At 36.3% G+C, this 288,358-nt stretch overlaps 1 protein-coding gene across 6 annotated transcripts; it reads left to right on the top strand.

The window, feature by feature from the left end:
- The first annotated feature begins 72,243 nt into the window (after window positions 1-72,243).
- Window positions 72,244-161,803, top strand: LOC131038318 (protein SPA1-RELATED 4). 6 transcript variants are annotated; one of them, XM_057970700.2, is made up of 10 exons: window positions 72,244-72,502; window positions 72,687-72,741; window positions 72,842-72,954; window positions 73,481-75,090; window positions 75,259-75,416; window positions 158,458-159,463; window positions 159,617-159,763; window positions 160,286-160,606; window positions 160,795-160,854; window positions 161,224-161,803. In XM_057970700.2, exons 4-10 carry the CDS (start codon window positions 74,116-74,118, stop codon window positions 161,413-161,415), a joined length of 2,859 nt encoding a protein of 952 aa, XP_057826683.2. In that variant the 5' UTR covers window positions 72,244-72,502; window positions 72,687-72,741; window positions 72,842-72,954; window positions 73,481-74,115; the 3' UTR covers window positions 161,416-161,803. The 6 variants fall into 6 exon arrangements, with proteins under 6 accessions (XP_057826683.2, XP_057826681.2, XP_057826680.2 ...); XM_057970698.2 differs by having other exon boundaries at window positions 72,683-72,741; XM_057970697.2 differs by lacking the exon at window positions 72,842-72,954.
- Window positions 161,804-288,358: the final 126,555 nt, after the last annotated feature.

The following is a 288,358-nucleotide window of genomic DNA, read 5'->3' as shown; positions in this document are numbered from 1 at the left end:
CTAACATATAGTCATCAAGAACTATAACCATGAAACCCTGATATCATCATAAAGCATCATAACATGTAACATCATAAACATAAGAACATCAAGTTATCCTAAGCATTAAACCCTAATATTTCCAATAGATCCTTAAAAACATAAATCATCACCACATAGACATATCCTAGAACATATATCCATTAAACATAAGTAACCTTCATTAAATCAACTGATTATGCCTACCTCTAATAGGCAACATGCCACATAAGACAACATAAATACACAAGAAAATAATCAGGAAAATAGACATAGAGGTCATTACCCTAGATCATAATTCATTTCCCAAAGGATATCATACAACAAAAATGGCTAGAAAGATATAATAGTCAATAATAAATTTCATTAATAATAGAGTAACATTAAATAACCACCTCCTGATTAGTACAATTAGGACATTTTCACCCTATAGCTAGGCATACCCACATGCATGAAAATGACCATAATATTAAATTCACTAGAAGGGGATTATAACATCACATGCATTCTCATCTATTAAGATGATGTTATTTCATCCCTTTCCATCCATAATCCATAAAATATAACCATGCTACCTTCATGAGTTAAGTATATTAGTGGAAACATTATTATCATGGCAACCTCTAGATCTAACAACATTTCCATCCATACTGATTATTACTACATTACTACATTATATGCATTAAAGTGTAGGTTTAGTATCATGATACCTTCCTTTTCATGCAAGAATTCAAACAAGCTTCATAAAGGTATGCATCTTAATTACAAACATTCAATTTTAGATCTAGCCTTTCCCTCAAAACAAAAGCATCTTATTGCAATTTCCATTACAATTATCATTTCAATTTTAAGGTTATTTCCTAAACCAAGGCCCTTATTTCCAACCTTTTCCTCTCTTTTTGTGTATAGGGAATTGACTCGGGAGCTATAATCAGAGATTTTGACAGAGTTTACGATGACGAACAGGTTTAGATTTTGATGGAGCGAAAAGTGGAGGACCAAGGTGACACACCTAATCGGTCTCAAAAATTATGCTCAAGCTTCTGATAGTGAATCCAAGGCATCTCCTTGATTCAAAACATATCATACTTGCCTACCTCAAAATTAAAATACCAGGGCAACCCACCTTCCTAGTCCCAAAAAATCAGCATGAACTTTCAGGAAGAGGTTCTAATTCTCTTCTTCTTCTTAGATCCCTATTTGCATCTTTGTTTGATTTTTGTAGCAGTATGTTATTACTATTTCATCTCAATTATCCATTGTTTCATCCTAAATCCTACAATTCAAAATTAAAATTTCAGCCCTTTTCCTAATTGAATTGTGGTTAGATATATTGGATTCGCGCCTCTTTTAATGTATATGTTCCTTAGGTAGGATTCGTTGTTTTATTATCTTAATTGGGGAAACCCTAACTGTTACCAACCATTACATTTTGGTGAATCCCACTTGCTTCATACTTATTTCTGATTTATTATCTCATATCTGATCTGGATGCACTTAAAGATTGTTATTTTCACTCATAGATCATACTTACAATTGGATTACATAAATTTAGAGGTTAAATTTATAAAAACCCTAATTTGTTCTTCTAAAATTGACTTGTGGGTTGCATAATTTTTCAATTATATTTCTCATAACTGATTTCCATGACATGTTATGTTTAGATTTAGATGCATCTAATATTCAATATCATAATTCATATTTTTTAATTTATTAATTAATCAATCATTTTACAAGGAAATTGAATTGTTTAATCATAGTTTTCAATATTTTTCTTCAATTTTCCTCCCTTGTGCATGAGATTTGTTACCCTTAGTCCTACATACAATATTTTATTGTGAAGAAGTTATAGACTTAGGGCTTCCCAAGGTTTAAACATTAAGGTTGTGGAGCCTTTGTCGGATAACTTATTCCATGTGAATGTTGGTGTTTCCTCTAAACCAACAAATGACATCACATATCCCCATTCACCTCATATTTCTCATGATGAGGATGAATCACTAACTAGGGTTACTAAAGACCAATTGGAGAAGATTGATAACGAGTTTGAAAATATTCAACAATGGATGGGTCAACAATACCTAGATAATGAGGAAATCCCTTTGATTGAAGGATTGAAAAGTGATGCAGGAGCATTCCCGGTTCATAGCAATCTTGCATCAACCAAAAATATTTCCTTTCTATTTTGCCTTTAATTTGCAGTTTCAACATTTCTTTCCATGTGTCCCGGATTTGGCTCACCAGAACCTGTGGAGTTTGATTTTTCTTGAAGACTTGATCATCTTCCTTATTCCCAAAATGTGGAGCATTTGGATCATTTTCCGGCAAGTTATCGCTACCAGTTTCTGAGACAGTTTTTTGTTACTGGTTGCCTAGACCTACTTGCATTGGTGATTTACCGGATCCCTTTCATAGCTTGTGGAGCCTTGAGCATTGATTTTGATGTTCCTTAGTGTGTGGATGACCTTTCCTCGTGATCTATACTTCACCCTTTAGATTTTCCAAAGGAATTTCTTTGGTGGAGGCCAACCTTGTTGGTTTTATATGTTAGGTCTTGCTCTTCGGGTTTTGATCCCTTTTTGGTCTAATCGGATCCCCTTGGATTGTATAAATCATTGTAATAGAGCATTATAATGTAATTAAGAAGTTAAACTAAGCATAGAAGATATATATTAAGATTTGAGGTCCCGATTGTGATCTATTTTGTATTCTGAGCATGTTTTAGCAGGTATTGAACCGATTTCTATAACTTGGTTGTTATTGGTTGGTTGTAATCAATTTTCATGATATAATTCAATCTGTTTTGCATTGCCTCCATCATGTTCCTATGTTTCTGTTGTGTTTACTCTTCTTGATCGGTCTGGATTGATCTCTTTTAGGTCTGTCCTAGTCTGTGACTGCTTTAAGTGGTATCAAAGTGAGCTTTCGTTCCAGAGATTGTGTTGTCCTGAGAATTTTGTTGTAGGGTGGCAGACTGTGGATTTGACCTATAGCTGGAGAGGACTAGCATAAAGATGGTGTGAAGAGGAACTAGGAATGGTGGAGCACATGGGAATGTAGACCCTATTGTGATGGAAATGTTGTGAGGAATAGCATCTCAGTTGGAAGCAATGGAGATAGCACAAAGAAGAGCCCAACACATTGAAGATGTAAGTGAAGATGAAGGAGAAGAAGCCCCGATAGAACAAGTAAACCTGTAGGCGATTGATCTAGGTGAGGAAAAAAATTTGATGGTTTTGAGTAGGGAAAATACTAAACCTTATTTTACCCCACTGGAATATGACGGAAAGTTGGATTCAGATAAACTGATGAATTGGATCTTGGAGATGGAGAAATATTTTGATTTTGAAAACACTGTAGAAGAAAGGTTGGTGAAATATGCATGTACCCAGTTGAAAGCTTGTGCATCTCTTTGTCGGGAGCATTTGTAGGTTGATAGATAGAGAAGAGGTAAAGAGAATATCAAGACATGGGATTGGATGGTTGCTAAGTTGAAATCAAAATCAATGCTAGTTGATTATCAAGTGAATCTATTCCAAAAGTTGCAGAATTTGAGACATAAGGAATCTAGTGTGAAGGAATACATCGAAGCATTTTACAAGCTCAATATCAGATACAGATATGTTGATGATGAAGTTCAACAAGTTGCAAGATATTTGAATGGATTTCAGGTGTCTATATAAGATGACCTCAGTTTGATCAAATTACATAGTGTTGAAGAGGCTTACTAGTATGCCCTAACGACATAAGAGAAGCTAAACAAAAGACATGAGCGGAGGCAAAGAGGTAGAGGTGGAAGGTTTTTTGGAGGAAGATTTCAATGAGGAAGAGGATATACTGGGGGTAGAGGAACTTGTATGGATCAGAATAAGGATAAGGAAGTGATCAAAGAAGGTAATTAATACCAAAAAGATGATAGAAACTTCTACCAGAGGAGAGAACAGGATGGCTACCGAAATGAGAATTTTGGAAAAGATGATAGAAGACAAGACAAGAGAGTGTTTAGAGGAACTTTCTATAAGTGTGGAGGAGAAGGACATCACACTTTCAAGTTTAAGAATACAAAGAATACCGGAAGAACAATAGTGGTGGAAGGAAGCCTCACCGGATCAAATAATAAACCGGAAGATGGAGAACTACTGATGATGAGGAGAGCTTTGTGTCATATCGGGAGAGATAAAGAGTCATTGCAGAGGATGAATTTGTTCAAGACAAGATGTAAGGTATCCAGTAAGTGCTATAAATTTGTTATTGATAGTGATAGTTCATATAATCTTGTTTCAAAAGAGATGGTGAATAAGTTGAATTTGGACAGATTGAAATACCCTAAGCCTTATCAGATAGCATGGATTCAGGCTGAACATAAGTTGTTAGTAAGTGAGAAATGTTTGGTGAAATTGAAAATTGGGAATTATCATGATGAAGTCTTGTGTGATAATATGCCTATGGATATTTGTCATCTTTTGTTGGGTATACCTTAGCAGTTTGATAGACAAGCAATACATGATGGGAGGAAAAATAAATACACTATTGTGGCCAATGGGATGAAGCAAACCTTGTTTCCCTTGGAGGAACCTTTGAAGAGTGAAGTATGTACGAATGCTATAATCTGTTGGGTGGATGGAAGGAAATTCCTGGATGGATTGAGACCTGAGAATGTGTGTTTTGCCTTAGACCCTAAGAAGACTGAGAATCCAAAGAATGAAGAAGAAAAACGGGAAGAGATAAAATATTTGCTGACAAAATATGATGACATCATTTAAAATAATGTGCTTGATGGATTGCCACTTGTGAGAAGTATTAGTCATTGCATGGACCTGCTTCCCGGAGCTAGTTTGCCTAACAAAGCTACACATTGGATGACATAGGTAGAGAATGAAGTGTTGAATATACAAGTGCAGGAGCTATTGAAGAAAGGTTTGATCAAAGAAAGTTTAAGCCCTTGTGTAGTACCAGCAGTATTAGCACCTAAGAAGGATGGAGAGTGGAGGATGTGCACCGATTCCATAGCAATAAACAAGATCACAGTGAAATATCAGTTTCCTTTGCCTAGGATGGATGACATAATGGATTGTTAGAGTGGAGCTAAATACTTTACAAATATATACTTGAAGAGTGGATATCATCAGATTAGGATCAGAGAAGGAGATGAGTGGAAGACAACATTCAAGACAAATGAAGGACTGTATGAATGTATGGTGATGCCTTTTGGGTTAACTAATGCACTGTGTACTTCATCAGGCTGATGAATGAGGTATTGAAGAAATTATTGGGTAAGTTTGTTATTGTATATTTGGATGACATTATGAATTTTAGTAAGACAAAAGAGAAGAATTTGTTGCATTTGAGACAAGTTTTGTTGAGGTTGAGGGAAGAAAAGTTGTTGATAAATCTTAGCAAGTGTACTTTCATGAAGGAAGAATTAGTCTATTTGGGATTTGTGATATTTGAGGATTGTTTGAAGATGGAACCTAAGAAAGTAAAAGAAATTGTTGAGTGGCCTACACCAGAAAGCATTGGAGAGGTAAGATCATTTCATGGATTGGATAATTTCTACCGGAAGTTCATCAAAAATTTCAATTTAGTTTGTAACCTATCACTAAGACCATTGGGGGAGATCGGAATGAATTCAAGTGGACCACCAGAGCAAACAAAAGTTTTGAACTGTTGAAACAGAAAGTGACTCAGTAGCCTATGTTAGCTTTAGCAGATTTTAATAAAGTATTTCAAGTGGATCGTGATGCAAGTGGAACAATAATAGGAGCAATCTTGAGTCAGGAAGGGAGAGCAGTAGCTTATTTCAGTGAGAAAATGCATGATGCTCAGAGAAGATATTCAATCTATGATGAAGAATTTTATGCCATAGTTCAAGCCTTGAAGAAGTGGAGACATCACTTGTTGCCTAAGGAGTTTGTATTGTATACGGATCATTGAGCTTTGCAGTATTTGAACAGTCAGAGTAAGTTGAATTATAGACAAATGAGATGGGTAGAATATTTGCAGAGTTACGCCTTTGTGTTGAAGCATAGAAGTGGGAAATCTAACAAAGTTGTTGATGCACTAGTTGGGAGAAGGAATTTCCTAATAGAGATGGGAGTGACAGTATTAGTATTTGAGGAACTGAACACATTTTATGATGACGACCCAGATTTTGCAAAACCTTGGAGTTCATGTAGAGAACCGGTTACGGTAGATAGAAGCAAGTGGTTGGATTACTTCATTCAGGATGGGATGTTATTCAAAGGAATAAAATTCTGCATACCTAAGAGTTCTATGAGGGAAAACCTGATAAAGGAGAAACATAGTGGAGGGTTAGACGGATATTTTGGTATTGACAAAACAGTAGCATTGGTGAGTGAGCATTACTTTTGGCCCAAAATTCATAAGGATGTTAGGAAATGTGTGCAAAGTTGTAGGTTTTTCAAGTTGCAAAGGGCAGTAGTCAGAATGTGAAATTGTATAAACCTTTGATAGTATCAGTAAGACCTTGGGAGGATATATGCATGGATTTCATACTTGGATTGCCTAAAACAAAAAGAGGGAATGATTCTATATTTTTGATAGTGGATAGATTCTTGAAGACGGCTCATTTAATATCTTGTAAGAAGACATCAGATGCATTATATGTAGCAGACCTATTTTTCAAGGAAGTAGTGAGATTGCATGGATTACCTAAGAGCATAGTTTTAGACAAAGACACTAAGTTTGTTGGCTATTTTTGGAGAACACTTTGAAATAAGATGAAGACATATTTCAAGTCCAGTTCTACTTTTCATCCACGGACTGATGGACATACATAAGTAGTTAATCAGAGCTTGGGAAATTTGTTGAGATTTTTAGTTGGAGATAAAACAGGAAGTTGGGATTTGATTCTTGCACAAGTAGAGTTTGCCTACAATAATTTAGTAAACAAGAGTACCGAAAGAATACCATTTGAGATAGTTACTAGAGCACACCCTAGAGGTATATCAAAATTAAGAGATATTAGCAGTGAAGACCAGAGAAGTTCAAAAGCAGAAGAATTTGTAGATAACATGAAGGACTTACATATTCAAGTTAAGCAACATCTGGACGACATGAACAACAAGTATAAGGAGAAAGAAGATGAGAAGAGGAGACATAAGGAATTTGAAGTTGGTGATGAAGTGATGGTGTATCTAAGAAAATAAAGATTCCCGGTTGGAACTTATAAAAAGTTGCATATGAGAAAGTTTGGACCTTGTAGGATTTTGAGAAAATTCAATTCTGAGAATGCATATGAAGTGGAGTTACCAGATAGTCTGAGTATTTCACTTGTGTTTAACATTGCAGAACTTCATCAATATCATGAACTTGAATTCAGTGAGGATAGTATTGCAGACTTGGAGAAACAGTTGGCCCAGAAGGAATCAGATCAGATTGAAGACATTTTTTACCATAGTATTGGGTGTAGTACCCGGAGTAGTTAGTATAAGGAGTATCTTGTGAAGTGGAGGGACAAACCAGTTGAAGATTCACCTTGGATTTCTCGGGTACAGGTAGACCGCCTTGGTTTTCCTCTGACCCCAGCAAAGTGAGAGACTCACTTTTTTCAATAACCCCAGATGCTTGATGTAGGAGCATCTGCAGTTCATATCAATCTTGCATCATCCAAAAATATTTCCTTTATGTTTTGGCTTTTGTTTGCAGTTTCAACATTTCTTTCTATGTGTCCTAGATTTGGCTCACCAGAACTTGTGGAGTTATATTTTTCTTGAATACTTGATCATCTTCCTTATTCCCAAAACGTGGAGCATTTGGATCATTTTTCGGCAAGTTATCGCTAACGGTTTTTGAGACAGTTTTTTGTTACCAGTTGTCTGGACCTATTTGCATTGGTGATCTACCAGATCCCTTTCATAGCTTGTGGAGCCTTGAGCATTGATTTTGATGTTCCTTAGCATGTGGCCAACCTTTCCCCATGATCTACACTTCACCCTTTGGATTTTATGGAGGAATTTCTTTGGCGGAGATTTACCTTGTTGATTTTACAAATTAGGTTTATGCCTAAGTCCTTTATTACTCTCAATCTCCTGGCCAAGTTAATCATTTAATTCCTATGCCTACACACTTGCCTAGTGTTTCTACATTCACATCTTCTATCATAACTACTTCCACACAAAATGTTAATCCTACACATGTTAGTCATAGGGGTAACCCTATTAATCAATATTATTGCATACCTCCTTTCGTGAGTCTTCCATTTGTTTCACAACCTTTTCCTATACCAGTATACCATAGTGTCCCCCCTCCTTATTCTCAACCTCCACACATTTACAACAATTTTACTCTTCCATCATAATCTAATAAGTCCAATTTCAATCCTTCCATTGAAGAAACTATCAATAACCTAGCTCAAATTATTACATGCTTACAACACCAATTGGCTTCCATAACTCAATCCAAGTTCAATGTTCCCACATTTGATGTAGCGAACCCACTATTTGATGATATTGTTCATATGGTTCCTCCTAAGCATATTAAAATTCCCCAGTTGGAATTATACAGTGGAAAAGGTGACCCCTTGACTAATGCAAAGACATTTCAAACTTTGTGTAGTGATTTTTCTCATGATCAAAGACTTATGGCCAAATAGTTTACTAGAACCTTTAGAGATAAAGCCTTGCAAAGGTATTGTTCTTTGGCTCCTTATTATATTTTGTTTTCAACAATTTGCTAATGATTTCATTCAATAATTTCAAAATAACATTGGTCTTAAGATTACCTTGACTGATTTGATTCATTTCTAACAAGGAGTTAAAGAAAAAGTGACTAATTTTATTGGTAGATACAAACATTTGCATTCACAAATTACTTATTTTGTGCTTGATCATGATGTTCAAAGAATTTTTATTTCTAATTCACAAAAGGATATTTAGGATAAACTTCTATTTTTTGAGTTTACATCTTATACGCAATTGTGTGTAGTGCTTCATAATTATCAACTTTAAGTGAGGAAATTTGAATCATCTTCTTCAATAGCTCTTGTTGATAAGAATGATGGTTCTCAAAAATTGCTTATGAAGTTCAAACAAAATAAAGTTTTCATCAAGATAAATGACAACATCAACACTCAAGTGGTAGCTACGACATCAAGTGTGGCTCCATTATCCAGTTACTTTAGAAAATAATTAACTCTTGTTTCTACATATTTGCATAGTATAATGTTGAGGTTGATGAATTGTAAGTTGTTGCAGCTTCCTCCCATTAAACCATTTGACCATTCTAAACCATTTCTAGCTTCCCATGATCTTAAGGATTTTTATCACTATCACGATCAACCTGGTCATGATACTAAGAAATGTTACCAGTTGTAATAGTGAAAATATTAGGGTTTCCATGATTAGATGTATGAAAAATGCTAATTTTTACTTGGGGACCAATACATTAGGGAGAGATAGGAATTTGGTAGATCTAAACCTAAGAGGTCTAAATGCTAATCAAATTTCAGGGACCTTGGATGAGCCTCTTCTTTCCCTTGAGCTGAATTGATTTGTTGAAGATGTTGAAATTAAGGTAAATATGTTGGAACTGAAGTAATTATGCATGAAGAGTGAGCTACAGTTATCGGATTGAGCCATGAAGTTTCATATGAGGATTGTAAGAGTATTCAAACTCATTCCTAGAAGAAGCTCCAGATTTGTCAGGACCGTAGTGATAGTCGCTCTTGTCCTCCACACTTTTCACACTCCAATGGGGGATTGATTCATCACGATAAATAAAGCCAATTCTAAAGATCACAGATTCATACTTGTTCCTATGCACGTTAGGGAAGGGAAATAGGTTGGGAATAGGGGTTTGCCTAGGTCAAACCCCAGTTTAGGAATTAACCTTGAATGAAATATTGCAAATACTAAAATAAACAATAGAAAGATATACCTCAGATCTGTAATGACTAATAATGATTATTTGCTTCTTGAATGTAATCACATATGCTGTATTAAATGGAATGGACATGACAAAACCCAAATCACACACACATGCTTGCATATGAATGATGTAATTTGATCTACAATGGTTGAATGAAGGAAGTGCAACTTTGAACATCTCTAGAAATTCTTGATGATGAACACTTCAATGCTTGAATACTTTATTTATTGAATGAAATTGTAAGTTATGAAATTAGGTTAATCAAATGTCTTTATAGATGAGATCCTAAGTCAATTTACCGATTAGGTCAACCTCCAATGGTCACATTGACCCACCAATTTTATTTCCTTTTGGGGTGATAGGTCACATCGTCCCCCTAAAAATTGGATCCCATTGATGGAGACCAGGGTGCTAGCACCCTAGTCCTCAATTAGGGACCTCAAATTAGCCCCAAGGAGGAGGATAGAGCCCAAAACGATAAATTTACATGTCTATATGACATAAAAATTGGGTTTAAGGCACTAAACGGACCTAAATAGGAGATTAGAGGAAGACGCACCAAATTAGGGTCACAAACATGAGGTGCAAATTGTCCCGGTGACAATTTGTGATGCTAGATTTAGCCCCCACTTTAACAGGAGTATAAGCCTAAGCAAATACTTGCAGCAAAGTAGATGAAATAGAGATGAAGGAGATGGAAGAAAGGAGCACAATCACAAGGAGTATAAGAAATCACTAATTTCAATGAACAAAGGCCCCAATCTTAGGATCTTAACTCACTCAAACACATGCAAGGGCACACAAAATAAGACAAAAATAAAAATACAAATAAAGGGATGTGTAGGGGAAAAAGTGAGACTAAGTATGGAAACCCTAATCCCACTCTCATACACACTCATGGAATATGAAAGAGCCTAGGGAGGTAACTCTAATCGTCAGTCGGTGATCTCCTATTGTTCTTCTACATCTTCAAAAAATCCAATTAATGAAATGATGCTTGATGAATGTTTGATGGAATAATGATGAATGTTGTTGAAGACTTCAAAGATCTACTCTTTCACTACAAAGAAGCCTCTAAAACTCCAAAAACTTGCTCTTAGATTCTTAGAAGAAGATCCCTTCAAATGAAGAAAGAGAGTTATTATGTATGAAAACCTAGATCTTAATTTCATGTTTAGGTTGACCTAGAATTTGAATTTCCTGTTGATATTTTGGGGTTAAGCATTATCATATCATAAGATTGGGCTCCTGAAATTTCGGGAAAAAAGTCACGAACCATGTGCATTCCCGCCACGGTCCGACCAACTTTTCACCAAATTTTCAAGGCCGTTAGATATTATGATATTGGATCACATCCCAAAGTTACAGCTGATTTCGAGATGTTTTGATGTGTGAAATCAAGCCTAAATGGTCAAAATAAGACATAATTAGGGTTTATGATTAAATGATTCATTGGAGAAACAATATAAAAAGGGGCACACTTATAGTAAAGGGCCCAACTTTTTAATGTGTAAGGTGATGACACAAGACCTTAGATTTAATTAAATTAATTAATTAAATTATTAAAGGGGAATGAGAAATGCAAGATGCAAGACACACTAAGGCGGGTGCTAACCTAAGTGTGAAATTGTACCACCCCAGTAAGGGTGTATAATTTATGACACTAAATTTATCCCCCACTTTAGTGGTTATATGACCCTATGTGCATATGCAAGCTAAAGTACATAAAGTAAACATCATTTAAAAAATGATATATCCATAAGTTGTCAAACGAAGCCCCCAGAGGTATTTGCAGTACACAATTAGGAACCACACCATAAAAAGACACATGTTAGATCACAAAATCTCCTAATGCTTACTAAGGAAGGTGATGAAATTCATGGGTAGATATATGCCCCCCTGTTTCGACTTGCTTATTAGTGAGGTGAAACAGGGTATCATGTTTTCCATAGCAAATTGTCATAAATATCATGATGATGCAAGTTCATAACAAGGCTTGATTACTCATCCAAGAAAATTATGGAACTAACGCAGAGCAAGAGGGTGAACTCATGATTCCAATGCCACCGACGGTGCAAGAATCAGAGCTTCCTAGCTCAAGATATGATAGATTGAAGAAAAAGTACAAAAATTAAGGTTTTAACTTAAAAACATAAAGTCAAAAAAGTGCATAACACATAAATATGAAAATGACACCTTCAGTTGTCACTTTCTAACTTTTTTTCTCTATTCACTATAGAGGAGCCCACATACAAGCCATCATGCCTCGATGTCAACCTGAGTGACCCACACGAATGGAGATCATGTGCCACTCCATACTCGTCGACCGACCGCTCGATCAGGTGAGTTGAATTCCCGTTGACTGCATTTGACTTTTTCATGTTTTCCTAGTTTCTTGAAGTGATGATGTCATCACCTAATTCAGGCTAGGGCCCACCCTTCAGACACCTATGGGTTCCTAGGGCACCCTGGTGACTCCCCACCTAGGAGAGAGAAAGGAAGCCACTAGGATGATTTTCACTTGGGAGGAACTTTACATTCAAAAGAGGGGTTGAATCCAATAGATCCAAATCCAAGAGAGGCAAGGATCTAAATACTAAGTGGATTGAAAGTGGTTGAAGTGTGATTTACCCTCTATTATAAATGAGAAAGTTGACTCATTGACTATGTGGAAAAGAGGGAGGAAATGAGTGAAATCAGGTGCTACCAGTTTGGGATCATGTTGTAACTTTGGATCTGAGATAATTAAACGAACGTGGATCTCCCCTACAAATTTAGAGAAAAATCATTGAGACAATGGTGGGAATGTACATGGTCCATCATAAAATCCACAAAATGAAAAGGGTTCTTCTCTCTCTACAAATGAAGCCTGAACCTGCAATTATAGCTACGCAACTGCAACCTACACATAAAAAACAGAAAAAAAGGGGGGTTGTTGATAGGGGTTTGCCTTAATCAAACTCCGGCTGAGGAATCAACCTAGAAAGAAAGTAACTAGAAATGCTTGAATGTAAACAATGGAGATGTATACCTTGTAGATCTGCAAGTTGTTGATGATGATTGCTTTGCTTCTTGAATGTAATCACAATTGTTGTATGAAATGGAATGTAACATGAAAAAACCCTAACACACACACATGCTTGCAAATGAATGTTGTAATGTTGCTCCCATGGATGAATTAAAAATACTTGAATGCTTGATGATGACCTTGAAATCTTCTATCTTCTCCTTATTCTCTCTATTCGTCTATGCGCTATCCATCCATTCACCTCCCCCTTGAATGAGGGTATCAGATTCCCTTTTATACATGCCTCAAGGATTAACTTTCAACCACTGAAGGCTAACAAAGTGGAATAACAAACCCCAAAGACAATAAGTGCATAGGAGATCAGGCAACCCACAAATAGGACCACCCTAGGAGGTGGGGATAGGGGTGCTACACCCTTGTCTTTCCCTATTTTGGGCCCCATACAAGATACAAAGTAGCCACAAGGCATAAAGGAGGAAGGGAGAAGGGTTAGAAATGCAGAAATAGGTCTCAGTTAAGGAAGGAGATGTTGTTGCCATGCTCAAGACCCTGAATGTGGTTAAATTTATAGGGGTCACAATTTTATGACACTACATTTAGCCCCCACTTTAGCAGGAGTATGGCTTACACCACTACTGTCAATAAAGTAGAAGAAAAAGAAAGATGAATATGAGAGATAAAGAGCAAAACCACAAAGATTATAAGACATCACTAATCTAGAGAAGAAAAAAGCCCTCAATCTTAGGGTCTTAACTCATGTAGACATGTGCAAGAGCACACAAAACAAAAAGGCACAAGACACATAAAACAAAGACAAAGTGCAAATAGACACACGACAAGAACAAGACACAAGATGAAAAACTAACTAGTCGAAGAGATCTCACGCTCAGATATTTCAACAAATAATCAGGACACAAAGACCAATGCCATCACATAAACATGAGTGACCACATAAAAGAGCAAAGTTAACATCATCTTTGAACTATCAATAGTAAAACTATAATTTCATGAGAGGAAGAAGAGAGAGAAAATGAATACACACTTTGTTTATCCATGAGAAGAAATGCAAAAAAGAAAGAAACCATGGACGTCTCGACCCTAAAAATAGGTGATGGAGAGAGGGACATGGAAAATCTTGCCCCTATAACTTGCCTAGGTGATCCATGTAAAGAGAGAGAGTGATAGCTTGATTAGTCACACTCACACTCATGTGCGTGTGTTCAAGAAAGGTGTGATATCTCACTCTAAGAGACCATGCTCTGGTTCCGAGAATAATCACCCCGCATAAGAGAAAAGTGGCATCATCTCTCTCTAAGAGACCATGCTTTAGTTCCAATAATGAACCATTGTACAAGAGAAAAGTGACGACATATTTCTCTTAGAGGTTTCCCTCTAGTTCCAAGAATGTCTCACTGTCCAATAGAAGAAAAAGTGAAGACATCTCGCTTTAAGAGATCGTGCTCTGATTCTGAGAATGACCCGTTGTTCAAAAAGTGATGGCATCTTGCTCTAAGAGGTTTCCCTCTGGTTCCAAGAATGACCCATTGTTCAATGTATGAGAGAAGTATAGTACAAAGGAGGAGTGTGGGTGTCCCCCTCTTAAGATGCCAACACAGGCTGATGTTGATATCTTAAGGAAAGTAGAACAAGTATATCTACCTTTGTCACAAAGAAGATATCCACTATACAATAATGTCATAAATCCAAGCATGAGAGGGAATACTCTTCAAGAAAGGATAAGATAGTTTTAATGAGATATTTTGTTGTAAGTATAAAGGTGATCCTTGGAGGAGAAGAGATGTTTGTTCAAAAAGACATCTACCCCAAAGAGGTGTTGTCTTAGACAAATATAGCATCTTCTAGAATAAGAAAAGGAAAGAACAAGAATGCAATCCTTCCTCCTATTTCTAGGTGAAAGGGATTCTTGATGAGGGATGACTCACGTGTATCCCCCAGAGGGATTGTTGGATTTATCATAGATGTACATTACCAACTGTGAGAGAGGTTGTAATCAAGGATTAACACTTCTTGTATAAGAGAGAATCCTTAAGTCAATAACTAACAATTCTGTACAAGGAATGACATCAAGTAATAGAAGGCACACCATCCACTTAATAGGGTAAAGTGGATCCCTAGCGAAAGAGAGAAAGATCATTACCCCCAAAGCTATGGAAAAATGAGAAGAGCTTACACAATCTACTAGAGAGAAATTATACATAAGAAAATGTACAATGAACTTACATGAACACATGCAAGAAAAGACATCAGTAAATGTAAAATACACTTCTCAAGAAGTGGTAATCTTCGAAAAGAAGAGAGAGAAAGAATCATACATTCCCCAAGGGGGCTTAATCATAAAATCATACCATTGTAAGAAATTATAATCACATATGAAAAATGTAGCCCTTACAGGAAATAATGATACAAGGAAAAGGAGTGAAAATCCTTGCCCCCCAAGTGAGGAAAACAAGGAAAAATATTACACATGTTCTTATGGTGATTAGTTTCAAGTGATATGTCGTCCTAGTGAAACATAATCCTCTCAAGGAAAGGATACATACTTCTCAAGAGATCATTCTCTACTAAGGGGCATATCATACTTGCAAATAATTGAAACCATAGAAGAGGTAAGATTTCCAAGAGAATGAAGGAAATAGAAGAAGTTCAATACTCATTAAAGATGCCCCTCTCCAAGCAAAGAGGAAAACCAGAGAACAATTATGTGCTCACATAAGGATAACCCTATGCAAGAAAAGAGATCTAACAATTAATTTTTAGGGTCATTAGATATGATGATATTAGAGCGCATCCCAAAGTTACAGTTGATTTCAAGATGTTTTGATGTGTGAAATCGGGCCTAAACAGTCAAAATAAGATATAATTAGGGTTTATGATTAAATGATTCATTGGAGAAACAATATGAAAATGGGTACACTTAGAGTAAAGGGCCCAACTTTTTAATGTGTAAGGTGATGACACAAGACCTTAGATTTAATTTAATTAATTAATTAAATGCTTAAATGGGAATGAGAAATGCAAGATGCAAGACACACTAAGGTGGGTGCTAACCTAAGTGTGAAATTGTACCACCCTAGAAAGGGTGTACAATTTATGACACTAAATTTATCCCCCACTTTAGCGGTCATATGACACTATGTGCATACGCAAGCTAAAGTACAAAAAGTAAACATCATTTGAAAAAGGATATATCCATAATTTGTCGAACGAAGCCCCCAGTGGTATCTACAGTACACAGTTAGGAACTGCACCATACAAAACCACATGTTAGATCAAAAAATCACCTAATGCTTACTAAGGAAGGTGATGAAATTCATGGGTAGCTATATGCCCCCCTGTTTCGACTTTCTTATTAGTGAGGTGAAACAAGGTATCATGTTTTCCATTGCGAATTGTCATAAATATCATGATGATGCAATTTCACAACAAGGCTTGATTAATCATCCAAGAACATTATGGAACTAACGCAGAGCAAGAGGGAGAACTTATGATTCCAACGCCATCGACGGTGCAAAAATCGAAGCTTCCTAGCTCAAGATATGATATATTGAAGAAAAAGTACAGAAATTAGGGTTTTAACTTAAAAACATAAAGTCAAAAAAGTGCATAACATATAAATATGAAAATGACACATTCATTTGTCACTTTCTAACTTTTTGTCACTATTCACTGTAGAGGACCCCACGTACAAGCCATCATGCCTCGATGTCGACCTGAGTGATCCATACGGATGGAGATCTTGCACCAGTCCATACTCATCGGTTGACCGCTCGGTCAAGTGAATTGACTTCTCGTTGACTGCATTTGAATTTGTCATGTTTTCATAGCTTTCAGAAGTGATGATTTCATTGCCTAGTCCGGGTCGGGGCCCACTCTTTAGACACCTAGGGGTCCTAGGGCACCCTAGTCCTCCTAGGGCGCCATGGCCCCAATAGGGTGCCATGGTCCTAGTAGGCCGTCCTGGTCCATATAGGGTGCCCTGGTCCTTGCTCGGGGTGACCAATGGCGACACTAGATCAGGAAATGAATGATAGGAATGATAGAATGATTGATTTGATTAGATGATTATAAATGATTGATCAATTATTAATGAGATATTTCTTTGCATTTTGCAGACACTAACATACGTCCACGAGCATACCGCTGGTCTCACCTTCAGGAGACATCGAGAGCAGATCCTGAGAGTGACAGCAAGAAAGAGGGATTTTCTACATGCAGTGGGTTTGTGGGATATGATGACCATGTCGGCCATCCGATTCCATTTTTCTATGTTGATGGCATTGACGGATAGGTGGGATGCAGATGCCTCGACATTCTCACTACTAGTGGGGGAGATGAAGGTCACCCTAGAGGATGTGTAATGTATTATGCGCCTACCCATTAGAGGAGAGACTATTTGATATCTATCCAACCACATGGAGGATGATTACAGGAGAGAGAAGGTATACGCTATAGGGAGAGTGATACGCAACAAGATGAGGGGTCACATTATGGCGAGCTAGCTCCTACACCCTACAGGTAAGGTTCCATTGGTGAGATGACTCATGATTGCGACCCTTGCATTAGTTGTGTTCCCCAATGGGCATGGCATACATATGCATGGAGGACTCATCTACGCTATATGAGCTATAGAGAGACACAAGAGAGTATACTCTTGGGGTTAGAGCATGCTTGCGCATCTCTCTCATGACCTTGGAGAGTATGTATTCGGATAGGGATGTAGACTTATGACATGCACACTACTATAGGTGTGGATGTTTGAGAATATCACATGCACTAGACCTGGTGGAGCCCCTATAGAGATAGTCCCAGAGCAGCCTAGGGTATATGCTTATCCCCTTACCCATGAGTGGTGATTCAACGATCTCCTATATTGGAGGTTGAGCATGGGTAGATTGACAGCGGGTGAGATCATTATGGAGACCTTACCTTAGGATATCCATGTGGGTAGAGCTACGTAGACAAATGTCTGACATGTAGAGGAACCATCTACTAGAGGGATGATATAGACACATAGTCATTCCTTTCTACTTCGACCGATTTTGGCGGCAGTTTGGGTTCTAGCAGTGTGTTTGTACTAATGTACCTATATACATCAGACACTCACAAGTGATGCCGAGACTAGGAGCCATTCCTAGGCCTACAAGTGACAAGATCAACATCATAGATTCAGATGGCTCAGATCATGACATAGCGACAGATTATAGAGTTGATTCAAGCATGCACCGACAATACATCAGATGGTGGAGGAGGAAATACCTTGGAGCCATCTTCCCAGTAGACTTCCCTAGAGGGAACCCCAAACCATGGAAATGGTTAGGTGATGGATAGGAATCTGATGCATAGAAGGAGGATTCAGATGATCACAGTGACAACACAGAGGAGCAGGAGGCAGGTGGAGACGGAGACAATCATGATACCAGAGAGGGAGATCATGATGGAGATAATGATGAGGATGAGGATGAGGACGAGGATGAGGAGGATGAGGATGAGGAGGATGAGGACAAGGAAGATGACGAGGATGATGACGAGGATGAGGAGGACAAGTCAGGTGTCGGTCATCACTCCAAAGAGGATACCAGAGCCATAGATCCACCAAGTCTCCTATGACAAGTAGAGAGGGGTCCCACAAGGGCCTCTGATCCTAATACTCATCAACGTATACTGACTATATAGAGACAGTACAAGCGAGGAGAGCCCAACAGATCCCAGGCTCAGGTAGTTGTTGTCCACGATCCTCACTAGAAAGAGGTAGACCTAGGTAATGTGCTTTGTTATTGATTAACATATGCATCCTACCTACTTTAGATTTGATGATATAGAATGTTACTAATGAAAGATTTCTCACTATCCTGCAGCTAGTGTCTAGGAGTGGCGTCCTTTGATTCAAAATGTAGTGACAGAACTTATTGTGACTGCACATGTACAGATACCACACAGACCCCAAAGAATTTCTGGACGACACAAGGACCATTTCTCCCCTATTCAGACAAAGGTGGAGGACCTATGAGACAGATTATGACAGACAAAGCATGATCAGCAGTGACACAGACAGATATAGCCACATACTGACGGATCATGATGGAGAGAGATTGCAAGAGCTCCTCACGGAGTCACTCGCGATCTGTATCACAATACACCCCCATGGGGCCACCTACACGACCAGATCAGGAGGGGGCATCTAGCCACCATCCTCCTGCTACTAGTCCTAGGGATAATAGATAATTTTGATGTACTAATGTATATATGATGACACTCATGATTATGTTATTTTTAATGCTTTTACAATGTACACATTGCTTACATTAGAAGTAGAATATTGAGTAATGAGCTTATATAATTGATTTAATTTTCCACGTGATTTATTTCTCAATACTTCATGATTAAATTGATACATGTGTGATTTAATTAAATAACTAAGTATTTAATCAAATGCTACTTTGATGATGTAAAAGAAGACTATATTAAGCATGAGAACTATATAACTAATCTAATTTAATTAACTCTAATTAAACACAACATGATATAATTCTAGATAGCACATAAGAAATTGTTTAACGTGTTATCACATATGAAAATGTAAATCCATTACAATTTACATAAAAATAATCCAAGACAAACAATATAGTAATGAAACATGCTTGTCAAGAATGAAGTAGCGTAGACCAAACAATATAACATTATTTAATCTTACATACTTTAATGAAGACATCCTAACATATTACCCAATTTTGAAAAAAGACATAAAGAGAGAACATAAAGAAGACTAGAAAGAGAAAGAGAGAGAGAGAGAGAGAGAGAGAGAGAAAGTAGAAAGAGAGAACTAGGCATAGTATCTACAAAGGTGCATAGCATTTATGGGTTCCTTCAGAGGCGTACCTTCCACATCTGCTATCCTATAAGCTCCTGATCCATAGATCTCCATGACGATGTATGGTCCAAGCCAATTAGGAATGAACTTTCCTTTCTCCTCGAGTAAGGCATTCACGTTGCGTTGATTATCATAAGGACTAAATCCCTTACCGAGAAGGAACGTTGAATGGCCTTATCATTGTAGCTTTGTTGCAAAGTTTTATGATACACTTGAATATGCTCAAGGGCATTGATACGCCACTCATCGAGCATCTCAAGTTGTTGAAGTCTTTTCTCTCTATAGGAGTCATCATCCACTATACCCCTAAGAGAAACTCTCAAAGAAGGAATTTCTAACTCCAAAGTCATAATGGAATCAACACCATAAACAAGATTATAAGGGGTACAACTCATCGCAACACATACACTGGTGCGATAAGCCCACAAAGCGTAGGTTAATTGAGTATGCCAATCCTTACCATGCTTATTTATAGTCTTTCAAAAAATTTGTTCAATTATCCTATTAGAAGACTCGGCTTGACCATTTGATTGAGGATAATAAGGTGTAGAAAATTTAAGTTGAATATGATATTTCTCAAGAAACTTCTTCACATCCTTAATTTTGAATGACATTCCATTATTTGAAACTAAGGCGGAAGGTATCCCAGATCGAGAAATGATGTTTTCCAAAATGAATTAACAATTTACGTCAGCGGTAGTGGATCTAAGAGGAATGGCTTCCAGCCACTTCGTAAAGTAATTAGTGGTAGTTATGATGAAATTATGTCCTTGAGATGAAGGAGGAGATGTTTTACCAACAAGACCCAAACCCCATGTGGAAGAGGGCCAAGATACTACCTATGATCGAAGCTCTTGGGCAGGGGCATGGATCAAATTACTATGTTACTGACACCGATGACATCGTTTAACAAATGCAAAAGAATCCTTTTCCATGGTTTTCCAATAATATCCCATTCGGAGCAATCTCTAAACTAAAGACCTACCCCCAAAATTCCCCTCGCAAGCACTTGAATGCGCTTCTTTGAGAGCGATAGGGACCTTAGCCTTCTTTAAGCATTGAAGGAGACGGCCATTATAACCCCTCCTATAGAGAACATTAGAAAGGATAATGTATCTAGCAACCAATTTGTGAACCCTAGCCCTAGTATTCTTATTCGCAAAGTCAAGAAAGCTACCATGACTCAAATATCTTATGACATGCGAGTACCATTCATCAGAATCTATAATGCAGCCATGTGCCACATCACTAGGGTTATCAATGATAGCTGGGGAAGTGAGGTTATGAATAGTAAAGAGAAGATCTACCATGGGGTCCTCTAGCGACACAAGAGAAGTGACACATGCCATCGCATCAACATGTTGATTATCTTTTCGAGGAATGGGCTCCATAGTGTAAGAATTGAATTTTTGTAACAAGGATAAAGCTAGATCTTTATATTGTGATAATTTGTCTTGTTTAGCTTGATAAACTCATGTCACTTGTCTTATGATTAGTTGATAATCTCCATAAATATGTATATTCTTCACACTCAATGCCAAAGCTTCTTTAATTCCAACTATAAGAGCTTCATATTCAGCCATGTTGTTGGTACATAAGAAATTGAGACAATTTGATAAAAGAATAGGCTTCTTTTTAGGAGATATTAAGACCACCTCTGCCCCCGATCTTGTACGACACTTAGAGATGTCTGTCTACCCCAACTATAATGATAATAATTACTCTAATTGAAATCTCAATCTGAAGTTTGGACATTCATATGGTAGAGTTTACTATTTTCATGGCTGGTGTTCATTTAGTTATCAATCCAAGAACGTAAAACTTGAAATGGGTCTGCAATATATATGCACTAAGCTCCTTAAATGGTTATTTTGCATTGCTGCAGTAACTAACATTATGCCGAAACGAAAGGCAATAATGGAAATCATAAAAGGCTATATGAAAGCTTTATAAAACAATGCTGGAATGATCTAATGTAAATAACAGAAGTCACACCGTTCTGTCTTGGCTGCAAGAATAGTCAATGGATCTATTTCTAGTGGCTGCAGGAACAATCCAGTCATGAACTTCTACTGCAACTAGGTAAAAATGAACTTCAATGAACATAAACATAGGATCACTCACCAAGTGGGCCCCCTTGGATGAGTGATATCAAACTTCCAGCAAAATACTTTTAACAGATCAGAACAACATATCTTTGCTTTATTTCATTTTGAAATCGATTACATGTTCTAAAAGAAAACTCTAGAATGCTTTTAAAAACTCTTTGCTCAATTCCTTTCTATCTTGTCTAACCTCTAAGAAAAAGGAAGAGCTTATTATAAAGAAAAGATAAACTACAATGGACAACTCAAATCACGCCTAGAAGAAGAGGCAGATGAATGTCAGATGAAGGAGATAACTAGAGCTTGGTTGTAGGAACAGTCAGTGGATCTAAACCGAACCACAATCTTTGCACGCCATAGTGATATTTTGCAAATTCAATACGCACTAGAGTTAAACTCCCATAGTGAAGTATGACTACTCTGATTATGCCATATGTTGTGCTTGCTCGGATCCCCTTCAGTTTGATCTCTAGTTATCTATACGTGATTGTTCAGTCTTTGGGCACAAAAGGAAATCATCCACCGTAGCATCATTTATTATCTGCACTAAACAAGAACAACATACAAGGGCATGCATATGTATCTTACTCAATTAATACATTCATTAACTCACATATGACATTATCCTAAATAATCCGCATATCAACAGGGACAAATCACTTGGCTGCAGGAATAAATTGGTATGGCTGCAAGAATTAACCGACAAAGTTCAAACATGATTTCATAAGTTCAGGTTTAACACATGGATTACATATAGTCAATTCACAATCCTTTACTATCAAAATGCAACCCAAAAGATGCCAATAACCTAAGAGTTTTGATAAAAATCATGTCAAAGTATCAACTTATCATGCCCCCCAACTTTAAGGGTTTGCTGCTCCTGCAGCAAAAGGAAAATTTCTGATTTTTGCTGAAACTCTGAAATCACCAACAGTGTCCTGTCCTGTTCCCTTGGAAGCCAAATTCCAATAAAATCCTTTCATTTTTTCCAACCTGGACCATCTAGTTGTTCCCTCTGCAACTACATCATAATTCTGTTCTGTTGGTTGGCATGCCAAAAGTGGCTAAATAAGGATCGGAGGTTGAAAAATCAATGGAAGCCAGTTGTTGGCTTTCTCCTTGCCTAACTGTGTGTATCTGGGGGCTCTTTGTATGGCTGCATGAAAATTCTAAAGTGAGTAAGGTTCTCCCTATTTTAAATGTTCTAGTAGATTATTCCAGCGTTGAGCTAACCCTTTCATTGCGGTTGTCCTGTCAGTTTGAACCAAATGCTCATATGCTTGATAAACTTCCTCTCTCATTGGAAGTACTATCTTACTAACATCATCTCTTATTAGTAACTTTTGCCAATCATAATAGAGAACCCTTGGTGCTTTTGATTCCCTTCTCAATGGTAATGGACAATCAAGCTCTAATTTTTCATACTCCCTGGCTTGTGGCCCTATGATAATCTCATTTTGGATCCATGACATTAAAGCTCTGATATGGATGTCCCCAATATACAATAAAGGATTCCATTCCCTATCTTGGGGTACAACATAGTTATGTAAGTATAACTCACATAACAAATTCTTCACAGCAGGTGGAGAGGTTTGATAAGCATAATAGAATTCCTCAGGTGTTTCCAAGGATTGATTAAGGTCCCTAACAATGCGGTTTAGTCTGAGGTTCAGATACCACTCTTTCAAATGTATTGCATAAACTCTTGGGGGTGCCCTACACTGCATCAACTCAGGAACCATACCATAAATCACTTCTACCTTAGCTTCTAATTCCTTAATTTTATTATCTCTCTTTTCAATCTCTTTTTGCTACTTATTAATTATCCCCTGCAACCTATCCTTCTCTATTTCCCATTGCCTATTAAATGTTAAAGCAATAGATAAACTACTTAGGGATGAAGGAGGTCTAATAGGTCCTACCTTAGACCGTGGGATTTCTTCAATAAACTCCCCATTTTGGGTTGGCATATCTCCCATATTTTCTTCAAGTTGTTGTAGAACATCCTCAACAATTTCTTCACATTGCAATGCCACAGAAGCAAGATTTGCTAGTTTATCCATAACAACCTCTTCTTGAATTTCTTCTTCTATAGTGTGTTCTTGAATTTCTTCCTCCACAGGGTGTTCTTGAATTTCTTCCTCTACGGCATTTTCTTCTTCCGAAGTTTCTACTGCAATAACCTCTGCTGGATTACTCACAGGTTGAGTCTTTTGAGTCCTCCTTCTTGTTCTCCTTACATACACTTTTGGAACGGCTGCAGGAGTTTTCATTTTTGTCCTACGCCTCTTGGCTACAGGAGGAATCTGAGTTACCTGTGACCGGATAACAAGTTCTTCATCTGATTCATCCTTTTCTAACTCCTTTCCTTTCCTTTGCAGAATGGGTGAATCTCTTTGAAGAGAAGCAGAGGGTTGTTCTTCAATTGACTCCACTTCAATATTTTCTTCTATCATAGCTGCAGCTCCTTCAGCAACAAGCAAACCCTCATCTTCATCAGAAGGATCTTCTGCAACATTCTCTTCTTCAACTGACAGGTTATCTACAACAGGGGCATCCTCAATTTGAAATTGCAGTATATCCTCAAATACACCCCATTCCATTTGCAAAACATCTCTCAGGGACTGTTGTACAAGTAGCTTAACCAGTCCATGATGGCTAACAGAGCGATTTCCATTTTTTCACGTCTCCTTAGCACTTGTAGAGATGAGACGATATAAAAAATTAGGTACATTAACTCGCCAACCATGCCGCAGATGACTAAGTAACCTAAAATGAGGTGAATGTAGGTTTGAATACTGTCCTTCACATGTAATATACTTCATGATATACAAAGCTACCTGAGGCCAATGTTCCGGTAAAGAAACCCTTCTAGTTCCTTGTCTATCCACCATTAAGGGTCCATCTGTAGGAATTGTGAACTCCACCCTGGCACTCCTTGCATCTTTTGATTCTGGAAAGAGTTCCCCTTCCTGCAACAACCCCGTTACTTTTTCTATTCATTGTTTTGTAGCAATTACCCTCAAACCTTTAATCGTAGCTTCCCCTTCATGAAAGGAATGCATGAATTCTGCAGCAATTTCTTCGTTGTAATCCCTAATTTTCAAGAAGTAATCCAACCAGTCGTGGTTTCGGAAATACTACTCACAAAGACCATCCTGTAGCAACCCTTCATGGACCATTGGCTTATGGTGAATTAGATCACTGCCCATCTTTTACTCTGATATTTTTCTCTCTACAGCTAAACTAGAATATTTGACAGTATTGCTAAAAATGAAATCTCTTTACACATCTTAGTTCTGGCGGCAGACTTTATCATTCACTTGCATGAAATAATAACATAATCGGCAATGATGGGAAGCATATCAATCTGGGGTGCCAAAAAGGACTGATAATTAATCATATTGGAAAATGAACCATAAAGTGACCCCCTCTCCAACTTAACCTAGCACGTGTCCACACAAGCTGACAAGATTTCGGGTAGTGGAGCGGATTTAAACAGGATATAATCATAATGAACTAATAAATGCATAATTAAAATAAAATACAATATACACATACCTGCAATTGCACAAAAATGAAGGTGAAATGAAATGAAGTGATAGGTAAGAACGTGGGATGAAATGTAGTGGATGGAATTTTATGTACGGAGAAGAATATTCCCATATAAAATGGAAATATTTTATTATGAACTGGCAATTATGTCCACTGCAGAGGTTGCAGGAACATTACCTTTATTAGCCTACTTAATTGCAACAGGAAGCTCATGAGTTGCTACAGAATCTACATCAGTTGTTGCAGGAACCTTTTCAGTGGCTGCAGGAACCTTTATGTCACTTTGTGGAACAAATTGTTGCAGGAACTCCTCTCTAGTAGCTGGCTTGTGATATAGTCATAGGCGGTGTCCATTCACCAAGAGTTTAAATCGAATAGGATCTATTGTAGACAAATGAACTGCTCCATTCTGAAAAACTTCTTCTATCTCATAAGGACCTAACCACCTTGTTTGAAGTTTTCCCATAGCATCTTTATATCTAGAATCATACAAGAGTGCCCAGTCACCAACTTTGAATTTCTTTTCTCTAATATATTTATAATGCCATCTTGCTCTTTGATTTTGAATCAATTCTGTCTGTTGAACAGCTATCTTCCTCCATTCATCCAGAGCATTTAACTATTGAATGCATTCTTTCTATGCTTCAGACAATGTCATATTTAGTTGTAAAGCTATTCTCAAGGTTTTATGTTCAAATTCAATAGGCATCATTGTTGTTTTGCCATAAACCATCTCAAAAGGTGTGAAACCAATTGGTGTTTTCCAAGTTGTTCTATATGCCCAAATTGCTTCTGAAAGTTGATGAGACCAATCTTTCCTATGAACATGAACATACACTATTTTTGTAAGAATAGCCTCTAGCTCTCTATTTGTAACTTCTACTTGTCCATTAGACTGTGGATGATATGGAGTAGATTTCCTGTGTCTTATATTGTATTCATTGACCAAAGCTTTTATCAAGGTTGATGTAAATTGAGGTCCCTAATCTGAGACAATCTCCCTTGGTACTCCATATCTTGTAAATATCTCTTCATAGAGAAACTCAACCACCTTATTATCTCTTGCATGTATCATGGCTCTAGCTTCTACCCATTTTGCTACATAGTCTGTACATACCAAGATATAAGATTTTCCATTACAAGGGGGATCAATTGGGCCAACAAAATCTAATCCCCACTTGTCAAATGGTGTAACAGATATTTGAGGATATAGTGGCATCTCATCTGATTTTGTAGGTTTGCCCATTCGCTGATATCTGTCACATTTCCTTGTGTACTGAGCTGCATCCTTGTGTAATGTGGGCCAATAATATCTTGTATTAAGTATTTTCAATGTTGTTCTTTTGGAAGAAAAATGACCTCCACATGGTTCATCATGACATGCATGAAGGATGTCATATGTTTCATCTTCTCTGACACATCTTCACATGACTTGGTCAGGTCCAGTATAAAATAGACAATCAACAATCCATGAAAAGTTAAAACGTTTCTCAACTAGCAACCTTCTTTCCTTAGGAGAAAAAGAAATTGGCATCTTAGCTACAGCTAAATAGTTAGCAATATCAGCATACCATGGAGTGTGAGCCTGTATGAGAAACAAATGCTCATATGGAAAAGTGTCATCTATCATTGTAGAATCTACCTGCAATTGAAGACGTGAAAGATAATGTTCAACCACATTAGACTTTTCTGGCTTATCAACAACTGTGATATCAAATTCCTGCATCAATAATAACCAGCGAGCTAATCTATCAGTGATTGATGGCTTATTCATGAGATATCTAATTGCAGTATGATCTATGTGCACAAATATGGGATACCCTGTAATATAGTGTCTAAACTTGTTAAGGGCATATATGACAACTAGCATTTCCTTTTCGGTAACTGTATAATTCAATTCAGGTCCTTGCAAATTCTTGCTGATATAATATACTGCATTTTCCAACTTGTCAACTTTTTGTCCCAGCACTGCTCCTATTGCATAATCAGATGCATCTGTATGGATTTGGAATGGTACAGACCAATTTGGCCCCTTAAGAACTGGTGCTTGAGTCAAAGCATGCTTAAGCTTTGAGAAAGCTTCATTGCATGCTGGGGTCCATTTAAATTCTGCATCTTTGATAAGTAGTGAATATAAGGGACTTGCAATTTTACTAAAATCTTTGATAAACCTTTTGTAGTATCCAGGATGACCAAGAAAACTTCTCACATCTTTTTGCTTTATAGGGTCATTAATATGATTAATGACCTCAATCTTTGTTGGATCCACCTTTATGCCTTGTATAGATATATGATGGCCAAGGACTATTCCTTCTTCCATCATAATAAAACACTTCTCACTGTTCAAAGACAAATTGGAGTCTTCACATTGCCTCAACACTTTCTTCAAATTACCCAATGCTTGATCAAATTTAGAACCATAAGTTGTGAAGTCATCCATGTAAATTTCCATAATATCTTGAGAAATATCAGAAAAAATACTAATCACTGATCTTTGAAAAGTGGCTGGAGCATTACACAACCCAAAAGGAAGAACATAATATGCATACGTTCCCCATGGGCAAGTAAATGCTGTCTTCTCTTGATCCTCTAAGGCTTTCTGTATCTGATTGTAAGCACTAAATCCATCAAGGAATGAAAAATATCTCTTACCAGCAAGAGAATCTAATACCTGATCCACAAATGGCAATGGGAAATGGTCTTTTCTTGTTGCCAAATTCAGAGCTCTATAATCAACACATACTCTCCATTTGCCTCCTTTTTTAGGCACTATCACCAGAGGTGATACCCATTGACTGTCAAAAATAAGATAGATAAACCCTGCTTTTAACAATTTCTGTAATTCTTCTTTAACTATCTCCTTCAAGGCAGGATTGACTCTTCTTTGAGGTTTTCTAAGTGGGCAACAATCATCCTTTATGTAAATACGGTGAGTACAAACTACTGGATCAATCCCACTCATATCCTTATATTCCCATGCAAAAGCATTGTTATGGAGTTTCAGCAAGTCTACAAGGCCCTCATTTTGAGTATCTGATAGATCTCTATTGATATTCAAATATTTATTCAACTCCACCTCTATCTTAATAGTAAGATCAATATGGTTTATATCAGAAAAATGAGAAAAAGATAATTCCTGCGGCAACAGAGTATGCAAAATATCAGTGGCTACAGGAAAGTCCAGACCTGCAATATTTGGAACCAATTCTTGCAATTTTTGATCTTCTATAAATTCATTTATCAGTATTTTATAAAGAATTGATTCCTCATAATATAACTGCTAGAGTGGTCCTCGATTAATCATCATAAGGTGATTAATAGAGTCAATTTCATTAGATTCCTCTCCCAAGATAGGCCAAACAGCTTGTTGTTGCTCAAGTTGTGGTTGTATTGGAGAATACAAGGCTAATGTTTTTGTAGAACTTCCATCTGAAATAGTCATGTCTCCTGATCTACACCCTATATAAGCATCAGTTGTGGCAAGCCAAGATCTACCCAAAATGACCAGATATCCTCCCAATGTTGCTTTTGGAGATAGAATCATAAAATCTGTAGGATATTCCTAGGAATCTAGAATAACCATGACATCCTCTATGATATCGTCAGGTCTCACTGTAGAGCCATCAACAAGTTGTAGAACTGTGGGTGTAGTCCTTAAACTATTGATCTCTAGATGTTTCATTACTTCCCTTGTCATTACATTAATCGTTGCTCCTAAATCAATCAAAACATTCCTTATTTGACTGCCATTAATGACTATACTCACAACAGGACTACCTGGATCAGCATACTTTGGAATTGCAATTTTACCTAGCATGATATTAGCCAATTGACCCATAACATGAACTATTTGTGGATCCTTTTTCTTTCTACCAGGTTTCTTTAGGCGTGCTTCTCTCAATGCCTTATCATATATAGGGACATCCTTTATTGCTTGCAACAATGAAATTTTAACACAAATGTGCTTCAGTTGATCCAGAATATCAAAGCTTTGTTGTTGTTCAGTGGAAACTTCTTTGTCTTGAAATCTATGGGAAAATGGTCGTAATATTTGATTATGAGGTATTGTATCTTTCAGGTCAGAGATTGTCTTCTCTTCCTGTACCTCCGTAATAACTAGATGAGAGGGATTAAGTAGAGTTGTTCCAGATCGGAGGTGAATATCATCTAGTGATAAAGATTAGGCTGGGTATTGATTAGCATCAGTTGAATAAGCTTGTTGTTGTTGCTGAGATTTGATATTTGGATTAGGCACTGGTTGAGTAGGCAATTGTGTTGGCTTATGTGGTGCAGCTGTAGCTGCAGGAGGAGGCATTAAAGCAGGAGGTTGTGGCTATTGAACAGGAGGCTGATATCCAGAAGATTGGGCTGGCTATGATTGGTTTCCCCTCCATTGAGAGGTAGGTTGCCAATTCCTTTGAAACTAGTTCCCTTGACCCTGAGATGGATACCAGTTCTCCTGTGGCTACTGCCACTGTGGAGCTTGATTAACAAATTGTTGCCCTTGGCCTTGTGACCCATACCAATGTGGATAGTTACCAAAATTTTGAGAATACTGTGGTTGCCATTGGTTGTTTGGTGCATAAGAATTACCACTATAACCAGAAAAAGAAAGTGGATCAGGTGGCATACCTTGTCTTTGAAAATTTGGTCTTCTTTGAGCAACATAGAAGACTTTCTCATCCTCACCTTGAACTCGTTTGAAGTCAGGTACTTCCACATTTGCAACCATCTTACATCTGCAATCTTTCTTCTGTTGTTTACAATGAAGACAAAATTCTGCAAGGAATGCATCAGCTTCCTCATGCTTCTTCTTAGCTGCCAATGTATCCAACTGGATAGCCATATTGTTTATTATGTCCTCCTTGAAGTCTTTTAACAGATGACTAAGTTCCAATCTAGAAACTCTAGTTCCAGATGCTGATAATGGTGCCCCTGGCTTAAATCTCCTATTCTTCTTAGATGTAGATTTGGAATACTTTTTGCAAATTTCCCCTATTTTAGCCCAAGTAGATTGTGTAATGTCACCTCCTCCCATGAGATCTAAGGAATCGGTGCATTCATCACTGATACCCCTTAAAAATATCAATTTGAGGGAATCTTCATTCAGAGTACTATGCTTGGACATCTTGACACTAAAAAAAAACCTTTCCAGATAATCCTCAAGACTCTCATCTTCAGTTTGTGTCATTCTAAAGATATCATCCCCATGACGATCAGTGCCTCTACAATAGTCTTTGTATTTTGCAAGAAACAACCATTTCATCTCATCCCATGTATTGATTGTGCTACTACCCAAGCTCATAAACCATCTCAAATATGACTCCTTCAAAGTGGCAGAAAAATTTTTGAGTCTATGGGCATCTATAGTATAGTCAAAACTCCTACAAAAAACATCAAACTCAAACAGAAATGTATCTGGATCCTCTATCACCAACCCATAGATTTTAGGAAGTGAAGATGCTGGAATGTTCTTGAGGTTGGCATTATCATGCTGGTCAGAGATGGGAAACTCAAATGTTGGACCCGGTGGTGGTGGTGGATTATTCCCAACAGGAGGAGGGTTCCCTTGCATTGGACTTGTGGGGGTTGTTACTATAGGAAATTCTTCTTCTTTTGGGCCAAAAAGGAACTGAAGACTACCTTCTGAAAATTCAGATTCAGGGTGATTCAAATTCTGTGGGACTTGATAAAGTTCAGCAAAAGGGTTTATAGCTGGGAAATTCTCTTCTGCATTATTAGGATGAGTGGGTAGAAATCTACCTCTGGCATCACTTCTTCTGCTATGCATGCAGATTCATGAAATTTCAAACAATTAACTGGAAACTATAATAACCATAAAAGGTTCTCAATTTGACACCATCCCTGGCAACGGCGCCAAAAATGTCTACCCCAACTATAATGATAATAATTACTCTAATTGAAATCTCAATCCGAAGTTTGGACATTCATATGGTAGAGTTTACTAATTTCATGGTTGGTGTTCATTTAGTTATCAATCCATGAACGTAAAAGTTGAAATGGGTCTGCAATATATATGCACTTATCTCCTTAAATGGTTATTTTGCATTGCTACAGTAACTAACATTATGTAGAAAGGAAAGGCGAGAATGGAAATCATAAAAGGATATATGAAAGCTTTATAAAACAATGCTAGAATGATATAATGTAAATAACAGAAATCACACCGTTCTGTCTTGGCTGCAGGAACAGTCAGTGGATCTATTTCCAGTGGCTGGAGGAACAATCCAGTCATGAACTTCTACTGCAACTAGATAAAAATGAACTTCAATGAACATAGACATAGGATCACTCACCAAGTGGGCCCCCTTGGATGAGTGATATCAAACTTCCAGCAAAATACTTTTAACAAATCAGAACAACATATCTTTGCTTTATTTCATTCTGAAATCGATTACATGTTCTAAAAGAAAACTCTAGAATGCTTTTAAAAACTCTTTGCTCAATTCCTTTCTATCTTGTCTAACCTCTAAGAAAAAGGAAGAGCTTATTATAAAGAAAAGACAAACTGCAATGGACAACTCAAATCACACCCAGAAGAAGAGGCAGATGAATATTAGATGAAGGAGGTAACTAGAGCTTGGATGCAGGAATAATCAATGGATCTAAACCAAACCACAGTCTTTGCATGCCATAGCGATATTTTGTGAATTCAATACGCACTAGAGTTAAACTCTCATAGTGAAGTATGATTGCTCCGATTATGCCATACGTTGCACTTGCTCGGATCCCCTTCAGTTTGATCTCCAGTTATCTGTACGTGATTCTTCAGTCTTTGGGCGCGAAAGGAAATCATCCACCACAGCATCATTTATTATCTGCACTAAACAAGAACAACATACAAGGGCATGCATACATATCTTACTCAATTAATACATTCATTAACTCACATTTGACATTATCCTAAATAATCGGCATATCAATAGGGACAAATCACTTGGCCGCGGGAATAAATTGGTATGGTTGCAGGAATTAACCGACAAAGTTCAAACATGATTTCATAAGTTCAGGTTTAACACATGGATTACATATAGTCAATTCACAATCCTTTACTATCAAAATGCAACCCAAAAGATGCTAATAACCTAAGAGTTTTGATAAAAAACTTGTCAAAGTATCAACTTATCAATGTCAAAGTACAATTCCCAAGTCTCATCAACTGCAATGCAAAGAATGTATTCATCTGGAAAAGACTTTGGATTAGGTAGGGAGAACAGTGAAGGAGCATCAACTAAATGATCAGTCAATGCTTGACCCTTTATTGCCTTTTATGAGACAAACTTAAGGTCAAACTGGGTCAACATCATAACCCACTTAGCTAAGTATCCAGAAAGATCAATTTTGGAGAAAAGATGTTTAAGAGGATCAGATTTAATGATAACATGAATCTCAACATTGAAGAGATAATGCCTCAACTTTTGGGTTGCAAAGACTAAAGCAAGGCATTTTCTCTCTATTGCAGAATATCAGACTTTGTAATCAAGTAGAGTGTGGCTTATGTAATAAACTAGGCATTCTCTACCATCATTATCACCTTATACCAATAAGGCTGCAAGAGCTTGAGGGGAAGCAATGGTGTATAGAAGAAAAATCTTAGTAGGATCAGCAGGTTGAAGAATAGGAGGATTGGCCAAATAAGTTTTTAGGTCTTCAAATACTTGACGACAATCCTCATTCCATTGGAAAGTGATATTTTTCTTAAGTAATTGTGTAAAAGGAAATGTATGATCTCCAAGTTGAGAGACAAACCTACAAATAGCTTGGATCTTTCCTTGCAAAATTTGTAGTTGAGAAACATTCTTAGGAGGTGGCATGTTAACAATAGAATCTATCTTCTTCGTATCCACCTCAACGCCGCGATGTGAAACTATGAATCCTAATAGTTTTCCACTATCCACACCAAAAACACATTTTTGGGGATTCAAATGTGTGTTTTACTTACAAATTCTCTCAAAGATTTGGTGAAGGATCTTAACATGATCTATACAAAGGACGGATTTGGCTAAGATGTCATCAACCTAATCTTTTAAAATCTTATGCATATAATCATGGAAGATAAGATTCATAGCACGTTGATAGATTGTGCTTGTGTTTTTCAATCCAAAAGGAATCATAATCCAACAAAACATACCCCAAGGAGTTGTGAAAGCACTTTTATATTGATCTTGGGGATTGATGAAGATTTGATTATATCCTGAGAAACCATCCATAAAGGATAGTAAAGTATGCCCTGCTACCGAATCCATTATCATGTCAATATTTAGGAGGGGGAAATCATCTTTTAAAGAGGCCTTGTTCAAATCACGAAAATTAGTACACATCCTAATCTTGTTTTCAGCTTTAGCCACTACCATAATGTTTGAAATCCATGGGGAGTAATCGATAGGATGAATGAATCCAACATCCAACAATTTTTCATTCTCAGCTTTAACAAGTAATGTCACTTTAGGGTGAATCTTTTGAATATTTTGCTTCACAGGTTTAGCATCAGGAATTAGGACAATTCTATGAGTGACAATCTTAGGATCTACGTCAATCATGTCAGAATATATCCAAGCAAAGATCTCAAGAAATTCATGTAACAACTCAGCATATTGTTTTTTCTCTTCTTCATCAAGACATTTCCCTATCTTGATGATCTTATCTTCAACACAAGGATCCATCTTGATATCAATGGTGTCATTTATTAGGAGATTGCTTTGTTGAGGAGCATCTCTTAATTGAGTAAATTCTTTAACTATCTCATCGTTATTTCTTTCCTTCCCAGACTAAGCTTCCACATTTAAACAATAGGGAAAACTATGAGTATGGTGATAATGAGGAAGCTTGTCATAAGCTCCCAAAAATTTAGCTAAGGAATCATCGGTAGAAAGAACATCCAAAGAAAAGACATAAGAAGGGTCAAAGTCAATATATTCTGGGTATTTTAGTGAGAGAGAAGCAAAAATGACATTAACACTAATAGATGGTCTCCTAGAGGCTTTATTACGCTTGAAAGGATCATAACCAAGCCCAAATGTCATATCATGAAAGATGTTTTCCAAGGGAACTTTAATCCCTTGTTCTTGAGCACCACATCTATTTCCATTATATCCACACCTAGCTAGGATGTGAAAACCAGGACCATAAAGGTTAGTCATTTCCAAAGAAGAAGGAGGATTTTCAAAAAGTGAAGGATCAAAATCCTCTAGACCAGAAACTAAGGGAGATCAAATCTGAGAAGCCGCCACAAGTTATTACTCAATGGCCCAGATAAAGTAGATTGCTTTTTAGGTTCTTTTTCTTCTTTCTTCTTTTCGATCTTAGGTTCTTTAGGGGGAATTTTGTATTCCCCTACGAAAGTAGAATTAAAATCAAGGGATTCCCAATCATCTTCTGCAAGAATCTGTTCAGGAGAAAGTATTCTCAATTATAGAGTCAAGCCGAGAAGATTCTTCCTTAAGAACCTTAGGTCCACTTGAGGAAGCATCGAGGATCGATCTAAATATAGGAGATGGGTTTGATGTACTAGTCACACTAATCAGAGTAGAAGCTTTAGAGGAATTTTCTAAGATAGTTGGGGAAGAATTGATTGAAGAGGATTTAGAACTTGATGTTTGTAAGCAAGCCTAAAATCTTGTCTCCTAATAAGGTATATGTTGTATTGTTGTAAATGAATTTGATTTGCCTATGAAATGTAGAGGGAACAACTTGCATGCTATTAATCCAAGGTCTTCCTAGCAACAATTTGTAAATCCACTCTCTAGACATAACATGGATAGGAGTAGGTAAAGTAACAGGACCTACCTTAACAGGCAAGGTGATGATACATAGTGAAGATTTAGCAACATTATCAAAGCCACGAATAGTGAGAGAATCAGGCTTGATAAGAGATGTATCAACATTGATTTTATGCAAAAAGTTAATGCTAAAAACATTATGGCTATAACTATTGTCCACTAATGTTCATCTTATCGCACTATCATTTATGATAATCACAATCATTAAGAGATCATATTATTGTTGAATTTCACTAGAAGGCAACTCTTCTTGTGTAAACACAATCCGAGCCTTAGGTGATGTAATAGAGTGAATCAAGGAAGCCATATTATTAGATTTCACTATGGGTGGGACATTCAATTTTTTCAAGGCATCTTGTAGCATTCCATGATGAGTCAAGGAAGTTTGAAGCAAATCCCAAAGGGATATCTTGGCAGGAGTATCTTTAAGTTGTTCAACAAGATCATATTCCTTACCAAGGGTTTTTGAAATATGAGGTGCTTGAGGAAGAATGAGTTGAGGATCAGGTAGAGGAGTCGAAACAACTAGAGGAGGGTTAGGTTGCCACCAATTTCATTTCTTGTTGGGGTGATACGTCATATCCTCCCCCAAAAAATTGGATCTCATTGAGGGAGACCAGGGTGATAGCACCTTGGTCCTCAATTAGGGACCTCAAATTAGCCCCAAGGAGGAGGACATATCCCCAAACGATAAATCTACAAGTTTATATGACATAAAAACTAGGTTTGAGGCACTGAATGGATCTGAATAGGAGACAAGAGGAAGGCATGTCGAATTAGGGGCACAAATACGATGTGAAAATTGGCTCGGTGACAATTTATGATGCTATATTTAAACCACACTTTAACAAGAGTATGAGCCTACGCAAATAATCACAGAAACGTAGATGAAAGAGAGATGAAGGAGATGGAAGAAAGGAGCACAATCACAAGGAGTATAAGACATCACTAATTTCAAGGAACAAAGGCGCTAATCTTAGGATCTTAACTCACTCAAACACATGCAAGGGCACACAAAATAAGATAAAAATAAAAATACAAATAAAAGGCTGCATAGGGAGGAAAGTTTGACTAAGTATGGAAACCCTAATCCCACTCTCATACACACTCATGAAATATGAAAGAGCCTAGGCAAGTAATGCATTTCGGCTACTTCTTATGATAAAGAGAGTCATGGATTACCTTTTAGGTTTTCTATTCCTTTACTATAAATGAGAGAGAGGAATGATGCCAAATGCAAGCTAACCTAGAAAGCAAGTAAGAAAACAACCCTAATCTGAGAATACAGATCAAAGAGCAAATGATACACTGCTAAAAAGTAAAGATCATAAGGTAAAATCAGAGGTGCGCCTGTGTCTAAAATCTAAACAGAAATGTCCAGGACCAAGGTGCCATGTCACTGTCCTGATTCTGTAATTTTGGATCTGTAACTGGCAGGAGGGATTCTTAGACTTATGAGTTGTTGTTCTGCCAAGTCCTGCTGATAGAGGGTAGGACCAGGGTGCCATGCCACTGTCCTGGGTAGGACCAAGGTGCCATGCCCTTGTCCTTGATAGGTTTCCTACACTTCTAAAGTTTCTAAATGATGTAGATGCTTGTTCCAAACCTGTACCTACTTCTAGATTCCTTTTTCTGCACCAGCAAGCTGAAAAGGGGAGGTTTTGAGTGGCTATATAGGGTTTTTCCATAGTCAAACCCCCATGTTGGTGATTTCCACCTCCACAAATAGTCGATAATGTACTGACAATGTGTGTGCAAGAACCTTGTGTATATGCAAGATCCTAAGAATGAAAGTAAACAACCTAGAGAAACCCTAAAGAGTAAACCCTAATTGCTTATAATTGACAAAGTAAATGCTCTAAATTCATAGTTCAAAGTGATCTAAAGCATGAATATGAATCAAAATGAAGCTTATGCAAAGATTTAAAAACAACATGAAACCATACCCAACCCCAAGGGAGAGGTACACGCCAATCGTCAGTCAATGATCTCCCATTGTTCTTCTACATCTTCAAAATCCCCCAATTGGTGAAATGATGCTTGATGAATGTTTGATGGATGAATGATGAATGTTGTTGAAGACTTTAAAGATCAACTCTTTCTCTACAAAAAAGGCTCTAAAACTCCAAAAACCTGCTCTTAGATTCTTAGAACAAGACCCCTTCAAATGAAGAAAGAGAGCTCTTAAGTATGAAACCCTAGATTTTAATTTCATGTTTAGTCTGACCTAGGATTTTAATTTCCCACTGATATTTTGGGGTTAAGCATTATCATATCATAGGATTGCGCTCCCAAAGTTTTGAGAAAAAAGATACGGACCATGTGCATTCCCGCCACAGTCCGACCAACTTTTCACTGAATTTTCGAGGCCATTAGGTATGATGATATTAGAACACACCCCAAAGTTACAACTAATTTCAAGATGTTTTGAGGTGTGAAATTAGGCCTAAATAGTCAAAATAAGACATAATTAGGGTTTATGATTAAATGATTCATTGGAAAAACAATATGAAAAGGGGCACACTTAGAGTAAAGGGCCCAACTTTGTAATGTGTAAAGTGATGAGACAAGACCTTAGATTTAATTAAATTAATTAATTAAATTCTTAAAGGGGAATGATAAATGCAAGATGTGAGACACACTAAGGCGGGTGCGAACCTAAGTGTGAAATTGTACCACCCTAGCAAGGGTACAAAATTTATGACACTACAAAGGCAAACAAAGACAAAGGCACAAAGACACACAACACAAAAACTAAAGACCAAAGACAAGAACTCAAGTCAACTAGTTGAAGAAACCTCAATATCAAAATGTCTCAATAACTAACATCATTCTTGAAAAATGCCATCTTAAGAACACAAGTGATCACATAAAAGAGAAAATCATGCATCATCCATGAACTACAAATAGAAAAACTATGAGCTTATGAGAAGAAGGCGAAAGAGAGCATGGATACACACTAGATGCGATTTATAGGTGATCCATGAGAATAATGGTGAGAAAGGACATGGATACACACTCTAGATGTGTTTTTCTAGGTGATCCATGTTGGGGATGAGAGTAGGAATAGTCTAGTTGTGTTTTACTAGTTCCACTCATCCTCGTGCATGTGTCTAAGTGATGTTTGGTTTCAAGTATATAGAACCTTGTATAAGAGTTTGTTTCCTTTGGTTTCAAGCATGCATCAACCTGTTTAAGACATATAATGTTAATTCAAATGCTAAGGAGTGAATGTCTAGCCTCAGGAACATCTTGTATAAGAGTTTATTTTGTCTAGTTTTGAGAATGTGTAACCCTATTTAAGAAATATACATGCTTGGTTTTGAGTACATCCCATGAAATATTTTTCTATCTCTTGTTTTAGTGATGTGCATCCCGTCTAAGACATATATCAAATACATTGCATCTGGTTTAGAGCATGAAGCATCTTGTATTAGAGTTTATTTTCTCTGGTTTCGAGTCTGAACACCCTATTTAAGACATGCAAATATATGATACAAAGAGGATGATATGGGTGTCCCCCCCTTAATATGTCAACATATCCCTATGTTGATGTCTTAAAGAAGCTATAAATAAGGATACTCGACTTCAATACCATGGAGATATCCTTTAGGCAACAATGGTCATAAATCCAAGTGAAATAGGAAATACTCTTACAAGAAAGGATAAGATAGTTAAAAAAAAGATATCTCGCAAAAAGTGTAAAGAGGATCCTTGGAGAAGAAGAGATATTTTCTCAAAAAGCATCGACCTCCAAGAGGAGTCTCTGAACAAACATAGTATCTTCTACCAAAAGAAGAGAAGGAGAACAAGAATGTATATCTTCCTCTTATTGCTAAGTGAAAGGGATTCTTGATGACTGATGACACACTTTTGACCCAATGTGAGAGGTAAGTCTATAATAGATATACATTACCAAGTGAAAAAGAGGTTGTAGCCAAGGACATACACCTCTTGCATAAGAGAGAATCCTTGAAGAAACAACAACTTCACACAAGGAATCATATCAAATCATAAACAAACACCGCTCAAGAAAGGAAAAGTGGATCCTTAGAGAGAGAGAGAGAGAGAGAGATCATTTCCCCCCAAGTGCAAGGACAATGAGAAGAATTTCACAACCTCTAAGGAGAGATTAGACATAATAAAATTAACAATGTACTCACATGAATAAATATCCAATACAAGAAAATGCATTTATATATATAAAGCAACTCTAAAGAAGAGGTAATCTTCAAAGGGAGAGAGAGAACGTTATAAGGAAGGATCACATATTCCACTAAAGAGGAGGATTAACCATAGAAGACACACCACCTTACACAAGAAAGGATAGGAAAACATGAAAAATACAACCCCTAAAGGGAATAGTGACATTTTAGATAGAGAGAAATAAAAGGATAAGATTCTTGCCTCCCAAGTATAGAGGCAAGAATGAACCATTTTTTTGCCTCAAGATGTTTGATATGGAAAAAACATCACCTCTTATGAAAAAGAGCCCCCAATTAAGTTAACTACCAATGCCATATGGTGAGGAGAAACATGAAGGGTGATAAGAGTGCTAAGGCATTACTTTCTCACCAAGAAAGAGAGCAATATCAGTTAAAAGATCTATTCGAGCCCTATCAAATTTTTCTTGAACAAATTCCTTAAATGCTTTACATTTTCCAAGAGAATGAAAATTTACATGATGAAAAAGACATTGCTCACTACCTTCCTTATGATTTTTGCTAAACTTTACGAAAGGAAAAACAACATTCTTATCATACTTTAACTTCCAAAAGATTCTAGTTGCTTATCTTTCCTTATCATCAATAGAATTGTTGTCAACTTTCAATCTCATCTTAAATTGCACATTTTGGTTTAGTTTTGTCAAAGAGAAAAATTAATGGTTTGATTCTAGGTTAATTTGTGGGTCAAGCCTTCACCTTGTTTCAAGCTCCTAAGACTTAGATGAGTTTCATGATGTGTTAATAAAGTCTTGACTACCTAATCTTATCCATAAGATTTATGAATATCTATTGATAAAGACAATATTTTAAATGACTTTCCTTCAAGATCCACGTTAAAAAAGAAAAGAAAATAGCCTTCATCAAATGGTGTTTGAGGAATTTGGAGGGAGTTTTTCTAGTGCATTATTAAAACATAACACCAGTTTTGACTTGAGTTACTAGCTACCAACGTGGGTTTGAGAGAGAACATCGAGTTCCTACAAGAAACCCTAAATTGCAACATATTTTCCCCTATCAATAGTTGTTTCATGGCACCAAGGTGTTGTCTTCCTTCCAGATGGCCTTCAAGGAGCTTTAGTTACGTGGATATGTTTGTTTTTCTATTATGAATGGTGTTGTTCATTCATTACTCATCTAGTTTTTAAGTGAAGGAGCAATATTTTTTGGGTTTGTACATGGAAGTGGCAGCATTAATTAGTTTTGGCACATGTAGAAGTTGTATAAGAGCTTAATGATGATAAGGATTTAACCATTCAAGAGCCATGCATCCATGTGCACATGGAAGAAAGAACTCAGGTCTCTTTGTTTCCTTAATGAAAATATTTGTTTTATCTTAAAGATCAACCATGCTCATATTTAGAATGATTATCTATCTTTTTCATTCAATATCTATTTGGAATTTTTCCATTACATTTGCATGCACAGAAGTTTTAGTGGTCATATGGTTTGCATTGGTTTTGTATGGGTATGAGGTCTTCATGATATTTGGTAAAGTTCATGTGCTAAAGAAACAAAGTCATTCTTGTTTGAAGATATAGAACCCTCGACCATTAACCAAATGTGAGTTATGAAAACAACATTGTTTTTCTTTCAAACAAAAAACAAACATTGAAATATTTCACATGAAACATTTATGCAAAACATGTCAATCTGAGTTGTGAACTTTTTAGCTTCATAGTTGAAATAATTGTGAGTCTAAGTAGCAGATCAAGTCATTTTTAGCTGGTGCATCACCTGTTAGTCAATAGTTTCAGTTCAAGAACATCTTTCTATCCATTTTCCAGATAGGAATCTTTAGTTTTATGAGATAAAAAGGGGAGCCAACCCATAATCTGGAGGTTCATCTTCACAATGTGGTGCAGTCACCGGTTAGGAGGGACCTCAAAGAGATCAATCTAGACCGGTCAGCAAGAGTAAACACAATGGAAACACAAGGATATGATGGAGGCAATGCAGAACATAATGAATTATATCATGAAAACTGATTACAATCAACCGGTAACAACCGGGTTATAGAAACTGGCTCATTGGCCTGCTAAAACATGCTCAATTATAGAATAGGTCACAACTGGACCTCAAATCTTAAGATCTAGCTTCTATGTTTTGTCTATCACTTCTATCTAAATACTAATGCTTAATTACAATTATATGTACGATCCAAGGGATTTGGTCGGCCCAAAAAGGGATCAAATGCCGAAGAACAAGACCTAATGTGTAAAATCAACAAGGTCGACCTCTGCCAAAGAAATTCCTCTGAAAAATCCAAAGGGGAAGTGTAGATCAAAAGGAAGGTCAATCACATGCCAAGGAACATCAAAATCAATGCTTAGGGCTCCACAAGATACAAAAGGGATCCAGTAGATCACAAATGCAAATAGGTCTAGGCAACCAGTACCAAAAAACTATCTCGAAAATCGGTGTCGATAACTTGTGGGAAAATTACTCAAATGCTCTGCACTTTGGAAATAAGGTAGATGATCAAGTTCTTAAGCAAAAATCCAACTCCTCAACATCTAGTGAGCCAATGCTAGAAAATGCAGAATGAAATGCTGAAACTGCAAAACAAAAACCAAAACAGAAAGGAAATATTTTTGGTTGATGCAAGATTTCCAAGAACCGGGGATGCTCCTGCATCACAATGAGAAACATATAGGCTTGAATGTGTCCCCATATTTTACAGGATTTATGAGCATCATGCTTAGTAGTCGAGTGCAAATCCCTGCAACAACATTTAAGCCTTGTCTCTTGTGATGTAGGACAAGGATTGTTAAAAGAAGAAGAATTATCATGTATGATTTGAACTATGCCTCTATCAATGAGTCCTTACATTCCACCCCAAAAATTAGGACAATCATTAGTAGTGTGATCATTAGTTTGGTGATATGAGCAGAAGGGAGTTTTTGAAGAAGCACTTTTAGATGAATGATAGATATTTTTTCTTGCAAGACGATCTTTGAAGTATCGAATCCTAAGGAGCTCATTCATAGGAGAATTATGATAATATTGATAAAATTATAAGGCACTAAGAGGGGGGTTGAATCAGTGCAAGCAAAACCTTAATAAATCTGATAACAACTTTCACCAACTTGAAAATCAATAAACATGCAAAAAATATAACCACATAAGCAAACATCCAACAAAGCATGCAAACCATAACACAATGATTTTTCATGTGGAAACCCAACTAGGAAAAACCATGGTGGGAATTAGTACCCACAAGGATCTTCTAACTGGAGTACAGAGATCTGATCGGTTAAGGTCATACAACCACTATGTTAGGAGCACACCCGGTCGAGAGTCTTTTAGCCTGGTTAAGAGCTATACAATAAGGTTTGTTAGGACCCAACCCTGTTAGGAACTACCCACATTACTAGGATTTACAAACACAAGATAATGTGTCACCTAGTTAGAGGATTTCACCTTCGGACCTGCTAGGATCCTACCGCACCCTGTTAGGAGTGACCTTGTTAGAGGATTTTCTAGTTGCAACTGTTAGGAAGATAACAAGTCTAACAAATCTGAAGTTAGCACCTTTGTGCCTAATTAGATCCACTTCTACTCAGCTTCTATCATCGACTAGACATTAATACCTAACTTCTCCTTCAACCTCTCGATCAAATTCTCACTCTTGATATATGAAATCATACAACTTACATTTCCTTATAAATAACTCTATTAGGTTGGTTAAGAACCTTGGAACAATTCCCTAGGTTCATTGAATCTAGTCACCTTTTACATTTTCCTGCTCATTACACTTTTTCTCTTGTCGGAAAAACAATTCATAACTTAAAAACATAACAACAAGTCTACCAGTAACCACTCAAACTAACTCTGCTATACTGGTTCTTTGTTCTTCCTCACTATGACTAGAAAATCCATCATAACTCGCTCAATACACTGAATATGTTGATGCAGTTTGGAACATAGGTGCATGTTCCTATCTCCAACACTCCTGTAAAATCTCAACGTCTAACTCTTCACCAATCATCTTTACCAATCACTTGATCATCACTTTGTTCTTGTTTACCGGTTGACAACAACTTAGCAGTTTTGTTGTCTATGTGATTCCACTACCGGTTAGGCTATACCGGTTGGTCTAGATGACCTAGATGACTAAAAAAACATGGTTGTCATCAATGAAAACATAAATAAAGTCATTAAACAACCTATTACAACTATATCATCATCATCATCAAGCCAACAAATGTCCTAGGCCTTTTGTGATAGCTTGTGTAGGAGGGTTTATAGGGACTCTAATTCCTTGTTCAAATTTTCCAAGTCCTTGTCCTCTAAAACCTTGTTTTGATATTGTGTTAATGCCACTCCTATAATAATGTCTTAATTGAAAAGGAGGAACATTATAATTAATTTCTTTGATATTTGTAGTGTAAGTGTGTTTAGAAGGAACAAAGGGACAAGTAGATGAAGAAGGCATATCTTGTAGAGGAGGATTTTCCTTTCTATGATCATGCATTTCTTCTTTGGTAGATTGGGAAGGAAGATATAAGGCCTCATATTTTCTTAATTTTATTTTGGGAGATAGATCATGAATAAAATGTATAACATCATCTTCTCTACAAATGTTTTGATGACTAAGATAAGCTCTAGGAGAATAAGGAGGATCTAGAGAGATTGAAACACCAATATTTTGATCTTCCCCCCTTGTGCTAGGCTATGTGAATGAGAAGAAGATGGTGCCATTTTTGTCTTTAATGCTTGCTCTCTATTAGAGAGATCATTGATAGGAGTATTATCTTGCTCTTCATTCACATTAGATACCCTAGGAGAGGTACAAGTATTAGGTTTTTCATTAACATATCTAAGATTGGGATCTACAAAAGATTTAATGTGATCTATATATGCAATACATTTTCCTAAAAGTGTCACAATAAAACAACATGCACTATAAATGAGATATTTGAGATCTAATTGATTGAAAGGAAGAAATTGGGAGATTCTAAAAATGCAATATGCTAAAGTTCTATGAATGAAAAGAAGCAATGTGAACTGAAGGAAACCATTATCCAACACATGATTATGATAAATGCAAGTGAAAACCAGAGTAATCATATGTGAAATATCAAATACATCAGATCTATTAAGTGTCATTATTTAATTTGAAAAGTGAAATGTTTCCAAATCATATCTAAAATAATTAATCCAAATTAGACAACCCACAAGATCAACTTTAGAATTTAAAATTAGGGTTTTTGAAATTAACCTCTAAATTTTTGGAATTCAATTGGAAATTAAAATTATAAATGTAAATTTGAATTTTAAATTGCATAAACACTCAGATATGGGAACATAAATCAGAATTAAAGGTGTAAGGACCTGGGTTCATAGAAATGTAATGGTGAAAATATTAGGGTTTCCACCATTAGATGTATGAAAACCACTAATTTTTACTAGGGGACCAATACATTACGGAAAGATAGGAATTTGGTAGATCCAAAACTAAGAGGTCTAAGTGCTAATCAGATTCCAGGGATCTTGGATGAGCCTCTTTTTTCCCTTGAATTGAATTGATTTGTTGAAGATGCTGAAATTAGAGTAAATGTACTAGAATTGAAGTAATTATGCATGAACAATGAGCTACAGTCATCGGAACGAACCACAAACTTGGATCTAAGGATTGTAAGACTATTCAGACCTGTTCCAAGAAGAAGCTCCTAATTTATCGGGATCATAGATGTAGACACTGAAAAATGTCTTTTTCATCATGTACTAATTATTCGTCCTAATTAATTAAGTAATTCTTTAATTCTTTAATTAAGTCAATTATTCTTCTAAACTGACACAATCATCATTATTCATCTTATTAATTATTCAATTTCTATTCCTTAATTAATTAATCAGTTAATCCCTTTCTCAAATATTAATTAAATATTAATTCTTTAATTAATTATGATTAATTCCCTTAGTTAATTAATCTTTATTATTTAATTAATCACATTTCTTATGTTTAAATAATTTTATTTTAATTATTTAAATTAATTAATTTATTCCTCCAATTCCCCAAATTCAAATTTCAATTAATTTCTTCTAATTCCAAATCATCAAATTCACATTTCACCAAATCTAAATCTCAGTTAATTTCTTGTGCATTTCAGCATTCAAAAGTCCAAATTCAAATCCAATTTGAAAATGAAAATCAAATTCAATTACAAAATCCTACAACACATGTTGAAATCATAACTGATTGATCAAATCAGTTAACCAATTGGTTAACTCAGTTAACTCTTCAGTCACCCATTTTCACTCCAAATCACCTTTTCTGACTGATCAATCAATCCACTTATCTCTCCAGTCAATTCAATCTTCTGATTCATCTTTTCAGTCAACTAGCTAGTCTATTTAGTTTACTGGTTAATCAATTGAGTTCACTCTCCAATCAATCATGTTAATAGATCAATCTATTAAGTTAACAAATCAATCATGACTAGTTCATTGATCAATCAATGTTAGTTGACTATCAATCAGGAGTTGAGTTCAAATCCTCACCCCTTCTGTGTTGAAATTCTATATAAACATCATTTTCACAAATCAGTCCAGAATCATGGTCTTGAAAATAATTGTCTATCTTATGCAAGAATTTCAGTGCAATACCTAAGAGCCAATCAACCAATTATGGAGAAGAGAAATGGAAGCTTTGTTACATCAATTGAGGGAGTTTAAATTAGTTTTTTTTTTTATTATTCAATTGATTTAGCATTATTTCATTGTCATTTAGGAGTTAATTGTAATTGGATTTAGAGTTGTGATTCGCTCTTTGACATCTGATTATCTTTATGCTTAATTTACCCCTGAGAAACAATGGTGAACCTGACGTGAACTAGCTTTCTGATCTTTTTTCTTGTAATTTGCAAGTATGTACGAAACAAGAAAAATATGATGTGTAATTGTAATGAAAGAGATTCGTATTTGTTCATTTTGATGCGCAATCGTCATCATATTAGTTCGCAATTGTAGTCATTTTGATTTGCAATTGTAGGAATAGGTCAAAACTTCAATTTTGTTTGTCGTTTATTCTTTTCTAAAATTTGTGTTGCTAACCCAGAAAAATCTTGCAATTCTGGAAAAATATTTTTTTATGCATAAAATGTTCCTAACCCAATGGCATGAAAGGTGACATTCAAAATTTCAGGTGCCAGAAGAAGAAAAGAGAATAGAAGACAAAAAAAGCCTATTAGAGTCTTGTGAAGGTAGAAAGGAAGATCCAAGAAATTGAAGAAGAAGAGGCCATAACCTGATACCACAAGAATATACATAGATTCCTTGCTAAATTCGATTTCTTTGACGATATTGAAGTAATGGCCCGAGTCATCTAGAGTGATCTTCTTGCAAATTGATTTACCTCTTCTATCTTCTATCTTTTTCATTATGTGTTTAATTAATTCGCAATTGTTCAGATTTCTATTCGCACTTGTGCAGACAAAAATTCACAATTGTGTTATCATAAATTCACAATTGTCTTGACAAGAGTTCACATTTGTAGTTAAATTAGTTTGCAATTGTGCAGTAGTTGATGTGCAATTGTTAGGAGTAAAAAAAAATCATTCCTGTTATGGTTTGTCATAATTCTCTGTCATAAATATGTTATGTATTCATAGGACAAAGATGTTAAAATTGTAATCAAAGAAAAGATTAGGCTGGAAAGTCCACCATGTGCTAACCATTCTCATGTTTCCTTGCTAGAGGCTAGACTTTTATTATCCAAATCTTTCCTTTTGGTGATTTTAAAAAGAACAATCAAACAGTTTGTTTTCTTATTTTTCCTCATCATTGCAATATTGGATAAAAAGAACATCATGTCTTCTTGGAGCAATATCTCCATCTAGCTTAGACAATTTTGCAATGAAGGTTAAAAAGAATCCTTGTCTTTTGTGTTTGTGAGGTGATAGGTATATGTGTTGGAATCCAATTACACTAAGAGGGGGGGTGTTGAATCAATGTTCTAACAGAATGATCAATTTTAGCCTTATTAAATATGTATACACCAACCGGTATACCGGTACATACAAAATTGAAAGAAGTAAAGCAACCAATAAGCCAATCACATAAATGAGAATCATAACACACAAAATTATATGTGTAAAACCTCAAAGAGGAAAAACCACGGTGGGATTTGTGACCCACAATATCAATCCACTGGCCATATGAAGAGATATTACAAAATATAAGAGGCTTGCACTTGCAGGAAGGCTTACAGCCTAAAGCACACTGCTCAATCACAAAAGGAGCCTCATTGATTACATTAAAATCCAGACTACATCGGAGAAGTGTTGAACTGCTAAGATAACATCTTTTATGCCAGAATATAGTTCTAGTTTAAGCTCTAATTGTTTCAGTCTGAAACCCTAAACCCTTTACCGGAATAAACCTTACATAAGTATCCTCACATACATAATCTCATTGATATATTTCACATCTCCTTCCAATTACATATTCACATAAAATTATTGATATCAAAATGATCTATCAAACTGACCTATATACCCTATACAAATTATCATGCCTTATGTCGACTTACAAAGATATATACAATATCAAATTACATGTCGGTCAAATAACATAAATGCATAAATATTAAAAACAATTATCGATGCTAGATCCAAGAGATGTCGGTCTCCAATACTAATAACCTTATTCTTAACCATGTCGGCCTGCATTGTTGGTAACCAAAAAATCCTTTTGTCCTGCCAGTGCCAGTGCCGGTGCTGATGTAGTGTCTGTGAAGTGCCTGTCGATACACAACTGAACCAAAACATGAAGTAAGAACACAATACCATGTTGCCATCAATGAAAACATAGTGAAACTAACCAATTGAGTGTCAATTGGCAACAATCTCCCCCTTTGGCATTGATGGCAACACTCATGTGAAAAATGGTCAAGGTTTCATCTGTCGGTTTCATCCTGCCTACTCCCCCTGAGCTAAATATTCATTAATGCAAAATACTCCACATCTCCACATCTCCATAACTCCCCCTAATGTATACAACTCCTTCTATTCTTTTTCACATCTATACCACTCCCCCTTTGACATCAATGCCATAAAAATTTCTAAAAAGAATGTCAAAGATAAAAAAAAGTTGTACAATGAATATCCCAAAATATCTTACTAGAGCTTGACAAATTTCAAAATTTCTGGATAAACCTTCTCCAATAGCTCAAGATAAGTATCCCAACCAATTTTGAAAGTACCAGAAATGGATACAAGTCCATTTAATAAATGTGCAAATGAATTTTTCTCATTTACCTATGTTGGTGTGGGCTTTCCCACCATATCCATACATTCTTTCTTATGTACACTGAGTGAATCCAACCGAGGACTCGCCAAGCCTCTCACACTTCTAGCTCTTCTTATAATTTTGTCTCTTTCCTTCTCAAGAACAGAAATTTGGTTTTCCAAAATTAAAATCTGACCATCAATGGATGTAGTGAATGAAATTAATTCGTCAAAAGAATTAGCTATATTTGCAATTTTCTCCTGAAATTATTTTATCTTCTTATCCACATTAGGTGTAAGTATATCAATGTTACAATATAAATTATAAATATTTGTACATTGCTTCAAAGAAATCTCAGTTTCAGCTTCTCGTCAATCTTCTTCTTCTTCTTTGATTCAATCACCTGATCAAATGCAGCTCTCTTAGCCTAAGTGAACCTCTCTAGTACTTATCAGTTTGAAATTTGTTGTAAGGATTGAAAATCCTTTGAAATATGCTCAGTAATTATCTTAAGCTTGTTGGATGGGCTCGCTTCATTTTTAATCTTGCACTCCGGGACTAATCTGTGTAAAACAGTGATTGACTGATCAATAATCTCTTTATCTGTAGATACCTCCTTCATTATTTTTTGTGTTGCCATCATCATGATTTAGGTAGGACTCATCTTTGTTATGTTTTTCTTTTCAACCTGTGAGGTGTCAATTGACAACAATGATGGACCAACTACCAGTTCCCTACCGAATTCCCCTTTCTTCTCTTCTGATGATTTATCCTTTATAGCTTCCTCACTTGCTTTGGTGGCTTTGCCACTTGGTGCAGTCTTTGGAACTATCAGTTCCTCTGTAGGAACTATAACCGCAACCTGTACATTTGTATTCGAAGGACTGTTATCCTCAATATTAGTATCATGTACATCATTAACTTGTTCATTCTCTGTATTAACTGGTATCTCAATATTTGTCTATACATTTGTATCAACCGAGGGCTTAATTTCCACTATCTTAATATTTTTCAAAACTGAGGGTGAAGTACCCATAATCCCCTTTCCTTTTCCTTCAACCTGGGTGTCTACAGTGTCTGTCTTGGATTCGATTGAAGTAAATAATCCTTTGTTATCTTCAAAGAACTTAACCCATGCTTTTTGAGTTTCTTTTATTATTTTATTTACCCTTCCTAGCATCAGACTGGTTATTCTATGTTTGCTATTAAAGACTTTTCTATCTGCCACATCAAGTGTCCTTTCCATTTCCCCTGGAGCAATACTAACACAAACAGATAATAACTCTTGAATTTTAATATGCTTGTCTTCTTGCATAGCTGATAGTCTTCCAGCATCTAACATATTATACAACTAGGGTGGTATTTGATTTTCAATTTCTATTAAATCTTTCTTATAAATATCCAAATATAATAAGACTATTTCCTCTACCTCTCTTTGTTCATCATCCTCTAAGTTTCATAATAAAATTGTACATTCTTTAACATGCCATCCTTAGATATTTCATCTACTAACTCTGCACAAGTTTTAGGTGGAATGATAGTCACATTACCAGATTGAATTGCCAGATTGATGTCACTCTTCTTCTTCCTCTTTGTAGTACCGGATGCGGCTAAAGGTATTGCCTTTGGTGCTTTCTTCCGTGCTGATATTTTGAATGTAACCTTCTTAATTGGTTTCTTTTTAGCTTCAACCTTTGTTTCCTTTGATTTCTTCCTTACAACCCTCTTAAATGCCAACTGTGTGTCATCCTCAAATTCAAACTCTGCAATAACTGGCTCAATGTGTACTTCTGGATTCTTCCTCTTCCTGCCTTTCTCTGGGACATCGTCAATTAATTCTTTGATGACTTGTGAGACCTTCTCAACAAATTTTCTAGCCTTTCCTTCCCGCTTCTCTCTCTTCTTCTGGTTGAACTCTGTTTCAACCTCTTGTGATTTCTATTATGCAATACCACAGGGCTTCTCTGCCTCATCAATAGGTGCATCAATCAACAATTTTGCATAAGCATCAAGAATATGTGCATCCACCTCATAGACTATTTCCTCAATCCAAATCTTTCGAGGCTTAACCACTTCCATAAGTGTTTCATCCTTCTTCACCATGAAGCATATGTCAGTTGAATATTTTTCTACAATATGCTTAGGAACCCTTACCCTAGACTTCATAGATTTTTGGAATGCTTTGAAATATCCCCATACCTCATCATTTCTCTGACTACCTAGAGCAACAATTGACTGTTCCAATTGTCTCCCTACCAGGATGTCAAATGCCCATTGCCTTTTACCAAAATTGGGTGTATCATTCATGAAAAATAACATCAAGTAGACTATCAAGTTGTCATACTGGAAGGTCTCCTTTTTTTCTCCCTTAATCTTTCCTAGGTTTATTAATAACTCATCTAACATCCAACCACATAGATCCAATTTCACATTCTCTCTCATCATTTTGTTTGCAGCTAAAATGCAGGATCTGGAAACAGAATTCAGTCGGTTTGACTGAGTTACCTTATACCCGATGATCATGCTACTGAATTTGATGTCCATGTCGGTAATAGTGCTCACTCTCATAGATCTCCTGTCAGATGTTGCACTGGTGATTTTGTTCATGAAATCATTTGAAACCTTTTTATGTGGATGCTACCCAATCGATGGTAACCCAATGATTGCCCTGATGACTTCCTTAGTGATCCTGTAAGGTCTATCTAGCTAGATAAACTCCCCATGTACTCTGCTCAAAACATACCTAATTATCTCATCTTTAAATTCTGGAATGTCCAGAATGTCAGTAAACCCTAAGTATTCAATGTGCTTGTATGTCGGTTTAATCTTTCCAGATTCTACCATCAGTTCACTCATGTGCATACCCTTTATTTCTGATGTTCCCAAGCCCTCAATGTGACAGTGTATATATGCCCTAACATCTTCAACATAGACAATTCCCTCTGGAACACAAGAAAATTCTCCAACTGAATCTTCTAGGGTAGCCACATGCGGATACCACTTGAAAATTGGCCTGGGGCAGTCCTTGACCTCTACTACAATCGGGTTTGCAACAAAGATAGGAATAGATGATGATCTCACTTTCATATTTAAATATATATACCTTTCGATCTCTTTTGGTAAAAACCCTTAATAAATTCTTCCAGATGTTGGTGAAATCACTCAAGAAGAAATCTAATTGCTTTGAAATTCCTTGATCGCTCTTAGTCACTCTTAAATCTCTCTAAAATCACTCTGAATGCAAGGTGATCAATAATGAAGTGAATTCGACCTTTTAACCTCCAAGAAAAATCCTAATCTTCCATTGACATAAATGATTGTCGGTGAAGGATACCAGATCTCACAAAAAACATAACCATGCCAGATAATCATCTCCAATGTCTGGAACATATTCTAGAACCTCTTCCCGGGGCATATGCAACATCTTCATGAATTTTGCCTACATCTAAGGCATCTGCCTCAGTTACCAGATGAGCTACATGTCGGTGCAGGAGCAACCTCTTCTGTCGGATAAGTAACCGGTGTATTTCCATCTAATGATTGTTCTTCATTCTTCCTAACCCATCTCTGAGTAATATCTTATCGGATTTCACTAACCTTCTCTTTTCCTTTCTCATTTTGATCCTCTATTATAAACCGGTGGATTTTCGCTTCTACAAAATTTATCAATATGTCCAACCTCATTTCATGCATAACATGTAACATTGTTCTTTTGAAAATATTTCTTAAAACTGGGGAAATTGTTTGACCTGCACTAATTATCCATATCTCCAAACTTTCCACATGCATAGCATTTAACATTCATTTTGCAATCTTTTGTCTTATGACCATACTTATTGCATTTAGAACATTTACCGAGAGTAGAATCAGGGTTTTGATTTGCTTTGTTTCTACATTGCCTAGCCATGTGACCAAATCTATTGCAAACAAAACATCTACCATTAAATTTATATGCATTGAATTGCCTTACCAGTGCCTTGTGGTTTTGATCTTCATTAGCAGTACCGAAACTCTGTCCTTGCTCAAATCCAAGTCCACTGGAATCTCCAATTTGCCTTTGTCTCTTCAATAACTCATCTAATTGTGCTGAGCTAATCTTGAATTTTTCTTTATACTCACTTGGAGTAGTTAGATCTTCTCTCAGAATTATCATTTATCTCTCAAGCTCTTGTTCATTACTTTAGGATTGTACCAAATCAATTCTCAACATATCATTCCGAACCAACCTACCACATTCTTCAAATTTGTTCTTTAGGGATACAACAAGATTTTCTTCCTTGTTTTTTTGGTCCTCAATCTCCTTAGACATCCTCATAGTCATAACTTACATTTCTTTTTTCATAATCATGTTCTCCTGACTCAATTTTTGACATTGTTCCTTAAGTGCATCTTTCTTGTCATCATCCCGGCTTTGCCAAAGTTCCTTCCTCCAAGCCTGAACATATGATAACCTCTCTTGTAGGATAATAATGAATTCCTTAGTAGAATTTAATTCATCTTGTAGCTTTAAGTTATTCAACCTTTCAACATCATAATATTTAAGTGTCATCTCAAGTTGCTTCTCCAAAGCCATATCCATGGATTCCAAATTCAGGATCTTCCTCAAGCTGTTAAAATTCCTCCAAGGCACACAGCTCTAATACCAATTGTTGGAATCCATTAACACTAAGAGGGGGGGGGGAGGTGAATCAGTGTTATACCAGAATGATCAATTTTATCCTTACTAAAGCATGCATACACAGATCGGTATACCGGTACATACAAAATTGAAAGAAGTAAAGCAACCAATAAGCCAATCACATAAATGAGAATCATAACACACTTAATTATATATGGAAAACCTCAAAGAGGAAAAACCACGGTGGGATTCGTGACCCACAATATTAATCCACTGGCCATATGAAGAGATATTACAAAATATAAGGGGCCAGCCTAGAGCACACTGCTTAATCACAAAAACAACCTCACTAACTACATAAAAATCCAGACTACAATTCAGAGAAGTGTTGAATTCCTAAGATAGCATCTTCTATGCCAAAATACAATTCCAATTTAAGCTCTGATTGTTTCAGTCTGAAACCCTAAACCCTTTACCAGAATAAACCTTACATAAGTATCCTCACATACATAATCTCTCTAATATATTTCACATCTCCTTCCAATTACATATTCGCATAAAATGATCGATATCAAAATGATCTATCAAACTGACCTATATACCCTATACAAATTATCGTACCTTATGTCGGTTTACAAAGATATATACAATATCAAATTACATGTCGGCCAGATAACATAAATGCATAAATATGAAAAACAATTTCTGATGCCGGATCCAAGAGATGTTGGCCTCCAATACTGATAACCTTATTCTTAACCATGTCACCCTGCATTGTTGGTAACCAAAGAAATCCTTTTGTCTTGCCAGTGTCGATGTCGATGCCAGTGTAGTGTCTGTGAAGTGCCTGTCGGTACACAACTGAACCAAAAAATGAAGTCGGAACATAATACCATGTTACCATCAATGACAACATAGTGAAACCAACCAATTGACTGTCAATTGCCAACAATATGCTCCCCCCTTCAATGGGTGATCAAAAAGATAGAATCATCTCTTTTATGCTTTCTGTCAATTCTGCATTAAGATAACACCTTTAGTAGGCCTTCCCTCCGGAGAAGCCCATAATATCGGTGAGAGGGGAACAACCTAAAGTGGTAATGGCTAATGCCAAGTATTCTAAACCACAATAAAATAAACATATTTTTAATGAAAATTGTAAGCAACGGGTGCTGGAATGGCATAGCGATGATTAAATTTGCCGGATCTATGCCCACCCAAACAGAAGCCTAATTACACACCTTAGAACTTAGAAGCAGAGCTGAGTTGGTAACCATACACTTTATTATCACAATGCAAGGGTGGAGAAGAAACCGCCCCCAAGACACTCACCATATATCTCCCAGGGTAACGAGCCAATCGAGGAGGGATCCTCTTTGGCTTAATTTTCGAACAAAGGCAAAAAAATGGGCGCACCTTAGGGTATGACAGGGTTGTTTGAGCTAACAAAGTATCAAGATGTGGGTTGTGGTAATATTTGTGACCTTTTGACCTTAGGAGAGTCTTCTTATTGTGCAATCAATTGACCAATTACTATGAAAACAAAATGGGGTTTTGAAAAAGACTCCAACATTCATGGGGATTTTAAAAAGTTCCTTAAACAAGTATTCTTTCTATGTTATTATTCTTTTTTGATGTGTTTTCTATGTCTTTGCTACATGATCAAACATTTCAAAGTGGAACATCAACCAAGTTTTTCATACCAACATCAACCAAAAGTTTCTCAACGCAACAACCAAGAGTCAAAAATTCAAAAGAACAACCAAGTGTTTTCATCCAACAAGTTCAACAAATTTTGCCAACATTCAAGAATATGGAAGAAAATGGTGCTTCATGTGATCATAGGTCCTCACACACATAGGGAAATCATACTTTAATTTTTTCATCCATATCTTGCATAAATCTTCACAATTAGGAGAGTAAAAGTCCATTATTCACACTCCTCTTAGGATAGAGTCCTTACATTGCACGTCTTAGTACCAAAATAAGTTTGCATAGTCTTCATTTGTCATAGTCCTTTTTGTCATAGAAGTCTTAAGAACATATCCTTTGCATGGGTCTAAAAGGAGATAGTGATTTTCCATTCGAACAACCCAATCTTGGACCAGACAATGATCAATTAGAGATAATTTATGGTTTGGAAAACCTTGCTTGGGAAGTAGGAATTGATAGTCCACAATATGAAGAAGTAGAAGTTGTCATAGATAAATAAATCCAGAAATCCATCTTTCTTGATACAAAGCTAGCAAAAGAAATCAAGGAATAAAGAGAACAAGAAGAATTTTGACAATTTATCGAAAAACTTATGGCAGATGTTCCTCACCAATAATCTTTGTAGGGTATCATCATTCATAGATTGCATACACATTTAAGTCATAATTTTTGCATCCATATCAATCTACCATTTGCATTTATAAGATCAAAGTAAGTCATAGAGTGTCAAGATCACATGATAGTAACAAGATCAAAAAAGGCAAAAAATTAGATGGATCCGAACAATGACCCATACTATAACCCAACTTGGAACATGAACATACCTAGAAGCTCAAGTTCTCAATCAAGAAATAGGGCTTTGATACCAACAGATCCCAATAGATTACCAATAATAGAGAAACTGCAAATAGGGTTAACACAAGAGGAAATAGAGGCAGCTCAATAAGACCCTCAAGTCTTAATGTCATTCAATGCCCTTATCAATAACAAAAGAGACAAGTATCTATCTCTCTTAATTCAAAATGGAGCAAATTCATCTCCTAATTTTGACATATCCACGATAATGCCACCAGGAGTGACATTGAACCTAAATGCGACACAGATGTCCAATGCACCTACAACAACAACTCCTACACGAAGTGTTTCTCCAAGCACACAAATGGCTCCAACTCAGTTAAACACAACACAAGAATCTATAAGTTCTACACCAATATCAAAGGTTACTTCAACAAGGTTCCAATCAATGTCAATGTTCAATTCACAAGCCATTGGTAATCCATAAGCAACTACATCAGTATCAACGAGATTTGCAACTAGTAGCCAAGGGATACAACATGGACATGCCAATCCCTTTGGGTCTACTCAGGATAACATAGCACCTCAGTTTACCTTCTTCACAACACCTAGTTGTGGTTTCCATACAGTGAAAATTCAAGCATCTTCAACAATACCAATATACACCATCTCTTCACCATATGTTGCAAACATATATGCATCAGACATATACCCTTGACACAAACAAAAGTTTTGGCTCAGTAAGTTCAAAACTTACAAAAGCAAATGGTGAGAATGCAAGCAAGCAAGGATAAGAAAAGCTACACATTGGAAGATCTTAGCCCTTATCCCTATGATAGATCTCTATATATGCCACCCTTTCCTCCACACTTTGAGACACCTAAGTTTGATAAATACAAAGGAAAGGGTGATCCAAGAGATTATATAAGAGATTTTTTCACATCTTGCATAGAACTGACACACGAAGACACGTTTCCACTAAGACTATTTCCTAAAAGTCTTGGAGGGCCCGCATTAGAATGGTTCTCACATCTACCTCCTAAAATTACTTCATGGGGAGAGCTAGCAGAGTTGTTTATCTCAAACTTCTCTCATAATATAGACAATCCAGTGAGCCTGATAGATTTGTGCACCACAAAGCGGAAAGAAACATAGACTTTTGCTACATTCTTACAAAGATGGAGAGCATTGTATAGAAGGTATCCAAGCAATATACCGGAGGCAGAACAAGTGGACATATTCATTGAGAATATCCTTCCACAAGTCAAATATCCTTGGCAAATGAAATGTTTTGATACATTCAAGGATATCACATAAAAAGGTCTCAAATGTGAGAAGGGATTGTTGGAACAAGGTATCATAAAAAATGGTAAAGATGCAGGAGCACCCAACAACAACGTAAGTGCAGAGAAACCCAAATTTTGGTTAAGCAACAAGAACATTACAAATGATGGTGTGGTTGATGCAAGAGTGGTCAATAGAGATCAACCCACACTATCATTACAAGGACCAAAACAAAATGTGAATCAATCACAAGCAAAAAATGTAACTACAACCACTACCAATGTGGTCCAATCTAATGTAATTAGACCTCCAAGAAATATGGTACTAAAGAGAAATATCACACCTTTGGGGGAACCTATTGAGGCCGCTCTAAAGAAGTTGATACAAACAAACATTATAACCTTTCCAAAAATAAGACCATATGAACCAGGCCCATTCAAACCAGCCTGGTGGAATGACAATGATTTATGTGATTATCATCGTTCCAAGGAACATAAAACATCTAGTTGTTACAAGCTCAAGAATCTCATCTAGGACATGATAGATCAAGGTGATGCAATAGTAGATACAAATAAAGGATCATCAAACCAGGCGCATATTATATACAAAGATCCTTTTGTGAAGTATAACAAAGGAAAAGCATCTACATCAAAAGGACAGGACTATACGGCCAACTACACCAAGGTTGTATACGATTATACAATCAATGCAATTAGTGAAGGGGAGGCAATGGTTGCAACCATTTCCATCAACCCTAGAAATAAATATTGTGCGGTGGTAACCCATAATTCCAAAGTCACATTACAAGGAGTACCTCCTCAGGCACCCCATCAAGCAAGCAACTTTAATATTGTGGATCAACTAAAAAAGACTCTCTCTCTTAAATCTCACTCTTTGAGTTACTCAAAATTTCACTAACTCATAGAGCAATTATTGATAAAGCATTGCAAGATTTAATTGTATCCAGAGACATGGATGAAAGTGTCTTACAAGCAATGGTGGGAACTATAACTCCTTCATCTAGGGTGGCCTTCATAGAGAAAGACATCCCCACAGATAGAATCAGGAACAATGATCCTTTACATTTATAAGCTTATGTTCATAACAAGATAATAAGAAGAGTGCTCATATATGGAGGGGCAAGACTAAATATTTGTACTCTTAAGTTGATCAAGGAATTAGATTATTCCCGATTTCACATAGACATAACCAAGAAGATCAACATCAAGGCCTACGATGATGAGGATTGTCCTTCTGAAGGGTTGGTCACATTACCGATACAAATTGGACCAGTTACTACAAACATCAAATTTCAAGTGTTGGACAAAGAATTGGGATACGACATGCTACTGGGACACCCATGGATATATGCCATGCAGGAAGTACCTTCTAGTTTTCATCAATGCATAAAATTCCTAGTCAACGGAGTAAAATAACTGTGCATGAGGATCCTAACCCCTTTCAACATTGCAATACTTTAAGAGCAAGCACAACCAATCAAGTTCCAAATAACCTAGTAGCACTACTTATTACATACATGGACTCATTGACAATCCAAGAAGCATAAGAAGATACACCTATAACATCTTCTTTACAGATCAAAGATATTGGTTGTGGGGAATACTCTATCTCCAGTGCATCTGATGTCAAACAATTATCTCTTTCTCCAAGGTCTTTTGGAAAACCTTAGAATACCATGACGAAACAAGATAAAGGAAAGGAGATAGTCAGATATTCAGATTCACGCTCTTTCATTAGATGGGGAGACTTAGAGGAAGAATCCCTAGAAGAAGATGTTAATCACTAGTTATATAGAGAAGAGGATGAAATGACAATATATATCTTGCTTTCCCTTAGATCATTATGAAAATGGTTTTAAAATGCTACAAAAACATGGTTATGATGGTACCACAGGCTTGAGACTACAACAACAAGATTAGAGCCTATTCTACCTCAAGAAAACTCGAAGAATCAAGGGTTAGGGTATAAGCATGTCACGAAAATAATATAAGAAAGTCAACAAACACTGGATATACTAAATAAGCCAAGCCTAGCATCCGAGTATATACCTCAGAACTAGTTATCAACATAAAGACTCCCTTCTTCATCTCATAGAAGAAACCAAGTAACAACATATCCTAGTACAAAATCAGATGGTGAAGATCTCAGATTCCTTTTACAAGAAAATAATGAGACACCACCTGACAGTATGGTGCCCGAAACAACTTCACAAGAAAATGTAGTGGTAGAAACTGGATCATCACCTACAAATGCACCTAATCCTTGGATTTTGTCAATAATTTTACCAAGGGAAACAAGTTTAACTCCACCTAATGAGTCAGATGAGGAAAGATTGCAACGTCTGATACTAGGTTTAAGAATAGTTTCTACCACATTCAGAAGATCATCAAGTCAGGAACAAACTATGTTACAAGAGCAAGATGAGATAAGTGACACAACCTCAAATAGTGGGACATACATAGAAAGCATGATGGATTCTCATGACTATGAGTTTTTATCTATTCAAGATAATAGCCCATGAATATTGGACACAACAAATGACACTGTCTATGAAGATGATCATAATAACCAGATCTCCATGATGTCAATCACTTCTCTAGTAGATGAAAGAAAAGATTTACCCTTTGCACATTCACATCTAATTGACTAGGGGCAAAAAGAGGCAAAAAACTCAAAAACATCAACTCTAATAACTAAACCATGTATGGAAGGCATCAAACTCCTTTCTCAAGGAGATACTAAAGGACCAACACAAGATGATATGATGACAGGACAAGATCTCGCTACAGAAGAAAGTCCAAGTGCTAAGAGAGTAAAACATCTCAATCCAGGTATGAGATGTTGTGTCATTATAGAACATCATCATAATCAAATATGTATGATGCAATAAACTCTTCACCCAAAGCAAATTGATTAGCATCCAATTGACTGGGAATCCCAAGTGCTACCATAGCTAGAATAGACCAATAATGACAATACCATAACAAAATTTTTTGGTAATGTCTACAGTAGGATTCACTTTAGAGGAAGATAGGATGACATTTCTTGATGAAAGAAGCACATAATGTCAATAGGTTCAGGCGACATTTCTCAAAGACATGATACCCGATATTGAGGAAAATTATGTGAACAACATAAAGAAATGGGAAGAAATGATAAGTACAAAAAATTCTATACTTTCATTCCCCAATGTTTGGATTGCTACTACAAAGGAAAACAACATCTGTGAAATACTTTTACAAACCACACCTCAACGGTTAGAAAATATACGAAACGAACAACCATTTGCAAAACGCTACACAATAATGGAGGGAGATCCACTCCCCAAACCCATGAACAACATACACCTAAAGAGATATTACATCTAAAGGATGGGTTCATTTAAATTTTTAGTACTACATTTGCATATTTCTTTACTGCATTGCATTGCGTATCTCTATTTCAGAATGCATCATAGTTGCATTTCATATTGCACAACATCTAGCTACATATCATTATTGCTTTCGCATATAGCTGCATCAATAAATAAGGCAATTGTCCGAGTCATTCACCTGGTTGCACTGGAAGGACCGAAGGTTGTCCCATTTCCTAGATACTTGTTCAAGAAGCCTTTAGGAGGTCTTTACTCATTTATCTTCAACGTCACCTTGTGATTGATCTTTATCCATGGTTGAGTAGAAGTTTCACTGTTGTTACCCAAAATCTATCAATTGCTTTATCTCACACATTAATCAATAGCTCTGAGTCATTGCAGATACCTAGTTGGTCATGTGGCTAGTGAAAAATACAAAATTCTACTTCAATGTCGTTGTAATTGTCACACCCAAGTAAGTTTCATTACTTACAAGTCAAGGCAAGAAAATTAAAAAAAATGTTATGCCAAATATCCATCTCAAGACAAAATAGCACACATATATAATTGAAATATCATACAAAAATGTGCAATAAAGCTTTACTAAGGGAACATGCGAATAACTCCATCAAGGTTATGGATGCCTATTGGCAATGGAGCAATATTCAAGAGATTACAGTGTATAAACTCGTCGGAGCCCTAAAAGCTTGTTGGCAGCGAGACTCTATGAAGGATGCTTTTGAAGTTGGAATAACTCAAGTAGCTAGCCACATAGGATTCCAAGGGTCTTTGATGGTTATAAGAGTTGGAATGAACTCAAGTGCACACACATGAGCACTTGTAATTGTCATACCCAAGTAAGTTTCATTACTTACAAGTCAAGGCAAGAAAATTAAAAAAAAATGTTATACCAAATATCCATCTCAAGACAAAATAGCACATATATATAGCTAAAATATCATACAAAAATGTGCAATAAAGCTTTACTAAGGGAACATGCGAATAAATCCATCAGGGTTATGGACGCCTATTGGCAATGGAGCAATATTCAAGAGATTATAGTGTATAAACTCATTGGAGCCCTAAAATCTTGTTGGCAGCGAGGCTCTATCAAGGATGCTTTTGAAGTCGGAATAACTCACGTAGCTAGCCACATAGGATTCCAAGGGTCTTTGATGGTTATAAGAGTTGGAATGAACTCAAGTGCACACACATGAGCAAAAGGGGATAAAAGTTTCAAGAATTGATGGAGAATTTTTCTGCGCCTCCATTCATAAATATTGATTACATAGTGTGTTAAGATTGGATGATCTAAAGTCTCCTAAGAAGGAATTGAGCTCCTATCTCTGAAACGTTTCACACCTTTAATTCAATTAGTGCATTTCAGAATGAAAGACGCATATGCTCACCCTTGTTTGATTAGAAACTACATCTTCATATTGCATCTTGCACTAGCATGACTCATATCAAAAATTCATTGTCTCCATATGCATCATCGTGATATCATCATAGGTCTACATACTTGGGGGCATAACTGAAAAAAAATCCTAAAAAAATTAAATAAAGTCCTAAGAAAATCTTAAAAAATTATAAAATGATCCTGAACAAAATCAATAAAAAACATTCAGATAAAATCTTATGAAAATCCAAAAACATTTGCAAAACACAAAAACTTAAAAAATTCAGATAAAGTCCTAAAAAAGTCCTGAAAATTAGAAAAAGATCTTGAACAAAGACCAAAAACAATTGAAAAACAACAAAATCAAACAAAAACATTCGAAAATGATCCACAAAACCCTAAACATAAAACAAACTAAAAATAAAAAAATCAACCAAAAACTTGCAATAAAATGTCTCGCAAGAATCAAATACCCTAGCCGATATCCAACAAACACTTCGCACAAAGTTCAACAAAGGATATAACTATCTTATAAAAAATCTGCAACCAAACTTGATCAAGCCTTATCAATCGCTGATATCCACATCAACGCGATCATTATAATGTCTTAGACATTATCAGATACACTCGAAACCAAACAAATCAGTCTTAAACGGGGTCGAAAACTTCTGAAACTAGACATTATCAACCATCACATCAAACAAATCAAAGCAAAGGCATAATTAGTTTAGTTGCTGAATTTTGTCTAATTTGGTTTTTATCTTTTATCAATTGGCGAAGATCATATTTCTATGCTACTCAAGGATGTCCAAAAAGTGACTAGAGGAGCCATGATGGGCATGATCCTTTACTTTGTTGTTTTGTGGTGTGAACAAATGAAGTTCTAGGGAAATTGCTCTAGTGGATGTCTATGATAGAAGCATTCAGCCTGTGAATGCCACACATACCTTGACCCCTAGTGAAATTCATAGAATGGAGGGTTCATTCCTTGTTTGCTACGTGTTTGTTTCTTGCAATGAGATATCTATACATCCTGGTTCCTTATACCTTGATTTACTAAGCTTCATTGTTACATAATAAGGCTCAATGATGATAATGTATTGCACTACGAATAAAAGCAAAGAAGAGTACTCATCACTCTCATTGCTATCATATCATATCGATTTTGATATCAAGTTAACACAATTGATTTGTCATTTTCTCTTATCTCTTCATCATTTAAGCCAAATCTATCTTTCTTACTAACACTTCTTCTAACTCAAGAGGAGCTATCAACAATGTATTCTGTCACAACAAAAAAATTCATATAGGTTGCATATCATTTTAAGTTCATTTACCATTAGTTAGATTGCACTTAAATTCACTTACATTATTGCTCAAAGTTAATTGCATTAGATGCATTTAGATTCATATCATATCATTTTAGACTCATTGTCATATAGAAGCATTAGTTACACAACCATATCATCACATTGCACCAAATAGAATGCACTAGAATCATAAAAGGCATCACAAACACATCACACATCACATATACACATCATATCGAACCATACATCATAGAAATAACACAAGGCATGTAGAGCGCCGCCAAAATGCATATCATATATATCTCAAAAGTGTCAGAATACATAATATCAAATACAAGACAAAATGTCTCAACCGACACTGCCCATATCCCCAAGTGGATCCCATCTGCTTGATCCTACCCTAGGATGACCCAATGATGCCCTAGGAGGACCCATCACGCCTCTGTTGCTCATTCGTCGACTCGTGTCCCTGCTCGATCCACTCTAAGATCTAAAAGTTTGATAAATAGGCTCCCTCTGATTCACAAGAATGACTCTCTCATATGCCTGTCTATAATATATAGCCTCCTGAGCAGTAGTGAAAAATCTATCTGGCTATCTCTGCTCCTCGGTTCCTGGGACAAACAACTGATCATATGCATCCATGACCACATGTTCCCTCCACACTGCATCATCTCGCTCTCGCTGGAGACATTTTCTCTCTGCCACTAAAGCACCATATGCTCTGCAAAAGTGCTCCCTGTCATCCATTCGACGTTGTTGCAATGTGACAACTAGATCCTTTAAGCTCCTAATCCAATCTCTCAAAAACTTCTCATCCTCACCCTCCTCCCCACCTCCCTCTGCAGATGGCACATCTCCAACCTAGGGCATCTCAATATCCTGTCCACCACCATCCCCACCATCACTCCCCCCATGGCTAGATGATCTTGTCTCATAATCATCACTCTTACTCCCATCTCGGTTAGAGCTACCCATAGACTCGGTGTCTCTGTCGATGTCTTCCTCACCCTCATCCTCTCGCTCTGCCTCCACTGCTACCACTACTGCAATCAGGCCAATCTAACCTCCACCTCATCCTCCCCCTATCTCGACCTCCACCATCTCTCCCTCCCCCCCTCCCTAGATCTCTCCCTCCTTGTTCCCTCCTGTGTCGAATCTGTTGAGGAGAAATAGGAATCGTAGGATCTGTCAAAGGTACTGGTAGATGATGAACTCACCAAGCATCATACTGCGGTGTGGCACCAAGATCTACAACTTCGATGGACCAACCCCATTGTACTGGCTGAAGAGAACCAAACTCTGCAATAGCAACATGAGGTTGTATACAAGCCCCCCAGTCTCTGATCTTTCGATAGATACGAGCAAAATAAGAAGTAACATCAGGAACCCCCTGTACCTCCCCGAATTATCGAAGTACATGGCCAGGAAGATCAATATCAATAACCCTATGAGTGCCAACATCTCTCCCAATCAAATATCTCTGTTATTGGCAATATGGCAAATGTTGTGCATCATCAGCCCAACCAGGGCAATCAAGATATGGTATTCAAGTGAAATACTGTAAAATATCAATCTGGTGTCTCCAGTAAAGGGTGTTCCTTGACACCCTATGTCTAATACTAGTTGTGTATCTATAAGCATAAGGCTCCCCAGCACCAAGATCAACATGAATAGTAAGTCAGAAGATAGCTATGGGCTCCCAAGCCCATACCTGGAGCAATGTGATCCCACAGCCGATGGAATCTTGTCCAAGATAAACAACTCCATGCATATGATGGTATAAAGTGGGAAATAAACACAAACCCCAAGCAAATACTCATCTATGTATGATCATATCATGGATGACTCTACCCCAACCAACTGGGAATCCATGTGTCCTCTTATCAGGAATAAGAGGACTGACTACAATACTGCATAACATGAGAGTCAAATCATCATAATCCAAAGCATCCCATGAGATATCATATATACTTCGTATCTGTAGATCCTGCTTAGTGCACTCAAATAGATCCTATAAACTATGGATACAATCTCTGTGACCAAATGTAACTCTAGCACCAAAAATCAGAACGTGAAGGATACACCACACATCCTCCAACGCAATTGATGCCTCTCCCGTGGGCAAATGAAAGGAACAAGTCTCTGAGTGCCACTGCTCAACCAAAGCAGTGATCATGGCCCTATTGGTTGTAACCTTTGTAAGAAGAAGGATGTGATATAATCCCAAATTCCTAATCAAGGTAACATCCTCCTACGACAACTCTTCTCGCTGTTCAAGACCATCAGGCCTTGTCTGTCTGCCTATCAACACATGGATGTTTTCCTGCAAGCAAAACATGAGAAAATATCAGATAATTTATTTGCACGACAAAAACCATATCAAGTATTTTGGAAATAATTCATATTCAACAAATGTGAACTGATATTTACAAATGGGCATCAACAACATTCAATTGCAAACCAATTCCATCAATTGCACACTAAAATTCACAATTGCGGATCACTTAAAGCAATTGCACATCAAAATTTACAAATGTGAATTATTAAAGGCAATTGTGCATTCAATAATCAATTGCGCATCATTTAATACAATTGCGCATATATATGAATAATTACGCATAAATCAATGCACAAATACGCATAAGATAAAAAAATTCTCTCTAGCATTGAAAGGAAAAAAATGGAAAAACAGGCAAAAATGAGCAAAATATTCGAAAGACGTACCATGCCTCCGGTGTCGGGCAATCTCTGGTATGAATGCACTCAATCAGACAAGTGCAACCTTGCTCTGTGGCCCACCATCTTGCTCCAAATTTGATGAAAAACATTGAAATTAAGAAGATATCCACAAATCAAATGAATGCAAATGATCAAATTAAAAGGGCTAATTCACTATTTATAGCCAAAATTAGGGTTTTTACCTCTTCAACGGTCGTGATCCAACTGAACTTCAACGAACTTGTAGCACAGTCAAACAAACTTGAAATAGCACGAAACTTCACACAATTGCTCACTACCATGGTATTAAAAAAATGATCTCCGTTTCATAATTTTTCAATGACTTTTTCCAAGGGGGCATATTTACCCTATAAAGCGTCACCAGGGCATACTAGGGAAAAAAAAATTGTTTTCTTTGAAACAATGTCATTTCGACATTGTGTCAACGAGGGGCAAATGTAGACCTTGAAAAATGTCTTTTTCATCATGTACTAATTATTCATCCTAATTAATTTAGTAATTCTTTAATTCTTTAATTAAGTTAATTATTTTTCTAAACTGACTCAATCATCATTCTTCATCTTATTAATTATTCAATTTCTATTCCTTAATTAATTAATCAATTAACCCCTTTCTCAAATATTAAATTAATTAATTACGATTAATTCTCTTAATTAAATAATCTTTATTATTTAGTTAATCACATTTCTAATGTTTAAATAATTTCATTTAAATTAATTAATTTATTCCTCCAATTCTCCAAATTCAAATTTCAATTAATTTCATCTAATTCCAAATCATCAAATTCACATTTCACCAAATCTAAATTTCATGTGCATTTCAGCATTTAAAAGTCCAAATTCAAATCCAAATTGAAATTGAAAATGAAATTCAATTCCAAAATCCTACAACACATGTTGAAATCATAATTGATTGATCAAATCAATTAACCAATTAGTTAACTCTTCAATCACCCCTTTTCACTCCAAATCACCTTTTCTAACTGATCAATCAATCCACTTATCTCTCTAATCAATTCAGTCTTCTAATCCATCTATTCAGTCAACTAGCTAGTCTATTCAGTCTGCTGGTTAATTAATTGAGTTCACTCTCTAATCAATACTGTTAACAGATCAATCTATTGAGTTAACAAATCAATCGTGACTAGTTCATCGATCAATCAATCTCAGTTGGCTATCAATCAAGACTTGAGCTCAAATCCTCACCCCTTCTATGTTGAAAATTTATATAAATAACATCATTTTCACAAATCAGTCTAGAATCACAGTCTTCAAAATAATTGTCTATCTTATGTAGGAATTTCAATGCAATACCTGAGAGCCAATCAACCAATTATGGAGAAGAGCAATGGAAACTTTGTTACATCAATTGAGGGAGTTTAAATTAGTTTCTTTCATTATTCAATTGATTTAGCATTATTTCATTGTCATTTAGGAGTTAATTGTAAGTGGATTTAGAGTTGTGATTCACTCTTTAACATCTGATTATCTTTATGCTTAATTTACCCCTAAGAAACAATAGCGACGACCACTCTAGTCCTCCACACTTTTCGCACTCTAATAAGAGATTGATTCATTACTGTAAATAAAGCCAATTATGAAGATTGCAGCTCTGTACCTATTCCTACACACACTGGAGAAGGGACATAGGTTGGGAATAGGGGTTTGCCTAAGTCAAACCCTGGTTTAGGAATTGACCTTGAATGAAATATTACAAATATTGAAATAAACGATGGAAAGATATACCTCAGATTTGCAATGATTGATAATCATACTTTTCTTCTTGAATGTAATCACATATGTTGTATGAAATGACATGAACATGACAAAACCCTAATCACACACACATTCTTGCACATGAATGATGTAATTTTCTCCATAAATGGTTGAATGAAGGAAATTCAACCTTGAAGATCTCTGGAAATGCTTGATGATGAACACTTCAATGCTTGAATACTTGATTGCTTGAATAAAATTGCCAGGTATGAAATTAGGTTGATCAAATGCCTTTATATATGAGATCCTAGGTTAATTTACTGATTAGGCCAACCTTTAATGGTCACATAGAGCCACCAATTTCATTTCCCGTCAGATTGATAGGTCACATCCTCCCCCAAAAAATTGGGTCCCATTGAGGAGGACTAAGGTGCTGGGCTCTCTAGTCCCAGGACCAAGGCACTAGCGCCCTAGTCCTCCTCAACATGGACTTCAAATTAGCCCCAAGGAGGAGGACATATCCTTGAAGGATCAACTAACAAGTGCATATGACATAAAAATTGGAGTTAAGACATTGGATGGATCCATAAAGGAGGAGAGGGAGATGTGCCAAAACTAGGGGCACAAACATGAGGTGTAAATTGGCCCAATGAAAATTTATAATGCTACACCAATTAAGGAATAAGATTTAAGACTTTATTGATAACACTACTATATCCGCAGTTGGTGTAAATGACAAAGGGAACAAGTCCGTAGCTCATCCTAACCAAAACCTCCAAATCTTCTCTAATCCATTACCTTTTCATTCTACCAATGTTGTTGAGTTTGAGCTTCTTGATTTCTTTGCTAGTGACCTTGGTATAGAATCTAATAATGATGTGAACCTTGTTAGCAAACCTCAACCTACAAAATACAATCATTACATTTGATCCCAGTGAAAATTTTGTTGCAATTAATGACCCATTATATATTACTGCAAAGATCAAAGACAAACTCTCACGAGGGGTGCTCATTGATCCAATATGTATGGTGAATGTGATTCCTGAAGAAAATCTTCTTACTCAACAATTGCATCAAGTAACATATGATAAATCTGATTTTATGGTTAAGGTATATGATGGTTTCTCTTGCCCCTACTATTGGTTCTATCACTCTTCTTGTTGAGGTTGGTACTAATTGTTTATATGTCACCTTTTCTATTATTCCTACATCAGATCAATTTCATGTGAAGTTGGGACATCCTTGGCTCTCTTCCATGAAAGCTATCCCTTCTACAATTCATAAATGTTTGAAATGCCCTCATAATTGCACTATTATAACAAATATTAAGGTAAAAGTACAAAATTGTGTCACACTTTTATAAAGAAAATGGCCAATGTTGATTCAACTTTTTAAATTAAATCAATGGAAAGTCAAATATATGTTTTGAATTTTGAAATGATGTAAACTAATAAAATTTATATTCTTTTGTCTATTTTATGTTTGTAATTTTAAAAATTATTTGAATGTAGTTTTTTTATAAATTAAACACTATAATTTAGTTGCTGATAAAATACTGAAATTGAAGTTACACAAGCCGCCACACTTTATTTAGTAAATTTTACCTTTTTTTCTTCAATTTTTTTTGTGTATATTGATAACTTGAAAATTTAGTGCATTGATATATTTTTTACTAATTTTTATAAATATATAATTTTCAATAAATTTGAAAAGTTGCGTGTGTTGAAATAAATTCTTTCTAATTGCCGCCACCTTTTTTCTTAATTATTTATCCAAATTAGAAAATAATTATATTATCTTGACATAGAATCTTTTCTCTATTGCATCATAATTTTTAAAAAAAATTTAAATAAATTTTAGTATTTTTCCTTGACAAGATAATCAACCTTATATTTTAGTGCTGATGACCTACTTTCAATAAAAATAAAATATTAATATTAAAATTAATAAAAATATTAAAAGATATATATTTTGGAAAATCCACTTATAGATCTATAAAATGATACTTTTACATTTCAAAAAAAAAATTTATTTATAAGAGTCAGAGTTGTTAAAACATTGAGATTTTTTTTCAAAATTTGTTTTTGGTAATTAGACACAAAGTGGTATAAAATATATATTTAGTAGACACTTCCAATTGGAAAATTTGTGGTCCATATATAAATAAGCTATAATGAATCTATGTAGATCATATATTTGACTAAAATTAATTTTTAGTTAGAATTACTTAAATTCACTTGTGCTGATAAGTTGGCCTAAAGCGTAACACAGTTTTGACACTATTATAACAATTAATCATAGCCTTTACCAACCCATAGTGAAGCGTGAAAATTTCACTCTTGATTACTTTTGGCCTAAACAACCTAATCCTCTTGAACATCGAAATGATATCCTTTTCTTATCTTATCAAAAATGGAAAAATGAGATGATAACGACCTTGAGTAAACCTAGAGACCCTACACCCATGGATATTCCTCCTCCTCATAATAGACATGGTATCCTTCCTACTCCTTTTATTCCCCCTATATATGCCTCAGCCTCACCTCCTATGTCCTACAAAGGAAAGCATTTAGCATCATCTTCTATCTCTCAACCTATTGGGGTTTCTTCCATTCTTTCCCATATAAGGAAAGAAAAGACGCTTATGTCAATTGATCCTCAACCTTCACAAGCCTTGGCTAAAACTAAGAGAAATCATTGTGTGAGAGAACACTGATGAAGATGTCATGTTAAGGCTCGTGAGCTTGCTTCCCAAACCATTTCCTCCCTGAAGAAACCAAATGTCGACTTGGTCCCATTTGTCTAACCTTCACCTAACCCTAGGGAGGAAGTTCAACTCAAATCACCTAAATAAAAAATGTTTAAGAAAAATGATGGTTCAACTTCTTTTCGTGTTAAGGATCTTATTTTTATTAATTTAGATGATGATATGGATGATAATGTTGTTCATGCTAACAATGTTGATTCTAATGATTTTGATGATATGTATGAGCTTGTTGAGATTAATCATAATTTATCTTCACATTTTTTAAAAGCATTAACCCTAGCTCCTAGTGACAAACAAAGTAATTCATCATTAGAGCATGGTCCTTGTTTGGAACTTGCAGTAACTCCATTTACTGTGTTGGATGTGGCTCCTCTTGTATCTTGACCACCATCCTTAGATCATGTTAAAAAAATTGGCAGGTAGATGACTCGCTTGACTAGCTTCATTCATGTCGTGGATTCTCTTTTCTGTGTTTACTTGTTCGCAATGTGCTTCCCCCTATGATGCGCCATTTGATATGTTTTTGTGTTATGTTAGGTTCACTTTGGATGACCCTTGTTACTCCATTGGTGCAAGGTAATAAAGAGATTGAATCCACTATGACATTCCTCTATTTGTATCCCAATTCTTCTATATGTCGTATCTATATTATTTCACACATGTGTTATTGTTCATAAATGTGCCTTGTGTTGTCTACTTGGGGACGATGCAAAGCATTGAGATCTCTTTTTGGTCTCTTTCGTGTTGACTCAAAAAGACACTTTTTTGTTATCTCTTGTGTTGTTCTTTAATTGTGTTTTTTATCTATTGTGCTCTTCTATTCAAATGCATGAGAATGTGTGCAAGTGCAGATATGTCAAAGATAAGATTGTGTCACTTATCGATATATAATTATGTTCAATCATCTCCTCAAACGAAATTTAAAATTAAATTAAAAATTGACACACATAGACAAATTTGACAATTACACTACCGATCTCTTGTGCTCTTCTATTCAAATGCATGAGAATGTGTGCAAGTGCAGATATGTCAAAGAAAAGATTGTGTCACTTATCGATATATAATTATATTCAATCATCTCCTCAAACAAAATTTAAAATTAAATTAAAAATTGACACACATAGACAAATTTGACCATTACGCTATTGTTATCTCTTGTGCTCTTCTATTCAAATGCATGAGAATGTGTACAAGTGCAGATATGTCAAAGATGAGATTGTGTCACTTAACCATATACAATTATATTCAATCATCTCCTCAAACGAAATCTAAAATTAAATAAAAAATTGACACACATACAAAAATTTGACCATTACGCTATTATAAATATAAATTAAATCAATTATTTATTTTATTCATTAAACTTAATCTAAATACAAAATTAAATATATCCATAATCCCCTATTCAAATTATTTTGGAGGAAAAGTATAGTCAAAAGCTCTCCACTAATTTAAAATTTCTTTCTCTTCCATTTTAAGAGCAAATTCCTAAAGCGTTTATTTTTGAATGTGTCGTCAACGTAGTTATTACCACTTGAGGGTAGCGTCCAAAGCCCTGCTATACTGTAGTCGCGCAAATATAGAAAGTAGGTACTTGAAACTCATGTCTGCGGTAAAATAAAAAATACGTACCGTATTTTTTGTGTCAGAGATGGAATATACGGTTTCGTATATATACGGTTGGATATCATTTCTTTTTCCCTATGCTGTGCCAGCTAGGCGAATCCTTTCATGGCCCTGGTGAAGCCACGTATGTGGAGTGCAGAGTGCAGGCGGATAGAAAAGCTGAGGAGGAGGAAATCGACAAAAAAGGAAATTAGCAAATACAGAAATTAGCCGGAAAACAAAGATCACAGCCACTTCTTCACTTCTCTTCTATCTAGTTTTGTCGCCAGGATTTAGCGGTGAATTTGGAGGCGGTCTTTTGTCAGCAGCCGCTACAGTCTCTGCACCTCGTACAAACATGTGGCTGTTGCAGATAACATAGATTTATTTGTTTATTATTATTTCAATGTCTGACCTGGACCACTCGCTTCAATTCCTGAGGTCAGTTTTCCTTCGTACACTAGTTCTGGTTTTTTTTTTCCTTCAGATTTATGTTAAAATGGAAAAAAGATCATCCTTATAAACAACTCTTTATCCGCCACATTGATTGAATGATTTTATAGGCAGTTTCTATCTGGAATCTTTAAAATGCTAATGCCAGAGTTGTTTGATTAATTTAAGGCAGGGTAGGCCAATGAAAGCAAGCTCGTAGGTCGAACTTCATATCGGATCACTTTCAGGTTGTTTATTTTATTCAAGGAATTTGTTTCAGTTCTTGTAGTTTTTATTTGAAATTTGGCTTATTTAAATATTATTTTGTTTTGGATTGAGTGTGTCTAGTCCCCCTTTACTGTTGAGAAGATAGGATTGGAAACCAATGCTATGCTTTCTGGGGCGCTGCACCACTTGGCGTTGTGCCTTGTTTTCTGTCAAGAGATCTTCATCATATTATGGTCTCTGTCTCCTCTTCTACAGTTCTTCTCAGGGTTTTTGACGGTGATCATGTTAATTGTTGAGTTTGTAAGATCTAAATCTTTTATTGTCGAGAATGAGATTTACATTTTGATGAAAAGTTTATGTGCGCGGAGTCTTTAACTTTTCAAAATAGGGAAATGTCAATTAACTTAGTATTAATCCTTGCACTTTTGCCCCTCAATGATGTTATTGCTGTTGTAGTGTTTGAATTGGGTTTGGCTTTTGTTTTGAATGATAGATGTAAAGGGTTTGGGTATTTTTATGAGCAAGCGGAAGGTAGGAGAGGTGTTATGTTGAAGGCCTTATGTTTTGGGTTTGGGTTGGGACTTGGATTCTTGGGAGATTTCAGTTATCTTTTGGCTTAGTAAATATCATTTTTGGGAATCAACTAGGTCTTAGAATCAGGTCAATTCTCACGGCTATCAGTAGTTGTTGGCAATAACCTATCTCTTTGAGCTTGAATGCAGAGCAAATGATACTTATTGCATGGGGTGATGGTTGCAGGAGTGAAGCAGTGGGTATGAAATTATCCATGTGAACCATTGCGATGTGCTATTACTCATTGTAGCTTGGCGTTGTACTTGGTAGTTGGGACTTCTGACTTCCTCAGAGATCACCTATCCCGTTTATAGATCAGCTTAACCATGGGCGGTTTGCAAAGGGTCTTCTTTGGTGTTTGAGAAGTTCATACACATCTGGGAGGAATATATCAAGATTGTGAATGAACTTGCTTGCGGGACAAAGTTTTGGTGGATCAGTGTTTTAGATGAATTGGAGGAATGTGGATGTGTCACTGCAGTTTCTTTTCCGCTTCAGAAGCAAAATAAGGCGTATAGGGGAAAAAATAGAGGGGTTTTATGAAATGGAGACATAAAAGGGCTTTGAGTGAGGCAAAACTTTTTCTTGGAACAGTAGGGACACCTAGAGAGCTTTAAGTTTTTAATCCTTAGTTTTATGGTTCATTTCTAGATGTTGTTTTTGGCAGAAGTTACAATGTGGAACTGGTTTTTGACTCCTCTGAAATGTTTCATAGAAATAGAAATTAGTATAGGTCATAAATTAGTAGCCGTAAGGTGGAACACCAACCTGAATAATTGTAGACAAGGCCCTTCATAACCCTTAGCATTCGGAATTTTGGAATGGACGGCTCCCAAGGATTGAATAGGGAGCAATCAGGGCAGAGAGAATTTTATTATTCCGGAGAATCCAGTATCAACAATGATATGTCAAAAGATGCTTCTAACACTGGCTGTAGTCAGGCCGAACAAGAAGAGAAATGTGCAGGAAGGCCTTGTGGCAACCTTGACAATAAGCAACATCTATGTGCTTTTCGGACCCCAACCACTACGCAACCCTGTATGGATGATTTGGAAGAAGATGATATTAGCCTAAGAGAATGGTTGAATATGCCTAATAGAAGTGTGAATAGATTGGAATGCCTGCACATATTTAAGCAAATTCTGGAGATTGTAAGTCTTGCACATTCGGAAGGAGTTGTGTTGCAAAATATTCGGCCCTCCTGTTTCATGCTATCTTCTTTTAATCGAGTTTCATTTATAGAATCTGCTTCTTGTACAAGCTCAGGTTCTGATTCTTCAGATGACTCGACTGGAAGGTTGCCTCGAACTCTTCCAGGTCAGACCGCAAACTACAATTTGAGGCAACATGGTAATAATATGGGGCATATTTCAAGAGCAGGACGAGAAGTTGATCAAACTGCTTCAGTTCACATGGCAAGCCATCAAACCCATGCAAGAAGTATTTCAACAAGGGGAGATGGATGTCAGGAGCTATCACTTAGAGATGCTAACACAGATGTCTCCAGAGTGTCTGGAAGATTAACCTCTACAGGTGATTGCAGCAAAAAATTGGATGTTGTTGGTGGAATGCGTGTTATTCCACATGCAATGGATTCGGATGCAGGGGAAGGGACTAATCAAGAAAACATGGACGCCATGAATGAAGATGAAAATGTCGAAGAAAGGAGCAATCGCTTCCCATTGAAGCAAATATTGCTTATGGAAATGAAATGGTACACCACTCCAGAGGAGCTATCTGGGGGATCAATATCGTTCTCTTCGGATATTTATTGTTTGGGTGTTCTCTTTTTTGAGGTATGAGACAGTGACAAAACTAAATCTGATAATTAACAGCAGCGTCAATTTGTTTTTTAATGAATATAGCACTTATTGTTTATGATATGCTAATACCATTCTGAAAAATGAAAAGTTTACTCTGAAACCTGATTTGCTCTACCCAAATTTAATTTGTTTTTGTTACAGCTATTCTGCACTTTTAGCTCAGAAGCAGAGCAGCAGGCATTTATGTCAAATCTTCGGCATCGTGTCCTTCCTCCTCAGTTGTTATGCAAGTGGCCCAAAGAAGCTTCATTTTGTGTGTGGTTGCTTCACCCTGTCGCAGCTTCTCGTCCAAAATTAAGGTTAGTAAACCACAATTTAGAACATACCTGTTTTAAAAAAATTATCTTGTAGATGGATTAGATCTACAGTTCTTGTCTGAATTTAGTTTGGATTAAGAAATGTCAAAACCATTCACTGGTTGAATTGTTTACATCTTATGTATGCCTAAATACGTATGATTTTCACAAGGTTGAACACTTGTTCTTGTAGAAACATTTCATGTGTGCTAGAAGACACAGATTGATTCATGGTTACATATCCTTTAGTTAAACAACATTGTCAACTGATGGAGATGTCCCCAAGATACTATGATTAATGAAAATGGGGTTCAAGACTTCAGAGTTGCATGTGTCATGGCAATCCACTCCTAGGTGAAACCTCGGTTGTAGTTTATGTTGAATGCATGCTCCTTATGTCAGAAATGGCCAACTTACTGATTTAAGCTCCTAAATCTAGAGAGTTGATATCTCTCCATATTGCATCTATTATAATTTCTGACTACAATATGAGTAGTTAAAATTTCCTTGAGGTTCAGAAATTTTCCAGTTGCATCTTAAAAGGCATCATCTCCTTCAATTGAAGCTTGCGTGCCTGTCTTCAAAGGAAACAAATTCTGGACAGCCGTTAAAATTTCCCTAACATGTCAGTCCACTATATATCTCCGAAAGAAGAGGATTCAGGAACAAGGGCAGTTTATTCTAACATGATCTATTCTGCAAACAACCAAGAAACCTGATGATGCTAGAAGACATATTGCATTATATCATTATTTTGACATCGTTATACCTTGCAAAATTTATTAGTCAGCCGAGAAATACTCTCTGGCATGACAAACATATTTTAATGAATGAGGCAAGAACTCATAATGTAAAAGGCACTTGATTTTTGGATGGCCTGACATTTCACCTCTCGGTATATGTTTCTTGCTGTCGGATTTGTCTAATTTTACCATGCAACATCCTTGACTCATAGTATAGAATAGGCTTCCCATAATTCCATTCCTACTCTTATACAAGTATGCTCTCGTGCATCTAATTATATTTTTAGCAAGCTGACTGGTTAAATCATTTTGCCAGCTTAAGGAAGCGTTTTTAAATCCATGATTATACTCGCCAATCTAGCAAAGCATTTGTTCTTTATTGTGTATGCATCTGCAAGAGTAAGGCAGGGGTCCTATGGAGGGGGCTTAAGCTCTATTTTTAAGGAAGAGGCGGTCTCATGAAAAAAAATATTTTTTGGCTATGAGATTAACTAGAATCTTTTCCTAAAAATAAGAACCCCTACCTTTTAGGCTTGAAAATCTAAGCTGGTGAAAATGGGGTGGGGCTAGAAATTGCCCCACCAGCTTAGGAATGTATTATGCCATTTGTCATTACATAAATTTTAGAAAAAAAAACTAAATTTGTTTAGTACCAATTTACTTAAATTTAAGAGTTTAAACTTAAGTTAATCTGCACTACAAAGTTTATGACATTCTTAAATTTAGAAGCTGAAATTTTTAAGCTGAAGTGCAAAACAAAATTCATGGGACTGCCAGCTTTAAAATATTCCTAAAAAAACTCAACAGCTTGAGCTCTATTTTTTAGAAAGCCCCTTCCATGGGACCCCACCCAGTTCAACTTAGTCAAGGGGATACCATTAAAAGCTTTAATCTTTATTTTCATTTCTTAAACTAGAGATATTCCTCCAACTGCCACTGAAGAGAGGGGAAAAGTCCATAAAGAACGAACAGCCAAAACGCACTGAGGTTGGGGGTCTGCATAATTTTATTGCATTTTCTTCTTACATGATCATTCACATGCGGCATATTCTTTGGAAATTGCATAGCTGGTAATCCTGGAAGAGTGGGCCTTGCAGATTGCACGGACCAAAAGGGCTTTTGGTACCATTAATATGAAAAACTATTTGAATCTGATGTTGAATGAACAGGAGGAAAAGGGAATCAGCATAGACTACCCAATCATCCAGAGGGAAATTTTAGCCAAAAACGGTTCTAGAGTCTTTATGTCATGGGTTTTACCTGAGATGTTACCCCTTAAAAACTTCATTTGCTATAATTCAATTAGAAGCTATGCTCTCACTTCCAGTAATAAATATATAGCTTAATAGAAGCATATTCTATTCTTAGCATGTTTAGTCTTGCCGTAAATTCTTGTTCTCTCGGTTCTTTACTGTTCAAAGTTTTGAGCCAATTTTCCAGTTTGCTAAGTTTCATCTGTTTGTCTAGATTGAAGAGGTCACTACTTCCAAATCCTCTTAATTCCTAGCTAAGCTACACTTAAGTTACTATTTCTCTTTCCTGTCGCCTAGATAACCATTTAGCTTGATCCTTGTAAAACAAACTGTAATATGCTTAATTGCTGCTTCCTTTCGTAAGATCCATCTGGCTATAACAGCTCTAGGGATTAAGTCTCATTATCTAGTATATTCTGCATACAACTGTCCATGATCAATTTGAAATACCTAGGGCTAAAACTGAAAAGAGTAAATCTTACAACTTTTTGCCGTTGGAACCTCCCCCTTATTCAAGAACCAAAATGAAGGATTTAAAACTTTAACCAAAGGGGTGATGCCACAAAGTTACAAACTACAGGTTTATTCCCATCCTCATGTTTAGTTGGATAAAAATTTATCTGAGTACTACTCGTGTGCTTGCCATTGGGAACCCGGTAATTTTTATATCTTTAACACGAAGGACGTTAGAGCAAACATTTTTTATGGTACATTTAATTGTGGCCATCTTCTTACATAGAGACTTGAAATCACTCGATGATAAATTGATGTTTACTGACATCTTTCATGTACCTGATAAATAACTAAATAGGCATTGCCTGCCCGAACACCTGGTTTACATCTGGATGAAAGAAGGACGTGTAACATAAAAACAATGTTTCTGACAATGATCTTGTTTGTTTACTTTGTCTAAATTTATCTGGTTAATCTTCCTTGGAAGCCTCAGCCTTCTACATGCGTTACTTTTGATTATGGGGACTACACTACAAGTACTAGAGAAGTTTTGAACTCATTATTCATAGCTTTTTGCCGATTGGATTGCTTTCTTAGGCATTTTGACAATTCTGTGGACTTCCTTTGGCTGAAATCATTTTCTTTTCTTTCTATCCTCATCACTGGACACCTCCTTTCCGGCTCACCATGGAATTAGCTTTGTCTTTTGTTTAACATTCCTTTTTTCTTTAGGATAATCCTGGATAAAATACTCATGAATAATCATCTCAAACGAAATAGGGTAGGTTAAATATTTACCACTTTCTAGATATGGACTTTCCTAGATAGGCTCAACTGTATTTTAGCTGGGAGCTGCCTGGACAAATTTGCTTAAGCACAAATGTGAGCGCCAATTCATTTTGAATGGGCGTTTGTACTACTGTCCCGAGTAGGACTCCACTTCAGCTGAGACAATCAACTCTGTGTCCAAGCTATTAGAGGAATGGCTGAGATTGGATATATGACAAGGAGTACGACAAGACCTAGAAGAGGCTGATGGGATCATTGTCCTTAACTATTCAAAAATTGAACTCACAATGAAGCCGTCCCTTAATTATTACGTTGTCATTGTATTTTTAATATTTTTATAATTTTCATGTTTATCGATAGTTACAAAGAGACGGGGGCGGTACTCCACGTATGGGAGCGGGGACTGGTATGGGTATATACCATTTATCAAAAAATGGGAGGTGGATATTTGGATACAACACATTAAAATTATTTAAATATTTATATTTAGAAAATAACACAATGGTAATACAATTTCAATAAATCTAATTTAAAATTAAATAATTACCATTTTTAAGTAAAAAATAAATGCCTAAGAAAAGCAATGATGAAACATATTGATATACAATTTCAATAAATCTAATTTAAAATTAAATAATTACCATTTTTAAGTAAAAAATAAATGCCTAAGATGAAACATATTGATATTTGCTTTGTTCATATTGAGGGATTCTCTAAATTATACTTTGATGGAGTAGCTCGGGGTAACCTTGGTATATGTAACACTCTTGGAAACTCTCAATTTTTTTAATTTTTTTTTGGAAAGAAATTTTAACAGTGATAAGATTTTTTTAGAGCTAGGGCATGCACAAAGGTATTTTGTTTGTGTGAGCACTCCAAACTTTTTGGAGAAGTTCATCATTTCTGGATAGGGCTAACTTTTCTTGGACTAAAGTTTTATGGACTTAAAAATTTGGTAGAATTATTAGAAAATTTTGATTGACTTAATTTAATATTTTTTAAAGATCTTTGAATGATTTTAAAAGGGAAATTTGATTAAATAATTATACTAAAGTTGTCAAAAAAAATTAAAATTAAATGATTTATGTTTAATTATTTTAAAAGATGTTTTACCTGTGCAATTTTTATTTTTTTTAAGAAAAAATATTAGAACATTTTTTTTGGAAAAGTAGTGAAAAAGCAATTTTTTTTTTTTTTTGGAAAAGCAACAAAATAATAGCAAAAAATATTTTTTCCTAAAATAGCTCTGAAAAAGTTATAAAAGAAAGAGAGTTTTCAAAAAAGACACTACATTCTTTTTGTAGTTATTAGTTTTTAAGAAAGACACTACATTCTTTTTGTAGTTATTTTCATTTCTAAAGAATTAATGCACTTCATTTTTTACATTTCCTAAGGATAGAAACCCTTCAAAAAGCTGAAAGCTTGAGGGTAAAAATCCTCTAAGTTTTTTAGAGTAACTTCAATGGGGGATTACTAGTGTGCAAAAAAAGATTGGTTGGGGATAAAAACCCTTGTTCCATTTCGAGTAGTTTCATTGGAATCATCATTGTGCAAAAAGTTGTAGATTTAGTTTATATTTTGTTGTGATTTGTGATTTTTTGTATTTGTATTCGTAGAGTGTAAGACTTGGTATAAAATGTTTTATACCATGCAAGATTTGGTTGAAGAAGTAGCCACCCAAGATCTAGAGGCTCCAATGTAAGCACAAGAGAGATTAGATTTGAGAGAATGATGATATTCTATCAAGGGATGTAAATGATATAGTGATGATTAAATGCAAAATATAAAGGGAGCCCTTTGATTATATAGAGCAAGGTAAGAGATATGATTGCATAAGATTATGATAAGCATATTAATCTTATGATATGAAAATTAAAGTTATAAGTATCTTATGGGTACCCTAAACAAACTTAATTAGACTAGTGTGAAGATGACCTAGAAGGTAAACCAATTAGGTAATATCCTTGTTCACAACAACACCCCCCTTTTAGTGCAACTTAGGGAGAATGAAAAAAAAACACAAAGATGCAATGATGGGCTCTGGCTACTAGGCCAAATTAGGCATCCATATACAAATGCAATCTCTCACAAACAAAAAAAATGAGAAATTTTAGTAGGACAAAATTCCTCCCAAAAAGAGAGAAAATACAAATTGCTCTCGAAGATGTATAAAACCAAAATTCCATGTGAGGAAAATGCCTCCTCATAAGAGAGAAGAATAAGAGAGACTATGTAGCCATCCCTTAATGTTGAGTCTCCTATAATGATGGTAGATGCTTGACAATAAATGTTGAAGTCCATAAAGAAGTTTTAGATCATCAAGTTTTTTTAGCAAGCATTCATCTATTCTATGCCTTTTCTTCCCACAACAATTACATTTAATTTTCCATGGATTAGGACACATGACTACGACCAACCAAAACACAAGTTACCCTCCCCTCCCGTGCCCCCAAATTACTCAATCAAGTATACCCCAACCAATATATGATTCAGACACTTTATTCTTAGTGTGATTCTTGGTGCCAATTACTAAAAACAACGAAGTGGTTGTGGTCTTGATACATGCAAATACCTAATTTGACGATAGAAATGAAAGTATAATTTTTTGACAAAACAAGATCAATTTGATTAGACCACTATAAAATACAAGAAACAACATGCACTTAAAAAAATCCAAAAAATGTTTTTGTACAAGCCCAAATGGAGCCTCAAAGTTCCCAAAATGAAAACTAATCAACATCCATGCAAATTTGTAATTTAAAAAAAAAATAGACACCAAAATAGAAAATTGTCTACACCATTATGAAGCTATTTGTCACAAAAAGGAGCCCAAATGAATAAGATACAAGCCTCTAAAGTTGAACTGCCAAAACCAAAATGCAAATTGTGAAGGGGGGTTGGTTAGAGAAGGTGATCATTGATGCCAACAATTAGGTTGATGAAATATGCTCTTTCCTAGTTAGAATATTTCTTAGAATACCAAACTCCTGTCGAATTCTACAAAACCACTTAGAAAATTGAAAAATTGTTGGTTTAATTGTCAAAACCACTTTCTAGGTCACGAAAACAACTTACAGGTGAGATTAGTGGTTTAATGGTTGACAATAGTTGTTTAACAGGGGACTATTCATTAGCTTCTAGTTTTACATTGGATTGTTGGTTGTTGACAACTATGACTGTTGCCATTGGTAACTTGTGGTGGTGGGGCCACATATAGCAGGGGTTGGCACTTATGTTATTGCCATGTGGTGGCAGTGGGCTAGAATAGTGCCTTGCCTTGCATTTCACATGTTTGCATTAGTTGCATAAGAAAGTAATATATTTTTTTATAAAATTTAAAATTATTTCTAATTTAGATCGTACTTGCAACATTGACACTTACATATGTAGTTGTACAACAAAATATTTTTATCGTGTAGGGAATATTCTCTAAGATTCATACAACCAAGGAGCAAAACATTTTCTTTAATAGGTCGAGGCAAAGTTCTCCAAACTTGATGAATATATAGTTGATCTTTAGATTTTTGGGCCTTTTGGACCCAATAACAGAGTTAGATTTGACCTAAAATATTCTAAAATTGCAGCTACCTTTTGTATTTGGCAACCACTTTCCAACTTCCAAACCTTGTAGATTTCACTTCACTTGCCCAATTTGCAAAAATTGAAAGGCTATATTGACTTTCTTGGACACTCTCAACTCAATGGTGAGCTCAAATTTGCACTACCATGCTCCCATATGAATTTGCAATACAAAAGCCACAAATATGATCTCCTTGGAATTTGGTATTTTTATCAAGTTTTTTAATTTCAAGTCATCATTTGATGTAAGGGAAGAGCATACTCAAATTTTCAAGAGCCATCAAGATTCACACTCTTAGATCTTCCAAAAAAGACTAACCAAAGACACTCAAGTTTCTTTGATGGCATGCAAGAGGGGGTATAAATTGCTCTATACCATGCAAGATTTGGCTAAAGTTATAGCCATACAAGATCTAGGAGCTTCAATGAAAAAAAAAGAGAGATAAGATATGAGAGAATAATACATTATTCTATTAAAGGATGCATATGATATAATGATAATCAAATTGAGAATACAAAGGGAATCCTTTGGTTATATAGACCAAGATGAGACATAGGATTGCATAAGATTATTACAAGTGTCTTAATCTCATGATATGAGACATAAAGCGATAAGTATCTTATGTGTACCCTAGGTAAACTTAACTAGATTAGTGTGAGTAGGACCTAAGAGGTAAACTGATTAGGTAATATCTTTGTTCATAACAATATAGAGATTTTATTTTTTTCAAACAAAAGGCCATGGCCTATAATATATTAATAATAATTGAAGATTTACATGTACTTAGATAAAATAAAATGACACTACCTCCTTCCCCCTAATATATACAATTCTGAAAGAGAAGCCCCCATTAAGTGGACATGGGGTCATTTGAAAAAAGCCCTAATCAGAGACTGAGTGAGACAAAACCTTTCCCGAAATGGACAGCAACAAAAACTAAACCCGTACAATTGATGAAGTGAGATTATTAAAAAAAGACAAAGGGACTACATGTTTGAAAATGTCACGCTCGGATCAACCCAAATTCTACGTCCACCTTTAACTTGCCACCTCAGCTGGAGAAAATATCATATTACAATTCCTGATTCTTGAGATGAAGCGACCTCCATTGGAGATGGGAAAGATGAGGGATACCCGTGAGGGTCGACTAGAGTATGATCACAGACTTGCCACACAACCCTGAATTTAGCCATTACAATTGAAGCCGATGGCTCCCCAATTTGAACTGCAAATTGTTGAACCCAGTGTAGAAAAGTGTGAGATGCATATCCGAAGCCATAGATGAAGGAGAGGAAAATAGATCTTGGCACTGAGTAAAAAACAAAGAGATCTCTATTTAAAAAACCTCCCCAGCACACCTCTCCTGTAAACAAATCATACTTCTCCAACTATAGGTTCAATTTAAGTTTCCTATTTGGGGTGATTTTAGTGTGTTTTTGTTACTTTTAGTTATGATTTTAGTTTTGGGTTACGATGATTAATTTGTTTGTTGGTTATAAAAAAAAATGGTTTTTTTAAGTTTCCTATTTGGGGTGATTTTAGTGTGTTTTTGTTGCTTTTAGTTATGATTTTAGTTTTGGGTTACGATGATTAATTTGTTTGTTGGTTATAAAAAAAATGGGTTTATCTTCTTTTTGAGAATTGATTAGCTTTAGAATTTTTATTAGCCAACCATTGCTTTTGAAAGGAGTTAAATTTATGAATGCCATAAAATATGTTGCCTTTAAGGTGATATTGATGGATACTAGCTATATTAATTGATTGTCATAGCTTGCAACTTTTTTGTCATGGCTTGCAACATGTTATCCCATTCTTGGGCAGTTCTATGGTCGCTCAATAATGCAAATTGGCTTGCTACAACAAAAAATGTTAGTCTTTATTTGTTTCCACATTGTATCATACAATTCATAAAGCCATCCAATTTAGTTTGTAGTGGTATATTTGTTTCGTTGTATTCATTCTTGTTGACCAAACAAAGAATTTTAGTGGTTAATAGGCAACTTGGAAGTGAGGCATTGACATTTTCAACACATTGCATCACTCAAAGGTTTTTAACATCTCATTCCAAGTAATAATTTAATTGCTACCTATTTCAAGCCAATTGTTTGATGGAATGCTCATATTCGAAATCATGGAAATAAGTATCTAATTTTGGTTCAAATACGTTTGTTAATGAATATCATCCATCATTTGTATAATTTGGGAGGTATTCTATCAAATTATTTCATTTCGAAGTATTTTCTTTGTAATAGATCCTTGGATGATAGTACCTCCAAATCCCATTTTATTTTTTGTCATTCTATGCCTTGCATGGCATGAATTGGAATAATGTGAGTTAATCCATTGTTTTAGTGTTGATGCAACTTCCTTTGCACTCACTATCAATTAGTTTTGCTAGAGTGGTTCTATGATTGTTTTAAATTGTAAGTTGGTCAACTTGCTGCTAACACACTTTTTTGTTGTCCTTGTTACTCTATGTGTTTTCACATTTCTCATTTTGGGAACTAGGTAATCAAGCAAAAAAAAAATTGAGTTGATTGTAAAATTTTATTGGGATTTGAGCTAATGCCTTGTTGGAGTTATTACAATATAGTGGGTGGTGGAGTTGCAATTAGGTACTTAGGAGAGAAATTGATCTATTGTGGCTCTCTTTCTCAATAAATCTCACCAACTATGAAGTGGAATCAGAGTATTTGATAGGAGCTTGGTTAGTTGTGGCTTCCCTCAATAAAGAAAAGTAGACAGTGGAAGGAAATTCTATGGTTACTATTGATGATCTTAATAAGGAGAGGGGCCCAAGCTAGAAACAAATTTCATTGTGAAGTTCAAGTGTTAAAGCAAAAATTTGAAAGGATTAGGTTCTCCCATTGCAAAAAGAATTTCAATATTGTGGCCATTTAGTTAATGAAAATATCAGCCATTGTTCGATCATGGCTATATATAGCCATAGAGCAAGCACCTGGAACAATTTAGAAACATTGCTCGACTTAAATCCCTATTGGTTCTCAATAATGAGTAAGGGCATCAAAATATTCCCTTATTTTAACTATCTCCTCTCTAGGCATCATTAGCATTTCCTTTTTGGTAGGTATAATGGTATGATTATCATTGAGTGGTAAGATTAGCAACCAATAGATACTCTTATGGTGGCTTGGTGATTAGGTATGGTATAGTGATTAAGTCTAATAATGTGTTTGTGGTGTTTATTGGGTCCCAAACCAATGCTCTAAACTCTTAGAACACAATTTAAATTTCAAGGCTAAGGGTTGTCATCACAAAAGTGAGTCCAAGTTTCATCCACAAATTATAGAGGGTTAAAGGATAATAAATGAGAGTGGATAAACTCTCTTGCACTTTGGGCTCAACATAAATCTAGGAGGTTATTCCTAAAGTGGTCCTAAAAGGGTTTGAATGTGTAAAAATGTACAATAAAATAGCTTTGTGGTTGTATCCAAGGCATGTTCAGTCCCAAAAGTTGTCATGAGGTTAAAGACTAGCAAACTGCACATATACCTCTTATATAGCTAATAATAACATTATTGTTGGATATGCAAGATGATGACACAAGGACATAATTTGCAGAGTTCTTTTACTATTAATGATTATAGATATATATATATTTTTATATGTTTTTATAACTAAATCCTAAATTGTGGAGATATAAAAATTAAATCATAAATTGTAGGTGCAAAAATGTTAAACAATAAAATAGCATTGTAGTTGTAACCAAGGCATGTTCAGCCCCAAAAGTTGCCATGAGGTTAAAGACAACCAACTGCACATATACCTCTTATAGAGCTAATAATAACATTGTTGTTAGATATGCAAGATAATGACACAAGGACATAATTCATAGAGCTTTTTTGGTATTAATGATTATGGATATATTTTTTTTTCAAAGTTTTCATAACTAAATCATAAATTGTAGAGATATAAAAATTAACTTCGAATTATTAGCTAATGATTTTGTTTGTTTAGAATAATGGCTTAATCATTTGTTTCCTGGGATTAGTGCCTATTCCAGTGGGTAATAGAGTCACTATTTGCAAGGGGAGAAATAGTGAATGAAAACTTAGAAGGATGATGTAAACACAAATGCATCAAAGAGTAGACATTATATATAGAACATATGAATCTTGTGTTATGATATACAAATCCATATGCAAGAAACAGATGATCACTACAAGGTTTACAAATTTTTAAATTTTTTGTGATATTAAGCAAATATTCTTTACATTCATGTCAACAAACGTGATAGGAGAAACTATACAAATTGTTACAAATTCCCTTGAAGACATACATACAATCTTGGAGACAATATATCCTAGTCATACACAACAATCATTGACCTTCAGATGCTTTAGAACCCATTATACCCTTGTAAACCTAACATTCACTAGTTGAAACCCTAAAAAAATTGTGTGACATTCAAAATATTAGTTCTACCTACACATTGGACACTGTCATGGAGATGCAAACAATTAATACAAACACATGTTGGTGAAAAAGACAAGGGGCCAACAAAACCATGACTCTCAAGCATATTAACTATAGCACTTAAGTGATGACACTAGATAAACCAATCAACAAAAAATTAGAAAAACTATCTGAGAAATACAAAGTGCCAAATGTTTTAGTAAAGGTCGTAGAAGAAACACCCTAAGGGCCTCCCTAAAAATTTGAACATTCCAATAGGGTAGAGGATCCAATAGTTAAGCATGTTCCCATAGTTGTTATAACATTTCTAATTTAATGCCCAATATTTTTAATAATATAGCACTAGTAGTTGTGACTTTAAAGTTGTTAGAGTTTATCATGAGTACTTATGATTGAATGAAATGTATTCCTTAGATCTAAAAATCAACAAATCATTTGATGCCACATTAATGCACCAATAAAACATGACAATCCACAATTATCAGTCTAACTTATTTTTGGCCCATTTTGGACACCTCAATAAAAAGCATGCTGATGTGGCATTATTTTTAATGATCTGGGCTGAAAACCTTAGTTATAAGTAGGGGACTTGCCAAGTAAGCAAAAAATGGGAGTGATTTGAAAGTGTCATGTAGGATATTGAGAGGTGTGAAGTTAGGGTGCTCAATTGCTAGGTCCTCTACCCTAGCTCTAACAATGTCTAGACTATATTTGATTTTAGTTAGGATTGGGCTCTTAATGTAATGCCATGACAAGGTGGTGGAGTTTTTACCTATGATTGGTCATATATCTTGCAAGTTTCTTTGGATTCTTGCAAATTTCTTTGGATTTTTGCAAGTTATGGAGGATTATCCATAAGAGGTTTGAGAGAGAGTGTAGGTTCCATAGGGTATATTATCTAATAGAAGCATCTATTGTGTATCTTTTCACGCAAAGAATTGACAAACCTTGGCTTCGTAAAGTGCATTCTTGGGGAGCAAACATTGATGACTAGCGAACATTCCAAAGTTGCTCTTCACAAAGATTTCATTACCAACTTGATGTTCTAAATTTCAAATGTAGCTATTTGGCGTTGGCTCATGCAACTTTTTTTGCTAGACCGATTCTTAAGCATGTCTTTGCATAATGTAGGGATGGAGGTAAGGTTGGAAGTGAAGGTTACTTTAGTAGAGACAGAAGGTTTTTTGTCTACTTCAGCCTAGAATATGAGAAATAATGTTGAAGTTAATCTCCAAGAGAAGTTAGGGCTCTTTATGTTTTTTATGTGGAGAAAGAGTTAAATAATTAGCCGGTTTATATGTTCATTACTACCATGTGTGGCACAAAGTTAGTAGTGATTTTACCATTTTGGTTTTTTGTAGCCCTATGATACATCTATTTCACCATTAATGGGGGTTTTGCTATGTTATGTATTTTCCATCTCTCGCGAGTCATCGTAGAGGTTGGAAAGAGAATGAAGTGGAATCTTATGTGGAAGAGGTTGCTGATATTGATCATATTTCTCCTATTGAAAGGGAGCATTGGGAGGTAGCTGAAGGCTTTGTTTTCTTTTGTTTAGCTATTAGTCTAGATTTTTTGGTTGTCTTTAACTTTTCTGGTCAAGGGATTCTTTTGGTTGTACCTCTTTAGTTGATTTTTAGCTTTATTGTAGTTCTTGGATAATATTGTTTTGGGGGCTTGTTTGTTGGTCCTATTGGTGGTCGCTATGATGATGTCATTGTATCTTTTTGGTAGAAATTCATTATGATTTATCTAAGGTATTGATGTATACATCTTTATTTCAAGGGTGGGGGCCCTATATATCCCCAGTATTATATCTAAAAAGAAATCATATTTGATAATCATTCTCGTTATAAATAAAAATTTAAACCATGATAACCTACAAATAGAAAATGGGACATAGATGGCTATGCCATTACTAAAAAAGGTAAGAGGGTTATTTAGAAATGATTTTTTTAATTAATTGTTAAAAATTCGATGCACTTAGACATTTTAATCCTTTTAATTATTTCTCTTCTTTGTAACACCCTACATATGGTTTGACCATATTCTTTTATTTTTTTGTACATGGGTAGTGGGATAGTGGTGACTTTAGTTTGCAAGAGATTTGATATTTGTAATTGTGCCTATAGGTACAAAATCTATGTGGTTGGTAGCACATTAATGATGCATTATTGTTGGTTGGCTCTTTGGAGCACTAGTTAGTGAATGCATTTGGAAGTATGCATGTACATGTTGATGAAAGGAAACTAGATAGATCCTACACTAATCTTGGGAAAGAACCAATGCAAAATCATATCTACATAATAGTGAGTAGAGAAATCCCACACAACACAAGATATTCCGTAGTAAAATCCTTTTAGGAAACACCCAACCTCCAAGGTAGACTTTGATTATATTTAAGTAGAAGATTACAATACAATAGAGGAGTTATGCTCTCAATAGGAGAAACAAGATATCTTCAACTTTGTCTTCTAGACTCAATTTGAAAGCATAACCTCGTACTAAAATCACCATACAAACTCTATACCAAGTATTCAATATATAAGACAAGGAAATATAGAAAACTATTTTTGGTTTCCATTACTTCGAGTCAAACCAAAGGATCAAAATTGGGTGCCCAAATTTGACTCCTAAATTCCAATGCCCTCCCCCAAGTAAAGGAGTCCATATACAAACTTGGATGCTCCAATTCGATCTATTTTAAGCCTCTTGTAAGATTCTCTTACACATGCCATATATAGAAATTTAAGATGCTCCACTCGATATACTATGTAACCCCCCTTAAGTACATATTCTTACATGCTCTTACACATGTCATAGATTCTCATATGCATCTTGCAATGATGTAGATAATATTACAAATCTTATATAGCATCAATTCTCTCTTACACACATTATACTAGAAATGCCAAGTGGCATAATGTGTAATCCTAAGAATCTTGAGGTTCCTTCCAAGTGTGGCACCCTATTCCATGAAGGTCCAAATAGTACAACACTACAAATATTTAATAATTTTAATATTACACAGATTATGAGGTATACAACATTCTCTCGCTAGTTGTATACTTTCAAAAGAATAGAAGTAATTCCAACAAAATGAACTAATTGTTATTGCCCATAGCCATTCTACACCACTTGTGCAACAACCTATTCTTTTCTCATACAACTCACAACATCATTGTCCAAGTTAAAACCTTAATTACTTGTATTCCTTCGACTATTCACTCCTCTTGATTGGAATGCAAACTTAGTCTCTTACATTCATGCAACTTAGTCACTTAAATTCCTTTTGGTAGCACCACCTTTGGACTCGCTTTCACTAAACATGTGCACCTTTATCCTTGCACATCTTCACATAGTTCTTGTATACCACTGTAAAGCACTATTTGCAAGGGCTTGCAATGGCTTCGCATGACAACATAACATATGCACATAACATGTGAGACATTCACATTCACATTCACATGAAATGCCACCACGTGTCAAACACATGGCTACACCCACGTTACATAGTTATGTCAAATAATCAGTTCCATATGAGTGATACTTATCATCAACTCATCCATACAATAGAATACACTGTACATGTGTGACCCTTGTCAACATATTGTGAAGGACTAGTTGATATCTCACTTGTATAACTACTTGCGCTATACAAGGTATAGGCAAAGAACCAACCAACATCTCTACTGCATACATATTATTTTACATAACTTCTCCCAGTTGAATATAATAGTTTATATTCAAAGTAGTTCATGCCTTTGAATGTGTATTTGTAATTTTAGCATAGGGTTTCAATTACATATGATAAACCTGTAGATTATTAAGACAATTTTACATTTTCCAACGAATCTACTGAGGAATTGGATCATAGGCATTGAAGCTTAATTTAATTTTCACTTTTCTGGATGTTCTCATATCATATAGAATGATCACACACCTAGTTCAAAAGTTGAGCATTCATGTGAACACAAAGAATAGAAAAAAGTGTTATGTGGGGAAAGAGAACCCAAAGTAATGCATTAACCTAGATCAATCCTTCTCCCATACAACATTAGAAATGTAAATGAGCTTAGTTATTATCCTCAAGGAAGAGTTGAGTTGCTTGGATTCAAACTCCCTTTAGATGTGTGTGATTGGGATTGTTGAGTGTGTGCGATGATCTATACTAAAGATGGCTAAATTGAACAAGTTTAACAAAGTGCATATGGTACAGAACAAAAGGACAAAAATGGAAAGCATATCTAGGAAAGTGATATAGAGAGAAACTTGGAACCTAAAATTGGAGCTGATTAAGTCGAACTCCAGTGCTAGGTGCTAGTGGCCTAATGTTGTGTAGACTAGAATCGTAGGCATGAATAGAATCAACAAAGGTCTAGACACTTGTCACAAAAGACTAGGGCAGAAGTAGCAGGACAATAGTGCTAGATGCTAACATCTTTAGGTTTTGTGCAATATAAAGTCCAGAGGCACTCTCTATCACAATCCACTTTGTCCTTTTATAGCTCCTTGTGGTCAAAATCGTCCATTTCTGTACTTGTACACATGAAAGAGGGGAAATGGTTGCATTGCATAGGGGCTTGCCTTACTCAAACTGTGTGTTGGTGTTCACACTGTCACAATAACAATGATGATGATGACGATGATGATAAAGAGTACGTACTCTTGGGGGAGCAGAGGCAAAACAAATGACATGAATGCTCTAATAAAAAAAGTCTCCTTAGATGTAAAACCCTTGCTTGGGTCCCACAGAAAGATATGATGTAGTGCTCTTTGAAGTCCTGCAAGTGCTAGTGCATAACATGATAATAAGTGCATAACATGATAATAACAATAGATAGTAAACATCAACAAGAGTCTAGCATCACTATAATGAAATTTGCAGATTGTATTGTGCTTGAGTGTTGCTCATAGATAGATTGTGTCTAAATAGATTCCCTCTTAGAAGATAGTTCCTCAAATGAGAGAAAGAGGGTTGTTTATATATGCTTAAAAACATCTTCCGAAGTCCTTTTTGAGCTAAGTTGATAAACTACGATGCTCAAGACACCAAAGGATGGCATTTTATTTTTCACCATTTTGAAAATCAAATGCAGGACACTGTCGCCCAATGCTAGTGACTCGACATTTTTCGTGCTCTCAAAATGCCAGTTATCAAGGGTCTTTAACATAACTCCTCCATCAGGCCCCAAAATAGTCATATAATGATCATAATCAATCATGCATGCAAAAAGGAATCTAGTGTGAAATTGTCAACAATGGAAATTTACAACGCTACATAAAGGAAATTATCCTAGAGATCCTGTCTATGCTTGATAACCAAGAGATCCTTTCTATGCCCAATAACTAAGATATCCTTAGGCTCACTTTGAAACTTCTATATTTTAATAACCAATAGATATACAAATAACCATCTCGTACAAAACACTTCAACTTCACATTTATAAGATCCAAGAGATCTCCATGGAAAAATAACCAATGCTCTTAATGCTAGAAGATCATATTTCAAACTAATAGATCTATGAATAATAACCATATCATACCAAAAATCCCACTATAGATCTAGATTAGATACTGTTATCACAAAAGCTTGCACCCTTGCTAAGCTATCAACTCAGCAACCTTGTGAAAAATGGAAACAACCCCGAAGTGTGGGACCTTGCGCAAGGGGTTGAATCTCCGGAGAAGGTCGGCTTCCTTCTCTATCTAGCAGGTGTTGAACCAACTCAACACTTCAAAGCTAATTCCTAAGCCTACCCTAACAACTTGCAAAGGAAAAGAGAAGAGAGGAATTGCTTGAAAACAAAGGGAGGTGATGCACCAAGAAGAGATAGTTCCTCTCCCTACTGAAATGACACAAGTAATTAATTGAAACACCCTGAAGATGCACAACTTTCAGTTATATGAGTAACCCCAATGCATAGATGAAGGTTAGAATCCATTGAATGCCAAGAGGGGAGAAGGATTCCCACAAGTCACACTCAGAAAACCAGTTAACACAACATATATGAAGAGAAAGAGCCACAACATGCACCTATGATGAAGGTAAGAAAGCATACACAACATACATAGGTTGAAAGAAGGCAAGAATAGTGTTCTTCAATTAATCATAAGGCCAAACGCCAATCTTACAATTGCAGAAATGCAAAGATTACAAGTCTTCAAGAGAAGAGGAGAGCATAAGAAAACTCAAGGCAACAGGGAGAGAACCCCTTACAATGAGGCTTAACAACCTTTTATAGAAAAAATGGGTTACAATGGTGATCATGACCCCTGCATGTCAGTCTGGAGGTGTAGGGAAGTGCATGCACTTGACTTGTACATGCAAGCAACCTAGCTATACCCACAAAGAGCAATCCTGAGAAGGTGGATTGACTGACCTTCCAAAGTCAGGCATGACATAAGTCACCCAGCATGGCCCCGTACCTCCCTTGATGGAAATCCTGTCAAAAACATTAAATGCACCCCTGTGGCTCCACAAAAAGTGCATAAGTCACCAAAATTGTTGAAGCATTTAAAGCTTTGAGTGTCGATCACGCCATTTGGAAGTGTTGCAAGTCAGAAGTAGTTTGGAAAACTTCGGAGACCAGGGTCTTCGTAGTTGGGGAACTTCGGAGAGCGGGGTCTCCGTAGTTGGGGAACTTCAAAGAGCGGGGTCTCCGTAGTTCGGGAACTTTAGGGATCGGGGTCTCCGTAGTTGGACAAGGAACTTCAGAACCTGGGGGTTCCGGAGTTCCGGGGTTGAAGACTAAGGAACTTCGAAACCTGGGGGTTCCGGAGTTCTGGGGTAGAAGACTTAGGAACTTGGGGAACTTCGGAGACCGGGGTCTCCATAGTTGGGGAACTTCGGGGACCGGGGTCTCCGTAGTTGGGGAACTTCCGAGACCGGGGTCTCCATAGTTGGACAAGGAACTTCGGAACCTGGGGGTTCTGGAGTTCCGAGGTTGAAGACTAAGGAACTTCGGAACTTGGGGGTTCCGGAGTTCCGGGGTAGAAGACTTAGGAACTTGGGGAACTTCAGAGACCGGGGTCTCCGTAGTTGGACAAGGAACTTCAGAACCTGGGGGTTCCGAAGTTCCGGGGTTGAAGACTAAGGAACCTCGGAACTTGGGGGTTCCGAAGTTCCGGGGTAGAAGACTTAGGAACCTAGGGAACTACAGAGACCGGGGTCTCCGTAGTTGGGCAAGGAACTTCGGAACCTGGGGGTTCGAGAGTTCCGGGGTTGAAGACAGAAGAAAAGCTAAGGGAAGGAAGGGAACTTCGGAAACTTGGAGTTCCGGAGTTCTGGAGCAGGAAAGAAAGCAGCTAAGGCAAAGAAACTCGGAACCTTGGGGTTCCAAAGTTCTGGGCTAGAGGAATAGAGGGCTAAGGAACTTCTGACAAGACAAAACTTCAAACCATGATTTCACTGCTTTTCTCCTTGATCAATTGGGCAGCGCTGGTCCATGGAACATATCTCTGATCGATTCTCACTGATGGACCGAGGGTGTCATAAAATGGCAACATTTTTCGCGATTTCTGCGGGATGCTTGCCTACTAAGCATGAAGTCCAGAAGCCTTAAGCATCCATTGGGCATTGAGTCATGGAAGACCCAAACATGTGTGTCATCACTTGGAGGAAAACTGAAAACTAGAGCATACACCCTCTTAAGGAGAATGCGGCGCGTGCATAAGCACTTATGAAAATAAAACAACCTCTAGTCTAATATTTACATAGTCATCAACACCCTCTTTATAAGCAAGGCTTGAGATGAATCCCATTCACTGGAATTGGAAGAACTTCACCATCAAGCTTGGAGAGATGAAATGCATTGGCCTCCTTGCAGCTAGTAATGACATATGGACCACTCCAGATAGCATCAAATTTGGAGTGTCGCCCAACTTTGGCTCTGTCTGCATCCCACTTGAGAACTAGATCTCCCTCTTTGAAGACCCTATTAGTACCCTTTTTGTCAAAAACCTTCTTAACCTGCTCTTGATGAGTCTTAAGTGTATGCATAGATTGACTTCTAACCTCCTCCAGCTCCATTAGCTCAGCTAGTCTTACTGTCATGGCATCATTCTCTATTAATTCCAGCTGATGTGCTAGCTCAAGAGAGGGTAACTCTAGGGAAGTTGGGAGTCTTACTTCTTTCTCATATACTAGCATGAAAGGGGAGTTACCAATCACCCTCTTGGGTATGATCCTGTCAGCCCATAAGGCTGTCCTCAACTTAGTGTGCCATGCCCTTTGACTGTCTTCAATTGTCCTTTTAATTATCCCGATGAGGCTCTTGTTGGAAGATTCAGCCAAGCCGTTACCCTGAGGGTAATAGTTGGATGATGTCTTCAAGTATACACCATGCTTAACTGCCCAAGAACTGATTTGGGTTCCAACAAATACCCTGGCATTGTTCGATATGATGGTGGAGGGGATACCGAATCTTGTCACAATTCCCTCAAGGAATTCTAATACTGAGGCCTCAGTAGCATCCCTCAATGCATCTGCCTCTGTCCACCTAGTGAAGTAATCTGTTGCGGCCAAGATCCACTTATGGCCAACACTAGAAGGTGGGTTTATCATGCCAATGAAGTCTAAACCCCATTGGGCGAATGGTTGATCTGCTTGGATGGGATGAAGGGGTAGGGCAACTAGTCTTTGCTTCCCAGAGAAGAGAGCACATTTCTTGCAATTCTTCACCCATCTATGTGAGTCACTGAATAAGAATGGCCAGTAATAGCCAGCCCTCATTATTTTGATAATCGTAGTCCTTGCAGAGAAGTGGCCCCCTGAAGAGCCATCATGAAATTCCTCTAACAATCTGCTGACTTGGTTTTGCTCGATGCATCTTAGTAAGACTCCATTGGAGTCTTTTCAAAAAAGAGTGCCATTCACTAAGACTTAGGGAATGGACTGCAACCTGAAATGTCTTCTTTTGGTTCGGTCCAGACCTTGGGGGTATCTACCATCCATTAAGAAGGTGGTCATGTCACTTACCCAACTGAATTGAGTGTTGTTGTCAGTTGGTTTATCCTCTTGTAACACAAGGGCGACCTTTGAAGTAGTCTCAGAAGATGAGACAAGTTGTTCACATAGGCCCCTGCCTCTTACAAGCTTGGTGATCTTGATGTTGATGTCATACTCCATGACCTTGGTTATCCACCCAGTCCTCTTCTCACTGATATCCTTGTTTAGAAGGAAATCCTTGACACTTGCATGCAGAACTAAGAGCTGGATCCTGTTGTTGGACAACATGTGCCTAAACTTTTTTAATGCCCTTACAACAGTGAGGACTTGCTTCTCAACATAGCTATATTTAAGTTCATAGTCCTTTAGCCCCTCACTAAAGAAAGCAATAGGTTGCTCCAACTTGTCATCATTCAGCTGTGTTAGGACAGTTGAAATGTTGGATTCTCCTCCAAAGGTATAGAGGATAAAATCCCTTTCATAATTAGGATTGACGAGGGTAGGGGCCTGAGCAATCGCTTGTTTAATCTCTTCGAAACCGACCCTTCCTTCCTTGGTCCAACTGAAAACCAAGTTTTTCTTCAACATGGAAGTGAAGGATTTTACCATGGTAGCAAGGTTGGGAATGAACCTCCTCACAAAGTTGATCCTACCAAGGAAACTTTGCAATCCTTTCTTGTGATTGGGGAGTGGAAGAGAAAGAATAGCCTCCACTCGCTCTGGATCAATGGTCAAACCCTCCTTGGATACAATGTGTCCTAGCAATCTTCCTTGATCTGTAGCAAATACACACTTTCTAGGGTTCAAGGACACACCATACTCCCTGCATTTCATGAACACTTGCTCAAGATGACCAAGATGATCAGCTGCATGCTTCGAATAAATAGTTATGTCATCAAGGTATACAAGCACAAACCTTGCTAATACACCCTTGAAGGCCATGTCCATTGCTCTTTGGAACGTGGCACTTGCATTGGTTAGCCCAAAGGGCATTTTACAATAAGCATAGGTGCCCCACTTAGTAGTAAATGCAGTTTTGTATTGGTTTGATTCCTGGACCAAGATCTGATTGTAGCCTGAATACCCATCCAAGAATGAAAATCTTTCTGAGTCACTGACCTTTTGGAGAATCTGCTCCATAGAGGGAAGGGGATAGTGATCTTTAAGGGAGGCTCTATTGAGATCCCTAAAGTCTACACATAGTCTGATCTCCCCATTCTTCTTCCTTACAGGGACAAGGTTGGCCACCTAGGAGGAGTGCTTGATAGGGAAGATGATATTGGCTTCTATGAGCTTGGTCAACTCCTTCATCATTAGTGGCTCAATTTTGGGGTTTATTGGCCTTTGTTTCTGTCTAACTGGCTTTGCATCCAGGTCTAGCTCTATGGTATGCTGGGTTAAGCTAGGGTCAAAACCCTTCAAGTCCTCATAGGTCTAAGCGACTATGTCATCATATTGTTCGCAAAGCTCAACAAAGGCCTCTTGCTCGGTTGAGAAACACACCTTGCCCAAGTTCAAGGACCTACCTTCAACAACAACAACTGGCTGGTAATCACCCCTCTTTGCAGCCAAGTTCATTTTTTTCTTGAACTAATCATCCGAGTTGAAAATGCCCTCCAAGGTAACTAGACCTTTAGGCAACTTGTTAAAGTTGAGTTGCATAATTTGATCTTCATATTGGTCTTGCAGCTTGGACTGATTTTTAGCAAAAAATTCTTCTTCATTTTGCAAGAAGTTGATGATCTGCTGATCATTTTCAAACACTTGCCAATTCGCTTGGTTGTCTGCGACAACAGGCCTCACAAGAAGTCTGATGTGTTTCTCTTTCTCTCGTGCAACATGTGCTGGTACGTCGAATTGAGCACCAATCGCTGCAAGCCTATTAGCATGCTTGTTCTGACCTCTAGGAATGCTCTGGATATTGAAGGCCTCAAATCCTTCAATCAAATCCCAAACCCTGTGTTTGTATGATTTGAGTAGGTTGCTCTTTGCTATGCTTTGGGCTCGGATGTGATTAACAACCAACTCACTATCTCCAAATACTTGCAGAGATCTGATCTTTCTGCTTTGTGCAAGTTGGAGACCTTGGATCAAGGCTTCGTACTCAGCGACGTTGTTAGTGCAACCAAATTGAAGCCTAAAAGATAAGAAATATTTCTCCTGCTCAGGAGAAACAAGCATTACCCTGGTGCCTGCACCATTCTTGTTTCCTGAACCATCAAAAAACATGTTCCATAACCCCTCTGAATCTCCTTGCGTCTTGATGAGGTTAGGGATAGGAGTATCCTCTTCATGGATACAATAGGTGCCAAGCCCAGTCTCTTCAGTCTCAGCTAATGGATCAAACTGAAAAGCATTGGCCCATTCGTCCAACAAGCAATCAGGAACCTCTTGCAAGAGAGTAGCAGGCTCATAGACAACACACTCCTCCCCCTCTTCATGCAAAGTGCAATTCATGTTTATAGGGCTAGCGGTGTAGGGTTCAATGTGGTTTTGGGCAATGGGCTCTACCCTTATGGTGACCTTGGTACCATACCTTGTTCGAAATAGCATATGGGACCAGTCGGAAGACAGGTACCCACCTATCTTCGCAGTGAAGTCTCTAGACAGGCAGATGACAAAGAAGGCAGGGAGGTCGATGATTGATATGTCTTGCAAGACAGTGCAACCAGGGCATGCATGCAAGGTTAACTTCATTTTTTTTGCCACCCCTACTGTCTTTATAGAAGTGCCATCTAATTGGACCACCCCTTTGGTCACAGGTTCATATTCTATGCCAAGAAGATTAGGTACCCTCTTAGGCATGACTGAGTTACTAGCTCCTGAATCTATCATGCAGTTGTGAACCAAATTGTCTCCTATGATTAAGGAGAGATAAAAAGGGGGAGGCTTGCTGATCTTGCTTGAATCTTCTTCCTCCTTGGGTTGCACCAAACTGGTGGAGACTGTCTTTCCGTTGACTGCTGCCTCCTCACCTGACTGATTGATTTCCTTCAGTGCCTCCTTAAGTAAATTCCTTTGAGATGGGATTGAAAGGGCCTCCCACATAGTGACGTTGAGGTTGGCCTTCTTCATTTGATCAACTATGTTGAAAGGGACACCGACTGGTTTTAGAGGCCCCTTTGAGGCTACAAGGTCTGCCTTTGCTCTTTGGACGACCTGGGTCTCCTCCTGCCTCTTGTTCCCTTGCATGGTACTTTGGCTTGTATCATGGATGGCTACATTGGGTGTTGGAGCTTCGACTGATGTTGAAGGTGAGGAAACCTCCATGGCTCTCTTCTTTGACCTCGCATACTGCAACATGGACTCACCATTTGTTTGGTTCAAACCACAGAATTCTGCCTCCTGCTAATTGACAAAGGTAGAATCCCCTTGTAAGTGAACTTGGGGACCAACACTAGGCTAATTAGGGTCATATTGTTGGCAAGAAGTGGTCGGCTCATCTTGCACCACTAAGGTTTGGGCAAACCCTCCACTTTGGCATATACCTTGGTTGTGTGGCTGATTACATGGTTGACACCAATCTTGCTCTTGGGCAAGGTTATTTTGCATTGGAACTATCGCCTATGAGTTGCTTGCGTTTGTGGGGATGGCTAGGTTGCTTGCATATACAAGTCAAGTGTATGCACTTCCTTGCACCTCCAGACTGACATGCAGGGGTCATGATCACCATTGTAACCCATATTTTCTATATAAGGTTGTTAAGCCTCATTGTAAGGGGTTCTCTCCCTGTTGCCTTGAGTTTTCTTATGCTCTCCTCTTCTCTTGAAGACTTGTAATCTTTGCATTTCTGCAACTGTAAGATTGGCGTTTGGCCTTATGATTAATTGAAGAACATTATTCTTGCCTTCTTTCAACCTATGTATGTTGTGTATGCTTTCTTACTTTTATCATAGGTGCATGTTGTGGCTCTTTCTCTTCATATATGCTGTGTTAACTAGTTTTCTGAGTGTGACTTGTGGGAATCCTTCTCCCCTCTTGGCATTTAGTGGATTTTAACCTTCATCTATGCATTGGGGTTACTCATATAACTGAAAGTTGTGCATCTTCAGGGTGTTTTAGTTAATTATTTGTGTCATTTAAGTAGGGAGAGGTACTATCTCTTCTTGTTGCATCACCTCCCTTTGTTTTCAAGCAATTCCTCTCTTCTCTTTTCCTTTGCAAGTTGTTAGGGTAGGCTTAGGAGTTAGCTTTGAAGTGTTGAGTTGGTTCAACACTTGCACTTAGATAGAGAAGGAAACCGACCTTCTCCAAAGATTCAACCCCTTGTGCAAGGTCCCACACTTTGGGGTTGTTTCCATGTTTCACAAGGTTGCTGAGTTGATAGCTCAACAAGGGTGCAAGCTTTTGTGATAACATATACCATGGCATAATGATTAAAATTTTCAATACCAAGTTTTGATTATTAGTTTTGAATCAATAGATCAACAAACATCTATATCCCTACGCAAAGCTTCTTGTACAATGTGATCCAAAGTCTATCATGGCCGCATAGCCCATGTCTCAATACTCTAATGTCTAATACTTGATTTACGACCCATTTGAGAACAACATATTGTTGGAAGTATGTGTTGCTATGGTTGTCATTGATGTCAAACTTGTTATCCGGATAGTTGTTGGTTCGAAATATCTGTGGTGCATAGATATCTTGTTGTGTTGGTATTGCAGTTGTCCTATTGGTTGTTCTGGAAGTGTTTGGGTTGAAAAAGTGTTGTTGATGTTGTTTTATGGTGTTATCTTCTTTGGTTATGTTTTTGGCATTATGGATGGGTTAGTTTTGTAGTCTGGAAATATCTTTGTGTTTTTGGGAAGTTGTGGTATATTCCATAGTGGATTGTGATATTCTATGTTAAATCTACCTATGAGTCCGGATATGATTTGTGGAAGGTTATTTGATATGTTATGGGTCTCATCGTAGTGCATGGAGACCTGGATAAGAGTAATTTGCATTGGAGAGTTTTTTTTTATCGTTAATTGCTTATATGGATGCGTTGCGTGTTGGGATGTTCAAGTTTTTGTTCCAATGATTACGAATCGGTGGATCAATCTTTGAAAGATGTGTTTTGGTTCCCTCTTTCTCCTGGAGTGGATCAACGTGTGTATTTTTGGTCCGAAAGGTGCATTGTGTTTTAAGCCAACTTGGTTCAAGATATGATGATCTATCTTGTATATAAAGGATGTATGTGATTAAGTTGTATGGATAGAGGAAAGTAAAAGGATGAGAAGAAGTATATGATGTTGAGTTAATTAGGTAAGTTCAGAGTAGAGAAGAAGAGTTGTGTTCGAATAATATGTGATCTCTTTGAGATTTTGGCAAAGGTATGAGATAGAGTGTTTATAGATGAGGTCTGAGTTGTGTGTACTGATGTTGGTTGCTTGATGCAGAGTTCAAGGACAATTTCATGATTAAGCGATCCTTCTTTTTCAATTATTTTTGTATATTGCCTTGTTGTAGTTAGCATCAGGTTTGCAAGTCCTCTTTTTGTATCTTGCCCCAAGAGCATTTAGCCTTGGTTTGTAAGTCTGAAGCAGTGAGCTCATTCTTTGTAATCTAATATACATAGTGGATATATTTTGTGGGCAAGTTCTCATTGTGGTTTTTCCCTGTTTGGGTTTTCCACGTAGAAAATATTGGTGTCTATGTGTTGGATATGTGTTGTTGATTAATTGTTTATGTCCTGCATTAATTTTTGTTCAAGATTGATTCACCCCCTCCCAGTCTTACTTTGGGTTCAACAATTGGTATCAAAGCAAGGTCCCTTTTGAGTAAGCTTAATTGCTTGAGATAAATCAGGTATGGTGCAGGACGTGCATATTTGATGGTACAAGCTTTTGGTACTGGAAGGAGAAAGTGGAATCACATTTGGAGACATTGCAGAATGGAATATGGGAAACCATTCAGATCGGATAAACACCCCCGCAGGGTGGTCCGTAGACTCTGGATGAGATAAGGTTGAAGGAGACTAATGCGAAAGATAGAGCTATAATTTTCACTTGCATAAGTGATTCAGTGTTTGGAAGAGTAAAATAATTGAAAGAAGCTAGAGCGGTTTGTAACAAGCTGTGTTTGGCATTTGAAGGAGATCCGATGACAAGACAAGCTAGGCTAATAAATCTAAAACAAAAGTTTGAATATTTGAAAATGCTTGAAGATGAAGGTGTTGAGAACTATATTCATAGAGTGACTAATCTAGTTGATGGAATTAGAGCTTCTGATAGACATTTGGATGAATGTGATGTTGTTCAGAAGATCTTGCTGACCCTATTGAAATCCTACAAAGCAACAAGGTGTGCCATACAAGAAAGAAATGATTTAAGCAAGTATACTATTGATCATCTTACTAATACCTTAGCAGCCTTTGAAATTTCAGAAATGAAGAGAAGAGAAAAGAAAGAAGCAACATTTAATGTTTCAAAGAATGATGATCCAGAATGCAGTGGAGACTTGGATGAAGATAAAGAAAACTTTGTGAGAAGATTACAGCGAGGCACTGAAAAATACAAAGGTAAGTAACCTCTATTCAAAATATTTTTCTTGTGGTAGAATTGGACATTATGCTTCTCAATGCACTTACAGGGAAAATTATAAGAGACCGGATAATTATGAGAAGAGAAATAGAATTAGGAAGTGTGACTCTAACAGAAGAGAGAAGAAGGGTTTATGTTCTATAGAGGAACATACATCTGAAGATGAAATTGATGATGACTCAAATAAAGAATACTTGTTTTCAACAATAGAAGAAAAGAAGATTGTATCAGAAAAACTGAAAGAGGAGAAGATAGTCAAGACTGCTTTGCATGCTAAGATAGAACCAAATACATGGATTATTGACTTTGGATGTTCAAACCATATGATTAGTGATAAAGACATGTTTATTAATTTCAAGAGATATGATGGTGGATCAATGAAATTTTCTTGAGAAAATGAAGCATCTATTTGAGGTATTGGAAGTGTTTCTGTTGATGGTAAGCATAAAACTGATGATGTTTATTATGTTGAAGGATTAAGACATAGTTTGTTAAGTGTTAGTCAAATGTGTAGAAAAGGTTACGAAGTTTTGTTCAGTAGCACCGAGTAGCACCGGATGTGTGATCAGAAAGGAGAAGATTGGTAAAAGAGTTGCAAAAGGAATTAGAATAGGTGGAAATGTATACTACATCAAGGATAAGAAAGAAAGAAAATGTTTTCTAGCGTAGAAGGTGGAGATTGTTCTGGAAATTACAGAGAAGACAAGTGATCCGAAAGAGAATAAGGGAAAGGAAGCAAATGATGAAGAAGAAGAAGAGGAAGACTCAACAAAAGTTCCTGCTAATTATGTTTTGAAGCATCATTCAAAAAATTAGATAATTGGAGACAAGACAAAAGGTGTTTAAACAAGAAGGAAGATTGCAAAACCTCAAGAACAAGCTAATTAATGTCTTCTATCAATGATTGAGCCAAAGACATATGAGGAAGCAAGTAAAAATGAGAGTTGGGTAAAAGGAAGGGAAGAAGAATTAAATTAGATACAGAAGATCAAGACTTGGAAGCTGGTACCTAGATAGGTGGACAAGAATGTAATAGAAACTAAATGGGTGTCAAGAACAAGCTAAATGAGCAAGGACAAGGTACAAGGAATAAAACAAGATTGATATGTAAAGGATATTTTTAGGCGGAAGGCATAGATTTTGAAGAAAATTTTGCTCCGGTAGCAAAGATGGAAGCTATATGTACGTTTCTTGCATTTCCTGCTTACAAGAACATTAGAGTTTATTAGATGGATGTCAAGTCAACATTTTTAAATGGAGATCTAGAAGAAGAGGTATTCATTGAGCAATCAGATGGGTTCAAACTGACTAAAGATTCAGATATGGTGTGTAGACTAAAGAAAACATTGTATGGACTCAAATAGACACGTAGATCTTGGTATGCAAGATTAGATAGGTATTTGCTACGACAAAATTTTAGGAAAGGTACATCAGACAATAATCTTTATTTCAAGATTGATGAACATAAGTTATTGATTGTTATAGTTTATGTAGATGACATTATATTCAGAGGAAATGATAGCTTATGTAAAGAGATTTCTAAAGAGATGCAAAAAGAGTTTGAAATGTCAATGATTGGTGAGTTATCTTTCTTTCTCGAGTTACAAGTTATTCAATCAGAAAGTGGAATTTTTATCTCACAAAGCAAGTATGTGAAAGAGATGTTGAAGAAATTTGGTTTTGACAATTGTAAATAGGTTACAACTCATTTAATTGTTGGATGAAAGCTGAGCAAGGATGATGAGTCTCCGAAGGTTGATAAGAAGAAGTATAGATCAATGATTGGTGGATTGTTGTATTTGACTTCAGCCAAACCAAATATCATGCATACTGTGTGTTTGGTGGCTAGGTTTCAGACAAATCCGAAGGTGACACATGAGCAAGTTGTGAACATGATTTTCAGATATTTGAAAGGTACTGTGGATTTTGGATTTTGGTACAAAAAAGGTGGAGATTTTATGTTATAAGATTACATTGATGTAGATTGGTCTGGAAGTGTTGATGACTAGAAGAGTACTAGTGGTGGTGCTTTTTTTTAGGAGACAGATTGGTCTCCTGGTTCAGTAAGAAATAGGATTCAGTTTCCTTATCTACTACTAAAGCAGAGTATATTGTAGCAGCATCATGCTGTGCTCAAGTAATGTGGATGAGATAAACTCTTAAAGATATCAAGGTAATATATGATGAAGCAATTCTTATCAATACAAGTGCAATAAACATTTCAAAGAATCCGGTTATGTATTCAAGAACAAAGCACATTTCAATTACATATCACTACTTAAGGGAGAAGGTTGCTGCGAAGGAAGTTTGATTGGAATACATTTGTAAAAAGGAACATTTAACAAATATTTTCACTAAGGCATTGGCAAATGATATATTTGAGTTTCTTCGAGAGAAGATTGGGGTTATTGCCCCTCCTTCTAGCTAGGTGGATTATGGAGGTGCATCTTTCTAGGGGGAGATTTCATGCCTATTTCTTTTCCTGGATTGATGTTGTGGCTTCTCTCAAGGGGAGCCGTGGAGTGTATAGTGTTGTTGTCGCCTTTCTTTTTGATGGCAAAGGGGGAGAGATTGAGAAGTTTTGAGAGATATAGTTGTTTGGGAGAGAAGAGCACTATTTGTAGTGTTTCTGATAGAGCATTGCAGATTGGTCAAGAGTTGGTCGAGTGTTGCCATCAATGACAAAGGGGGAGATTGCTGGAAGTATGTGTTGTTATGGTTGTCATTGATGTCAAACTTGTTCCAGATAGTTGTTGGTCTGGAATGTCTGTGGTGCAAAGATATCTTGTTGTGTTTGTATTATAGTTGTTTTATTGGTTGTTCTAGAAGTGTTCGAGTTCAGAAAATATTGCTGATGTTGTTTGATGGTGTTATCTTCTTTGATTATGTTTTTGGCATTATGGATGAGTTAGTTTTGTGGTCTAAAAATATTTATGTTCTCTGGAAGTTGTGATATATTTCATAGCAGATTGTGATATTCAATGTTAAACCTATCTTTGGGTCCGGATATGATTTGTGAAAGGTTATTTGATATGTTATGGGCCTCACCGTAGCGTGTGTAGATCTGTATAAGAGTAATTTGCATTGGACAATTTGTTTTGATAGTTAATTGCTTATATGGATGTGTTGCATGTTGAAGTTTTTGTTCCGGTGATCGCGGATTGGTGGATTGATCTTCAGAAGATGTGTTTTGGCCCCCTTTTTCTCTTGGAGTGGATCAATGTGTGTATTTTTGGTTTGGAAGGTGCATTGTGTTTCAGGTCAACTTGGTTCAAACTTTGATGATCTATCTTGTATATAAAGGATGTATGTGATTAAGTTTTATGGATAGAGGAAAGTAGGAGGATGAGAAGAAGTATGTGATGTGAAGTTAATCAGTGAAATTCAGAGTAGAGAAGAAAAGTTGTGTTCGAATGATATACGAGCTATTTGATACTGTGACAAAGGTATGAGACAAAGTGTTGACAGATGAGGTCTGAGTTGTGTGTGTTGATGTTGGTCGCTTGATGCAGAGTTCAATGACAACTTCATGATCAAGAGATCCTTCTTTTCGATTCATTTTTGTATCTTTCCCTATTGTAGTTAGAATTAGGTTTGCAAGTCCTCTTTTGTATCTTGCCCCAAGAGCAGCTAGCCTTGCTTTGCAAGTTCGAAGCAGTGAGCTCATTATTTGTAATTTGATATACATAGTGGATATATTTTGTGGGCAAGTGCTCACTGTGGTTTTTCCCTGTTTGGATTTTCCACATAGAAAATCTTGGTGTCTGTGTTGGATATGTTGTTGGAATCAATGAACATTGAGAGGGGGGGAGAGGGGTGAATCAATGTTCAACAATTTACAAACTTATTAAACTGATTCTTAAACCACCAGATGCATAATAATGAAAGTAAAGTACAAAAACATAAACCAATCAACCTCAAAATCATAACACCATAATTTTTATGTGGAAACCCGAAAAGGGAAAAACCACGGTGGGATTTGAACCCACAATATTATTATACTTTGATCATGAATATGATAATATTACAAAAAGAGGAATGCACTTGCATTCAGACACATTGCCGAGAGCTCACTACTCAAATACAAAAGAGGGCTACAACTTAGAGGACTCACTGTCCTACAAATGATTACAAAAGATTACAATAGTGTCTGAACTGAAGAATAACATCTACTAATGCCAAATAGCAGTTTCAGTTAAGCACAATTTGACTGTCTTCCTCTGTTCTGTTGCATGGTCATATATCGGAGCACCAAATCGGCATATTGATGCTCATTCGCTCATCACACATCAACATTCGCACATCTACCATACATCTACAATAACAAAATGATCATACAAGTCGATCTTATATATCCACATTAACAAAGTAAATCAATTTTCATGTTGGCTTCCAAAAACCGCTTAACACGCAACATGAAACATGTAACCAACAAGTCGGCTCAATCCGTCCACAAATCCATATGCGGACCTAAACAAATTGATAAAAAGATTCACATATGTTGGCCCAATCTCCTTGAACTCAAAACCAATCACCGAAATCATCCAAAAGATTCTGGACAACATGTTACACCAAGATAGCTTTGTTCTACCTGGATTACTAGTGATCGAACCTTCAATCTCACTCATGAATCAACATTGGATATCAGGATTACGAAATAAGCCGCCTCAAATCTCGAATCTCGAATCGTCTACCTCTAATACCACAACCAAAGTAATGCAACCAAAATCAAGATCTGCACACTGTACTCATACTTTGTTGGTTATTGTATTCCACATTCCAGACTTATGTCAAATGACAATACATCTTCCGGTAAATCAAATCTACATGTACTAGATATGATATCTGAACTGAGTTGTCATCAATGACAACTCCTAAACATTTCTCACGCATCAATCTTCACCGGAGTAGTATCTCTTGTCAACAATCTCCCCCTTTGGCATTGATGGCAACATTGTGAAAAATGACACTGTACACTCAAGCCTGCAAAACTTCAAAACTTCAAAAATCTCCAAGACTCTGCAACCTCAACAATCTCCCCCTGAGGATTTGCACCATTTTTCACTTAGCGCTCTCCCCCTTTGACAACAATGCCAAAGATAAGACTCTGCCAAAATTTATATATAGGGATATATACAGTTACTAACATAAATTTGAAGATATCAGCAAAAATTGTCTTTAGGCTCAACAAGTGGTCATCCCAAGCCTTCTTCAAATTCTCTAAAATATTGATCAAACCACTGAGAAGATAGGTGTGCATCCCTGCTCCTCTTTGATTTGTTAAAACACTCTTGTTCAGAGCAGTCATTGCATCTTGCTTACTACTGATCAATGTATCTATCCCGAGAGTGATAAGGCTTCTTACTTCTCCCACTTCGCCTAAAATTTTGTCCTTCTCTTGATTTAAACTCTTAATCTTATCAAGTATACTCATAACTTGACCTTTAAAATTTCTAGCCGGGACTGATTGAGGTGCATAGGATTGAGATATGCTAGCTAACTGGCCTTCAAACTCTTTTATTTTCTTGTCAATGTCAATATTAAACTTAGGCAAAATTAGACATGACTTATATATTTGGCCGCCTTCATCTAATGCATCTTGTATATTCTTCATAGCAGTTATCAAACTCACCCTATCTCCTTCAATCATCTTCAAAATTGTCCTCAATCTCATAGCATTAAACTGAGTCAAAACTTTAGCATCTACTGCTTTCTCCAAAGACACAAAATGAGACTCTTATGCATTGAGCATGCTTCTAAGCTTACCGAAAGGAGTGTCAGTTGTATCAAGTTTGAATGATGCCAAAATTTTCTCCAATACATCTGCCGCCATGGAGATCGGCTCTTTATCTTCGGAGTGATGCTTGAGTAAGTCTTCACTCACCTTAGCTTGTGCGAGTGATGCAGAGTGTCTAAGAGGGTCTACAACACTCCAAGGCTATGGTTTCAAACCCCAAACTCTAGGCTACACAATAGGTTACTCAACCCAAGATTTCCACTAGTTGACAATGTCTCATAAAGTGGCAACTTGAGACAACACAACAAAAGACACTCGTAAGGCTAGGGGGTAGGAATTCCATCATGTCCACAAACTCAAATGGACTCAAATCAACCAAATCCACCTTTGAAACAAACCCTTTTAGGCCATTTCACACCATTGGCTTTCTAGGGTGACTAGATGCTAGTAGCCCTACTTAGAGAGAATTTTGGCCATATCTTTTGACACCTTGACCGTAGACACAAAACAAGAACATTCCTAGATAACCTTTTGGAAGTTATTTAACATAACTCAAAATGACCATAGAGTGTTTTGGAGCAGCTTGATAAAAAACAGACTGATAATGCAGAACCCATATGCTTCTTAGAACAACAAACACAGTATTTTGGGCATAATTTTCACACAGAGGTCATAACCCAGAACTAAAACCATTTTTGGATACCCATTTCGGTTTTACACAACATATGTCAAAATTAGACTATGGTGTTTTGGAGCAAAGTGGTCAAAAATTTACTATTACAGTCCTTCAAGAGCCCTATTAGGCCTCCAAATGCGCTAGATACACTCTTTAGACACTCCACCAACCTGCACACTCAACTTGGAAGGTAAGGGCATATCGAACATGAAAGGATTTCATAGGTTTTATGGTCTTCTTGACTATTTTGGTACCAAAACTCCAAATGTCTTCTCAAACCTTGTCTAACCGGCTTAACACATGAGGATGTTAAGCCCTCAAATGCTCAAAACTCCACTTAAGTTCTTCCCCTACAAAATCTATTTAAAACCCATCTGCAACACTACCATATCCACCATTCCACCAAGTCTTGAGGCAAGCCGTTGATGGAATGGAGAGTTCTACATTTTTCTTTGACAAAGCCCCAAAACATAGGTTTTCAGACTAGTTTTGGTAAATCTTCTTGTAGAAGGATCAAAAATCGATAAAATTGAACCAAACTGGTCCCAAATGAAAGGTAACACAAATATATTTCCAACAGGTCCACTCTTACGTGTTAATTCATCCAAATAAGAAAGTTATGAAGCAAAGTGCAACATTTTTACATAAAATTGCATAGAAAATGATCATCAAATTGCCTTCAAATTGAGTTTTATGTACAAAATCACCATCAAACCTCTATTTAGTCGTCAAAAGGGCCTATTTGAATGCCTCTAGGGCCTCCCAACTGATATAACCACCTTTTGAACCAACATGACTAACAAACACCTAATTACCTTCTCAAACACAAAAAGTTGCTTTCGACAATTTTTGACAATATGAGCTACTTTTGTCTAAAACTTGATCTTAGACCAAACCATGACTCAAACTCACTTAGATAAGTCCAAATAGATCCAAAAAACCCTTACATACCATTAGACATCAATTTTGACCCATTGAGACATATTTCTCACAAAATGACAACTTTTGACAATTTGACATTTTTTGAGCAATATTAACAATATGACCCTAATAGGACTTGACCTAACATCCAATGGTCTAAATGACCTTATTTCATCACATATGGTCTTAAAAGACCTTATTTACAACCTTTATCATCCAAAACACAAAAAACTTCATAATTTGCCTCATAGAGGCTTGATGTTGCCTTGGGTGCTCTTGCACCAGCGAGAGATGCAAGCTTCAGTGCTTGAACCAGAGAAAGTGAACTCAGATGTATAAGTCCTTGAGTGAAATCATCTGAGTTAGTGACTATTTGTTTTTCTTTGTCTGCTACAGTGTCTCTTGCCATTGTCACCGGAGCTTGATCATCCTTCTCTTCTCCTTTCTTCTTCTTGGCCACCTCTGTACTTGCATCCTTTACAACATCCTCACCCTTCTACACATCAATCTCTCCCTTTTCTTCATCATCTTTTCCAATATCCTCAGCTGCCTTTTTAGAGTCAACCTCTATCACCGGAGGATTTTGTTCAGCTTCATACAAGACTCCAACATTTTGATCATCAACTGTTGTATGCACATTGGTATGCTCTACCAGAATGGCTTTCTCAGTTTGATGTTCTTTTTGTACATCTGGAACCTCTGTCTGCACTTCCGGAATGGATGTATCTTGTGACTGCTCTTTCGGTTGGGTGTCATCTTTTTGCCAGATTTACATCATATATGTGTTCTTTCAAAAATTGTCTCAAAATTGCTTCGGTCTCTTTAGTCACTTCATCTATTTTCTCGAGCATGATTTTGTTAACTCTCTTCTTTCTTCTGAATCTATCATTTGCAAGATTTAGCAATCTATCAACTTCAGCTTTAGAAATTATAGAAGACAAATTGACTAATATATATATTCTTTTATTCTTTCATCCTCTAAGTTGGTTGTATGCCTCCTTGCATCCAAAATATCATACAATCCCTTCAGAATCATAGATGACAACTCTATCAAGGCTTTGCTATAAACATTCATATACTATACAACAACTTTCTCTATAGCTCACTGGTCATTATCATCACAGTTTTCATAATATACAGGTACATTCTTCAAATTACCTTCGTTTAACACTTCATCAATTATTTCATTTAATGTCATTAGGGGCACAACATCATAAGTACCTTCTACTTTACCAGATTTCAGAGCTCCATCAAGCTTAGACTTCGGCTTTATGCTTGATTTGGCTTTACCGGATGGCTCAACTTTGTCCTTTGTTTCTTGGTCGGTTGGGCTCCACCGGATTGAGGCTTCTTCACTACCCTGGCATAGGCACCTGTCTCCTTAACCACTTTCACTGCCTCATCAGGCTCTGTCTCAACATTTTCAATAGTGGCTGCAACATATTCCTTTTGTGGCTTCTCCTTCTTCCTTTTCTTTGCTCCACCAGTTGACTTGGTTTGTGGAGGGATAGGCCCTTGAGCATCAGAGGTAGGTGCTGACTTGGTTTGCCTTGGCTTGGGAGGATTGGAGACCGGTTTTGTCTTCTTAGGCTCTACCATGTCCTCCTCCTCCAGTATATTTTGTTCCTTAGCCCTTTGAACAACTTCTTTTGTTATTCCCATTTGTTTTGCAAGCTCTTCAACTTCTTTTCTGACCTTCCTCTTCCTTGCAGGCTCAATGAATTTCTTGTGCAGGTCTAGGTCTTTCTCCTTATAAGTATCGAATCAATCTTCTTTCTCATCTACCAGTTTACTCAACAGGTATTGAGCATATGCATCAAGAGTGTTTCCATCTACTTCATACCCATGGGTATGATTTATACAGTTCTTGGTTCTACTGCCTCCATATGGCATTGATCTTTGTCTACCATAAAGCATATGGTATCTTCATATTTTTCAACAATGTCTTTTGGGATCGTCTCTCTGCTTTGCATCATAGCCTGGAATGATTTGAAGTAACCCCACAAAGCATATTTTTGCACTACTACATCACCCAATCCTTGCAAACCTTCTTTAATTTGTACTGCCACCGGTTTATCATAAGCCCACTGACTTTTCCTATACCGAGGATTTCATTCAAAAAGTGCCAAACAAACAATCAGTGAACTGAACTTGAAAACATGTTTCTTATCTTGTTTAATCTTGTTTAAATTGCTCATCAATTCACTAAGAAGCACTCCACACAGATCATATCTCTTATCTTCCTTGAGTATATGATAAGCTACATATATTGCAGTACTAGATACTGAATTTTGTCTGCTGGACTGGTACACCTTATATCCTATTACCATTGATGCAAATCTCACATCATGTTCAATGATATCACTTATTATCATTGAACGGTTGTCATGTTGGGATTCGGTAACCTTTGTTACAATTGTATTCTTGACATGTCTCAGACCAAGGATCTCACCGATTGCATTTAAACAGTTTACCACTTGAATGGCTTGCTTTGTGATCTTGTGAGGTCTATCTAGCTATATAAACTCATCATGGATTCGACTCAAGATATACCTGACCCATTCGGGTTCATCAAACACCAGAAAGTGAACAAACTGGATAAAAGCCTTGTCTTGCAATGATTTGAATTCGAGCTTCAGATTCCCCATTCCATCCATCATATGCTTGGTGTATAATGATAGCATGTCTGCATTCCCAAGCTCTTCGATATTACAGTGAATGTATGCCCTAATATCCTCGTTATGCAACACACCATACGACACAGAGGAAAATGCTCCTTCCGGATCATCTTCGACCGATTTGAATGGATGTTTCTTGAATACTGGCCTTGCCCTTTCAGTGATTTCTACTACCAACAGATTTGCTACACCAAATGATGATACCATTTCAAAAATAGGGTTATAAACAGATAGCTCGAATACGGGTAAATACCTTTTCAATTTCAATCGGATGCTAGGAATCACTTGTCGGATTGCTTCAAGCTCTGTTTTCGCTTCTTAATCTCGTTCACCTCGCTATCCTGCTCTTTCTCTTCGTTTGCAATGTGAAGAATGAATCATAGAAATGCCCTTTTTATCCTTTGAAACCCTGACTTTAAGTTGTAATAAATGCACAACCCTAAAGGCTTTCCGGATACCCTATTTCTTCAAGAATTCATCACCGGATTCCCAAATAGGCATGTAATCTTCCAAATATCAACTGCACAACTAATCTCAATCATTTGCAACCATTGTCAGTCGGTTACAGATCTCCAAAAGGGGGGTTTTAAGAATCTGTATGGAAAGCTTCTTCCTAATGCCCAAATGCCTTAGTTTCCGGATGAGGTTCCAACACTGGAATCGGGTGTGGAGCCATTCTAAACATTTGAATCTTCCTTCTTAACCCACATCTTCTTATTCTTCTCTCTGACCTCTTGAACCTTCGCTTTGCCCTTTTCATCTGATCTGTTCTTGTCTACCAAAGCATTCTTGTTCACATTCTTGCTTCTGCAATATTTTGCAATGTGAACCGATTTGTTGCATGCATAGCAAAAAACATTTCCTTGCATAGGCCTGAAGTTCATCTGATTTGGTCTCATCCTGCATTGGTTATAAATGTTTCATAACATTCCACAAGCATACCATCTCTTATTTTGGAAATTATTCATCATTGCTCTACACATGTTTGACTTATGACCAAAGTTGTTGCATTTGAAACATTGATCGATAAAGGTAGGACCATTATCCATCATCCTATTTCTGCATTGACTTGCTATGTGACCGAATTTATTGCAAACAAAATATTTACCATTGAATTTATAAGCATTAGGCTGTCTTACCGGAGGTCTCTTGTTCTTCTGATGATTGCTTTGTCCAAAATCAGAGGATTCTCCTTTCTCATATCCAAGTCCTCTCATGTCTTTTCCACTTCTCTGACTTTCTAGCATTTTATCTAGCCTGGTTGAGCTAGCTTTGAATTTTTCTTTGTACTCATTAGCAGTGGAAAGTTCATCTCTTAGAATTATGATATGCCTCTCAAGTTCTTGCCCATCATTCTTGGATTGCACCAATTCAAGTCTTAACTAATCATTCTCATAGTTCAATCTGCAACATTCATTAGATCTATCCTTCAATGACCGAGTTAGATTTTCCTCATTCTTCTTTCTGTCTTCAATCTCCTTTGTCAACTTCATTACAATGGATTGCATTTCATTCTTCAAGACTGCATTCTCTCTAGCAAGCTTCTCACATTCATCTGTCTTGTCTTGTAGGGCTTGATTATCAAAACTTTGTTCTTCTTTCTCTTGAGTTTATCCATCGGTTCCTTTCTCTTTTCTCTTGATGTGTTCACTTGTTCTTTCAGAGATTCAATGAAATTTTCAGTTGCTTCTAGACTTCTCCTCAAGCTACCTTTTTCTTTCATCGCTGCATCAAGATCTTCAAGTGCTAGAGTAAGTTGCTTCTGCAAACCAAAGTCCATTGATTCAATCTTTCGGATCTTCCTCAAGCTGTTAGGCTTCTTCCGAGGAACTAAGCTTTGATACCAATTGTTGGAATCAATGAACACTGAGAGGGCGGTGGGGGTGAAATAGTGTTATGCAATTTACAAACTTATTAAATTGATTCTTAAACCACTAGATGCATAAGAATGAAATTAAAGTACAAAAACATAAACCAACCAACAACAAAACCATAACACCAGAATTTTTATGTGGAAACCCGGAAAGGGAAAAACCACGGTGGGATTTGAACCCACAATATTATTATACTTTGATTAGGAGTATGATAATATTATAAAAAGAGGAATGCACTTGCATTCATACACACTGCCTAGAGCTCATTGCTCAAATACAAAAGAGGGCAACTCGGAGGACTCACTATCCTACAAATGATTACAAAAGATTACAATAGTGTTTGAACTCAAGAATAACATCTACTAATGCCAAATAGAAGTTACGGTTAAGCACATTCTGATTGTCTTTCTCTGTTCTACTTATCTGCCCTGTTCTGTTGCATAGTCATATACTAGAGCACCAAATCTGCATATTGATGCTCATTCGCTCTTCACACATCAACATTCACACATCTACCATACATCTACCCTATCAAAATGATCATACAATTCGATCTTATATATCCGCATCAACAAAATAAATCAATTTTCATGTCGGCTTCCAAAAACCGCATAGCATGCAATATGAAATGTGTAACCAACAACTTGGTTCAATCCGTCCACAAATCAATATGCGGACCTAAACAAATTGATAAAAAGCTTCACATATGCTGGCCCAATCCCCTTGAACTTGATTACCGATTATTGGACCTTCAATCTCGCTCATGAATCAACACCGGATATCAAGATTACAAAATAAGTTGCTTCAAATCTCGAATCAACTGCCTCTAATACCACAACCAAAATCAAGATCTACACACTGTACTCATACTCTGTCGGTTACTGTATTCCACCTTCCAGACTTATGCCAAATGACAATACACCTTTCGATAAATCAAATCTACATCTATCGGATATGATATCTGAACTGAGTTGCCATCAATGACAACTCCTAAACATTTCTCATGCATCAATCTTCATCAGAGCAATGTATCTTGCCAACATATGTGTTGTTGATTAATTGTTTATGTGTTGAATTAATTTTTGTTCAAGACTGATTCACCCCCCTCTCTCAATCTTGCCTTGGGTTCAAAACATAATTCTCATCAACATGCAAAAACATGATTGACTACAATGTTAGCATCCAACTTATATAGTCTCATCTCGAGCTCTTGTTGCCACCACTTTTCCATCGCCAATCATTCTATAAGTCTTCTTCTTAAAGGCTACATACACACTTGCATCAATGATCTTGCTAATATAAATTACATTTCTAGATATCCTAGGAACATGAAAAAAAAATCCAAAATTGAATTCACTCTCCCATCTTTAAAAATCATTTGGACCTTTCCCCCACGCACGATCTCATGAGAAGATTTATTTGAGATCACCTCTAAATAACTCTCATATTCAAAGAAGATGTCACAACAATTTTCATAATCAATTGAACATATATGACTTTATCCATGCGTACATAGTGATGTTAGGAACACATCTTCACCTTCTTTACTGGAGGAATTTGAATTGATGGAAGGAGTCTCATTGGATTGTTTTATTTCTCTTTCGAACCTTCTTCCTGCAATCTCTTCTAATGTGTCTAGTTTCCTTGCGACTTCACTTTGAATTTCTAGAGTATTTGGATTAACCTTTCTTCTTGTTATTGCCTGTATCCTTTGACAATCAATACATCATTACTGGAGTCAGAATTTTTTGCCTCATTTCTTTTATCAAGGCCCCAACAATCTCCTCAAGCTTTAGCTTAGAGATGTTAGTAATGGTTGCCATCACAAGGTTATAGTCTCATGAATTTAACAATGAACACAACAAGGTAATAAATTGGTCCTGCTATTCCATATTCATATAAATAGATGTGAACTACCTGGTACAATATTGAACTCATTTAGGTGCTGAATCATTGAATTGTCTTTTGAAATCCTCAAAGATTACAATCTTTTATAGGAATATTTTATTTAGTAGGGAGTTAGTGTGGTAGAGGTTCTTGATCTTGTTTGATAAATCCTCAATAGTATTTTTTGTAGGCACGTTCAACACTAAATTTGAAAGGCTTAGGCATATTTTGAGCCTAGATTTTTAGTCAAGTTTGCCCAATCCTCATTTTTCATTACAATATTTTTTTGGCTTACAACCATAATGAATCCTTGGTTACTATCTACAAGCAAATCTTTCATTTTGAGCTTCCATAGCTTGAAGTTTTGACTATTGAACTTCCTGATCTCCATCTTTATTTTGCTTGCCATTCTCTATATCTAAAATAAGATTATCTATGTAGAGTTTCCACTCAAACAAACTAGTAATACCAAATTATCTCCTCTTATAGATGTAATGAAACATATGACTTTGATACCAAATAAAAGGAAACTAGATAGATTCTACTCTAATTTTATGAGGGAAGCACTACAAATAAGATCATATATAAACATTCAATAGAGGAACAATGTGCCATTGCCTTTTTTTTTCTCATCCATCTCACAACTCCACCAGCTAGATTAAAATCATGACCACTATCATGCCTTTATCTATTCACACCTCCTATCCAATTTACATCAATGAAACCTTGCATATGCACTTTCCAACTCACATAAGATCCTCCCTAATGGACTCCTGATCATCTATTAGAGAACTCTTGTAGGGCATATCCAATTTTACTAAGGGATTTTTGTGGGATAGTTGCAAGTGTGTAGGGACTCTTGTGGGACCACTACAAGTACTCCTTCAAGCTCATCACTATTAGGTCACTTGCATTTCCATCACCAACAATTAGGAGATCCTTCGGCTTACCCCAGAACATTTGTCAAAAAAATAATATTTTACAAAATAACTATTTCATGCCAAGACACTCCAATTACACAATTGTATGCTTCAAGAGTTCTCCATGGAAAAATGATTGTTTTCCTCAACACCAAAAGACAATGAGTCTCCTACTAACAATTCCATAAACAATCATATCATGCTAAATATTGTCTATCTTCCAACTAATGGGTCCACACACAACTCTATCCTTGCACAAAGATCCTATTGTGTTGCAATCTAAAGCATATCATGGTAGCAAAATCCATTTCCCAAGATCCTTAGATTTGACTAGTGCTCCATAGAGATGCATCTCCTGAAAATCATCATGTTTTAGGAATGAAAATGTCCCCAAGAATAGAAATGTCGGGGATACATCCCCCCTCGTCCCCACATTGCCTCCAGTAAAGGGGAAATGTCCTTTAGATGCCTTGTAGGAGCAAGGGACATCTCCACCCTACAAAAGAAAGGGATGTTTTTTAGATGTGCCCTTGTTGGGAATGGTTGGGGGACACAAAGCGACCAAGATTTTGCATTAAATGCTTTTAAAATAACTTCAAAAAAATTTACATGCAAAAAGCCAAATAGGGTTTGCAAAGTTACAATCATTAGGGCATGCAATGCAAGAACTTGGGTAGTTTTTTTCTATTTAGTTGCATTTTTTCTAGTTAGAAGAAAAGTTGGTAAAAAAATTAATTGATTTGTAGTCATAAACAGAGTTGGAGTCATGAGAAAATGCAAATAATCTAAGGAAATAAGCATTGCCTCTAATTGTGCACATTTCTTGTCAAATTTTTTTTATGGGACAATTTACACACACTCCAAGCTGTAAGGAATGGAATCGAAGCTCTTTGGTTTGAATTTGCACCTCAATGTTTGAAAATCAGTGCAAATGTAGTAAATTCTGAGTAAATATCAAATACATTTCCTTGGTGATCTTGAAAGTTGCACAAAATTATAATATTCATATAACTAAAATATTAATGTTTATAATCTTTATATCAACAATGAATATTAAATATTAAAATATATTAATTTAATAAGTAGATTATAAATATTGTCAAAGGGGGTCATGGCCAAATGGTAGGACCAGTTGGTTCTCATTTTGGAGACTAGGTTTCAAATTTTTTGAAAGGCATCTTAGTGCCATAGGATGTGTTAAGTGATATCCTTTCTTCATGGAATTGTGAGGTAGGCTTGCAATTATTGCATGATATTTAAAGGAGTACAAGGAGGAAGGAGAGGTGTTCAAACCAAAGGAACATAGATGCAAAAAGATGCATGAGAGGAGGAAAAGTGCATACCTTGGAGAAGATAGGAGGTTAACATTAAGGTTGGAGGAGCATAGGTGGGATATGGTGGCAAGAAGTAGGTGAAGTGTTTGTCATTAAGGAGGAGAAAAGTGTTCAAGATGAAGGAGTCAAGGTAGAAGAATTGTAAGTCCAATGATATCCTCGATTAGGAGAGCATTAGATAGAGTAGTATATCAATCTATAAGGATGGGGATCAATTTTGAACATTAACTACATAATATTAAAAAAATATTATAAGTTTTAGTGTAGTTTAATATATTAAAAATATGAATATTTATCAGTAATAATATAAAAATAATATTTTTAACAATCTAATTTATTAATAATTTTATTAAATTGTGTTATTGCAATTCTATATTTTGTGTGTCATTCATCTACCAACCACAAATTTAGGTCCTTGGTCCCCATTTCCTCGTCCCACATTTTAAAATTCCATGAAACTATATATTTGACACTTGATCCAAGATATAAATTTGAGACCAATGAATTCCTCTTCAATAGTCAAAACACATTCAACTAAAGTAACAACATCCAATTTGTTTAGTTTCCTCCCTATTTTCCATTGTCAACATTTTTCCACATTTTATCATTCAACAAGTCTTCTTCCCAAGGGCTATTTGCACCCTTGTATTAATAATCTTGTTAATATAAACAACATTTATAGTTAGCCTTGGAAAACAAAAGACTCCAAAGGTTGACTTCATTCTTTCATCTCTGAACACCATCTTTGCCTTACCCTAACCTTTTAACTCATGGGAAGAGTTATCCCCTGTAAAGACATCACTTTAGCAAAAATCTCCTACTTAGAGAACCATTCCTTGTAGGGATTCATGTGAAAAGACACTCTAAAATCAATTAACCATGCATCACTTTATGCATGTGTGCAAGATGATGCTAGGAACACATGTCCACCTTTTTTATTGGACGAATCTAAATCCATGGAAGGAGTCTCATTAGATATCTTTTCTTTCTCTATCTCATCTGTCTTCTTTTTGCATTCTTTTCTAATGTGTCAAGTCTCCTTGCAGTTCCAACACCTCATCTTGGATTTTCTAGAGGTTCTAGATTAACCTTTCTTCTTATTCTTGCTCCTTTCCTTAAAATGACCTTAAAAAATCAATGCATCAATTTATGGATTCAAATTTTTTTACCTCATTTCTTTGGACAATAGTCCGAACCACCTTCTGAAGCTTTAGCTTAGAGATGGTACTACTGATCACAATCACATGGTTGTCCCATGAATCTAGATATGAACATCAAGTTAACACACTACTTCTCATCCATCTTTACATTAACTAATGTCAATTGGCTCATGATAATATTGAACTTATACATGTGCTCAATCACCTAATTGCCATTTGACATCCTAAAAGAATACCACCTCTTTCATAGGAATGATTTGCTCACCAATAAATTAGATTGGTACATGTTTCCAATCTTATCCCCAAACCCTTAGTAGTATTTATTTGTGGACACATTCGTGAACATTGAATCCAAAAGTCATAGATTCATATTGATGACCTAGCCTTTCAATTAAGTTTGTCTTGTTTCATCTTTCATCATAATAGGTCTTTTGTCACCCACTATAATCAACTAAGCATGATCTACAAGCAAATCTTCCATTTTGAGCTTTTATAATTCAAAATTCTAACCATCAAACTTCGTTGATCTCCATCTTTATTGTGTTTGTCTTACTCTATGCTTTAACGATCAAATCTCCTGTGTAGAGCTTCCACTCAAATGGGATTAGTAAAAAATACTCTAATATCTACTATCAATCTAACCAAGCCTTTGGATCTGATATCAAATGAAAAGAATCTAGATAGATCCTTCACTAATTTATTATGTTTCTCCATCTGTGTTGTGGTTGTCTTACTCTATGCTTTAACGATCAAATCACCTGTGTAGAGCTTCCACTCAAATAGGATTAGTACAAAATACTCTCCTATCTCCTATTGATCTAACCAAGCCTTTGGTTTTGATACCAAATGAAAGGAATCTAGATAGATCCTTCACTAATTTTATGAGAGAACAAATGCACATAAACCATAGCTACAAAATATTTAGAAGAGAATTACTACCCTAAGAAAATATTTTCCAAAAAAATGTGGACTCCAAGGCACACGTTGATGATATTATATGAACTAAAAACGCAATACAATAGAGTAGTAGTGCTTTCAATAGAAGATAAAAGAGAGTTGAACACGTTGATGATATTATATGAACTAAAAACGTAATACAATAGAGTAGTAGTGCTTTCAATAGAAGATAAAAAAAGTCTTCAACTCTCTTTTGGAGCCAATCACAACACAACCTTGCTTTAAAATCATCATAGAAACTCCATCCCAAGCATCAAATATATAGGCCAAAGCAATCTAATAATTTATCAATGGTTTTTAATACTATGAGTCAAACCAAAGGTCCCAATTAAAGCTTCCAAATTAGATTTCCAAATCCAATGAATGCACCTCCTATAATAGAATGTAACCTCTAAGTCATGCAATCCAATCACCAAATTTGGATGCTCCACCCAATTTGATTGATTTAAATTTTTAATAAGATGTTCTTAATAATGGTCAAAGATGTTTCACTAATCCACTATATTTCCCTTCTCTTGCATGTCCTTACATGCTCTTACACACATTATTGATTCACTTGCACAACTTACAATGTCATAAATGATCTTACATATTTTATGTTATAAGGCATAGATAACACAAATAATAAGTGGGCTAATTTATTATTTTAAGTACCTTGAGATTTCTTATTAATGACATTTTAACCTACGAGAGCTCAAATTTACGATGTGTACAATACCTAATACTAAGAATCGTAAGCAACAAGTGAAAGGACGTGATACTGTCACTGCTTTTCAATTCTTAAATGAGAGAAGGGGACGTTTTTCTTTGGGTTTTGTAAGTAACTTTTTGCATGCATGGGTTGTTTTCCACCCTGTAACTGCCGCATCTTCACGGACATTTTCAAATAGAATAAAATGGCAAGAAGAAAAGTGCAGATCCGGAGGATTCAAAGCCCTGTCAATCGTCAGTTTACTTTCTCCAAGCGCAAATCCAGAGTGTTCAAAAATGCCAGCAAGCCATTTGTTCTCTGACATGTTGAATTCGCTCTCATCATGTTCTAATCGAGTTATTGGCTTTATAACAATTAAGATATTCGATTCACGTTATCACTAATCATGTTGCCATTTTTCATTCAGATGTAATTTATCTCTAGTTTTAGATCTTTCATGTGCAGATTGCCCTGTTTTCACATTAGATACTCGGAATTCTATAGATCCCCCCTGCCTTCCCCACCGAATTCTCATCTCGATCTGAAAATTAAGGCGCAATTATCAGTTACAACCACTGCGTCAGCCACACACACCAAAACCCACAGAGATTTGGTATAATTCAGAAAATAAATAAAACCATACTTAAAATGAATATTTGAATTCAGTAACTGCCTATGAGGATAAGATTAAAGTTACAAGGCCATAAGATTATCCCACATTTTCTATGTAAGACTATTTTAAATGAGCTGCCCCGTGTCGTGAGCTTGGGTACCATCTGGTTGGCTCAACAAACTCTTATTAAAAGTATATTGAATTGTTTTCATAATTCGTCTTAGAAAACTAATGTAGTCAGAATGTCAAGAAAGTTGGATCATTATTCTACCATTTTATAAAGACTTAATGTTCTCATGGAAATACTAATAAAGTTAAAAGAGACAATAAATTATAAAATTTTAATGTTTGAGAAGATTGTAACGAAAATAATTAAATAAATTATGTGGGAAAAGTTTATTGAGATAAGGAGATTTATAAATATAATATAGAATAACAAAAATATGGATTTTGATTACGAATATAATATTTTTTTTTGTGAAAAATAAAAAAATAAAATCACTTATGAGGTGCTTGCATAATTGATCATGAAGGTTGTAAATTTAAACTCATGATGCAAAACATTGTTGTAAGGAAATATGGACAGCGATTTCCTTTTCTTTTTAGAGTTGATAAATAATATTTGTTTACTTTTAACCATTATTCTTTTAGGAGATAAACCAAATAATATGATTATTTAATCTACTTATGATTGATCTTGTTTATTTGTCAAACCAAATACAAATGCTTCATTTGTGTACGAATGGTTAGAATTAGCGATTGGAAGAAATCAAATGTTTAGTAGGTGGTCGGTGATGGGAACACCCTAAAATTTGAACATCTAATGATGATTTAGATTTGGAATAGAGATGGGATTTAGTCAATGTGGATTAGTTTGATTACATACTATTATTAGGAAAATTAATCAACCCTAATTTCCATGTTGGGATATGTAGACAATACACAATTATGGACTTGAGTCTTAGGTCTTATGTTGCTTTACCCTAAAATTTAGTCAAATCTTATATAAATTCAAATAGAACTTGGTAGTAACTATTTTGGTAGGAAGCCAAATTTGGTTCACAGAAGAACTATAATTATGTAAATAGTGATAAACAAATTTGATTGGTACCTAAAAACAAGTTTTTTATACATCCATAGGAAATCCCCCAAAACCCACCAATTTCAATGTGAAACCTTGGAATTCAAACCAATAGTTATTTTAAAATAATAATGGATAATTTAATGTATAAATTTTGTGCAAACTAGGATAAGCTTTGTTGTAAATTGTTATGTATGCAATTAATTACAATTACATTAAGAGTAAGATATTAGTGCAATTCAAATAATCATTATTTCGAATGGCACATCATACTATGGTGTCTATTATGGATTATCTCTAGGGTTGTGTGATTAAACTTGGGAGTCAAATTTTAATGGTTGATTGTAATTAGACCATAAAGATGTAATTATATCCTATATATAGTCTTAAGTAATCAAATTACAAAATCATTAAATTGCCCTTTATATAATAGATATGGGTAAACATTATGTTTGGATTAAAATTATGAATAACGTGATTTAAAAGTAGTATAGAAGAAATAAGAATTTGAAAGAGGTTAAACTCTAATTTTACATGTAGAACATTATCCTATTTTAATTATAGTCTCTTGTATAGTCAATGGTTAAATGGTAAAATCCAAGTATCTGTCATTACTCCAAGTATTGTAGAAATTGTTCAAATTAAATCTAGCAATTATGTTTAGTTTTGCACTTATAATTTGGGGCATCCCACTAGGTGCGACTTTGTGTCACTTGTAGTTTGTAAATAGGCATATTTGTTAGTCCCACTCAATGTCATGAATGGTGTTAAATGCAAGTAAAGTTAAACAACTCTTTGTAGAGTGTGTAAGAGTTTTTGGAATGGAAAGAGCTTGTAGAAGGGGAGTTAAGTGTGGACTAGGGAAAAATCAAGGAAGGTTTTTAGTTTTCAAAAGCATGTTTCAAAAAAGGCAAATAATATCAAAATAGAGCATTGAAGTTGGAAGATATCATTTCTATTTGATCATTAGTTAACTCACCATGGTTTTTTGGTAATTGGATTTTGTGCTTGATTTGGGCCCCTAATTTAACCCATGGTGGTTTGTGGTTTTGGTCTTGGCTATATATTCAATGTTTGGGATGGACGATTTATCATACGTATTTATAGACATCTTTTTTCACACTAGGTTGATGTATTATTCTCTTGTGAAGTCTTGATCAAGTCTATCCATACATTTTTTAACCATTACAGTTGTGAACATAATTAGTTTGAGATTTTGAGCCGAAGATTTCTTTGGAAAGGGTTTTCCTAGGGTAAATCTATGTTGTATTTTCTTATGAATTGTATGGTTATGTATGTTAATGCATGTATTATATTCTTTTATGAAATTATCATATTTGAGTTTTCTCTACATTATCCCTTTTTCATGTATTAGTGTAGGAACCTTTTATAGCATCTTTCTTCTTTTCATTTGGCATCAAAGCTTAATCGACTTGGGTCTTAGGTGTCAATAAATATTATTTTTTAACCAATCTTGATTTGACTGGGATTTTTGTATAGATTAGATCTTTTAAGAAAGATGGCAAACACAACATTGTTGAAGATGGAAAAATTTAGTGACATTAATTTTGAGGTATGAAAGTTTGAAACAGAGTACACTCTTATAGATTGAGCTTTGTGGGCTATGGTTTGCAGAAACAAATCTGCAGCTAAATGTAAGCATATGACTAGGTGGTGTTGGATAGAAAAACCAAAATCTTGATATGGCTATGGGTGGGTGCAAGAAGTTGGGTCCCAATTCCACGGATGTCCGCAAGCAAAAAAGTTTGCTGCTAGAAACGAGCGCCCGTATTTTAAGAAACAAACACTCGTTTAGCTTCAGGGCCGTGACCCATAAAAATAAAATGGGCGCACATTTTGAAAAACGGGTGCCTGTTTAGGATCTGACCACCACAGAGAAACGGGTGCACGATTTTAAAAAACGGGAACACATTTCTAAAAATGGGCACACGTTTCTTAAAATGCTACAAATTTCAAAACGGGTGCCCAATTTTTGAATTTCAGATAACAGGCGCTCGTTTCATAAAAGATGGAGCAGGAAACACACCTATGCCTTGGTTTCGGCTTCGGGTTAGGCTTGGTGGGATCGGGCACACGTTTCTTAAAATGCTACAAATTTCAAAACGGGTGCCCAATTTTTGAATTTCAGATAACAGGCGCTCGTTTCATAAAAGATGGAGCGGGAAACACACCTATGCCTTGGTTTCGGCTTCGGGTTAGGCTTGGTGGGACCAAGCCTATGCTTGAACCTCCAAAAAAATGGCTAAGACACTGGAATACCAGATTTCTGCCTTGCCGTAATTTTTTGAAGGTCTTCCTGATCATATTTTCTGATGAAATGAAAACCCATTAGAGTTCTCACTGTCTTGATTTCAAAAATGTAAATTTCATAGTGATATGATTATTTTTTATTATTTTTGCATTATTTATTAATCAAAAGTGATACCTAAATGTAAAATAGTGAGGTTCAGTAAAACTTTAATAATTTTTCTATTTTTAGGTTTTTTGGAAAATAAATTATATGACATCAATCTACATACAATTCTTTTGAAGATTAATTTTTTTTTTTAATATGAAATTTTTCATCAAATTATGGTGGTCATACACCAGATGTTTTGAAAATGTACTTTATAGTCAATTAAAAATTAATAAAAAAAATATACATTCAATTAAAAAACAAGCAAAAATATTCTCATCAATATTTGGTGTCTTAGGTGTCTTTTCCCAAAAGGATTTGCAAAAATTCATTTATTTACGTCAAAATATGGTGGTTGTACACGTGTGGTATGGTCTTGAAACAGGCATTTTGAAAAAGTGTTTTTTAAACATGCCTACTAAAAAACAATTTCTACCATTTGGGTATTGAAATAAATTACATATTTGAAAATGAGACTCTGAGCACTACATTATTTAGTACTGGAGTTTTTTGAGATTCAATCTCTAAGTGCCTCAAATTTTGACATCAATCGACAAAAAAATTGAAAAATAGGGAAAACACTTCAACTTTTTGCCCAAAAGTGGGACTCAACTTCTTGCAACCATCCCTTAGATGTTTTGCAATCAAAATGTTCTTGAATGCTTTTTGAGAAGTCATTATGGAAGCCCTTTGGAAATTGGGAAACTTGTCTTAGGACAAATGCATAGTTAACAATTTTTTTCTATAGAGGAAGCTTTATTCCTTGAAGAAGGGTGATGGTGATGGTTATTTTTGAAGACTTCAATTCTTTCACCATTGTTGTTGCAGAGTTGACATTGATTGGGGTCACTATGGATGATGGAGACCAAAACATTACTATATTATGTTCTTTGCTACATTCTTGTTACAATTTTGTTATGTCCATCAATAAGACTATGACAAGTGCTCTTCTTTCTAAAGAGATAAAATAAAAGATTTTTGACACTAAAGATCAGAGTTCCCAAACTCGCCGCGAGTCAGGCGAGTTTGCCGAGTTGGCGAGTCGAGCCAAGCTCGGCAAGTTTTGCTGACTCGAGACTTGGACTCGGCGAGTTTTGACCATAACTCGCCTAACTCGCGAGTCAGGCGAGTTATGGCAAAACTCGCCGAGTCCAAGCTCCAAAACTCGGCCACCACAGGTCAATGTTTTGACTTGTTTGACAAGTTAGTATCTTCGTCAGGATTCATATATGGAATATAACATTTAAGTATAAGTGACATTTCCTTATGTTTTTTCTCTTTCTTATACTTTAAGTTATATTCCATATATATTGTCAGGATGTTTGAGAGTGGTTTCGGACCTCCATGAGTTATAATGCAAAATTTAGTTTTTGGAGGATCCTTCAAATTTCCAGACTTAGTCAAATTTCAGGCCATTTCAGGATTAGGATGACATTCCAGACTTCTAAGGCGAGTTCACTCTGACCATGATGTAAGGGATGGGACCTAGGAGGACACTATGCATTCAACCAAGGTTTGATTGAGCAACTTGAAGCGTGACCAGATAGTACACAAAAACCCTAGGAATGATCTAAATAACCCCTAATCACTCAACTGACCTAACCTCCTTCACTCCACCTTGAGGAGATCCACCTGATTTGATGACCTTTGAGAAACTCAATCCCTTCAATGCAAAGGCTAAGACACTAAAACGACCAACAACGAAACTAAAAGAGCTAACCCTAGAAAGCAAAAAGTGGGGGTCTTCATTTGCAATGGGGCGATGTGTGAGTACCTCACAACAGGGATGTTTCTTAAAATTTTGAAAAAAGGGGGTGAGTTGGGGATATTTCCTACCTATCCCCACATACCAAAAAATCCCCCCATGGGGCACAAGGTTATTTTTGGCAAGGGACATGTCTCTGAGGAGCATATTTCAAACCCTTCTGGCCTCACAATTCCCCCTTCCATCCAACATATATATAGCCTAAAAACTAAGAGGTCCAAGAAAGACCAAGGTCAACTATAGTCCCAAGGTAAAACCTAAGTTCAAAAAGCACACTATTTAATGCTACCATACACAAGCATTCCTTACAGTTTCCAAGTGAAGATGTTCATGATGTCTCATGTTGGTGCTCCCAAAATTTCAATTTGGCCAAAGAAAATACTAAACAGAAGCCCCAAACAAGTAGATACTCTACCAGCATGCCTTTCATGGCATAACAAGCTAGCACACATTATAATTGGGCTTTATTCAATAATGGGTGCATGAAACAAGTTTTAAATTGTTAAAAATCTCTTAATTTCAAGGTTTTTTTAATTTTGCCGAGTCATTGCCGAGTCGTTGCCGAGTCATAGCCGAGTCACGAGTCGAGTCGGCCTTGCTGAGTCCGAGCCGAGTCCGAGTCTGGGAACTTTGCTAAAGATGCATTGGTTGTTTGTGGAAGCTCAAAATAAAAAGAGAGGGGAAAGAACAAGGATACATATTTAAACTCCAAATATAGAGGTAAAGCTAAGTGCTATAGGATGTCCATAGTTAAATGTTGGAACTAGGGCAAGCAAGGCCACATCATTAAAGATTGCAAAGAGAAGGACAAGCAAGAATTATATGTTAAATTTGATCAAAACTCTTCTATGATAATGTTGATACATTTGTTGTATTCTTGGCTATGCATGGATGATCGACTCTAGAGCCTCTTTCCACATGACTCCCCACAAGGAATGATTTTATAACTACAAGAAATATGTTGATGGAAGGGTTTATCTTAGTGATAACTCTTTCCTCAATATTGTTGGTCATGGGACAATCAACATCAAATTCATTGATGAGATAATCAAATGAATCTTAGGAGTCCTACACATCCCAAGTTTGACATGAAAGTTGGTATCTATTAGTAAGATGAATGGCATGAGAGGTAGATGGTCTTTGGAAAGGAAAGGTGTAATATGGTTTGTGGGGATATTGTGCTCATAAAGGGAGTTTGGATTGGAACTTTTTTCTACTTGAATGCAAGAACATATATTTAGTGTAACAATGTTGTATCCACAATAAAGAGATCTATAACATCTACACCTTTGGTATCAAAATTTGTAACAAAAAGATCTATCGTATCTAGTTTTGTTCCATTCATGTATTTTTTTACGTAAACATGCTCTTACTTGAGTGAGTAAATTACTTATAGGGAAGATTATGTTGTGGCACTAGTAGATGGTCACATAAGTGAAAAAAGTATAAAGATCTTGAAAAAGAAATCTTGTAGAGGGATTGATTGATTGCAACTTAGATTTTGATTTATGTGCATATTATATGCATGGGAAATAAAATTGTGTTTGGTTTTACTTGAGATTTCATAAATCTATAAGAATTTTGGATCTTATTCATAGTGATATATTTTTTATTTAGATGATGTACTCTTTTAGCAAAATCCTTGTGTGATGTGTCTTCTTGATGATTTCTCTAGATGGGTCTATTTTCTCAAGCACAAATCCAAAGTTTTTAATTAGTTCAAAGAGTTTAAGGCTCTGATAGAGAACTAGATAGAAGGAAAGATCAAGGTATTGAGAATGAAAAATGGTGGAGAATTTTATTTTGTGGATTTTGACAAATTTTGTAAGGGAAATTACATTACACAACACTAGATAACTCCATACACCCCAAATAGTAGAATGGAGTTGTAAAGAGAATGAATAAGGCATTGATGAAGAGCCACATGTAACTTGATGAATGTTTGTACAATAAAAAATCCCTCACTTTTAGCACATTTATTTTTTTGGTTGTGAGGCATATGTTCATGTGCCTAAGGAGAAGTGGTCAAAGTTGGATTATGAAATTTTTAAATGTATTTCTTGTTGGTTATACTGGTGGTTTGAAGGGATACAAGTTTAGTTTTAAGATCTTGTGAGTGGCAAGACTTTGTATAGTCAAAATGTGATCTTAAGAGACATTAGGTCTTCCCCTATATTTGGGCAACCAAATAAGAGCTTAAAGTCTATAGTGTAGGTACAACTAAAGGCCTATAGAGATACACTTAAGATTGAACCAAAGGTTTAGTGTGAACGAGAACTTTGAGAAGAAAGAAACTTCACCTTAACTTTTGAGGAGGTCCACTTGGTAGAGGCAACAACTAGAGAGGTATATCTAACTCGATTTGAGATGTATTTTTTCATTGAGTACTACCATTGATGAGCCTAAAACTATGGAGGCAATGGAGACAAGTGATTGTGAATGTTGGAAATTGGGTATGGACAATAAGATGAAAATATTGAAGAATAACATGTGAGATTTGACTCATTTGCTTGAGGGTTAGAAGCCCATTAGATGCAAATGGGTTTTCAAGAACAAGTTTATTTTAGATGTTAGTGTTGAAGAGTACAAATCAAGGTTGGTTGCAAAATGATATCCCCAAGTTGAGATAATTGATTTTGATGAGATTTTTTTCTCTAGTTGCTAGGCTAATGTCCACTAGGTTCTTGTTATCTATTGTTGCAACATTTAATATTGAGATTGAGTGGCTGGATGTGAAAACAACTTTCTTGCGTGGTGACTTGGATGAAGAAATCTATAGGACACACCCAAAGCACTATGAGGTAAAGAGTAAGGAGTATTTGGTTTGCTAATTGAAGAAATCCTACATGGTGTCAAATAATCACCCAAAGTGTGTTCTCTAAATTTGATTCTTGTTTGGGATTCATAAGGTCCAAATTAAATCATGTTGCAAGCAAAATGGTAATTATTATCATTTGTTTATATGTTGATGAATTGCTATTTTTTGTAACAATGAGAATATGATTAGGAACTTTAAGTCTGAAATTTCTAAGAAGTTTGATATGGACTTGGGGGCTACTAAGTTTATCTTAGGAATGTATATTAGATAGGTAAAGCTAACATAAAAAATTGAGTAATGCAAAGAAAGTATGTTGACTTTGTTTTGCATCGATTCAACATGTCAAATTGCAAACTGGTGAGCTTTCTTATTTTTGTGGGAACAAAATTATTTGTTGAGCAGTGTCCATCTACATCTTGTGAGATGGAAGATATTTTCATTTTGTTATACTAGTGTGGTTGGGCTCCTTATGTATGCTATCATCTACACTAGACGAGACATTTCCCAAGCATTGGGAGTTTTGAGATATTTCATGGCTAATCCTAGTAGGGATCACTTGGTAGCAATGAAGACACACTTAAAATATTAGGGAGGGATTGCCTTAGGGGTCTTGACACACTTAATCGATATGTGGATTCATATTGGGTAGGCAATCAATGGTAAGAGGTATACAAAAGACTATGGCCTTAACCTAGCCAATGGCGTAGTGGGTTGAATAAATAAGAAACATGATGTGGCAATCTTTATCCACTATAGATTCAGAGTACATGAGAATTGTCTATGCTTTTAAGGAGGTCATTTGGCTTTAGAAATTGTATTCAAATGTTGGGTTAAGTCAAGGAGAAGTTAATGTTTACTATGGTGGAGTGTCATTAGCTTTGCAAAGAATCCGAGTTTTCATGAATGAATGAAGCATATTCTTGCCTAATATCATTTTATTCATATCATGGTGGAGGATGGGAGGGTGATGTAAGAACAAAGAAGTTCAAATGGTGTAGTGAGTCTGAGTCTCATGGTCCTTGATAGTTAGTTCACATTTTGTTGTAATTCCCTATTTTATCTGGCAAGGTATACAAAAAGCAAGTGAGAGAATGTTAAGATAAGTGTCATTTTTCTTATTTATTATGCACCCACATTTTTGGGGTGGTCTTCTTGCAGTGACACTATGTATCACTTGTATTTTGTAAATATGCACTTTCAAAAGTCTCGCTTAATGTCGTGGAAGTTGCAAAATGCAACTATGACAATTTGCAAGGTGTATATGTTGTCGAAACAGAAAGAGCATATAAAAGGGTAGTTGATGACTTGTAGTTCTCATAATTATGTTTCCAAAATGGTAGATAAGATTGAAATGGAGCGCTCAAGTTAGAAGAGACGGTTTCTACTTGACTATGAGATAACAAGATTTTTTGGGTGATGAATTTTGTGCTTGATTTGGGTACCTAATTCAGCCCATAGTTTTCAACACATGGTTTTAGAGACCATTGGTGTTGGGGTTTTGATCTTGGTCATATAGTGGATGCTTGGGATGAAAATTTTATCATATTTATTTGTAGGTTTTGTTATCTCGGTGTATTTTCTCTAGAGTGGGTTGATGTGTTATTCTCTTGTGAAAGCTTGAATTTTTCATTGTATTATAACCATTATAGTTGTTGTGAATACACCTGGTTTGAAATCTAGAGGCTAATGTTTTTTTTCTAAAGGGTTTACCTAAGGTAAACACTATGTCAATTGTGTCTCTTAATGAATTGTCTTTTATTTGCATGTTTTATATTTCTTTATAAGATTGTTGGATAAGTTTGCATTCTCTTTTCACAAATTAGTGTAGGAAGTGTTTTTACCATTTTGCTTCCTTTCAAATTAATGCTATGAGATTATAAATTGAAAAGAGTTGATATATATATAGGTATGAGATAGATTAGTTGATGAGCTTTTGAATTGACAATTAGAGTGAACAATTAGGATATTTTATATTCAGCCTTGTAAACTAGACAAAATAATGAGATAATGTAAACTTCTTGATAAATAAGGTAATTATAGATTAAATGTTATTGTGGGCTGATTGAATTTGTTAGACTAAATAAAATTTGATGGAGTTAATCATTGGTATACATGAGCATAACTAGTTTACGCTTATTGAATTGAAACTTAGGTAATATTAAATTACAATTATATAAATTAAAAGGAGTTAATAGTATGACATCATGTGGACATGAAGTGTTGTCCCAAGAAAGACTTAGAAACCAAATGAACAGTAGGAAAATATTTTTATAAATAGTCCTTGAATTAGAACATGCATTTCAATTCTATTTAATTTTAAGTTCAAATTTGTCTTGAAGATATGGAAAGTGAATTGTTTAAGTGTCCGAGGTAGATATGATATGCATAATTTTAAAATCATATACATGAATGATAAAGGTTATTGTGAAATTTCTAAGGATAATGATTATTTGTTCATCCAAACATATAGGATGAGAATAGTTTATTGAAAATGAATTTATGTTACATAGATTTTATTTTCACCTTTATTTTGTTTCAAAAATATTGATAGGTTACATGATTGAATTAAAACTTACATTTGAATGTATAAGTTTAGATTACCTCGTTATTTTTGTATCCAAACATGTAGGATGAGAATATGCATAAAAATAGATAATGATTATTTCTATATCCAAACATGTAGATGAAAATATTATATAGTAAATGAACTTGTGATAGGTATGTTCTACTTCACCTTTATTTTGTTAAAAAAAAAATTAATTGGTTATATGAGTAAATGTTAGTGGGAAGTTAATGGTCCATGAGAGCACGTTATTATATTTTTGTATTTCTTAGTGATGTGTAGAATTCCATGTAAATTCCATTCGTTGACTCTCATTATAAGTAGTTTGTAATAGAAACAATGTACATTTGTGATGTTTTGACACAATCCTCTTACTCACCTTTATTTAAAGAGTTAATTATACATAAATATTATGAAAGAAGCCTCATGAAAATTGCACAATCATGTGTGTAAATTTAAAAATATTATTTGTGATAAATAGGAGGTATATTTTGCAATGTATCGAATTAAGTGGATCATTCATGCTCATGAGAGATGGGTTCATGCGAACCCCTACTCATGAAATACTGATTCATACTATGTGTGTATTATTCTTGAGTAGTGACACTATATGTCGTAATTACCCTACTCATGAAATACTGATTCATACTATGTGTGTATTATTCTTGAGTAGTGACACTATATGTCGTAATTAAAATATTTATTTTAGAGGAAATCTGATTTATTATAATTAATGTCAAAAATATTGATAGTTTTGGATATTATTTTGGGGACATATTTGTTGACATTACATTCTTAGTAGTACCTTTTTGGATTTTGATTAAAAAAATGGGCTGTCAAATTCATACATTTTCTCATGAAAAAATAAAAAATATAATCCTTAGTGTATTCTTAAATTCTTTTAGCTCTTTTCAACCAATTGTCAACACTTAGGAAAATAACCAATTATTAGCACATGAGGGAAATAACTAATGCAATTTACATAATATTCAAGAAACTTTTATAGAATGTTTGTCAATTTTCAAAGGAAAATTCCCAAAGACATATAATTTATATAAAGAAACTACATTTCAAATCATCAAATATTTAGACACGTCCTTGCATTTGTCCTCCAAATGAGGACATGTTTCCAAATCAAGAAACAAGTACCAAAGATCAAGTTATGAGTTTTTGGGTATGGAAGTAATCACATTGAGGAGCTTTATGATCTATTTTTATGGAGTAGAAGATCCAACAAGACAAGGAACAAATTGTCACAAGATAAGTTGGAATCTTTTTTTGTGGCTAAAGGTGGGATTTTTGAAAGGGCTCAAATCATTCTTTACAAAACAAGACTAATATATCGATGAAGCCTAACTAACGAGAGAGAGCAACAGGGATCAAACAACATTAAAGTTGCAAAACAACAACAAACTTGTAGCATCACAAGAAAAATGAGCTAAACACAACAAACTTAGGGCATAATACCCAAAGACCATAGGAGACTAGCTAAATCAAGTCACTTTGAAACCAAAATACTTTAAGGAGCTTTGCATGATATCTTCCACTAGCTCATTTAGTAAATTTCCTTCTTGGCTATTCTCCCCTTTTTATTACTACTCTTGAATTAGTAAGATTCAAAGGGTAATTAGAGAGCTTCTCTTCCAACTCCATCTCCCTTTTTTCTTTGATTGGGTTGGGCGACCTTTGTGTCTCATTTGAACGGATAATTCTAAGGTCTCCCTCAAACCCCTACTCTTTCAAAATTCTATTTTCCTACAATCATTCTTCAACATTCCTTTTGGATGGGCCCTACTTTCATTATTAATTTTAGCTAAGGGGAGGAAGCCCTTCTTGCCGCTGCTCAACAAGAGCATCTCAAGATGTTGAAACTATTTCTTTTTCCTCAAAAAGGTCATCTCTCTCCTATTGCTTCTGCACTCCAAAATAATATGACCAGCTTTGAGGCATTTTTGGCAGATCACCAAGGAATCCTCATAGGCAATTTTTGCATCCATTCACTTAGGTTTGAGGAGAAGCCAATTGAAGAAGGGAGCACCTTGTCTACATCAACATTAGCATAGAATTTGACAAATAATAGGTGTTTCCTGGATCTGGTGAGAATATCCATTATAATAAACTTTGGTCAAAAGAGTCAATGATGCCCATCAAGACATTCTCCTCCCAATATTTCTTGGCAACCTAGGAAACCTAAGCCATAGAGGTACCTTATTGATGCATTCTTTCTTAAGATTAAAGTTTGATTTCAAATTTTCAAGGAATATTCCAATTTTGTGAGAAACCACATGCCATCTAAAAGGGTTTGTTCTTCATGGCTTATGAAGGGAGATTAAAAAGAAGCCTTTTTATCAATCTGAAATCTCCAATTGGCTCCAAGTTTCCTTTTCTTTAGCCGGCTTTTTATAAACATCAATATTTGATCTAGCTCCAATTTCCCAATAAACGAACCCCATATTGGAAGCCAACTTATCAAATAATACAATTAGGAACTTGAAGAAAAAGACCCTTTTCATACCTAGATGAAGCTACAAATTGAACATGAGGGGAGATGTTTTTACCTTTGATAACATCAACCCAAGATTCCAATGGTAGACCATCAACCCCAAAATCATACACTGCCATAGGCACCAAGCCAATCCCCTCAGCCCTCCATGCCTTGAGTGACAAATCTAACAATGCCATGCAAAGAAGTTGCCTCAAGACAAGTTTCACCTGACTTATGACATTCACTTGAGCATTCGCCCCACATAAGGTAGATGCTAGCATTGATAGGAGGTACATTATTACCACAACTTCTAGCAAAGTAAGTGAATAAGGAAGAATCAAAGACACCTATAATACTTCATGAGATCTAATATCACCAATAGCAAGGGATAGACCCTTGCTAACAATATCCATGAGAACCTTACTTAAAGAGACACCCATGCCTTAACCATTGGTAGGAGGAAAGTATGTTTCAATACTTGTTTGAGACTATCACCAAGTTTCAATATGTGTTTGATACTATCACCAAGAAAACAACCATGCCCAACATCTAGACCGGAATATAATGTACTAGGGCCTTGCTTCACCAAATAATTCACTCCCAAATCTATCAAGGAAGGCTTGACAACAATACTCGCCTCAAAATTCATTTAGAGATTTTATGACAGGCTTCAAACCAAATATCAAGAGCCTCTCCTCATCTGTTCTATGCCTTATTCAATTCATCTTTGATCTCACCTTTGCAAAAACATTATCATCTTTGTCCTCATCTTCTCCACCTCCTTCATAATAGTTGTTCCCATTCATTGCCATTTTTCCTACTTGATGAGATAAATTAGAATCTTATCCTCGAAAAGGGACCCCTTATTTTTTTAGCTCTTAAATTTCCAATAGGTGTCTTTGGGGTGGGGTTAGAAATTTTCCTCACTAGATAATGAGATTTATCTGCCCAATGTCATGCATCTATAATTTTTTAGCATTAACTATTGATAAAAAATCAAACTGAATTTTCTAACATTAATTAGTGCTAAAAAATTATAAGAATTTCTAAAATTTCTGAGCTTAAAATTTTAAGCTTACTCTCTACTACAAATCCGTAAATTTATGCTAATTTTTTTTTTTGGAAAATGCCTTCATGAAGTTGCTTCATGATCTGTTTTTAAGGAGTAGGAGTTAAAAAATTAAAATTTGTTACAGGATTAATTAGAATCTTTTCCTGAGAATGGCAGCCTCTACATTTTGGAACTGCAGATTAAGTCAATGGATAAAATGGTGGGATTAAAAATGTATACACTAGTTTAGATTTGGTTCGGCCACTTGCAAATCATCTCAATTTTTTCAATTTTTACTAATTAATTTTTTTATTATTTTATATTTGTTGCTCTTGAATCTGTTAATTTACAAATTCATGAACTACCAACTTAACTACACTACAAGATTTATAAGCTTAAAATAATTCTACAAAATCTCAACAATACCCACCCAAATTCCTCTCCATAGAACTCAGCCAACTGGTGGGGCCTTTTCAACCATACATATCCTCAACAATTTCATTATTGTCCTCTTCTTAGGGGCAGACAGCAAATAAGATCAACCAGTGGTGTCACTTCAGCCGTAACTTTCCTCGATAATTTCATATAAATATAGTTAATTGGGCTCATTGTAGCATCGATCGATCAAGCTATATTCTCTGTGTAGGTGTTTCCAGTGCAAACTGCAATGCTCAGATTAGCACAGGTAATAATGACAAACAAACCTTCTAGCATTTACCGAGACGGTTGACTAGATTTTCGACCTTTTTTCACCCTTTTAAAGCTGCACTTATAGGAGGAAAATTGCTTCGTCGCAGAGTGCAATGCATAATTGCTTTTTTGGGTCATGGTTTTGTTTTCCTGGTCTCTTTTTTCACCCTTTTAAAGCTGCACTTATAGGAGGAAAATTGCTTCGTCGCAGAGTGCAATGCATAATTGCTTTTTTGGGTCATGGTTTTGTTTTCCTGGTCTCTTGCTCACATTATTGTCCTTTCTGTTTTGGTTATCGTCGTCGTCTGTTGACTGTTTAGGATATTGGAAGAAACCTAGAAGCCACTTATTTTATTTTTAAAAGTCGGGAAAGAAACTTTGATTTTCTTTTGCTTTATTTGCCAGCAAATCTTATGCTACATACCGGCTGGAACTGATAGTTTGAAAAATACTCCAGTTGTTTCTGGAAGTTTGAAAGTGAAATGTTTCTTTTACATACAACAGAGAAAAGTAATCGTAAGAATTAAGGGTCAAATGGATAAATGGAAATTTATATTCTCAAAAATAGATTTAAATATAGATTTATAAAGTTTTTTTTTTATTCTGTAAAATATTTTTTAATAATTAAAAATTATGAAGGCTATAAATTATTAACAAGTAGTAATTAAACAAATCAAATTTTAAAATATAATCACAAATTAATATTTTAGATCATATAATCATATAAATCTGCCAAATTCAAAAGAGATCAAAAGATGATTTGGAACATCTGTCTCATTTTGTCTGCAAACTTGGTCTTCTCTCTTAGTAGTATATCCTTCTATGCTTCCACCTGATGCTTGACCAATATGCATATGTGCAAGATTCTTTATAGCCAACTGATTTCTTTTACATCTACAATACTTAGTGCATCTTTCATTGACAATCAACTCTAACCACATACACATTAACTCTATTTTACCTTTGTTTCTCTAGCATAGGCAATGCCTGTCGGAGGTATAAAATTGCTTGCTTACAGATCATGAGTACGTACTTCCTCCCCATTAATAAAGAAGTTAGAAACATAATTACATAATTGTACCAAACCATTGATCTTGATCGATTCTTCATAAAGAGAAACCAAAATTGAACATAGCATACCAAACTCAAAAAATGCAACTACTAAATTGAACGGAAATGCAACAACTTTTATCAAAATTGCCTCTCAAGTAATCTGCCCAATCTCCAAGTGAAAAGTTATTTGGATATGAGAATATTCTTTCATTCTTATCTTGGGTTCTCCAATGATCTGATTTATGAAAACCAGATTACAATACCTGGTGTGATACCTGCGGTATTGTAGATTTCAACACAAAAATTGACAACAAGAAGATTGCAAACCAAAAACTGTCTCCATTCTATTCAAAATTGGAGTTTATACAAGTCGAATGTATCCCAAGGGTCACACAAATCCCTTGGAATTGAAACGAAGAGTCACCATAATGTTTATTACAATTAAACTACTAAAACTATCAAAATTATCAAAAAACTAAATATAAAATTTTAGTCCACTTTGAGAAGGCATAACTTTCTCATCCTAGCTCCGAATTACAAACCGTTTGATGCATTGGAAAGGTATTCAAATAATCTAGAACCAAATTTCAATATTTTCCCAATTTAATCCTGATCATTCCTCCCCCCTTAAGAGGCAATGGGCCCCATTGCACTAATCTGCTGCAACAGATGAGGAAATTGTTCTTCAATTTGTTCCTTAGTAAGCCACTTGCTTTGATGAGAATGCTGACCAGCTCGAACCACCCAATACAAAGGGATTTTCTGATTTCTCAAAGTCTTTAAAATGGCTTCAGTAACATAGTCACACTGGACTGGAGCAGTAGTAGAGGGGTTTAATTCTGTAGCTTGAATGTATTCAGTAGCTTGGGAGATATCCAATAAAGGAGGAAAATAGGGTCTCAACAACTCCACATTGAAAACTGGATGCAGTCCCAAAAAGGATGGCAAATTAAGTTCAAAAGCATTCTCACCAACTTGTTTCACAATAGTGTATGGTCCATAACGAAGAGGTCGAAGCTTCCTATTTGGTCCATGCAGACGCTCTTTCTGAAAATGTAACCATACCTTGTCACCAACCTGAAACTGATGGGGAGTTCTATGTTTATCATGTCTTTCCTTATATTTCTGATTACTCTGCTCCAATATCTCATAAACTTGTTGTTGTAGGTGTCTAATGTTATCAATGAATTTTTCTGCTTTATCTACCTCCTTGTCACCATTCAATGGACTACTAGACTGTAGAGATGGTATTGCTACATCCATAGGTGCCAATGGCTGGTACCCAAGAGAAACCTCAAATGGACTGTGCCCTGTAGTACTATGGAGTGCACGGTTGTAGCTGTGTTGCACATAGGGTAAGCTTTCATCCCACGTGCGAGGATGTTTTGAATGATACATCCGTAAAATATGAATAATCATTCGATTCACCACTTCTGTCTGCCCATCTGTTTGAGGATGAAATGCTGTGGACTTTGTCAGTTTCGTGTCCATTTTAGCCCATAGTGCAGACCAAAATTTGCTGATGAACCTGCTATCCCTATCAGAAATAATGGTTTTTGGCAAACCAAAATGAACCCACACATGTTCAAAAAATAGCTTGGCAGTATCTTCTGCAGAAATCATCTTTTTACATGCCACCATGATAGCCATTTTAGAAAACCTATCTACCACAACATATACACAATCATGCCCCCGCCTGGTAGTTGGAAGCCCAGACATAAAATCCATTGAAATAGATTGCCATGGCTTATCAGGAATAGGTAATGGTAAGTATAGACCCAACTTACGGTTTGCTGGTTTTGCAATCGCACAGGCTGCACAAGCTTGTATATGTGAAATGACATCTTGCTTCATTTTTGGCCAATAGAAATACTTTTGAAGGATAGCAGTAGTCTTACCAATACCAAAATGTCCTGCAACACGACTGTAGTGAGCTTCCCAGATCATTTTCTTCCGTTCTTCGGTGGGTACACATATGTGACCATTATGGCAAAGAAACCCATCCTGCAAGTGAAAATCAGAGACAGATTTTCCTTCTACCAAATTACTATAGATGTTAGCAAAATCAGGGTCAGTACTATATAGTTGTTCCCAAGTGGATGATTGATGACCGCATGAATCCAACACTATTGTCAAACCTGCAATTGGAGGCCTACTCAAACAATCTGCCACCTTGTTACTGCTTCCTTTTTTATGACGAATGTTGAGGTGAAATTGTTGTAAATAGACTGACCACCGTTGATGTCTATCATTCTGTAGCTTTCCTTGTGTTTGCATGAATTGGAGTGGTTTATGGTCTGTATGTATAACAGTTTCTTTTCCCAGTATATAGTGTTTCCATTGTTTGCAAGCCTGAACAATGGCATACAACTCCTTATCATAGGTGGGATACTTACGTACTGTATCAGAAAAAGTTTCACTATGATAGGCAACAGGATGCCCATTTTGTGTGAGTACCGCACCAAGAGCATAATCTGATGCATCTGTTTCTATCTCAAATGCTTGGTGTAGATCTGGAAGGACCAATACTGGTGCTGAACATAGTCTTTTCTTTAACTCCTCAAATGCTTGTTGTTGTGCCTCTGTCCATTGAAATTTTGCTTGTGCGCCACCCCTGAGTGATTGATTAAGAGGCCATGATATGTGTGAGAAACCAAACACAAATCTACGATAGAAGTTGGCTAAGCCCAAGAAGCTGCGAAGTTCTGTGAAATTTTTAGGAGATGGCCAATCTTGAATTATTTGAATCTTTGCTGGATCAACATGAACACCCTCAACATCAATGATATACCCTAAGTATTGAATACTCTGCATACCAAAAGAACACTTCTCAATGTTGGCATAAAGTTTGTGTTTTTGCAAAGTTGAAAGAACTTGTTCAACATGCTGCAAATGCTCAGACCAAGTTCTGCTAAAGATGAGTATGTCATCCAAATAAACAACTACAAAGGAATCAATGAATGGTCTAAGCACATCATTCATCAATCTCATAAATGTGGCTGGGGCATTTGTTAGGCCAAAAGGCATGACCAACCATTCAAACAAACCTTCCTTAGATTTAAATGCAGTCTTCCACACATCTGCTGGATCAATTGGTACTTGGTGGTATCCAGACTTCAAGTCAACTTTTGTAAAGAATTTAGCCCCCCTAAGTTGGTCCAACAAATCATCAATTCGAGGGATTGGATATCTATTTTTAACAGAGATTTTGTTTAATGCTCTATAATCAATACAAAGCCTCCATGTCCCATCTTTCTTTTTAGCAAGGACAATTGGACTTCCACAAGGTGAAGCACTTGGACGAATGTGTCCTTTCTGAATCAACTCCTGAATTTGTCTCTTAATCTCATTATTTTCCAAAACTGACCTCCTATATATTGGCTCATGTGGTAGCGGTGTGCCTGGAATTAAATCAATAGAGTGCTTGACTTGACAGTGTGTTGGTACTCCCACTGGTGGTGTAAACACATTGTGATATTCTTTCAAAATTTTATCTATTTGATTTTGTTGATTCTCTGTTACCTTAGCATGTGTATTAAGAACAACTGACTTTGTTTGTTCAGGGCGAATCATGAGTACAATAAAAGCTCCAGTTTGAGCAATCAACCGTTTACATTGTTTAGCACTAATTAAAGATGCAGTTTTTGTTGGACATACCTCTGGTATTCGGTACCTCTTCTCACCAAGCTTGATTGTAACACTACGTGGCCTTGACTCATACACCCCATGCCTCTGATACATGTATGGCTGCCCCAGCAAGACATCGCATACATCCAATGGTGCTACATCACATATCACTTCATCCTTGAAAGGCTTGATTGAATATGGCAAACGACATTGTTGATTGATTTGAATATCTTGTCCCTCATTCACCCATCCCATAGAGTATGGTTGTGGGTGTCTTGTCACTTTCAAATTTAATCTTTTGACTGTCTCCCTAGAGATCAAATTCTTTTGACTCCCACTGTCAACAATAAAATGTAGAGGCTTTCCATCAACCCACATCTGTGAATGAAAAAGTCTCTCTTCATCTTCACGGGGAAATACTTTAGCAGTTCCAACTACGGCATATGGGTTTGCTTCTATGATGGAATCATTCTCCTCTTTCTTAGAATTATCTATTGGTGGCGATTCAGGTTCAGCTTCCTCCCCTCGTATTTTTGTCATCAAATTTTTAATACTTCGACAATCCTTTGTATTATGGGTTGGGGACCTATGCAGCTCACACCACATGCCTGTGTCTGTCTTTTTAGTAGACCACCATGTGTTCTTGGGTGAATTTGAATGAGGTTCCTTGGTCACCTGTTTCCCTGCAAATTTATTGCCACCTTCAGCCCTTGGCTTGTTGTTTGCAAAGTAGTCCCTCTTCCATCTTTGCTTGGATTTTTCTTCAATTTTTGTAGCATATTTATAGGCAGTTGCCAATGTCTCAATATTTAAAAAATCCATCTCTGTTTGAATATACCTGTGAAGTCCACTCCGATATTTTAAAATTCTATGCTTCTCTGAATCATTAATACCGAGTTTTGCTGAAAGTGAATGGAATGTATTGGTGTAATCTTGCACAGACTGATCCCTCCTTTGGCGAAGAAGCTGCCATTCTATGTATTTTTGTTCATATACATCCTCCGGGAGGTAAGCTTCTTTTATATATTCCACAAATTCTCCCCATGTGGGCTTCTTATCAAGAGATAGTATAAAATCATCTTCAGCAACTGATTCTTGTTCTTTGTTTGCTACTTTGGTTTCCCATGCTAATTTCACATGGGTTTCAGCTTTGAGGAGAGCAAATGTTATCTTTTCAGCATCTGAGAAATTATTTACAGAAAAGTACCTATCCAACTTTGATAACCAGTTATCAACAGCTTCAGCATCGACCTTTCCTTCAAAATTTGGGATGTCGAAATTGACCTGCACTTTAAAAGGGGTATTTCCACGAAATGGTGTTTCAGATTCAGAGGGTTTTTGCTTCTGTAGGAGGTTTGAAAATTGACTCATCATCTCCTCTCGTTGCTTATTTAAAGCTTCCTCGACCAACTTCTTAACATCATTGTCTGACATCTTCGATTGTGTGCGTCTCAAAGGTGGGTATTTTGACAAATCTTGTGTATCCAATCCTAATCTTTGGTAGGAAGACCTTGTGTAAATTGGCATAAAGGAGCGTTCCCGCTCTGATACCACTGATCTGATTTATGAAAACCAGATTACAATACCTGGTGTGATACCTGCGGTATTGTAGATTTCAACACAAAAATTGACAACAAGAAGATTGCAAACCAAAAACTGTCTCCATTCTATTCAAAATTGGAGTTTATACAAGTCGAATGTATCCCAAGGGTCACACAAATCCCTTGGAATTGAAACGAAGAGTCACCATAATGTTTATTACAATTAAACTACTAAAACTATCAAAATTATCAAAAAAACTAAATATAAAATTTTAGTCCACTTTGAGAAGGCATAACTTTCTCATCCTAGCTCCGAATTACAAACCGTTTGATGCATTGGAAAGGTATTCAAATAATCTAGAACCAAATTTCGGAAACATCGAAGATGACTCTTCATGTTTCCGAGCACCAACATTTGTCCAAAAATGCACCGAAGACCCTCAAAATTGCATTTTACTAAAACATAGAAAATTTTGAAAAATTAGATTTCAATATTTTCCCAATTTAATCTTGATCATCCAACTTCTATTTCACCACTCCCTTAACTTTTACTCATCAAAAGTAACATTGAAGTCCACCAAAATCTTACTGTGACAACATAAATATCATTTAAAAAAAATCCATGGAAAATTAAGTTGTCAATTTTAGCACACATACATCTCTTTTTTATTTAAAAAACTAAATATCTCTAAAATAATTTTAATAAATGAATTTTCAATATTCAACATTAATCTTTAATCAAATCCTCTTCAGTCACATTAAATGAATTTACATATTAATGATAAAAAATATTGATTATTTTCTTATTTTATCACAAAAATATTTTAACTCATTCATATTGTACATTCCCTTTTATTTAGACTATTGTTATGGATATATAATCAATCAAATAATATAAAAAAAACATAGTTATTTTTGAGGAATTTGTAAATTGGAATGAGATGATTTGCAAAACAGATTTTTATGGTATTTTGTAAGATTGTATTTGAAGGATCACACACAAATTGCTGATTAATTATATTTTTATGAGTGATAGACTTAAACCAATTAAACAAATATCATTTAAATGCAATTGTACAACACATTAATTATTTGAAGATATTGTTATATACCAACAAAACATGTTAATCATTAAACCGCCTTCTATTATTTTTCAACTTGACTCTATACCACTACAAAAATTAGAGTTAACTGCACAAAAATAATAATAAAAATGTATATTTATAAAGAAATATACATAATAACATAAAATATACTATGTTGGATTAATTTTACAAATGTCAAATATAATTATAAAATTATTTTTTTCAATCATTTTGATGATATCAAATACCCATCATCCCAAACAACAAATTATTAAACTAATTAAATATTACTATAACCACAAACTAACACTTCCAAATTAATTTTATCCTAATAACCTAGTTTATTGAAACACTAGTAGACATATATTTTGAATAATCTAATAATCTAGTGAATGAAAATCATTTTTCTCTTTTAAATTTTTTTTTTTTTTTATTGTAAAAGTTATGCTTAAAATCTATTGGTCATATCTTCTTTGTTGAAGAGAAATGCCATATAATTTGAATTGTACTACAGTCCTATAAATTTTCTTTTCTTCAATTTAAAGTAGAGGAAAAATTGTGTTATAAAAAATTGATTTAGTTGGAAGATATTGAGATTATTAGGTTTTATCATCCAAAGTTTGTGGTTATATATTATCTAGTTTAATAGTTTGTGGTTGAGTAGTTTCTAGTTATATATGTGTATTTATAGTTACAAGAGTAGTTGGAAATATATGAATATATAAGTATTAGAGTTGATCCTAACATTAATGGACTCATTAATATTACACATATGTCATACATAGGAGCTAATGTAGTGTTTGGTAGGGCTATTAAGGATAAAAAATCACATATAACATGCTTTTTTTGGCTCAATCCAAGAAATCACATATGTCCAAAGTTATATTTCCAAATCTCTATTATGTGAGGTGTTTCACAAACAATTTAGCATATCAAAACTTTCATGGTTGTCAATCAACATATGATATATATCCTCAACTTAATGAACCATTTTCAATCAATATTATCTATAATTTTAATGTTTAATTTTAGTTACAATGTGTTTTTGATATTTGTGTAGATTTTTGCTTAAGAACATAATATCTCCTTTTTTGTGACCCCAAAATATGATATTTTTACTTGAATTTCATTCAAAGAGAATAAGTTACCATTGGCAATCAAATCTCTAAAGTTCTTAAACCTTTAGTATCCACCTCTTTGACACAACAACTTCTAGTTAGAGTCAATAGTTTATTAATGTAAGCTAAATTCCACTAAATCTAGATCTATAATTGATAAATTTCTGCCCAATCCTAAAAATGCATCTTGACCATTATTCGTGTGTCTAAACAACTCCTAGCCCTTTATATATTGGAGAAAATTGGAGAGCCAATAATTTTAATAGAGAATTTCAAAAATAGAGTATCATGAAGATGAAGACCTTTGTAATCACTATTTTTGTTAGGAGTACCGAGCATGTGTTTATTTTTAATAGTATCTTCCATCGTTGAGATCTATTGAGAGCTTTTTTGGTTACGGTTACAATGGGACCAAAAAAATCTAAATTTATTCAGCCTAAATATTGCTAAATAACAAAATAGATACATAATAAATTTGAACCCTATTAATCAAAGAGAGAAAGTGCCCTTACTATTTATTATTTTGTTTTCATTTTTTTATAGACCTACTCCCACATATCCTTGAGAATTGGTTCAATGACAAAGAAAATGCTTAAACATTTTATCACTTAATTGGGCCCTCCCACTTCAATCCAATGTTGCAAACCAATCAGGGAGAAAGAATTATAGCTTAATGTTATAAATTTATTGGATATCTTAGAGACAAAAGCCTTACGATATATCTTAAATGTTAAATAGGCCATCAATGTTTTTTTCTTAAAATACAAGAAATAAAATAGTATCATTAACAAATTGGATATAAATCAATTGATTTTTTTCTTTATGGTAAACACTTTTGACTAGAGCTATGAACTAAAAGGGCCAATCCCATGCAAAGAAGCGAAAAAAACAACCTACAACCTAAATTACAAGGAAACACCTTGAGTCATACCACAAAGTTAAGCCATGACACCCCAATAAGGGGATATAAAAGCAACATGTGAGGTGATATCAAAGAACAAGTTATCTTTACAATGCTTGTTTGAATTAAACTGCTTCTGGATAGGATTAGAAATGTCACCTAAACACAAAGAGGAGGATAAACCATTTTTCTTAAGAGGGAAAGGAGTCAAGAGGAGGAACAAGAATTAGAGCATTAGCTAAAACATAACATTTCTCTATCAAAGAGGAGTCGTGCTCTTAGAAATTTTTTTGACTACAATCCTCTTAGATAACTTCTTGTCTACAATAGTCACCCAACCCTAATGAAAGGTTATTGGGGTGGAGGGAACTTGTTGATTCTTAGAATATCTATGGTCACTTCTAGAAAAACCTCACATAGTAATAACATGTCTTGGCTTGTAACATTTGCAACACATCACAAAGAAACCCTCATAATCAATTTATTGAACCCAATCTTCAAGCTTTGAAGAAAGTGTAATAGAGAAAGGGAGTTGTTTATCAAAAACATTGACACAAAATCTAGCATAAAGTTAACACTTTCTAGATCTAGCCACTTCATTAATCACATCGAGGTAACCAAAAGAGCATGTTATGACAGTCAACACTTCTTTGTCCCAATACTCAAATATTAAGCAAAGGAGTGACCCAAATTGGGACTTTTCCAATGCCAACATTATTGAGATCCAAATTGGGCTCTCACTTCATGAGGAAGAGGCATGATTTGCCAAAAAAAAATCCATGAACCGCCCTTGGTTTGAAAATAGTCATCAAAAAGAGAGAAATGAATGACAAAAAAGCCATTGAATAGAACAATAATCTCTAGTGCACCTTTGGTTTTACATTTCCTTCTCGTCCAAGATTTGAAACTATCCACATTTGGCCTGGCACCCAAAAACTTACACACAAGAGCATTCACTCACTTGAAAGGACAAAATGCCAATAATCTTGTCTAGGAATTTTAGTACAAAGAAGGAACAGTGCTGGGAGGCACAATCCTCAAAGAGGAGGGGGACGAAGGTCCAACCACAATAAAAGCCAAATGGAGTAAGGGCACATCTGAAGGCCTAACCTCATAGGCACTCGAGTTGACTGAGCTCAATCCTCCAAGATCTATCACTATCGAAAGAGGGGCTTCAACAAGAGCAAAGAGAGGCAACATGCTATGAGTAGAAACCTAACCAACCTCACATAGCAAATTGACACTCATAAGGCAAGGCAAGGCAAGAGGAGGAAGCCGAGCTCTTAAGGCCCTAACCAGAGGAGCCATAATAGTCTAAGAACTTACCCTTTAGAACCCCTGACAATGCTAGATCGCATGTGAACCAAGGTTAACAGAGCTTATGCTTTTGCACACATCAAATCAAATATCTAACAGTCTGATATCCTCCACAGAAGATAGAGGATTTCCCCAAACGTTTAGATCACAATCTTCGAAATATCATTCTCATCATCCCCTCCTTTGAGTACACCTCACTCCTGATCGATGCCCTTTCAAACACTCTATCATACTTGCTCATCATCTCTGAAAAAATATAATTTAATCAATTGATTGTTATTTGGAAGAACTGAACTTTTGATACAAAGACCAACACTAGAGATTCTAAAAATGTATTATATGTTTTCATAATTATGACGAATGAGAGGAGATAGTGGACATTCCAGCTTGATAATTTTTTCAATAATAATAAATAAAATATGTATTTAGAATAATTCATGATATATTTGAATAATATTTATTAAAAAATCTATTAACTATAATTTTCTCAGATATCCAGTAAACAAAAATCTACTGGAAAGGACAGATTATCATTGGACAAAAACTTCAATTGACTGGGACTATTTTGTACGAAACGTGGCTCGGTGAATCATTTCTCTAGTCAAAATGTGAAGCAGGGTCTTTCCTCATGTTTCTGGTAACATAGCAGCAAACACAGCCCATACATTGGATTATATTTAATGAATGCTAGTAAAACAAGAATACTATTGGCGCTGCATCCTTGAGTTTTTCTCAGACAATCCGAAGTGTGAGAAGAGGTGATTATTTTCTTGTTTGCTGTCCATAATGTCATTAAAAAGTTATAAAGCTGCAGACTTTGCAGCCTTTGTGATAAGTGGGTCGTTCAATGACTCTGCCTCAACCGCAATTGTTGTTGTGGTATGATTGACATTTGGTTTTACTTCTCTATCTGCTTCAAAAATAACATCATAACACACGTCGGTGCATTCATAATTTTGTTTTATTTGATGTTTCACGTAGATTGTCCTATGAAGAGTTATTTGTGTGGTACTGGTTAGTTATTGATATTGAGGGTTGAGTCGTTGAAAACATGGTCACAAGTTTCAAAATATGATTTTTTAGACACAACACAGAGTTAAAAACCCATTATACTTCCAAAGAATGTCACAGGATTCATCGAATTTAATTTGTTAAATTTCAAATTTGGCAAACATATGTTTAAAAAATTGTTTCAATTTACCTTAAATTTGTAGGGTGAATAGTTTCGGGATTTTTGTTAGGACTGCTGTAGGTTTGTCCAAAGTCTGGCTCGAGCTTCCTTTGTTATATTTTGCATGCCCTGATAAATTAACCTGTGCGTGTTCCTTTCGTTCACGGGATCGTAATGATGATAAACAACAGTTGAATCAAAATGCGATAAAGAAGAGCCCCAGTTCTGACCGCAGGATTGGTGGTTCAGATTTGTTTTTTCTGTTCAAAGAAAGGGAAAACGCCATGAGGTTCAGCCATGGACGCGAATATGCAAGTTGAAGTTTCTTGATATATTTATATCTGCATTATTTTACTTTTCCGCTCTTTTCGACTCAGCATTGCTTTGTTTATTCTTAGTTTTCATTGATTATTATATATAATATCAGCCACTAATTCTACATTTATATATTAGAAATTATATTTATATGTTAATATATAGTATTTGTACAGTATCATTGATCTTATTATATTTTGTATGTTTCTTATTTAAAGATTTTAAATTATTTTAATTTAATATATCTAAAATATTTAGACGCGAATATGCAAGTTGAAGTTTCTTGATATATTTATATCTGCATTATTTTACCTTTCCGCTCTTTTCGACTCAGCATTGCTTTGTTTATTCTTAGTTTTCATTGATTATTATATATAATATCAGCCACTAATTCTACATTTATATATTAGAAATTATATTTATATGTTAATATATAGTATTTGTACAGTATCATTGATCTTATTATATTTTGTATGTTTCTTATTTAAAGATTTTAAATTATTTTAATTTAATATATCTAAAATATTTAGATTAGATTTATATTAAGTTTTTTTTTTTGATAAAAGTGGATAGAACTACTGAACTATATTAATTTTTAAAAGTTTTTTAGAATGTTTGGTTCAAAAAGCATTGAAGGGAAAGAACCAGTAAGAAAACCTTTTAGTATTGCTTAACACAAGCCTATTCTACCCAATACAAAATGCCCATTGACATACTACATAAAAAAAAAACCCATCCCAATTACACAAGCCGTATTAGATATAAAGGAAGCCGCCAATGGAAGCATATAGGAGGAAGATTAAAGTATGATCTCAGAAAGATGCATAGCTATTGCTACCAAAAAAACACTAGTCTGAACCACCCTTGTCTTTGAAACACAATTCTTTAAACCACTGGTTAGAATGATACCACATAGCAAAAAGGAAACCATAATCAGAGACCCTGTCAAAATAAACATTGTGATCAAGCATAACAGAACCCAAATGAGGAGAAAGAGAGGATGCTAAAGTCCTCGTGGAGCCAAAATAAATCCAATCCACATAAAAGACCACAGAACGATCTAAGAAAAAAACAACAAAAGAAGGAGCCAACTCAGATACCAATTGATCTGTAGATTCCAAGATTTGAAGGATAGCCACCAGCCACCAACCCAAACCAAAAGCTTCCGGACGAAACAGATCATTTTGACATATAATACGTAGAGACAAAAAAGAGAGAGACATAAAAACCAACCACAAAACTTCCATATATACCATTCACATAAAGGAGCATTATAAAAAACCGTAGAAACCTCCACAAGTGTGCAAGGCGCATCCCTGAAATATGATCACAGAAGATCAAGCAACAGGCTGGCAACGTGAAATTACCCAATACAATGTGGAAACAAGCATGCCATGAAACCACAATTCTCACTGAAAACCTAGAAATGAAGCAAACTAACATGTCATTGTAATCACCAGTGAATGACCGAACAAGGAGAACGCACGAGCGAAGATACCCAAGACATCCCTCCCAACTTAACCAAACATGATTAACACACACAAACCCAACACCAAGAAATGATTAAAGGAAAGTGCCCGTGCAGAACAACAAACAATAACATGTAATGAGTACTTCCAGAAAGATACGCTAAACAATCCCGAGTACTCAAAGCACCTTTATAATAACAGGCCAATTAAATATGAAAAAAAATCCACACCAGACTTATACAAAACAAAAAACATGCCAAACCAATCAGACACACAATTGCAGACCCCACACCCTCCTTGTTCCATGTAGAAATTCTTGCCGAATATGCCATTAACAAGGGAGTTCTCATAAGGCGAACAACACCCTCCTCGATGTCACATACAAAAGAAAAGCCACACCCAATAAGGAGGTTGATGAAGACTACAACTATGCTTAAACTATTTAAGGCACCTGAATGCAGACTCCACACTCCCCTCGCTCTATACAGAGATACTTACCGAATATGTCATAAGACAAAGGAATTATGATAAGGCATATAATACCCTCCTCTATGACATATGCGAAAGAAAATATTACCACTATCCATCCTTACTGGTTACATCAGAAGATAACCATTACATTTACCATGTAAGCTTACCTCCTTTACTTCAAATATTCTGAAACCTAGGAAGGGATCTCATCCACCCTTACCTCCCGCATATTAGCATCACTATCAATGGCTAAGTTAGCCAAGAAATTTGCAATCTTATTCACTTCTCTATAACAGTGGGAAATCAAGAAGGAATTAAACAAATCTAATTTTTGCAAAATATGATCAAGTATATATTGTAGTTGCCAACAATTCGACTTATTTTTCATGACACTTTGAATAATAACCATAGAATCACCCTCAATTATCAAGTCCTTAATTCCCAAAGATATAGTCATATCCAAACCCAAGGACAAAGCAAAGAATTCTGCACAATTGTTAGACTTGAAACCAATCGCATGACAACGAGCCTGAATCAATCTTACCTTATGATCATAAATTACCATACCTGCCCCTGCCAAACCAGGGTTCCCACGAGAAGCACCATCAAAATTCAATTTAAAGTGCCCTTGCAGAGGAGGTTTCCAGCAAGCAAAATTTCTCTTACTTATAGCATTAGTCTTATTCAAAATAGATCCATGAGAAGGTAAAACTGATAACATCCTCCAGACACGAGTTACCCTACCATCCCAGTGAGAAAAAGAGGTAAGGTTTTCCAAATTCTTATAGATAAAAGACAAAGCAACTTCAGAGATGGAAGATTCAATCCTCAATAAAACCTCAGCCAAGGAAGAGTTTGTTTGTTTAAAAATCCTATTATTACGCTCTAACCAAATATTCCAAATCACAATAGATGGAGAAACAATCCAAAGACATGCATAGAAAGATGAGGCAAACAGGAGAGGCCAGGCTCTAAAGTGGGAAAGGAGATCCTTACCAATAACAAATGATAGATTTAGCTTTTCAAACAACCACTGCCAGCAAGCATAGGCAAAATCACAATGAAGAAACAAGTGTGCAGAGGATTCTAATTTTTTATTACAAAAGACACAAGAAAATACTGCAGTAATACCCAACCTGTCCAACCTCATTCTTGTAAGGACCTTTTCCTGCACTGCTAACCAAGCAAAAGCACCAGCCTTTGGGAGGCAAGCCATATGCCAAAATAGCTTGTATGGCCAAGTAGATAAATCTTTAGCAACCAAGAGAGAATTATAGCCATCCTTAACTGTGTACTTACCAGAGATATTCCTTGTCTAGATAAGTTCATCGTCAGCATCAGAAAGAATTATTACTCTCTCCCCCAACATTTTTTCATATTCCAATTTCACATTTTGATCAATATTTAAAAACTCAATTGATTTCCATCTTGCCACCTTAAGATTCCCACTATACTCAATTTCAAAATAATCAGCCACAAAGACACCCCAAAGGGAAGAAAGAGTGGAAATTAAAGGAGACCAATCCCTCGTATTCACTAGAGGGGGATGTCCATTCCAAACTTCCTCCCAAAACTTGACCTTTCTACCATTATGAACAATCCATGAGAGATGAGGCAAAATCACTGATTTACATTTACATAGAAAATTCCAAATAGTTGAACCAGACGGTAAATTAGAAACTTGAAAAACATACTCTCTTGGTCTGTTATTTAAATATTTAGCAAACATAATCTGTGCCCAAAAGGAGAACGGTCTCTCATACAATTTCCAAACCAGCTTAGCACCTAAGGCTAAATTGTGACTTTCCAGACTCCTAATACCTGTGCCCCCAAGGTTTTTAGGCAAACACACTTTATCCCATGCTACCAGAGGGAGTTTCTTCTTACCATCTTTATTATTACTCCAAAGGAAGGACCTAAGAGTATCTTGCAAACTAACAATAGCTGCTTTCGGAGACTGCAAAACAGACATGAGATAAATAGGAACAACATTTGGGACAGACTTAATAAGAACAATCTTACCAGCCAAAGATAACCATCTATGATTCCAGGGATCCTTCTAGAGATAACTAAAATAATCTTATCCCAAAACTCAACTTTATCCTGCTTAATGAAGAAAGGTATACCAAGATAAGAACAAGGAAGATTTCCAAATGCAAATCCTCAAAAAATCTTCAATCTATCCTGAACCAATTGTGAAACATGAAGGAAAAAAATCTTTGACTTATCAACATTTACTCTCGGACCAGAAAAGGATGCATACTTCTGTATTATCCCCTTTATCACTCTTGCCTCACCCAAAGAAGCCTGACCAAATAACAAGGTATCATCTGCAAACAAGCAATGGGAAATGCTTTGTGGAACATTCTGAATCCTAATTCCCTTCCAAAGCCCTCCCAACTTAGTGGCTATTATAGCCCAACTAAACGTTTCAGCTAGAAGAATGAACAAGAAAGGAGACAGGGGATCCCCCTGCCTCAAACCCCTAGACGAGGAGAAAAAACAACAAGGGGAGCCATTAATTAGAACCAAAAACCTTGCAGAACAACACACAAAGCCCAATTTAAGTAGAACAACACACAAAGCCCCCCATTCTACTCTATCATATGCCTTCATCATATCTAATTTGAGGATCATGGTCGGGATTCTCTGAGTAGAAATAGAATGCAAAACCTCATGCGCCACTATCGCTCCCTTTGTCGTCTCCCTTCCTGGAACAAAACCACCTTGTTCTAAAGAAATGATCCTAGGCAGAATTTCAGCCAACCTTAAAGAAATAGCCTTGGTAAAAATCTTGTACAAAGTGTTACATAAAGCAATAGGGCGAAAATCAACAAATGTCTTGGTAACCACTTTTTTAGGAATAATTGTAATCATTGTAGTATTAAGCTCTTTCCAAACAGACCTATTCCTTCTAGCTTCCTCAAGGGCCAATAAAACATCATTTCCCACAAAATCCCAGCATTTCTGAAAAAATAAAGGAGTAAAACCGACTGGTCCCGGAGCCTTATCAAGGTTCATTGCAAAAACAACATTCTTAACTTCATCCAAAGAAAAAGGAGACATCAACATTTTATTATCTTCCGAAGATACCAAAGAAGGGATATTAGAAGAAATGTTATTATGAAGATCTCCAAGCTCCGAAGATAATAGTGACTTAAAAAACCTAACTGCCTCTGAAGCAATATCCTCCTATTTTGTTAAAAGTTTGCCATTTGGACACTCAATACAAGATATCCTATTTCTACTTCTCTTAATTTTTGTTGAAGAGTGAATTTTTTTTGTATTTCTATCACCATCTGAAAGCCAAATCTCCCTCGATTTTTGTCTCCATTAGATTTCTTCTTTGGTCAAAACTTCTTCAAGCTATGCTTTTAACGATTTTAGTTCATCAAAAACAAGTGGCACCATACCATGTTGAATCACATGTGAATTAAGACATTCAATCATATCTTGAATCCTCTGTTTTTCCTGAAAGATGTTCTTAAAATGCAAGATATTTCATTCTCTAATATTCAATTTCAAAAAAAAATTCTTAGCAATCTGAAACATTCGGGATCCAAAGCAATAAGGAGCAGAACTCCACCATTTTTTGAGCAAAGGCAAAAAGGAAGAATCTCTAAACCACATAGGTTCAAATTTAAAAGGTGACTTAAAAGGAGCTTTATCTTCCAGAATTGATAGGGAAATTGGAAAATGATCTGACCCCGAAATTGGAAGAATAGAGGAAAAAAATTCAAACTTTGAATCAATCCAAACATCTGATAACAAAAACCGGTCTAACCTTTCCTCAATCTGTGAAAAATCTCTTCGCATATTTGTCCATGTGAAAATCCCATTCCAAAACTGACAATCAAAAAGACCCATGTCCTTATTGAACATCCCAAAGTCTTTCATAATTTTTTTATTAGGAAGAATACCTCCTTTCTTTTCTCCCAAGTCACTGATAGCATTAAAATCCCCCCTAAAGATTATAAAGGGACCATGCCTTAAAGGGGAGGAAATCCTCTTAAGCTCTTCCCATAATTTAGTCTTCCTTTGAATGCCAGAAGAAGCATAAATATTAAAAAGCCAAAACTTAACCTTCGAAAGCTTGCTTTTAACTAAGGCCAACATCTAGTTTACAACAGAGGCAACTAGCTCAACCTCAATGTTATAGTTATTCCAAAGCAATGCCAAACCCCTTGACGCACCACAAGCTGGAGAGGAGAGGAAATCCCACTTTCTCCAAGAAGAAAAAACCAAATCAGCAAACTCCTTTGACAATTTTGTCTCTTGCAACATGAAAATATCACACTTAACTAAGTCCATCTGGGACTTAATTAAGCGCCTCTTGTTAGGGGCATTGAAGCCCCTAACATTTCAAGATATAATTCTCATTGCTCTCGAGGGGAGACCGAGGCTCCTCTCTTTCATTTAGATGGAGAAGACTTCCCTTCTCCAAAACTACTTTGAAGATTACGCTTCACAGCCCTCGATCTAGTCACAGGAGGACTGATAACAGACCTCTTACTCCTCTTACCCTTAGGAGTACAACTTGCTTTCATAGCATCACCAACAGAAACCGAATGCTTCCCTTTCCCATCACCAAGAGAAAGAGACAAAGTCTGTTGAATCCCAGCATCAATTTCCAATTGAGTTTTTCGATTCTTTGGAGGCCTACCCCTACTAGGAGAAACCACAGATGAAGCCCTAATTAGAGTAGTTTGAACAATTGGTAAACTCTTACTTGACTTAGGAGAAGTCATGGCTAGATTACCGATGATGCCCACTTCTATTGAAGCCAAAACCTCAAAAGGGTTAGTAGATGCAGAGATAGGAAGGGTCGATTTAATTCCCCCCAAGTCATTCTCAATGGAACAAATAACCCTATTCGTAATGTCCTCATCCATCTAATGCTCATGATCTTTAAAAAGATCATTTACTTGTTGAGCCAGATTTTCATCTGGCACAATAACAAGAATATCCCCCAGCTGAATATTATTTCCTAAGGTGGCGTTATTATCCACATCCACATCAACATGCTGCGAAGAATTATTAGACACCAATTCTTTGACTTGTTGAGCAAGGGTAGCATCATTAGGAAACCCTAGAGAAGAAGCCCCAACATTAGACTCCAAAACAACCCCATCATTCTTAGCAAAAATCTGACCAATCCCCTGACAACCCTCTAAGTATTCTTTTGGCTTCTCAGAACAGACAGGAATCCCACCACCATCATTTAGTGATAATAAATGAGAGACATTATCCAAGGAATTCGAGGTATTAAGATTTGGAAGCAGATCATCCACATTGTTATCCCTCGAAACCACAATATTTTGGTGAGATGTTACTGTCTTATCCTTACTTGTAAATAACCCTATAGACTCCGGATCGTGAGGTATTAGATTTATATTAGTTGAATTTGATCATGTTTTAAAATTAAATTTGATATTTGCCAAGTTCAGACAAATATTTTGTGATATAAGAGATGATTAAAAACAAGGAATTTTTTCAATATAATTTTAAAATAAATTAGAAAAAAATAGATGATTTAATTTTTTTTTTCTCCAAGTTATACGAGTGGTAACGTCCTCTCCCATTAAATAAAATAAATATCTAGTAATACAAAAGCATCATTATTTTAGTAGAGGTGATATTGTGCTTAGACTTGTGAATTAGGGAGCAAAGAGTATGATGCAATTGAAACTGAAAAATGCTTTGATTGTTAAATGAATGTTGATGATTTCTTAAAAAAGTCAAACCCTTATTTAAAAGTGTGTTTTATTTGAATCTTATCACACAACTCCTACACATGCTAGTAAACTTCATTGAATTGTCAAAAAAAGACAAATAAACACTTGCCTTGCTTAAATCAACTTGTTCTTCTCAAATGATTGTTCATAATAAATAATATAAATAAGTATGGTTTTTAAAATCTAAAATATCCTCTTCTTCATTCAATTTAATATTCAAAAGTTGTATCAACATATCAATATCATGTAATTATTGTCAGTACTATAATTTCTGGTCCTTTGTAATCCAATTTTATATAATTAGTATTACTATTAATATAATGCGGTTATAACCTTTTATCAAAAAAAAAAAGAAAAAAGATTAATGTTCATTTAATGCCTTTGAAGTACACAAGCACTAAATGATTTATATGATAAATAACTAACATATAAGAACATTCATCTGTTGATACAACTTTTGAATATTAGATTGAATGAAGAAGAGGATGTTTCAGATTTTTAAAAGTATTTAAAATGATTAGCGTATTAGAAGGGAATTATTTGAAGATGATATGTTGATTGCAATTGTATTAGATGGTTTCAATTTCATTTATGTTTGTTTTGGAAATGTTATAGTTAATACACAAACTAAATCAAGTCAATTTTGATATTGTTTGTGTATTTCATATGCAGGTTGAATACATTTCTATAATTAAAAAATATATGTTGTGATGGCTAAACAAAAAAAAATGTTAGATTATCAAAACATAAGAAATTCCTTATCACAATTGTTGCGATGATTTTACAATTTCTTCTTCTAGTACTAATAACAATGGTCTCAAATCCCTGCTGGGTCATTGTGCTCGCAAGGCCTTGTGCTTTCGCTGGGCCATTGTCCTCGCGGATTTGAACAAGTGAAGTTGTTCTTTATCAAGAAAAAAAAGAAAACAATGATCTCAAAATAAAAGATTTGTTAAAAGTTTGTCTAAAAATTTTGACCATCATGCATATGATTGTTTTTTTTGGTTAAAATAGAGGAAAAAATAAATTTGAATTATGTTGCTTATCCTCAGGAAGAGGAACCTTATTTTGCAGAAGATGATCATGCACTTTAATTAGTTAAGGGGAAGGCAGAGGTCAAAGAGAAGGTTGGAGGACTAACTAGAGGGTGGAGCAAGATTCCCATGTGAAACAAGATTAGACATATTGTTTGAGAGACAATTTTGATAGTGCTGTTGCATTTTCAGTTCTACTTTGGTGTTTCTGTTATTCAGTGTTGTGTTCAATTTTGATTTTCTTTTGTTGAGCATTGGTTAAAGCAGTGGTTTGGTGGAGTTATGTAATTCTGTTTTCCATGTCTTGACTGATAAGGGGGAAGTCGGTTTTTATTATCAATTAATGAGTGACTTCATACTTTTTTAAGGTGTTGTCTATATTAGACGAGCAAAGACTTCAAGGTGTTGTCTATATTAGACGAGCAAAGACGAAGTGTGTTCAGCTAATGTGTTTGTGGTTATGCAGTTGCACACTGGTTGAGAATGTTCTTGACTCCTTGAGTGCTGTAAGTACAAGGAATCACCAGAACAATGGTCATTATAGTTAAAAGCAAGGACAAATCTTGTTCATATTATATATGGTACATATGATCAAGGCATGTTGATAGATGAATTTCAGTATGATCTTGTCAAGCAATGTTAGAAAAAAACCATAGATCTTTAGATTGTAGGAGGCAGTGTACATGACACTAATTGTATAGGTTGATAGGATTTTCTTACACAAGAGAACATGAAGCAAGGGGTTAGACATTAAGAGGATGCGCACAGATGTCAACACTAGTTGATTAGTATTAGGAGATAGAGACAGAGACAGAGTTTAGTTGATTAGTATTAGTAGACAGACCGAGTTTATAAAGTGGTAAGGTGAGGCAAACTAACAGATACTCCAAATTATTTGTTTGTTTCTGCCTTGAATCAAGGAAGAGTGTTTTAGATTTATATGATTCAAAGTTTTAATTTGTGTTTTATTAACAGATATTTGATATTTCACAATATAAAATAAAAACTCAATGTACTATATTTCGTGTTCCCCTATATCATTTCTAATTGTAATTCTCTATTATTATTTTATATGCATTTAATTTTAGATCCTACAGAGACTAACTCATAAAATACCTACCTCACAGTTTAAAATTTGGTGGTTAATTGTGATACAGTGAAGTTCTTCAGAGTGAAATGATCAGTGAAGCCAAAGAGGCTTTGGAAGAACGACAAGCTGCAGTGAAGTTGAAGGGAAAAATTGCTGACACAGAATTATTGCTAGATTTCCTGCTTCAATTGCAGAAGCAAAAGCAAGAGAGGGCTGATAAATTATCTGATGTTATTACTTGCCTGACACTAGACATAGAAGAAGTTCTGAGACAACAGTTAATTCTTCAGCATCTTGCATTCGACAGAAATGATAAATCCCCAATTTCTAAAGGAAAGAATTCCATAGATTCATCTAGCCAACTTGATCAGATCAGTGAACCAAGTTTCACGAACACTGGCAATATACCAACTGGAAAAGGAACCATGCTAGGAAAACACCTTCGACAAGAGAGTAAGTTTCATAGGGCAAGTAGTAGAAGGAAGCATGGAAAATCTGATGTCCAGATTGATAGAGAGGAAGAACTCCTATCCAGAAGTGCCCGGTTGATGAAACATTTCAAAAAACTAGAACAAGTTTATTTTTCCACGAGATGCAAAGCAAAGCAATTTATTGGTCATTCGGCAGGAAAACATTCAAGCACGAGCAGTATCGGATGGGAACCTGTTGTGGGAACGGATACTTGTAATGTGAGCTCAGTTGACAGTTTAGCAGGTATAGCGCGTCAAGGTGCAGGGAGAATGAATGATCAGCTTGGCTCTTTCTTTGATAGCTTATGCAAATATTTGAGATTCAGCAAATTCAAGGTGATTGCGAACCTACAGCACGGGGACTTGCTTAACTCTTCTAATTTAGTGTGTTCCTTGAGTTTTGATCGAGACAAAGAATTCTTTGCCACCGCAGGAGTCAATAAGAAAATTAAAGTCTTTGAGTACAATACAGTCTTACATGAGAATATGGATATTCATTATCCTGTCGTTGAGATGACAAGTAAATCCAAATTTAGCAATATCTGTTGGAATAGTTATATCAAAAACCAGATGGCCTCTAGTGACTTTGATGGTGTTGTGCGGGTATGTTTGCAAAATTCCTCAACCTTAACATCTTTGCTTTAAAATTATATGGACTTTATCTATTTATCCTATGCCTATAATTAGGCTATAATTTGTCTATTTAAATTAAAAAGAGTTGTTAAATTTTTTCTTTCCCTCTGACTTATGTTGCAGCTGTGGGATGTAAGTAAAAGCCAATCTATTATGGACTTCAAAGAGCATGGGAAACGTGTTTGGTCAGTTGACTTTTGCCAATCTGATCCAACAAGATTAGCCAGTGGAGGTGATGATGGCATGGTGAAGCTTTGGAACATTAATCAGGTAATCACATTTTTCTTACAACCAGGCCTGGAATTTCAGGCCAAGCATATCCCTCTGGAATAAAAATTTCTTGACAGTTTGTTAATTTTTATTGTTATCAAAATTGATGCCTATAAAATTTAGGGTTATCAAAATTTGTTATTACAAATGACCTTTCTTCAATTAAAATTGTAAAATACGGCCACAATTTAAAAAACAGGCCATAGATCGTCAATTTCCAGCTTATAACCATGTTAGTCATAAAATCTAGTGTATATTATAGAGAAGTGGTTTATATAGCACATTGGACTTGCACAAGTGAGTTATACATGGTTTATATAGCACATTGGACTTGCACAAGTGAGTTATACATGCCCAGATGATTGCTAATATTTTAGTCTTTAAGGCATCTACTATGCTATTGGAATATAACATAATGAAATTTTAAATAAAATGATGAAAATGTATGACTGTTTCCTTAGGTTCAAATCTGGTTATTTCTTTGTACTGATGCACACCAATTGTTTCTTTTCATTTTGACAGGAAAAAAGTATTGCTACAATCCGGACAAAGGCAAATGTCTGCTCTGTTCAGTTTGCACCAGATTCTGGTCGTCTAATTGCATTGGGTTCAGCAGACTATAAGGTCTATTGCTATGATCTTCGGAATATAAGAGCACCTTTGTGCATCTTGGCAAGTCACAATAAGACTGTGAGCTATGTCAAGTTTCTTGATTCGGGTTCACTTGTTTCTGCTTCCACGGATAACACAATCAAGCTCTGGGATTTAGCAACAAACAAGGCAAGAGTACTTGGCAGTCCTGTGAATCCTGTCCGGACATTTACCGGGCATTCAAATGTAAAGGTGTGTGATCATCACTGAATGGCCTCTTTTTTTTTCTGCTGAAGAGATTCAATTGTTTTTCCAGCAAATTTGTATCTAAGATTCAGCTATTTGGTACTTGGGATTGATGTAATGGTTACCAAAATGCAATTTTAAGATTTGCCTCGTATACTGCCAACTGACATCTAGAATGTTTGTGTTCTCTTCAGAATTTTGTTGGGCTTTCTGTTTCTGATGGGTATATTGCCTCTGGTTCAGAAACAAATGAGGTAAAATGCTATTGCCATTGCGTGGGTTGTCTATAGAACATCTTTGCATAGATCAATGCTTATTTATGCTTATTACTTCTAGGGACAAGGCTTCTAGATCTAGTTTGCAACGACTTGACTGCCAAGAACAGTACAGAAAAATTTCAAAGTATGAGAGTTTGAATAAGAGAATATCAGTGTATTCAAACATCCAAACACTTTTTAAATGTATGCAAAAATTTCTAATAAAGGAATCATCAATAGTTTTTCCAGCTTGGAACACGTTGATTGAGGCATCAATCTAATTTATGTTCATGAAATTTCAATTATTTGATGTTATGCAAATCAAATATTAATGTTTCAGTGACATTTTTTGTAAATGTCTTTCAGGTTTTTGTATACCACAAATCACTTCCAATGCCTGTGGCATCTTATAAGTTCAACTCTGCAGACCCGGTGACAGGACTGGAGATGGAAGATGATGATGCACAGTTTGTTTCATGTGTTTGCTGGAGAGGGCAAACACAAACATTAGCAGCTGCCAATTCTTCAGGAAATATAAGGCTTCTGGAGATGGTTTAATTTTTGGAGGCATACATCTACTTCATAATCCAGTTTGAGATGATTGTTGTAACGGATGCAACAGATGGAACTGGTGTATACCATTGTTTCTTCTGTGGATGAGATTCATATCATGTTTTTGCCTAAACTTTCCAGGCCCAAAAAACCTTGTATAGAAAATCTCTGAATTCTGTGTATCTCTCTGCATTCACCATTTATACGTAGAGGTGATTTTTTCTAAGAAAATAGAAACAACAGCCAGCATATCAAATGCAAAACAGTTTTAGCTGATTTCTAAATGAAGTGATATTGCAAATGAATGTACAAGTAGCTTTTGGTAGCTAAGGCACTCGAAACCTTCAAAAAGAAAAAGAAGTTTATGAGCACAGCGGTCAGTCTTGTGGGTCTATTTCGGTTTTGGTTTATTAGTGAAAAGAAAAATATGGAATCTTTTTAAATATTTTAAGTGCATATCAATTAAATAATAAGGATAAATAATTTCGACCAAGGATATAGAGTTTAGAAATACTTGCATAACTGATAATAAATTTGTAAAATTTAAATAAATAAATGTATTTAGTTTAGTTTGATATTAATGTGATTGTGATAGATGATGTAATATGATTTGCTACTATGTCAGAATTTTGGGATGTGTTAGATGATGATTCTTAAATCAAAAAAATGTTTGTTTAATATTATGGTTAACTTTATGCAATGGACTTGATTTGGGGAAAGTGCACTTCGAAAATTGCAAGAATCACTATTGGTTACCACTATTATGTTCTACTTTCATTTTTATAACATCTTAACATAATCTTAATTAACCAAGCAACTCATTGGGTTGTCTACTTTAAATTGTGACCAAGTATTTCTACATCTTAATAACTTTTTCCAATTTAGAATTGTGAGCTTTGTAAGCCTACCACATGGAAAGGACAACAAATCCATGTCACTAATTTACAATTTCACATTACAAAAGGTAAGCTCTCTATATGACAACAAATAGTTAGATCCAAACTTATTTTTCAAGGGTTCTTTTAAAATGGCCCTATGTAAATATCCCTTGTTGGGAATTAGATGATCTATAGTTCACATTGAACATCACTAGAAGAGATTATCCTTGAAATTGAGATGGGAATTTGACCTCTCTATTGAATCACAAGCATTAATTAAATCGATATTCATAATTTCATACACGTATAAGTGTATACACCTAAAAATGGTTTGAAGATAATTAATTCAATAAGCAATTATTTAATTAATCCCCCTTCCTAATTTAATTGAGTTCATTAGGCAATTTGATTAAATTCTCTCTTTCATCTACTTATTAATAAATCTAAGGATTTATTTAATAGGTTCATTTCCATAGTCCCCTTTGATTAATTCATTCAAATTAATTTATCCTTTCCCCTTTTCAATCAATTCCTCTGATCTCCTAATTAATTAAAACAAATCAATTTATGAGTTGTTGAGAATTAATTAGTCTTTTCCTATTATTTGAATTTTTAAATTCAAATTACCCACATGCCTCTTAACATTCTAACCTCATCCTAACTTCCTATGGTGTGGATATTTTCTTCTTAAGGAACATGGCACTTTGGCCACATATCTCCTCTCTTGGACACTTGCCCTTTTATGAGCAAGGCTCCTTGACACTTGTCACTATAGAGATGACAAGTGTCCCTTCCTCCAACCTCTTCTCCAACCTCCTCCAATTTCACCCTTGGTATCTTCAAACTCAATCTTGATCGTTGATTCCTGCAACCTCACCCCTGGCCTTATAAATCCTATAAATATCCCCCATTTTGGAGCACAAAGGATCCCATCTCATTATCAATTTAGGAATTGTTACTATAGTCATATCATTTGAGCATTATTGTTATAGTCAATTGGACTAGCTTAATTTGATCATTTTCTAGCATAATTGTTAAATCATGTAGCTTAATCAATCTCTTTTCTAGCTTAATTGCATCATCATCCTAGCTTAATCATGCATATAATTAGCTTAATTAGCCTCTTGGATCAATCTAGCATAATCAATCTCATCTAGCTTGCATATCATATCATTTCAAATCCTCCGTCTAGGTGTAGTCAAGTCACTGAGATTGCTTATCCAGATCTGAGAGCAAATCCATACTCGCATCTCTTAGGAGGCGATAGGTCGCTTTGTCATGGTTCATCTTTTATTTTCTTCTTATTTGCTAACCATGCTTGTAATGATCTATTGAGTGTTTGTGTTGCAACTGCAGGTATCACACTTCACAGGCACGACATTATGGTGCCCACCGTGGGGTCGAAAATCTCATTTTTGGCCTCTTAGCATCATCAAATTTCAAATCTAGCAAGTTTCTGGCCAGGTTTGATTCAGAATTTCGTATGAGTTCCCTTTTTACCTCGTACAAGTTCCTTTGTGTCCTCGTACGAGCAGGTGAGAATTGTCGTACGATCAGGTGAGAATTATCGTACAAAATTCTGCTTCTGTGTTTTCAAAATAGATTGCATTTTAGGGTTTTCATGTTTCAATTTGATTATTACTAATGCTAACCCTGGTCTGTTTGTGAGTTTTTCAGCAGCCTAACTGGTTTTTGCAAGACGATTGTTGAAGATTACGCTTGTCAAAGCTTCATTTCATCCAAACATCTTGACTACTAACGTATCTATTTTGCAGGTTGTTTAGGAGGACTCAACCAAACTTTATGTCTTCTTTAATTTTTCTAGGCACACTTGTTTTTGCTAAAGGAAATGAATGTAATGTCCCTACTAGTTAGAGATCATTGTCCTGCAAAACAAACTGTTAGAATGCAACAAATATATATATATATATATAATCTAATTTGCAATTAAATTTCAATTAATTAATTAAAACTAATCTCAATTCTTATTTAATAAAAAAGATACGAGTGCAGTACTGGGACATGTCCCTAGGCGGTTGTAATGCTCACCTTCTTGGAACCCATCTTGGTTCCAAGCCATACCAGGAAATCGAGGGATAATTCGATTCCTGTCTTAGATGTAACATCTTACATCCAAGCCTACCAAGGAAGACCATCATATATGATCAATTCCTTACCTTGGATGATGCATCTTATCATCCAAGTCTACGAGAGAGGACCAGCCAGATCCATCTCTTCTTGGGTGAGCTTTTGACACCCAAGCCATAACATATATGCATATCCATACTCAGTATATACTGCCTACCAGGGATTATCATAATCCCTGAATTAGGCTAAGAGAATTTCCTCCCAATAGCCTCCATCATATAGCCACATTATTCATATACATCCTACAATTAATTATCATTTTTTAATTCATAAATTAAGCCTACATTTACATGATCCTACATACATATAAATATTATGCATACATACCTATATTCATTGCTACATACACATGAGATAATATCACTATCCTACTATAGTTTTGTTAAAGGAATTGGTATATATTTATGTATGACAGACTATTTAGTAATATATGTGTGTGTGTGTGGCACACACGTCCACACACATATATATACCCCTGTGGCCAGTAAATAACGCTTACCTGTTCGCAGTCCGCAGCCCGCAGTCCGCAGTTGTAGTTTGTAGACCTCACCTTTTCGTCACCTCCTCCCCACTCCCTTGTCGTGGCCACCTTCCTTATACCCCATGAAGGGGAAGGGTTGCGTCCCTCCACGGGTCCCTTCCGTGGGAAGGGGTGTGACGGTGGTCGCAACCCAGGTTGCGACTATCGTCCCACCACTTCCCGTGAGGGGTGTAATCGGGATATATTCACAGTCCCTTAATCATATTAATTGCATTTACTTTATTCACTTAACAATTCATTTATTCATTATTAAATATATTAAATACATTAACATGGTTTAATCAATTATTTATAATAACCTTATTTAATATATTAATAATATTTAATGATTTATTTCTTTTTGCAATATATTAACATTATTTTAATAATTGCTTATTTATATATTTCTACTGGACCCCATAATATATGCTATCATTATTATTGGTGTGTTTAATAAAATGTACATTAGGTGATACAATAGGGGTCATCACAGTCCCTTCGTCTCAATTTTGCTTGTCCTCAAGCATATTTAGATTTTCCTCTTTCTCCCAAGTAGCCAAGTAGCATCCTCATTTGGGAGATTCCTCCATTTAATTAGGTATTCGGTAATGGTTCGGTTCCTAAGCTCCTTTTTCTACGTATCCAGAATGATCTCAGGGTATAAAGTGAGTTTCCCTTCATCATCTAGGGGAGGTAGTTCACTGCATGGCACCAAGTGCTGCTCGAGAACCTTTTTAAGTCGGGAGACATGGAACACATTATGTATTTTACTGTCTTTGGGGAGTTCTATTCTATAAGCTACTTCTCCAATCCTTCGAATTACCTTGTAGGGTCCATAGAACCGGGGTTTCAACTTTTCAGTCCCATTCTTCTTGAGGGAAGATTGTTTATATGGTTATAGCCTTAAAAACACCAGATCTCTGGCCTCAAACGACCTTTCCGTACACTTCTTGTTTGCATAGATCTTTTGTTGATTTTGGGCTTGTGTAAATTCTCTTTCAAGGTCTTCATGATGTCCATACTCTGTTGAACAAAATCTTGTGCTCTTGGTACTTTGCTTTCTTGGGTTATTAATTCCCCAAAGCTTGTGGCGTCATAGCCATACAAGGCTTGGAAAGGACTCATCCCTATTGACATGTGGTGTGTTGTGTTGTAACAATGTTCTCCTAGGTGTAGCCACTTAACCCAAGCAGTCTGTTGCCCTGTAACATAATTTCTTAGGTAGCCCTCTATCCATTTGTTCACTATTTCAGTTTGCCCATCGGTTTGAGGATGGTAACTAGTACTAGGGGTCAAGACTGTTCCTGCCATTCTGAAGAGTTCCTGCTAGAATTGGCTAATAAACTTTCTATCTCTGTCACTGACAATATTCTGAGGGAGTTCGTGGAGTCTGAAAATTTCCCCGAAGAATAGATCGGCTATTTGGTAGGCTTTGTATTCTGTGGAGACTGCCAGGAAATGGACATACTTCGTGAGTCTGTCTATCACCACAAAAATACTATCCTTTCCTTGCGCCCTTGGCAACCCTATTATGAAATCCATAGAAATTCTCTCCCATTTTTGATTGAGAATAGGTAATGGTTGAAGTAAACCAGTTGAGTGGATGAGTTTAGTTTTACTGCGTTGACAGGTTAGGCATTCTTGTACATATTTTTGGACATCTCTTTTTTGGTCTTTCCATGCATACTTTTCCCTAATGTGTTTATAAGTTTTATAGTATCCTTGATGTCCTACCAGGGGGTTATCATGGAATTCCTTTAGGATCTTGCTTTTGAATCTGGTTTGAAGGGTCAAGTATACCCTTCCCTTGCACAAGATGAGATCTCCCCTAACTTTAAAATCTTCATTGGGAGGGTTTCCCTTCAAAATTTCCTTTGCTTGTGGATCCAGGTCATATTCATTAAGGATTTCTTCCTTCCAGTCCTTTGAAATGCTGGTAAGGTTATTGAGGTGGGCCCTTCGGGATAACACATCTGCTGCCCCGTTATTTACTCCCTTTACATATTCTATATCAAAGTCGTAGGCTTGTATTTTGCTCACCCATTTTTGTTGCCTATCATTAAGATCCTTTTGGCTCAAGAAGAAGCGTAGGCTGTTATGGTCGGTTTTCACACTAAACTTCCCATAGACAAGGTATTGGTGAAATTTGGTCAAGGCATGCATTATGGCTAGCATTTCTTTGTCATAAATAGAGTAGTGTCTTTTTGCTTCGATAAGTTTACGACTCTCAAAAGCTAGGGGGTGTTTCTTTTGCATGAGGATTGCCCCAATTCCCTCCCCGGATGCATCACATTGTAGTTCAAAAGGTATAGAGAAGTCGAGAATGGTCAATACTGGACATGAGCTCCTGGTTATTTTAAGTTGTTCAAAAGCCTTTTGGGCTTGTTCATTCCATGTGAAAGCCCATTTCTTAGTTAGGTCAGTATGGGGAGCTGCAATCTTGGAAAACCCTTTTACAAAACGTCTATAGTAGCTGCATAGTCCCACAAATCTCCTTAATTGTGTTAAGGTTCTAGGGGTGGGCCATTCCTTGATGGCCTTGATCTTTTCTTCATCAACACTTACTTCGGCCTCACTAATTTTGTGTCCTAGGTAGATGATTTCTTTCATCCCAAATTTGCACTTGGAGACTTTGGCATATAATGATTCAGACTCAAGGATATTTAATACCTCCTCAATGTGTCGGAGATGTTCCTCTCATGTCTTGTTGTAAATAAATATATCATCAAAGAATATTAAAAGAATTTTCCTCAATTGCTGCCTAAACGTATGATTCATGCATGACTGGAAAGTGGTCGGGGCATTCGTGAGACCAAATGGTAGGACCAAAAAGTCGAAATGCCCATAGTGACATCTAAATGCTATTTTGGGAATATCCTCTTCCCTCATTCTAATCTGATGGTATCCTGACCTTATATCAATTTTTGAGAAATATCTTGCTCCGTGTAGTTCATCCATTAATTCGTCAATTCTCGGAATGGGGTATCGGTTATTTATAGTCTTTTTATTCAGGGCCCTGTAATCTATGCACATTCTCATCGTCCCTTCTTTCTTCTTGACCAATACCACTGATGAAGCAAAGGGGCTGTTGCTTGGTTGGATGTGCCCCATTTCTAATAACTCTTTTATGGTTTTTTCAATCTCTTCTTTGAATTTGTGGGGGTGGCGATAAGGAGTGGTAATGACGGGTTTTGCTCCTTCTTCTAATTCAATGGAGTGCTCAAATCCCCTTTTTGGGGGTAAGCCCGGGGGGATGTCTTCGAAGACTTTTTTGTGTCTCTTAAGGATGGGTTGTATATCACTATGAATGGTATGACCTTTGGTCAGAGATTTATCCAAGACCATACATTGGGCGACCCACTCTCCTTGATCGTGCCTAAGGATTTTCTCCATTTTGTTTCATGATACTATCTTTGGAGAGCCATCGGGAATTCCTTTTAATGTTATCTCTTTCCCTTCACGTTGGAAGCATATCTCCCGATTTAGACTGTCCATGATGAACCGGCCCAACGAGTTTATCCATCGCATCCCCAAAATGATGTCATTCTCTAAGTTCACCACAAAGAAGTTCCTCTTAATTGTATGTCCCCCCAGGATGACTTCCAATTGAGGTATAATTTTAATGCACCTGTCTATGACTCCGTTGCCCATGATCACTTCAAATCCTCCAAACTCTTGAGTTTTTAACCTTCTCTTTGCTGCTAAGTGTTTGCTAATGAAATCTATGAGGCTCCTGTGTCTACCAAGGCGATTACTTTATGTCCTTTGATTATCCCTTTGAGTTTGAAGAATCTATTCTCACTTCCTTGAGTGATGACTGCCAAGGTACTTGACTTGTTGCTTTCAAACCTAGCCCTTTTATAGGGTCTTTCCTTATCTCATATTTCTTCTGTGTTATTTAACTGTCCTCTTTTACATTCATGGCCTTTCCCCCATGGGGCCTTGCATTTGAAACATAACGCTTTCTCCATGAGTTCCTCTCTCTCCTTACATCGGTGATTCAAACTCCAAGGTTTCTTACAAAAGCGGCAGGGCCTCTCTCGATGGTCCCTCTGGGGTCCCTCATTCCTATGCGGTGTTTTGGCTGAGATGTTCTTGGGGGCACTAAATTCGACCATCCTAGTTTTCTTAATGGCCTCTACTAAACTCTGTGGTTCCAAGGGTTTTACAAATTTTTTAATAGAGTCTTTCAAGCCTTCTAAAAACATGTAAGCCTTCTCTGGGATAGGTTGGGGACCATTACTGATAGGTTTTGGAATTGGTCTATATAGTCTTCAATGGTTCCTGATTGCTTAAGGTGTGTTAACACTTGGAAGTACCATTCTGAGTCTTTCTGGTCAAACCGACTGATGAGTTTTTGGGTAAACTCATTATAGGTGGAGACATTTTTGTGACCTGGGGTAATGAGATCGTTATGCCACCAATTATGGGCTACTTCGATTAAATGGAGTATGGCAAATTTTATAGCATCTCCTTCGGTCATGGGGTTGTATGAAAGGTATGTATCTAGTTTTTGGACCCAAGCTTGGGCAATATCCTTTCCTGACCCATGAAATCATGGTAGGGACATTTTGTTAACTTTAGCTTTGAGGTCTTTACCCATAGGCTTTTTCCTTCTACCTTCATTATTCTTAGACTCACAGAAATCCCTGAAGGAAACCACCCTTTGAATTTCTGGCTCTAATCTAGCATAAATTTGGGCGATTTCTTCCACCCCAAGTGTGGCTTGCTCCTCTTCATCTCCCCCATGTTCTTCTCTAGGGAGAAATTCAGGAATTGTTTGTCTAGAACTTTGAGGAGATCATTCGTTATCGACATGATTAGAATGTGTCTCTCTTCTAGGGTTTGGAATATCTCTATTGTTGCTATTTGTACTTTGGAGAATTAATTGGCTCATTCTTTCGAATTTCTCATTGGTTTGCTCCATGAAAGTCTGAAGTTGTTTGGCTAATTGATCAGCCATTTCTTTCGTGCCTTTCTTTCTCTGATATGTGATCATAAACTAAGACTCTTTTCCATAGGTTGGTAGGATTATGCTCTGTTACCACTGTAATGTCCCTACTAGTTAGAGATCATTGTCCTGCAAAACAAACTGTTAGAATGCAACAAATATATATATATATATATATATATATATATATATATATATATATATATATATATATATATATGTATGTATGTATGTATAACTAATCTAATTTGTAATTAAATTTTAATTACTTAATTAAAACTAATCTCAATTCGTATTTAATAAAAAGGATACGAGTGCAATACTAGGACATCTCCCTAGGCGGTTTTAATGCTCACCTTCTTGGAACCCATCTTGTTTCCAAGCCATACTAGGAAATCGAGGGATAATTTGATTCATGTCCTGGATGTAACATCTTACATCTAAGCCTACCAAGGAAGACCATCATATATGATCAATTCCTTGCCTTGGATGATACATCTTATCATCCAAGTCTACCAGAGAGGACCGGCCAGATCCATCTCTTCTTGGGTGAGATTTTGACACCCAAGCCATAACATATATGCATATCCATATTCAGTATATATTGCCTACCAGGATTATCATAATCCCTAAATTAGCCTAAGGGAATTTCCTCCCAATAGCCTCCATCATATAACCACATTATTCATATACATCCTGCAATTCATTATCATTTTTCAATTCATTAATTAAGCCTACATTTACATGATCCTACATACATATAAATATTCTACATACATGCCTATATTCATTGCTACATACACATGAGATAATATCACTATCCTATTATAGTTTTGTTAAAGGAATTGGTATATATTTATGTATGACAAACTATTTAGTAATATATATGTGTGTGTGTGGCATACACTCCCACACACACATATATATATACCCTTGTGACCAGTAAATAACACTTACCTGTTCACAGTCCGTAGCCCGCAGTAGCAGTTCACAGTCTGCAGTTGCCATTTGCAGTTCGTAGTTGCAGTTTGCAGACCTCACCTCTTTGTCACCTCCTCCCCACTCCCTTTCCGTGGTCGCCTTCCTTATACCCCATGGAGGGGAAGGGTTTCATCCCTCCACGGGTCCCTTCCGCGGGAAGGCATGTGACGGTGGTTGCAGCCCAGGCTGCGATTACTGTCCCACCACTTCCCACGGGGGGGGGGGGGGGGGGGGGGGGTGGGGGGTGTAACTGGGATATATTTGCAGTCCCTTAATCATATTAATTGCATTTACTTTATTCAATTAACAATTCATTTCTTCATTATTAAATATTTTAAATAAATTAACATGGTTTAATCAATTATTTATAATAACCTTATTTAATATATTAATAATATTTAATGATTTATTTCGTTTTGCAATATATTAACTTTATTTTAATAATTGCTCATTTATATATTTCTACTGGACCCCATAATATATGCTATCATTATTATTCGTGTGTTTAATAAAATGTGCATTAGGTGATACAGTAGGGGTCATCACAATGAACAAACATGTATTATGTGTTTTGATGATAGGCGAGTATGCTATCACCTTTCTTAGGTGATCAGAAAGCTAGACTCATCCTTTTCTTTCAATAGTGCATATCTTTAGCGGGCCTGCCCTCCCGAGGAGCCTATAAGGCCAAAGCCATTAAGGTCGGTGAGAGAGGAACGACCCAAGTGGGAACGGCTAATGCCAAGTACTCCAACCCACTATAAAATAAATGTGATTTGATGAAAATCAATTCAATGACAGTGCTTAGGAATAGCTCTCCTCTATACCTTTAGGTATATCAAACCTTGGTTTTCAAGGCTGGGATACCTCTTAATTGAGATTATACCCCGATGCGCTGAACGGATCCCTTACTAGTTCCAAATAAATTAGAAGCTACCCGATTCACCTCCGAAAGGGGGATAATCTTTGTGCAAGAGAGATAGTAACTCTCCCAAGACACTTGTCATATCGTGCCCCCATTAGCGTTTGGAGTCGGATAATATGGCGTTGAGAATCCATGTACCTAAGTTTTCAAGCAAAGGTTTTCTCTCTCAGCCAATGTCCTTAGGTAGTGTACTGTGCTTGAGGTCACTTATCATATCACGTGTTTGTTGTGTCTTCGTCCGTAAAACAGAAAAATCAGACATCTAAAAAACTGGAAAACAGAAGCAAAACATCAAACTTCATTAATCAAAAATCTATCCAAGCAAAGTTTTTGTCTCTATTCTGTCCTCTGTCATACGAGTTTGTTAATTTTTCATATGAGGAATCTAGTTTATCGTTCGGTCCTGTGAGAATTGTCGTACGAGCCAGTTTAGCAGAAACTTTTAAGTCATCTTTCATCATTTGGCCCAATAAGAATTGTCATACGAGTCATCCTAGCAGAGAATTTTGTGTCATCATTTGTCATCTGGTTCTGTGAGAAAGCTTGTATGAGTTTATGTCTTCTGTCGTGTGAGATATCTGGTTTGTCATATGAGCCTATCTGAATTGTTGTTCGAGGCTCTCTAATCTGATGTATGCATTTATGTCTCTGTCTGTCCAGAACTGTCTTCTTGCATGTCTTTTTCAGATCTGTCATATTTGCTTGATCAACTTACAGTGAGCATAAACACTTGTTATCTATCATTCTGTGCTTAGATTGTCTCCTTGGTTCGCTTGGTCAAGTTATCATCTGTTAAATCAAACTCTAGAAATAAACACCTCAAGATTTTCAAGTATTAACCTTCAACAAGTTCAAGATCTAAACATCTCAAAGTGTATTATCACCATCTTTGATAAACTGATCACTCAAAACATAATTTCTCATTAGGATCTATCATCCTCTATCATGAAACTACAATGTTTGGTTAGGATAACCTTGTCCCACATCGTAGGATATATCATTCCTATTGGACTTGGTTTTTTATCAAAATCATCATCATTGCACTCCAAAACCAAAGATCGAAAAACTTGCAAACTTTTGAACACTTGAATCATCTTTTCGTGTCATATCAGTCTATCACATTTACATTGATAGTTGATCACTTATCGGAAAATTTTTTAGACAATCAAATCCTAGCACAATATTTAAGACACATGTATGCCCATTTTAACTAGAGCGCAGAGATGGAAGATCGCAGAGACAAAAATAGAAACATTTGAAATCGCTGAAAATCATATCAACATGAAACACCAAAGCAAAATACAAGAAGAAGACATAACAAGCCAACATATCAGAGAAATCAAACAAGTCCAAAATCAAAATTCAAATATGTCAAAACCTCACAAGGATTCAAATACATCTCCAAAGAAAGGTGGCTCTTTTATGCAACTCCTAAAGAGATCCCTAAAGGATTTTGCTAAAGAAGATCAAAATCGTGCACCTCTGTCTAACAATGGCTCATCCCCCCATAAGCAAATTGATTCTCCAAAGGCATCTATTCCTACACCTCTTAAAAGCTTGCAAGAACCTTCCATAGCATCATCACCAAACAATATACCCATCAAACCTATTTTAGAGGATCCTATTCAAAGCTCATCTCCTTCATATCCAAGCATTGATTCCTTGCAACATCCCCATAACGTTCCCTTGCAAATTGAAGTCCTCATTCATAGAACACTTGTTAAACATGTCCTAATAGATGGAGGAGCTGGCTTAAACATTTGCTCATTAAATCTGGTCCGTGCTCTAAGTTATCCAGAAGATGTAGTTGATCCCCGGAAAAAGATAAAAATCAAAGCATATGATGAAGAAGAGCATTCCTCTAAAGGAATTGTGGTATTACCCATTAGAGTGGGACCTTTGCAAAAAGACATAGCATGCCAAGTTCTAGACTTGGAATTATCATACAACATACTCTTGGGAAGACCCTGGATACATGACATACAGGCTATTACATCAACATGTCATCAATGCCTGAAATTTCCCTACAATGGGCAGGAAATCACGATCTCAATAGACTCAAATCCATTGTAGTGTTGTAGTAATATGAAATCATCTCAAGAGATCATTATTCTACATAAAAGAGAGGCAACATCTTCAAGCACACAATCCAAGGAACAATCATTTGCATCAATTTTGTCAAGCATGGAAAAACAAATGCAGCTAAAAGGTTGAGGGAACAGAGAACATTTGCTATCATGGAAAAACAAACAAGAGAAACTTTAAATTGAAAGGGAAGAAGAAGATGTAGGTGTCGATATAGTTCACATGTATGCAGGACAAACGTTAGGAACTAGCCCACTTGAATTAGAATCACATTCAGTTGACTTGGACTTAATCGAGGACAACCAGGAGCTACTTGTGCGAGGTCATTTTGACGAGAGTATCATTCTAGACATGGAAATACATATTGAAAGCTCTGACATCTCTATCATGACCCCTAATACCTTTGAAATAATTCGGCACGAGGATCCTTTATCCTTAATCCCTCCTGAACCTATGGATTGGGAAAATGAAGGAGATACCATCATTGATACCTTTCCTAATGACCATGCCATATCCTTATATCTTAATGAAATCGAACCCGCAACAAATTTCACCAGATATTTCGCTAATGTATCTTCAAGTCAAGTGGGTGTCAAATCTCCTAGTCGCAAAAGTGAAAATAAAGACAACAATATCAGGTTTAATACTGAAGACCATTTACTGGCAACATTAGACTGAGAAAAAGTAAAAACAAAGGACGCAAATAACGGCGAAAACCTCCTCGAGGCACCGAAAGATGGTAGATTTGACACCTTACCTGAATTTTATCAAGAGAGGTCATCTATCCTGATAGAACCAATAGAGGCGGTTACCATGGACACAATTGATCTACATCCAACAATCTCTCTATCAACACATGAAGTATAGAAATATTTGGAACCCTTCAAAAGATGGCAAATCAATTTTACCTGATCATATGCAGACATTCCAGGGTTAGATCCATATCTTATAATACATCACCCGAATATTAGTCTAGGAGCAGGTATTCTATTCATTACACCACAAGGTCATATAATTCCAAAAGCATACAAATTAAGCTTTCCATGCACCAACAATACAACAGAATATGAAGCTCTGGTTACAGGTATCAAAATGGCTATAGAATGGAACATTACACAACTTCAAGTCTTTGGAGACTCTTAGCTTGTCATTAATCAAATCAATGACAAATATCAAATAAAGGACGAAAAGTTAATGCCTTATAAAAAGATGGTTGATGATATCAAGAAATACTTTGTAGAAATAACTTTTCAGCAAATTCCAAGGAATGACAACAAAGCATCAGACGCCATGGCTACACTTGCTTCTCTACTTCAGACACAGGAAAATCAACAACATTATGAATTCCTAGTGGAAGAGTTGTTTTACCTTGCTCATAATTGTCTTGATTCCCAAACTATTTGTCACTTTGTTGGGCATGATTCCTTCCGTTATGACCAAACATACACATACCTGAAAGATAATATCCTCCCTCCCGACTTATCAAAAAATCAAAAGAGAAACTTTATTCGCCAATCCTCCCATTATACTCTCGCCGCGGATACCCTATTCAAACGAGGTCTAGATGACACTCTTTTAAGATGTCTCAAACAAGAAGAATATGAGAAGGCCTTACATGAAGTCCATGACGACATTTGTGGCACTCATTCAAGTGGTCTTACCCTTTCGAAAAAACTCATAGGCTTGGGCTATTATTAGCCAACTATGGAATGAGATTCTTTTCAGATAGCTAGAGCATGCAAACAATGTCAGATCCATGGGAATTTGATTCATGTGCCATCACAAGAACTTCATGCTTTGGCAACATCTTGGCCTTTTTGCCAATGGGGTCTTGATCTAGTAGGAAAGATAAATCCTTCTTCATCCAATAGTCACAAATTCATCTTGGTCGCTACAAAATATTTCACAAAATCGATTGAAGCAATACTTCTCATCAATATCACAGGAAAACAAATTGCTGCATTTATCTTGAACTACATCATCTGTCGCTATGGAATAACCATGACCATTATCACTGATAATGGGCAACTGTTCAAGAATCAGGATGTACAAGAACTATGTGAGAAATTCAAGATCCAACATAGATTTTCCACACCCTATTATCCACAAGGGAATGGGCAAGCAGAAGCATCAAATAAAATTATTCTGAAAATCCTCAAAAAGGCAGTGAATGATGTTGGAAGAGATTGGCATATTCAATTGAACCTTTCTCTACGGGCATATTATACTAGTATCCGCACACCAACAGGTACCACACCTTTATCTCTTGTTTATGGATCAGAAGCAATACTGCCAATAGAAGTAGAGATACCTTCTCTATGAGTATCATTAAAAGGTCTTATCCCAGATGAAGAACAACGAGTATCTAGATTGCAGGAGATAGAATTAATCCATGAATGAAGACAAAATGCCTTTGATCATTTAAAGGTATATCAACAAAGAATGTGCCGAAGTTATAATCATAAGGTCAAACCGAGAACATTTCAAGTTGGGGAACTAGTACTAAAAGAAAATCCATGCAACTAGGCAGATCGAGAAAAGAAAGGAAAGTTTGAACCAAACTGGTTAGGTCCATTTGTGGTCACAATAGTATTTGGGTCAGGAGCATATCAACTATCAACATAGGACGGGGATCAGCTCGAGGAACCCATCAATAACATGCATCTGAAGAAGTTTTATGTCTGAAAAAGAAAAAAAATAAAATCCAAAAACAGTGGAAAAGCAAAAAAATCTAAAAATAGTGAAAAAGCAGAAAAATCTAAAAAAAAAAAGAAAAAACAGAAAATCCAAAAAAAAATCAAATATGAGAAAAAGTGCAATAAAAACAAATGGTGAAAACCCGATGAACAGGTGCTATCTATCTGCTAGCTCTTCCATCTATTAGTTCATGCATCCTTCCACTTGCATTCCTTTCCGTCAGCGCTGTTCATATCCATAATAAAGCCTTTGTACATACGTAGACATCCCAGGTGGCTTCTTGCCATGGTTTGGATCATTAGGTATATCATATTGAATGTTTCTAGGCTTGGGGCAAAATCCTACACCTAGCTGGGGGCATAATTTGCAATCGTTTTGAGCTTAATCAAACAGAAAGAACAACCGTTAGGCAACTCTTATGAAACGAAAAACTGAGACAGACATAATGTTGAACACGAGATCAAATTATCAACTATCAAACTATCACAAAGTCAATATAAGCACATCACACACTTTTCAATGGATGATATCTTTTGGATAATGATTTTAACATAATGGTTCAACTTTTCAATCTTGATTTTCTCTATCATGATTTCTGAGTGATTCCAGGATGTCTTTGACTAGAGGAACAAGGAAGGAACATGATATTTTTCTTGTCTGCTATCTGTAAATTAATCATTAATATGTGCAAATTTTTTTGAGGACATGATCATCAGAGTATCATCGAAGGCATTTCCGATTTGTGTATAGAAATGGGTAATACTACCTGTTTTACGCAAGCAACACTCAGGCCATCTTGGTTCAATTATACCTTGATGCTTATACTAACTTTCCATATCAAAATCTAGGAAAGTAGTGCTCAGGTCATCATGGTTTAATTATACCATTGATGTTTGCACTCACTTTCCACATTTAAAAAAGCTCAATGATGACAAAAACGCAATAACCCAGTGACTGGTTCGGTTGTAGATTTGCATTTCATTTGCATTTAGCTTGCATTTCATTCTTGCATGGGATCTCACATGTTCATTCTATCCAAGGTTAAATCTATCACAGGAATCATCAAGGTATCATCATAAGTGTATACGCAATCAGACTGATGACTCATCTCTCTCCAGATATTGTCGACCCAACGAAAAATCTTATACCCCCCCCTCAACAGAACCAACACCAACATATTTGAATCTTCCTACAACTTGATATCAACAGATGGTCAGTTCTTTATCTGATCAACCTTATCAATTCTATCAATCAATCACATCTAATCTATCCTATCATGTCTTATACAAGATGTATCTTTCCTAGAACCAGACGTTCTAATCATGTCTTATACAAGATATATCGTTCATGAAACTAGACGCTTTGATCATCTTTGTCTTATACAAGAGGTGTCATTCCTGAAACCAGATTGAATCTCAATCTTATCAATCTAATCAATCAAAATTTATCAATAATCAAGAACCACATCACCATGATCGTAGAACTCACACTTTCATCAACCACAGTTACAGACATCGAATCATTTCTAATCGGGATATCGATTTCGCAAAAAATCACACACTCCAAAGGTCAATTATCTCAATTGATCTCTCGAGGGGGCATCATCGTACCACAATTTATCAATCAATAGCTGGGGCATCCTATCGAACCAATATCATCATCAAATTGAGATTATTCTTTGAATCAATGCGTTATCACACCTCGCTCCAAAGAGGGGCAAAATGCATACACCTAAAAATGGTCTGAAGATAATTAAATAAGCAATTATTTAATTAATCCCCCTTCCTAATTTAATTTAATTCATTAGGCAATTTGATTAAATTCTCTCTTTCATCTACTTATTAATAAATCTAAGGATTTATTTAATAGGTTCATTTTCATAGTCCCCTTTGATTAATTAATTCAAATTAATTAATCCTCTCCCCTTTTCAATCAATTCTTCTAATCTCCTAATTAATTAAAACAAATCAATTTATGAGTTGTTGAGAATTAATTAGTCTTTTCCTATTATTTGAATTTTTAAATTCAAATTACCCACATGCCTCCTAACATTCTAACCTCCTTATCCTAACCTCCTTTGGTGTGGATATTTTCTTCTTAAGGCACATGACACTTTGGCCACATGTCTCCTCTCTTGGACACTTGCCCTTTTATGAGCAAGGCTCCTTGACACTTGTCACCACAGAGATGACAAGTGTCCCTTCCTCCAACATCTTCTCCAACCTCCTCCAATTTCACCCTTGATATCTTCAAACTCAATCTTGACCGTTGATTCCCACCACCTCACCCCCGACCTTGGCAATCATATAAATATCCCCCATTTTGGAGCACAAAGGATCCCATCTCATTATCAATTTAGGATTTGTTACTATAGCCATATCATTTGAGCATTATTGTTATAGTCAATTGCATTAGCTTTATTTGATCATTTTCTAGCATAATTGTTAAATCATGTAGCTTAATCAATCTCTTTTATGGCTTAATTGCATCATCAACCTAGCTTAATCATGCATATCATTAGCTTAATTAGCGTCTTGGATCAATCTAGCATAATCAATCTCATCTAGCTTGCATATCATATCATTTCAAAACCTCCGTCTAGGTGTAGTCAAGTCACTGGGATTGCTTATCCATATCTGAGAGCAAATCCATACTCGCATCTCTTAGGAGGCGATAGGTCGCTTTGTCATGGTTCATCTTTCATTTGCTTATTATTTGCTAACCATGCTTGTAATGATCTATTGAGTGTTTGTGTTGTAGCTACAGGTATCACACTTCACAAACACAATAATAAGAATATAACAATCAATGTTTTTCATATAGATATTAGTATGATGTCAACAACAAATACAAGCACAACCACATAGCATCCAATTGATACATACATAACTTGAACACAATCATCAACTCATACATACATAAAATGTGTATAATGATTAACTTTTGCATGTATAACATTTACACAACTATTGGTTCATACATATATCACACATGTACACATAGTGACCAACTTGAAAAAAGGAAGTGGATGTGAACATATTGAATGCATATTCACCTTTACCTAGTTCACAAACACATATACCCTCATGATAAGGTGACGACATGGAAAAGAAAAACAAGTGCATCTTGTGCATCTCATACTACACCATGGGCCCATTGCTCCCCTATTTCATAGCCATTTATGATGATGATACAAGCATCCCACACTAGTTATCAACATTAACAATTGCATAAATATAACAACAAAAAACAAATGGTTATAATAAGATCCCCATTGTCCATTGAACCTTTGAGTTGGTAGATCTTGACATTCATCTCTTACATGTTATTGTTGAAAGTCAATCCAACTTGTTATTAGGTAGCTCCTAGAATCTATCATTTGGTGTTCCTTGCATTCATCATCTACATGTTATTGGTAAAAATTGTTGGAGTAATTAAAATAATCACTTAATTAATTAAGTTGATTTGAGGAGTGCTTTTTGTTTTACTAGATTAGGCTAATAATAGCTCATGTTGTCTCATTGCATATGGTGTGGATGCTCTTCATTAGCTAATTTAATCTTTCTCTAGGGTTTAGATATAGGGTTAATTTATCCTTTCTATAAGGATTCATCCTTCATTGTAATCAAATAATCTTTTGTGCATCAATACAATTATCAGGTTGTTGAGCAAACCTATCTTGATTAATCTCCATTATTAAAAGGTGTTTTTCTTGTAGGTGATTGTTGGTATTTGTGGGGTTGAATCAATAACTCCAACATAGTATCAAAGCACCAAATAAGTAAAATTCTTGTCCATTTTCAAAGAGATCCAGCTTTAAGGAGGAAAAAAAGCTCATCCCAAAGATTGTTTTGCCAAAATTTGAGCAATTGAATTTTGGTTATTTTCAGAGGGCATGAGATTGAAAGTGACTTCGAGCAATAATAAAAAACCAATGCACTTTGGAACAAATTAGAACTTGCCATTATGTTTGGGAGGCCCAAACCTAAAAAATGCTTATCCAATCACCAAAATTGGTGATACAAAAAATTAAAGAATTTTTTTTAATGTGCTTTGAAGTTCATGCATTGATTTTCATGCAATTGTACTTATTCAAATTTCTTATTGTTTTTTATTATTTTTAAATAAAAAACTGATAGAAAAAAAGTGCTTTATAAGACATTGTGCAAGGGTCTATACCTTGTGCATGCAGAAGCAAGGATAGTGCAATGGTGGCAAGGAGGACGATATATGAAATATTCCTTGCCTAGAGATCCTCATGTCAATGCTTAGAAAACATTTTCCAATTCCTTACCCAAAGATCCTAGCGCCTAGGAATATTTTGGGCTTCAAAAATATTCTAAAAGATTTCTAGTGACTAGAAAATTATTTGAATATGCCATTGACATTATGCTAATGTTAGTAGTATAGACATTCTAGTAGGTCCCTTTTCTAGCCCCCTTTGGTCCTAATGTAGCTATTTTTTTCTTTCTTTTGGTCATAACTAGGCATACAAATTCAAAATTGAAAAAACAAGATATAATCATATAGTTGGTTCTTATAGCTTTCTAGTGGTGTAGGTATCATCTTTAGATGTTTTAGTTGGTTCTTGTTATTCTCCATCAAAGTTATATATTCATTTTTTCTTTAGAATTCATAACTTTTAACAATATCTCCAATTCTCATTATGCTTGTGGCATTGGAAAGCTAACTCAAAGATATTTAGATCCAAATATCCACTTTTTCCATAATCTTCCCTAGGTATATTTTATTTAGATTTGTGTTTTCACATTTTGGCTGATTAGGTTGACATTTTGGCACTTGGAAAGGATTTGTTTATAGGAGATGCCATCATTAGATCTTCTTTACATGCATTGAGGTTATTTGGGTATGATTTAATTATTTTGAGGAGTTATCATGGGTTTTTTTAATTCCTTGCATTATTGTCATCTTGATAGAGGATAATTATGAGTCTTGGCGAAATGACATCTTGGCACATCTTAAAAAGAATTTTAGTGTGGAATAATGCTTCCAACACCAATTAGAGTTGAGGTCTCAAGGTTAAGCCTTGTAGAGCATGGTGGGCTATGATGTCATAGCCTACATGTTGTAGTGGTGTGGATTCCTGTTGGGTGTATACCCAGGGATCGGACCCACCCAAGATCAGGCAACCATGTGTCCACGAGGGGGTTGGCTTGCGCTGGCACTTTGGTGGGATGAAAAACCCCACTCTTAACACCAATGGGCACCATTCACCATTAGTATATGTTAGTTAGATGAGAGGGGGGGGGGTGAATCAGATAAACTCACAATTCAAAATATTCATCAGATTCAACCTCGATAGAACTTACTTGATATGCAACTCTGACTGTAAATCATTCAAACTCATAAACAAATAAACTTGAAACATCAAAACACATTTAACACCAGATTTAACGTGGAAAGCCAAATAGGGAAAAACCAATGTGGGATTTCGGACCCACTAAGAAACTGTACTCTTCTAGAGTATGCTTGGTTAAAAGCCAATACTGTTAAAGATTATATAAACACATTGCTAGATGTGACCCAGTCAAGGGATTTCCCTAAGATCTATCAAAATCTTGCACTTTGTTAGAAGTGACCTTGTCAAAGGATTTCAAACACTCATTCAGAATGTTACCTTGCTAGAGGATTTACAAATAAGACTATTAGGTCCACTCGGTTAAGAGATTTTCTGTCACTTAGAAAATAAATAATAGTAATAAAATATATCTACAACTTCACATCTGAAATGTTAAAGTAGACTCTATGTGCTCAAAATAATCTTGTCATAAGACTTATCTTCCTCCTTGTTGGGCTTCTCAACCTGTTCTTCAATCAGATCTTCAATCTTCTATACTCGGTAATCACCTCTGCAGTATCACCACTCTTCTATTTGCCCGCATACATTTTTCATCAACTTTTCCTTATTTATAAGAAATTCCTAACCGCTTAATCTCCTTAATCACATTTTCCATGATTAATCTTAGCCATCAGATCTTCAAACTTGACTAGGTTCATTGAATCCTTCAAACTGAAAAATGTTTTATCTTGCCTTGAAACTTGTATTCCTTCCTTGGTAATTGTGCTTGGTTATGACCGTTCAATCTGTGCTGTAGATCTAACTCTTGAATTTTCATTGCCGTTGATCCTTAACAAACTTCTTGCACGACATTCCAATCTTCTATAAATCTCCAGCTCATTGGCATCCTTCATTTAATAATGTATTTATTCATCCAATGCATTATGTTACTGCTCGGTTGATACTCGGTAAATACTGAACTTTACTCGGTAATTTCTTTCTTCTTTAACCTTGGTGTTTACCGACTAGCTCCTTGCTCGGTAAAATAGAACAATATCAAACCTTTACTCATTCTATTGCATGAAATCTTTTCTCCTTCATATTCAGTCTTCGAATACACATATATAGGATATCAAAACAATCAAAATAACATAATCTCATTACTGTCTAACTCGGTAATAGTTGCCCATTGAATAACTTATTACTCCCCTTCATTTTCACATTCTTTTTGTGTCACTTACCGACATCTTTATACTCATCAAAACATACTCTTAAAGATATGGAAACATCATACTGAATCAGAAAATCAATTGCTTGACATCAATGACAAAATAATATTATTAAGACAACAATCATCCTTTATCAATTATATCATCAATCTCCAACAACCTTCTCAATATCATCATACCAACAAACTTAATGTAATGCCAACAATCTCCCCCTTTGGCATTGATGGCAATACCAACTTGATTTATTCTAGTTGATTCAGACTGCTGTTATTCTTCTCCTGTTATCCTTGAGTTGTAAAATTCTCCTGTGATCTTCTCCCCCTGTCATTAGTCTTCTCCCCCTTTGACAACAATGCCAAAAGTAAAAACTAATCCATGATTACTTCCCCTGTGAAGTAATTTCCTTGCTGTTAAAACATATACAAATGTATCATCTTAGTCTTGGTCAGAGCATCTTGTCTTCATTCACTATTTCCTGCAAAACTTTAGACGACCTTATAAAGTCTGTAAATCAACATCAACTCACAAATAGTATTCTATAGAGTCATAGAATTTATGCTTTCACCGAACTCTGTCAATGAGTACTAGATAGGGGTAGGACCCCTAACATACTTCTGAGATACTCAAAAGTGTCCCTTGGCAGTGGCTTTGTGAAGATGTCTGCTAATTGTTCATTTGTGCTAACATATTCCAGCACAACTTTCTTTTCTTGAACTTCTTCTCTTAGATAATGATACTTTATAGAGATATGCTTTGTCTTAGAGTGCACTACTGAATTCTTTGAAATGTTAATAGCACTTGTATTATCACAAAATATAGTTACTGGCTCGGTAACTATCTCATTCATACCTTCCAACAATTGTTTTATCCATGCTATATTGGTACAATTCAATGCTACAATGACATATTCAGCTTCAGCTGTTGAATGTGAAATGCATCCTTGTTTCTTGCTAAGCCAACTCACTAGTCTTTCTCCCAAAAAGAAAGCTCCACCGCTTGTGTTTTTCCTGTCATCAATATTTCCTGCCCAATCAGCATCAGTATAGACTTTTAAGTCAAAATCATTCCTTTTTATATACTAAACCATAATCTTTATTGACTCTCAAGTATCTGAAAATTCTCTTGATTGCTGTCATATGGGTTTCTTTGGGTTCTGTAGAAAATCTTGCAGTTATACCTACTGCATGTGCTATATCAGGCCTACTGTGAACTACATATTGCAACTTTCCAATCATAGATTGGTAAAGTGTCTCATCAATAGATGTAGATTCATCATTCTTTGATAGTTTACAATTAGTAGTCATAGGAGTACTTACAGGTTTAGAATCCTCCATTCCAAATTTCTTCAAGATTTCCTTTATATACTTGGATTGAGTAATGAAAATCTCATTTTTCATTTGCAGTATCTATAAACCTATAAAATACTTTATTTCACCGATTAATGACATTTCAAATTCTTTGCACATTGCATTTCCAAATTTCTTACATAAAGAATCATTTCCACAAAAAATAATATCATCAATAAATATGGCTGAAATCAGTATTCCATTATCCTCATCATTCTTCATATACATGTTGTTGTTTTCACTAGTCCTTATAAATCCAATCTTGATTAAGTAAGAGTGCAACCTTTCATACCATGCTCTAGGTGCTTGCTTTAGGCCATATAAATCTTTGTTCAACTTACATACCTGATCTTTATTCTTCTCTTCAATAAATCCTTCAGGCTATTCAATATAGACTTCTTCTTCTAGTATACCATTCAAAAGTGCAGATTTAACATCCATTTGATATACCTTGAAATTTTTGTAAGGAACATATGCCAACAATGTTCTCACTCCCTCAAGTCTTTCCACAGGTGCAAAAGTCTCACCATAGTCTATTCCTTCTTCTTGAGCACAACCTTTGCAAACTAGTCTTGCTTTATTCCGAATGACCTCACCTTTTTCATTTAGTTTATTTATGAAAATCCACTTTGTACTGATTACATTTTTCTCTTTTGGTCTTGGGACCATTGTCCATGTTTCATTTTTCTTGATTTGTTCAATCTCTTCTATCATAGCATTCACCCAATCTTCATTGCTTAATGCCTCTTTTACTATCCTCGGTTCAAACTCGGATATCAGACATGTGTTATGTCTCAGTTTGTTCCTTGTCATCACTGGAGCATTCTTATCTCCTATATTCTGACTTGATTCATGATTTCTTCTGACATATTTTGCTAATATAGACTTGATAGGCTCTGTATGATCTTCTTCATCACTCGGTAACTGAGTATTTTCCTCATCGGCTTTCTCATTTAGAATTCTCGGTTTACATATACAAACTCTTCATAATCTTCCGGTTCTTTGGAGTTTCCTTCATCATTCCTTTCTGCAAATTCATCAACTTTTACATTTGCACTTTCCACTATTTTGTTAGATGATTTGATCAGACATTTAAATGCTTTACTCCTAGAGGAATAACCAAGAAATGTTCCTTCGTTGCTTTTCTGATCAAATTTTCCATTTCTATCATCTTTGTGAACATAACATCTACTTTCAAATATTTTAAAATAACTTACATTTGGTTTCTTGTCATACCAGATTTCATTCGGTGTCTTCATAGTTCCTTTCTTTAGTTGTACTTGGTTTAGGGTGTAAACTGTAGTGCTTATTGCTTCTCTCCAAAATATTTGAGGTACTCTCTTCTCTATCATCAAAGTTCTGGCACAATCTACAATTGATCTATTTCTTCTTTCAGCTATCCCATTTTGCTGTGGTGTTCTCGGTGCAGACACTTGTCTCTTTATACCATGATCATTGCAAAATAAGTTAATTTCATCTGAAATGAACTCTCCTCCTCTATTAGATCTTAGACATTTCAACTGTCTTCCCGTTTCATTTTCAACTCTAGCCTTATACCATTTGAACATTTGAAAGGCTTTTGATTTCTCTTTTAAAAACATAACTGACATCATCCTTGAGTAATCATCCACAAATAATATGAAGTATTTATCACCATAATAACTTTGAACTTTCACAGGACCACAAAGATTAGTGTGAAGCAGATCTAAAATTCCTTTAGAAGTGTAAGACTTACTTGTAGAGATTTATTTTGTCATCTTACCCATCTGGCATCCTCGGCATATAACATTCTCAAGTTTTTCCAAGCTCGGTAGACCTCTTACTCGGTGCTTCTTACTTATTTTGATCAGGTTATCAAAATTTACATTATGTCATAACCAGGTATCTTCTATTTTTGCATACAAACAATTTTTCCAAGTTGAGTCAAGATGAAATGTATTACCTCTTGTTTGAATCCCGGTAGCAGCCAACTTTCCACATTTGTCATGAACTTTGACAATTCCTTTCTGAAATTCTATACGGTATCTTGTATTGTTTAGCTGTGCTACACTCAACAAATTGTATTTCAGACCTTCAATCCAATATACATCATCACATTTAGCATTGTCAAGAAGTGTGATAGATCCTTTACCTTTCACAGGACATGGTGCATCATTACCAAATCTTACATAACCTCCATCATAATCTTCTAACTTAACAAACTTGTGTTTATCACCTGTCATGTGATGTGAGCATCCACTATCTATGATCCAAGAATCATTATTATTTATGTGTGATATTAAGGCTTTTTCTTCATACCTTTCTTCATCTGATTCATCTTTGATAGCCACATATACAACTTCCTATGTTTCAGTCCCATCAGATTTATCATCATTGGATTCCTCATCAGCTACTAGGCATGTCTTTCTATCTCTCCTTCTGAAGTCTCGGTGCCCTTTGTATTGGTTGTCTTTCTGTCTGTCATCTCAGTATTCTCTCTTTTCACTAGATTCTTTGTCAGGACAGTTAGAAGCCATATGTCCAATTTTATCACAGTTAAAACATTTCAAAGGTAACTTTCCTTTATACTTACCTTTGCCCCTCGACAACCTTCTAGCCAATAATGCTTCAAACTCTTCTTGCTTTCTGATTTCCTCATATAATTTGTCTACTTCTTCCATGTTTTTGTGAAATCTCTCACTTGCTCCATTGTGATTTCCTTCAGCATACTTATACATTCTATCACTGTAATCATTAGATTCATCAAGATGAAAAGAACTGAAAGCAGATTCAACTTTGTTAACCGAAGACCCACTGTTATCAAAATTACTCAACTCAAAAGCATGTAGCTTACCGATAGTAGCATCCAAAGAGACTGGCATGTTTGGTACAGACCTTAATTCATTAATTGTAGAGACTCGAATGGCATAAGCAGGTAGAAGTGTTCTCAGCAACTTACTTGTTATATCCTTTTGTTCAATAGTTCCTCCTGCTCGTTTGATTTGATTGACTATTTCCTTTAACCTTGTACTGTATTAGATTATGTTCTCACCTTCATTCATTCTCATGGATTCAAGTTTTCCTCTTAGACTGTCTACTTTTGCTCTTTGAACATGTTCATCACCACCATACAGAGATATAAGCTTATTCCACATAGCTTTGGCATTATTACAACCTTCTAGATCATTAAACTCTGAGTCGGTCAATGTTAATTTTATTTCAATCATTGTTTGAATATGTTCTTGCTTTGCCTTTATCTCTTCTATTGTCATGGGGTAGGTGCTAGGTGCAGTGTAATCATTCTCCAGATAATATGTTGCATATTCTCCAATTCTTGATAAGTGCAGCTTCATCCTTTTCTGCCATGTGGAGAAACTTGACTTGTTCAACTTTGGTGCATCCCTTTTATACATCTTCGGATCTTGCCTCAAGTTCCTTTAAACTTTTCTTTCAGAGTTCTAGCTCTGATACCAATTGTTAGTTAGATGAGAGAGGGGGGGGGGGGGGGGGTGAATCAGATAAACTCACAATTCAAAATATTCATCAGATTGAACCTCGGTAGAACTTACTTGATATGCAACTCTGACTGTAAATCATTCAAACTCATAAATAGATAAAATTGAAACATCAAAACACATTTAACGTGGAAAGCCAAATAGGGAAAAACCACTGTAGGATTTCAGACCCACTAAGAAAATATACTCTTCTAGAGCATGCTTGGTTAAAAGCCAATCCTGTTAAAGATTACATAAACACATTGCTAGATGTGACCCGGTCAAGGGATTTCCCTCAGATCTATCAGAATTTTGCACTTTGTTAGAAGTGACCTTGTCAAAGGATTTCAAACACTCATTCAGAATGTTACCTTGCTAGAGGATTTACAAATAAGACTGTTAGGTCTACTTGGTTAAGACATTTCCTGTCACGTACAAATAAATAATAGTAATAAAATATATCTGCAACTTCACATCAGAAATGTTAAAGCAGACTCTATGTGCTCAAAATAATCTTGTCATAAGACTTATCTTCCTCCTTGATGGGCTTCTAAATCTGTTCTTCAATCTTCTGTACTCGGTAATCACCTCTACAGTATCACCACTCTTCTATTTGCCCGCATACATTGTTCATCAACTTTTCCTTATTTATAAGCAATTCCTAGCCGCTTAATCTCCTTAATCACATTTCCCATGATTAATCTTAGCCATTAGATCTTCAAACTTGACTAGGTTCATTGAATCCTTTGAAATGAAAAATGTTTTGTCTTGCCTTGAAACTTGTATTCCTTCCTTGGTACTTGTGCTCGGTTATGACCGTTCAATCTGTGCTGTAGATCTAACTCTTGAATTTTCATTGTCGTTGATCCTTAACAAACTTCTTGCACGACATTCTAATCTTCTATAAATCTCCAGCTCATTGGCATCCTTCATTTAATAATGTATTTATTCATCCAATGCATTCTGTTACTTCTTGGTTGATACTCGGTAAATACTAAACTTTACTTGGTAACTTCTTTCTTCTTTAACCTTGGTGTTTGCCGACTAGCTCATTGCTCGGTAAAATAGAACAATATCAAACATTTACTCATTCTATTGCATGAAATATTTTCTCCTTCATAATCAGTCTTCAAATACACATATGTAGGATATCAAAACAATCAAAATAACATAATCTCATCACTGTCTAACTTGGTAATAGTTGCCCATTGAATATCTTATTACTCCCCTTCATTTTCACATTCTTTCTGTGTGACTTACCAACATCTTTATACTAACCAAAACATACTCTTTAAGATATGGCAACATCATACTGAATCAGAAAATCAATTGCTTGACATCAATGACAAAATAATATTATTAAGACAACAATCATCCTTTATCAATTATATCATCAATCTCCAACAACCTTCTCAATATCATCATACCAACAAACTTAATGTAATACCAACAATCTCCCCCTTTGGCATTGATGGCAATACCAACTTGATTTATTCCAATTCATTCAGACTATTGTTATTCTTCTCATGTTATCCTTGAGTTGTAAACTTCTCCTGTGATCTTCTCCCCCTGTCATTCCTTGTTGTTAAAACATATACAAATGTATCATCTTAGTCTCGGTCAAATCATCTTGTCTTCATTCACTATTTTCTACACAACTTTAGATGACCTTATAAAGTGTGTAAATCAACATCAACTCACAAATAGTATTCTATAGAGTCATAGAATTTATGCTTTCACTGAACTCTGTCAGTGAGTACTAGATAGGGGTAGGACCCCTAACTTACCTTTGAGATACTCAAAAGAGTCCCTTGGTAGTGGCTTTGTGAAGATGTCTGCTAATTGTTCCTTTGTGCTAACATATTCCAGCACAACTTTCTTTTCTTGAACTTCTTCTCTTAGATAATGATACTTTATAGAGATATGCTTTGTCTTAGAGTGCATTACCGGATTCTTTGAAATGTTAATAGCACTTGTATTATCACAAAATATAGTTACTGGCTCAGTAACTATCTCATTCATACCTTCCAACAATTGTTTTATCTATGCTATATTGGTACAATTCAATGCTGCAACGACATATTCAGCTTCAACTGTTGACTATGAAATGCATCCTTGTTTCTTGCAAAGCCAACTCACTAGTCTTTCTCCTAAAAAGAAAGCTCCACCGCTTGTGCTTTTCCTATCATCAATATTTCCTGCCCAATCAACATCAGTATAGACTTTTAAGTCAAAATCATTCCTTTTTATATAGTAAACCATAATCTTCTGTGCCTCTCATGTATCTGAAAATTCTCTTGATTATTGTCATATGGGTTTCTTTGGGATCTGCAGAAAATCTTGCAGTTATACCTACTGCATGTGCTATATCAGGCTTGCTATGAACTACATATTGCAACTTTCCAATCATAGATTGGTAAAGTGTCTCATCAACAGATGCAGATTCATCATTCTTTGATAGTTTACAATTAGTAGTCATAGGAGTACTTACAGGTTTAGAATCCTCCATTCCAAATTTCTTCAAGATTTCTTTTATATACTTGGATTGAGTAATGAAAATCCCATTTTTCATTTGTAGTATCTGTAAACCTATAAAATACTTTATTTCACCGATTAATGACATCTCAAATTCTTTGCACATTTCATATCCTCCATCATAATCTTCTAATTTAACAAACTTGTGTTTATCACCTGTCATGTGATGTGAGCATCTACTATCTATGATCCAAGAATCATTATTATTTATGTGTGATATTAAGGCTTTTTCTTCATACCTTTCTTCATCTGATCCATCTTTGATAGCAACATATACAACTTCCTATGTTTCAGTCCCATCAGATTTATCATCATTGGATTCCTCATCAGCTACTAGGCATGTCTTTCTATCTCTCCTTTTGAAGTCTCGGTGCCCTTTGTATTGGTTGTCTTTCTGTCTGTCATCTCGGTATTCTCTCTTTTCACTAGATTCTTTGTCAGGACAGTTAGAAGCCATATGTCCAATTTTATCACAGTTAAAACATTTCAAAGGTAACTTTCCTTTATACTTACCTTTGCCTCTCGGTAACCTTTTGGCCAATAATGCTTCAAACTCTTCTTGCTTTTTGATTTCCTCATATAGTTTGTCTACTTCTTCCATGTTTTTGCAAAATCTCTCACTTGCTCCATTGTGATTTCCTTCAGCATACTTATACATTCTATCACTGTAATCATTAGATTCATCAAGATGAAAAGACTGAATTCAGATTCAACTTTGTTAACCGAAGACCCACTGTTATCAAAATTACTCAATTCAAAAGAATGTAGCTTACTGATAGTATCATCCAAAGAGACTGGCATGTTTGGTACAGACCTTAATTCATTAATTGTAGAGACTCGAATGGCATAAGCAGGTAGAAGTGTTCTCAGCAACTTACTTGTTATATCCTTTTGTTCAATAGTTCCTCCTGCTCGTTTGATTTGATTGATTGTTTCCTTTAACCTTGTACTGTATTAGATTATGTTCTCACCTTCATTCATTCTCATGGATTCAAGTTTTCCTCTTAGACTATCTACTTTTGCTCTTTGAACATGTTCATCACCACCATACACAGATATAAGCTTATTCCACATAGCTTTGGCATTATTACAACCTTCTAGATCATTAAACTCTGAGTTGGTCAATGTTAATTTTATTTCAATCATTGTTTGAATATGTTCTTGCTTTGCCTTTATCTCTTCTATTGTCATGGGGTAGGTGCTAGGTGCAGTGTAATCATTCTACAGATAATATGTTGCATATTCTCCAATTCCTGATAAGTGCAGCTTCATCCTTTTCGGCCATGTGGAGAAACTTGACTTGTTCAACTTTGGTGCATCCTTTTTATACATCTTCGGATCTTGCCTCAAGTTCCTTTAAACTTTTCTTTCAGAGTTCTAGCTCTGATACCAATTGTTAGTTAGATTAGAGGGGGGGGGTGAATCAGATAAACTCACAATTCAAAATATTCATCAGATTCAACCTCGGTAGAACTTACTTGATAAGCAACTCTAACTGTAAATCATTCAAACTCATAAATAGATAAACTTGAAACATCAAAACACATTTAACACCAGATTTAACATGGAAAGCCAAATAGGGAAAAACCACTGTAGGATTTCGAACCCACTAAGAAAATATACTCTTCTAGAGTATGCTCGGTTAAAAGCCAATCCTGTTAAAGATTACATAAACACATTGCTAGGTGTGACCCGGTCAAGGGATTTCCCTCAGATCTATCGGAATTTTGCACTTTGTTAGAAGTGACCTTGTCAAAGGATTTCAAACACTCATTCAAAATGTTACCTTGCTAGAGGATTTACAAATAAGACTGTTAGGTCCACTCGGTTAAGACATTTCAGGTCACGTACAAATAAATAATAGTAATAAAATATATCTGCAACTTAACATCTTATATGTTAAAGTAGACTCTATGTGCTCAAAATAATCTTGTCATTAGACTTATCTTCCTCCTTGATGGGCTTCTCAATCTATTCTTGAATCTTCTGTACTTGGTAATCACCTCTACAGTATCACCGCTCTTCTATTTGCCTGCATACATTGTTCATCAACTTTTCCTTATTTATAAGCAATTCCTAACCGCTTAATCTCCTTAATCACATTTTCCATGATTAATCTTAGCCATCAGATTTTCAAACCTGACTAGGTTCATTGAATCCTTCGAACTGAAAAATGTTTTATCTTGCCTTGAAACTTGTATTCCTTCCTTGGTACTTGTGCTCGGTTATGACCGTTCAATCTGTGTTGTAGATCTAACTCTTGAATTTTAATTGTCGTTGATCCTTAACAAACTTCTTGCATGACATTCCAATCTTCTATAAATCTCCAGCTCATTGGCATCCTTCATTTAATAATATATTTATTCATCCAATGCATTCTGTTACTGCTTGGTTGATAATCGGTAAATACTGAACTTTACTCGGTAACTTTTTTCTTGTTTAACCTTGGTGTTTACTGAATAGCTCTTTGCTTGGTAAAATAGAACAGTATCAAACCTTTACTCATTCTATTGCATTAAATCTTTTCTCCTTCATATTCAGTCTTCTAATACACATATATAGGATATCAAAACAATCAAAATAACATAATCTCATCAATGTCTAACTCGGTAATAGTTGCCCATTGAATAACTTATTACTCCCCTTCATTTTCACATTCTTTATGTGTCACTTACCGACATCTTTATACTCATCAAAACATACTCATTAAGATATGGCAACATCATACTAAATCAGAAAATCAATTGCTTGACAACAATGACAAAATAATATTATTAAGACAGTAATCATCCTTTATCAATTATATCATCAATCTCCAACAGCCTTCCCAATATCATCATACCAACAAACTTAACGTAATACCAACATTATAGGCTTTTGACATAGTGGTGGCCTTTCTTGGTTTCACCTTAACACAATTATAGATTAGATGTACATAAATTTCAGATTTAAACAAATAAAACAATAACACTAGATTTTCATAGGAAAATCATTTCATGAAAAAATAAACACTCTGAAATATATAACTTTCAATTGTATTACTTGCAACAAATTATTACAATACAAATTACAAAGTCTATGCGTTTTAGGAGTGGATAAAATTATAAAGGAATTTGAGAGTAATTTTGGCAACATAACAATGTCTCATAAAATAATCAACCCATCTCTAAAATCAACCAAGACACCAACATATTTATAGAGCTCAACATGAAGATGTAGGTGCTCATGGTTTCCAAAACTATCTTTCATGCCCTAGAGGTAAGTGGTGTCAAAAGACAACTTTCTATTCCCATGACATATCGCACTAAACAAATTTCAAAGCACTAACACCTATGATCTATCACATCCAAAATGGTAATCTTGCCTAATGCAATGCATCCTCAACATATAAAGCACCATAACCAACAATAGGTGCCTTCCTTACCTCACACTTGTCAAAAGTGAACTCCATTATAAATGCCAGTTCAAAACATTAAATCCTCATGTCTCTTCCACCAGACAAGTAACTGACATAATCATAATGGAAATATATCATAGTCCCAACATACCATCTTATGACAGTAGTCCTCTAAAATATAGGACCTCTAAAGTGGGCACCAACTTTCTAGAAAATAGGAATTCACGCCATACACTCACCTTCCATGTAGGACGCCACCTCTCCAAGAGGTCCCACAAAAAAGATGATATTAAATTAATTGAATAATTCAACATGTTAGGACTTTAAAGTTGAGACACCTTAATCCCAACATTCTCCTACTTATTGTAGCCTGTCAAAGTCAATCTCCATCATCTTCTTAGGACCCCAAGGCCCTTAGAACTAACATACCATTTGAACTTCTTTTTCAACAATGCAAATGCCTCGTTAATACATTTTAAATGTTTTAAAAAATATCAACCTTTTCCATCTTCAACCATATCATGAACAAAATGAAATTGTACATCAATATGATTTGTTTTGGTATGGAAGGTTGGAATCTTTGCTAAACAAATGACACTCTAACTATTGTAATAGATAGGAATATGTCCCGCATTAAAACTAATATCTCAACGCAATTGTTTAAGTCAAATGAATTATTTACAAGCTTGAGTATCTTTTATGTACTCTTATTCTATATTGGACAAAGCGGCTACAACTTGTCACTTACTCTTGCAAGTGATAACACTACCAAACATTGTGAAAACATATCCATAGGTGGATATTTTTTTTATATATGTCACCTACACAATCTGAATCTATATATCCATGAATGCAAATTGAATATCGAGGTCCAATAGGATATCCATGAAAACACAATGAATACTAAGATGCAGGTCCTATAAATACATGAACACTCTCTTGACCACATCCCAATGCACCCATCTAGGATTATCTGAAAATCAACTAAGGACTTGTTATGAAAATGGTGTCTCAACCTTGCATTTACATTAGGTTACTCTTTATAGTAAGGTTACATTTGAGCATGAATTGGTTTGAAATTTTTCCCCAGGCTATGCATTGGCTAAATAAGCATGTCAGTTATAGTTTCATAAATTGTATTCCTCTATTTATGATTTCAATTTCACACTCTCCTTAGCATTTATTTTAATTTCTCATTCATCTAAGTGTTTTTAGACCTATTCTTGCCTTGAATTAATCTTCATTTCAATAATTTGAGTGATATCTTACTTCAAAGCTTCAACACACTCTTATTTGGGCCCATATTTTAACTGTGCCCTCTATATTATATAATTTGATTTCCATATGGGTCATATCTTATTTTAAATTTCAAGACACCTTTTCCCCCACTTAAATTTCATCATTTCTCATATAAATTATAGATCCAATATCAAGCCCCTATTATCTTACTTCCCTTAAAATTGATGCATATTTTGTCAGTGCATTGTAACTTAGCTACAATATCCGTTACTTTTTGGTTGAAATTTTGGGAGGATAATGTGTTGGTGTTGGCATTTCCAGATCTATCCTTGAAGTTGGGATATGATTGTTGTAAGTCAGCCAAAAAGTAAATTTACCTTAGAACCCTATATAAGACATCATCCCTAATTTATTTCATTATCACATCTCTTCATAAGCTATCATTCCAATTCAAGAGAAATTATTCTAATTCAAGAGTAGAATTGAGTATAAGGAGTGGCAAGCTACAACAAAGCATCTTCAATTATGTTTTCATGATGGATTTGTGATGATTTATTAAGTTATTGCATCAACACATGGATGACTTACCTTAAGAGCATTGCATCATCAAAAACATTAATCTTGAGGTACTATTGTTTTAGTTCAATATTTTACTTCATATTTCTACTTCTTTCCTAGTAATCATTGTTATAGGGTTAATTCTAGCCTAGGGTTTGACTAAGGCAAGCCCCTATATAGCTCAAAACCAATTTTTTCTCCTTTTGTGTATTTGTAGGCTTAGAAATAGGTTTCAGATTTAGATTGAAGGTAAAAGAGTACAATGCCTATCTATCTAGAAGTAACCAAACAAAATTCATTAGAAAAAGGCAAGAAATTGACAAGTAACACCATATTCAACTAGGACTAGGGTGCCTAGTGCCATAGTCTAGGTGTTTTGACCTAAATGTTGCCGAGAAGGAAGATTCAAAGCTCCTAAGATTAGTTTCCCCCTTATCTACACCTGGACACCTGCCAAGACTAAGGTGCCTAGCTACAGTGCCGAGTCATTTGAAGTCCAAATTTATGTGACAGGTTGCTCTCTGTATCCCCTTTCTAGTTTTGTACATGCCAATTCATTTCTAGATTTGTACATGTCAATATTGCATCATTTAGATTAGTTCTTGAATCTAACTTATCCAATAAATCAAAACATAAAAGAGAATAATCAACTAACAAATCATTGTACCCAACTCTCACAAGGGTTTGTAATTGGACCTATTGGTTGTTCTCCAATTTAATTCATGAGATTGGGTTTGATTCCTATTTTGCATGTTCTACTAGTGAGTCCCACTTTCCCTACATTACATCGGTAAATTTTTGTTGTAAGATCATGTCTAGATTTGAAGATATTCAACTTTATATCTTTTAAATCTATGAACAAAAGTTTTGAAGCCAATTTTGAAGGCCTTAAAGCCTCTTAAAATTCCCAAAAATGGTGGTAACCTGTGAAGCCAATTATAGCTTGAAAAATGCTTCTCGAGCTTTGCAATGCTTCAAACATTTCATCAATCAAACACCTAGTTCTAAAGTTATGGCTTTCGAAAGTTGGGCCTCCTGAAATAGGAGATATAAAAAGTGTGATAGACACATAAATGAGTTGTAAAAATGAGTTACAAATGTTGGTGTGTGTTTTTTCACATCATAGGGCATCTTCGATTGGGGATAAAGTTGGGTGCCACTTTTGAGATGACTTTATCTCATGGCTTGTAGTATCGTTTTACAATTTCATGTATTGTATCTCTTATATATTAGGTGCATGAGATGGAGGTTGTGTGTAATTCATATAGCTATTGAGTTACCTCTGGATCTTTGGTTGGTGATACTCCTATGAGAATGTTGCTCTACAAGTATTATGTATTTTGTTGTTGATTTTTAAATAATATATTGGGAAACTTTTGGAGTGTGGGGTTTTTCTCTCAGAAGGGTTTTCCCATTATAAATCATTGTGTTGTGGTATGCATTTTATTTATGTTTATTTTTGATAAGTTTTTATAACTATTGTAAAAATCTGAAAGGTTTTTGCATTACCTTCCTCTCAAGATTAGTGTAGGAAGTTGTTTCATGACCTTAAATTCCTTACAAGACTCTCATTGCTTGGGTATTTTATGGTCTATTATAGACCATAACATAGATCAAATGACAAACAACATTATCATAAGGAGCTTTAGTCATGTGCTCTATCTCAGTATAAGATTTTGAACAATCCTTCATAGAAAGTTTCATCCCCCGTAACACTAGAACAACTATCTCCAAGTTATCATGTTGAATCTCTCTGACAAAGAATTCACATACTCACTTTAGCTAAACAAAAGATTTTCACTAGCTCTATCTATTCTCATCTCAATCCCAAGAATAGACCTCACCACACCTAGATCTTTTATTTCAATAGTGTTGCTAATTGGGACTTCCAATTTGAAATCAAAATTTTACCATTCCCATAAACAATATGTCATCCATATAAAGGACTATGATGAGAATGTGACCATTATCATATTTGGATCTCTCAAATCCCAAAGTGATGTAGAGCATCCACACACAAAACCAATTATGGGAGATCTTTCTCCCAACTCACCCATCCAATTAGGTGGCGACACATCAAAACCCCACAGGATTCCTCACAAGGTTACTAGAACTCACATGATTTCAACATTCCAAAGGCTCACCCATGCTTCTTAACACTCCTCCAACCCTTGACATACATTCAACTGGGTAAAGACAACATGATTAGACCCCAATCCCAATTTTCCAACACTTAATCACTACCAACACCCTTTTGGCAATCACTCACTCAACACCAATCTCCCATTAGGTCTTCAATCTCCACCAACAAAATGTCATTATTACTCACAAGAAAATTTTCCACCTTAACACCCCTATGGGGACTTCTCAACTCATTCCCTCAAATTTCTCTACCCTCCAAACCACCCAAGTAGACATAGGGACCCTATTGTTATATCACTGGTTAATACAGTCTGAAACTCCTATTAGGACATTCATGTTCACATAGATCATTCCTCATTCAAAGTTATTCAAGAAATTGGAATTTTGATGAAGGGCTTCTCTACTCTCTTTCTAACACCATACTAAAAAAAAAATCAACTCTTCAACTTTGCAAAATGTAATGACTTAATACACTGTCAAACTGTGTCAGTCATGTGCATTGCATGGACAGTCAATAACCTTGGTAATTTGTCTGGTTCTTTGGCTATCAAACACTTGGAAAATGTTGGTAACTCTCTTAAACACCCCTCACTTCTTCCACAAGAGCACTCAAAGACCATTGAAGCAATTACACCACCCAAAAATCCATGCATACACCGTGTTCTCAGACTGAGACACAAAAGTAAACACTTTTCAACATATTTGCACATGCCAAACTACTCATGAGACCCTGCAAACACAAGAACATGGAAAAACATGGTATTTTACAATTTTCCACCATTTGGTGTGGTTGTTCAACTAGGAAATAAAGCAAAAATCATTTTTATTCAGTCCCGGGTTACCTTGATCTAGGGTTTGGATTGTATTTACAAAAATTGCTATAACTTTGCCAAGTCACAATGAAATCAAATGAGACAAAAATAAAATTAAAGAGGATTCATTCCCACTCAATCTCAAATCAATTTCAAAGGAAGATAGATAGGTTTCAATGGAAAAAAATGAGCATGAACAGATCATGTTGGAAAATCTCATAAAATATAGGGAACTTCAAAGTTTTATTGATATTCTTTCTTAATACATGGCATTCAAACTTGTATTGAATGAGGAAATGCCTTTATAAATGTTTTCTAATCCTTTCCAAAATTTGTAACCAGTTTTCAAACTTGTTTTAACAAACTAACTTCCAACCATTTGAATAATGCATAAGAAATTGCTTTGACAACTTTTGTCAACGTTGACAACTTTGTCAAAAATTGTTCCTAGTCTAAACCCAAGACCTCTATGACTCAAGATTGATACAAACAGGCCTAAATAGATCTAAAAGACCTTCATACATCATAGAATACCATTTATGACCCCATTGATACTCATTTCCCACAAAATGACAATTTTGACAAATTTTATCAACATGACTCCTCCTAAGACTCCACATACAAACTAATGGTCTTAATGACCTTTATTATATTACATATGGTCTTTCAAGACCTTATTTACCATTTTCACTCTTCAAAACACATAGGTTTGATAATTTGCCTCATAGAGGCTTGATGGCAAGTTAGGTGCTCCTACACCATACAACACCCATAGAAGAGAACTCATGTCCCATGAGTGAGGAATGATATCCGCCTTCTAAGTGCATGATCATTTGTAGGTCTTCTCCATTGGGTCAAGCATTGACACGATGGATGCCATCTTGGAGTCATGATTGTGTTGGCATGTAAATGTGACTGCACATTTGTGTTCAAATCTGAATGTGGTCTTTTCATTGTCCTTGGATTGAGACATGGCATTGGGGTTGTCCTCCTGCATTCAAACAAACTCTTACCTTGGTGAGAAGTCCATTCATTTGCATTCCTCTCCATTGCAACTTCATGTGCATGGTTTTCTTCATCTCTTGTCCAAGTTATCCTTGTACACCTGTCATCAAATTCACTGTCCTAACAACATCTTGTACCTTTATACCTACACTTTCAATTTTTTCAATGACCTTACCCTTCACCAAGGGGCACACTACCATTCCAATCAAAACATTATCTTGCCAATCAACCACCCACTCATCCTTTACACTTGATTTTGTTTTTAGTTTGTTTGCTACAACACTCTGATCCTTTTTGTCAATTGGTATAAGTTCCTTCTTCCCACACATGATCACTTTTGTCTTTGTACCTGCACCCTCATCTCCCTCTAGAAGTGGAAACAATGTATATGTTTGTCCTTCCTTATATATGGTATGTGTATTTTATTTCCCATCATACAATGTACGCCTATCATACTGCCAAGGTCTTCCAAGAAGTAAATGACAACAATCCATAGGTACAATATCACAAAGCACCTTATCCTTATAATAACCAATAGAAAACTCAACAATGGCATGCTCACTAACCAAAAGAGATTTATTATCACTCAACCATGACACCCTATATGGCAACTCATGAGGGATCCTTTGTAAATTCAACTTACTAACCATTTCACTTGAGACCATATTTTCAGTAGAACTTGAATCAATTACAACCTTACATACCTTATTCTTCCACTTACATGTGGTTTTGAAGAGAGATTTCCTATACAATAGTTCTTTCTTCTTGGATGTCTACAATAGTATTCTTCTTAGCATCAATATCTCTCCAACTTCTAGTTCACATCCTCTTGGAGAATTAACACTTCCTTCGTCCTCTTCTTGCACAAGTTGTACCCTCGTCTCACTTCTTCTTTCACCTCCTGATGATGAACCTTGTCTTTCTGGACATTTCAATGTCAGGTGACTAACTTCATTGCAATTGTAGCACCTTCCTATGAATATGATAGAAATTCTACCTCCTCCAAATATGACTCTTGTGCCTCTAAATCCTCCTCTAAAATCAAAAACTTTCTCTTTACCTTTGATTGTATCTCCTTGGTCTTTCTCAATCTGTCATGTTCCTCTTCCTCTCTTGGTGTTTCCTCTACCTCTTCCTTGTCTCTCTTGCCTTCTTTGCAACTTCTCCTCAACCTTCATAGCCAACTTATAGCACTCCTCTATTGTTCTTGGTGTTGTGAGACTAAGTTCATCCTGAATATTGTAGCTCAGCCCATTGAGATACTTTGCCACCTTCTCTTCATTATCTTCCTCGCGTGCTTCTCTTATATCCAACTTATGAAATTCCTCAGTGCATGCTTGAACATCCATATCTTTTTGTTTCAGATTTTGCAAGCTTTTGTACAATTGGACAATGTAGTCATTAGGTAAGAACTTTCCTTTCAACTTCTCCACCATCTTATTTCATGAAGTTATCTTTGGTTTCTCCTTCTTCCACCTATCAGATTGCACACAATCCCACCAAAGTAGAACATGTCCTTTCAATATTGACTTATCCACCTTCACCTTTTGATTCTCTTCCACTTCTTCACATTCAAAATAGTTTTCCAATTCTCCAATCCAATCTAGGCATTCTTCTCCATCTATTTTTCCTCCATACATGAGTATATCTTCTTTGGCTTTGTGGTCACTTGCCTTAACTGCCTTCAGGAGCCTAACTATCCTTGCTTCCTCTAGATCCAACTCTACCTCTTGAGGGACTTCATTCTCACCCTCTTCTTCTTCTTTCTCACTCTCACCTTCATTATTTCTTCTTCTCCCATCTCTGGTTTCCAATGCTGCAACCTTCTCTTTCATGGCCTTCAATTCCCTAGCAACTGTTGATCCACCTTTTGCAGGCATCTTGCCTTCAACTACTCAATCTTTTCACCTTGAAGGACCTACTTTCTTTTCTCTGCTACCACTTTGATGCAAAGAATCCACAAACACAACCAATTAAGAGATATCTTTCTCCCAACTCACCTATCCAATTAGGTGGCAACCCTTCAAAACCCCACAGGATCCCTCAAAAGGTTACTGGCACTCACAAGATTTAAATATTCCAAAGGTTCACCCATGATTCTCAACACTCCTCCAACCCTTTGCATACATTCAACTGGGGAAAGACAACATTATTAGACCCCAATCCCAACTTTCTAACACTTAATCACTACCAACACCCTTTTGGCAATCACTCACTCAACACCAATCTCCCATTAGGTCTTCAATCTCCAGAAACAAAGTGTGATTGTTATTCAAAATAAAATTTTCCACCTTAACACTCCTATGGGAGTTCTCAACTCATTCCCTCAAAGTTATCTACCCTCCCAGCTACCCAAGTAGACATACGGACCCTGCTGCTATATCACTGGTGAATACAGTCCCAAACTCCTATTAGGACAATCATGTTCACATAGATCATTCCTCATTCAAAGGTCTTAAAAAAATTGGACTTATGATGAAGGGCTTACCTACTCTCTTCCTAACACCATACTCAAAAACAAATCAACTCTTCAACTTTGCAAAATGTAATGACTTTATACACTGTCAAACCGTGACAGTCATGTGCATTGCATGGACAATCAATAACCTTGGTAATTTGTCTAGTTCTCTGGCTATCAAACACTTGGAATATGTCAGGAACTCTCTTACACACCCCTCACTTCCTCCACAAGACCACTCAGAGACCATTGAAGCAATTACACCACCCAAAAATCCATGCATACATTGTGTTATCAAACTGAGACATAGAAGTTAACACTTTTCAACATATTTGCACATGCCAAACTGCTCATGAGACCCTGCAAACAAAAGAACATGGAAAAGAATGGTATTTTACAATAATCCACCATTTAGTGTGGTTTTTAGACTAGGAAATAAAGCAAAAATCATTTGTATTCAGTCCCTTGTTACACTGATCTAGGGTTTGGACTATATTTACAAAAAATGCTATAACTTTGCCAAATCACAATGAAATAGAATGAGACAAAAAGAAAATTAAAGAGGATTCATTCCCACTCAATCTCAAATCAATTCCAAAGGCAAATGGATAGGTTTCAATGGCAAAAAAATGAGCATGAACAGATTGTCACGTTAGAAAATCTCATAAAATACAGGGAACTTCAAAGTTTTATTGATATTCTTTCTTAATACATGGCATTCAAACTTGTATTGAACAAGGAAATGACTTTATAAATTTTTTCTAATCCTTCCCAACATCTGCAACTACTTTTCAAACTTGTTTTAACAAACTAATTTCCAACCATCTGAATAATGCAAAAGAAATTGCTTTGACAACTTTGTCAAAAATTGATCCTAGTCTAAACCCAAGACGTCTATGACTCAAGATTGATACAAACAGGCCTAAATAGATCTAAAAGACCTTCATACATCATAGAATACCATATATGACCCCATTGATACTGTTGGTGTAAATAATTATTCATCATGGATATTATTACACTATACTTAAGTTTACTTAGGAAATGCAATTCATAATAGTTTGGGTATGAGACACTTGGGTGTTTGTGCCACATTGGGATAGTGTGTGTAAGAGAATTTCCACCTTTTATGGTGTCTTGTTGTTACACTCCACATTCAGTGGGTGATCCACATCATGTGGACTATTATATTATTTCTCCTACCTACCCACACCTATTTCCTACCTACCCTTGTTTCTTATTGAGCCACATGTCATGTTTGTGTGCTCACATATCCATATAGCCTTGCCTATATAAGCAGGCTTATATTCATTGTATGTAATTCTTAATGATCCAATTGATCATATTTTTCATCTTGATAGAATACAATTTATTTCTATCATCTATTTTTTTCTCTCTTATTTGTGCTTTCCATTGCCTCTTGATCTTGGAAAAATCTCACATGGTATTAAAGCCATAAGAGTGTCATCGGTTTGCTAATTGAGAGAAATTTGATGCTATTTGGGGTTGTGTATTTTGGAGTTTTCTATTGCAAGTTATTATTGAAGCTTGATGGGTCAAATCTGAGGTTACCATTGGATTGAGGAGGACCAAGAAAGTTAGTTTTGCCTTTTGTTTCATCCAAATCAGACTTCGGAGGCCAAATCTAGAGGCATTTGAAGTTTGACGCTGCAGCGGAAATTTTCCAGAAATTATAATTTTGCAGGCATTTTTCAAATAGTGATATCTCACTCATCCAAACTCATTTTTTCAAGAAATTTTTTTTGTTTTGAGGTAGAATTTCACGATCTGTACAGTGGTGCATGATTTTTCTGATTTTTGGATACAAGTTTTTCATAAATCATGAAATCCCAATTTTTACAACTTTGGAGGCTTCATTTGGGCTCATATGGACTCCTTTTCAGGTGCCATTTTTTTTGAAAGTGCATATTTTTTCATCTACTTTCATAATCTAACATTTGTTTGTAGTAATTTTAAGTAGAAATTGTACTTTCATTATTTGGCCATTTTTGGCATATTTGGTACTTGCATTTTGCTTGGATCTCAGTTTAGATCACTAGCAGTATTTGTTGAAGTCTCTTATATCTCATTTTGAGAAGTTGTAAATTGAAATCAGAAGTCCACTTTGCCATTGTTTGTAAGTGGCATATTGCACATGCACTACATATAAAGCGCCAAAATCATCATTTTTTGGGGGGTACTTTGATTGAGTGAATTTGGGGGGGTGTCTCTTATGCTTTTGTGCTCTTGTGTTCCTTCCTTTTTGCTGCTATGGGTTATTCTAAGTTTCCTCTCTTAACTCCTCATAATTATGCTAGTTGGAAAATTGATGCAAGGAGTAAACTTATGGAAAAAGGACTAACTCATTATATTGATGGAACTATTGTTGCTCCTGTTGATCCTAAGGTTGATCCAGTTGGTCACTTGGATTGGATCACTAAAAATATCATGGCAATTGGTACCTTAAGAAAGTATGTATCAAAGGATCTCATTTTTCATATTGAGAAGTGTACTCTAATCAAGGATGCTTGGAAAAATTTTCAAGACTTGTATGGTCAAGTTGATGAGATTAGGGGATATCAAATTGATAGTGATCTCACCATGTTAGATCCCAAGAAATTTGAAACTATACAAGATTATGTCACTAAGGCAAATGAGTTGAGGGAACAACTCAAAGATTGTGGCATTGATAAGAAGGATACTCAATTGACATTCAACTTGATAGACAAGCTTCCACAAGAATATGCAACATTTGTTTCTAGTTTCCAAACCCATAGGATGAAAATGGGTTCAAGCTACACAATGCCTACATTTGATGCTTTCAATGAAATGTCGATGATGGAACAAACTAAGTTGATAAGCATGGGCATTCTTAAGGCTTCTAAGTCTCAAGAATTAGTGGCAAATCAAGGGAACAAAGGAAATCAAGGAAAGGACAACTCAAACAAGAAGAAATGGCAATCAAAGCGTAAGGACAAAGCACCATCTTCTCCACAACAAGGAGATTCATCCTCTTCCAAGAGGGATAACTCACCAAAGAGGGAGAGACATACTTGTGCCTATTGTAAAAAGTTTGGTCATGAGGAGCGTCATTGCCATTCTAAGAAGATTGATGAGCTCACACATATTATCAAAAAGCATAACATTGATTTGCCTAATGTCTACAAGAAGGATGATTCATCAACTTCCACTTCCTCACATTCAAAAGGAAAAGGGCAAGCATTCATGGCTTCTACAAGTGGGAAGACTCACTCTTTTGGGACAAGAAAAGGAAAAGATCTATGTGCTACTATCAGTCATAATTCAGAGAGATGGCTTCTAGATTCAGGGGCTTCTCATCATATGGCATCTTCGCAGTCTATGTTCTCTACATTTAAGCCTTGCACCATGCTGCAGATTTTGATGGGCAATCATACATACATGGAAGTGATTGGGAAAGGATCTATTGACATTGGGGATAACTCCTTCAATAATGTGTTGTGTGTACCCCACTTGACAAACAATCTCCTTTCCATCTATCAAATCACACATGGCGCAACTAAGAGAGTCGTGGAGTTCACACTTGAGTCTATTTTCATTCAAGACTTGGAGACTAGAGCTATCATTGCGACTGGGGTGGTTGATCATGCATCTCGGTTATACTCCTTTTCAGATTTTGTTGATGATGATGATTTCACATTTGATGATTCTACACATGTTGATCACACTTCTTGTGATGGTTCATATTTTGAGGAGAACTTTGGGCACATGAACGTGGGGATTCTCACATGTGACCCCATTCTTGAGTCTTGTATTTCATCTCCTCATATTGATATCACATCACCTATTGCACCTGATGATGTGGATAGTGCGACAGTTTTGCCTACATGTGATTCAGTGCAATAGGATATTCATAGTCTTCCAACTTCAGATTCATGGGATGATTACTTGACAGACATTGCAGGTTTGTTTATGGAATCCTATATTGCAGATTTGGGAGACATCATTGATGACATTCATCTTCTCTTTGATGAAGGTGATTCTTCTTCAATTGTTGCGAGGGAACACTCTGACCCTCTTATTCATTCTGTACATGATCATTCTTTTGAGGTTGACATGATTGTGGATACTTATGTACAATAGTTGGAGGAGGTCTCTTTATGTTTTGAGGAGACATGTGAGTCTTTGGGACATGTTCTACATCCCTCTCCACTAGATCTTGGAGTGCCTTTTTCAGTAGTGTGGCATAGTTTACCACCTTTGGAGGGGGTATCTTTCAGCATCGACATGGGGACACTTGATCAGTTTTCAGAGATTCCTTTCATCATGAGTTTCTTTTATACATCTTCCCTTCATGATTGGGGAGACTTCATGGATACACCTTTGGTTTTGTTTCTTCCTAAGGGGAGGAATGTTGTTCGACGTTTGTGGAGCAGTTTCTTCATACATCGAGCTTCTATCATTGGTGCAGATTCCACATTGAGGGGGGGCTTCCTAGCTTCTCTTCTTCTCTCATATGGGGGGGACTTTTTCCTCACATGGGGTTTTGTTCCTCACATTCTTCTATGAGAGTTCTCTTGTATAGCTTTCATCTCTCTTTTGGGGGAGGGTTTTTTCCCATTGGGTTTTTCTCTCTTTCCCCACTTTGTGAGAGATTTCATTTTATTGGTTTTCATGCATTTGCATTTGTACATGGGTACCTAACATGGCCTAGTAGTCGGGACCCATCTTTCATTGCTTAGTTGCATTGTAGACTTTAGTGCATTCCCCTAAGTTGCACTTAAGGGGGGGTGTTGGTGTAAATAATTATTCGTCATGGATATTATTACACTATACTTAAGTTTACTTAGGAAATGCATTTCATAATAGTTTGGGTATGAGACACTTGGGTGTTTGTGCCACATTGGGATAGTGTGTGTAGGAGAATTTCCACCTTTTATGGTGTGATCTTGTTGTTACACTCCACATTCAGTGGGTGATCCACCTTATGTGGACTATTATATTATTTCTCCTACCTACCCACACCTATTTCCTACCTACCCTTGTTTCTTATTGAGCCACATGTCATGTTTGTGTGCTCACATATCCATATAGCCTTTCCTATATAAGCAGGCTTATATTCATTGTATGTAATGCTTAATGATCCAGTTGATCATATTTTTCATCTTGATAGAATACAGTTTATTTCTATCATCTATTTTGTTCTCTCTTATTTGTGCTTTCCATTGCCTCTTGATCTTGGCAAAATCTCACAGATACATATTTCTCACAAAATGATAAATTTGACAAATTTTATCAACATGGTGTTGGCATATGGACACTCCAATGAGACATTGTGTGTGATTGAAGGTTTTGTCATTGATGGAAACCTTGCAATCCTATGGCACCAGCAAGACATCATACCGGCAAAGCATTATTCAAGCAAGACAGTGCACCGGCACCGGCACCGGCATAGAAGAAAAGATGTATACCGGCACAAAGGCCGACAGGATTTTTGATATGTAATATTTTGATTATTATTGCAAGCCGACTTGGAAAATTGTAAAATGACTCTTGTATATAAAAGAGATCATTGTAGACATTTTAAAAGGTAAGTGAGCGAACAAAAAGGAAAATTATTAGGTAGACCTAATGTGCAAAATATAGGGTAAGGGTATATGTAAAGAACAGAGCAAGAACTGGTACTGAATCTGGCATTGGAGATGTTATTGTAAAGTAGTACAAGTCATTGGATTAGTATAATCCTTATTGTAAGTCAGTTGACTTCTCATTAAGCAGTGAGCTCTAGGCAATTGGCCTTCCTGCATGTGCAGGCCCCTATTGTAAGTAATATTCTCTTATTGGCCAGTAAGTGAATATTGTGGGTCACAAATCCCACCGAGGTTTTTCCCACACCGGGTTTCCTCATTAAGCATCTTGTGTTATGGTGTTCTTTTCATGTGGATGTTTTTGATTCTGTTTATTACATTAATTCTTGCATACCAGTACACTGCTACTTTATGTTCTGCCTGTTTTATCTTAAGAAAATTTGAATACCGGTTAGATACTGATTCACCCCCCCCCTCTCAGTATCTGTGGGAAACCTAACAATTGGTATCAAAGCCTGGTCCTCTATTTTCAGAAGCCTAATAGCTTGAGGAAGATCTTGACACCAGTAAAGATGGAAAATCTGATGAAGCAACTTGAAGGAGCTCTTATTGACTATGATGCAAAGAAGTTGAAAAATATCAAATTAGAAGATGATTTAAAAGCAACTCAGGATATCATGCAGGCACTTCAAGAAAATCTTACTGTTACAAGAAATAAGAGAAGAGAACTTTGTGAAAAATTGCAAAATGAGAATGATGAAAAAGAATCACTTAATGATATGATAAGAAAGTTGAAACAAGAGACCATGACAACAAAAAATGAAATGCAGGATATGACTATGAGATTTTTCAAAGAGATCGAGGACAGAAAGAAGAATGAAGAATAATTGACCAGAAGACTAAGTGATGTAGCAAATGAAAACACAAGACTTAGCTATGAAAATGACATGTTGAAGATAGATCTGATGCATACTCAGAATGCCTCAAATGAACTAATGAGACAAAAAGAAATCTTGGAAAGGGAATTGGAAACTGCAAATCAACATAAAGAAAAATTCAAGAAAAGTTCAGAAGAACTTGGTACCTTATTGAAGAATCAAAAACCCAAAGGTGACACTTCTGGAATTGGATTTGAAGTTGGAGAAAGTTCCAATACTGCAAATACTCAGGATCACAACAAACCGGTAAGACCACCTAATACTTATAAATTCAATGGAAAATGCTTTAACTGTAACAAATATGGTCATAGGGAAAATGAATGTAGATCTAGGAATTATCAGAATATCAATCCTCCCATCGGTCAATGCTCCAAATGCAACAAAGTTGGTCATAACTCTGAAAACTGCAGAATGAATGTAAGATGTTATGTTTGTGGAAGATTTGGACATCTATCAAATCAATGCAGAACACAAACTGACATAGGAAATGGGAAAGCTATTCAGAAAAATAATGTAACCTGTTATGCATGTAACAAGATTGGGCATATTGCTAAATTTTCTAGAAGTAAAGGTACACCGGTAGACAACAAAAATGCTAGCTTGAAAGGTAAAGAAAAAATTGAAGAGGTTAAGCAAGAATTCTCAAAGCAATGGATTAGAAAAGCTGATCTAAATATTGGGAAAACTCCTCCACCGATAGGACAAAGTGATGCTCCACCGGTAGGATAGAGCAGTGCTCCACCGACAGGAAGCTCTTCATCTAATTGAAGAAAATTGTCTTGAGGGTTTGGCAATATAATGACACATGTGCTATTATTCCCTCGGTTAGAGAAAAGAAGTTGAAAATCACTTACTACTGGCAAATAAAGTTAAGTGAATACATAATCGGCATGCAATTAATGTAGTAGGTAGCGAAAAAGACTTTATAAAATAAGGTTTTGGCTCCATTTCATTTCACCGTGATTTCAAACTTTCAGAGAGCGTGAAGATTTCCGAGCTAAGGCATTTCGAGCAAGAAGCAAGCACACTCCAAGAAATCATTCATCCAAGATAGAAAAAGGTATTTTATCATGGCATCCACCTCTGCAATTGAATACATAGCGAACCCTACTGTTGTGGAAGTAATTAAAAGACCTAGGCCCGTATTTCAGTTGGTCCCCGAAATAGCAAAGAAGGATGATACCTTAGGTGCATTCTCTCAAATCCCTAAAGGTGTTGTATATGCTGAAGACCCTAGAATGTATATTCACTACAATATTGAAGAGCTATGAGATGAAGAAATCAAAACCATGTACAAAACCGAGATATGTGGTGATACCGGCAATATCAAAGCTGAACACAAAATCATTGAAACCCTAGGATTCACATAAATCCTTAGTTTTCCTGAATTTCCTAAGGATGTGATTAGGATAGTGTTAAGCAGAGTTCATGGAGAATTTTTCTGGTTAGATGCAATTCATAAGATCATCAAGCAAGTGGTAAAGGCTATCATAGGGTTACCGGCCACCGGTAAAAGACCAGACAAAAACAAGAAAGTTTCAAATGATTTAGTCATAGACCTAACAGGTGCAACATTTGATAAAAGATCTTTAAGGGTTAATGATGTAAAGGATACAAATGTAAGATTCATAAGCATGATATTAGGTTACAAAGCCACTCATGCCAATAGACTTAACTCAGTCTCAAGTCTATGCATTAAGAGTGCTTATGACATGATAACAGACAATGCAAAAATTGACATCTGTGAATAGTTAAAGGATGAACTGATAGACAACCTTAGAAAGATAAAGAAGGATAAGAAAGGAACCTTCAGATTTGGAAATCTGTTGGTGTGTCTAATGATTCATATAACAAAACAAGTTTCTGGTATAGGATACAAAGAATTTGGATATGACACACCGGTAGGAAAGCAACTGACAGAACTATTCAATACCATGGGTGAGAATAAGGAAAACAACATTCATGACTTTTTCCAAGCACTAAAGATGAAAATAAAGAAAAGGACAAGGTTATCTCAGGAAATTGTAGATAAATACAAAGATGATATATGCTTTGTTATCAAAAAGGATGAAATATGGATGGAAGCAATCATCCCTAGGACAATCTGGGTAACAGAAATGGGCTATGAAATAAATGACCACATAGTTGAAACTTATGCCAAAGCACTTCTGGAAGCCCCCAATGAACCTAAGGAGGAAGCATTTGGTAGTGCTGAAACAATAGAAAAACAAATACAGTCCAAGAAAAGAGTGAAGAAGGTAGAAGCATTTGTGAGAAAAGGATCCAGGCAAGCAAAAGCCATTAAGGAAGATGTATTAAATAAAACCGGCATAACTGAAGATGAGTTGGCAACCCCACAACCTGAAGCTCATCTATCACTGGTAGGTACTTCTTTAGAAGGAGACATGCCAGCAACCTTTAAAAGAGTTGTTAGGAAAAGAGATCCCTCACCGGCAATCACTCCTTCACCTAGAAGGACAAGGTAGAAGCAACAAGCTGTGAGATCTCTGGTCAGAAAGGTCACACCTAAAAAGAAGCTCACTCCTAAGAAAAAGAAAAAGGGAAAAACTGACTTGGCACCTCTAGACATTTTGTTAAATGAGATCACAGAGGAAGGAAAACTGAAGAACATAATTTATGACACCCTATTGGCTGATGAGAAAGGGCAAGTTGAGGAGAGTGTAATAATACACATGGACATGTTTAAAAAGGTTTTGATGGAAGTCATAAATGAAATTCCTGATGACTTATACAAAAGAATTGAGGCCAGAAGGCAAGGAGTAATTGAACTGGACAAGAAAATAAAAATAGAAAAACTACTTGCTGTATATCCGGTAAACTCCCCAAAAGAAATTGATGATCTGATAGCTTAGGCCAACCGGACAATTTTTCCCACTACACACCGGCATATTTCACTGATGGCAAGTAGAGTTACAAAAGTTTCAGAGGAAACAGAAGATGGTTGGGACATATTTTTGGTTGAAAAAGAGAAACAAGAAGAATATAGGAATCCCAAGCCTATTAAGGTATATTAGAAGGATAAGGACAAAGGGAAAGGGAAAATTGGTGGACCTCCAAGCATAAAGGTTAAAGATAACCTACCTCCACCTGTAAAAATTACAATCCCCAAAAACCAACCAGCAGCTGAAAGCATGGATGCAGAGGATAGAAATACAAATCCTAAAGTCCTATTCACTGTAAATGTTGATACCCAAAAGATCAACATAACAATTGATAAAGACTCAAGTGAAAAATCAGATATGGCTAAAGAGCCTCCGATAATAGGAAATATAGAGCAACCGGCTGAGGATACAAAGAAAAAGATGGAATCTAAGGCACAATAAGAGAAATCGACAGAGCTAAAGGCTCCAGAACAGATGCCACCAGTAAGCAATGAAGCAGAAAAACCAGTGCTAAAGGAAATGCAGACACAAACTGAACTGCCAGAGGTCAATACAAGCATGGTCACTTCCACTGGTACTCAGTTTGTTGGGTCACCATCAAAGTCAACAAATGTGACTGAGGTATTACTTGAATCCATCAAGAAAATAACTGACTATAGTTCACAGGCTTACAAAGTAATAGATGATTCAATACCAATTTTGAAGATAATCACTCCTGATTGTAATATAGATAATAAAGATTCTTTAGGACAGTTGGATACATTATGTAAATATATCTCTGGAAATATTGAGAAAATAAAGGTAGAATCTATAAAGGACATTGTAGAAAAGGAGAAATAGAAATTCTTTGAGGAAGAAATTAAGAAGTGTAACAAAGACTTTGACACACTTCTACCAGAACTGTGTAGTTTGTTAAAAGAGTACAAAAACCTGTACAAAGACACATGCAAAATAAACTTCCTGACTGTAGATATAGACAAGAAAATAAGCAAGACACAGGAAGAGATAAACAAGCTTGCAGACAATTTTGTCAACTCACTGGATTCACTATCTGTTTTTGAAGATAAGTTAGCAAATTTTGAGGTAGAATTACTTAAACAGGAGAAAGAGAAAGAGACAATAATAAATAAGGCAAAACACTTGAGATCTAAACTGAGTCCAAGATTGGACTATCTAGCATCTCTACGGAAGGAAATCTCAGAGGCATTAACACCGGGAAGTAAAACACTGGCAGAACAATTGCAGCATCTCACCGGCACTGTGAAGAGGACTGAAACAACAATAAAAGATAGCAAAAAGTTTATGGATAGTATAAACTTAATTTTGGGCGATCTTTTTCAGATAATAACTACCCAACTACAAGGTTGAGGATATGGACCGGTATAACTACAAAATCTACTAAACCTTTGTCATTGATGCCAAAGGGGGAGTAGTAGGATGAGAAAATTCAAAGACAGGAATCATATGCTCATGGGGAGCCCCTCATATTTTTGGTAAATTTTTTGGTCTACACATTTTTGGACACCTTTTTGAAATTTCTCATGAGTGTTGCCATCAATGTCAAAGGGGGAGATTGTTGGCATATGGACACTCCAATGAGACATTGTGTGTGATTGAAGGTTTTGTCATTGATGGGAACCTTGCAATCCTATGGCACCGGCAAGACATCATACCGACAAAGAATTATTCAAGAAAGATAGTGCATCGGCATCAACAAGATCACTCTACATCGACACTGACACCGACACAGAAGAAAAGATGTATACCGGCACAAAGGCCGACAGTATTTTTGATATGTAATATTTTGATTATTATTGCAAGCCAACTTGGCAAATTGTAAAATGACTCTTGTATATAAAAGAGATCATTGTAGACATTTTAAAAGGTAAGTGAGCGAACAAAAAGGAAAATTATTAGGCAGACCTAATGTGCGAAATATAGGTTAAGGGTATATGTAAAGAACAGAGCAAGAACCGGTACTGAATCTGGCATTGGAGATGCTATTGTAAAGCAGTACAAGTCATTGGATTAGTATAATCCTTATTGTAAGTCAGTATGACTTCTCATTGAGCAGTGAGCTCTAGGCAATTGGCCTTCCTGCATGTGCAGGCCCCTATTGTAAGTAATATTCTCTTATTGGCCAGTAAGTGAATATTGTGGGTCACAAATCCCACCGAGGTTTTTCCCACACCAGGTTTCCTCGTTAAACATCTTGTGTTATGGTGTTCTCTTCATGTGGATGTTTTTGATTCTGTTTATTACATTAATTCTTGCATACCGGTACACTACTACTTTATGTTCTGCATGTTTTATCTTAAGAAAATTTGAAAACCAGTCAGATACTAATTCACCCCCCCCCTCTCAGTATCTGTGGGAACCCTAACACATGGCTCCTCCTAAGAATCCACATATAAACTAATGGTCTTAATGACCTTTATTACATCATGTATGGTCTTTCAAGACCTTATTTACCACTTTCACTCTTCAAAACACATAGTTTTCATAATTTGTTTCATAGAAGCTTGATGGAAACTTAGGTGCTCCTACACCACAAAGAGAACACATAAGCATCAAACTTTTGTTACCACATTATAGGAGACTATTTCAGGCCATATAGAGATTTCTTCAACTTAAAAACTAGATTCTAATTACTTTTAACCACCAAATTCTCTAGCTGTGACATGTAAATTTCTTCCTCTAAATCACTATGAAGGAACAATATCTTCTCATCCATATGCTTGATCTCCAAACTGTAAGCTACTATGAGTGATAATAGGAATAAAATAGATGTCAACTTGGCTAGAGGATAGAATATTTCACCATAATCAATTTCCTACACCTGAGAGTACCCCTTCATGACCAACTATGCTCTATGATTCTCAACACTTCCATTTGGACCACATTTTTGTTTGAACAGCTATTTATAATCAACAACTTTTCATCCTTCAGGAAAAGGTACTATATCCCATGTATTATTTGTCTTTAATGCATCCATTTCTTCATTCATGGCTTCCATCTAGGAATCTATATCATGCATACCCATAGCCTCTTTAATAGCCTTAGGTTGATCTATATTATCAATTAAAATAAAAATACATCTGGAATCGAATAATGAATATCCATTTTTTTTGTTGCCTTCTAATACATGTAAAACTCCTCAATTGATGAGGTTGAGGTTCATCCTCTTCTTCAAAACTTTTAGATCTTCTTGAGCTTTCCTCATCATCAAGTCCAATAGGAATGCATAGTTCATCTTTCATCAAGGTAGGTGGAACTTGAATTATCTCTTTCTTTTGTTTCTCTTCTTTCCTTAGTTGTAAATCAGTAGTGGAAGGTTTCATCTCTCATAAAATTAAAATTTTGTTATAGAGAACCTTCTCTACAAATGGATCTAAAATCTTGTAACCCTTCACATTGGCACCACAATCGATGAAGATACACTTAACTACCCTATTCTCCAATTTTGATCTTTTTTCACCCAGCACATGTGCCTATGCCTCACAAAAAAATACTCTGAGATGTCTCATTGAAGGTGTAAAACTTGATGATATAACCATAGGAGCCAAAAATCATTTGTAGGAAAAATATTTGTCACAAAAGAGAGGTGAAGAGAGAACAATATGCTTAGCAACTTGCGAATTTAGTATTGATTTAACAAAAGGATATTATTACAATGAACTAATGTATCCTTATAAAAGGATGAATGAAAACCTAGATGCAATACCCTAATGCAAGATTAAATTAGCTAGCACCAAGGGTGAAAATCATATTGAATGCGACATCTTAAGCTATTATTAGCCTAATTTAATATAAGGAAATCACCTAAGTTTTGGTTAAATGAAAAAGTAATTAAATGACCTAATTAATAAATAATTAGATAAAGTGTCCGAATTACTCCAACAACCCCCTTAAGATTAACTTAGTGATAAGTTAAAGAGCTAATAAATGAAGGCAAAAATGCAATCATGAATGAGTCCCAACAACAAAGGCTTGATTATATACTCATGTACAAATCAATGCAAACCAATGCAACTCTCACAAATTTAGAAAGGAGGAAACCTAGTGGGACAAAAATCCTTTCCAAAAGAGAGAAAAATAAATTAAAAAGAGAGAACATGTGACAAAACATGAAGGAATCCAAATGTCCTCCCAAGTACTGAATCAATCACATATGTACAATTAAGATTTCCCCCATAGGGGAGAAAAGAAGAGACAATGTATCCCCCCATAAGACAGAAGTTCCAATGTTGAAGATGAAGGCTAAAGGATGAATGTTGATGATGATCCAAGAGTGAAAAATCATGTTCCCCCCTTAGGAAGAAACAAATCTAATGGCTACGGCAAAATAAATTCCATGGAAGGAGATGGAAGGACTACTCTCATGATGTAAGCCATGGAAGACTTCTCAAATGTCCACATGTTTGAATCAAAAAGTGCCAAATAAACTAAAGAAAATCCAAACAATTATGAAGATATGCGATGAACAATATTTGAAGGCACTAAATATGGGATGACAAGAATACTCAAGCTGTCATCAACGAGGACTGAAATATTCTCAATCATGTCCACGATGTCTAGAGTATGTGATGTATCAAACAACCCTACAATATTTAGCAAGTACTCATTGCACTCTACTAAAAATATAAGGGAATAATCAACCTGATGAACTAAACACAACTTTGAAGAAGTAGGAGGTGGAGGAGATTCAACACAAGTCTCAAGAACAATAGTAGATGATTGAAGAACATATAGGTTCAAGTGACCAAACCTCTCCTAGATACTTGATCCACTCTCAATGCATGAGAGGTAGGACTATTAAATGGAACTACATTCTCAATGGGAGAAAAATGAGATAACTCATATAACTATGATGGATGATCAACATTACCAACTGCAATAAGCTTTCTACTATGCATATCTATAATGAACATTGAATTAAAGGTGAAATACCACTATGAGTAATCTAGTAGATGGAAAGGAGGTTGGAAGATAATTAAAGGATACAAAGACAATTATTGAATGTGACACCATCAACCTCAATAGAACAATACCTAGTAACACTCATGTAAGTTTTATTACCCATCAAAATCTATGGAAATGCACGATTCTCAAAACAAGAGAACATAACCTTGGATGATGTCATATGATGAGAGGCTCATTAATCAAGAATCCACTTGGAGGATTGAAGATGTGTGAATGAAAAGAGAGTATGGCCTTTGATCATGTCTTCACCACATGCCATAGAAGCTAACCCAAAATGTGCAAATCTTGAAGTGGTAGAAGAGGATTAACAAGATCATGGTGGTTTAATATGATTCTTTTGATGAAGATCTGTTAACTCATCTATCTACTTTACATATCTATGATTCTCATCATGTCCTATCTTGGTGTAATAAGTAGACTTAGGCTTTCTCTTCTTGGATGAAGACCTCTAAGAAGTAGAGGAAGAATCTAAATCATGTGAATGAGACTTTGAAGTTGGCTAAGTAGACTGTTAACTTATATTCTTCTACTTCTTTTTCCTCTTCTATTTCCCTATAGATGTAGGAGTCTAAGAAACTAGAGCCTAAGATTTGGAACAATAAATTGAATTAAATTATAACAACTAGGCCTATTCCCATGTCATACACTCACAAAACATCTCAAATGAAGGCATAGTGAAGGCGGTACCCAAATAATCCATGGTGGAACAAAATGATGAAGTAAAGAACTGAAATTGGCCCTAAAGATTTCATAGAATCAAAAAGATACACTCTTTGTCAATCTTCTCCTTGTCACAACTTTGTAGAAGAGAATTGGTGGATTTGAACTTCTCTAGAAAGTCCTCAATAGATGGAAATAAATTAGGTACAAATGATGTCGAATCTATCTCAAGCTAAAGTGCATGAAACTCATTAATACCTCCAAAAATATGTTCAAATTTGAGTCACATAGCCCTAGGAGTGGTGCAAGAATTAATACAGAATTGGAGACTATCTGAAACATGCAAACCAATCCAACTCATAGCATCATCCAACTTTCTGAAGGATTTGTTGTATCATCTAAACAGAACAATAAAACCCTAGATTAAAGCAATCAAGTCATTGTGGTCTTCCAACTCTGATAGTTATGGGGTGTGATTTTCTCAATAGAAGGGTTCACCATTGGAATTTGTTTTTTAGATTATGCAAGGGCTAGGCCTTTATCTAAACCTAAAAGATGATGATTCTACCCCCCCTCCCACATATAAAAAAAAACCCTTTTTTACTTCTATAAGTTGAGAAATCACAAAATTAAGAACTAATTAGAACTGAGATTAGTGAATACTTGTTGAATATTATAGAAAAATTAACCTAAGATCCTAATAAAGGAATATAACATCTCTCCAACAATATTTGGTTTGCATAAAACAAAGTTTGTATGTGCCAAATATGGTCTTAGAAGTGCAAATTTGAATATCTAACTTTGTAGGTCTGGTATAGAAAATTGGAGCATAATCTAAAAAAACAACCAACACAACTGGATTGGTGTTGGAACTAAATTTTTTATGATATCATATTTCTGTGATTTCAAGTTTGTATGACCAAGTTATAGCCAAAAAAACAAATGCATATCAAAAAGGCTTGGAGGGCTTGAAAGGGTCAAATGGCTGACCATATTGTTGATGTTAGCATGACATCATGCTAACGTGAATGAAGATTCAACAAAATATTCCCTCTAGATGTTGACATGGTGGCTAAGCAAGCACTTACATGGCTGCTAACCAAGTAATGATGTGGTATTTAAAGGTTGAGGTGGTTGGTCAAAGGGTGACATGGTTGTACATTGGCGCTAACGTCAACAAATTATATTGCATACATAAGGGTAGTACCTTGCACGTGTAAGTCTATACTTATGTGTAAGATATAGATCTAGAAAAAAATTGACCTAACTTTTTTTTTTAAATCAATTTTTTTACCAATTTCTTTTAAAAATTTGTCAAACATGCAAAAAATATTTGATCAAACCTTTTTTTTTGCAATGTTAATTTTTATTGTGCAAGCATCAATTTTATGTCGTACAAATCCATACGGTTGTACAAATCACCTTACCACAAATAGATCCCTAAAATAAATTCACCCCAAAGTAAATTTTTGGCCCTTTTGAGTGTGATGGTGAGGTTGATTTCACCCCAAAGTGCCTAAGATTTTTTCTAACCCAAAGATTATGCCTTGATTTTTATGCCCTCAACTAAATTTATCCAAAACTTTAACTTCTCAGATTTTGACGAAATGACAATCAATCTATGGGTTTTGAGATACCATGATTGTGATGAAAATATATATTTGAGCCCAATGTGGACAAAAAAATATCTCAAGGTTTGATCCCTTAAAAATATGGATAGAAAATTAGTGGTTGTTCTTTGATACCATGTAGAAATTGATGATACAATTGTAGGAGCCAAGAATCATCTACACGAAAAACACATCACACCAGAAAGGTCAAGAGAGAATAACATGCTCAACAACTTAAGAATTATTTATTGATTGCACAAAAGAATACAATTACAATGAATGAATCACTATAAAAGAATGAATGAAATCCTAGATGAAAAGCCCTAATGCTAGATTAAATTAGGTAGCCCCAAGTGTCACAATCATAATGAATGAGACAACTTAAGCTATTATTAGCTTGATTTAATAAAAGGAAAAAGAACCGAAGTTTATCTTAAGTGAAAAAGTAATTAAAGGACCTAATTAATAGATAATTAGATAAAGGATCCCAATTACTTCAAAATATGGCCCTTTAAAAGACCAAGCCTCCATGGGTATTTTTCAACAAGCACTAATGTAGGAGATTTTTTGATCAAATAAAATGTTGTGGCTACAAATTCTGTCGTGAACTTTTATTTAAGACCAACACAAGTCAACATACTCCTAACCCTCTCCATCAATGTTTGATTCATCCTCTCTACAACCACATTTTACTGTGGGTTCTATGGAGTAGTTTTTTGGTTGTCAATCCTATTGTTCTTATAGAACCTATCAAATTCTACTAAAAAAACTATTGGATATTGTTGAGAAGTTTGCTCGAATGTGTTGTTGTCATTGATGTCAACATATTCCTATGTGTGTTCCAGTGTTGCAGTCAGATTAAGTGAGTTGGTTTGGCCAATGTGTTGCAGATGAATTGTTGTGGATTAAGGGTTTTTGAGATAGGTATCTCTAGTTGATTCATCTCAAGTTTTGGAGGTTCGCATGAAGATTTGGTCAAGTTATGAGATTCAGTATTTTGGTTGATTTATCAGTTGTTCGGTGTTGATCAATGTTCTGGATTCTGTTATACATTGCTCTGCATTGCAATATCTTGGTTTGTGGATTTGGCAGAGTGTTTGGGACATTCTAGTGTGTCCTCAATTCTGATTGTTCATGATTTGGAGGTCCGCAAGTGAATCTTTCACTTTGACAGTCGGTTCAGTTAGTGTTCTTGAAGTTAGATATGATGATCTGATGAATATTGTAGTAAGTTATGTTGGTGCAATTTTTTATGTGGTAATTCATGATTCTTGTGGGTGTTTCTAAATCGTGTGTTATCAGTGTTGATGGTCTGCATTGATAGTTGTACTCATTATTTATGATTTTCCTTGATTCGGTGGTGTTCTTCATGTTCTTGGCTGACATGTTGATTGTAGCATGTTGCGGATGTTTGAGGTATAATTCTTGGAGGTGTTTCATATTCAAGGTGTTGAATTAGGTCCATACTATGTGTTAGCCAATGTTGTTTTGGCTCGCATGTAATATTGTAGCGTGTATGGTTATATCTTTGTAATTGGTGATGTGTGTTGAGCTGACCTTGAAAGATAGGTTTATGACATGCATAAATTAATGTAAAATCATTGTAATTGATAGTAGTGGATTTGTGTGTGCGAATAATGTATTAATCATTCAGTAGCAGAGAAGAAGAGTGAAGTAGTGTGAAGAAGTGTGAATAAGTGTGAAAGAGAAGAATATGTGCTTAATTGGAACTCTAACCAAGCATGAGGAGATGCTATTATATCAGTTCATGATCTTCCGGATGTACTCTAAATGTTTTTGTAATGGGTCTTCCCTAGGGTTGTAGCCCTTGTTGTTCTTTGTTTTGAGTAGTGATCTCTAAGTAGTGTGCATGAATACATGTGCATTCCCCATTGTAATATTCCATATACGTCTAACAGGGTATCATCATATGTGGGTAGGTTCCCACCATGGTTTTTACCTTGACCGGGTTTTACACGTAAAAAATCTTGGTGCTATGTGTTTTATTAATATGGTGTTGATTTGTGCTTTCACTATTAATTATTAGATCTGAAATTGTGTTTAAGTTAAGAAAAAGTATTGAAAAAAGTGATTCACCCTCCTCTCATCTTTTTGCCTTGTTGCCAACAATTGGTATCAGAGCTAGATCCTCCAAAAGAAGTTTGATTTCTTGAGGTGATACATGATGGTAACTTATGCTTACAAGAAGGATAGACTAAGATTTGATGGAATGAATTACTCTCTTTGGAAAAATCGGATGGAGTGTCACTTGAGATGCATCGGTGAAGATTACTAAGAATGTGTATAATGTTCCTCTGAATGGTCCTACAACTTTGGATGAGATAAAGGAATTTGAATACAATATTAGAGATAAGGAAGCATGGTTGAGTGCCCTAACTGATTTTGAGATGACTAATATTATGGATTTGCATACTGTTCATGATATCTAGAAGAAGTTAGAGACTTTGTATGAAGGTGAGAGCCATGTGAAAGCTGCTAAGTTGCAGAGTCTAAAAGGAAAGTATGAGATGCTGAGAGTGAGAGAAGATGAGAATATTACCTTCTTTATGCATAAAGTGAATGAGCTTGTGTTGAATATCTGATGTGTTGGTGGAGTGTTGGAAGAATCAAAGATTGTAGCTAAAGTGTTGAGATCATTGACTCCTGCTTAAAAATAAAAAGTTCCTTCTATTGAGGAGATCCAGACAGTGACAAATGTGACTAGAGACATGCTAATTGGCAAGCTTGTTGCCTTTGAGTTGAGTGAATTTGGTGAATCTTTTCTTTAAGTAAGAATTTTAATTCAAAGCTACTATTTCTATGAAGAAAAGATATGATCTAGGAGAAAGTTCTACAAGGGTGTCCATATATGAGAAGGAGATAAGAGAACTTGAAGAAGAAGAAGGAGAGCTTGAGGAGCTTTAAGCCCTTATTGCCAAGAGATTACCTAAAGGAGCTGGTAAGTATGAAGGAAAGTTACCTCTTAAATGTTTTCTTGCAATATGATAGGACTTTTTTCTTCAAGATGTCCAGAAAGAGTTCCCAGTAAGCAATACAAGGCTAAATATTAGAAGAAATGTTATTATGTTGTTGATGATAGTGTGACAGATGATGAATTTGATAAGAGAAATTTAGGAGATGAATGGGTTTATATTGCTATCAAGGAAGATGATCTAGTGCCTACTGATTCTACTAGCTGCATTAATGATAGAAATATTTGGTTGCTAAAGTTGAAGAGAAAGATGATGGGTTATTGACAGTGGCTTCTCTCATCATATTACAAGTGATAAGAGTAAGTTTGTGAGTATGGAAAAGTATGATGGTGGTGTAGTAAGATTTGGTGATGACAAAGCTAGTATAATCTATGGTAGAGGTTCCATTTTTCTTGATGGTAAGTATAATACTGATGATGTCTTGTATGTAGAAAGTCTAAATCATAATATTTTGAGTGTTGGATAGATGGCTGACAAGGGATATTATTTACAATTCAAGAATTGAAAGTGTAAAATTTTAAGTGGTCCTAGAATTGAGATTGCATCAGGGACATAGACTAAAGGTAATATATTTTACTTGAATGCTGGTGGTAAAAGTTGTTTTATTGCTCATATTGATAAAAGTTGTTTATGAAATAGAAGGATGTGTCATGTGAATTTTGATTGCATGGTTGAGATAAGTTCTACTCAAATAGTAAGAGATCTTCCTAAGTTGGTAAAGCCTACTAATTTGGTATGCAAAGAATGTCAATTAGGAAAGCATACAAGAGTTGCTTTCTGTAGTGTCCTAAAATTGTGACACTTGCAATTTCGACCGCATTTGGGTCTTCAAGATGGTGGCGCAACACTGAACCTGAATGGAGACCCCGAGACTTGTTCATGACATCAAAACCTGCATTTTTCAACACCCTGGCCTGATCCTCCTTGCACCCTGCTGCCCCTGGAGGTGGGACCATGGCGCCCAGCGCCCTGGTCCTTCAGGACTAGGGCGCCCAGTGCCCTGGTCCCCCAGGACCATGGCGCCCAGCGCCCTGGTCCCTGGCCCTATTTTGGGCCCAGTCTCTTATGGGGCTTCGGATCTTTAAGTTTGCAAATTGGAAAATAATATTTCTTGGTCGGCCTAAGGTCGAGAAAATCAGTCTTTCAACCCTAATTGACAAGTATATAAACTACATTTCCTCTCCCATTTTGGGGAGGAAGGAAGATATATGTGTACAAGGCGAAAACGATATTCAAACATTCAAGCATTCAAGCATTCCTTCAAGCAATTGATCATTCTAAGTCTCCATTCAAGGCTAAGTGTTGCATTCAAGACAAGGATTCAACCATTGAAGAGGAGATCACATACAACATACAACATACTACATACATTACACCTTCGCATGTAAGAATACAAACATTCTTACAACAAGGTATCAGTACTTGTTTACATTACAAACATTTACATTTACAACATTCTCATTTCTTGGTTAATTCCAAAACTGGGGTTTGACCTAAAGGCAAACCTAACCCCCCAATCATCCTCTCTTTTCTGTGTGTAGGTTGCAGGTACGCAGCTGTAATTGAAGATCTGGAATCCTTGTGCAGAGACGAACAAATCCCCCTTCGTTTCGCGGATTTTTTGGAGGACCGTGTGCACACCGGGCGCCATCGTCCCGTCAACTTTCGCTCAAATTTGCAAAACAGCACCGTCTCAACATTTTACTACTAATTCCAGGTCTGCAGCTTCATCCCATATCCCTATCTCTGTTTATAAGTGAATCTTTCCTACTTTACATGCATTCCTAGTTCAATCTTTCTATCTACATTCTTTACAAAAGAGGGTATCCTTGCTATCGTAACCCTTGAAACTCATATAGAATCCAATCTTGCATTGCGTGGGATTGGATCTTGTGGGTTTCAACCCCTCTTTTGAATGTAAAGTCTCCCCTAAGTGAAAACCATCAACCCTAGTGACTCTCCCTTCTCTCTCCTTGGAGTTGGGGAGGGGAGAACGACTAGGGTTCGATTTTTCCGCTTTACATTTTGGTGAACCTGACGTGAACGTCCTCATTCTGATTATTCATGGTTAGATCTGAAAATTTTGCTTTCCTAATTATATTTCCATGTTTGATCTTTTGCAAATTTTAGAGGTTGATTGCGTAAAAACCCTAAAATTTTCTTTTTAAGTAATTAAACTTGTGAAATGTTTAATTGTTAATGCTTGTTTCAGATCTACCCTTCTATTGCAAATTGTCAATTCATATTTGTGCTTTAATTCTGAAAATTAAGTGGTTAAATGTCAAAACCCTAATTTTTAAGACCTGCTTGATTCAACCTTTGACTGATAATTTCACTAATCAAAACACTTCCAAATCGGCTGTAACTTTGGATTCCGCGATAAAATCACAATATCTTTCATCCCTGAAAATTTGGAAAAAAGTTGCGAGGACCGTGTGCACCCCGAGTGCCATCATCCCCGACATTTTTTCCGAAATTTCGGGAGCTAGATTTTACTGTATTTTTCTGCTAAAATCTAGAATTTTGGCTGATTTTATCAATTTTAACACTTTCAAAATTAAAGTCAAAGTTGGTCTAGCGATTGCTTGGTTTGAGGCTTCTAATCATTCAAAAATTGTTGAAATTGAAATTTATATCAAAATTGTGTTCCTTACTGTCCTAAATCTGAAAAGTGTGTTAGCATTCATTCGAAATTTCAGTGTTTTATTCAAATTTTTGCAATTTGTGACTTTCGAAATTAAGTGTTTAATTGCAACAACCTTGATTTCCACTTTCAAATTTGAATTTTGCATGAAATCAAGTCAACTTTTAAATTTCGAAACTTGCATTGCTTTTAGCATTCCCTCTAAAATCATAAAATTCAAAATTTCAGTTTCCCTCTCTTTTTCAAAATTCAAATTTTACATTTTTCAACAATCTTGGTAGGGTTCAATTTTGAGATTGCAACTTTAATTTGGCCTATCTACAGATCGTAAAATCACTCAATTTTTTCAGATTAGCTCTAAAATCATCATAACTTTCATCCCTGAAAATTTCGAAAAAAGTTGCGAGGACCGTGCACACTCCGTTCGCCACGGTCCCGGACATTTTTTCCGAAATTTTGGGAGATTGTCCTGATTGCATTTAACAGCTTAAATCTAGGAGATTGGCTGATTTTATTGAAATTTGCTACCTCTAAAATTCAAAATCTTCTCTCTTTCTTTAGTGCATGAGTTTTACAACAATAAGCCCTACTTACACTATTCCCGTTAGACGAAGCCTTAGAATTAAGTCTTTCCAAGGTGTAATTACCGAGGAGATGGAACCTAATTTGAATGGCCTTTTTAGCGAGGACATGGGTAATTCCTCTAATCCTCTTAATGATGAAGAAGCTCTCCATGAGGTTTCTGTAGAACAACTTTCAAAATTGGATAACCAATTTGATGATTTTTGACAATGGATGTCTCAAGAATACCCCGATAGTTAAGCTCTTTCATTAATTGAGGGTCTAAAACGTATGGTTCAAAGTGATAAGAATGGAATTGATATTTTGCGTGGTATTGCACACATTGTGGATTTGAATGTGATGCCGATGAAAAGTTGTGCCGAAACTTTAGGTTATACACAACCTCCTACTCAAGTTAATCATTCTATTCCTTTGACAACTCCTATTGCTAGTATACCTACTTTTACATCAAACATAATGACTACTTCAATACAAGACATTCCTCCTATGATCACTAGTCATGGGGGCAATCCCTCTTCTTCAATCAACCCTCTTCCTCCATTCAATCTGACTTCTTCATTCATTCCTTCAATGAGTGTTCCTATTATATCTCCACAAATAAACATGACACAAGGGGGCAATTCATTTAACCCTTCCATTCCTCCTTGTAGTGTTCCTCCTTCCCAATCATCTCCTATGACTAACTATCATAGTGTCCCACCACCTTACTCTCTACCTTCTTTCAATAACATAACACCTCCATCACAATCTAACACGTCTAATATGAACTCTTCGACTGAAGCGACTATTAACAATCTTGCACAAACTGTCTCCTCTTTACAACAACAAATTGCCTCTATGAATCAATCTAAGTTTAGTGTGCCCACATTTGATGTTGCGAGCCCACTTTCTCTTGACATTGTTCGAGCTACTCCCCCTAAACATGTTGAAATTCCGCATTTGGAGCTTTATAATGGTAAGGGTGATCCTCTAACACATGTTAAGACCTTTCAAACAATATGTACTGATTTTGCTTATGACCAAAGGTTGCTTGCAAAACTGTTTACTAGAACATTAAGAGACAAAGCCCTACAATGGTATTGCTCATTGCCTTCTTACTCTATTACTTCTTTCGAACAACTGGCAAATGCTTTTATTCAACAATTTCAAAACAATATAAGTCCTAAAGTTACTTTGATTGATTTAATGCATTGTAAACAAGGTGTTAAAGAAAAAGTGACTGATTTCATTGGTAGATATAAGCATTTGTATGCTCAAATTTATTTTCCAGTACCTGACAATGATATTCAAAGAATCTTTATTTCTAATTTACAAAAAGACATTAGAGAAAAACTCCTGTTTTCTAAGTTTACTTCTTTCCAACAGTTGTGCGCAACTCTTCACAATTATCAACTGACTGTGAGTCAAATGGAACAAGCAAATCCTATGGCTCCGAGTGATAAGGGTGATAGTAGTCAACAACCATTTGGGAAGTTTAAACCGAACAGAGAGTCAATTAAATTCAATGAAAACATCATCAACAACAATGTGAATGCGGCATCAGGTGTGCCTCCTATTTCTAAGTTTTTCAAGAAAGAAAGAAAGTTTACTCCTTTGAATGAATCATTGCATAGTATTATGAATAAGTTATTGGAACAAAATGTGCTTACTCTTCCTCCTATAAGGCAAATAGATCCTGCAAAGATTAATTCACCCTATTTTGATAACAAATCTTTTTGTCAATTTCATCGTCATCTTGGGCATGATACTGAAAAATGTTTTGCTTTAAAAGAAAAAATTCAAGATTTGATTGATAATAATACTATCTCTGTTTCTGGAGTGAATGATAAAGGCAACACATCTGTAGCTCCTCCTAACCAAAATCTTCAGATTTTTACTGATCCATTACCTTCTCATACCTCTAATGCGATTGATACTACTGATTCCTCTGTCTCACTTGATGATCTTGTGTCCATGACTCCGAATGTGATTAACTTTGTAGAGCAGCAGAAAATCCCTAAAGAACTTTCCATCACCTTTGATTCTAGTGAAACTATCAGGGCACCTGATGGTCCTTTATATATAGTTGCAAAAGTCAAGAATACACCTTGTCGTGGAGTGCTTATTGATCCTTCTTGTATGGTTAATATCATTACTGAAGAATTTCTTTTTACTTTGCAATTGAGTCAAGTGATCTATGATGAAACAAATGTGGTTGTGAAACTATTTGATGCATTTTCTTCTGCTGCAATTGGTTCTATTACATTACCTATTGAGGTCCATAACAAATCCCTTGATGTGGACTTTTCTATTATTCCATCGTCCAAACAATTTCGTGTGAAGCTAGGCTATCCTTGGCTGTCTTCCATGAAAGCTATTGCTTCTCCTATTCACAAGTGTTTGAAATTTCCCCATAATGGTGAAGTTGTTACTGTCAATCATAGTCTCTTTAAACCAGCTGAAAGAACTTCTAGCGTTCCTGTTGATTACTTTTGGCCTAAACAATTCCAATCTCTTCCTCCGCGAAGTGATCATCTTTTCAAATCTTATCAAAAGTGGAAAAAAGATATGATCCTATCTCTAAGTGAGCCTAGAACACCCAAACTTGACATTCCTATCATTCTTGAGAAGGAAGTTCTTCCTTTGAAAGATAAAACTAATGGCTTTCCTCAAGAAGATTCCCAACCCATCCCTATGGATGTGACTATGCTTATGATTAATAAACTTCCTAAAAGTAGACCTATCCCTCCTCGTCATGATGGACTTGGTCTCCTTCCTAAACCAAATATTCCTCCCTTATATGGAGCAGTTCCTCCTCCTTCCTCTTATGGAGAGAAGAGACCTTCCTCTTCTCCTATTATTCAACCTAAGAGACCACAACCTAAACACCCAAGTGATAAGGATGAGAACATTCCTCCTCCTCAATCTTTGCAACTTCCTACTAAGACTAGAAGAAATTGTTCTGCATGTGAACGCCGACGAAAGCGTCGTCTTAGAGCTCAGGCAGCTGCTTCTCAAACTTTGCAATCCCCAAAAACACCTTCAACCAATATTATTCCATTTTCTCCTCAGCTGACGATTGAGCCGAAATCTCCTAAACATAAGATGCATGATGGCCTTGATCTTGTGCGAGTTAAAGATCCTATTTTTATAAATCTTGATGATGATATAGATGAAAATGTTATTCATGATGAAAATGTTACTTCTTTACATTCTGATAGTGAATATGAACATGTTGATGTTGATAATTATCTATCTAATGAATTTTCTAAAGCACTTATCCTAGCTCCTAGACAAGAACACCGTGGCTTGGGATATGAACATAGCCCTTGTTTGGATCTTGTGATAGCTCCATCTACTGTGTTGGATGTTCCTCCTCTAGCGTGTTTCCTACCTTTCCGAAATATTGATCAGCAAGATCGGGGGGTAGATGACGTGCTAGACTAGTTCATTAGCATAGCAGATTCTCTCCTTCTCTCTTGATTTTTTGTTACTTCTTCTATGTGTTACTCCCATTCTTCTATTTGTTGACCTTAATGTTGTCTACTTGAGGACGATGCAAAGCATTAAGATCTCCTTTGGTCTCTCTCATGTTGACTCAAAAGACACATGTGTTCCCTTCTTCTAGGTGACCTTCCTTGATTGGGGAATGAAGAACAATTATGCATACATACATATGATATACATGAATAATCATACAACATACTGACCCCGAGGAAAGCGAAGTCACCTTGTGCTTTGTGTTTTGTGTCTATTATCCTTGGGCTTATCTCACACTTGGGGGCTAAATCCTTGTGATAACGTGCTCCTTTCTCATTTCTTATATGTATCACTACCTTAAAGCAATCACCCCTGGTGAGGCGTGTGCAATCGCTTTAACGTAGGGGGGCATACATCCCATCCATATCTTTTCAAGATACTTGAAAATTTTTGACAAATTTAGCTTTTCCTCGAAAATTTTTGATATCTTTCTTGCATGACTCATAGTGAGGGAACCTTACTACTGACAGTCATGGTTCTCCCTCGTGATCTTCCCTTTTACTTTGTCAATCAAAGTTGTAAGATCCTTAGTCCACTGGGGGCTTGGTGTATCTTGCCTCCTTGACGTGGTGAAAGTTTTTCAATGTTATTTCCTTGTACTTTATCGGAAGTATGAGCGTACGCTTATACTCCCGCTAAAGTGGGGGCTAAATGTAGCATCCTAAAATTGCGACACTTGCAATTTCGACCGCATTTGGGTCTTCACGATGGCGGCGCAACACTGAACCTGAATGGAGACCCCAAGACTTGTTCATGACATCAAAAACTACATTTTTCAGCACCCTGGCCTGATCCTCCTTGCACCCTGCTTCCCCTGGAGGTGGGACCATGGTGCCCAGCGCCCTGGTCCCTGGCCCTATTTTGGGCCCAGTCTCTTATGGGGCTTCGGGTCTTTAAGTTTGCAAATTGGAAAATAATATTTCCTGGTCGGCCTAAGGTCGGGAAAATCAGTCTTTCAACCCTAATTGACAAGTATATAAACTACATTTCCTCTCCCATTTTGGGGAGGAAGGAAGATATATGTGTACAAGGCGAAAACGATATTCAAACATTCAAGCATTCAAGCATTCAAGCATTCCTTCAAGCAATTGATCATTCTAAGTCTCCATTCAAGGCTAAGTGTTGCATTCAAGACAAGGATTCAACCATTGAAGAGGAGATCACATACAACATACAACATACTACATACATTACACCTTCACATGTAAGAATACAAACATTCTTACAACAAGGTATCAGTACTTGTTTACATTACAAACATTTACATTTACAACATTCTCATTTCTTGGTTAATTCCAAAGCCGGGGTTTGACCTAAAGGCAAACCCCTCATCCCTAACCCCCCAATCGTCCTCTCTTTTCTGTGTGTAGGTTGCAGGTACGCAGCTATAATTGAAGATCCAGAATCCTTGTGCAGAGACGAACAGATCCCCCTTCGTTTCGCGGATTTTTCGGAGGACCGTGTGCACGCCGGGCGCCATCATCCCGTCAACTTTCGTTCAAATTTGCAGAACAACACCATCTTGACATTTTACTGCTAATTCCAGGTCCACAGCTTCATCCCATATCCCTATCTCTGTTTATAAGTGAATCTTTCCTACTTTACATGCATTCCTAGTTCAATCTTTCTATCTACATTCTTTACAAAAGAGGGTATCCTTGCTATCGTAACCCTTGAAACTCATATAGAATCCAATCTTGCATTGCGTGGGATTGGATCTTGTGGGTTTCAACCCCTCTTTTGAATGTAAAGTCTCCCCTAAGTGAAAACCATCAACCCTAGTGACTCTCCCTTCTCTCTCCTTGGAGTTGGGGAGGGGAGAACGACTAGGGTTTGATTTTTCTGCTTTACACTTTCAACAACAAACAAAATTGTTCTAATGGATTATTGGATCTTGTGCATATTGATTTGTGTGGTCCTTCTAGAGTGAGAAGCTTGTAGGGTGATAGGTACTTCATGTTGTTGATTGATGACTATTCAAGGATGATGAGGGTTACTTTCTTAAGGGAGAAATTTGAAGCATTGGAGAAGTTCAAGATTTTCAAAGATATGGTTGAGACTAAGACTGGACTGAAGCTAAAGTGTCTAATATCTGATAGAGCTCGTGAATTCACTTCTAGTGAGTTGAATGCATTTTTTCAAGAGCATGGAGTGAAGAGACATTTAATTACTGCTAGAAACATGATGTTGGAAGGAAACGCTCCGCATATCTATTGGAAAGAATCTATGATTACTACTATATACACTCTCAACCAAGTTCATATCAAAGGTGATATCGGTAAGACTCCTTATGAGTTATGGTTTGGTCATGTTCCTATAGTTAGATATTTTAGAATTTTTGGAAGTAAATGCTATATCAGAAGAGATGAAGATTTAGGAAAGTTTGATGCTAGATATGATGAAGGAATCTTTCTTGGTTAATCTTGTAGACACCTAAAATTAATATTTAATTAATTTAAGCCTATCAACATAATTAACTTAATTGTGTTATCCTTATTCCTCTCAGAATCAATTAAATCTAATTTAATTAGTCCTGTCACTATAGTCCAATAATTAATTTATCAAATAAATTAATTTCCCCTATTCTTCTAAAGTCCCCTCCAATAATTATTTCCTCTAAAAACCCACTCAATTAATTAATTCTAATTAATTAACCTAGTCATGTGATTCCTACAAATCACTTTTCCTAATCCCACTCAACCTAATTAATCTTCCTTGAATCTCTCATAATCATGCTTATCACTATTCTCCAATTTTTAATTCCCACTCATGTCACATCAAACTTTGAATTTCTCAAAAAAATTCAAATTTCTTTGAATCCCTCAATGCATCTTTATTTTGAAATTTTTAATTCCTCAAGTTTGAAATTCAAATTTCTCCCCCCTTTTTCCAAAGGAATTTTATATTCCTGTTTATTTTCCTAAGGCACCCTTGATCCATGCCTTCTATCTCAAATCAATCTTGGCCCTCCATTGGCATTCTCCAATCTATAAATTGGATCCAATTATCTTCACAAAAGATCAACTTCTCATGCATCCTCATACTGCCATTTCTTCTCTTATTTCTCTAATCTTCTAATCCAAATCCTCATATCCATTACTCAAATCCAATATTCCAATAATCCATCAATCTATCTTGTTGAGCACAAAGGAGAGCATTCCACTTCCAAATCAATCAAAGGAGCACATCAAGTTGAGCATCATCAAGTGGCGCCTTCACTTCATCAAGCTCAATCCGAGGGAGAGGTAAAGATAGCAAGGTATAAGCATTATTTTCATATATTTATATGGTTTTATGCATGCTTCATGTTCTTATGCTTTTAGTATTTGATTTGTATGCTAACCACCACTAATCCACCTTGCTTTATTTTCCCCTCTTCATTTTTGGCATGCTCGATGGGACCGATGTCCCTAAAAACTAACGTTTTTGTGAGTTGTGAGATGCAGGTTCCGGAACAACACAAGGGACTGCAAACCAATGCGAGTGACTCGGGTTAAGCACAAGAGAACTCTTATTTCAGCACGTACGCAGGTGCATCAGCACGAGCACAAGTGCATCAACGCAACCGACCCCATAAATTTTAAATTCTCCCGCTCTTAAAAAAAATTAAAATTTTTACTATCCGTCTATGTGTATTGCCGCGTGCGTAGGCATTTCGGCGCAAGCACAAGCATTTTAGCGTGACTAATTTAAATCAGCACGAGTGCTTTTATGACATTCCCGCCCATTTATTTGAATTTAAATTTCAAAAATTTTACCCGCTAACTTCCACAGGTCTCTGTTTTTAGGTTTCGACGCGAGCACAGGCGTTTTGGCATTATCAAACACGTTTCAACACGATCATTTTTTATCAGCGCGATAGACATGTATAAATCCCTTTCTATCTTGTGTTTTCTATCAAGTTTATTTTTTGGTTTTATTGATCCTAGTGCGTACGCAAGCATTTTGGCGCCTACGTAGGCGTTTCGGCGCAAGTGACTGCACTTCAGCATGTCCGTTGTCTATGCAGTGCAGTTAGGACTAATTTCCATCTTTATAGTTTTGTAGCTTAATCCGACCATCCAAGACAAAAAAAAAACTACTAATCCCGTTGTTTTGCAAGTTGTCTAGCTTATTCAACCAAATATTGTGCATTTATTTAAGTTAGGCACCTAGATACTAATTAAAATAGAATGAATCATTGTCTTACGTGTCTTTAAGAAAAGCATAAAGGTGGGAGAGTATGCTCTCGTCTAACTAGACGATCAGAAATCCAGACCCTCCAACCTTTTCTTGTTTGATTGCATGTTTACCCTTAGCAGGCCTGCCCTCCCAACTTTCTCTTTGAGAAGGTAAGAGGGGAACGACCCAAGTGAGTACACCCAGACCTAGGGTTCCCAACTCACTATAATAAATAGGCCATTGACTATGAAAGGGTCAATGGTTGGGGCTATATGAGAGTTCACTCTCACATTCGGTGCTTAGGAAGACCCTAGAGATCTCAATCACGCTTGCGTGACTACTAAGTTCTTGGTGCTTCGTTGGGCTATACGCCTCAATTGCGCTTGTGCAACTTCGAAGGCTAGCTCCTAACAGGAAGACTTACTAAACACCTTGTTCATAGTGGCCAAAAACCTTCTAGTCATTGGTGCAAGAGGTCAGACCTCCAAAGCTGCCCATATTTTTACGACCCTTAGTAGAGACACAAAGTTCGCCATGAGGAGTTTTCATGGGAATTGATCCTTGGCTGCCCTGAGAAGTGAGTGTCATGGAGGGAAGCTAGTGGGGTCAAACATCTAAGTGTCCGCTCTAGGTAAGTGTAGCTGGGAAACCAATTGGGATCCATTGACTATTGTCTTTTCTCACCATAGGATATGTTGTGAAGGAGCATGAGTGTTTTTTGAGTCTAACTTATTTTGGCCATTGTGTTTTCTTTACTTGACATCTCTTTCCAAGTCCATCCCCGACAAGCAATCAATCATCCCTCTTTCCAAACTCCATATTGTCATCATCCATTTCTATCTATCCAAGAAATTCTCCAATCCCCAATCCACTTTCATCCATTCAAACAATCATCCTTCCTCAACTAATATTCATTCTTCCTCTAATCCAATCAAATCTCCAAAATTCCAACCAATCAAATCCATTCTAATCCAATCCAATCCAATCCAATCCAATCTAATCCAATTCAATCCAATCCAAACCAAATCAAATCAAATCAAATCCATCCAAATCTAATCCAATCCAATCCTAATCCAATCCAATTCAATCCAACCTAATCCAATCCAATCCAATCTAATCCAATCCAATCCTAATCTAATCTAATCCAATCCAATCCAATCTAATCCAATCCAATCCAACCCAATCCATTCAATCAATCAACCAATCCTAATCTAATCCAATATAATCCAATCCAACCCAATCCATTCAATCAATCAACCAATCCAATCAAGTCCTAATCCAAATCCAAATCCTTATCCAAATCCTAATCCAAATCAAATCCAATCCAAGTCCTAATCCAAGGACCAATCCAATTCAATCCAATCAAATCCAATCAAACTGAGTCCTAATCCAAGGACCAATCCAATTCCTATCCTAATCCAAATCAAATCCTAATCCAAATCCAAATCCAAATCCAAATCAAATCCAAATCCAAATCCAAATCCTAATCCTAATCCAAATCCAAATCAAATCCAATCCAAGTCCTAATCCAAGGACCAATCCAAATCAAATCAATCCTAATCCAAATCCAAATCCTAATCCAAATCAAATCCTAATCCAAATCAATTCCAATCCAAATCAAATCCAAATATATTCCAACCTAATCCAATCCAAATCCAGTCCAATCTAATTCAATTCAATCCAATCAAATCCAATTAAATCAATTCCAATCCAAATCAAATCCAATCAAAATCTAATCAAATCTAATCCATCATCATTCCAAACCAAGTCCTAATCCTCATCTTCATTTAACACCATCTTCTAATCCTTCACTTTCAACATGAATACCCATAATTTCAAAGCTTGGTATGAGAAGATGCTCACAGAAATTCATGAACCTGTCTACCAAGTTAATCCCATAATCTCCCACTCGCCTATCATACCTTCATCCATCCCATCTCAACACATTGCACCCAATCCCAATCTATACTATATCTCTTATCCTTCCTCTACCTTTGACAAGGGAAATCCATCTTATTTCCCATCCATATCTCCATATTATCCCTCATCCACATACTCCTCTAATCCAATATGTATACCTCCATCTCCCCCCCCACCTACATCTCAACCCCCTTCCTTCTACAATACATTCATTACCTCTACTCCCCATCCAAATCCTTTACTCCATAGTCCTCGAATCATTAATCCTAGTTCTCCAATCCATTATCCTAATCCTCCATCCAATCCCAATCCTAATCCTAATCCTCCATCCAGTTCCAATCCTCCATCTAATCCTAATCCTCCTAAATCCATATTATCCACATCCTCCAAATCCATCATCCATAATCTTATCCAAGACATGCTAGCAAAGGAGACAAAATCCTCACCTCAAAGAATATTTGCCAAGTCTCCTCAAGTCCTTCATCCACCCCACTCACCTCCACCTCAAAACAAACCCCAATCCCCCACACTTCATGATACCATCTTTCCTCCATCCACCCAGGTTGAACCCTCCATACCCTCCTCCATCACACAACCCCCACAACTCCAAACATGCCAAAATCTTGTTCCAAATCATGCTAGCATAGAATACTCTCCATCTCACGATGCATCTCCCTCCACTCCATCTAATGATCCCATCCCCTCCACTTCCTCTCATAATCATATGACTCCTCTATCCAACCCTCTCCCTCCATCACATGATCCTCCTCCATATCATGATCCAATCACCCCTCCCACTTCATCTCATGATACCATCCCTAGTCAAGATCAAAGTATCCCTTCATCTCCATGTCATGATCCCAATCCATATAAAGATCCTAATCTTCCTTCCACATCTCATCCCCCTCAAAATAGAATCACATCTTGTTTCCAAAATAATAAGGATCCTCAAGCTAATGCTTAAGATGTTGGTACATCCTCTATTCCTCCTAAATCCAATTTTCCCTCATACAAATCAAAATCCCGTTATCCCTCATTTTCCGCATCAATTTTGGGACCCTATGTTACAAAGTTAAACCCTTCATTCCTTCCATCCATTTTGGGTCCCTATGTTCCAATGCTCAATCCTCCATCTCTTCCATCCATATTGGGTCCTTACATCCCTCCATCCACCACTCCATCACCTCAAATAACGCCTAAGCAAGATCAACAAAGGCACACATCCTTGAATTCCTCCCAACACTCTTTTTCCACCATCCCATCCATAAAATCCATCAATCCTTCATCCTCATGCACCCATCCCATTGCTATTGGAAGCAATTTGGATACCCAATCTAAAAAGCATAAAGCTCAAAATCCACAAAAATCAAAGGATCAACATGTCCCCTCAAAACGACATGCTCAAAAGAAAAATATGATCCAAAAGAAAGAAAAATAAAAAAGGCCACAAAGGCCCCAAAAGAAAAAATCAAAAACTATGTGGATTCCCAAAGAGACAATGCATCTCAAAGAAAAATCAAAATTGGCATCCAAACTTGTTAATCCAAATGCACCATCCATTCATAAGTCTCCCAATCCCCCATCTAATACTCCTCCATCTTCAAAATCCATTTTGGGTCGTTATGTCTCAAAATCCACCATCCCAACCCCTTCCTCTATTTTGGGTTCTCATTTCCCAAAATACGTATATAATCCAAAATCCTCTTTACTCCACCACCCTTCAAGGTTTGTGCCAATGTTGATCTTCCACAAATTTTTCAAAACCCCATCCATTATCCACTATCCACTTTTCACAATCCCATTCCGTTAGTCCAATCCTTTCCAGATCCTTATCTTCCATCCTCTATCCATTTCATCTACCAACATCAATAAGCATACCTCTAGTTCAAAGAAATACTAAGGGATACCATCTATGGAGCTAGATTCTTGAGTCCTCCCTTCCTCTTTCATGCATACACTATCTTCCATATCCACTCATCCTCATCCTTATCCATCCAAACTATTCCAAAAATTCAAAAAAATAAAATAAATTAAAAAATCAGAAAAAAAGAGTAAAAAAAAATCATTTCATCCAATGGTGAAAACCACTTCTTGTGGCGCCTTGGGTAAGTACCATGATGAAAAATTGGCAAACAAGCATCATGTGTAATCCCCTCATCCCCTTGCACTCTACACTTGGGGGCAAGATTCATCCATGCAATCCTCCCATCCATCTACATGATATCTAAGTCCATTCTCCTTTCCTATCTTTAATCTTGACTATCCTATCCATATCCTCCATCTCATATCCCTCATCCTATCAAAATAAATCATCCATTCCTATCTTTCATCTTGATCATATAAGAGGCAAAATAATGTATATGCATGCATGCTTTGGAACACACAAAGCCTTAAATCCTCTACCATCCATATCCATTACACATTATCCTTCCACCTCATACATCTTTATCCACCATCCTTGCATCCTTAATTCCACTACCTCTAGTATGGGGCATTGCACTCCTTTGCAACATAGTCCTTGGGTCTCCATCACCCTACCCTCCATCATTCATTCCTCCATTTCCTATCCATCCACTCCATCCATCTGTCTCTTGTCCAAACAATAACTCCCTCCTTTCATCCATCCATCATTTTACCAATCCTTGGTTCTCCCTTGTCATTGGTTCCATTCAATCAAATCCAATCCACCAATCCACCCCATCCAATCTCATTTCTAATCCAATCCTATCTTATCCAATCATACTCTCCATCTCTTCCAATTCAATCATTAATCCCATCCTCAATCCAATCCTATTCAATCACCCGTCCCCCTTTTTTATCCTATCTAATCATTTATCCTTCTTTCAATCCTATCCAATCCATCAAACTGAGCTTTCCCCATCTACCCGAGCTCTCACTGACTTGTGCCTAATCCAAGCACCCATCCATACTACGCTAATCAAATCCAAGTGGCAATCCTCTCATCTACATATCTTGCACATCCAACTTGTCTTTTGTCGTCCATCAATCAATCCATTACCTGCCCATCGGGATGTATCCTTCCCTAGTCTGGCAGCTTATCCAAATCCATATCCTACTCTTGGAAATAGATATCAGTTGGTCATGTGCATGTTATTTGCATGCTTGAGCTTTTCAATTTGTTTTTCATCTTGTGTCCTAGGACTATACTTGTTCAGGACTTCCTTGATCATCCTATATCTTGGTATGTCTTGGCTGGTGTATAATGGGGCATAATTTTCATGGCATGGTGTGTTTGAAGGTCTTCCTTGTATGAACTGACAACCTTACATTAGTGTTTATCAACAATTGCATGATTGTGTGCAAGTCATTCCTATTTGACTGAGCGTCAGTCCACGCCTTGGATCTTCATATCATCCTGGTTCTTATAATCAGTGGTGTAGACTATCCATGGCAATATCAAATCTAGGTTTGCTCTCTATACTTGCTCAACAAGAAATCCAATCCATTTATCATTTCTTTGTCTCATTCCATTCACAAAACTCCAACTCATCCTACTTCCCTCTTTCAATATCTTCATCCTTCATCACTTATTCTTCTAATTCCTTTTCGAGAGAACACCCGTGTTCTTTGAACCTGCATATTCTCTCGAGGGGGCATACCACTACTTCCTCGTTATCCTTCCTCCTTATCATTCTTCCTCATCCCATGACTGGGGCATCATGCTACTAGTCCTTATCCTTTTCTTCCACTATGTTTTATTCTTCTTTGATATAACATCATTTCATGGCGCTATATCAAAGAGGGGCAAAATGTAGACACCTAAAATTAATATTTAATTAATTTAAGCCTATCAACATAATTAACTTAATTGTGTTATCCTTATTCCTCTCAGAATCAATTAAATCTAATTTAATTAATCCTGTCACTATAGTCCAATAATTAATTTATCAAATAAATTAATTTCCACTATTCTTCTAAAGTCCCCTCCAATAATTATTTCCTCTAAAAACCCACTCAGTTAATTAATTCTAATTAATTAACCTAGTCATGTGCTTCCTACAAATCACTTTTCCTAATCCCACTCAGCCTAATTAATCCTCCTTGAATCTCTCATAATCATGCTTATCATTATTCTCCAATTTTTAATTTCCACTCATGTCACATCAAACTTTGAATCTCTCAAAGAAATTAAAATTTCTTTGAATCCCTCAATGCATCTTTATTTTGGAATTTTTAATTCCTCAAGTTTGAAATTCAAATTTCTCCCCCCTTTTTCCAAAGGAATTTTATATTCATGTTTATTTTCCCAAGGTACCCTTGATCCATGCCTTCTATCTAAAATCAATCTTGACCCCTCATAATCAAATAAATCTTGGCCCTCCATTGGCCTTCTCCAATCTATAAATTGGAGCCAATTATCTTCACAAAAGATCAACTTCTCATGCATCCTCATGCTGCCATTTCTTCTCTTCTTTCTCTAATCTTCTAATCCAAATCCTCATATCCATTACTCAAATCCAATAATCCAATAATCCATCAATCTATCTTGTTGAGCACAAAGGAGAGCATTCCACATCCAAATCAATCAAAGGAGCACATCAAGTGGAGCATCGTCAAGGGGCGCCTTCACTTCATCAAGCTCAATCCAAGGGAGAGGTAAAGATAGCAAGGTATAAGCATTATTTTCATATTTTTATGTGGTTTTATGCATGCTTCATGTTCTTATGCTTTTAGTGTTTGATTTGTATGCTAACTGCCACTAATCCACCTTGCTTCATTTCCCCCTCTTCAAATCTACTAAGAGCAAGGCCTACCGATATTATAACAAGAGATTTAGAAAGATAGTTGAGAGTGATAATGTGAAAGTTGATGAAAGGAATGTGAGATAAATAAAATTTTGTAGATATGATTCAGATGATCAGGATTTTAGTTCAGATAAAGGTAAGCAAGTGAAAACCCAAAATCAAATTCAAATTGTTCCAAAGAAGCCATAAAATCATGGAGAGACTAGTGTTAGTGTAGAAGAAAGAGCTCAAGAGTCTAAAAATCAAGAAAATCCTAAGACTCTCAGGTATGGAAAATTGAATCATTTAGAGAATCATATCATAGGTTACAAGAATATAGGTGTGCAAACTAGAAGAAGAATTTCTGAAGAGTATTGCTTGCTTTCTAAGATTGAACCTAAGGATGTTAATGAAGCATGCAAAGATGAAAATTAGGTTAAAGAAATAGAAGAATAATTAAACTTGATTGAAAAGAATAATACATAGATTCTTTTTCCTAGACCTAAGGATAAAAATATAATTGGAACTAAATGAGTATTTTGGAACAATCTAATGAGGAAGGTGAAGTGGTTAGGAAAAAAGCTAGACTTGTTTGTAAGGGATATTCTCAGATGGAAGGAATTGACTTTGAGGAGACTTTTACTCCGGTGATAGGAATTGAAGTTGTTAGATTATTTCTTGCTTATGCTGCTTACAAAGATTTCAAAGTTTATCAAATGGATGTCAAGTTAGCCTTTCTTAATGGTGAGCTGGAAGAGGAAGTATATATTGAGCAACCAAATGGATTCCAATTGATAGATCAAGAAGATATGGTTTGCAAATTGAAGAAAGAACTATATGGACTCAAGAAAGCCCCAAGAGCTTGGTATGCTAGATTGGATAAGTATTTGTTGAAGCTTGGATTCAATAAAGGTACTATTGATAATAATCTATACTTCAAGATTGATCAAAATAACGTTTTAATTGTTGAGGTATTTGTTGATGATATTATTTTTGGTGGAGATAATAGTTTGTGCAAGAAGTTTTCTAATGACATGCATAATGAGTTTGAAATGTATATGATTGGAGAGATGAAATTCTTTTTGGAATTGCAAATTACTCAGTTAGATAAAGGAATTTTTAGATCTTAGTCCAAGTATGTGAAGGAATTGTTGAAGAAGTTTGGTTTAGATGATTCGAAGCCAGTTGGTACTCCTATGGTGACCAGATGTAAGTTGACAAAGGATGATGATTCCTCTAAAGTAAATTGAACTAGATACAGACCTATGATTGGTGGATTACTATATTTGACTCAGTCTAGACCAGATATAATGAATGTTGTATTTCTTGTTGCTAGATTTCAAGTTGATCCTAAGGAATCTCATGTCACTGCAGTTAAGAGGATTTTCAGATATTTAAAAGGGATAGTTTATTTTGGTTTGTGGTATCCTAAAGATGATGATTTTACTTTGAGTTCTTTTACTAATGCTGATTGGGCAGGTGATGTTGATGACAAGAAAAGCACTAGTGGTGGTGCATTTTTCTTGGAAAAAAGATTGGTTTCATGGATGAGTAAGAAGCATAATGTTATTTCTTTATCTATCGCAGAGGCAAAATACATTGTTGCTGATAGAAATTGTACTCAGGTGATGTGGATGAAGAAGATGTTGAAGGATATCAGAGTTGTTTATGATGAGCCTCCTACTATATACTGTGATAATTCAAGTGCTATCAACATTTATAAGAATTTGATGTTGCATTTAAAGATTAAGCATATATCAATAAAGTTTTATTTCTTGAGAGAGAAGGTGATGAGAAGGAAGTCAAATTGGAGTATGTATCTACAAAGGAGAAAAATGTAGATATCTTCATGAAGCCTTTGCCTAAAGATACTTTTGAGTATCTTAGAGAGAAGCTAGTGGTAATTACCCCTCCTGATGAGAACTAAGATACATTGAGTTGCATCAGTTTAGTGAATTTCATAGAAATATCTTGTGATCCAGATTCATGTTTGGTGGCTACTACTTAGGGCGGGCAGTCAAAAGTTCAGATTTGTTAGTTTTGATGTTTAGTTGTGGGAAGAGAGATTTGGGCTAAAGGGAGAGAGATTTGTGCAATATGTGCCTTTAGCATTGATGTCAAAGGGGGAGAGAGAGCTATGTGAAAAATCTATGTTGAGATGTTTCACATGATCTAAGGGGGAGCTGATTATTTTCTTTCTTTACATTGATTGTTTTTCACATTCATATGTTGTCATCAATTCCAAAGAGGGAGATTGTTGGATATTGTTGAGAATTTTGTTGGAAAGTGTTGTTGTCATCAATGTCAACATATTCCTCTGCATGTTCTAGTGTTGTAGTCATATTAAGTGAGTTGGTTTGGCCAGTGTATTGCAAATTAAAGGGTTTTCAGATAAGTATCTCTAGTTGATTCAACTCAAGTTTTAGTAATTCACATGAAGATTTGATTGAGTTATGAGATCCAGTATTGCAGTTGGTTTTTTAGTTGTTCAGCATTGGTCACTGTTCTAGATTTTTCTCTGCATTTATCCACGTTACAATATCTTGGTTTACCGATTTGGAAAATTTTTTGGGATGTTTTGGTGTGTCCTTAATTCTTATGGTTCATGATTTGGAGGCATGCAAGTGAATCTTTCAGTTTGATAGTCAGCTCAATTAGTGTTCTTGAAGTTCGGTATGATGATGATGATGAAAATTCTAGTAAGTTGTGTTGGTGTGGTTGTTTTTGTGATAATTCATTATGCTTGTGGACTTTTCTAGATCATGTGTTATCCATGTTGATGGTCCGTATTGATATTTGTGCTCGTTATTTATGATTTTCCTTGATCTGGTGGTGTTCTTCATGTTCTTGGCTGACATGTTGATTGTAGCATATTGTAGATGTTTGAGGCATAATTCTTGAAGGTGTTTCATGTTTGAGATATTGATTTAGGTCCATAATATGTGAGCCAACATTTTTGTGGTCCACGTGTAATATTGTAGAGTGTATGGTTATATATTTTTAATTGGTGATGTGTGTTGAGCTGACCTTGAAAGAGAGGTTGATGACATGTATAAATAAATGTAAAATCATTGTAATTGGTAGTAGTGGATCTGTGTGTGTGAATAATGTATTAATCATTCAGTAGCAGAGAAGAAGAGTGAAGTAGTGCGAAGAAGTGTGAAGAAGTATGAAAGAGCATAATATGTGCATAACCAGAACTGTAACCAGACATGAGGAGATACTATTCTATAAGCTCATGATCTTCCAGATGTAATCAATTATTTTTTTGTAATACAATGAGTCTTCCCCAGGGTTGTAGTCCTTGTTGTTCTTTGTTTTCAATAGTGAGCCCTTGGCAGTATGCCTGAATGCATGTGCATTCCTCATTGTAATATTTCATATACTTCTAATAGGGTATCACCATATGTGGGTAGGTTCCCACCATGGTTTTTCCCTTGAATAGGTTTTCCACGTCAAAAAACTTGGTGTTATGTGTGTTATTGATGTGGTGTTGATTTGTGTTTTCACTATTAATTATCAAATCTTAAATTGTGTTTGAGTTAAGCAAAGTTTTTGAGAAAAATAATTCACCCCCCCCCCGGCCTCTCAGTTTTCTACCTTGTTGCCGGCAAAAAATCACCACCATTTTCAGTCCTCAAAAACTTAATTTTTCTAGTAGCCTATTTTTCAACAGAGGATTTCAATTCTTAAAACCATCTAAAAACTTTAGATTTACTCTTGAGAAAATATACAAATGTCATTCTATTGAAATCATCTTTGAATGAGACAAAATAAAAAGATCTAGATAATGTAGGAATGGTAATAGGATCAAACAAATGTGCATGAATATAATACAAAACCCCAAAAGACTTATGAGAACTAGAATAAAAAGAAACACAACGTTGTTTTTCATATAGACAATATTCAAAAAATCAAACTTGAGATTGCACTCATCAAGGCATTCAACAAGGCTCTTATTTTTTATGGCTCTAAAGTCCTTCTCACCAATATGGTTGAGTCTCTAGTGCCATAAAAAAAATTTATCCATGGAAAGATTCATCTCCAAAGCATTTTTGCACCTGTGCCCTAGGGTACCAAAAAAGAACAACCATTAGATGTAGAAACAACAAATTTCTTCTCTTCTTGATGTAATGGTGAGGATGAAGAATCCAAATGTCTCTTCTTTGATACACCAGAAGAAATATTACACTAAATAGTGAATGCATGCATCTTTTATAGAGTGTCAATCCAATCACCCTTACCCATCACCATATCTCCTCTTGTTATCTTGCATCCTCCACTCAAGAAAACAACCTGCACACTCACATATTTCAATTTACTCATTGAAAGAAGGTTTCATGCCAAACTAGGGATAACTAGTACACCATCAAGACCCTTCACTCTATCATTAGGGAATTTAATTTTAACTCTTCTATGATCAACAATATTCATATGAGAGTCATCACCTAGATACACCTTTCATTATCATACTCTCCATACTTTGAGAACCAACCTTTGTGAGATGTCATGTGGAAAGACACACCTAAATATATCAACCACACATCTTTTGATGCATGTGTTGCCAAGGTTGTGACGAAAGAATCTGTATCATCTTGAAAAAAATCAAAGTTAGAATCAGATAGCTCATTTTTATCTTTCCTTTTCTTCTTCTCCTTGCACTTTTTTGGAAATGACCAAATTTGTTTTAGTTTCAAAATTTCACCCAATACTTCCTTCTAGGAGACTTATATCTCCCTAGAGACTTGGACTTGGACTTAGACTTCTTTTCCTTCTTCTTGCCTTTCTCCATTGATCTATCATGAGCAACTACAACTTCCTTAGCCATCTCATAAGTTTTCCTTTATATCTCATCAAATATCAATGAAACAACCACATCCTCCATCTTGAAATTGGTTTAATACTTTAAATGACCATAACCAACTGATCCGAGGAGTATAGCAAAGAGAATAATAGAATCATGCACTTGTTTAGTTCATCATTCTTAACACTGACAAAAACTAGCTGGGCAACAATCATGTTGCATGCATTCATGTGAAGTGCAATGTATCCTCCTTCCTCTATTTTCAAATAATACACCTTCTTTCTCAGGAACAAAATTGGAAAGAAGTTAAGGTAGCAAAACATCTTCCTACACTAACTTTGAGAGGAGGGTTATACAATTTTTTTAGATCTTTATAACAGTTACATAAACTTAACAAAAATAAACATAAATAACATGCATACCACAACACAATGTTTTACACGAGGAAAATCCTTTTGGGATAAAAGACCCACACTCCAAAATTCACCCAATATATTATTCAAAAATCAACAATATATTACAATATACCTATAGGGAAAGCTTCTCATAAGAGTATCACTAGCAATGATCCAAAGGCAACTCAATAACAATTACTCTCATAATACATCACAAAACTCAACCATAATTAAATTCCCTAAAAAATAGGGTTTCTTTCTAGGAAAAAAACACACACAAAATATCCATCATTAGATCTATGACCTAATGATAAACGATAAATGTTTACAATGATAAATTATAATTAAAATGTGGCTTCATGAGTGCCACCCCAAAAATTAACCGCCAGGGCATGTGGGCCTCGAACCCCCCTTGCAACCTTTGGAACTCATATATCAACAATAACCTTTTATTATTGCAAGGTTAAGACATCATTTTTTTTTAAATATCCCACTTGTAAAATACCTTGCAAGAGAAATGGGAGGGGTACCAACATAATGTTTTAATCGGTAGGGGTTGAGAGGCTCATACACTTCTAACACCATTACAAATTTGTCATGCTCATAATATTTATTAAATAATATGAAACATTCATCAAAGTCTCTAACAGATCGTACTCTGACTACCATAATAAACTCTCATGAAATGTTAGGTTCTTAGCTAGACAGATTGTACTTTGACTATCACAATAAACTCTCACTGCACCTTGTTTCATTCCAATATTCAAGCATAATCTCTTAAGACAAATGGCTTGTTTACAAGAATGATTAGTTTCTATATACTTTTCTTTAGTAGTGGACAAAGCAACCAAACCTGTCGCTTAATCTTTCAACTAATTGCACCACTAAATAAAGTAAACACATAACCAATGGTGGATCTTCTACTATCAACATCACCTAGCCAATCTAAATCCACATAACCATGAATATGAAGGGAAATTTTGTCCTCCATCAAATTACCATAATAACACAAAGAATACTCTGAGGTACCTTCAAATATCTAAAGACTCTTTAATTGCATCTCAATGAACTCTGCTAGGATTAGAAGTATATATGGAAATAACTCCCATTTCTTGGGCAATGTTTGGTCTAGTGCAAACCATAGCATACATAAAACTTCCAACTGCACTTTGGTAAGGCACTCTAACCATGTATTCCATCTCTAATTAGGAAGTAAGACAATCTAAAATAGATAACTTTGTTCCAACTGTAAAAGGGAGCACATAATGGTCTACAATCCTACATGTTAAACCTCTGTGAAATTAAATTCACATGCTTACTCTAGCCTACCTATAATTTTTTGTTAACTCTATCTCTTCTAATTTCCATCCCAATAATGTGTTTAGATACACAAAGATATTTCATTTTAATTTTAACAAGTTGAGACTTTAGTTTTGAAATAATACCTTTCTCTTTACCAATGAATCACATATCATCAACATATAATAAAATGCTTAGGAAATGATCACCATTAGATTTATAATAAACACAATGTTTTGATTTAGAACACTCAAACCCAAAACTTAACACATGTATCAAATTTTTGGTACCACAACCTAGGACTTTGTTTAAGGCCATACAAAGATTTCTTCTATTTACAAGCCAATTTACTTTTACCTTTTACCACATAGTGCTATGGCTATGTAATATAAATATCCTCCTCCAAATAACCATGAAGGAAAGCAGTTTTCACACCCATTTTCTCAACCTATAAATCATAAGTAATATCAATAGAAATAAAAAATCTAATGGATGTTATTTTTGTGACAGGAGAAAATATCTCACCCTAATCAACACCCTCAACTTGAGAGTAGCCTTTTGCAACCAACTTTTCTTTATACTTCTCAATACCTCCATTTAAAGAAATATTTTTCTTAAACACCCATTTGCAACCAACATTTTTTTGTCCTTAAAGAAATGGTACAAGATCCCATGTATCATGCTCTTTTAAAGGTTCCATTTCTTCATCCATACAATTTTCTAGGATTCTGCATCATTCTTACCTAATACATCTTCTACAGATCTAGGTTCATCCATATTAGTATTCAAAGAAAAAATACATCTCTAATCATAGATGAATATGTTTATGGTGGTTGTCTCTTTCTTGTAGACCTTCAAACAAGTTAAGTTGGAGGTTATTCTTACTCTTCTATTGATTGAAAGCTAGATGAGCTCTCCTCAACTTCTTGACTGTGTAGTGCCCACTCTTGAGCAGACTCTTGTTTCATTTTGGATTGACTTGATCGGACCTTTATTTTGTGCGATGGATATGATTTGATTTATGTGATTCAAGGATATTGATTATGACTATTTACGTTCTCAGTTGATGATTTTGATGATAGACATTACATGATCTTATACTATTGATGTTATTGACTGTGCTCATGATTAGTTATGATTTCTAGATGGTTAGTAATGGCATTTTGGTTATCATGTACTTTGATAGATTCTATAGATCATGCCTCATTTTGGAATGAATATACTAACCCTAGCTTGATTTACTTATGATGTGATGTTTCATGATTTATATGTTCACTGTATGGATATTGTTTGACTGTTTTCATGGGGGATCAATGTCACATCACTCATTGCGAGTAGGATGTGCCGTTGTGATATCCCTCCATCTGCATGTCTTGTATGTATATATATATATATATGTATATATACATATATATATACATATATATATATATGTATATATATATATGCATATATATATATATGTATATATATATATGCATATATATATATATATGTATATATATATATGTATATATATATATATATATGTATATGTATATATATATGTATATATATATATACATATATATATATGTATATATGTATATATATATATATGTATATATACATATATATATATATATATATATATATGTATATGCACATGTATTTTCATTGTGGTTGCAAGGTAGAAGGTACTAAGACAATCATTCCTCTCAGGCAACCGGGTGCCAACTCTCTTGGCTTTATAGGTGCAAGTGTGTCTCTTCCCGATGACAATATGTGGTTCAGAGGTGTCATCAGTTCCCTACCCACACTCTAGGTCTAGGTTGTCCTTGAGTACTTGTCATCAGTCTTGGTGAATTTTTCCATGTCGTGTTGGTCGTCGTGATTTGTGAGTATATGCCATGGTGAGTTTGATTATTTAGTTATTTAATTTATTTAGATTGTAATTTATTGACTATAGTAATAGATTAATTATTTAATCTATTTAGTCACGATTTATTGATTTAGTAATGGATTGATTTTATTTAATTATTGGCGATAAATGATCTATTGTGGTTGAGTAATTATTTAGTAATAATTTATGATTTTATTAGTGGTAGTGTTATTTTGACTTATTACAATTTAAGGATTGTTTATTATTTAATTATTTATTTAATTATCTTGGGTTGATTATTTAGATGATTTTATTAATAGCGATATTTTGAGTAATTAGAAATAATAATAATAATGATAAGGGTAAATAATAAATAATTACCCTACTTATTATCTCATAATGTTTTAATAATGTTTTGTTTATCTTGATAATATATATATATATATATTGCTTAGTGAAGAAGGAAATATATTTCAAATGAAATATTCCTACTGGCTAATGGGAAGGCTAGGGTTTCATTATTTCTCTTTGGCTTTTATATGCTTGTCGTGAAAAGCATTGTTGGCTCTTTTGCTGCCAAAATAAAATAAAATCTTCTGCATTCATTTTTGGTCTACTGGCAACTTGGGCAATTGGGGATTTTGGTCTGGAAATCTTTGGATTGGAATTTTATTTTGGATTTGGATTTTTGTTGTTTCTGGAGGTAGTGAGCAAGCTCTACATCTTAGATTTATCTTCCATCACTCAGGGAAGAGGTTGATTTCTGGTTTTCCCCTCTTTTGTTTATTTTTCAATTGAAATCTTGTGTGTATTCTCCATGTTTGGCTCTGCTTGAAGAGAATGTGTAATTCATTTCTTGTAATGTGATTTTCCAATAAACAAAGAAAGAGAAATTCTATTTTTATGAATTTTCAATGTAAATTTGTGTGCTTACTTGTTGTCCTGAATCTGGTATTATTTCTCTGTCTAGGGAATTTGGTTGTTAAACACTCATTCAAATCTATCTGCAATTCCAATATATGTACTATTGTAAAAAAAATGTTATTATTGTTTTGGTTCGGGGCATGTTATTTTTTCAGCACCCATGTTGGATGGGTTGATGGCCTCTGTCATGATGTCCTATGTTCATCCCTATCGCCGCCCCTATTCTTTTATTTTTGTTTGATGCTAATAGGAAAACACGTCGTGGCTTTGGTGCAAGGAATCACCCCACGACATGGTGGGTGTTGTGGCACAACCCATGTCATGGTGGGTGTTGCGACACCACCCATGTCATGGTGGTGCAAGGCACAACCCCATGGCATGCTGTGGTGATGCACCAACCATGTGGTAGTGGTGCAAGAACCATCCACAATATGGGGGTGCAACAACACCACCATGTCATGGTGAGTGCTCAACACCATGAATAATGTGGTGTGTGCAATGCACCACCCATGTCGTGGTGGGTGCATAACACGTCATGGGTTTGGTGCAAGGCACCACCTCATGACATGGGAGTGCAGCAACACCACCCATGTCGTGTTGGTACAAGGCACCACCCCACGACATGGTCGGTGATACGGAACCACCCATGTCGTGGCAGTGCAAGGCACCACCCCATGGCATGGTGTGGTGTTGCACCAACCATGTGGTGGTGATGCAAGCACCATCCATAGTATGGGGGGTGCAACATCACCACCATGTCATGGTGAGTGCTCTGTATAATGAATAATGTGGTGTGTTCACTGCACCACCCATGTTGTGGTGGGTGCATAACACAACAACCACACCACAATTTTGGTGTTGGGAGTTATCTAATATTGTTGTTGTTTGAAAATTGTCATATTCAATGGGGTTAAACACCCCTTTCGATGGGTTTGATATACTTGTTAGTCATCATTAGTGTGTTGGGAAGTTTTGTGTATATGTATGTATACTCAGTAATTCGAATGTTGTAATATGATGTTTATTTGACCATTTTATTGCTAAGCGTATGAGTCCATGTAATGGTTGTATACAAATTTAAGGTTTGGAATATATGTTTCGTTGTGAATTGGGGTGAATCCCGCGAGTTATAGTGCGGGCCAAGCATAATGTAAACACTTCCCTAAATTAATTATTGTCTTCTTTTGTGGATGTCATTTTATGTGTTATGTTATGTTGCATTTTGGTACCAAAGGTTGTCTTGCGTGTGTTGTGTTTTAGATTGATTTTAATTTCAGTATTGACGCCTTTGCTTGGATGCAAGACTTGTATTGTTATTTGGATATGTCTCATGTTGTTTTTCCATGGGAGTTAGTTTACTTACATTGTTTATTTTAAGGGCAACAAGTGTGAAGACCTTGTTGGGTTTATATTCATTTGGTTGCAGTTGCATTATGATTTGATTTACATATTTCATTGGTCAAGAGGCTCATTTCTCTTGTATATTGATGTTCAACTTTCATGAGTATGTGTCTATGCATGACTTGGCATTGTATGATGTTTTATTTTGGATTTACTTATTTAGCATAGAGCCTTTTGTAATGTTGATTTTGGGTCCATGTAAGGGAGTGGGCTCCTTTGTAACACCTGAGGTCACGAGAGATGGACTATCATGAGGTTCCTTATAAGGATGCATGAAGTTCAGACTTATTGGGCATAAGGGAGTTTACCTTGTTCTAATTAAGTGATAACTAATGAATGAATGGGAATGGGTAGTTAGTCAATTAAAATGATAATAATAGATAGTTTCTCATGACTCAGTCCTAGGGAGGATGTTTTAGGCTGAGTATGAGAAGATCGTGGAGATGGTAAGTCAATCTCCCTTGGTCTCTCAAAGGTTGAGATGACTCTGCATGCCCTTAGGCTAGACCCTTGTTTTGGTATGACATGTGATCACACTCCCTTGTACATGTGTTCCCCTTGTGATTTACATTTGCATTTATGTCTTAATGTTTTGTCAGCCTCTAGGAGTTACCTTGGTTGTTGATTACATTAGTTTTTGGTCCATGTGAGTGGAAGTCTTTCTTGGTGTTTGTCCCTTTGGTCTTAAGCATCAACCTAGGTGTGGTGTGTGTTGCAACCTAGTCACATATCCTAGCTCGGGGGGTGTTTCCTTGTAGATTCCACATTGGTTGGGTGGTTGGAGATTTTTGCCATTGGGTTTTTTCCCTTCTTGTTGTTGTGATTCTTGTGCGTGGACTTGGATCTTCCTCTGTGATGGCTATGAATTCTATGGAGAAAATTTATGTACGAAAACTTCATGTCATATGAGATGTACTTATTATGTAATAGTGTAGGAATAATTTGAAGGTTGAGCAATCATAGATTCTTTTGGATTATGTATTAGTAGCATGTAGTCTATCCATGATTATACACTAGACTTAGGCATACAATGGTGTTCATCTTTTGGTTTGTGATATAATGATTCATATGTATTATTGATTTAGGAATGGTTATGCCTCTTTTTGGACAACATTGTAATCATATGAAAAGAGTATAGACTCTTATTTATTTCATCTTTAGGACAACATTGTAAAACATGTGTTAAGACTCAAACATTTGTATTGTAATTGCCATGCTTATGTTGTAATGCACTTCGTAAGTTATATCTTATGTATTTATAATGGAAATAGCCTTGGGCAGAAAGTTAAAAATTTATGTGACATTATCATGACATATAATGGATGTATACATGTAGTTAGATCCACAATGTAATGGAGAAAAGACATATTTGCTTACTTTAATAATGTTATATTCAAAACTGTGAAAGGAATCTTTGTATGGAATGATGTATGTTCATGTGTATGTGGATGCAATATGGCTAGATGTAGATCATGATTATAAGACTAAAAAAATTGTGTAATGACTATTAAACAAGAGCTTGTTAAACCAATATTGATAAAGGTAGAGAGAATGACATGCACCATAAGACATTAGTTAAGCATTATAGAAACTAAATTAGCTAAGTGGCTGGAAACTACAACACGACTTAGAAGTTTAATTACATTAAGAGATATAAATGATTATAAACTCATGAGTATGGTGACAGCCAATAAAATAATCAATATGTAGGCAATGCCAATGTTCATAATGTTGTATAGATGAGCTAGTATGCATGCATTTTATGACAACAATAGATAGAATGACATATAAGCAATGCATTATGTGTGTGGGAAACCATAGTTCAATTAACATTGTATTAGTACTAGGTTGTAAGGGTTTCATGTGTAGCATGTCATTTGTGGGCAATGATAAGGAGATTAAGATAATGATATTAGGAGTTCCTTCATAGCATGTTAAGGCATAAACATTTAGTAGCATGCATGTAGTAGGATGAGAACTAGTTATTATGCATTACATGGGTGGTAGATCATCTACTTGGATGCATTATAATCAGGTAAGCATAAGATGTGTAATCATAAGTAAGGTGCATATGATAGAAGCTTATCATTTGATGTCATGCACTAGAAAGAGTATGAAGTGCCATTGCACTAGGTAGGCTAAGGCATGCAGATCCATAGATTGTTAAGCATTATGGATAGTAGAATGCATTAGAGATTATAGGGCAGCCTATATAGTATACCTTTGTGTGGAGATATTATTATAGCTAGATCATTAAGTGCATACGTGCATTGTCATGAAAGTTGTAAATTTTATGCGTGGATTAGGAATCATAAAGTTAGTAGGTAATTTAAGTAGTGGTGTCAATATGCCCTAGGGAGCTAGAGGAGACTAAGTAATCATGTTTTGGCTTATGTCAAGAACATAATTAGACAACCAATGTTTAATATTCATCACTAAGATAAGAATAAGTGAACTAATTTTTTAATCACATTGCCTAGATAAGGTTAAATAGAAACTTAATTAGTAAATGAAAAAAAAAAATTAGTCCACTTCTAGGTTATTAGTGTAAGTTCCCTGGGGTTTGTTGGCGGGTGCTACATAGTTTGGTTTCAGAGCATAACTCACAAGTTCTGGGTTCTACACTAAGTACTCTAGTTATGCGTGATCCCATTATGCTAGTTAGATGTTTAGCATCGGACAACCCAGCGACTTTGTCCCTGCTATTTATTTGTTGTAATTCCTAGTTCAGTGGCTTATAGTGTTCCCTTTAGTCATGTCCAGTTAGGATGCCTGCTAAGCATAGAGGACATGGAAGTGTTCCTAGCGGTCGCATGGGGACTCATAGGAATCCTCTCCTAGAGGTTTCAAAGGAGTCACACCATAGTGAGTTGCGCTAGGAGCAGCCTAGTGGCGTTGTGATATCACAGCTAGTGGCTACATTGTAAGAGCTTCTTGGTCGTTTAGGACCAAGGAAGGAGGAGGATACACAAGGTGAGGATAGAAAGGAGTGTTCACACCAGTTTGAGCATTAGGAGAGAGAGTTCTCATGTTCTCCTAGGAGGAGAGTTGTTGATAATGAGGAGGAGTTAGTAGCTAGCCATATGAGGGACTTATTGAGAGCTTGTCCTCCCATCTTTGATGGTTCAAGTACCGGTACAGAGGTAGAGACCTGGTTATTAGAAATGAGTCGGTATTTTTCTATGCACCTGTATAGCAGTAACACCAAGGCTAGGTGTGCAATTATGCACCTACGTGACTTTGCTTCTACTTGGTGGTGTACAGACTAGAGGAAGCTACAGTTGAAGATTACTATAGTTACATGGGAGTTGTTCTTAGAGCGATTCCAAGCTATATTCCTTCCAGAGCACTAGAGGCAGTATAAGATTGATGAGTTCCATACCCTTAGGCAGAACAAGATGACAGTAGATGAGTATGAGCGGAGGTTCTTTGAGCTTAGAAAATATACAGGGATAGTAGAGGATGAGGTGATGCTTATTCAACACTTTGTGCGAGAACTTAGAGATTACATTGGCAAAGAGGTTTGCATGCAGAAACCTAAGACTTTAGAGGCCGCCATAGAGAAGGCAAGGATTGTTGAGGAGAATCACTCTTCGAGTACAGGAGGTGCTACAACTGGATAGGTAGTTAGTGCTCCAATTATAGGTACAACTATTAGAGGTTCTCAGCAACAATTTGCATATGTGGCTAGGAGCCACCCCACCTCTTTACGCACTAGCCAATGGTTTAAGAGGAGGCAGTCTCAGGGTCATAATTTTGTGAGAGGTGCTATATTTTTGGCCGACAGGAGTCGCAATTGTTAGCAGCGTAATAGGAGACCCACTCCTACTCAGCCATCTCAAAGTTCACATCCACCCTCTAGTATAGGTAGCATTCAGCAACCGAGTGCTACATCTAGTAGTAGGGTACATCTGCCACATTAATATGTTACCCCCAGAGGAAGAAGAAGGGAGCCACGAAGACATAGTGAGAAGGTCCCTGTGCATCCAGGAGCAACTAGAGAGGTGCCTAAAACTCTACCGAGACAAGAGCCACGACAAGCCACAAGGAATAGAAAGTAGTGAGAATTGGGAGCAAACAACTGTGTTGACCGAGTCAATCAACAATTCCCAAAGTAAAGCGGGGAGTACAAGAAAGATGGCACACAACCTTGAAAAATAGAAACTTCCCAGGTTCAATGGACTTGCATCAGAGGATCCCGCTCGCCACTTTAAAACCTGTGTCACCATATGGCAGGCCAATGGCAAGGCTGATGAGGATAACTGGCTGAAAGAATTTCTGGCCACCCTCCGTGGAATTGCCATTGACTGGTACATGAACCTGCCCACCACTTCAAAGGATACCTAGAAAAAACTGGCCAAAGCATTTGAGGAGGAGTTTCGGCTACTTAGGGAAGATGACGAGATCATCATAGAAATATACATCACTAAACATGGCAAGACTGAGACCGTGCGGTCCTATTACCACAGACTAAAAGAATTAATTGTAAAAATGGACAATACGCCAGCAAATGGGTTGAAGAAGTGATGGTTCATCGAGGGTCTACAACCATCCCTGCGGAAAAAGATGAAGGTAGTACCTCCATCTACTTTCATGGATGCTTACAATAGAGCCATGGATATTGAAAATGAGAACAAGACATCAAAAGGCAAGAAGCGCACAAGTGATGAGGATAGTAGTGATCAGGAAAGCAAGGAAGAATCACAAACCATACAAGCACTCCGGAAGGATATGAGACAGATGATGCGGAAATACGGATGCAAAAGGAAGAAAGTAGGGAGGGTAGGGACCTCTGGTGCATGGAGTGCAAATTGGAGGGACACACAAAAACCAACTACCCAAAGAAATCTTTCTGTGACATCTGCCAAGTGTTGGGGCATGCTATTAAGGAATGCCCCTACAACTTGAAGGCAAGGAGCGCCCAAGTACTATATACCCAAGAACAGGCAACACCACCAAGTACACCCTCCAAAAATGCAAACTCAGATGTGTTGTTCACTAAAAGTGATAACCCAAGAACACCTGCAAATCTTTCTATGAAATGACCAATTTCAGTCTACAAAACACATCAGGGCTTGGACAACATAACATAGGACCCTAATTGATCCTCCTGCACTTCAGGTTCTGCTAGACCTAGGGGGGGACACCCTCTTGATGCACTAAATACAACAATTACAGACACGTAACTGCATCAACATTAAGCAAATAGATCATTTCACAAGCTCAACAGGTTAGGAAACATTACAGATTGGCTAGATCTGTATTAACAATAGGATGAAACAGAGCTTGGAAAGAATGGAATACACACCCCTAAACATAAAGGGAAATAGATTTATCTTTTAAAATGTTGATCTGAAACCATCCCCCAAACTTGCAAGACCAGTGCCTTGTTCATTGGGCAACAGAGTCACAGACAGAACTACAAATATGAATCATAGATGCAAATTTGTTTTCCTTAAACAAGATATTCATGCACCAATACCTGATATTAATGCACTATTTAATTCATTCACAAATTTATCAGATCTGGAAATACATTTCATCATTTATGACTGACTATAGAATTTAAAACCTTCCTTGAAGGATACCTACAACAGTCACACAATCTCCTTGAGATGACAAATTTCATCCTCCTTGAGGATTGAATTCATAATAATGAAAAACATATCACAGAGACAATATCATGGGAAATTTACTCATGCCTGACACAAGTAAGACCTGCAACTAGGAAACAATCTGTCATCCTACAATGTAGCCTCTATACCCTGAATAGATCCATAGAACTTTACAAGTGTGGGTCAAGATTTTCAGAAAATGGAAGCCATGAAAACTGGAGCACTTCCTCCCAGAATTCTGGAACCCTTACAACTGAGAAGAATTCGGAATAAAAAGAGGAGAGAAGAAAATCAAATCTGCAACTGAATTGCCAAGTGTCTCCTCTCTAACTGAATTCTGTTCCCGTGGAAACTGCTTTTAAAATATCTCACATTTGTCAAAATTAAATTCATAATCGGATTCCTCACTCCGAGAGTTTTCCGAAAACATATAACACTTTATACTTTGGCCAAAAATTGGACCTTGGGCGAATTAATTCTCATCATGGATCCATCATTTAAATATTTCGAATTTCAATATAGTTTGAACTATATTATTTAATCATTTTAAATTTGATTTTTTGCCTCCATTTGTGCTCTGACGCCTTGCCACGTGGCGGCCTCTGATTGGTCGATGGGGTTGACCGGACGCCACCTGGGATGACACCTCATCATCGCCACATCATCTGCTTCGTCACTGCCACTTGGCCACCACGTCATCGCCACTGGACTGCCACCTGTGCGCCAACTGTGTGCCACCTCACCGGGACCCGCCTGCTGGACTGCCACCTATCACGACACGTGGACGACTCTCGTTCACTTTCGCTATTTCGCGGGGTTTAAACGACGTACATCTTCGCTTCGCGAAATAGTGCGCACCGTTGATCTCTCTCGAACTTGCTCGCTCGTTAACCCGGCCTTCGTCTGCAAAATTTCGCTTGTTTGCCTCGAGAAGCGTGCCTACGTGGAGTCCACTTGGTCTTCGTCCAGTCAACTCCTCCATCACCTCAGGAAGCGTGCTCACACGTGGGCCCACTTTGGGTGCCCACAGGCACCTTGTGTCAAAAGCCTTTATGGCTTAGACATTATAGTATAGTGCGTTTTTGGTTATAAATACCAAAATGGTCCACTTCCCAGCCAATGTGGGATTAAAACACTAAGCCTGGGACTGCATTTTGAAGGTTTTCTCTGAGTTTTTAATGGCGCTGCCCATTCATTTTGTGTGGGATTTTAATACCCCCTTCCATTTTATTTACTTAGATGATTTCATGGTCCACATGAGGGAGGAGACTGTTGTTACCATTTGATTTTAAAATCCCCCCTTTCACCAATCACGTGGGGGAGAATGCTGGGGTTTATGGCAGATTGCTATTACTTCAATGCCTTTCCAACACCATGAGGGAGGAGAGGATGCTAGTAATTAATTTGCATTTGTTTGGTTCCCCAAAACCTCAACGCTGCCCTCACTATTATTCATTTGCTGATGTTGTAGATGCTACCAAAGGGTGAGCACATGAGGGAGGACTGCTGTAGTTTATTTACTTGAAACATTTTAATGTTGCTTACACTTTGCTTGAAGGTTTATACATGCTGCTCACTGTAGTCTACAAACTCTAATGGGCCAAGCAACAACAAAGAGGGAATGGGGAGACCATGGGGATTTTGTTTGCTGCCCCTTTCTTTAACTTCATGCCCAGCACCTTCTGCTGCCCCCTCTTCATCACCACATGAGCATGGGAGGATGCTTGGCAAAATCACGTGGAGTGTGGGATGCCCATTTGCATTTGTTGAGGACATTCTAATGTCTTTTCAACCTCCATGTTCCTCACACACAACAAGGAGGACATTAACAGAGTTCTGGAATTTGGAACTACACCTTGTAATTCAAATTTTGAAGTTTTTATTGCCAGCCAAAGGAATACCATAAAGTTCCATAAAAACTTCTCAGTTATATGCCCACATAACGAAACGAAATCATCTCTTAATAAACCAATTTGCCAATATGCATTTGAGCTAGTATTGATATGCATTACTCGCCATGAAATAAGAACATTTCACAATTAAAATTAAAGCGCAGGCATGAGCCAGGTCAGGCCCCAAAGTGGGTCCGACTAAAAAAATTTTCGTTTTCAAGCTACTGGCCTCTGGAATATCTTAGGAACCTCAAACATACCTCTGGAATCGATCGGCACCATTTTCGGATCATAAAATTGCATTTTACATCCTTCAGGCAATTACGCCACAATTTTCGCATTTAATCGCGATGACGTAATTTTCAAACCTGTCAAAACACCTTTCTGGAGCTCGCCATCTGACAGGCATGTACTTTGATATACAAGGATGACATCTACCAAACGGTTTCTCAAGATGAGTCCCGAGTGAAGAGATATTAATTTCCGAAAACGGCCAACTGGCTTTGTCGACACTGCGGACCTGATGAAGTCAATGTTCTGGCAACACATGATGCCTTTCTCAAAAATATCAAACGACCTCTGTAGGCACTCAAATTCAGAACATAGGTACCTTTAAGTACATATTAAATCTTTGAATTCTCAGTTCGATCACCCGACTGACAGGATGCAAACGGCGCGCTCACCAAAACGGCTACATTAATTGATCTAACACCGGAAGTGCGGATAACTGAATTTGATGGCAAAATGAGTCCTTTTGAAAACCGACCAAACAGATTGATAAAAGCTTGAAATTTGAAATGTAGCTCACCATTTATACCAACATTAGCCCAGAACAAACATTCTAACATGACACTCACCAAGACATTTTTACACTTGTGCAAATATCACAAACTACAAACGGATTTAGCTTTGAAAACTGAGCAAACGGATTCATAAGGACTTGAAATTTTGCATGTTGACTCACATTTATGCATACAATTGAATCCATTTTGAATTTCTCCATGACGATCAATATGGAAAAAGATGTAATCGCTCAAAGTAGGCTACTTAATAAAATTTGCACCTGTGCCTAGAATGCACTTTCAGCTCACCCCTCAAAACGGGTACTTGATAAACTTCTCCAAACTGAATTTTGAAAGTTGCAACACACTGAATAAGCCAATGAAAGGTGTGGGACATGAATCTCGAGCCTTACCCTCTGAAAATCAACTGGCTCCATTTTACCCCCTTGCTAACTAGGCCATTCAAACTGACTTATTTGGGTGCCTTTCTGACATACTGAGCAAAATTTTTGAAATAGGCCTACAAACTTTGACTCAATTTTAATCAGTCCCAACAAGATGCATCACCAAGTGCTATAGGAGTAGTCGGAGGGGGAGTAACAACAACAGTAATAATAATACCCCACGAGGTCACATTCAATACGATGCAAAAGGCAGACCAATGATACAATGTCGATGATGTAACGAATGGGGCCATTTTGCACGCGACTGCCAGAGTGGTGTCAGACATGAGGGAGGGCTACTTTGCAAATGGTGTGGGCCAGACAATCACAAAGATGCAGAATGTCCAAGGCAGAAAGGCATGAACATGATGGAGGTAGTACGGTCGGCACTAGAGGTACTGGCCATTACCCAATCCCATACAAGAAAACTAATATACCCTGACCCAGGTACAGAAAAGGAAAGACTAAAGGAGGCACAAGAGGAAGTAGAAAGGGAAATGAGTGAGGAACGGAGAAAGACAACATCCCACAAAACCACCAACACCATATGAACCGACTCTGAAGCAACCATAATGAAACAGCTACTACAAACCACCGTGTCGGTCCACGTAGTGGATTTGTTGCAGACAGTACCACAACTACGGATAGCTATAAACCAAGTGGAGGAGACCAAGAAGGAGGGGAAGACGTCAAGCCATAGGGAGGGAATGGAAGAAAGGAACCACTCAAAGGAGACCAACGATCCTATGTTGATGACAGTAGGGGTAGGCAGGACACCAGCTGTAGTAGAAATGGAGATTCTTGGGTATAGGCTTACTAACACCATTGTAGATGGTGGGTCTACTGTAAACGTGCTACCTGAAGAAACATGGAAAAGCTTGGGAAAGCTGACTCTGTGGCCACCTACCTTCCACCTAGTAGGAGCTTACCAGCATGGCATCAAACCATTGGGCACGCTTATGGGCCAAAAGGTAACCATCAAGACACAACACTTCTTCTTAGATTTCATGGTCATATCGTTGGAGCGGAAGGGATATGATGCACTCTTGGGAAGAGGATGGCTTATCATGACCAAAGTAGACCATAACTGGAAGAAAAGCACCCTTTCCATTGAAAGTGAGGGGAACAAATATGTCATTGACCTTTGGAACCAACAGGTGAGTCAAGAAGTGGCCTCAGATTTTGGATCAGAGGAGGATACCACAAGGGAACAAGGCGAGATAGAGCCGAATGAAGAAGGGGTACTCCACCTCGGCATTTGTTCAGAAGATGAGACGAGTTCTCTCAGTGGACTATTCCACTGGTAGATGGAGGACTATGAGATCTTCTAGCCAAAGTGCAATATGTTAGAAATTCTCGAGCTGGAAAACGATGACACCTACCTGCGACAATTTGTTGAATACAAGGAGGGGCAGAGGTAGACAGAACCCCGACACATCAATTTGATAAAGAGGTGGTAAAATACGAGGAACCAAAGGTCTAGAGCACCAACCTGTGGGATGAAAAGGACCCAAGAGTAATAATGGTTGGAGATGACTGGGATCCTATGCTAAAGATGGTGGCATTCAAGATATTATTGGAGTATAAAGATGTGTTCACTTGGACTTATAAGGATCTGAAGGGAGTACCCCCAGAACTATGTGTTCATCAAATACCCTTGATGGAGGGGGCAAGGCCTATGCGGAAACACCCCTATCGCATGAATAAGAACTATGCAGCCAAGGTGCAAGAAGAGATAGAAAAACTGCTAGAGGCTGGGATCATTTTCTGGGTGCAAACTAGTGAATGGGTTTCCCCCATTGTTATTTCCTTGAAAAAGGAAGGAAACCAGATCCGCATTTGGATGGACTTCAGAAGCTTAAATGTTGTAACCATTAAGGACCCGTTCTCAATACCATTTACTGATAGTATCCTCAAAGAGGTAGCGGGGCATGAGATTTACTCCTTCATGGATGACTTTTTCAGCTATAACTAGATTAGCATCGCGAAGGAGGAAAAACTCAAAACCACATTTATTGTAGAAGATGGAGTTTTTGTATACAACCATATGCCATTTGGGCTATGCAATGCCCTAGCCGCTTTCTAGAGGATCATACTCCACATTTTTGATAAAATGGCCACGGGGAACTTCAAGGCCTTTCTGGACGACTGGTCAGTATATAGTGATAAGGAGAACCATTTGAGGATACTGGGGGAATGCATGGACAGGTGCCGATGAGCAAGACTTGCACTCAATCCCAAGAAATGTCAGTTCCTGATGCCATAGGGGAGATTATGCGGCCACATAGTCTGTAAGGCAGGGTTAAAAATAGACCTAGATAAGATCAGAGTTATCCTCGACATGGATAGCCCAACGGATGTTACAGGGATAAAATCCTTCCTTGGCCATGTTTGGTACTATCGACGGTTCATTAAAGGATTTGCAGAAGTGTCCCTTCCATTTGAATGCCTAACAAGGAAAGGGGAACCATTTGTATGGGACAAGGAGCATAACGAAGCCTTCAAAGAACTCAAAACCAGATTGGTAAGTGCACCTATTTTGGCATACCCGAATTGGGAGAATAAATTTCATGTACATGTGGATGCTTCTAACTTTGCAATTGGAGCCACCTTGATGCAACCTGGATCCTCAGGCTTGGACCACCCAATATATTTTGCTAGTAGGTTACTATCAAAGGCAGAAAGAAATTATAGCACCACGGAAAGGGAAGCCTTGGGAATGGTATATGTAGTACAAAAGTTTTGCCATTATCTTTTAGCCACACCATTCACATTCTTCGTGGATTACCAAGCACTCATGTACCTGGTGAACACACCTGTTATTCAAGGACAGGTAAGCTGATGGTTGACCTTGCTTCAGGAATTCACTTTCAATGTCATGGTGCGACTAGGAAAAAGTCACGTAATGGCTAACCACCTATCCAGAATAAAATCCGGGGAGTCAGTGGAAGGAGGAGTGAGCGAAGATTTCCCTGATGGCCATTTATTCAAGATAGCCATGTTACCTTCCTAGTACAAGAAACTCGGGCAATATCTTTCTACAACAACATTTCCAGGTGACATGGCCCCAAGCAAGAGAAGGAAGCTAGCACTAAAAAGCACCACGTTTCAATTGATCCAAGGGCTCCTATATAAACTGGGGTCGGATGGTATCCTGCGAAGATGTGTCCTGGAGGAAGAAATTCTTAGAGTCCTAAGAGAATCTCACGAAGGACTAGCGGGAGGACATATGGGGCTGGATACCACGGCATGGAAAATCTTGCTAGCAGGGCTCTAGTGGCCTACACTCTATGTAGATGCGAGGGAATGGGTGACCAACTGACACATGCCAAAGGGTAGGTAAGACACTCAAATGAGACTTCATGCATCTTTTCCCGTCCCAACCACAGGAATTGTTTGAAAGATGGGGACTGGATTTTGTAGGACCACTTAGGACGAGCAAGGTGCATAGATGCCACTACATTGTGGTGGCTACAAAATACCTCACTAAGTGGGCCGAGGCCAGAGCTTTACCCAACAACACAACCTTGAGCACCGCCAAGTTTCTCTATGAACACATTGTGACCCAGTTCGGGATACCCCTGCAAATCACGAGTGATAGGGGGGTGCACTTTGTCAATCAAGTATACGCAATATGATAACAGAATTCAAGATCTTCCACGCATTGTCTAGTCCGTACTATCCCAGGGCAAATGGCCAAGCGGAGTCCACCAACAAAGTACTTGTATCTATTCTCTACAAGACTTGTGGAGTAGAGCAAGGGGATTGGGAAGAGTGATTGCCTGCAGTATTGTGGGCCTACCAGACAACGTACAAGGCGACAATGACACACACTCCCTTTCAGCTTATGTATGGACAAGAGGCAGTGATGCCAGCAGAATACACTGTGCCAACCTTGCGGATAGCGGTATAGAATAGATGGGGGGATGAGGAAAGCCTAAAGGAATGACTCATGACCTTGTAAAAATTAGATGAGCACCACCTAATGGCATAATGGCCCATAGAAGTTGCTCTGAACAGAAGAAAAGTTTGGCATGATAAACATCTAAGGTGGATGAAGTTCTCACCGGGGCAGCTAATACTCAAGTACAATGGCCGTAATGAACTCTGACCAGGTAAATTTCAACTTCGACGGCTAGGACCATACAAAGTAAGGGAGGTGGGAAAAAATGGAGCTATTAAATTGTCTAACCTGGATGACAGTCCCATCAAGGATCCAGTAAATGGATCAAAACTAAAAATCTACAAAGAAAGGGAAGCCATAGCCATTAATATGCTGGCCATTAAATGGTGGAACCCATAGGTGGTCACAAGGACAAAGTGATGGTGAAGGAAAAAAATAAAGTAGCCGATTTCCACAAAGTCCAAATAGAAATATGGGAAGGTAGATGAAAGTGGAACAAAGAAAAAATGAAGAGAGAAGAGGGCGGAGAGAGAAAAAGAATAAGAAAAAATACAAGGCAAAAATATTTAAAAATAAAAGGCTAAGACAAAATATCAAAAAATAAAGATAAAACATTAAAAATTAAAGCAAGGAAAAAACATAAGAAAATCGTGAAGCGCTTAGTGTACACTAAAACCAAAAAAGTGAAGGAGAGCGACAAGGAGAAAAGGCAGCACATCAGGCATGCCACCATATGCACAATCAGGGGAAGGAACGGGAGAAGGACGTAGGTAGGAAGCGCAGCAGCGAAGGCCACACGCAGCGTAAGGGAGAGCCGTGGTGTGCAAGGACGCAACACACGCAGAGTGAGCATACGTGGAGTGAGCATACGTGGGGTGAGCGTACGCGAAGTGGGGGAGAGCCACGGCATGGAACAAGGACACGGGGTGAGCGTACGCAAAGGAAGTGTACGCGGGGTGAGTGTACGAGAAGTGGGGGAGAGTCACGGCGTGGAACAAGGATGCAATGTACATGGCGGCATACAGAGCAGCAGCGCAAAGGGGGAGAAGGTGGCATGAAGGGGGAAGCATACGCACCCACCAGCATATGCAACCATCAGCCAGAGGGGTGACGTAAATCAGCTACAATGTACACAGCTCCTCGCGTGCGTAGCCCCCAGGCACAGTGTATACCTTGGGCGCTAAGTGGAGTTTCAATCACAGTGTATGCAGCACCCAAAGTATGCAACACCTCAGCCATAGAGTATACATCCACAACCCTCAGGTACAATAGCATACACACACGAGATGGTGAAAGGAAGTCACGACAACCCTAGAATGGGAAGCTACGACATAAATTACAAAGCCAGTACCTCTAACAAGCAAGCAATGGCCATGCTAGGAACCAACAAGAAAAGCCAGGAGAGGGCATCAGAACAGGTGAATGTGGAGAATGTCACATTTGAAGGAGTGCTTGGAAGCAAGTGCAAGAGGTGGTGGAAAAATAATGAGGAGGACCACCCCCTAAAGAGTTCACTGAAGAAAGCAGAAGTTGATAAAATCATTTTTATGCCCATCTTCAACCTAAAAGAATTTGAGCCTATATTGCATGCCATGGTCCATTGGTATGAGCAAGGCAAGCATAGATCAGTAATTGACTATTTGGGATAGACAGTGGTCATTTCTTATGCACCCAAGGAATTCAACAAGGTTTTTGGAATTCCCAGTAGCGACGATTCAGCTATGAAACCATCAACGAGATTGCCTACAGAAGAAAAGAAGTGGCTGCTGGAACACATCTGCGGTGATACACTCATAGAAGAACAATGGGGCAGTTTATGGTAGAATAGCAATAGAAGGGGCCTGAAGAAATCTTATCTCACCTCATTAGAGTGGAGATGTGTCATGGATATCCTGAAGAGTAAGCTAACAGCAGCAAGTTGAGCATCCGATGTTGCAATATGGATGCTACGCCTCATGTACGGACTAAGTAATGGCAAAATTTACAACTGGGGTCGAGTCCTTTCTAGCTGGGTAAAAGAAGCCATGCTCCTCAAACACAAAAATCTATATGTGCCCCATCACCCCATTTCCCTCTTCTTGGAAGCATTGAGAACTCAAGTGGCTTGGAAAATAGAGGAGGGTTTGTGGCCTCAAGCCAGGTGGAGCCCTACAAGCCAGCCATGTATTACTGGCTACACTTGGACACTTTTACAGTAGTAGCCATAGAGACAACACCGAGGATGAAAGCAAGGCAAGAACTGGTAGGGAACATAGAAGATGGAGGAGAAGAAGATAACAACTCTGAGGAAGAGGAGGAAGAGGTAGAGATAGGGGAAGAAGAACATACATATCATCTTCAGAAGAAGATGAAGGAGAATTCTATATGGAGCAAAGCCATGGACCAGAAGGTGATAAGGAGGGTAGGACAGGACTTCCAACATTGGAGCCAATGGGCATGGAATAGGAAGGAGGACATGTAGTAGGTCGGTTGCAGGTAGAGACAAAAAGCTGTATGGGGGGCATGCCAGTCGTACTAGGATGGGGAGTAAGGAAAAAGGTACTTTTCAAACCAGCATAGATTCCCACCATGGCACAATTGGTACCTGGGGTCACAGGGACCCCATCTTAGTTAATAGACTTGAGGAGACATAGTGCGGGGGCCCACACTCTCCATATAAACACACCCAGGGGCGTGGAAGCGGCTAGAGCTGTCGCATTGGTAGTGGCACCAATAACCGACCCACTCGCAACCGTGGAGGTAGGAAATACAAAAGAGGAAATACACCCGGAAGAGCTAGAGGGAGACAGAGGAAAGGGGACCAAGGAAACAGACATGGAGACAGAAATAGATAGCCTACTGGCCAGATTCCAGATGGACATAGAGGTTCCACCTCCTTCACCATGGCTGGGGCCTGACTAGTAGGAGGAGAGCCTGAGGATTGAAGAAATTGGGAAAGGGCACAGTACGTCCTCACCAACAGAGGAGATCTGAGAGTGGGAACCAATTGCGCAACATTTTCTTTCTGAGTTGGACGTAATGAGGACAGCCACGAAGAGGATGATAGATCATTCTCGAGGATCTGATATGCCTGCTATAGTAAGAGCAATGAAAGCACTACTGGCATTTATGATAGAAGGCTGTGAGAGGGAGTTCTCAGAGAAAATTAGGAACCAAGGTTGGCTCGACATGGGAACTCTAGAGATTGAAGTAGAATCGGGAGTACCATAGATCCTTAGTGGGCATATAGGAGGTAATCAGGAAGTAATGAGAACCCTCACTTCCATGGAATGGAACTTCCGTACTAAATTCTTACAGCTCCAAGGGATTACCTGGAAAGCGAGCAAAATGGAAGGAGACCACACCTTAGCCCTACAACGAGAGAGTGAGCTGAAAGAAAGGATCAATGCTCTAGAGCAAGAAATGGTTCAAGAGAGAACCACGCGACTGGAAAAGGAACGAGAGTTGGTTGGCTCTGAGAAAGACTGAATGGATGCACTCAAGCTCCTGAAAGCAACTCAGGAGAAGCAACTCATTTCTGAAAGGGATCTGAAGATACTCTGAGAGCAGACCACTACGGGAACAGGGACGTCCTCTTGTCCCTCTAAGTAGATAATTTTTGTTATTTTGCTATGCTGTTCATCTGGAAGACGAACAAGTTTTGGGGGGGGATGATGTAAGCCAGTTAATTAGTAAATAAGGCTTTTGTAATACTTTAAAAGAAAACAATAGTATTAAGTTATATCTACGGGTAGTTAGTTGCCTGACGGTTGATGGCCTAACCAACCGCAAACTCTTTATATTGTAAACTCATAGCACATTTTGGACACATTGGATTGGAATGGAATATAATATAGAAATCTGTGTTACATGAATATATCGTGGTATACTGTATTGTGTGTTCTTGATTCCATGCTAATGTGTTACTATGCTATGGTGTTATAATTTGGATATTGATGTTTTGTATACTACAACCTAACTCACTTAGGCTACTTACAAACTACCCCACTCATGATCTTGAGTTAGCAGCAATAGTGCATGCATTGGTTCGTTGGAGGCATTTTCTCTTAGGGAATCAGTTTGAGCTGTACACAGATCACCACAGTTTATAGTATATATTTACACAGGCAAATATGAATGTTAGGCAGAGGGATTGGATGGAGTTCTTGTGTGAGTATGAATTCAAGGTGAAGTTCATCCATGGTAAGGAGAATGTGGTAGCAGATGCACTTAGCTGCACGAGACATGAGATATTGATAGTGACCTTGGAGGTGGATTTGAGGAGTCACATCCTTAGTGCACTACCAATAGATACATGGTACCAGGAGGTTAGTTCAGAGATAGAATTAGGTAGATCCTTGGAGGGAAAATATATAGGTTATTCAGTGGACACAGATGGCATTCTTAGACACATGGGATGCGTGTATGTTCCGCCATTCGATGGACTTCATAAATTGATCATGACAAAGGCCCATCATGCACCTTACTCGACACATCCTAGTGTCAAGAAGATGTACGTAGACTTGAGACAACTTTACTTTTGGACAGGAATGAGGAGAGACATAGAAAATTTTGTGTCATGTTGTATTGAGTGTTAGTGGGTTAAGGCAGAGCACCGACATCCGACAGGATTTTTGTAGTCACACGCAGTCCCGAAGTGGAAATGAGACATCATTTCCATAGATTTTGTAGTTGGATTGCCTATATCTTCTCGTCGACACAATGCCATTATGGTCACCATTGATTGGTTGACCAAGGTTGCACACTTTTCACCAATTAGATCTTCATATACGATAGCCACAGTGGCACATATCTTTGTCAGAGACATCATCAAGTTGCATGGTATTCCATGTAAGATCATATTAGATAGAGATCATGTGTTCACTTCTACATTTTGGACAACACTACAACATGAATTGGGGACTCAACTAAACTATAGTACACCATATCACCTAGAGATGGATGGTCAGACAAAGTGAGTGAATCGGGTTTTGGAGGATAGGTTGAGGATGTATATTATGGATCAGCAGTCCAGATGGGAGGATTACCTATACTTAGTGGAGTTTTCTTATAATAATGGATACCAGAGCTCCATTGGTATGTCCCCCTACCAAGCTTTATATGGGAGACCATGTTGTACTCCTTTGAGTTGGGACAAGTTAGAGGATAGGGTACACAATGGTTATGAGATGCTACAGGATATGGAGGAGCAAGTGACCCGTATCAGAGAGCATTTGATAGCTGCACTGGATAGACAGAAGAAATATGCAAATGCTCATAGGATAGATAGACAGTTTTTAGTTGGTAATAGGGTATTCTGATGAGTTCTCCCATGAAAGAGTCTGATCCGTTATGGAAAAGGCTCTAAGTTGGTGCCTCGGTTTGTAGGACCATTTGAGATCTTGGAGAGGATTGGTCCTGTAGCTTATCGCCTTGCATTTCTGCCTAGCTTGTCCCACATCCTTGATGTATTTCATGTATCTATATTGAGATTATACCATCTTGACATATCGCATGTTCTTGATTGGAATTCCTTGTAGGTCAAGGACCATCTTTCTTTGGATCTCGTGCGCATACTTCAGCGCAGAGAAATGTCCCTTAGGGGTCAGGAATAGAGTAGGCAAGGGTCTAGTGGGACCTGAATGATGACACATTAGCTACTTGGGAGGATATAGCGTAGATGAGAGAGTTGTATCCCTACTTGTTCTCATTCTTCCACGAGTAAGCTTAGACAAGGGGGGGAGGATGTAGTGCCCACTCTTGAGCAGACTCTTGTTTCATTTTGGACTGACTTGATTGAACCTTTAGTCTATGCGATGGATATGCTTTGACTTATGTGATGCAAGGATATTGATTATGACTATTTACTTTCTCTGTTTATGATTTTGATGATAGACATTACATGATCTTATACTATTGATGTTATTGATTATGCTCATGACTAGTTATGATTTCTAGATGGTTAGTAATGGCATTTTGGTTATCATGTGCTTTGATAGATTCTATGGATCATGCCTCATTTTGGAATTTATATACTAACCTTAGTTTGACTTAATTATGATGCGATGTTTCATGATTTATATGTTCACTATATGGATACTGTTTGACTATTTTTCATGGGGAATCAAGGTCACATCACTCATTAAGAGTGGGATGTGTCATTGCGATATCCCTCCACCTACATGTCTTGTATGTATATATATGTATATGCACATGTATCTTTGTTGTGGTTGCAGGGTTGCAAGTACTTAGACATTCATTCCTCCTGAACAATTGAGTGCGAGCTCCTTTGGCTTTACAGGTGCAAGCGTGTCTCTTCCTGATGGCAATATGTGGTTCAGAGGTGTCACCGGTTCCCTACCCACACTCTAGGTCTAGGTTGTCATTGAGTACTTGTCGTCAGCCTTGTCGAATTTCACCATGTCATGTCAGTCATCATGATTTGTGAGTATGTGTCATGGTGAGTATGATTATTTAATTATTTAGATTATGTACAATCAATTGGTTCGAGTTGGTTCTATTCCCCTTCCTCCACTCCTCGCAAACCATCCGCCCTCTTTTTTTGCAACACTTGACCTCTAGCTATTAATCAGATTCTTATCAGTCCTCAGCAGCGACCAGTCGGGGCCCTTCCGGGACAACTCTTTGCTTTGCCTGCTTCCCCACTCCTTCCGAATGCTCTAGGGTGGGTGGGAGGAGATAGTTGTTGTGACTATAGTAATAAATTAATTATTTAATCGCAATTTATTGATTTAGTAATGGATTGATTTTATTTAATTATTGGCGACAAATGATCTATTTTGATTGAGTAATTATTTAGTATTAATTTATGATTTTATTAGTGGTAGTGTTATTTTGACTTATTACGATTTAACGATTTTTAATTATTTGATTATTTATTTTTTATTTTAATTATTTTATTTATCTAATGTTGAAATTTAATTCTTTATTTAATTATCTTGGGTTGATTATTTAGATGATTTTATTAAAAGCGATATTTTGAGTAATTAGAAATAATAATAATAATAATAATAATAGTAATAATAATGATAGGGGTAAATAATAAATAATTACCCTACTTATTATCTCATAATGTTTTAATAATGCTTTGATTATCTTGATAATATATATATATATATATATATATAAGTTTATTATATTTCTTAGCGAAGAGGAAAATATATTTCAATTGAAATATTCCTACTAGCTAATGGGAAGGCTAGGGTTTCATTATTTCTCTTTGGCTTTTATATGCTTGTCGTGAAAAGCATTGTTGGCTCCTTCTGCAAAAAAAAAAAAAAAAAATCTTCTACATTCATTTTTGCTCTACTGGCAACTTGGGCAATTGGGGATTTTGGTCTGCAAATATTTCTCTAGTATTATTTGAATTTTGAATTTGCAATGTAAATTTGTGTGATTACTTGTTGTCCTAAATCTAGTATTGTTTCTCTGTCTGAAGAATTTGGTTGTTAAACCCTCATTCAAATCTGCCTGCAATTCCAATATATGTATTGCTGTTAAAAAAATGTTATTTTTATTTTGGTTCGGGGTATGTTATTTTTCTAGCACCCATGTTGGATGGGTTGATGGCTTTTTTTATGTTTTCCTGTGTTCATCCCTCTCCCCCACCTCTTGTTCTTTTATTTTTGTTTGATGTTGATAGGAAAACCCACATTGTGGGTTTGGTGCAAGGCACCACCTCACAGTGTGGGGGTGCAGCAACACCACCCATGTCGTGGTGGTGCAAGGCACCACCCCATGACATGGTGTGGTGCTACACCAACCATGTTGTGGTGAGTTCTCAACACCACCAATAATGTGGTTTGTGCACTACACCACCCATGTCGTGGTGGGTGCATAACACAGCAGCCCGACCATAATTTTGGTGCTAGGAGTTATCGAGTATTGTTGTTGTTCGGAAATTGTCATATTTAATGGGGTTAAACACCACTTTCGATGGGTTCGATATACCTGTTAGTCATCATTAGTGTGTTGGACAGTTTTGTGTATATGTATGTATACTCAGTAATTCGAATGATGTAATATGATGTTTATTTGACCATTTTATTACTGAGTGTATGAGTCCATTTAATGGTTGTATATAAATTTAAGGTTTGGAATATATGTTTCATTATAAATTGGGGTGAAGCCTGCGAGTTACAGCGTAGGCCAAGCGTAATGCTGCCCCAACTTAATTATTGTCTTCTTTTGTGGATGCCATTTTATGTGTTATGTTATGTTGCATTTTGGTACCAGAGTCTGTCTCACGTGTGTTGTGTTTCAAATTGATTTTAATTTCACTATTGACACCTTTTCTTGGATGCAAGACTTGTATTGTTAGTTGGATATGTCTCATCATGTTTTGCCATGGGAGTTAGTTTACTTATGTTGCTTATTTTAAGGACAACAAGTGTGAAGACCTTGTTGGGTTTATATTCATTTGGTTGCAGCTGCATTATGATTTGATTTGCATATTTCATTGGTCAAGAGGCTCATTTCTCTTGTATATTGATGTTCAAATTTCATGAGTATGTGTCTATGCATGATTTGGCATTGTATGATGTTTTATTTCGGATTATAAAGATAACTAATGAATGAATGGGAATGGGTAGTTAGTCAATTAAAAAGATAATTATAGATAGTGCCTCATGACTCAGTCATAGGCAGGATTTTTTAGGCTGAGTATGAAAAGACTGTGGAGATGATAAGCCAGTCTCCCTTGGTCTCTCAAAGGTTGATATGGATCCACATGCCCTTAGGCTAGAGCCTTGTTTTGGTATGGCATGTGATGACACTCCCTTATACATGTGTGCCTTTTGTGTTTTGCATTCGCATTTATGTCTTGATGTTTTATCAGCCTCTAGGAGTTACCTTGGTTGTTGATTACATTGGTGTTTGGTCCATGTGTATGGAAGTCTTTCTCAGTGTTAGTCCCTTTGGTCTTAAGCATCAACCTAGGTGTAATGTGTGTGTTGGGACCTAGTGACATCTCCTATCTTGGGGGGTGGTTCCTTGTAGGTTCCACATTGGTCGGGTGGTTGGAGCTTTTTTCCATTGGGGTTTTTACCTTCTTGTTGTTGTGCTTCTTCTGCGTGGCCTTGGATCTTCCTTTGTGATGGATATGGATTCTATGGAGAAGATTTATGTATGAAAACTTCATGTCATATGAGATGTACTTATTGTGTAATAGTGTAGGAATCATTTGAAGGTTGAACAATCATAGAATCTTTTGGATTATGTATTAGTATCATGTTTTGTATCGATGATTATACACTAGACTTAGGCATACAATTGAGTTCATCTTTTAGTTTGTGATGTAATGGCTCATATGTATTATTGATTTAGGAATGGCTATGCCTCTTTTTGGACAGCATTGTAATCATGTGAAATGGGTATAGACTCTTAGTTGTTTCATCTTTAGGACAACATTGTAAAACATGTGTTAAGACAAACACTTGTGTTGTAATTGCCATGATTATGTTGTAATGTACTTAGTAAGTTATATCTTATGTATTTGTAATGGAAATAGCCTTGGGCAGCAAGTGAAACATTTATGTGACATTATCATGACATGTAATGGATGTATACATGTAGTTAGATCCATGTTGTAATGGAGAAAAGACATATTTTTTTGCTTTAATCATGTTATATTCAAAACTATGAAAGGAACCTTTGTATGGAATGATATATGCTCATGTGTATGTGGATGCCATATGGTTAGATGTAGATCATGATTATGAGACTCTAAAACTTGTATAATGACTATTAAACAAGACCTTGTTAAACCAATATTGATAAAGGTAGAGAACATGGCATACAACATAAGACATTAGTTAAGCATTATAGAAACTAAATTAGCTAAGTGGCTGGAAACTATAGCAAGACTTAGAATTTTAATTACATTAAGAGATATAAATGATTATAAAGTCATGAGTATGGTGGTAGCCAATAAAATAATCAATATGTAGGCAATTCCAATGTTCATAATGTTGTATAGATAAGCTGGTATGCATGCATTTAATGACATCAATAGATAGAATGACATATAAGAAATGCATTGTGTGTGGGCAGAAAAAGTTCAGTTAACATTGTATTAGTAAAAGGTTGTAAGGATTTCACGTGTAGCATGTCACTTGGGGGCAGTGATAAGGACATTAAGATAATGGTATTAGTAGCATGAATGTAGTAGGATGAGAACTAGTTATTATGCATTACATGGGTGGTAGAACACTAGTTGGATGCATTATAATCACGTAGGCATAAGATGTGTAATCATAAGTAAGGTGCATACGATATAAGCTTCTCATTTGATGTCATGCACTAGAAAGAGTATGAAGTTCCATTGCACTACGTAGGCTAAGGCATGTATATTTGTAGATTGCTAAGCATTATGGATAGTAGAATGCATTAGAGATTATAGGGAAGCCTATATAGTATACCTTTGTGTGGAGACATTATTATAGCTAGATATTTAAGTGCATACGTGCATTATCATGAAAGTTGTAAATTTAATGCATGGATTAGGAATCATAAAGTGAGTAGGTAATTTAAGTAGTGGCGTCAATATTCCCTAGGGAGCTAGATGAGACTAAGTAATCATGTTTCCGCTTATGTCAAGAACATAATTAGATAGCCATTGTTTAAGATTCATTACTAAGATAAGAATAAATGAACTAATTTCTTAATCACATTTCCTAGATAAGGTTAAATGGAAACTTAATTAGTGAACGAAAAAAAAAAATTACTTCATTTCTAGGTTGTTAGTGTAAGTTCCCTGGGGTTTGTTGGTGATCGCTATAGTCTGTTTAGGGGTTTTAAGTCAATTTTTTTAAAATTTGAAGGGAATTGAATCACATCTTCTTGTTTAGTTTGTTTTAGTTGTAATGTAACAAAAGGAGGCTTTAGTTCTCTAAATATATTACTTGTACTATCTATCACCTCCTATTCCAAATATGTCTTTGTGTTGTCATTGATGTCAACCAAGGTGTGAAATTATGTGATCAATAGTGTTGTATTAGGAGTCTTCTCATGAGTTCACATTGTTGCATGGAAATTGATGGTAATGACTATAGATGACATATCTGGTTGACTTATGGCTATTTTGAAGCATTGAAGATGTATTCAGATGTCCACATTTTAGCTAAGTGTGATTGTTCTGGTGAATAGTATGTCAAATAGGGTTTAGTATTCTAGTATGCATTGTGTTGCATTGATTCATCTTTGCTTGCGATTGTAGTATGATGTTGGTGGATGAAAAAAATGTTATATCTAAGATCTCTTTTTCCTATTTGTTTTTTAGTTGATTTGGTGTTGGTTTGACTATTGTCATCCAATGACAGTGTACCTGTTTGTAGGAATGCTTTGCATTCATATGTCTTCTGATGTTTTTGGTATTATGGTTCTTTGATATAATATTGATAGTGTTAGGGGATGCTATCATGTGCATCCAGAAGTGTTGTGGCAGTTTGCATCACATTTTTAGTATGTTTGATTGGGCTACATTATCATTTCTATCTTTTGAAGCCAACTTGAGTGTTTTTGGTCCATGCGATAGTGCACGGAGTTGAAGGCGATGATTTGGGAGTAATAGGAATGTGTTTCAACATGGTGTCATTATTAAAATGTCTTGTTTTCCTTTTGCATTACTTTAGAGAATGTATTTAGGGCCGACTATTTATACTCTACACATTACATCTAATTAGGTTGACCTAATTGATGTATCTTCTTTATATGGGTGATATATAAAGGATGAGATCTTTTGGAGGATTGAATAAGTTGTATGAGAAGTTGTGTATGGTGTATCAAGTAAGTAAAAAGGTGCCCAATTATAGATAACTATTAATGAAGTCATTTTTAAATGTTTAGAATGGTGAACTATAATCAATATTTTAGATGATGCACTTCTACTCAGTTCAACAACAATTACTCTTTGTAATCAAACCTGTTGTATCTTTCCCTAAAGAATGGATCTTTAGTTTTTTGCAAGTACATTGTATCTTTCCCAAAATTTGTGTGCCATAACCTAGAAATCCAAATCAGGAGTAGTGAGATTCCTTGGCAAAGAGCCTAAAAATTTATAATCATTTTTTCATATAATGAGATAGTTCTCACTATGGTTTTTCCCACAATATTTTTTTTCATGTAAAATCTTAGTGTCCTTGTGTGATTGATATTTTATTTTCTATTGTCTACTTCTACACATATGATAATTGGAATGAATGATGAATGAATGGTTAAGCTTTAATGTATGCTTATTTATCCCAAAACTGAGAGGGGGGGTGAATCAGTTGTATATTAAAAATAAATTACTTTTCCTACAAAAATATATCTGGCAACTTAAAACTTAGATTACTTAACCATGTACAGATAAGAGCATGAAAGAACACACACATGAAACACCAGATATGACATGAAAAGCCCCAAAAGGGAAAAACCACAGAGAATGTTAGTTTTCAATATGAAAACACTTGTTAGGGTGACACTAGTTAAGGTGATTTTTACAAAGATGGCTCACTGCCAAAATGCTCACTATAGGCGGGATCATTGCCTGACTAAAATTGCTAGAAAAAGGAGGGCTCACTGCTCAGAGGAAGAAAGAAATAATTCACCACAAAGGCACAACTACCACACTGTTGCAATGTTAAAAGAAACCTTAGGCTCACTGCCACTAGTACCAAACAATATCAGCATACAACCATATTGATCAACCACTTTGCATCACCAAGATAGATCTTCCTTTTACAATTAATGTCCTTCTATGAATCCTTCTTGTGATATTTCATTACAACCATTCTTTATATATACTAATCACCAAAATAGATCTTCCAAGTCAACTAAGGAGATAATAAAACACAATTCAAAACAGGTCTTCACTAAGCATTCCTATGGTGGAAAGGATTGAGAAGTGGACCACACCATAATACAACAACACATTATCCAAATGCCACAATCACCAGACCAAAAGATAGAGTATCCAAGGTCAACTAGACCAGGAAAGAACATGACCAAAACACATTTTTAGAGCACAACAACACGTGTTGACAAAGATACATGCATGGGTAGCATAAATCTAGAAACACAACAAGAGAATGGAAATGTGGAGCAATGTGGAGCTCTGCAAACTGTGTTAGACAATTATCACTACCACTACATAGACTTACAGAGCACATCTTCTAGACCACCAAAACATTAGAGTGGAATCTCAAGGCAATATCCAACAACATGCCAACACACAATGAATATATTTGCAACAAGTTAGAAAATTTGGAGCACAATCCAAATACTAAAATACAAAATTAGTACATTGACATTAATAACAACCATACTAATACATCAATCAATTTCACATTTGCAACAATCTCCCCCTTTGTCATTGATGGCAACATTCATCAACGACAAACAATTTCTCCAACAACGTGCTCAACAAGACTTCACAAAAACTCTCCCCCTTTGACATCAAAGATATAGGTGAGCAACAATTCAACTCATAAATCACACTTCTCCCCCTAAGAGGAAGCCCCAATTATTAGCCCAAACTGTAATATGCATGAAATATATTTAGCTAATGCACTACCAAATGCACTTAGTTTAAACTAGGAAGGGGTATGACCCCCAACATCTATTGAAGATACTCAAAAGTATCTTTTCACAAAGCCTTCATGAAGATATATGCAACTTTCTCATTGGTAGGTACATATTCAAGTTTCACTTTATTGTCAAAAAAAATTTCTCTCCAGAAATGATAACGAATAGAAATGTGTTTTGTTCTATAATGCAATATCAGGTTCTTAGAAATATTGATTACACTTGTATTATAACACATGATTGAGATAAGTTCATTAAACAACATGCCATATCCTTCAATGTTTGTATCATCCAAAGTACCTGAGTGCAACATGAAGCAATTGCAATGTATTCAACTTTTATGGTTGATAAAGATATAAAATCTTGCTTCTTACTTTACCATGCAACTAATCAGGAGCCAAGAAAAAATGCTCCACCACTTGTACTCTTCCTGTCATCAACACTTCATGTCCAATCTGTATCAGCATAATATTTCAGAGTAAAGTTTAATCCTCTCAGACACCACCGTCCAAAATCTTATGTTCTTTTCAACATATGATTCTTTTGGTTTTTTCTATAATTTGGCTGCAAGATAGGCAACATACACGATATCTTGTCTTGTAGGATTCAGATATAGAAATCTTGCAATCATCGATCTGTATTTGTTTGCATCAGATTAAGGATATTTATTATCATTAGTCAACTTGCATATGGTATTCATAGGGGTACATATCGGTTTGGAATTATCCAATCCAAACTTCTTAAACAATTCTCTAACATTGACTAAGAAATAAAAATGCCTTTATTGTTTTGATTCATTTGCAATCCAAGAAAGAAATTTAACGCACCAATCATAGGCATTTCAAATTCCTTTTGTATTTCACTAGCAAAATTCTTGCACATGCCATCATTGCCTCCAAAAATTATACCATCCACATATGCAACAACAATTATGATCTTACTTGATTAAAATTCGAAGTAAATTTGATGATAGTAGACCCTTTTTGAAAACCTTGATTCAATAGATACTTATCTAACCTTCGATACCAAGCTCTAGGGGCTTGGTTCAATCCATATAGTGTCTTCTTCAATTTATAAACAACATCTAGATCACCTGATAAATTGAATGCTTCTGGTTGTTCAATGTAGACTTCTTCTTTCAACTGTGCATTCAGAAATGTTGACTTCACATCCATTTGATAGACTTTAAAATCCTTAAATGCTACAAAAGCCAAAAACATCTTGACAGCCTCCATTCTCATAATAGGAGCATAAGTTTCTTCAAAATCAATCCCTTCAACCTATGTGTAACCTTTTCATACCAATATTCCCTTGTTTCTTACAACCTATCCATCTTCATCTAGCTTATTCTGGAACACACACTTTGTTCCAATAACATTCTTGTCTACCCATCTAGATACCAGTTCCCAGGAATGATTTTTATTAGTTTGATCCAACTCTTCCTTCATTGCTTTCATCCAATTCTTATTGTTGTAGGATTCTTCAACTATATTAGGTTTGGACTCATAAAGTAAACACAGAAGAACTTATTCTTCAGTAGATTTGCTTCTTGTAATGACTCCTCTATTTTTGTCTCTTGTAATTTGATTCTCAAATTAATTTTTCTACACATACCTTGGGGTTTTTGATATAGTTTCCAGAGCAACCTAATTTTGTTTTTTATTGTCTTCATCTTCGTTCTTCTCTTCTCCTTCACCAGATTCAAACCTTGCTTGAATACTAGTTTCTTTTGAAATGTTCTCATCAACCTTCACATTTGCACTTTCAATGATTTTATTCAGTCTCTTGTAATAATATCTGTAAGTCTTGCTCTTTGTATAATAACCAAGAAATATACCTTCATCTGTTCTACTACTTTCAAATTTCCTTCATCTCTCTAGATATAGTATGTACTTCTAAATACTTTGAAATACTTCATAGATGGGATCCTTCCATACCATCTCATATGATGTCTTCCCATACTTCTTTCTGAATAGAACTCTATTAAGGGTATACACAATAATGTGTATAGATTCTCTCTAATAAACTTTGGTATATTTGCTTTTTTGATCATAGTTCTTGCCACCTCTTGAATAGTCTTTTTCATTCTTTCAACTACGTCATTCTGTTGAGGTGTTTTAGGAGATGATAAATGTCTTCTAATTCCATATTTCTCATAGAAAGTATCAAATTCATCATAAATAAATTCTCCTCCTCTATCAGACCTTAGACACTTAATCCTTCTATCAAATTTATTCTCAACTCTAGCTTTGAATATCTTGAATTTCTCTAATATCTCGAATTTCTCTAATATCTCTGACTTCTCTCTTAGAAATGCAACCCAAGTGGTTCTAGAATGATCATCAATTAAGAGAATGAAATACCTTTCACCTTGCAAATTTCTTGTTCTAGTCAGACCACATAGGTTTGTGTGTATCAAATCCAATAATCCGGTATACAATTGTTCCTTTCCTCTAAATGTTCCTTTTGTTTGTTTTCCCACTTGACATTCTTTGCAAATATTATTATCCAGTTTAGTCAATCTTGGTAAATCTCTCATAGCTTTTATCATACTAATCTTTACCAAATTGTCAAAATTGATATGACACATCCTCTAGTGCCATATCCAACATTCATTAATATATGATAGTAAACAATGTCCTATAGTAGCTTCTAGTTGGTACATATTTCCACTTGTCTTTTTCCCGATAGCAATAACAATTCTGATCTCATAGCCACCATCCTGAAAGACAACATTGTAACCATTTTCGCACATCTATCCAACACTCAAGAGATTATGATGTAATCCTTTCACATAGTAAACATTGTCAGTGTTATGCTTTCCATGAAAAGTAATAGAACCAATTCCAACAATCTGAACAGTTTGATCATCTCCAAATCTAAACAAACCACCATCAGATTTTTTAATCTTTATAGACTTACTTTTGTCACTAGTAATATGATTTGAATATCCACTATTAATCAATAATTAATTTTTATCTCTCCTAGCATACAATGCTTAAGCAATAGTCTCAACAATCTTAGAATTATTAGATTTCAGTCCATCTTTCTCTACCATGAATAAACAATCACCATCCTCATAATCTGGAATACCAGCATCATCTCTAACATAGTAGGCTTTCTTATTGAATTTTCCTTTGTTTTCTTTAAACTTATGTTTTGATTATCTTTTTGGACATCTAGATGCATAATGAACAATCTTTCCACATTTAAAATATTTGAGAGGTAACATACCTTTGTATTTTCTAGTTCCTCTCTTCATCTTTCTCACAAAGTTTGCTTCCATTTCATCCAGGCTCTCCTCATCTTCATCTGAACCTTCATCTACACCTTTTGATTCTTTAAAGGTTCTTTCTAATTTTTCTTTGTCTCTGCCAAACTTCCTCATCTGGAATGCATTTAAGGTTCCAAACAAGTGTTCTCTATTGAATTTTAATGGATCATAAGTTTCCTCAATAGCTGAAATCTTGTCACTGTAACTCTTAGATAAAGTCATCATGATCTTTTGTATCACATCCTTCTCATCCAAGACACCACCATCTTTGATCTCATTTATAGAACCATCAACCTTCTAAAAATATCTTTCTGCACCTTCACCTTCTTCCATTCTCAAATTTTCATATGTGTCTTTAGCAGTTTGCATCTTAGATAGCTTGACTCTTTCATTTCCTTCATAGATACTTTTCAATATTCCCCAAATATCATAAGCATTATCTAATGCAACAACCTTTGCTAATTTATTTTTAGATAAATCACTAAAGATAGCATACCTTGCTCGCTCATTTTCTTCATAGGCCTCAATCTTATCTAGTGCAGTAGGTCCATTTTCTAGTAGTGAATAATTAGTCTCCACAACTTTCTAGTTTTTGTAACTCAAAGAAATCAAATAACCTTCCATATTTACTCTCCAGAAGCTATAATCAAATCCTTCAAAGGTAGGAATAGTCAATTTATGTTCCATCAGATCTCCTTGAGTGGTTAGTCTCACTTTCTAGGAACCAAAGCTCTGATACCAATTGTTGAATATTTTGGACAACTAAGAGGGGGGTGAATCAGTTGTATATTAAAAATAAATTACTTTTCCCACATAAATAGATCTGACAAATTAAAAATCAAATTACTTAACCATGAACAGATAAGAGTACGAAAGAAAACACACATGAAACACCAAATATGATGTGAAAAACCCAAGAAGGGAAAAACCATGAAGAATGTTAGTTCTCAGTATGAAAACACCTATTAGGGTGACACCAATTAAGGTGATTTTTACAAAGATGGATCACTTCCATAATTATGGCTATAGGTGGGCTCACTGCTCGGCTAAAACCGCCTAAAAAAGAAGAAGGGATCACTTCCCAAAGGAAGAAAGAAAGAATCCATCACAAAGGCACAACTTCCACACTATTGCAATGCCTGAAGAAACCTTAGGCTCATTACCACCAATACCAAACAACATTAGCATATACTTATGATATTTCATTACAACCATTCTTTATATATATTGATCTCCAAAATAGATTTTCCATGTCGGTCAAGGAGATAATAAAGAACAATTCAAAATAAGTCTTCACTAAGCATTCCTAGAATAGAAAAGAATGAGAAGTGGACCACACCATAATGAAATGACACGTTATCCAAATACTACAATCATTGGACCAAAAGATAGAGTATCTGAGGTCAACTAGATTAAGAAAGAACATGGCCAACAACACATTTCTGGAGCACAACAACACGTGCTGACAAAGGTACATGTATGAGTAGCATAAATCCAGAAACACAAAAAGAGAAATGGAAATGTGGAGCTAGTGCAGGAGCACCCTCCAAGCTCTCCCTCCTCTTTGTTTTGTTGGTACTATGCTTCTTATGAAGCCATTGCATATAAAATAATGAGCCAAGTGCTCATAGGTCCTAGTTAGGGTCCTAGAGGAGATCTTAGGGGTCATAAGTCAAGAATTGAGATATTCTTGAAAATGGAGGGTATGTGTGTCTTTGTGGCATTTAGGGGTCCTTCATAACATGGCGGTTTCCTTAGGTTGGCCCAATGTGGGTTTAGGAGTCATGAAAAGCAACATTGAGAAAGTTGCTCAAAAGTTGCAAAAGTTGTATGACAACTTTTAAAAGTTGTCAAGCAACTTTTCCACCAAGAGGTCTAAATCCTTAGCTTGGTGTGGACAACCCTAATATGGGCACATAGACTGAGGCAAAGGTGGTATAAGTATTTTCAAACCCTAAGTGAATGGGTTGGTTGTCACAGATTGTACGGCTCAAGCAAATTGAATTGACTGTGACTGTTTGTTGGTTACCAGTCAGTTTGAATGAAGCTACCGAGAAAGTTAATGGATTGATTTGCATGCAACACTGTGTGAAATGTCTCCTAAGGTGTATATATCTTCATTGTGAGTGATTAGATTAGATTTTTTTTTACCGGTTGAGTGTGTTTGTAAATAATTTGTAAGTTGTAGTCTCACTGTCTAGTTTTGGACTAGCTTGAGCAAATGAAGTCTTAACTCCATTCCCCATTGTGGAGTCACCATGAAACCATTGGGAATGGAAGTGAAGACCCTATACTATAGTACCATGCAAGAAGGGCCCTTGGAAATGCAAGGAGGCCAAGCAAAGACCCACTCCTAGGCGAGACTGGACAGTGCCCAGTTAGGAGAGGTCAAATTGCAGAGGTCTTGAAGAGCAAGGTTGATTAGTGGAGAGTGCATCCTTTGGAGGAGGTACAGAGGAGTGAGTGAAGCATCATTAGTGTGAAGGAGGAGCCTCCACTAATCCAAACAAGGTGGCTAAAACTCAAAACACTCACTATGACCCAGGTAGACTCTAGAAACCCTCACAAAACCCTTAAAAACCCCAAAATTCGCCCTAGGCACTGTACGGCCACTTGGAGGCCTAAAACCTAGAAAATACTTGAGTCCTTGCAAAATTAATGGTAGTCCATTTTGGGAGTTTGGGTTGTTTGTGCATTGTTTGGGAGAGGGAGCCCTAAAGGACTAGGTAGGAGGCCTAATTGGTCCTAATCCTTGTAGCCCTATTTGAAGGCAAAAACCCAAATTGGTGAAATTGGTAAGGGGTTAGAATCTTGAAACCTCTTGGGGGCACATGAATGGGTGGAAAGACCATGAAATAGACCTGATACAACCTTTCTAAGACCTTGGAAGGTGTGGAACAAGCCTAGCCCTTATTAGCCATAGTAAGGGGTTTTGAGTCTCATGAGCAGGTGAGACCTTAGGAGCAACATTGCAACTCATTGGTGGGTGGATTGGGCAAGGTCAGGGGATTCCTCAAGCAAAGGAAGTCCTAGAGACCCTAGGGTGTGTAGAGAACACTAGGTGATCCAAGAGAAGGATCCAAGAGCATAGACTAGGCTAGTCTATCCCTAACCCCATCCCATCAGATTGGTATCAGAGCAAGTAAAAGACTTGTTGGACTGTGTATGTCTCTATATACTGGTGAATTAGTAGGGGAGAGCAGAATGGTTACTAATGCAAAGATGGCTAGAGAAGTGGAAGAGTAGAAGGAGAAGAATAGGCTCCTTGAAGAAGCTATGACTGAGATAAGGGATAAACTGCAGGAAGTGGTGGATCAGAGGACACAAGGACCTTGGGATGGAGACACCAAGGGTAAAGGCAAGAAAACTACAGACATAGATGACATTATACCTGAACCTGATCGCTTGTTCAATGAAGAACCATTTATAAAGGTTGTTAAAGCTTTGAACACCAAGGCTTTTGAAGGATTGCCACATTTTAGTGGAAGAATGGACATAGACATTGTTATGGAATGGATTGAGGACATGGAAAACCACTTTGAGTGTGAGGGAGTGACAGAGGCTCAAAAGGTTAAGGTTGCCAAATCAAGATTAAGGGGAGTATCTTTGACATGGTGGAAGTACCTACAAGAAGAAAGAGTTAGTATGGGGAAGCTACCTATTGCCAATTGGAAGGCCATGGTGGGTAAGATTAAGGAGAACTACCTACCAGAGGATTATGAAGTCCAACTTCATAAGAAGAGACAGGGTTTGAAGCAAAAGGATCTTGATGTAACCACCTACACCAAAGAGTTTCAAAAGCTATGTCTTAGATCTAAAGTCCAAGAAGATGAATCTATTAAGGTGGCTAGGTATCTAAGCAGCCTAAAGTGGAACATTCAAGAGGAGATAAGCCTATGGACTCCTACTACTGTTCAAAAATGTCATCAGCTTGCTACCAAGGTAGAAGAGAGGAACAAAGGGAAAGGAGACTCCAATAACAGGGGTAGAGGTAGAGGTAGAGACCAAGTGAATCACCAAGGTGGTTACCAAAGCAAGATAAATGAGTAGAGGAACCAAGGAGAAGCCAAGTTGACTGAACATGGTAGTGAAACCAATCTCAAAGGAGGACATTCTAGAGGAAGAGGTGCACAAGGTGGTCCAAATAGGGGCAGAGGTACCGGCAGAGGTAACTCCTACTTTGCAACTATGAAGCGTTACAATTGTGGACAACTGGGACACCCGACATATAGATGCCCTAACAAGCCCACATCATCAAACAGTGGAAAGAGGGTTGCTTATGCACATGAAGACTCTTCAAGTAGCAAGACACCTGAGGTGGACCATATTGAATTAGAGATTGGAGAAATTTTGATGTTTAATAGGGTCTTGATAAGACAACAAGTCAAGAATGAACCTAAGCATAGGAGAGCATTTTTTAGGGTGAGATGCAAGATTCTTGGTAAAGTGTGCAAGGTGATAGTTGATTCAGGCTCAACTGACAATATCATACTAGAGGAGGTAGTTAAGAAGTTGAAACTCACAAGGATACCCCATACTAACCCATACAAGGTGACATGGTTGAATCATGAGCAGAGTGTGCTAGTCAATGAACAGACTTGGGTAGAGTTTTCTATTGGAGGATACAAGGATAAGATCCTTTGTGATGTGTTACCTATGGATGCTTGTAACTTATTGCTAGGAAGACCCTGGCAATTTGATAGGAAGGTGATCTATGATGGAGAGGAGAACTCCATTTCCTTTAAGAAGGATAGCAAGACCTTCAAGATTCAATCTTTGACAAAGAATGAAGAGGGAACTTCAAAGACACCTAGTGTCTTAATGGCTACTGGTAAAGAGTTTTTAAACTTGCTACATGAGGAAGACATAGTGAAGTGTGCCATCTTTGTGAAGCCAAAGGAGGAAGAAGACAAGTTGTAGGCAGAAGTACCCAAGGAGGTAAAGCAAATGTTGCAAGAGCATAAGGATATAGTGAGTGATGGAACACCTGCAACACTCCCACCAAGAAGGTCTATAAGCCATCAAATAGACTTTGTTCCTAGTGCATCCTTACCTAACAAGGTTGCATATAAGCTCACACCTTATCAGAATAAGGAGCTAGCAAGGCAAGTGCAGGAGTTATTGGAATAAGGACTGATTAAGAAGAGCATCAGCCCATGTGCAGTCCCGGTAGTGCTAGCATCAAAGAAGGGAGGTAAGTGGAGACTTTGCACTGACTCAAGAGAAATCAATAGGATCACCATAAGGTATAGGTTTCCTATTCCTAGAATAGAGGATTTGATGGACTGTTTAGGAGGGGCTATATATTTTACCAAGCTAGACCTTAAAAGTGGTTATCACCAGATAAGAATTAAGGAGGGTGATGAGTGGAAGACTGCTTTCAAAACCACAAAGGGATTGTATGAATGGCTTGTGATGCCATTTGGACTCACCAATGCTCCAAGAACCTTCATGAGGTTGATGAATGAGGTGTTGAAAGATTTCACAGGCAGATTTGTGGTGGTGTACCTAGATGACATTCTCATCTATAGCAGAACCAAAGAGGAGCACCTTGAGAATTTGAGGTTAGTCTTAGAGAGGTTGCATGAGGAGAAGTTATCCATCAACCTAGAGAAGTGTGACTTCTTGAAGAAAGAGTTGGTTTACTTAGGATTTGTGGTGTCTAAGGGAACCTTGAAGATGGATCCAAGCAAAGTGGAGGCAATCTTGAATTGGCCTACACCTAAAACAGGGACTGAAGTTAGAAGTTTCCATGGATTAGCTCAATTCTATAGGAAGTTTGTGAGGAACTTCAGTGGTATATGTGCACCAGTCCTTGACACCATTAAGGGAGGTCTTAAAACCAAGTTTAAATGGACTGAGCAGGCTGACAAAGCATTTCAAATGTTGAAGCAAGAAGTAGCCACAAAACCTATCCTTCTCCTACCTATGTTTGATAAGCTATTCACTTTGGAGTGTGATGCAAGTGGAATTGTAGTAGGTGGTGTATTGAGTCAAGAGGGAAGACCTGTGGCATTTTTTAGTGAGAAGCTTAATGAAGCAAAGAAGTACTCAGCCTATGACCTAGAGTTGTATGCATTAGTGCAGTCTCTAAAGAAATGGAGGCATTACCTACTCCCAAAAGAATTTGTGGTGTTCACAGACAACCAGGCATTGAGTTACATTAATACTCAAGAGAAGCTTAGCAATAGACATCTGAAATGGATGGAATACCTCCAATCCTTCACCTTCACCATCAAGCATAAGAAGGGGCAACTTAACAAGGTGGCAGATGCATTAAGCAGGAAGTTGTTGATTGTTCAATAACTACAGTTGTAGAGCATAGGAATAGAAGGTTTCAAAGACCTCTATGAAGGAGATGAAGACTTCTCATTAGCTTACAAGGTTTACAAGGAGTTTGAGAACCATTTCCATGGTGAGTATGCAGATTACACTCTCCAAAATGGTCTCTTGTTCAAAGGTAATAAGTTGTGTGTACCAAGAGGATCTATGAGGGCGAACCTCATCCAAGAGAAACGTAATGGCAGTTTGAGTGGGCACTTTGGGATTAATAAGACCCTACACTTAGTACAGAGGTACTACTATTGGCCAAAGTTGCCAAGGGATGTGAAGAGGTATGTAGAACAATGTGGTGTATGCCAAAGAGCAAAAGGGGGATCAAGAATTGCTGGTCTCTATCAACCATTGCTGGTCCCTAATAGGCCTTGGGAATGTATAAGCATGGACTTTGTAGTAGGAATTCCCAAGACTAAAACAAGTATGGAAATCATCTATGTGGTAGTAGATGGATTTTCCAAGATGAGTCATTTCATTCCATGTAAAACTACACATGATGCTAGCTATGTTGCACATCTCTTCTTCAAAGAGATTGTTAGGATTCATGGACTCCCTTTAAAAATTGTTTCAGATAGGGATAGCAAGTTCATGGGTCATTTTTGGCAAACATTATGGAGGAGACTAGGAACTAACTTGTCATTTAGCTTAGCTTACCATCCACAAACAGATGGTCAAACTAAAGTCATCAATAGGGTGTTAGGCAACTTGTTGAGGTGTTTAACTAAGGAGTATGGTCAGACATGGGACCTAATCATTCCTCAAGTAGAGTGTGCATATAATGACAATGTGAATAGGACCACTGGTAGAATTCCTTTTGAGGTTGTATATGGCAGACATCCAAGGGGAGTATGTGAGTTGAGAGACCTTGGTACTTTGGAGATGAAGAGTGGGCAAGCAGAGGACTTCACTCAAACCATCAAGGAAGTCCAAGAGAAAGTTAATAAGGCCATCCTTGAATCCACTCAAAAACTGAAAGTCAAAGTGGATGAGAAAAGTAGAGAAGTTTAGTTCAAGGTGGGTGACTATGTGATGGTCCATTTGAGCAAAGCTAGGATGCAAAGTGGTAAGCCTACCAAACTACAAATGAAGAGGGTAGGACCTTGTAAAATTTTGGCAAAATATGGTGAGAACACCTATAAAGTGGATTTACCTTTAGATTTAGCCATCTCACCAGTCTTCAATGTTGTTGACCTGGTAATGTACAAGGGAGAGATAGCAGGGCAGACTGAGAACCAAGCCAAAGTACTACAAGACTTGGATGTGAATACCTTACCTAAAATGAAGAAGCCTATAGCAGAGGAGATTTTGGAGTCAAGAGTGAAGAAGTCTACCAGACACCAGGTCTACATGGAGCACTTAGTGAAATGGGTAGATCAACCAGTATCTGAAGCTACATGGGTGGAGGAGAGCAGGTTCAAGACACTTGGAATAGACCCGGCTCTCATCTCTTCTTCTTTTTCTTAGTTGTGTGCAGAGGGGGAGTATGGTGCAGGAGCACCCTTCCAAGCTCTCCCTCCTCTTTTTTTTTTTAGTACTATGCTTCTTATGAAGCCATTGTATATAAAATAATGAGCCAAGTGCTCATAGGTCCTAGTTAGGGTCCTAGAGGAGATCTTAGGGGTCATAAGTCAAGAATTGAGATTTTATTGAAAAGGGAGGGTATGTGTGTCTTTGTGGTGTTTAGGGGTCCTTCATAACATGGTGGTGTCCTTAGGTTGGCCCAATGTGGGTTTAGGAGTCATGAAAAGCAACATTGAGAAAGTTGCTCAAAAGTTGCAAAAGTTGCATGACAACTTTTAAAAGTTGTCAAGCAACTTTTCCACCAGGAGGTCTAAATCCTTATCTTGGCATGGAAAACCATAATATGGGAACATAGACTGAGGAAAAGGTGGTATAAGTATTTTCAAACCCTAAGTGAATGGGTTTTTTGTCAGAGATTGTACGGTTAGAGCAAACTAAATTGATTGTGACTGTTTGTTGGTTACCAGTCAGTTTGAATGAAGCTACCGAGAAAGTTAATGGATTGATTTGCGTGCAACACTATGTGAAATGTCTCCTAAGGTGTATATATCTTCATTGTGAGTGATTATATTAGCTTTTTGTTTACCGGTTGAGTGTGTTTGTAAATAATTTGTAAGTTGTAGTCTCACTATCCAGTTTTGGACTGGTTTGAGCAAATGAAGTCTTAACTCCATTCCCCATTGTGGAATGACCATGAAACCATGGGGAATGGAATTGAAGACCCTTTACTATAGTCCCATGCAAGCAGGGCCCTTGGAAATGCAAGGAGGCCAAGCAAAGACCCACTCCTAGGCGAGACTAGACAGTGCCTAGTTAGGAGAGGTCAAATTGCAGAGGTCTTGAAGAGCAAGGTTGATTAGTGGAGAGTGCATCCTTTGGAGGACGTATAGAGGAGTGAGTGAAGAATAATTGATGTGAAGGAGGAGCCTCCACTAATCCAAAAAAGGTGGATAAAACTCAAAACACTCACTGTGACCCAGGCAGACCCTAAAAACCCTCACAAAATCCTTTAAAACCCCAAAATTTGCCCTA

This window comes from Cryptomeria japonica, chromosome 6 (assembly GCF_030272615.1).
Source record: "Cryptomeria japonica chromosome 6, Sugi_1.0, whole genome shotgun sequence".
NCBI lineage: Eukaryota > Viridiplantae > Streptophyta > Pinopsida > Cupressales > Cupressaceae > Cryptomeria > Cryptomeria japonica.
Note: the sequence above shows the minus strand (reverse complement) of the source record. Positions and strands in the feature narration are given on the sequence as shown.

What these genes read in the sequence shown, in the direction of transcription:
- LOC131038318 (XM_057970697.2), top strand. Translation starts at nt 74,116, where the DNA reads ATGGACGGCTCCCAAGGATTGAATAGGGAGCAATCAGGGCAGAGAGAA. An exon ending in GCTTCTCGTCCAAAATTAAG is followed by an intron (nt 75,417 to 158,457) that starts GTTAGTAAACCA and finishes ATTGTGATACAG; the next exon opens with TGAAGTTCTTCAGAGTGAAA. An exon ending in ACTTTGATGGTGTTGTGCGG is followed by an intron (nt 159,464 to 159,616) that starts GTATGTTTGCAA and finishes CTTATGTTGCAG; the next exon opens with CTGTGGGATGTAAGTAAAAG.